The 288,358-nt window shown below is 34.5% G+C and overlaps 2 protein-coding genes and 1 long non-coding RNA gene across 5 annotated transcripts; 1 reads left to right on the plus strand and 2 right to left on the minus strand.

The window, feature by feature from the left end:
• Window positions 1–18,338: 18,338 nt before the first annotated feature.
• On the minus strand, window positions 18,339–104,023 carry LOC145280023 (splicing factor 3B subunit 3). Of its 2 annotated transcripts, none has more exons than XM_080131805.1 (28): window positions 103,866–104,023; window positions 99,020–99,253; window positions 96,919–96,995; window positions 93,916–94,009; window positions 90,833–91,005; window positions 90,576–90,717; window positions 89,190–89,302; window positions 88,348–88,410; window positions 87,647–87,721; window positions 76,776–76,879; window positions 76,412–76,577; window positions 74,353–74,448; window positions 73,082–73,154; window positions 53,927–54,078; window positions 48,570–48,725; window positions 47,576–47,731; window positions 44,668–44,811; window positions 42,946–43,068; window positions 41,456–41,610; window positions 39,792–39,966; window positions 36,568–36,773; window positions 32,324–32,606; window positions 30,451–30,663; window positions 27,469–27,567; window positions 24,475–24,618; window positions 22,190–22,294; window positions 19,890–19,985; window positions 18,339–18,620 (listed from the first exon to the last, which is right to left on the minus strand). In XM_080131805.1, exons 2-28 carry the CDS (start codon window positions 99,243–99,245, stop codon window positions 18,576–18,578), a joined length of 3,654 nt encoding a protein of 1,217 aa, XP_079987931.1. In that variant the 5' UTR covers window positions 99,246–99,253; window positions 103,866–104,023; the 3' UTR covers window positions 18,339–18,575. The 2 variants fall into 2 exon arrangements, with proteins under 2 accessions (XP_079987931.1, XP_079987847.1); XM_080131721.1 differs by lacking the exon at window positions 103,866–104,023 and adding an exon at window positions 102,771–102,897.
• Window positions 54,381–54,748, minus strand: LOC145280127 (uncharacterized). Its single transcript, XR_013868560.1, has 2 exons — window positions 54,679–54,748; window positions 54,381–54,417 (listed from the first exon to the last, which is right to left on the minus strand). It is a non-coding gene; the product is annotated as an uncharacterized LOC145280127 (long non-coding RNA).
• Window positions 104,024–115,925: 11,902 nt separating the features above from the next.
• LOC145280176 (conserved oligomeric Golgi complex subunit 4-like) lies at window positions 115,926–213,854 on the plus strand. 2 transcript variants are annotated; one of them, XM_080131965.1, is made up of 23 exons: window positions 115,956–116,087; window positions 121,690–121,772; window positions 134,483–134,597; window positions 140,030–140,131; window positions 141,765–141,837; window positions 145,584–145,777; window positions 150,277–150,433; window positions 150,631–150,737; window positions 153,943–153,992; window positions 157,632–157,728; window positions 160,032–160,074; window positions 166,262–166,294; window positions 172,246–172,364; window positions 179,069–179,154; window positions 186,576–186,792; window positions 189,194–189,256; window positions 198,549–198,605; window positions 200,473–200,619; window positions 201,176–201,259; window positions 201,617–201,718; window positions 203,916–204,044; window positions 210,770–210,861; window positions 213,389–213,854. In XM_080131965.1, the coding sequence occupies exons 1-23, from the start codon at window positions 115,977–115,979 to the stop codon at window positions 213,429–213,431; spliced, it is 2,304 nt and encodes a 767-aa protein (XP_079988091.1). In that variant the 5' UTR covers window positions 115,956–115,976; the 3' UTR covers window positions 213,432–213,854. The 2 variants fall into 2 exon arrangements, with proteins under 2 accessions (XP_079988150.1, XP_079988091.1); XM_080132024.1 differs by lacking the exon at window positions 166,262–166,294 and having other exon boundaries at window positions 115,926–116,087.
• Window positions 213,855–288,358: the final 74,504 nt, after the last annotated feature.

The raw sequence follows: 288,358 nt of genomic DNA on the forward strand, positions 1-288,358 counted from the left end.
CTCAATCCTCGAACCATTATTATTCCTGATATTCATAAATGATCTCCCTGATAAAATTTTCTCTGAGATTGCTGATGACACTATGCTCTATAACAGATTTGAAGGGAAAACGAATAAATACATATCTAAGGAAATGGCTAAAACTCTAGAGGAAGACCTCCAGTCTCTAGTGGAATGGGGCAGTTATTTCCTTTAATAATTACAAGAAATCTTCTCAACCACTAATTGCCATGACTAATGATACAAATGAAAGTACTGCCCTCAAGCTCCTGGGCTTAACATTCACAAACAACATGAATTGGAACAAATACATTGACGCAATAACCAGAGCTGCTGTGAGGAAGGTGTGCCCTCTCTGCCGTGTTAAAAGACTACTCACACTTGAGAGTAGGTTATATCTCTACAAAGCCACTATTCGATCATGCATGAAATACTGCTGTCATATCTCGACTGATGCATCTGCCACTAGTCTCACACTGCTAGACAGGGTTAAAAGAAAGAGTTGACAACAACTGAATAGATCCTGCAGTGTCAAACTCCAATCTCTGTCCCATTGCTGAAATGTGGCATCCCTGGTTTTGCAAGTACTTTAAAGGTAAGTGCGTGGACGAACTCAAAGCACTAGGAGGTGTGTTCGAAATGAATGTTTCTGTTTAGGGCACAATTGAACCATGATACTTGACTTTTGCATTTTTACTTTAATTCAAGCCATTATATATAAATAATTTTATAAAATCAACAGTAAGTTCTCTACAATGCAATGTAGACTACTCTGTATTATGGAATAATTTATTGGCAGAAAGTATTAAAGTTTCCTCTGATGCACTGGAGTGGGTCCTCAACTAGAGCAGGCCAACAAGCGATTTGATTTCACCAATATCGATGACAATAAAAATGTGGAATGTGAAACATTCATTGATCAGTTTATCTGGCTGCTGTATTCAATTTCAAGCAACGTTGGATCTCCCTGTTATATATATATATATATATATATATATATATATATATATATATATATATAACTACTTCATTTACTCACATAAACCTAATATACGAAAGTATAGATTTATGCGTAAACTTTAAGTATTTACTTCAAAAGTGCTCAATACGTAGGTAGAGCTAGTTAGTAATTTATAAAATATATATGGCGATTAAGCTACACTGAATATTCTGCGTTTCATCCACTATAGGATTCATCAGGCTTATGCGCGAATTCTGTGGTTGCTTCTTATTTTTATATATGTTGAGGATTTCTAGTTAGCCAATCAGCTTTCTAGTATCCACTGCGCCCCTTCCTATCAGCCAATGGGCATGCATTTTATCGAACAAAGGATCTGTTTTAGAACTAAGTTAGTGGTTTAAGGTAGACGTTTTCCTTCCTTTTTTATTTTTTTATATATATATAAATATACCTATGTGTACACACACACAGGCATATATATATACAACAAACATTAAAAACAACAAAACATTTCCAAAACAAGTTCATATCCGGTGCAGGTATATATACTGTCCCATGCCATAATTGCTATCATATATAAGTTGGTGAAACTCAATGTGGACTAGAGAAAAGGCTCAATGAACACATAAAAATAGCAATTCTTTGAATGCATTATTCTCTTATTCATTGCAACATGATAATTCTTTTACCTTTAAACAAGCAAAAATCGTTAAATTTATTTCAAAGAAATCTCGAAGAAGAGTTCTGGAATCAGCGCTTATTGTAAACTCAAACACAATTAAACTGCATAAAGGTTCTTACAACTTATCGCTTATAATAAGTAAACTCATATTAAAAGAATAAAATTTAAATTTAGGCACACATTAATTCACTTACACCATAAAAATATCAATAATAAATAATATATAAAATCAGTCAATAAAAAACAAAATAAAATAAAATGAATGCATTAGTCCTCGCGCAAAAGCACAGAACACAAAATGTCTTAAATAATAATAATAGAATAACAATAACAAAGACTTTCGCTGGTGAGGACTACTATTGACTGTAACCAGTTATACAGTCCTTTTGAAATTTTCATCTCTATTTTTCTCGTTATGTACTGAATATTTGTTAATGAAACCTATATGAAATATGTTCCTTATTAAATTTTAAAGATTTTTTTATTCTGAAAGAAGTTGAAAAAAATTTAATCTAAAACAGTTATTTTAAAGTTTTTGCTAAAAAAAATTCAGATTTTCTCATTATTCAGACCTGTATTACAAAGAGGGAGTTGCAAAAAATGAGTTGTGGTGTGAGGAGAAATACAAACTGAAATAGAGAATATTCTGACCTGTAATAATACAAACAAGGAGTTGCAAAAATGAGTTGTGGTGTGAGGAGAAATACAAATTGAAACAGAGAGAATATTCAGACCTGTAATAATACAAAGAGGGTGTTGCAAAAAATGAGTTGTGGTTTGAGGAGAAATACAAACTGAAATAGAAAAGAGAGTTTTAAACTATAATCTTATAAAGATAAGATACAAGTTAGAAAAGCATTTCATCCAAGGCATGAAAATTGTTAAACAAAATGTTTTTACTATAGGCTTTCAAAATAAAGGTACAAGATTCAATTTGAAATTTATTTATCTTCAAAATGCACTTTTATAAATTTTACAAAGTAAGGTATAAAAATTTAATTTAAATTGAATCAAAAAATTACCTTGGATTTATTTTATATAATGTACATTTTGTTGAATTCAAAAACATTATGTTTCATCTAGCAATTAATGATATAGATATAAAATTTTCAATAATTTTTTTTAAAGTGCAATTTAAAGTTTCAATTTTCGTTCAATTTTATTAATAAAAAAACCCAAAGGAAATCCTTCGATCTAGCTTACAAAAGGTGAGGGCAAAACCGGTTAACTGGCTTCCCATATTAAAAATCTTTCTTTTTTTTTTTCATTTCCCACTTTTAATCATGAACATCAAAATGGGTCTTCCAGTCATGATTGCAATGTATATATACACTTGTGCCCGATATTATTCATACCCCTCGGATCTTTGAGATTTCTATAAGAATATTGCTCAAACCAGAAGGTAGACAATATTAAAGGGATTTCAAACAATAAATCAAGCATAAGCATTTAATTTAAACTCAACAAATAAATAAATTATGCAAGTTTGAAACATTATACAAAGAAAAACAATAATGGCACTAGTTCAAAATTATTCATACCTCTCTTACTAATAGTCAATAGCATGCCCTTTATTCTTAATAACTGCCTGTAACCGTTTGGGATATTTATCAACAAGGTTTTTACAAGCATCAACACTGATTTTTGACCATTCTTCAATGCAGTAGTTCTCCAAATCCCTCAAATTTCTAGGTTTCCGCTTTTTAACCTCAGTTTTCAATATGTGCCAGAGGTTTTCGATAGGGTTCAGGTCGGGACTCTGGCTAGGCCATTTCAAAACATTAATTTGATTATCCTCAAACCATTTCTTGACTATTTTGGCAGTATGTTTTGGATCATTATCCTGTTGAAGGACCCAGTTTGGTCCTAAATGGAGCTTCTCCGCATCCTGTCTAATGTTTTTCTTGAGTATCTCCAAATATTGCTCCTTCTTCATGGTTCCATCTATCTTGACCAAACTACCTGGACCACTAGCCGAAAAGGAGCCCCAAAACATTAGGCTACCACCACCATGTTTCACCGTGGGTATGGTGTTCTTTGGGTTGTAAGCTTCTCCTTTCTTCCTCCAAACGTAAGAAGCATCCATATGGCCAAACAATTCAATTTTTGTTTCGTCAGTCCACAAAATACTTGAGAAAACGGACTCTGGAGAATTCACATGGGTCCTAGCAAACTTTAGACGTGCTGCAAGGTGTTTTCCGGTGTGCAATGGAGTCCTTCTTGGTCTTCTTCCTTTCAGACCATTTTCATGCAGAGTCCTTTGCAATGTTTGCCTTGATATTTTTATGCCAGAAGACTCCAGATTTTCAAAAATGTCCTTATTAGTGGTGGTTGGATTTGCATTAACACTTCTTACAATATTCCTGGTGGCTCTAGCAGACAGTTTCCTTTTTCTTCCTCTACCAATCAAGTTGTTTGTTGTGTGGTGGCTCTGGAATTTTTTGATGATGCTCTGTACTGTTGCTGTAGGGACCTCAAATTTCTTGAAAATTGACTTGTAACCTAAACCATCCTTATGTGAATTCACAATTTTAGTCCTAAGATCATTACTAAGCTCTTTTTTCTTCCCCATTCTAATAATTTTTATTCTTTTATTGGTTTTCAGTTGATATCATTTTAATTTCTGAAAAATGCAAAAAACGAAATGAAATTAATCAAAGGTTGTATAAAAGCATTCAAAATAAGAATCAAACAGAAAACAAACAGTCAGAAACTCGATTAATACTGAAAAAATAAGGGGGTATGATTATTTTTGAACATTGCAGATTTTATAAATAGCTGTATATTTCTTTTATTACAAGTATCCCGAGATTTTAAAATGACGAAAATGATCAGAAGAGGTTTATTAAGAATATGTATCAATATGGACGTAAACAATAAATTCTTACAAAAGTTACACCTAATAAACTCAATTTTCAAGGGGGGTATGAATAATATCGGGCACAACTGTATATATGCCTGCTGGAAAACTGCTTCTGTAGTACTAGTTTTAAAGAATTCTGGTGAAAGAACTGACCCAGTAAATTATCGCCCCATTAGCCTCCTCCCACTTTTCGCCAAAATATTTGAGACAATAATTAGCCAAGCTCTAGTCCATCACCTTACAGATGCTAAACTTCTGACTGACCAACAATATGGATTTAGACAAGCCCGTTCAACAGCAGACATCCTAACTGTAATCTCAGAACGTATATACCAGTCACTGGACAAAGCTGGGGAGGATAGAGCGGTAGCTCTAGATATATCTAAGGCTTTTGACAGAGTATGGCATGAAGGTCTTCTCAGGAAAATCAGATCATATGGTATCACTGGAAGAATACATGACATAATTAAATCCTTCTTAGAAAAGAGAAAAATCCAGGTTGTCCTCGACAGTCGTACATCTAAACAATACAATATAAATGCAGTAGTGCCTCAGGGGTCTATCCTGGGACCTCTGTTATCCTTAATATTCATAAATAACCTCCCTGACAAAATTGCCTGTGAGATGGGTATATATGCTGACGACACCACGCTCTATAACAGACACGACAGGAAAACAAATGAACACATATCTAAAGAAATGGCAGAACACTAGAAGATGACCTCCGATCTATAGTGGAATGGAGACATAAATGGATGGTTACATTCAATGCTGCCAAGACTAAACTTGTTTCCTTCAATAATTACAAAAAACCTTCTCTACCACCAAAAGCAATGGTCAATGACTCTTTATCTGAAAGTACATCCTTTAAACTCCTCGGCCTAACACTCTCAGGAAACATGAGTTGGAACAATTACATCGAGAGTATCGCCAGGACCTCTGCAAAGAAGGTAGGTTCTCTCTACCGTGCTAGAAAGATACTAACGCCCGAAAGTATCTTGTACTTCTATAAGGCCACCATATGCCCATGTATGGAGTATTGCTGTCATATTTGGGCTGGTGTATCTACCACTAGTCTCTCACTCCTAGATAAGTTTCAAAAGAGAGTCGCCAATCTGATAGGTCCTGAACTGTCATCTAAACTTCAGCCCCTGTCCCATCGACGAAATGTTGCATCCCTCTGCCTTTTCTACAAGTACTTTAACTGTGAATGCTCTGACGAACTGCAAGCACTTGCGCCCTTCGACGTAAATACCCCCGACAAACCCGACAAGCAGCTAAATCCCACCCCTTCACAGTAGAGATCCCTAGATGTAAGAGAGCTATCTACTCCAGTAGTTTCTTCCCCAGGACAACTAGACTTTGGAATTTCCTTCCAGGTCCCTGCTTCCCCAACTGTACTGACATGCAGAAGTTCAAGTGCAATGTGAACCGACATCTTGTTGCCCAACTCCCTACACAGTACCCCTGATGCCCATGTCCCTGATAGTAGCCCCTACAACAAAGTGGCAATATGCCTTGTTTGGAGTGAAAATGTAATAAAATATATATATATATATATATATATATATATATATAAATTAATATTATCCCCTGTATTACACAATATTTTGAGCACAACTTAGTATTCTTTCACTATTGTGCATTTAAGATGTATTGTCAGGTGAGGTAATACATAGAGTACAGCTGACGAAGGGAAATGAAAGTTAACAACTTTACTGCTGGAAGAGCTGTGATTATTATTATGGTCTGAACAGTGCATCTCGTGCCTATGTGAAGGGGTGTCTCTGGGTAGAATCTTCTCATCCTGACATGACATCACAAAATCTTGAAGTAAGATAGTCATATCTCAGTTTAGAGTGGCAGTTGACCATTGTCTTGGACCCATATTGTCTTTAAACCCTGAAAAGCGTGTGGTCTTCAGCCTGACCAAACAGATAATAAACATTTGACTTAAGCATTAGTCATTAATTCTCTGCAGAGAATTAATTATCCTAATTATGGGAAAAAGAACTATAACAGCCGGAAATTGAATACTTGATAAAAAAAAAAGTGGACAAGACATCTCTAATCTCACCTGTCTGTTTAAATGTATGTATGCCTGTATGTCTGCCTAAAACTTTCAACAGAGACGACGGATTTTCACAAGATCAGTATAGTTTTGAAGCTCAACCCTTCGGACGACAAATATTGAAAAATGGCTAAAAACATTAATTCCTCCACCCTTAACTGGGCACTTTTCTACAGGGAGAGGTCACTTTTTTCGCCAATATTTTAGAAAGTCATCCCCTTTTTTTGATTGACCAGCCTTAATTTAAACCTACGTCACTTCCAGTTTGGTGATGGGCGCAATGGCAAAGACATCACGTTTTTTATTTTTTTCACGTTCTTTTCCTCCTTTGAGGTACAGGTTCAAGCCTGCCTGCCTACTACCACATTTTTTTTTTTTTTTGCTCAACACACACCTCCAAACACCCGGGCAATGCCAGGCATCCAGGCTAGTCTTCTATATATATAAAAGGCAAATGTGCGCGCATTTTTTGTATGTCTCGAAAAGGCTTTTTTCGCCGGCAGTCCCGTGGGGGGTACTATCGCTTAGAACTGTTTATATAGCCCCCAGATCATAATATGTACGATTTGCGAACGCGTGTTGCGTCTAGATTTATTTACGTCGATTTTTACAAAATTATTGCTATTTCAGCCCGTCTTGTGTTCGTTCAGATTTTTTGTATAAAACCGAAACTAATTCAAAGCTAAGAATTATTCCCGGCAATTGCACCGGGGAACGTCTAGAAGCAATCAGCTTTGATCAATGTAGGGCCAAACTCCTTATATCAGACAATTGCTATTCAATCTGGACAATGGGGAGCTGGTTTCTCCCTCCTCAACATCTTGGGGAAACAACAGCCATAGTTGGGTAGACAAACCCAAAAGCTGCCCCGCAGCAAAAGTTAACTCCGCTACTTCTATTTGACCTCATTAATGAGGTCAAATAGAAGTAGCGGAGTTAACTTTTATTGCGGTAACATGACAATTCTGCTTTTAATACTTAAATAAATAAATTCAAATGTGTTTCAGTTGCTCTTTATTGGCCAAGCGGGTAACGTGTCAGGTTTTTTGCACACTTTCTTTTCCACCTTCGCCTCAAGGCTTCGGGTTCGATCCTAACTACTTACCAAAACTGTTTTTTTTTTACCCCCCCCCCCCACACACACACAAACACCCAAGCAACAATTTTTTTAAAAGAAGTTTTAACATTTTTTTTTTTTATATTTAAACAGGGTTCTTACTTCGCTTATTCTTTTGTTTTGACCCCCCCCCCCCCCGCCCAACACGACACCTCTAAACACCGGGCAACGCTGGGTACCCCCCCCCCCGCTAGTCTATTATATAAAACATAAAATGGGCGCGAGAGTTTGTGCATGTCCCCAGAAGGCTTTTTGCATCAGGTTCTCACATCTGTCAGATTTGGCAAAACGTTTTTGCATACTTCCCAGATCGTAATATCTCGCATTCGCAAATGGACATCCTTTTTTTCCCCTTTTTTGATCGAGTTAAAAAAAAAAATCACACTGTGCCGTCGTCTTCAGTGTTTGTTTGTCTTTTTCGTATAAATAAAGCAAAACTATTCAAATGCTAATGCCTGGCCTATGTGGCAGGTAGTAACTGTACTGCAATTGGTCCTTGGTCAATGTAGGGAAAACCCTTCATACAGAGATAATTACTATTTATTTAAATACTGCCAGAGTGCCCCCTTTTTGGGGAAGCTGCCCCCCCCCTCACATTAAAAACGACCTTGTGTCTAATTTGCTTTTGTAGGTTTAAAAGCAAAACCATTTCTGCAAGTCATCTTTTGTTTTTGATTGACTACGTTAAATTTGAACGCTTTAGACTTCTGATCGCATCATGGAGTAGCGGTAAGACGTCAGATTTTCTTTTACTTTCTTTTCTGCCTTTGCGTCACGGGCTCAAGCCTGCCTGCCTACTACTATGTGCTCAACACACATCTCCACACACCCGGGCAATGCTGGGCACCCAGGCTAGTTTTATATAATAAAATAGTATTTTTTCATTGCATTTCAAAAATCACAAAAAAATCTGTGTTGGACCAAACTCATTTTGTCTGTGTGATAGGTTTTAACAATTGAACTTTCTTGAGATGGCAAAAAAGAATTCAATGAAAAGAAGGAGAGAAGGAAAGGATCAACAAAAGGACAGAGAGGAAAAGAACAAAAATTACTTATCCACTATCACTAGTTCATTTGACTTTCTCATTTTCCAAGTATTGAACAATCTGGGTCACTGACAGCAAATCTGATGGCGAAGTGAGAAATATTTGATTGATGCCTCCGTCTCGCTTCAGTGCTAGATATAATCATGTTTTGTTTAAGAATACAATATTATGGTTCATTAGTCCCAGGTTTGGTTCGATGCCAAAGGAGCGAACTTTCATTGCCTTGTGCTATCAGCCAGAAAGTGAAAACTTATAGTGAATGAATCCAGACATGATTCAAATGAATGCTTAAAAGCTAACGTGTTTAATTGCTACTCTTTCTTTCACTGCTTTATTTGAATTCATCTTAGTTGTCACTCTCAAAAGCAAGTTTTCACAGGAACATATTAACTCAAACCCCAAAAGTAGCACGTAGATGTGAAAGTAATAAGCCAATGCAAACTTAGAAACTCCTATAAAACAAACAGACAAAAAGACTAAAGAGAAAGATTTCACTAGTCGGTAGTACTGAAAGACAACAAAATGCCCCCCCCTCCTCCTCGCCATAATTTTAGCTGAAGGAGACAAAAAGAAAAACTTTAATAACTTGCATACCAACCTTCTTCATCTTGTGCACACATTCATACACACTAACAACTCTGAAAATTAAACAGTTCCACACACCGAACATCTTTGGAACCAATTCAAGCCACTGTTTTTTCTATACCATCTGACCTGCTGCTCCTTGCCTCAACTCAATGTTACCTGGGAACGATTCTGTTTTGCAGAGTTTGTTTGTATTCCTGTATTCACTCTAGACGGGTCGAACTAGTTTCCTCCAAAGTGTCAAAAGAATATTAAATTCACAACCAGTCCCCAGTATATTGCAGATTTTGTTTATCATGACATGCACTAAATGTGACCCTTGTCAAAATTCACACTTAGTCGCTATTGACATTAAGGTCTCTAATATATTACAAAGACAAGAAAGAGTTCTTTCTGCAACAGCTCAGACATGACAGCAGTACTCCATCTTAGGATCTATGTGGCTTTTATACTTTTCCAGCAGCTTTAGAAATAGATTGATGTATATGTGTGTTCGCCTAAACGTTACTTACACATTTTTATGTTTATTTTTTAATCAAATATTTATTGAAATCAAATATGCAATTGAAGACCAAAAAATAACTTTTTAAAAATCTGATTCAAAAAAATAATAATTACAAATGTAAAAACACCAGTCATTTTAATCGTTTGTTAATAGTTGCGACAAATAAATAACATTTTTTGTGACTCTTCAAAATGGATTTAGAAGCATTAAAAAATCATGACTTTAAACTCCTTAAGCAATCCTCACACATTAAAAGATTGAAAGTTTTGGAAATGATTTACACTCACTAATTTTATAACAATTAAAATCTAAAGCACATAAATGCTAAATAAGAATCAGTTCTAAGTAAGAGTCTTCTGAAAGTTTACGGTTTAATCCTCAGTACGGACGATATTAAAAATACAATAACAAATTAAAAAAAATTTTTTTTATTACATTTTCACCCCAAACAAGATATATTGCCACTTTGTTGTAAGGGGCTACTATCAGGGACATAGGCATCAAGGGTACTGTGTAGGGAGTTGGGCAACAAGATGTCGGTTCACATTGCACTTAAACTTCTGCATGTCAGTACAGTTGGGGAAGCAGGGACCTGGCAGGGAATTCTAAAGTCTAGCTGTCCTGGGGAAGAAACTACTGGAGTAGAAGGCTCTCTTACATTTAGGGATCTCTACTGTGAAGGGGTGGGATTTAGCTGCTTGTCGGGGGTATTTATGCCGAGGGGGCACAAGTGCTTGCAGTTCGTCAGAGCATTCACAGTTAAAGTACTTGTAGAAAAGGCAGAGGGATGCAACATTTCGTCGATGGGACAGAGGCTGAAGTTTAGATGATGGCTCAGGACCTATCAGATTGGCGACTCTCTTTTGAAGCTTGTCTAGGAGCGAGAGACTAGTGGTAGATACACCAGCCCAAATATGACAGCAATACTCCATACATGGGCATATGGTGGCCTTATAGAAGTACAAGATACTTTCGGGCGTTAGTATCTTTCTAGCACGGTAGAGAGAACCTACCTTCTTTGCAGAGGTCCTGGCGATACTCTCGATGTAATTGTTCCAACTCATGTTTCCTGAGAGTGTTAGGCCGAGGAGTTTAAAGGATGTACTTTCAGATAAAGAGTCATTGGCCATTGCTATTGGTGGGAAAGAAGGTTTCTTGTAATTATTGAAGGAAACGAGTTTAGTCTTGGCAGCATTGAATGTGACCATCCATTTATGTCCTCATTCCACTACAGATCGGAGGTCATCTTCTAGTGCTTCTGCCATTTCTTAGATATGTGTTCATTTGTTTTCCTGTCATGTCTGTTATAGAGTGTGGTGTCGTCAGCTATATACCCATCTCACAGGCAATTTTGTCAGGGAGGTCATTTATGATTATTAGGAATAACAGAGGTCCCAGGATAGACTCCTGAGGCACTACTGCATTTATATCATATTTAGATGTATGATTGTCAAGGACAACCTGGATTTTTCTCTTATCTAAGAAGGATTTAATTATGTCATGTATTCTTCCAGTGATACCATATGATCTGATTTTCCTGAGAAGACCTTCATGCCATACTCTGTCAAAAGCCTTAGATATATCTAGAGCTACCACTCTACCCCCCCCCCCCCCCGCTTTGTCCAGTGACTGGTATGTACGTTCTGAGATTACAGTTAGGATGTCTGCTGTTGAACGGGCTTGTCTAAATCCATATTGTTGGTCAGTCAGAAGTTTAGTATCTGTAAGGTGATGGACTAGAGCTTGGTTAATTATTGTTTCAAATATTTTGGCGAAAAGTGGGAGGAGGCTAATGGGACGATAATTTACTAGGTCAGTTCTTTCGCCAGAATTCTTGAAAACTGGTACTACAGAAGCAGTTTTCCAGCAGGCAGGAAAGCAAGATTCATCAAGGCATTTGTTGTAAAGTTTGGAGAGAACTGGAGCTACTTCGGCGGCGCACTTTTTTTAATAGCACAGCCGGGATGAGATCAGATCCACATGCTTTTGCAGTGTCAAGATTTCTTATGATAGCATGCACTTGCGAAAAGGTGATTTTCAGATCGTCTAGTGTGGCATCTGTCTGCAAAGGAAAGTCAGGGAGGGGCTGGTTGGCAGGGTCCAGTGTGGAGTTGGAGGCAAACCGACTGGCAAGCATGTTAGCCATCTCAGTTGCAAAGCAAACAACCTCACGATTGTTGGATAGTGGGGGGATTAATGATTGCCTATTTGTTTGAGCATAGCTAATGGAACGAAAGCAAACTACCAACGTAGATTAAATAAAGGGTTCTATTTTTTTTTGTTTTTTTACACAGTGATCACCACTTATCAAGGTCCGGAAGCAACTCAGGGATAAGGGTTATTGCAAGTACATTACGTTAGTGAGGAGATTTGATGCAGTGTTTACTTAAGGGGGTGGTTCATTAGGAATTTGTTAACATTAGACTTGAAGACATCCAAGTTGCAGTCCGGAGGGAAGCAGGCAGACGGAACAGAGTTCCACAGGCGTGCAGTTCTAAGAAAGAAGGTTTGTTCATGAAATCCGCGTTTTGATTTAGGCACAGATATAGAGTGGGGGAAATTTTTCACAGTGGATTCAGCTAGATGGGTGTTTTTCGTGAAAGATTGGCGAGGGGGGACCAGGGATTGGAGTTCAGACGAGCACCTGCCATGAAAATAACGATAAAACAAGGATAGGCTCGCAACGTCTCTTCTGTGGGAGAGGGGTTGCAGGATAGAGAAAAGGGCATCCCCCACTAAACCACGAAGTCTATTTTGTACTCTGTCAAGGCATGATAGGCTGTTTTTGGCAGCTCCTGCCCAGATATGGCAACAGTATTCCATCCTTAGCCGTACTTGGCTTTTATATAGATAGAGAATTGCATCAGTAGTAAGATATCTTCTGGAGCGATAGAAGGATCCCACCATCTTTCCAGCGACCTTGGCAACAGACTTGATGTACGTGTTCCATTTCAGATCAGGAGTAAAGGTCAAACCCAGAAGCTTGTCAAAACACGGGGTCTCACCCAGACGAGAGCCATCCATCAAAATTGATGCCAGCTGGGGATCAGAGCGTTGATGATGTAAGGATAGGAGTTTGGTTTTGGATGCATTAAAGGTAACTAGCCACATCTTCCCCCACTGAACCACGCGCTCGAGATCAGAGGAGAGAGAATCAGAGAGAACTTTGTTATTTACAGCCTTTGATGTGTTGCCGTAGATGGTCGTGTCATCAGCATAGATGTCAACGAATGATTTAAGTATGTGTTTAGGGAGGTCATTGATGTAGATCAGGAAGAGAGTTGGGCCCAGGATTGACCCTTGAGGGACTCCAGCATTTATATTGCAGGCCTCTGACTTTTGTCCATCGACCACTACTCTTATGAGCCTATCGGAGAGAAATGATTTAATGATTGAGAAAACATTTCCAGTTATACCGTAGCTGGAAATCTTGTGAAGTAGACCCTTATGCCAAATTCAAATTCCATAAAAAATAAAAAATCTGCTCCAGTAGGTATCCCACTGCTGATGAAATCCTCTATCTGTATAAGAGCCAAATATGTCCAAAAATTGAATATGCGACCTATCCTGCCTTGATAAAGTTCAAAACCAGCTTCAAAACCCAGTAGGTAATGCACTTTTCTCTTCCTTGCAACCGCTTTCTCACAGAGGAGAAGTTGCAAGCCTGTCTCTGCTCTATCATTATTTTCATGGCAAGTGCTCGTCTGGTCTCCAATCTATGCCCCCCCCCACCTTGCTGAACTTTCACAAAAAACACTCAACTACCTACAACTACTATCAACAATTTCACCCACTTTGTATCTGTGCCTACATCTAAACTCAGATTCCATAAACAAAGCTTCTTTCTTAGGCCTGTGTGCCTGTGGAACAGTGTTTCACAGACCTGCTTCCCGGCTAACTACAATATCATAGCCTTCAAGCCAATGTAAACAAATTCATGTTGAACTGTCCCCTTAAATAATCAAATTCTACCCAACTTACAACATTAATAACTACACGACCACCTAATATTCATTAACTCTTATTCTTGAAAAGAAAAAGAATTTACTAAATTTGATATAAATATTCTTGAATCAGACAAAACACGCCTGAAAATGGTCAAAAGTTGCATCAAAATCTTGTGAGAATAACATCCAAGATGAGAATTGTAGTCTTCACATTTTGTTTCATTTTACTTCAATCGAAGTTATCAGAAATCAAGAGTTAACTCCATTACTGGGGTTAACTCTTGATCTCTGTATAAGATGTAAAGATATTCAAAGATTCCATTAACATTTATCTTTCCACCACTGTAGTCTGAATAGTTTAAATAATGCAGATTAAAACATTTAGTTTTTATACAAAATTCCCCCTATATAAAAAAAAAACTAGGAAAATGCTGTATAATGTACGTACGTGTAACAAAAAAAAAAAAAAAAAAAAAAAAAAATTCCAAAATTTAAAATTCGAAAAAAAAAAAAAAAAAAATCATATTCCAAAAATCACGAATTCATCATATAAGTGTTTATCACTGTTTTGGGCCTTAAGTCGTTATGTCTGACATAAATGTACGACAGATTTCTATTAGACACCTCATATCTCATTTCAAATAATTACCAGAACTTAATTTCTTTTTTAGAAAAACATGTTATACATTTTTACTCATGCTATGATGAAATAAACTTTTAAAGAATATTAAGTTGCACAGGCACCCCGGTGGAAAATGATTTGCATGATCACAAAACTGCAATAATAAACTGATGTAATTTATTTTATTGTGAAAATATAAATGTATGTACGTGATGAGAATATACAAAAAGTTTTTGAATAATTCTAAAAATAATGTCCTAAAATATGTTTTCTTCCACTTTTTTCTCAATTCTGAATCCGATATAAACCACTCATCCCAATTTAATCTTCCTCTCAGATTGTCAAGTCTTTAAGGCTCACACTATGCATCATTGCATTATTTCTGCTTATTGAACACATATCCTCAAATTTTAGCAAAAATGGGTTTTGTGTTTACTATTGGCAGCACTTATAACTCTCGCTTCCTTTAATTTGTTCTTTAGTTCTCACATTTTAGGAGCACTGTTTCTGACAAAGGGGAAAGAATTACTGTTTTATGGATCGGAATCTACTCTGATCACTTACCACTGGCTAGTTTTTGAACTTGAAAAAGTGTTTTTGCTTTTTTTAGTTGCTTACATCAAGTGGCTTCATGCCTTGTCTGGAGCGATTCTTATTAAAAAAAAGAAAAAGAAGCTGTCTTAAAATGGCCCAGAAATCTCTACAATTATATAAACGCAACTGTGTGAGTATGTGTGAGTTCATTCCTCATAGACTCTGAAATGGCTGAACAGATTTTTTTTTTAACAAATTTACAGAACTTTAGTATATAAGTCTGGGAGTGATTTTAGTTAAGTTTTGTCTCAGAATAACCCTGACAATTACTGATAATCGAAACCGTTAATTTCATTTATCTATTATCAGTAAAGCCATTTTTTTGATGTCACTTAGCAACAATAATAGAACAACAGGCTGTGAAAATTCTACTGTGGGTAAGTTGATAGCGTTTTTTTTTGTTTTTTTTTTTTTGCATGACATTGTCTGTAGGTTCTAACTTTACACGTAAATTTCTTAATTGTTTTTTCATTAACTGCAAAGAATTTTATAAGACTTGAAAATTTGTGTTTTTTTTTTGTTTGTTTGGTTTTTTTTTGCATAACGTGGTTTGTAGGTTCAAACCCCGCATGTAAATTTCTTAATGTTTTTTTTTTCATTAACTGGAAATATTACAGGAAAAAGGGTTGTCCCCTTTTCCTGTAAGTAAGAAGAACTTTAGATAAGTGGAAAATGAGATTAGGATAGACTGATTATTTGAACTTTGTAAGCAAGGTTCAGAAATAGATTCAGAAAATGGAATGTTAGAATTTCGCATTGTTAAATTTCATATAAAATCGTTTGGATATGTTTGTATTGCAAAAAGAATTTAATTGTGCATTCTTTTATGGAAAGTGAATTAAAAAGGTCAGCTAAAAAAATAATGAACAATACAATTTAAAAACATATTGAAAAATAGGTTAGTGAGAATTCTTTGTTGCAGAAGTGTGTTTTAAAAATGTATGTTTAAGCCACGTGAGTCGATCACGTTTTGAGACCACAAATCTGACGTCATATAAGAGCTAGAGTCGAAGATCAGAGGCAGTCGAGTCCAGATCAAACAACCAGCAGTGTCGGCCGGACAGAGCTGACATGATCAGAGGAGGGTCCCTTTAGAAGCAAAGCTAAAACGTTTAATCATGTAGAACAACTTTGAATTTCTTGACGTCATCATCATTCGACCGGTCGATCTGGTAATAAAGAAGTTATCAAGTTTTTGTAAAACTGTGTTGTGTCATCATTCAACAGCAAAAGGTAATGTGTGAAACATCCTTAGTATGAACTTTGTCTCCCTCATCGTTATTATGAACTTTTTGTAACTCTCACAAGATATGTATCTTTGTCTCTTATCTTCTCAACCGGTTATAAATGTTTCCCTCACCATTGTCACTAACGTTACCGTTAATATGATCTCCAGTATGAATGTCCCCCCATGCAACCGAAACAAGTTTACATAAAACAATTTTATAACAAATCATAAGTTAAAATAAATACAGAATGTTATTGAAATAAGGAATTGCAATTGTTATTTGGTACACTTCTAAAAATAACACCCCTACGCAACAATAGGAGCTAGGATTAGCAGAGAGAAGCAGACAGTCGTTACCGTTAATATGATCTCCAATATGAATGTTCCCTTTGCAACAGAAAGAAGTTTACATAAAACAATTTTATAAAAGAAACAGTAGGTTCTCTAGAGTGCAATATAGAATAACATGTATTTTGGACTAAGTTACTGCGTGGAGGCATGTGAAGCTTCCTTCCAGGCGATTTCACGGATTTCGATTGCAATAAAAATATAGGAGTGTGAAATATTCGTTGATCATCATTCAATCCCTGGCAACGTTGGGTCTCCCTACTAGTAGTGAAAACTGATTTCCCCATTCTAAATTTGTTTCAGGTAGTTCATACATAATTGGCCACAAAAAGGAGAATGTCAATGGGGGGGGGGGTTGAAAGGTATTAAGTTACAAAACTATTTTTACACTGAAAATGTCGAATATGTTTTCACTTCAATTTTAGTTTGAAATTTATTAAATGCCATTAAAATTAGTTTTTTTGTCGAAAAAGAATATTGAAAGAATTGTATGTGAGAAAAGTTTTGTCCCTAAAAAATAAACAAGAAAAAAAATGGTTGTAATAAGAGAAATATGCTAACGTCATACGTGAGGGGGTGAAAGTAGGAAGAGACAGGAAGTAATTTTCTACTTTCTCTACATTCATATCGTAAATTGTTTGAAGCTTACCAAAATCAACATTTCTAGAGAGAAGGGAAACAAAGTAATATGGCCGAGGAGTTCAAAAGTGGAAACAATTTCTTCAAAAAAACTTGAATAAAATTAATGTATATAGGTGCTAATATATACATATTTTTTTTTTAAGAACATTTGAGATTTTTTTTTTGTCTAGACAGAGGAATAATAATAATAATAATAAAAAAATATATCGCTGTAAGCTTCCAATTCCATTTTTGTTAAAATCTCAATTATTCTGGCATATTTACTCATTTCAAACATTTTTCTTCAAATTAAATGTATAATACTAAATAGATTTTAACTCAAAATAGTTCCTCATTTAATATTTTATAAGATAAAACTGTTTTAGGTTTCTGAATTTTTCAGTTGAGGATTCATTATTCAAACAACTGTTCTCATCTTCAGTGTTATTTTCACATTTTGGCTGATGTAACCTCCAACCTTCTTCAGATGTATTTTGTCCAACTCAGGAATCTGCATTGAATTTCAAACGAAACCCTTCATTTAATCCATAGTGGTAGCATGCTCTCATTCCGTCATGTTGTTCCCATGACATTGTTTGTCACAGCTCCTACAACTGGGAGAGAATGAACTACTCACTCTTTCTCTGATCACTATAGATGGCCAAGTTACAGGAAGTAACCTCAGAACCAGAGAAGCAGTGAAGTGACTTCTGTATTCTGTCTTGCTCTCTCTTTTGTTCTCTTGGATTTCCGACATAGCAAACTTATTCTAGAAGACCGTAAGTGTCTAGATGGTCAGTAGGTATACCACCGCTTCTGCTACTTATGCTACTTTAAAACAAGCACAGTTCACTGCTTTTGTTTCTAGAAATATGATAGACATGTGAGCGATACAAAAAAGTGTGTCTGTTAAAGGCTTTATTTCAGGCCGACTAAGTGTGCAATCCTAATTCTAAGATGGTGGACTGGAAGAAGCAACACTACTAGCTAACTGGAGATCATCATAATCAGACTAAAGTCAAAGCATGGATCCAACTTGTACTTGGTGACATTTTACCTCTGCTACACAACCAAGACTAATTTTTGTTTCCGAATACAGAGTGCCTCATTTTGATAACTACACTTGAGCAAATAAATAGGAGACAAAATTTTTATTAGTTAAATAATTCTTTTTTATTATTAATAGCGAGAATGACAGTGATGACATCATGATTATGTACAAAATGGCAGCAAAATTTTATCCTAAAACTTTTGCTGAGAATTAAAAGAATGTCACTTTTATGAGATTTGGGAATAACAAAATAAAATGTTCATGAGAAGAGAATGAGTGAATTTCTTTGTTTTCATATGGAATCAAGGAATTGTACTGACAGCAAAAATTACTTTTAAAAGGCATATCGAGTTCTGGTGTCTTCCAGTTTTTTGGATACCTGAAAAAGGAAAAAAGAAAAGCTTAATTTTTGGTAGCCAATGACATCTAAAAAAGAAACATCATACAAATTACACGACTAACCAAGAGACACATTATAGGTTATATTTAATAATGAATTACTAGAATTTGACATGTGGAATGGTTACTGTATGCGAATAAAAAAAAAAAAAAAATATATTGCAAGTTTAAAATCTAGATATAAATGTATGGTTTAGAAATGAGTCTTGTTCAGAAGAATACTAATGGCAGGGATGTGTGATAGCATGCAGGGAAGTAATCCCATGGTAAAATGTTTTACGGGTCATGGAGAAGAGAGGAATGTTCTTTGCGTTGCAGTAGAAAGAAGAGTTCTTGCTGTGAATGTTTTACATAGGGGAACCAAAGATTGGAGGTCAGTGAAGTATGTTCTTTGCAAATAACAATATAGTAAAGAAAAGCCAGCAACATTTTTTTCTGTGAGGAAAAAAAGGTTGTAGAAAAGGAAATCATCTCCACTAGATTGCAAAATCGATTTTGTACTTTGTCAAGACAAGAAAGAGCGCTTTGAGCAGCACCTCTACTCCATTTTCCAATGTATCTATCCCTTATATAGGTATGCAACCGATTAGGGTATTTGGGTTATTTCTGCGTAAGTTAGGCATGTTAGGAGTTGATATTGATATTCTGGCTGGTTCTGGGAATAGAGGGATTCACTTTTAATTATTGTTTTGGAAATGAAAATTTTAAAACTTGTACGATCTCAAGGAACACTTTATAGTTTGATTTGGTTGCATGTCAACTCTTTTTGGGTTATTTAATGCTGAATCTGATAATTTTAGTAAAAGTTTTTATGCTTTAAGTTCTTTATATTTTCAAATATGTATTCATGTTTGGTTTCGTTGTTTTGTAGAGGAAAATCTTTGTTTTTGACTTCGCAGAACATGATCACGTTTTGCAAAGGGAAAGGAAAAAAACAAAAAATAAAAACACAAAAAACAATGCGAATATTTGGTGCATTTTAGATCAGAAAGGTAGTATCTTCAGACAGCTTGATCTGATAGCAGGAACAATTTTAGATAAAGTTCTGAAATATTAACATTTTTTTTTTAAAATAATAAAAACAAAACTTGAGGTTTACAAAAAAACTGTGTTTATACTTTTGTAAAACTAATAAATACCTGCGTAGTAGTAGTAGTAGTAGTAGTAGTAGTAGTAGTAAAGGTGTTAAACTTTAGATAACGATTTTGATTGTAAATAAAAATGATTCTTTTGACTTGTTTCCACTTACCTCGCTGGTCGTACGATCTAAATCATCGCAAACACCTTTTTGTTTCAACGCATCCATCGAATTAAACATTTCGCATAAGTCACCATCAATCACATTCTAAAATTTGAAAATGAAAATACAAAGTCAACAAAATTGTAAAAAAAAAAAAAAAAAAAAAAAAAAAATATACAAAGCGATGGACAATGTGTAACAAAATTGTGTGAGCATTTCTTGTGTGCCAGTATGTAATTTTTGCCTCTAAATATCAATATAAAATATACAAAAGCATAAAATAAAATGAAATTTAAAAAACCTTATTTCAAGAAAATTATTTAGTAGCAAAATGCACCAGGTCGTGATTTTGTTTCTTAGTAAAGAAGTTAAACATTTTATATCTTTTGTTGATATATTTATTTATTTTGCGGATTGTTATCCTAATCTTCATAATTGTTGTTTCATGACGCTTCGGCCAACTATTCCAGTTCTGGTCCCAGGGGAACATTGTTTGAAGATAGTGGTTTCAATCCTACCCAAAGTTGGCTAGAGGATTAGTTGGCCAAAACGTGGTTAGACAACAACAACTATAAAAGGCAGTAATTATTGACGATATTTGAGAGACTCAACATTCCTATTTCGTGGTTAACCACCTAACGAAGACCAGAAGAATAGTTGGCTGAAACGTTGTGAAACAACTATGAAGATGAGGATAACAATTTGCAAATACAGAAATATACAAATTACTCCTCTCAATGGATTCCAATAATAAAATAATATCTTTTGTTGATAGTCTATTATATAAAGTGCAGTTTTTGTGTACATGTGTGTTTGTATGTCCAGCTGAAAGTAAAAAACTACAAAATAAATGTCCACAAAGTTGGTATATTCTTGATCAGCATCACTCTGGATGAACATCTAACATGAAACAAAAGAGAATTCAAATCTTTGGGGGGGGGGTCAATTGAGCCAGGTTATGTCATGGATGGGAGTGACGAGTTCAGGGTTATGAATTTGGAAAGATATTACAGACTCATTACTCAAAGAATCTATTATATAAAGGAGTTTTCTGTGTGTGTGTGTGTGTGTGTGTGTGTGTGTTTCCAACTAAAGAGGACTATGCTGGGCATAGGACAAAGAAGGATTTGGGTAGAAAAAGAGATAGAGAAGAGAGAAGATTTAATAGAAATAGATTACATGTTTGCTTAAGACAATGCTAGGTAGCCCTGCTAGTTAAAAATAATGAAATATTTTGTTAATCTTTGAAAATTGAAAAGAATTTCAAATAAAACTGTTGAATAGAAAGTCATTTATACTAGTTTTAAAATTTTAAGCCAATCCTTTTGATTAAAAAATAAATTCAAGTAGAACTCTATATATTAACAAAAAATTGTGTGACTACTTATTGTGTTTGTATGTGCTGCTTACCTCTCTGGGGTTTTTTAAGAGTAATCAATTATATATTTAAATACAAAATGGCATAAAATAAACCAAAAATGTAAAAATTCTATTTAAAAAATAATCTAACAAAATTAAATCCGCCAGACTGCATTTCAATTTCAATCTTTTGTTGATAACTGAAATATGAATCATTCTGTGGTGTCTTGAATTTGAAATAATTTAAATTGTTGAATAGAAAGTTATTTAAACTGAAGAGTGAATTTGCGTAATATCAGAAAACATTTGACCTTTGAACAAGAGAAAAGTGATGTGAAATGAAGCGAAGAAGCATAAATATAGCCGCATTAAAGTCGAAGCAAATAATGTTTCATGGTTTTGTGCCAGGATATTTTCAGTTTCATTTCCATTTTGCTTAGTAAAACAAAAATAAAAAGTTACATTGTTTTAGATTCAACCAAATAGAAATGATAGGACATAATTTAAAAAAATGATTTTCATAATGAATAAATCTGAAGTAAAATGAAACAATGTTGTCTTCATTGTAAGAGATGTATATCTATCGCTTACACATGCCAATACAACATACTTAATTTAATGAATTACTACTTTATCAAAAGCTGGGGTGAAATTATGGGCTCATACCTTTCCCAAACAATATCACTGTATAATTAAGCACAATAGATTGAATAGGATTTTAACTTTGCGTAGCTGATTCTATAGTCTGTATGCGGATATCCATCTGATCTGTTAAGTTACTTGAAAGTCTTTGATTAAAATTGTGTTTAGATATAACACAAAATCCACAAATTTTAAATCCTATCTTTTCAATTTCTAATTTGCATATATCAAATAATTCGCATATATTAAATAATAATTGAAGAAGAAGCAGATACTTTTCATCTGGTGATCAATAAAAATATTTTTACCTTGATCGGAAAGTAGTACGATCGAAATGAAAGATGATCTCTGCCACAGAGAGGAGGATGTTCCGAGCGCATGTACATTTCCAAGTGTTGAAAGAAATCGTGATCCTGAAGATAAAATTACATCATGCAATTACAAAAGCGAAGAATAATCATTAAAATATATCTAAATATTTAAATGAAAACAAACGACCATTAAAAGATATTAGACGAAAGGTGATTCTCCAGTTTCACTCAAATATTAACTCATAAAAGGGAAAATGAACAAAAATGGCACAAAATGTTTATTATATACTAGCAGATGTACCTGGCATTGCCCGGTATTAAATGTGACAAAAAATTACTTTAAAAAATGTAGTTAAAAAAAAAAAAAGGAAAGAAACTGAGACTTGTGTGTGTGAGTATTGTTTTTTTTTTTTTTTCAAAACAGTTCACTTCTTATAAGTTAAACAATTTAATACTAAAACTGAAATCAAAACCAAAACCTAAAGGCAGTGAGTCAAGTATGATAACCATTCGACTAGCGTGGCACAATTTTTAAAAAGTGCTTTTAAACCTACTTATTCTAAACATAAGGAATATGTCATGTGAACAGTTCACGCATGTGCAAATCCAATGACCACCATGTACCAATTTTTAAATTCTGACCTCTTAGCAGCCTTTAAAACGGATTAAAAAGTTGTCCACATGTTTGAATACTCTACATACTAAATTTCAAGTCTGTAGATCATTCGTCGAGAAGTGTCCTCTCTCACACACACACACACATACATTCTCACTATTATACAGGGTGGAACGATAAAATTGTTGCCCCAGAAAAGACGACATGATTCCATTTCCGTTTGATGAAAACCGGTTTTCTTTTTTTGTTGTTGCAGACTATCTACGAGTTGACAAAGTTCAACGTATCAGACTGGAGATGCATCGCTGTATAACTCATGCTCTCTACCGATCCAAGTTATGACAACAGGACCATTGCCAGCACCCTTAAAATGTATCGCTGAATTGCCTCAAATAACAGGGACATGTTCAGAGTGATGAAAACAGTTATGGTCTTTGGTATGGTTTCAAGTGAGGACCACATCATGCCACCTCACATCTTACAAGTCAGCTTGAAAGTCAATGCCAAAGTGCACCTGGATGTGGTGAAGAGTGTGGTGATCCCCTGGTTCAATCAGATGGCCATTGGCAGACCCTGGATGTGGCAGCAGGACTTGAAACCCAGGCTTGGCTTCAGAAGGAATGATACGAGACTGTACTCTTTTCTCACTAGACCTCCCCCTCCTCCAACCTGAACCTGCTGGACTACTTCGTTTGGTCATACATCGAAAACACCACCAACATGACCTCCCACAATACCAAAGCCAGCCTGATAAATGCTATCTGCCGAGTATTCGCCGAGTTCCTGCTGGCGCTTATGGAAAAGTTCCGGACCCATATCGAGGCAGCGATTGAGGCTGAAGGCGGCTACATTGAATAGATATCAGCTCTTCTACATAATCAAGTTACCTGAATTGATTTTTTCAATAAGTTTTAAAATAAAGCTGTAGTGTTGTTTTCTTCAGGACAACACTTATCGTTCCACCCTGTAGATATATAGATTTACATACCAAGTTAAAAAATAATAAAAAAAAAAGTAGTATACCAAAAATTATGCAAATTCATCCAGCATTTTTGTAAAAAAAAATTTTTAATTTTAAATATCAAATTTTATTAATGAAATTCTTTATCAGACATCTTCAATCTTATTAAAGTTGAGGACTAACTCAAATTTTAATTCAAACAAGGAAAATGTCAAAATCTCCTTTTGTCTCCCCATGTTAGGAATGGTTCTAAAATTTGCACAAGTGTAAGATCTTATTTCATTTTTGAAAAACAAAAATACTGGATGAATTTGTGTGAATTTTTTGTTCAGCCTATTTTTTTTAACCTCATAGGAAAGTACATAAATCTTTTGCACAAATATAATTTTTTAATGTTGGGAAGAATCAAGAGAAGCATAAAACTAAATAAAAATAAAGAATGATCAAAAGATATCAGATTAAATATTTTAAAGTTTCATTCCACAATAAAATGTGAAACATTAAAAAATTCATGGCTGAAGGAGGTAGATTTAAACAGGTCCTAACAATTTTAAAGGGAAAAATAATTATTCAAAATTGAAAGAATTGTTTTTAATGGAAATGTGTGAAGTGATATGAGTCATATCGCAAGTATTTAGTTATATATAAATAATAAATGTATATACGATAAGAGAAACAGTTAAAGAAAAGAAAAAACTGGCTTACTTCATGGGATGTAAATGGGACCAACATTCCAATACTGCCTGACAATGTGGTATAGACTAAAGATTCAGAACCTCCTGGAATTAAAGTTGCCTTCTGTAAAGATGTCACCACCTCACCAATATGAAAATTGGAAATGACATCAGCCTAGATTAAAGGAAAATGTTAATTCAGAATTGCAAAGTTAAATAATTTACAACAAAAATAAAAATAAAATTTTTAAAGTTTGGCACTTATTTATACCCCCCCCCCCAATCCTCTGAAAAAAAAAAAAATCTTTATGATGTACATATTCATGACAAAAAACAAGATTGCACACTAAAAATCATAAATTGATCAAGTAGTTTTATTTATAAATAAATAAAAGATTTTAAAGCAAATTTCAGCTTTTTTAATACCCTCCCATGTTAAGAATGGCTTTCTAAAATCTTGCAAAATTTAAATTATTTGGAATTGTCTCCCATTCCTGCAAAAATGATGTTGAGATATAAATCGTTAAGGCATAAAATTTAATTTTCTTTTTTAAAATAAAACTACTTGATCAATTCATGTGATTATTGGTGTACAATATTTTCTTCTCTGTCAAGAAGTATGTACATCAATGTTCTTTCTTGACATTTTTTTTTTATTGATTCAAATTATTTGAGGAATTGTTAATCAATTCTTTTCTCTAAAATATGTAGGCAATTTCATACATTTTTTCGTATATATGAGGTGTTGAAAGGATGTTTATTTAACAAGGCAGAAATACGAATACTTTTTGCCAAAATAAGCGTAAGTTATAATGAAAAATAAGCACTTGTACAGTTAATCAAAACATGAAAATATCGAAAAAAAAAAGGTTATATCGTACGTATCCGTTTTGGACTGAAGATCTCCAGAAAAAAAATTTCACTTAATTTTATGGAGTAGTTTTTTTTTTTTTTTTCTTTTCTTTTTTACAGAGGAAAAACATGTTTTTATGACAGCGCGTTGAAGGTAGACATCTTTGAATTTTTTTAACATGTCACGGGGAGATAACTCAATTTAAAGTGCCGACACTCCCTCTCCATCTTTAAGACTAGCTTTTCTTTCTAAAAATCGAACCTTTTGCTCGGTATCATAACAAATTGTTAATTCGCTGTAAAAAGAAAAAATAAAATTACTTGAAATTAAGTGAAATTTTTTTTTTTCGGAGAACTTCATTCCATTACGGATACTTACAATTTAAACTCTTTTTTGATATTTTCATTTTTTAATGTCTTGATTAAACTGCACAAGTACTGAAAATTATTGTATCAAGTATTATAAACAATTGTGAGAAAGAAATAGTTGAAAATAGAACTCGGTAAAGAGATGTTAAAACTTTTTTTTTCAGCAATAATGTACAAGATCAAGTTCTGTTTGAGTAAGCTAAAATGTCTCCATTAACAATAATCTTAGATGCAATACATACTAAAAAAAAATGTAAGAAATTATATTCATGTCAATAATATAGTGGAAGAAAAACAAAATAATAGGCTAGTCTAAATCAAATATAGAGAAGTTAATGTATTGCTAATTGAGTCTGGCTTTGAAAATCTGATAGGGATAACTTGATATGTTAAATTAAACTCTTCAGAAAAAAAATGAGACAGATTTTGTGATACATTTAATCAAATATACTTCCGAGGAAAGCTGAATGCCTACTAAACACCATCATCAAATATCTTTGTTAGGAAAACCTACTTGAGGATACCACATTTTCAAATTAACAGAATATTTGAAACTCAAATAAAACCCCTTTGGTATGGCTATGCACTGGCTCATACAAGGAATGATACACCTTCTATTGATTGATGTCTATAATAACATCACTAAGCTGGATACTCCACCAGACTAGATGAAATCTTATCCTAAAATTCAGTAAAAGTAAGAGATCACAAGAACAATCTACTATAACATAAATAACTGGTCAATTCGGGATAGAAAAATTAACGTTCTTTATGGACTCAACATTTTGAGAGGTAGAGGAAAACTTTGATGGACACTCGGATATGTTACATAGAGATCAAATATTAACCCCAGAGAGGAGCCCCTTGATTTATGAGAACTTACACTGAAGTAAAATGAGAAAAAAAAAACTAATACAAAGAAGAAATGTATTCTGATAGATTAATTGATTGTTGGGTTTTGTATATCTCTCTACCGTGCTAGAAAGCTACTTACACTTGAAAGTATCCTGTACTTCTATAAGGACACCATTTGCCCATGTATCGAGTATTGTTATCACATTTGGGCTGGTGCATCTGCTACTAGTTTCTCCCTCTTGGATAGGGTTCAAAAGAGAGTCGCCAACCTGATAAGTCCTTAACTGTCATCTGAGCTCCAGCCTTTGTCCCATCAACGAGATGTTACATCCCTCTGCCTGTTCTACAAGTATTTTAATGGTGGATGCTCTGACGAACTACAAGCACTTAAGCACTTGTACCCCCTTTGACATAAATACCTCCAACAAACTCGACAAGTGGCTAAATCCCACCCCTTCACAGTAGAGATCCCTAGGTGTAAGAAAACCTTCTAGTCTAATAGTTTCTTCCCTAAAATTGCTAGGCTTTGGAATTCCCTTCCAGGATTCTACTTTCCCAACTGTACTGACTTGCAGAAGTTCAAGTGCAATGTGAACAGACATCTTGCTACTCATCTTCCTTCATAATGTCCTTGCAACTTGAGTCCCCAATAGTAGCTCCCTACTTCAAAATGACACTGTGTCTTGTTTGGGTTGAAAAGTTGATTTAAAAAAAAGTATCTAATTAAATTGAAGATTAATTTGTTTACTGGCATATATTTTATAACTGATAGTCTATACTGAACCCATAGATGGGACGCTGGCAGGTACTACAACTTCTTCAGGTCAGAGTGGACATGAGAATATTGAAAACTTGGTGAGCATTCCATACTCTCCAAAATATTTTGATAAGCAAAATTCTTAAGAAAAAAAATAAGTATTAAAAATGTTTTCTCAATTTGCAACCAAACCTTTTGAGATGCACCGTTTAAAAGTCCTCGGTCCCAAAGCGATTTGTTACCCGTTGGGTCCTCATCCACTTCATCACACACATCAGGAGGTAAACGAATCTGGAAAGGCAAGGAAAAGAAATTTAAATATTAATATTTACATAGGAATTTTATGACACTATCAAGTCAATAAGGATTACAGAAAGAGGAACAGGGGAGAAATCTCTGGGCCATGGCATTTCAAAGAGGAGAAAAAGCCGGCAATATACAAATATAGTAATTTTATTACTTATATATATATTTATTCCAGGTAGGGTGATATCCAAAAACGAAGAATAATTGAATTTCAACAAAGGTCGTTGATAGTGCTCAATCAAAGAGAGCAAATTATATTTTTATTTTATTTTTTTTATTATTCTTTATGTAAATACATTCATATCTTGCTATAATGTGCAGACCGTTTCGATCATATTAGATCTCATCAGGCAAGAAAAATTAAAAATTCAAACATTGAAAATGATTCAGGACCATTTTCAATTTTAGAGGAGATAAGCTTAGTCATGACTGACGTGGAGCAAGGTTAAAGATCTTATGGATTTAAAATTAATTACAAAAATCGGATTTAAAAAATAGGACTTTTGTAATTAATTTTAAATCCATAAGATCTTTAATTTCACTCTATGTCAGTCATGACTAAGTTTATCTCCTCTAAAATTGAAAATGGTTCAGGACCATTTTCAATTTTTCTTGCCTTTTTTTTATATATATACACACACACAAAAAAGATATGAATTGTTCGTGCGTTTCTATTTACTTGCAAAGTTAGACATGGGAGCCCCTTTTAAATAGGAAGATATAAATCCCTCCAAAAAGATGCACTCTAGATAGTAACAAAAAATAAAAATTGTCCCAGTCAGGAAGAATTTATCTTCTGACAAAGGATAGAATAGATACTGCAATTTGGGTGTGTCGAATGTTTATTTTACATTCCATGGGAAACTTAGTAAAATCATCACACAGAAAAGAAGACAATAATTCATTATTTTACTTTGATTACAAATTTTTCATTTTTCTTCCATTTACACTCATCTCTTGAATTTCTAGTGAACAAATATTTATTTAGGGTGTAAATTGCTGTATAAATAATTGGTTTAATGCAGTATTTTTGAAAAGTAGAGTATGAACCACATCGGATTTTACAAAAACAAACATTATCATAACTCGTGTTGCAGAGATGAGATACAATCAATTTAGATATATCTGCTAAGAAACACCCAGTATAGAGAGTAGATGGAACACAGTTAAAGACCATTTTTATTTTTTGCAATCTTCTACATTTGACAACTCATTATTAAAAATACTTCAGCCCACCAGATAAAAGGCCACTGAAATGACCTATTATGCTGCCTACTTTTAAATATGTTTATTTATCTCCAGCAGAAATTCTGTCTGGCAAATAAAAAACTGTATGACAAAATAAAACATTTGACTGCATACAATTTTGCCTACGTGAATTCTTTTGACCTGTCACCACTAGTAATGGCCAACATTTTATGGAATAATTTAATCACTTAAATCACTTACAGTTAAACAGCAACTTCATGATGTGAATGGCTAGGAACAAAGTGTAGTATTTGTTCTGATGCTACACTTCACCTTTTCTGTTCTCAGTCAGTGGAGGAGAAATCTTTCATGACAGAGAATTTTTATTTTGTTCCTTATCCAGAGTGCCCCTTTTTGGGGAGTTGGATTTTCTCCACATTAAAAACTGACCTTGTATCTAACTTTGCCCTCACAGAGGCAAGTAAATAGGAACAGCCTTTTTTTTTTTTTTTTTTTTAAATCCGGAAAACGCTGGTATACAAGTCCTGCCAACATTTCAAAACTATATCTAAATTTTTCTAAGTATAAAAATTCACATATTTAACTGTTTTAATGGAAATCACTCCAAACAAAGCATGATGCCACTTGATGTAAGGAGCTAAAATAATATAAAAAAGAAAATATTTCAAGGCCAAAAACTAGTCAACAATAAATGTTGGATGAAATAGATTCTGACTTATAAAACAGCAATATTTCCCCCTTTATCAGAAACATTATTCATGGAATGTGAGGATTAAAGGACAAAATAAGGGAAGCAAGAATCATGAAGTTGCCAAAAGTAAACCAAAGATCCACTTTTTATTTTTTCCTTAAATCAATCATTTATCAAGTCTTAAAGGTCACTTGAGGATAAGGCATAATGAGTGTCAGGTGAAACAGTGATGATTATTAATGGTGGAAATTGGTAGAATTTTATTTAAGTGTGGCTCAATAAGAACTTGTTTATACTGGTCTTGAAAATAATCATGTTATATTCAGCTGGGAAGCAGCCCTACAGCATTGTGTTCCACAGATGAGCAGTTTAGGAAATAAACTTGGCTCACAAAATTTTTCTTTAGTTTAAGGTATAGAGAGAAAGGGTAAGGGAAATTAATGGCAGTCGTAGTTTTAAAAGTCTTTGGGAAAAAAGTTGGTTCTTGTCTAGAATTCGCCTTATATTAAAAAATCAAAAGAAAAAAATCTGATGTACATAACAGTGACAAAACAAAACTATCATATTCCAAAAATTATGTAAATTGATCAAATAGTTTTATTTTCACAAAGAAAACCATTTTTAAGTGATTAATGGAAATTTGTAGGCATTACAACATCTTATTTGAATTACTGTTGAATTATCTCCCCTTGTTAATTTTTTTTTTTTTTTTTTTTTCGAAATGGTAGGCTATACAGTCAATCCACTTGATCAATTTTCATGACTTTTAGAATATATTTTTGTTTCGTCATGAGTACATAGATTTTTCTTTATTTTTGTTTTTAATATTGCAGGAATTCTGGACAAGCACTAAAAAGTCTCATTTTTAATGACCATTATAAAATCAATAAAGCATAAATAAACTTTTCTGTAAAGCAAATAAAAGAACATTGCAAAATGATTACTAAAATGACTTGATGCCTACTGACCACAGTGACATTTCCAAATTTGTCGGCAGTTGCAACTGTATCATAGTCAAGGAGGCAGGAACTTGTGACCCATCGTGGCGTTGTGTCATCAGCAAACACAATCAACTGATTTTCTTGACGCTTGTAACGAACAAAATTTATACTTTCTTGGATGTCTGATACAATTATCCGATGACCGAGGGTTAAAATACTCATGATAAAATTTGGAATACGCTGAAATAAAAATAATGAAAATTGGTCACATCTTTGAAAACATTATTTTTTAAGTTTAATTTGAAAATTTAGAAAACCACCCTCTCCCTTACCATATTTAAAAAGAGTTGGGAGGGGTTATCTGGCCTTGCCCAGTTGTAAAATACATTTAATATATTTTAATACTAAAAAGATGTACCTGGCATCACCCGGTATTAAATGTAACATTAAATTCATAAAAAAAAAAAAAAAAAAAATGTATAAAAATCGAATCATGGGCATGTGAGTATTGTTTTTTTCTAAATAGTTCATTTCTTGTGAGTAAAAAAAAAGATATTAGATTGAAACCAAAACCTAAAGACAGCGAGTCAAGTACGATAACTATTAGGCCAGCATGACAATCTTTAACAAGTGTTTTCAAACCTACTTATTCTTAACATAATGTGAACAATTCACACATGGACAGTCGTGAAATAGTTTACAGATAAAAAATCCAATGACCCCTCACATACCAATTTTTCAATTTTGATCCCTAAGCAGCCCTTTTTCTGGATGAAAACAGATCAAGTTTTCTGAATATCCTATATACCAAATTTCAAGTTTGTAGATCAAAAATTCATTGAGTACATAGGTTGAGAAGTGTCATCACACACACACACATTCTCACTTTTATAGATATATAGCTATGCAGATTTTGTATTAAAATTGGAATTATGTGAGTATTAATTAGAAGGAACTTTTTTTAGTATATATTAGCAAGACTTCACAAATTGGAAGTCAAAAAGAAATAAGTTTAAGATAACCAAAAGTTTTGTTTTTTTTCTGACAGAAAGTCGTTTTATTTATTTTTTAAAATTATGTTTCAACAATTGCAAAATCATTGCTCCTACTAAGAAATTTTATCAGAGTTGAATTTGAAATGCGTGTTAAGCTTTAGTAGAAAAAAATGGGGCTTGCAGGTCAGTAATAATCAAAATACGGGTGCATAATAAATTAAAACAGTATTAAAAGTATGTTACAGAAGTATAAGTCATGATTCTGGGGCCATAACTGCCACAAATCAGTGTTTATTTCTTCCATCTCACCGCAGGAAGATGCAATACAAGGTTAGAGAGGTGAGGAAAAGGAGGAACACTCTAGCCTTTTAAAAATTACTTGAGTAGCCCTGTTGACATTCCCCACTCAGGGCACCTCAAGCACTAAGTAATAAACTTACTCTACTCGAAAGACAAGAGGCAAAGCCCGAGAATGTGAATCTCTTAGGATTACTTAGAATGAATGCCTCAGCCCACCAGATAAAAGGCCACTTAAATGATCTAGTTCCTGCCAAACTGTCAAGATCGGAACCTTGATTGGCAGGTGTCTGCAATCATGGCCAAGTGGTACATGATTGCCATGAATCGATAACCATAACGTGTTCAATATAACTGCATTTATTGTCTCGGGCTGTCCATTTATTCCTGAAAAGAGTATGTCCGCTTACCCCAGAAGAAAAAGTGGATTTTTTTTTAATGTCTGTATAACAAAGGGATTTAATAATAAAAAAAATCTTTAATTTTTCGGTTTTTCCGTCTAAACAATGAATGTGAAATAAACATGAAAATAAAGACTCGCATACAACGATGGATAGAGGTAGTTTAATCAAAAGTTCAACAAAATAAAAACAAATTTTTTTGTTTACCTTATTTTCACATTTCCTGAGAAGTTTCTTTTTTCCAAAATCATAAATCCGTAAATACCGTCCAACACCAATTAGAGCTCGTCCCTGGAAAGCAGCGATAGCACCTGGCAGTTCATCAACAACAGTTTTATGTACAAATTCCAACTTTTCTCCGTTATTAGTGAGTTTATAACAATATATGAAGCCACCGCTGAGAGAACGAGGGTTCAATACTAAATCTTTGGCGGTGCCGACAAGCACATGGACGTCATCAGCAGCACAGGAAAACCTCACCAATGCAATACTAAAAAAGAATTGGAAAAAAATAAAAGTTTAATTAAATGCTGTTGATAATGGTGAAAAGATTCTTTACTTAATAATTGATGAGTCTTCATAATAGCTTAAAACATAATACAATGTGTTTCACGTATTGGCTTGTGTTGAATGGCTTTTAAGAATTGACTTCTTCAACTCTGGCCAGGTCCTTATCTCTTTCAAATCCATTGTTATCATTTCCTCATATTTTTCTGGGCCTTTCCTAAGCAGATAACTCTGCTATTTTAACTATTTTATCAAAATAATCTTACCAATGAGTAAGGAGATTGGGAAGAAAAGACGTTTAAGGCAAGCAACGACATGCAATCTTTTCTTGTAAAGGTAATAAGTTGGTAACATAAATGAATTTAACATGCGTTTTCCATCTGCAAACCAAAGAAGACTGACTGCAGCACATCTTATATAGTCACCCTCTTATTCAAGCAAGACTAGAATGGCTATATAACGCGTCAAATCTGAGCACCTTGGTTTCAGATAACAGAAAAATGCAATAAAAGTCATTTATAATCTTAATTAAAATTTTACTCAGTTTTCATTAATTTTTTATGTAAATACCTACTTTTGCAGATAGCCAGAGTTCGCACAGATTTTCATTGTTCATTTTCAAGGACTTTTCAACGCTTCCTCCAGACAAAATTAAAGTTTTCAAAACAAAATTTGGGGTTTGTTTTACAATCCACAGCAATTTGAAAAAATAGTAAAAAAATCAAATATACAACAAATAAATATATACCATAGCCAATAAAAGTTACTTTGCAATCTACTTACATTATTTTTTGGTGTTTTTAAGTAGTTTTAAATGCTCTTTATTTCATTTCAAATATTAACTTTCTTTAGTTTTTATTTCCAACCAAAATGGCTGTTATGTCCATTCCCCCCCCCCCCAGCTGACCTAATTTTTATTAGGATTTTTTTTCAGGAAGGGGAGGTGGTGCCATTGGAGAGTCCTGTCTGTGCAAGGAAAATATTTTTCCAGAGAAGGGTGGGTAATTTTATTTATGGTGGCTGCCACTACTTCTCCCCAATTAAAAATATAAAATTAAATTATAAATGAGAACAAAAATAGACAGATTTCAATCTTTATCACAAATTACCCTACGGAGTTTGTATTATAAATAGATGTAACTCTTGTATCCACAATACCAGTTTCAGAACAATGTATTTCGATTTTATTTTCAATATTTAACAAATATTTTTATTAATACTTAAAAAAATAATTTAATGGTATTTTTTTCAATTTTATTTTTAATATTTCAACACAAATTTTTACTGGACATAAAGAATACAATTTTCAAGGCCTTTTCAAGACATTTTCCATATTTTCAAGGAATAATAGAAATAAGGTCTTTTCAAGGCAAAAATAAAAATTCAAGGATGTTTCTAAATTTGTAGAACCCTGGATATCTAAGTATATCAATATCATATATTTTTTTTGTTAATTTTTTAAGAACCGTTATATTTAACCTGCACAGTTTTATATATAAGCACCAAAATAATAGTTTGTAGAGCCCATGATCATATCCATAAGCCAATTACACACCACCTGGAGAAAATCTAATGGAAAATATCTTAGCATCCACTTATTTGGCTCACATAAACAAAGTGAAATTTGTAATTTAAAAAAGTAGGAAGAGAAAAAGAAAAAGAAAGATGTAACATTATTTGGAAATAATTCTGTTCAAATCATTTAGAAACGGAATTTTCCATTTAAGCGTAGATTAAATAAAGTGAAATTGCCCATGAAAAGTTATAAAATTAAAGTAATATTTCATGACAGGAAATTGACATGAAAAAGAAGTGAAATAAACATGGGTATCAAACTGAACATGTGTACTTTTCTGGTTCTTCTACCCACCCTTATGAGGGATGGCCAGGAAAAGATTAATACTATATAGCCCAGAGTAAATAATGGAGTTGTCATTTTTTTTTAAATTACTTTAATTTTTACAGCTACAAAGAAAAAGAGAAAAAAAATTCTTTTGGTCTTTTGGTTAAAAGTAAAATACTATGAAGCCCAACTTCAACTTTTCTGTCGTTGGTCATACACATGCGGAAACAGAATATATACATGCAAACATGAAATAACATATACACAAATACACAGACATTTCCTAATAATCACCCATATATGAATATATACAGAAAACTTACACACTTCCATTGACTAAACAAGACTAAAAACACAAATCACTAAATTAATATTACTTACACAGAATACAGATCGAAGTATGTACTTACTTCGCTGTCACATATATTAAGGAATAAGTATATTAAATTCTATATTGATAAAAGTTATCTGGACTCTGTGTATATGGAACGGTCTCTACCAAACTACTCCGTCAATTTTTGGTTTACAGCCTTGAAACTTAATATATAAGGGATTTGAACCTATGAAACAAATTTGATTTAGTTTTTAGCCAGAAAAAAAAATAGCTGCTGAGGGGCTAAAATTAAAAAATTGCAACTTGGCAGGCATAAGTCAACTAAACATGTATCTTCTATGCATGCGCAAATATACATTTATATGTAAACATTATTTATAAAGTTTTGATATGCATATGAACTTAGCTCAGATGGTAACAAATAATTGCTCCTAGCTGATAGCATCCAAGTCATTTTTTTAACTTTTGAAATCATTATATAGTGGATACAATATAATAATCAATAGATGATTGTCTCTATAATAATAAATACAAAATCTGCATAAATTAAAATATCATATTTCAGCATATCTAACAACCAGGTAACGCAGGGTTGCTTATTAGTTCTGTATATACAGACATGGATAATATAATTACAAGCAAGTTTTAAAAAATAAAATTTATCCTCATTTTAAATTTCACAGTTTTTTAAAATCAACTACATATTCAATTAGATTATTTATTATAGTTAACTGGAGATTTAGTAAATCCATTTAAATTCAAATCAGTCAGTATAAAATTCAATCAATATTTACTAAACATTAATTTTATACTTGTTAATCTAAGTTTATAATAGGAATAAATTGTGAAAACTCTTTTACAAATATTTATAAAATCATATGTAATCAAAACACCAGCAACAGACAAAAAAATCTGTAAACAACACAAAAAATATGGCAATTACATGCAACAAAAACAATCACATAAGTATACATGCAAATTAACATCACCAACGGACAAGTGACACAATGAAATAAAACAGTATTTAAATTTCAACAATGGTTGTTTCGTTTTACAGTATATCAATCATTTTCAGGTTATTTAATACTGAAGCCGATCATTTTGGTAAAAACTTTTACGTTTCAATCTCTTTATATCTTTAAATATTTATTCATGGCGTTTGGTTTAGTTGTTTTGCAGAGGAAAATTCTTATTTTTGGCTTTGCAGAACATGATTGAGTTTTGCAAAGGGTTGATTGGTTGGTTGTTTTTGTTTTACGGCATATCAACCTTTTTCAGGTTATGTAATGCCGAATCTAGTTATTTTGAGGAACGATTTTTAATGGAGTGTATTTGTTTTTATGTCAGATTCTATTTAACCCATAGTTGGGACCTTAACAGGTACTACCACGCCGGGTCAGAGTGGACCTGGGAGCAATGGCAATTAAAGGGTGGCTCCACACTCCCCAAAGCCCGCAAGGTGGGGCCTCACCATCGGATATAGTTTTAGGTCATATCCAGGACCTTTTGCAAAGGGAAACGAAAAATATAACACCAATGTCTAGTGCATTTTAGGTTAGAAAGCTGATATCTTCAGACAGCCTGATTTTGAAGTACCAATTAATGATGTTGAAAATTATTAACTCTTTCTTAGCGTAAAATATTGAAGCCTTACAGACATTACCAGCAAAGAAATAGATGTTATTTATAAAGTGCTGTAAGACAGGCATAAGTACTAAAAGCAAATAAAAGAAAAATAGATTGGGAGGAAAATGGGGGCATATTTACCTGTGAGCAGCTTCATTTTGTTCTAATGCCACTTTATCTAGAGTGACCCCACTGACAGGATTGATAATACGAACGACAGAAGCCCACATTCCAGTTCCAGCTTTTGGGGCACCAAATGTGCCTTCCGGGAGATCTTCAGTCAAAAAGGAAGCAGCCATTTTCGCAGCTAATTGCTGTTCATCTTCTTGAGCAGCTTCGACCATTTCCTACAGAAAAAAAAGTTTTATCAGAATTTTTTTATTCAATAAACTTGAATCAGTTTTTTTCCATACTTGCATATTACAATTATATATTAAATATTTAAGAAAAAAAGAAATTGCTTATATATGGCATAGTCACATTAATATACCAGTTTTTATTAGATCACCAAAGTTATGCAATATTGAGCCTGGTTAGCACCAGATAGGTTACCATTTCGGAATATCAAATGGTATATGTAGGAAGATGTCAAAACCATGCAAGAATTGCAAAAACCTAGCATAATTTTCCCCAACTGGAATATACAAGCGACTGAGGATTGCTTGTGAATTTTGGTTTGGTTTTGGTTTACGGCATATCAACCCTTTTCAGGTTATTTAATGCCAAATCCACTTATTTTGGAAATAGTATTCATGTTGCATCCAGTTATTTTCTAGAAGGTTTTTATTCTTTAATCTCTTTGTATCTTCAATCACTAGTTTGCAGTGTTTGGTTTGGCTGTTTTATAGTGGATTTTAAACGTTTGTTCCCTGCCCTGCACAACATGAGTGAGTTTTGCAATGGGAGAAGGAAAGGGTAACAGTATTAATATTTTGTACATGTTAAGTTAGGAAACCAGTCAGGAAGTGGGGGCGCTAGAAAGAGAAAGGGGAAATGGGAAGAAGGAAAAGGTTGGTTGGTTGTTTTTGTTTCATGGCATATCAACCCTTTTCAGGTTATTTTAATGCTGAATCCGGTGATTTTGAAGAAAATATTTTTAATAGAATATATGTCTTTTTGCAAGGCAAGCAAAAAGAGTATATTTGTTTTTTTTAAGTCGGTTTCTATTTAACCCATAGTTGGGACCCTAGCAGGTACTACCACTCCAGGTCAGAGTGGACCTGGGAGCAATGGCAATTAAAGGGTGGCTTCACACTCCCCAGAGCCCACAAGCTGGGGCCTCAACATCGGATATAGTTTAAGATGAAGGGGGAAAAGGTGGGTTGTTTTTGGTTTTGCAGCAGTTTTACAAAAAAGAAGAAGAAAAACAAAAAGCATCAATGCAAGGTGCATTTCGTCTCGAGAAGCCAATATCTTCAGCCAGCCTGATCTGGTAGCACCAGTTGTGAATTTTATATCCTCATAAAACTTCCTCCTTTAAAGAAAATCGGTTCAACTCCCCTAGAAAAATGGATAACATCTGTGAATGGACAAACATGGACATAAGTGAATAGCTTGACCCAAGATTGTAAATCTTGGCGGACATTTAACCATGTTAATGCATATTCTGCAGCGAGTGGAGAAATAATTTTAAAAATAGAGGTTAAAAAGTGATGCTATGGGATGAAATCAACGTAGAAGAAGCAAGGACAATTTGGTCTCGAGTGTTCAGCATCAAAGTAAATGAATATCTAGTACTTGGGGTTGTTAGCATAAATCGCTTCAGTCAAGACATGAAGTCACTTGATGTAAGAAGCTAACAAAAACAAAAGATGATTATCGCAAAGACAAGAGATACCTACTGGCCTTAGTGTTGAAAGAACCAAGACTATAGACAGGAAGAAAACAGTCAGCAGGAAGAGAGTTTCACAACCTGCAGTTGTTGGAAAGAAACTGCTGGAATGGGAAGCTGTAATGCAATTAGTCATCAGAATGGTGAATTGATGGAAACAACTAAACCAACAAGTCAAACGAGTTGGAACAAATGAAGCAGGCAATTCTAAAGAATACATGTCATAATAGTATTCATAGAAAAGACTGAGACTCACAGCATCACTTTAGTTGCAGCACGTCTTGTTTGAAGTGAATTACAGAAGTAATCAAGCAAACAAAGGATGAGGAAATAAATGTATAACCGACATGTTTAGTGATGAAAATGTTTTTTTCATTCATAACACATTTTGTGTCGATGGGAAAAGAGCGGCACTCACTCATATACATTTGTCTGCATTGTGCCACTTGCTAAATAGACTATTTCTAAATTACCCTCTCTCGCTAATATGTGATTTTGTTAAACCAATCAGAGGCAGGTATATCTTTCATCCCCCTCCCCTCCTCATTATCAAACAATATAATTATTTTCAAATTTAATTTTTTAATATATGTGATATTAGACTGGAATTGTTAGCTTAAATAAGAAAACAGTATTTTCCATCAAAAGTTCAAGTTAGAACATGTGTCCTTGCTGTAATCTTATACAGACTTGAATAAGTAAACTAGACTCTAAAATTATGTCAGATAGAAACTTTCCAAAGCTACAGCATGCGCTTCATTATTGACCCTAACCATATGATCACATCAATATCGCAGTTGCAAAAACTCACTGGCATCCCATCGATATTCTCTGTAAACATATGCAAAATCTTGAGATTTTGGGGCATGTTAAGCATTCCAGCATGGGTCAATGCAAAACATACAAGCCAGTCAAAAGGTAGACACAAGATGAACGACATTTGTGAATGAACATGTAATAAGCAAACAACTTGGCCCAAAATCATAAATCTTGGAGAACACACACCCACATTAGTGCATATTCTGCAATTAGCAGAGAAATAATTTAATAGAGACTGAGAAGTGATGCCATGGGATAAAAATCAATGTGGCAGAGAAACAAGGACGATTTGATCTCTTGTGTTCAGCAAATGAACATCTAATTGTGAGGCTTTTCCAATACCCTTATGAGGTTGATCAAACAAATGCATTTTATTTAGATGTATTTGCTGTAAATTGTTTTAAAAAGTAAACTAAATCCCAGAAAAAATACTGGAGTTATTTGTTGTTCTTTTGTTTCTATTATTGCATTCACAAAAGCACAAAATAAAAAGAAAGGGAAAAAGGAAACAGTTGAGATGTTAATATTCATTTAGACAACTACTTATGTATCAATGGGGGAGATTCAATTGTTTTCTTCCAACAAAAATATTACATGCCACCTGGTGGAGATTGAAAAACTACCACACAATGCTACCCCATCCACCAGACAGGTGCGTATTACACTTAAAATGAGATTTCTTGCTAAAAATCTTTTTTAAAAAGTCAAACAATACCTCTGCCATTTGTTGCTTCCGTTGCTGCTTTGTGACATCTGTATATGCATTATGATCGGTTTCAATTGTAATGAGGTTATTTGATTCTGGGAGAATCACAAATTTTCTCGGTGTGTACTGCAGGGGCCATGATACTTGATTAAAAACAGCACCAAGCTTTTCAAGAGCTAAAATCCTGAAAGAAAGAAAATATTATGAAAAAAATATTCATCTACAAAATAAATAACTGTTCACTTCAAATATAAGAAAATAAAATATCAAGTTTACATTATCGGAGAAAATCTCATTTTTGATATTTGATAAATAATGAAAAAATTTTTTTAATTGATTGTCACAAACAGTTGTGTAAAAATAAGATTAAAACAACTTTCCATGCTAGATTAGGTTAAGCAGAAAAATAGAAATTTACATTAAAAATTAAAAGTTAGAATTAGGGCTATGTATCAAGATACTATATCATAGATAGGATTTTCGATACGATTGTGGATAGGTTTATCAAATCTTTTCTCTTTTTTATGGACTGTGAAAATGAGCATAATAATTTCCAAGTTTGAAAAGGTGCACCTGAAGAAGGTCAAAAGTTACAGTGACTGAAATGTGAAAATAATAATCGAGGTGAGAATAATAGTCCAAATAATACAAATAGAAACAATCAATCCACATCTAAAACAAGTGAAGCATACATGGTCCCCTGTGAGTGCACAGTGAACAAGGCATAAAAAAAAAATGACTAAGTTCAGCATTTGCCCCCTCCCCCATTTAGCCCCAAAGTCCTCAGGGGACGTCAAATCATGGTGAAAATGAACAAACGGTGTGGTTTTAGGCCTTAACACATGTAAATTTGAGTTCTGCACCATGCAAAAAAAAAAAAAAAGAAATGACTAAGTTCATCATTCCCCACTCCTCCTTCATTTAGCCCCAAAAGTCCCCAAAGCCCCAACATATTTAAATTTGAGTTCAGCACCATGCAAAACTGCTAAATACACATACACAGAAAATGTTGGACAAATATGGTAAAATAGTCCCAACTATGGAGTGTTTTTATTAGCCCCTGAGGCACACACCCAAGAGTTATCGCAAAGTATAGACAAACAAAATTATAGAGAAATCAGTTAGTTAACTTTTCAGAAAGTTTTATAAAAATCCAAGGCACCAATTTTTTTTTAATAATCACAAAAGTGTCAATTTCAGCCATTTTAACCCGAAAGACACCCCTAGGGGATAACCGGAGTTTTCCCGGAAAATCTGTTCTGTTACTTTTTTTACTCATATCATGTTTAATGCGTGTGCAAAATTTCAACAAATTCCAAGGCATAGTTATTGAGAAAAGTGTGGACAGATGAATGGACGAACGTACAAGGGTGAATTTATAGGTCCACCCTCCTTTTTTCGGGAGACCAAAATTTCATTTTTATTTTATTTTGAAACAATACATTTAGAAATAGATAAAGATTGAAAGTTTTGATGATCAACCACATTAGATTGGCAATCCAATAATCTCATTTTCTTTTTCAACGGATGTGAAACATGTTATACATAAGTCAATATTTCTTTCTCTAATTTGTTAATAAAAAAATTCTGCATTCCAAATTAAATAGAAGATTGCTGCTATCTAAAATGCAAGGTTACATCTTACAACTTGCCATAAAATACTTGCAATTTACCTGAGAGTATTTGTTGAAATAGCGACAATTCCTTCAGGACATTGCTCGGAAGCAAAACCTGAAGCATATTCCAGCGTTTCATAAGAAAGTGGAGTAAGATGGAATCGGTTTTGATATGTATAACTCAACCATGATCGACTTGACATGGCTAACACCTGAAATAAAAACACAAACATTAGGTTAGAAATAAAAACAATTACAGCAAATTGTTAATCATTGAAACCAAAATATTGTACAATGTTGAAAAAGATATCACCCATAGACTTAGTATTCATTTTACCACTGTTTTTTTTTTTATAGATATTTATAAAAATAAACAGTTTTCAACTAATTATATATGTAATCATACCCATTTATCTATTTTTTTTTTTTTTTTTTTTTTTTGCATACTGGAATTAGGGTTTTCTCATATCCATAAATTTAGTCAATCATCTTGGATATTGAATATTTTCCTGATATTTTTTGGATCATTCAATTTATTATTAACTTACTTTTTGAACATTTTTTTGTTTATTACTCACGTTCATCCCTTACAAGGTATATCACCACCTGGATGTAAGGGGCTACTATTTGGGACCATGCCTAGGAAAGATTAACAAAATGTTGGTTTACATTAAATTTGAATTTCTGCATATCAGTACAGCCAGGGAAGCAAGTAGCAGGATGGAATTCCAAAGTCTAACTATTCTAGAGAAGAAGCTATTAGAGTAGAAAGCATTCTGGCATTTAGGGATCTCAACAGTGAAGTGGTGTGATTTTGTTGCTAAGCAGGATTATCAGAGATATGTTTGTCAAGTGCAATGAGTTTATCAAAGCACATTCCATTAAAATATTTATAAAACAGGCTTAGAGATGCAAAATTGCGATGATGGGACAGGGGTTGGAGCTTAGTTGACAAAGTGGGACCATTTACACTTTGGATTACAGATTGTTCCATTTGAACCTTACGGAGTATACCTCATGTGTTTGATTCTTTAATTTTTCTTTAATTCCATTTTAATTTAGAAAAAGTTGGGATTTTTTAAAAATATATTTTTGAATTTATGCTCGCCATCATTCAATTTTAATTTTCATCATTTTTATTATTCATTTATAATTATATGTATAAAAAATATTTAAAAAAAAAATTATTATTGCATGTGGTGCAGGGCAGGGAACAAAGTAGCTCAATCTAATCAAGGTGAACACAATTGTAACAACAACAAACACTTGGCATAGCAAATTCAGCCAAATTTTATGAAATTCTGACAAATAGTTTTTGTACAGTTAAGTTATTAATATTATTATAATTTTTTTAACTCATCTGACATACAAAAGGTGCTACATAGAAAATTTAGTACAATTCTTCCCAGTAGTTTTGGATTTTATAAGTGACAATTACAGAGAAAATACTCAATCATAAGATATTGTATTCATAAATATCAAAACACACAATCATAAGATATTGCATTCATAAATATCAAAGTGATTTTCTAAGCGTTAATACTTACAGCTTCAGATCCTTGCATAGAAATTCTAAAAAGTTTCACAGGACGAGAACCCAAATATCTTGTCCGTGTGTCGGATAAATCTCCGGTGACCGTATCTAATACTGTACGTAGTAATACTCCATTCTAAAAAAAGAAAAATAATAACCATTAAAAAAGGAATTTACTAATAAAAATTTCAATTATTAACCTTTTTTTTAACAAATAAAATATGACTAAAAACGTTTTTTATATATCTATGCATACACATGTGCAGCATTTAATAAGCAATACCTCTTACCCACTTCCAATTATTTGATTTGTCTGAAATTTTGCAATTAGAAAATGTGCAATGATTTATATCTCTATAGGTTATGTGACAAATTACAACTCAGAATTAATTATGGTGTCTGATTAACAGATATTAGAACTGAGCCCTGATCTTCCTCACTTCCCAGCTATAAAGTTGTTTTTCAAAGAAAAGCATTTTCCAGATGATTCAGCCATAATTTCTACAATCACACATTGTGGTTGAAAGACCCACCTTAAAAAATGGTCTTCAGAGCTGCATTAAATGATAAGAGAAATGTGTAACTCTGGATGGTTCCTATGTAAAGCAAGACCAATAACTGTGGCAAGGTCTGTTGCTTTACTGCTTGGAGAAGTGGGTCAGGGCTATTGAACGTGTATATATATAGTGCACTACAACCTCATGTTTGCATTATTGTTAAAATAGTTAACATTATATAAACGATGACTTCTATTATGCAATTATCAGCTGCAATTTGATATTGACAACATTAGTTTCTGTAGTGAAATGTTGCTGACATTTCACATACAACAGTATTTTTCAACTGGTCACACATTTGATATGGACCAGGCTTAATTTTGGCAATCCAACAAGAACTAATGAGTTAATACATGTCATTTAAACGTTTTTATTTTTAGGATGATCGTCATGAAACTTGACATTTTTTAATAAGATCTCATTTGTACAAATAATAATATGGGACAAACTATGTTAGTCATCATCAAAAGCAGACATTTTGAAAGATTTAAAAAAAGAAAATAATGCATGTGTGAAAAAAAGTGTCTAAACGTTATGGAAAAAATGATATGAAATAAATATCAGTACATGGATGTACATTAGTGAACTTTTGAGATGAGGATTGATAATTTATATTATTTGGATTATTGTTCTTATCTCGAGTTTTATTTTTCTGACTTTCTTCAGCCTTAATTTCCAAAGAAAGTCACATCATGGTTGAAGGACGAAGCTTGTCTAACTTGGGAATCTGCATGGAATGTTAAACAGAGCCTTTTATTTAATCCAGGGGGTAGCATGCTCTTGTTTTGTCAGCCATGACCTAGTAGAAATCCGAAGTAATTCACAATTGTATTCTGAGTATCACCTGCACTCAGGATTAAACCTTCAACTTCCAGAAGAGTGTCACTTACAACTGAATTTTGTCAAGTACTTTAATTACAACCAGTGGCAAAATGAGCATTTGGTTGTCATAATAATCCAAATAATAAGGATGTCCCACAAGTACTGTTAAAGAGTTATGTTCCTTTCACTGTAAATTTTTTAACATATTTAAAAATAGATTTAAACAACAGGTAATCATTTCACATGTTGGCAAGCAGATTTGGAATACAAATATCAATTGTAGCCAATCAATTGATTTCAAGCAGCAGAAGATGTTAAGAGTTAAAAATGATAAAAAATGTGAGGGTGAAAGTTACCTGCAAACCAATGTTTAAGAAAAGTCCACTTTGGGAGCCACCTTCCCCAGTCTCCTCAATCGCTTCTGATCCACCCATTTCAACAATGCATAACGCTTCTGGGGGAGCAGGCAAAGCCTGCATACTCAATGGCGACAGACAGTCCTGAAATAGAATATAGAAATTACTGGAAAAATATTTTCACAAAGAAGCAAAATTCCATGCATGAATAAAGAATGAAATATGTGTCTATTGTTAACACTGATTTATAATAAATATTCAGATGATTGTAAATTTTATTGGAAAGGAGAAAAAAAATTTAAATAATTAGAAAAATTTCAAATTTTATGAAAAATGACAGTAGAAGATCTGTTAGAACTATTTTTGTTTTTACAAAAAAAAATAAAAATAAAAAAATGTTATTAATCTATTTCTTAAAAATAGCAAAAGGAGATAAGTCAGTTTGTTATACGGAATAGACTAAAACGTTAAAACTTCTTTATTCGATAAATCTTTCTTGTAATTATTTTTCTACTCAATCATTTTTTGGAATTTCTGAAATTTTCAATAATTTTGACATGACATGTAATTACATAAGTGTTTTTCAGATATCCACTTATAATGCACAAGCACGGAGAGTAAATTGAATACATAAATGTTATATGAAAAATCAAGGTATTTGATAGACCAAGATGTTAGCGATAATCAATACTTACTGCCTAACTTGATAATATTTAATCTAAACTTAATGGTTAGAGAAGAGACTAATTCTTATATGTAGGAGGAGGTGAAAAATTATAAAGTATTTATTTTATAAAAAAAACAACAAAGAACTTAAAGATATTTTAGGTCACTTAAGTTATTTAATCCAAGCCCCACCAATTCATACACAGTCAAAACTCAGGAATAACATCCTGAATGTGCAGAGGAAAAAAATCTATAAGTTGTATTTAGTAATAAAATAAATGCTTTACATCAAAACCTTAATTAATAAATACTGAATATTTAGATCAGATAAGTCTAATTTTTTTTCATAGATTTTTATTTCCAATCAGGAGTATTTATTTTTTAATTAAAAATCAAATTATTTTGACTTTCATTGACCATCCATAAATTATGTTAAAATGTTAACAATTCAAGATATTTTAAATACAATTTTGGATCTATTGCGAGTCATTTTAATTGGTGATTTAGCTGCTGAATCAGCTTTTTCATTTACTTCCAGAATTCCTCCTATATTAAGACAAAACTAAAGGAAAATCTATATGATGTATGTATCTGTGACAAAAAAAAAATATTCCGAAAATCACTTAAATTCATCAAATAGTTTTATTTTCATATAAGAAAATCAAAGTATTCGAAAAGTGACTGCCTCATCCGCCTTTTTGAAAAAAATGTCAAGAAACCAAAGGAGATAACTCAACAATAATTTACATTTACTCGATACATCTTATAATGCTAATGAAATCCCATTAATCGTTTAAAAATGATTTCTTTATAAAAATTTAACTACTTAATCAATTTACATAATTTTTGGAATATGATATCGTTTTGTCACGGGTATGTATATCATACAGATTTTTCTTTCTTTTGAATATAGGAAGATAGCTGGACAAGAACCCCAAAAACTTTAGCTCTTCTGACACATAGTTCTGTTCATGACATCATATCCCAACGTATAATTGTAAACAAGAGTGATAAGTCAATCTGAAATACAGAATTGATCACAATAGCAGAAAAATAAAACTGAATTATTCAATAAATTTTTATTTTCTTAATCGAATTCTAACCTTACACTATCATCTAAACACTGATACAATTTAAACAGTCTATGATGTTGGATTCTAAACCACAAAACTAAGAGAAAATGACAAATGCACAGCGTCTTATCTACATTTTTTGTAAGATACATTTTGATTGGCTAATTGAGATAATTTGTCATAGTTTTGACGAATTGTTTTATTTGTTCAAATAAAAGTAAAGATCCATTTAAATTACTATAGACAATTTTATTGACTAAAAGTAATTTCTTAAAATCAAATATTTTTGGCTTGTTTATACAAATGGTTCATTCAAAATGTAAATTGATTATTCATGTTTTGGGATTCTTTATCAACTACAGTTCTCATCGTCAGTGTTATTTTCACATTTCAACCGATGTAACCATTGACCATCTTCAGATGTATCTTGTTCAACTCAAGAATCTGCATGGAATTTCAAACTAATCCCTTTATTTAATACATGGGTAGTTGTTAGTTATGACGGAGTAGGTATCCTAAGTAATTTGCAACTGTATTTTTAAAATACAATTGCAAATTACTTAGCACTTCTACCCAGTCATGACTGATGTAATGAGAGCATTTTCCCTTCATGGATTAAATGAAAAATTCCGTTCTAAATTCTGTGCAGATTCAAAGTTCAACAGAAATATTTCTGAGTTTGCATAAGATACATCTAAAGACGGTCTGAGGTTACATAGACCAAAATCTTCTGAAAATAGCACTGAAGATGAGAACAGTAGTCCAAGTAATCTAAATAACATGAATAATCAATCCTTATGTAAAAAAAATTCAAAAATGTAAATTGATTATATTTAATGAACTTGAATGAATTACATTATCAGCTTCTAGTGACAGGTAAGCCATATCTTCTAAACTAATGTCTATTCAAGTCACCTATGTCAAAGTGAAACGCGTTTTGTTTTTTTTGTTCTTTCAATCATTTGAAAGGGGGAGAAGGATGCTTATCTAAGCCAAACCATCATTTATAAAAACCTATACAAATATATTCTAAAATAAGAATCTAAACAATGTTGGGTAAATACAGCTTCATAATATTTTATGGTAATTTAATAGAAAGTACTTTTTATTTCTATGTATTATTAAAACAATGTTTGCAAGTAGATGTAATTAACAAAGAATTTACTTACAGATGGATCCAAGGATATGATACGAACTGTATTATCCGCTAAACCTACAGCCAAGAATCGAGATCGTTGTTCCCCAGATGGGACTCTTCCAAGACCCATACAAACAACATCAGCAGACATTTCTTTTTTCTCTGTGTATTCATTCAATTGACCAGTCTAAAATCATAGAGAGAAAAAATAAATCCTTTATATTCAAGAACATTAAATAATCTAAATATGTTGATATATTCTTTATGAATTAAAACAATAGGGTTGTCAGGGTTCATACAGATTTTCAATGTGGCTTTTCAATGCCTTCTCCAAACAAAATTTGAGTTTTAAAAACAAAATTTGTTATATAAAGAATGATATAATAAACCAAAAAAAAAAAAAAAAAAAAGCTTAATATTTTAAATCATATTTTCAAAATATATTAATAGTATTTTTGATTTTGAATCTCACTTAGGTTACATCTGTAAAGTATATGGATAACATCGCAAAGTTTCACAATAAAGTGGCGTAACAATATCAGAAATAATATGCAATTTCAGAACAATGTATTTATTTGGATTTTATTTTTAATATTCAGACACAAATTTTTATTCAATATAAAGAATACGATTTATTAAAGCCTTTTCAAGGTAATAATGGAAAGAAAGCCTTTTCAAAACCAAGCTCAAAATTTTTCAAGCCTGTGCGAGCTGTTAGTTGTTATTTCATTTTTTAATGATTATATTTAACTGAAAAGATAAGATGTACTTACTAAGCCATAGAGATTTTATAATAAATGACTGTATTGACAGGGGAAAAGAGAGAGGAGGATGAAGAGAAAGAGGGAGGAAGGTGGAAGTTAGAGAGAGGGTGAGGAAAAGAAATGTAGGAAAGAGAGGGAGAGAGTGAGAGAAAAATGAAAGAGGAGGAAAGAGAGCTAAAGAGAAAGGGGAAGTAAGATAAAAATGAGGGAAGAAGAGCAAAAAAGAGAGAATTAAATAAAAGAAAAGAATTTTGGACTCACAGGATCCATTTCAAAATAAACCAATTCTCCTCCTGTCAAAGCTATAACAACTTGTCTCTGATTGACGGCACATTTTACAATTGTTTTCTTTCCAGGGGTTTTCCATTCATTTACACGCTTATCAGCACGGATGTGACGAATACCATCAGGATATATCTGTAGGGACGAATAAATAAAATGTTATGTTCATGAAATCAATCATTTTCATTAAGTTGTTGCATTTTAAAAAATATTCAACATTACAATTTCTATGAAATCTAAAAAAAGTAACTATTATTGTTTTAGAGTGAAGGTGGTGGTGAGGCAATGCAAAATTTTAAATATTAAATAAAAAATAAAATCATGTTTGAATAGTTATTTTCATCTACCGTACTATACCAAAGCAGCACTAATCCTATGCCTATCCTCTAAAGGAGGAAGTTTTATAGGAGTACGAAATTCACAAGTGGGGCCCAATTGCAAGTACATTATTATTTTCATCTGAGAAGTTAAAAAAATGTTTTTTAAATAAGTTAAAAAAAAAAAAAAAAAAAATTATCAGAATATTAAAAAAATAAATAAAAAGTTCAAATTTTCAAGTTGTAAAATCATGAGCATCCCTCAACAACCGCCATTGTCAACACTTGTAGTGATTTTCTTCATCTTCTTCTTAGTGTCATTCTGGACGTGTCATCTCGGTGATTGTCAAGGGTGCGAGCTCTGGTTCACAAGTATATGAAAACAAATGCAACAGCAAATTATAAGAGATTACAAACTCCCTGATAAATTGTGTATATATCAGTCTCATCCCTTTACAGTAGAGATCCCTAGGTGCAAGTAAAACCTTTTACTCCAATAGTTTCTTCCCCAGAACTGCGGGTCTTTGGAACTCCCTTCCGGGATTCTGCTTTCCCAACTGTACTGATATGCAGAAGTTCAAGTGTAATGTGAACAAACATCTTTCTTCTCATCTTCCTTCATAATGACCCTGCTAATTAAGTCCCTGATAGTAGCCCCCTGCTTCAAAGCGGCACTGTGCCTTGTTTGGGGTGAAAATTGAATAAAAAAAAATTTTTTTTTTAAAGTTGTACTGTGGGCGTGTTTGATACAAGAGTTGTAAAACAAGGGCCGCCGAACGTTGTCCGTAAAAGCATCTTTGTCAGTTGATCAGTTCGTCTCATTAGAATTGCTAACTCCAGCAAACTAACTGACTCCTAAACATACTGACTCAGGATAGGAAAATCCTAAGTGTCTTGCCTAAGTAGAAAATGACTTGGTCACTTTCAGCTGACTACATATTTTTTTTTTTTTTTTTTTTTTTTTAAATCGCCTTTTTGTGTGTTTTAGTGAATCATTAGGTCATGATTCTACTTGCACCGATCCTTCCCTTCCCAGCGAATTTACCTCCCAACAGTAGGTTCTTTGATAAAATAAGGGTGCATTCAAAGTTAACGTTTCTTTTTAAAGCACAATTGAACCATACTACTTGACTTTTAGGTACTTCTGCACATACTGACTCAGATTTCTATTAGACTGACTCTGGCTCAACCAGCAGCTGACATAAACTGCTGGAATAAGCCAACATTGGTCAAAGTAAAAGATGCTGGGAAGCAAAATAACATTTATCACATACTAAATACAATGAAAAAACAAGTGAAGCATGCATGGTCCCCCATGAGTGCACAGTGAACAAGGCATAAAAAAAAAAAAAAAATGACTAAGTTCAGTCCCCCCCCCCCTTATATTTAGCCCCAAAAGCCCCCAGGAGACGCCAAATCCTGGTGAAAATATAGAATATTTCCTTAAGAATATTTTCGGTCAACTGTAGGACAGTCGTTGATGGCAAAGGAGAAGATAGGGTAGAAGAAACGGAAGGAAACTCCTCAGTGGGATATTTTCTGCAATGTGATTTATGATGGAGACAAACAGATTATTTCCAAATTTTTGTCTTCACATAAATTTCAAGTATATTATTAGTTGAAGTTGAAAGATTGTGTTCATTTTTTATTTTTTTTTTTTACAAAAGATAAATTTGTTAGATTTTTTTTTTGTACATAACTAGAATTAAAAATTTTTTTTTTCAATATCAAGAAGCTCCCAGCTGGTTCCGCCTTCTTATTGTGTTGTTTAGCCTCCTTCCACATCCTCTCAATGTGATTATTCATCACAGGGATATACAAAATTCATTAGTCACGAGGATCTACAAATATGGTTAACCGTCAGGTGGTGGAACTTCTCCAACTTTGTTGTATAGCTTCCAACAGTCGAATGCAACTGTGGTCTCTATCAGAACATATTTTTTTTAATGTAGGAAGGTTTTGGTACTGTGATTTGGTATAGCCACCAAGATATCCTCCTTATCAATGATGTCATATCCTTCGAAGACCCAGAGTAATTCAATGAGTCTCCTAACATTGTGCTTTTTTCTCTTAAACAAAGACTTGGTTGATTCCCACCATGTGTCTGGGGCCTTCAATCTGCCAGGGATTCCTAAGGAAATAATCCTGAAAAATGTCTCTAATGAAGTTCCTCCAGTCAGTAATAGTATGCTCTGACCCAATTTCACATTCCTTTTGAAGATTTTTTTGGAGTGGTCATATCATGTGCCCACAAATAATTTACAAAATTTTTGAGATTTCTAATTTAAACCTTGAAAAAAAAAAATGTTCTGCTACATAAGGAGACCACTATCTGCATTAAGCATTAGTACACCTTCAAGCAAAACCATTGCTCAAATATACTCTTTTTTAAGTGAACACTTCTGTGTACATGTCTTGCACCTCAATTCTGAGGCTAATGGCTTTCTCTCTTGGCAATAACTGTTTGCTGAGGCATCTGTATCATTTCTTCTTACATAGATTTGTTTTAGAGTTAACCATTTTCATGCATGAATATAAATTTTTTTTCTTCCAATTTATTGTCACCTGCTCCCATTTCCAATGGTACTTTTCTATTGGCTGATCAACTTGATCAATGCTTGGCATACTCCAGTGGTTTACGTCAGCTGCTGGTCAAGCCAAAGTCAAGTCTTACGGATATGCAGAAGTACTAACTTTTACATTGTAGTCATTAATTCAAGTTCAAAATAATTTTATGAAATCAACTGTAGGTTCTCTAATGTGCAATGTAGACCACAATGTTTTGTGGACTAAGTCACTGCAAGAAGGTATGTGAAACTTCCTCCAGTGTACCATGCTGGGTCCCTGACTAATTCAATTCAATTTATTCAATATAGGTTAAAACATTATGTTTCGTTGTCATTGAGGGCGGAGAAGAAAGAGAAAAAAAAGGAAAGTGAACAAAGGGAGAGGAAGGGGGCGCTGTAAATTTTGACAGTTGGAAAAATATAGTTGACAAGCATCTGTCCAACTTTGTTAGTGCGGTGACAACTACAAGTGGTAGTCTATTCTAAGGAATCAATATGTGGATGAAAAATGCGACTTTTCATCGGTTTAGCTAAAATCTCTGATGAAACTGCTTCAGGTAGTGTCTTCTCAGTCCAGGTTCAAGGGTGAAGAAAAGATTCCGAGGAAGGTTGTAATGGCCATGAAGGAGGTTATAGGCCAAAATTATGTCACCAATCAGTCTTCAGCGCTCCAGCGAAAAAAGGTTCAGCCGCTGCATATAGGTCTTGTAAGGAAGGTAAAAAAAAAAACTTGCCACGACCTGGTCACCAGCCTCTGCACTTACTCCAGATGCTGAATGTCATAAACCAGGTATGAAGACAACGCCTGGATTCCATACTCCAACATAGGTCAGACGAGTGATACGTACATAGGGAGGAAAACATCTGGAATGAGTTCGGCAAAACAGTGCTTGATGAGAAAAAGAGTACTCCTTGCCTTGCATATGGTAAGGTCTGTTGTTCGAGAAGAAAACTACCTTTGCCATGAAACTTCAAAATCATAAGTGGGGTCGACCAGCTTGGCAGATGAATAATCTGATCATGACTTATTCATAAATCCTTTTCTCTAGCAACCTGATGCATCCGGAGCTCGGTCGGAGTTCTCCAGTAGACCCATTTTTTCGGTAACAATTCTTTCCGAAAAACAAAAAACACTTTGTTATGAGTCCATGTTATGCATTTGACAGCAGCAAGAAAGTGTCGAGTGTTCAGATAAAAACCTGATTTTGATAGGTTGAGGTTTGACAGCTAAGTTTTCAACCTGACAGTCAATTCTGAAAGCCTTGATCTCTGCTGATTCAGCGTCACAAAGTGTGGTTTTTATAATGATTGATATGGCCTCAAAATCATTCTAAAACTTCTCAAGTTCTGTTGCCATCGAGCTCTCTGGTATTCTGTAGACAAATATAGATTTAGTGTGATGAACATTTTGAAAAGCATCAGGCGCCTAGGGAGGTGTTCAGTACTTTTGAGCATCTTTTGAACTCTTCAGAGACAGGCAGGACCCGAGGTAGAAGAGATAGGCATGCTTGAAAGAGCAGTATCATAAGAGTTGGTGAGCTTGAGTGTCAGCAGTGAAGGATTTGGATGAGTAACAGCTCTTGAACTGGCTTTATTTTCACTTCTGTTGTCTGTTCTTTTTTGTCTTTGGCAGAGGCACAGCTTCATCAGTGGTTGAGCAACTGACAGATGGTTTCTCAGACTGATCAGATAATTGTTTAACCTGCCTCTACAACTCAAATATTGTATGACAATGAGTGCACTTACAGTGGCAAGGAGGTTTTGTCTCGTTCGATGGAAGAATTGATTTGGTTCATGTTACGGGAGCCATTTTCAAAGAATGAGGATGGAAGATATGAGAAATGATTAAAAAGTCACACCAAAAATAATTTTAAAACCTTCTGTTGCTGTTGTAGTTTTTGAAAATAGTGATGCTTTCAATTTCAAATAGGTGATCAACAAAGTTAAGAATCCAATAAAAAATTGAATAAAATCAAGACAAACTTTGTTTTTTTAGCCGTAAAATGGGCGATTTCACTCATTTTGATGACAATAAAAGCATTAGAAGTGTGGAATACTCATTGATCCTCATTTAATCTCGGGCAATGTCGGGTCTCCTTGCTAGAACATATATAAAGTTCATTTAAAAAAAACATTTGGGGATTTTAGAAAGTTTAACTCCATGGAGTAAATACAGTATTTTGGTGCATGAAACTAGTTTAGGAAATAGATAAAGTGACAACATTTAACCCCAATGTTTTGGCTTTATACTTAATCTAATTTTTTAAGAACTTTATTGTAAATTATTTTTGTACAAGTTTTTAAAGATAAATAAATCCGCATATCATTTCTCGCTTTGCAACATACTCGTAAACTCTGACTGACTAATCAGTTTTAATAATAAACGTCAAGTCTTTCAATTATTTAATCCACTATGTTTATAAAAAGAAATCATATTTTCAAAGCTACATACCTGAACAAGGGCATCATCACCCAATTGAGAGCAAGATAATGTTGGTGTGGTACCAAGGAAACCAGAATCTGTTACTTCTTCTACCGTTTCCCCAATAGAAAGTACGAGGGTAGCATTCACGAAAGACACAATGATGTAAGCATCATATTCATCTATAAAATACAAATCAGAACAATTCAACGTAAAATAGTTCAGATAATGAAAAGAACACCAATAAAAACGCGCCAACAAACTGAAAGGTTAACAACAATAATTAACCTGTATTAAAATAAAAAACTCTCTTGCACACTAAGAGTAAAACAAGGTCATGAAAGAAATCATTAAAAAAAAAAAAAAAAAAATGGCCTAGAAGTAAAAATCAGATTGTTCGTTGTTTTTGTCTAGCGAAAATCATGTCAAAATTAAGCGGAATCAACCAAAAGCTGTTCCTTTTGTTTCACCCAATTGGTGCAGCTCTTAAACCTTAATTGATCCAGAATTTGTTCTTAAACCTTAATTGATCCAGAATTTGTTCTTAAACCTTAATTGATCCAGAATTTGTTCTTAAACCTTAATTGATCCAGAATTTGTTCTTAAACCTTAATTGATCCAGAATTTGTTCTTAAACCTTAATTGATCCAGAATTTGTTCTTAAACCTTAATTGATCCAGAATTTGTTCTTAAACCTTAATTGATCCAGAATTTGTTCTTAAACCTTAATTGATCCAGAATTTGTTCTTAAACCTTAATTGACCCAGAATTTGTTCTTAAACTTTGATTGATCCGGAATATAAATCATAATAAAAAAGAGGAGGGGAGCCACAAGCAAAAAAAAAAAAAAAAAAAAAAAATACAGATGATTTGTCTTGTTTACTTTCTAAGAAAACTAGCAGGGGTACCCGGTGTTGCCTGAGGCAAAAGTGTAACACATTTCTATAAAAACTTCTATCTCCCCATGCATGACGACCAAAAGGGCAGAACTGCTTGCTCGGGGATTCACCTCCAACTCCACCCTAGAGCCAACAAACAACTCCCTCCCAAATTTCCCTATGCAGGCAGAAGCTACAATTGATGATCCGAAAGTCAGCTTTTCTCATATCCGCGATATCATGAAAAACTTAGACACCTCCAAGGTGTATGGGCTTGATCTCATCCCTTCTATACTAATTTGGAAATGCTCAGCTAAGCTAATCCCCGTGCTTTCCAAACTCTACAACAAATGCCTTGCTAAATCCTGTTTCCCTAATAGCTGGAAGATGGCCTCTATGGTACCAGTGTACAAGAATTCTGGCAAAAGGACCGACCCTCTCAATTATTGTCCTGTTAGTCTCTTCCCTCTTTTCACTAAAATCTTTGAGATGCTATCAATCAAGCACTAGTTCACCACCTTGCAAAAGGTGATCTTTTTTTTTTTAACAAACAGTACGGATTTAGGCAATGTTGTTCTACTGCAGATATTTTAACAGTCATTTCTGAACATATAAACCATGTACTGGATAAGGTGGGTGAAGCCAGGTCCTTGATATATCCAAGGCCTATGACAAAGTCTGGCATGAAGAGTTGCTAATGAAAATTAAATTATATGGTATAACTGGATGTATACTCAATATAATTAGATCCTTCTTAGACAATAGGACCATTCAGGTTGTCATTGATGGACGTTCATCCAAGCAGTATAAAATTATTGCAGGAGTGCCTCAGGGGTCGATCCTTGGGCCACTATTATTTCTGATATTCATCAATTACCTTCCTGATAATAGTGTCTGAGATAGGTATATTTGCTGATGATACAATGCTCCATAACATGCATGAAGGAAGATGCACACAAATCCAAGACAATGGCTGAATCGTGAGAAAATGACCTCCAGATCATAGTGGAATGGGGATGTAAATGGATGGAAACATTTAATGCTGGTTAGATTAAGCTGCTCTTCTTTAACAATTGCAAGAAGCCTCTCCAACCACCGATATACATGGCAAATAACTCCCTACCTGAGAATTCTTCTTTCAAACTCCTCGGCTTAACATTCACAGGAAATATGAACTGGAACAAATACAGTGAGGACATTACAAAGGCTGCTGCAATGAAGGTGAGCTCCCTCTATCATGCTAGAAAACTACTCACACCTGAGAGTATCCTGTACGTCTAAGGCCACCATTCGCCATGCATGAAGTATTGTTGGCACATCTGGGCTAGTGCATAGTTTCTATTAGTCTCTCCCTCTTGGATAAGGTCCAAAAAAGAGTCTTCAATCTAATAGGTCCCAATGTATCAACTAGGCTCCAACCATTGTCCTATCACTGCAATGTTGCATCCCTGTGCCTGTTTTACAAATATTTTAATAGAACATGCTCTGATGAACTCATTGCACTTGTGCCCCTCAACATACATATCCCCAACAAATCTGCTTAGCAACAAAATCACACCCCTTCACTGATGAGGTCCCTAAATGTCAGAAAGTTTTCTACTCTAATAGCTTCTTCCTTAGAATGCCTACACTTTGGAATTCCCTTCCTGCTACCCGCTTCCCAAACTGTACTGATATGCAGAAGTTCAAATGCAACATAAACCAAAATCATTCTTAGGCATGGTTCTAATTAGTAGCCCCTTACATCCAAGTGGCAATATGCCTTGTTTCGGGTGAAGGTGAGAGGGACAAAAAAAAATAAAAATAAAAAAACACTCTTTTTCTTGTTTTTTCTCATTCTCCTCTTTCTTCTCTGCTCAGCCCATTCTTCTCAGCTCAACTCGTTTATGTAGATTTGTTGAAGAATGTTTTGGCATAAAAGAAGTAATTTTTTAATTAAATATAATAGTTACTTCCCTTTAGTACACATTCTGGTTGGAAAATTGACCATAACGAAATTTGCACCAGCTTAGGTCAAACAACTAATTTTTTTAAATTTTAGGTATTATTTATTCGAGTGAACGCAAATCAGGAAGATTTGAACTTTATGCATATTTGTTTTGTATTTTTGAATTTTAGCTAAACACAAAAGCGTACACATAGAGGGAACTTGAATGCCTACTAGACACTATCCTTGAGTGTCTAAGGTTTCTTTGTACAGAGGTTTGCCAGAATAACCTGGCATGAGGATACTTTTCCCTAGAAGTAAATCCTGACCAAATATTTAAAATCACATAGTATTCGCAGCCCAAATAAGATCTCCTTTTTATGGCTAACCCACATTAGATTTTATGAGGAATGGTACACTTTCTCCATGTGATATTACCTCAAGTCGTAGCATGAAGCTGGATACTCCACCAGACTAGATAAATTCTTGTCCTGGAATCCAGTAAGACCAAAACAAAAGATTGTTGCAATATTTTGGATTATAATGGGGTATGATCCCGCACAGTCAGGAGATTCTATTTATAAACGATGCTGCTAGGAACTAACAAATCAAATTAATTCACGTTCTGCTACCAACCAATCAGAAACCAGAATTGCTCCATAAAAATTAAACTTTATCTGTAGCAACTTCGCACGTTTTCTTTGTGTCAACACGGGAAGAATCTTTTGCTCTGTGGCTCCCAACTCAAGAACTGTCTACTGAGAACCAGTCACCTCCAGGACTTGTATAGAACATCTAACCATTGGAAACTGTTCTGAAACAAAACATGGCTTACAACATATGAAAATGGTTAATTGGGGAGAGAAAAATTATGTTCTCCACATCTTTACTAACTCAGTGGTTGAGAGATAAAGAACTTTAATGGGACATTCGACTATGTATTTCATATAGAGTTCAAGTGTTAGCCGCAGGTATCGAGCCCCCTTTGATTTCTGAGAACTTTGATTGAAGTAAAATAAAACAAAAAATGCAATTTACATAATAGATTTTTATACTTATCATATTTTCAAAACTAATGTTAAAATCAAAGCAAATGTAGTAAAACGTTAGCGGATTTAAATTTATTAACTAAAATTCAATTTCAACATTAAACTCCTGTGTCAATAATTATCAGTGAATTTTGAAAAGCAAAACAAAAACACATAAGGAATACAGTTAAATGTAAGGAAATAAATTAATGGAATGTCTGTCACTATTTTATTATTGAAACTGAGTGAAAAGTAATAGAATTATGATTGTATTAAGATTTAGAAAAGATGTTATTTTGTTGATTTGAAAAAACAAGACTTAATAGAAATCACAATTTTATGAAAATCAAGAACTAAATTGTTCCTACAATGGATAAAAGCATCTTGAAGTTATAACTCTAAATGCAAAATAGTATTTTATATAAGGAACTTTCTCTGCATGTGTACGAGTGCATTCGTTCTCTATGGACTTGAAAAAAAAAAAAAAATCTGATAAATATAAAAAATTGATAATCAAAAAAATCTGATTTTTTTTTTTTTTTTTTTTTTACATAGGCATCACCACTTATCAAGGTCAAGAGGCCACTCGAGGATAAGGGTTAAAGAGTGTACAGTAGAAATTGGAAAATATAGTAATTGTTAATAATGGAAATTCGGTAAATTTGTTAACTTATATGGAACGGTTCATCAAAAACTTGTTTTAATGATTAAAAGAAGGAAGTCCGATTTTAACCAAGGGTAACACCTTTATCCAACTTAACATCACAAGTTCATTTGAGAAGTTTTATCGACTGGATCTTTGAAGAGGGTGTAGATTAGGGAATGGCCTTCAGATAGCTGGCTGTGAATAATAAATAGGCAGTTTTGAACCAAGTGGTAATTCATTTTGGGGGGTATTGTGGGAGACGTGCCCTAATCAAATGTGCCACCATGGAATTCACTAGTTGCTTGTTGTAAAAGTATGAACTTGAGCGTGTGTTAGTCGTCTGAAAACACAAACTGATTTGGTTGGACAAGGACTGTTGACTATTATTGGTAACTCATGTAGAGGTTGTGAAACAATAAAACACACAGCGGTCTGATTAAGTAAAAGACAGGCAAAAACAAAACCCAATTAAATTTTCACTATGATTTTTAATTTTTCTGTTTTGATGTTTTTCTAATTGCTCCAAATGAAATGAGTGAAACACTTTTGTAGCTCCCCACCCCCGAGGCAATATGATTGTTTTTTCTTGAGGAAAAACATGAAATGTGTGACTTTCAATATTTTGTTAAAAAGTTACAAGAATTACAATTTCCAAGCATTAAAAACAAGTTAAGTGTTTATTTAGAATTACATTTGATTAAAAAGACAAAATCTTTATCATGTATGTACTTTCATTAAAAATAATTGCAATCAACGTCAGATAATTACAAATGTCCTTTTTTTGTGTTGTTATCAAGTTAGTGGTCAGATGTTGTGACACAATGTAAGATAGAGAACATCTCTTGATATGAACTTTTTTATACACGAGTGTGATAATCTGAGATTTGGCAAAAGATCTTAGGCACATCTTTAAGAAATTTGCAATAAAAATGCATTTGAAATATAGTTTCAAAGGAATTTTGTCTGTTTATTCAAGATTTCAAATTTTTTAAAAATGTTTTTAGGAGCTTTTGAAAAATATCTCATACAAGGGACATTCCAAAAGTAGCACCTTTTTTTTTTTTTTTTTTTTTTTACCCAAATGGATCAGAAGAGATTGCAAATTGCATTGTTATGATGACTAAACTTATGCATTCATGATCAGAAAGTTTCATCTCTGTTGCAGATATTGATTCTAAGAAAGCAACCCTTGTCATTGGCATGCATCAAAAGTAGAGAGGTGTCACTGAATTCCAGGCAAAAGTGCATTGAGAATGGTGGTGACTATCTAGAAAAAATAAATTCTGAAGCACAAAAGGTTGTTTGTTTTAATGGTACCACTCCCATCTTTGTAGCACTTCAACTTTGTTAATTGAAAAAATAAGTTTTACGTTTAAAACAACCCTCATATATTACAGTCCAAAAAGCGAGGTCAGTAATTTGACAGACTCAAAATTTATTATAAAAATATGAAAACTTAATATACCATTAAAATTTAATTAAATAATTTGATAGTTCCCAAAATTCCTATTATTTTTTTTAATTCATTCATCTTAAAATGTTTCCATCTGTCTGATTTGGAAAATTGTAAAAATTCAATTGACTAGATGTGGTTTTCTGAAATCTGACCAGTGAAAAATATATTGTTCACTAAACTATGTTTTGATAATATGATTAAAGTTTGAACAATACTTAAAAACAATAACAGTAAATTAGTAATAAGTGTGTGTATATAATCAACAAAAAGGAGTTTTGCAACCTGAAATACAATAAAAACAAAATGGAGATTAACAAGTATTAACAAGTACTCAGTTAATATTAAAACAGTTAACAATAGTACAAATAAATCAAAGTTTGCAGACTTTATGATTGACTCAAAAATAAACTACCATATTTGCTGCATCCTAAATTAAATATTTCATTGATATGAACATAATGCTTATTTGGATATGGTAGTTTATTTTTACTTGTGAATGTAGGTGGTTAGAGTTTATGGTTTTAAATAAAATAATACAAATAATGATATAGGTCTACTATGGTGTTGCAAACTGTTTATAGGTGAGATTCCCTGAGATTGACAAAGCTTGAAATGTAGGGTGTTGCAATAAAATCTTAAGCTGACATGGGCTATCATATGTTTATGATTTGCTGAAGGATCAAGAAGGACATTGGTTACTCCTACTGCAAGTCACACATCATACTCCTCACTTGAAGTTGAGGAAGGTCATGCTGTTAGCGGCTTTGCTGAACAAGTTTAAGCATGGATCTGACAATTTTCTCTGATGAAAAGAATCTCAGCCAGAACAAAACAAGCAAAAGACAGAATGACAGGTGGATCTGCAATGACATCAAGAAGGTTCCTGCCATAAAACAAAGTTTCCCTCCTTCATTATGGTCCTTGGTATCATCTCCAGTGAGGGGAATGCCATGCCTTAGTTATTCTTTTAAAAGAGCTTGAGAGTCACTGCTGAGGAGCATGGTGAAACTGTGGATGGATGAGATTACCACCAAATGCCCCCCCCCTACATCCAGCTAGATTCCATCCCTTGCATACAAGATGACCTAGATGTGGCTGTTCAATGTTTTTCATGACTAGTTACCAGATTTGTGTCTGCCCTCCTTACCCAACTAAAATCCCCCTATTACTTTTGAGGTGTGACCGACGCCAAGACCAACAAGCACACCCATAACACCATAGATTCTCTGCAGGCTGCCAACATGGAGGCATTCCTTGCTGTAAACAAATGGTTGTGAAATCATATGACTCATTTTGCACTCACCTTGATGTTGTATTCTCTACCAGCACCACTTACATTGAAAAATAATGTAGTTTGTAACTCTAATGCTAAATAAATGTCAGATCTCTACATATACAAATTTTGTTTGTCAAATGTCAGATTTTGCCGCAACACTATGTACTTGCACAGAAACGGTTCTGAAAATCATAATCAACCTATGACAATATACATAAAAACAAAAAGTCATTCATCTTTAAAGCTGCTAATTTTCTCTTCACTTGCCTCCTCATGAAGGCGGAGTTAGGCACAAAGTCATTAAAATGTAGGGAAAATCCAGCTCCCCAAAAAGGGATACTCCGGATTGGGATAAAAATGAAAATTTCCTTAGCCTAAAAGGATTTCTCCTTCACTGAACAAGGGAAAAAGTGTAGAATCACATAAGGATACAAGGATAATGGCTATATCATGAATTTTTGTTTTTTTTATAGTAAGCATTTTCTCTTTAGTAATAAAAGTTCAAATGTTTAACGATACAGAAACAATTCTGTATTATTTGCATTATTTAAACTATTCCAACCGATATAACTGATGATCTTCTTTAAGTTCATCTTGAGATGTGGCAGAACGGATAAAAGTGCTGATTAACAGTTAGTTCTAACTGAGAGTTTTCTAAAGGTTGAAGGTTTAAGCTACACATGATAATAACTCAGACTGACATAATAAAAAAGTTAATATTTCTCCGCAGTCATAAGAAATGAAACAAGACAAATCTACTCACATGGATTAAATAAATTTTTCAGTTCAAAATTCCATAATGTTCCCAAGATTGAAAAGATGTAACTGAAGTTGGTGGGAAGTTTATATTGGGTGAATCATTGTCAAAATAACAAATAAGATGAGAATTATAGTTCACACAATTCAAATAATCCTCATCTTAAAAATATTAAAACATAAAAACAATTGTGTGTTCCATAAACTCCAACAAGTTTTGTGAAAAGAGAATTGAATAAAACAAAACAAAAAAAATGTTCTCATTTCTTTACATTCAAGCAAACATTCATTTTTATATAAAAAAAAATCAAACAAAATAATTATAGGATATTTTGATGGAGAGGCAAAATAATTTTAACCATGCATATTAACAACAACAACAATAATTATTATGAGCACACCAGAAGTGTGAAATTGGATATTGACCAAGGTCGATCAAATACCTTAAAAGGTCACTTGTGAAATCATCACTTGACATTAGGAAAGTTTGGAAGAAATGTGTGATTCTACAGGTTTGTAATGTAAAAAAACAGTCAACCAGCCAGTTGAGTCTGGAGACAAACAGACATAAGGCCAACATTGGAAATGCATTGAACTTATGTCACACACAAGGGTAATTTTGTACACACAGCAACGTAGAAAGAAAATGACTGCTGGGATTGAGTTTTATATAAAACTCAAACTGGAAGAAATCCTTACTCCACACATAAATTATAAAGATAATTGTTTATAAGGTTACTTCGCTAAAAAAAGTTTTTGTATTGAATGGCAAAATCCATCTTTTGAACAATTTCATCTTAAACCATGAATTGATTGCAAATATCTGCTCAATGTTCAAATTTTGCACCGCAAGAATTGGCTATTAACCAACATTGGGCAATACAATCATTTCAAAATTATCCGACAGCTTCACAAGTTGGAATATTATTTTTTCAGTCTGCGCGAAATAATTGTTAAACATCATTTACAATACTTGTTAAATATATTCTAAGAATGCAGCGACCATTTTCTTTCTAGACTTCTGTGTCTATATATTACCTACAGCAGCCTGCAAATGTTAAGCACACAAATAAATTGTTAAACCACTCATTTTTTGTAGAGCTCTTCAGAGTAAAATATGTAAAATCCTAGCATTTATACATTTTTGGTAAAATAAAAATTTTAAGAAATTTTTAAATAAAAAACAAAAAAGATTCCAATGAAGAGTCTGCAATGCAATTGTTTAAAAACACTATGCAAGAATATATTCTCTCCCAAACATGTGCGTTGGACACTTTATTTTTGAAACTTTAAGTGTTTTCAATCCATATTATTACATAATAGTTCTACCTTATGGAATTAATAGATTATTGATTTTACTGTTACTCGTAGATTTAGTTTTATTTGCATAGCTAACTCTAATGAGACCACTTTCGAGTAATTTTTTAAGTGTTAAATTCATAAACCTATATCTATAAATAATTTATTAGTAATTATTGTATTGTTGTAGTTTTCTAGATGTAAATCCACTGAAAATGCTAGTGGATATCCAAAAGTGCTTAATGACAAGCATATATATATATATTTATACAAACATTATTGGCTACATATGTGCATACATGTTTGAGTTGCAATTCCTTTAGAGAAGCAGCACCTTCAGCTTCTCTAAAGGAGTTACAGCACAAACATATATGGAGGCAGGGTGAACAATGTTGACTAAATGGATTATGGCCCAAGCCATCTCTTAACTGTGCGCTCTTCCTCTAATGCAATAACTGATATTATATTCTGTGGTTTCTTGTAACTGTCCACTCTGAACAAATAAATCTTGCGGGAAAATAATCTTTTGCATTTGAGTGAAATTGCTTAGATGAAGAAGACAACCGGGATTACTGACTGGTGTATATAATTATTTATACACACAACAGAGATAGAAATGAAAATACAGGCACCTGTACAATTTTAAGGGCAAAATTATTTACTTTTTTCTATCCAAATATGGACACTAATTCATATGTGAATAAGAAATGCATAAATATGCATATTCATGCCAATAATCAAGTTTACTTATATTTACTTCTATTTTTTAAATATATATTTCTATTGTAATTTTAGAATTAAAAAAAATCTTTTTAAATATTTTACTTCCATGGAAGTTCCCAGAAATCAAGAGTTTCCTTTCTTGCGGTTAACACTTTTTTTTTTTTTTTTCACTCCAAACAAGGCACAGTGCCACTTTGAAGCAGGGGGCTACTATCAGGGACTTAATTAGCGGGGTCATTATGAAGGGAGATGAGTAGAAAGATGTTTGTTAACATTACACTTGAACTTCTGCATATCATTGCAGTTGGGAAAGCAGAATCCTGGAAGGGAGTTCCAAAGACCCGCAGTTCTGGGGGAAGAAACTATTGAAGTAAAAGGCTTTCTTGCACCTAGGGATCTCTACTGTAAAGGGATGAGACTTAGTAGCTTGTCGGGTTTGTCGGGGGTAGTTACGTAGGGGAGGTACAAGTGTTTGCAGTTCGTCAGAGCATTCACCATTGAAGTATTTGTAGAACAGGCAGAGGGATGCAACATCTCATTGATGGGACAGAGGCTGAAGCCTAGATGACAGTTCAGGACCTATCAGGTTGGCGACTCTCTTTTGAACCCTGTCCAGGAGCAAGAGACAAGAAGCAGATGCACCACCCATGATGTGACAACAGTACTCCATACATGGGCGAATGGTTGCCTTATAGAGGTATAGGATACTGTCAGGCGTAAGTAGTTTTCTAGCACGGTAGAGGGAGCCAACCTTCCTTGCAGCAGCCTTGGCAATGCTCTCAATGTATCTATTCCAGTTCATATTCCCTGTAAACGTTAGGCCGAGGAGTTTAAAAGACGTACTTTCAGGTAATGTGTTCTTGGCCATTGCTATTGGTGGTAGAGAAGGTTTCTTGTAGTTATTGAAGGAAACAAGCTTAGTCTTAGCAGCATTGAATGTGACCAACCATTTTTGTCCCCATTCCACTACAGATTGGAGGTCATCCTCTAGTGTTTCTGCCATTTCCTTGGATATGTGTTCATTTGTTTTCCTCTCATATCTGTTATAGAGAGTGATGTCATCGGCAAATATACCCATCTCCGAAACAATTTTATCAGGGAGGTCGTTTATGAATATCAGGAATAATAGAGGTCCAAGGATAGACCCCTGAGGTACTCCCGCATTTATGTCGTATTGTTTGGATGTATGACCGTCGAGGACAACTTGGATTTTTCTATTACTTAAGAAGGATTTAATTACATTATGAATTCTTCCAGCGATTCCATATGATCTAATTTTCCTTAGAAGACCATCGTGCCATACCGTGTCAAAAGCCTTAGATATATCAAGGGCTACCGCTCTACCCTCCCCTGTTTTGTCCAATGAACGGTATATACGTTCAGAAACTACAGTTAAGATATCTGCTGTTGAACGGGCTTGCCTGAATCCATATTGTTTGTCAGTCAGGAGTTTAGCAGCTGTTAGGTGCTGGACTAGGGCTTGATTAACTAAGGACTCAAATATTTTGGCGAAAAGCGGGAGGAGGCTAATGGGGCGATAATTTAGTGGGTCAGTTCTTTTACCAGAATTCTTGAAGACTGGTACCACAGAGGCGGTTTTCCAGCAGTCGGGAAAACAAGATTCGTTAAGGCATTTATTGTAAAGTTTGGACAGAATTGGAGCAACCTCGGCAGAGCATTTTTTTTAATAGCACAGCCGGGATGAGATCTGGTCCACATGCTTTTGAGGTGTCTAGGTTTTTTATAATAGCATGTACCTGAGAAGGGGTGATTTTCAAATCGTTTAGTGACGCGTCTGTTCGCAGAGGAAAATCAGGGAGTGAGTGGTGTACCGAGTTCAGTGTGGAGTTTGAGGCAAACCGACTGGCAAGCAGATTAGCCTTGTCAGTTGCCGTGCAAGCAACCTCATGATTGTTTGGTCTCTATATGAGATATTCATGTGTTCTATTTGAGTTATTCTTTTTTGAGTTAATAAAGAATATAAGAACATTTTCCTCTAATTGACCAGTTAACTATTTTATAGTAAATCTTTTTTGTGATCTCTTGGTCTTACCAGATTCTAGAACAAGAATTCATCTAGTCTGGTGGAGTATCCAGCTTAGTGCTATTACCATAGGCAACATCACTTGAAAAAGGTGCATCAGTCCTCGAATAAGTCAGTATATGATAGTCATATCGAGAGAATCTAATTTGAGTTTCGAATACTATTTATATATTAATATGATAGCGTGCGTGTTACTTTGTTTGTCACACCTACATCTTCTTTTCTTCCGAGTGACTGTGGTTTAATTGTTATGATCTCCCATTTCTTGATATAAATAATTTTACCAAGAATTCTTCATAAGTTTTGGTTTTGATTATAGCTGAAGGAACTCAAGTTATATATATATTTTTTTTTTTCATAAGTTTTGGTGTCGGTTTTGATGATGCACCCAAGTCATATACATATATATTTTTATTTTTGAAATCACAATTTAATAATATATAAGAATCGATAGAAAATTGACTATAATAATATATACAAAATCGGCATAAATTAAAATATCATATTTAAGCATATTTTATAATCGGGCTTTGCTGGGCATCCCTGCTAGCCTAGATAAATACTTTTGCAGTTTTAACAAAAGAGCTACAATAAGGGGCATCTCAATTTATGCTGAGCATCTACAGAATGCCAACATTAACATATTACATATGAAAGAGTCAGCTGTGGAGTTTCCACAGGTCCTGTTAGTGTTATTTCAAATATTTAGTAAGGATATAATTGTAAGAAGTGATAAAATCTAGTAGTGAACATGATATATAAATCTATTTTCAATAAAATAAAATAATCACTTTCTTATCATAAATCACCAAGTTGGTTGGTTCTTCATTCGTTGGGATGAAACATGTTAACATTCATGAAACAGACAACATAATACATTTTAAATTGTAATTTTTGAATACATCAGAAACTGACCAAATTGAGCATACATTGTTTCTTAGTATGAGGTTATATACAAGGAACATACCAAAAGTAATGCCTTTTATTTTTTATTCCAGCTGAATGGAAAAGAGGGGATTGTAAATTGCATTGTTATGATGACTACACTTATGCATTCATGACCTGAAATTTCATTTTTCTGTCGCAGATATTGATGGTGTAAGACTTTAAGAAAGCAACCCCCGTCAAGGATATGCACCAGAAGCAGAGATGCATGACTGAATTGCTGGCAAAAGTGCATTTAGAATGCTGGTGACTGTGTAGAAAAATATATTCTGGAGCATAAAAGGTTGCTTGTTTTAATGGTAACACTTCTGTCTTTGTAGCTCTTCAACTTTTTGAGTAAAAAAAAAAAAGAAAAAAAAAGACTTTACTTTTGGAATGACCTTTATACATAAAAAATCCATTTGAACATTTTCTTAATAAAAATTGGACTTTGCAGAAGAAATAAGACAAAACAAATACAATAAAAAAACAAACAAAATGGCATACAAAAATATTAAAGAATAGGAGAAGGGGGGATAAACACAGCTGTTCAAATAGTGATTGGACTATATGCCCAGAAAATCTTGCAACAAAGTATAATTAAAAATGAATAGGAGAGGGAGGGGATAATTATTTGCATAAATATTATATTATTGCTGCTTTCATAATCCACTCATAATATAACGAACATTTTTCCTGTGTGCTTGTCAGTTACTATTTTTTTTTTTTTTTAAATGAATATCTAAACTTTTTTTATAAAAATGTAAAATGTTGCATTGATACTAAATTCCCAACAAATAAAGTGAATATCATGTTCTACAAACTAATCTATTTAGATTTTCTTATAGACTTTAAAAGATTAATTTAACAAAATAATTACAGATTCGATATGACATCATAGATTTTTTTCTATGTTTTAAATCGTTTATCCAAACATTAACAATCATAAAAATAAATGGTTAAACATAATCAAAAAAGCGATTTATTTTACTTTAACTATATATAAATGTATGTATGTATACTAGTTGTATAGATTGGTTTCCTAGAATCCAATGAAACCCATGTGATTATTAAAGAGTGCTCTATGGAGGACAGAGCTGATATATATATATATATATATATATATAGTCTGTTTATTATACAAACATCTATTATATAAATCTCACCTGTCTGTTTGTGTGGATGTGTGTATGTTTAATATCTTGCTAAAACTTCTGACAGATGTGTTGGACCGTGATGAAACCGGTATTGTTTTAAACCTCTGTCTTTCGGACGACAAATATAAAAAAACTAGGCAAAAACATTAATTCTTTCACCCCCAACTGGGCAGTTTTTTTACAAGGAGGGGTCAGTTTTTGTGTCAACATTTTCGCAGATAAATAACTATCTTAAATCCATAAAAATAAGCATAGTTATAGTGATCACACGTCCAAAATACTGTCAGCTAAATAGTAAAAGAAATGAATCTGCCAAAAGGTAATATAATTTAAAGAAGAATCATATTTATTCATCCCTTATAATATTATCCAAGTTTTTTCAAATCACAAACTCAATAAAATTATGTCTCCAGCTTCAGAGCATATATATATATATATATATATATACTGGACAAACTGTCTAGGTCAGGAGAGTTTAGTTTCTGTATAAATAAACTTGTGAGAACTCTTTTCATGTGCGTATTTCTCGCCTCTCGACTCGTGCATTTTTACTATTCATCGATTATATAATGGAATAAAAAAATGCAACAGCATTAAATAACATTTTTTAAATCCTAATTAAAAAACTAGTTTAATTAAAAAATTAAATCCAAAAGAATGCTTTTTGTGGTTTTTAAATAAGAGCCATTTAAATATTTTGTTAATAGTTAATTTAAAAGGAATTTGAAAGCCTTTAAACTGTTAAATAGACAGTCATTTAAACTGGCTTAAAAATTATTTTTTTATAGAGATTAAAACAATATTACTGTAAACAAATTAGTTTTTATAAAAATTTAATTCCATTAATATTTTATTATTAAATGATACCAGCTAACAAAGTTATTCTGTCAGATTTTCAAAGTCAGACCCAAATAGTATTTAAGCTGATGAATCAAACTTTGCTTTTGTCTAGTAAATTTACATTTGTTATTGTCGTACCATGTTATTAGTAATATAACATACTTTGTTATTATTTTGCAAATTACCATTTTTATGTTCATGCAAAACATTACCAGCGACAGAGAAAACAATAAGATAAAAAAGCAGAAATGAATCATACAAATATGAGCAACAAAGTTTTTTTTTACAGTTATAAAAAAATGAAAAGGAGAAAGTGAACACTTGTCATACCAACCTGTTGAGGATTCTAACCAAGATGCTTTTCACAATCTGAAAATAGAAAGTGTAGGCTTGGTGTTGGACATAGCCAATTGAGCCACCAGCCTAGTTTATTTCAGCTCTGTTTAATTTCAAATCCAATAAGCTAACTAGACACATAATACATTGTTCAAAAAATATTTTATTTACATCATTCCAACAGACAGAACTTAATTTCTTATTATTTTGCCTGTTTGCTTGTTCCGCAAACTATCGTCTTCATCAATATTATTATCTACACCAGTGCAACACTGATTTTCCAATGCCCTTCGTTTCAGAGCCTTGCCAAATGAGCTATTTTGCTAAACCATGCAATTTCGCATAATTCATTAACACACCTAACTCACCAACTATATTCTTATCATATATTTAAACCAACAGTGATCACTAGAAATCTCAACAAGGATTTTATTTTTTTCTGATAAAAATAAATATTAGTTCTTGTCTAGAATTCCTCCTATATTAAAAATCAAATATAAAAAAATATGTACAATGTATGTACTAGTGACAAAATGAAAATATCGTACTCCAAAAATTATGTAAACTGATAAAATAGTTTTACTTTTATAAAGAAAATCGTTTTTAAGTAATTAATGAGAACTTGTGAGCATTACAACATAAATCTTGCAAGTTTGAATTATTGTTGACTCATCATCCTTTGTTTTTTCAGATTCTGGCAGATGACTGTCGCTCCTCATATACTCATAAAATTTCAACTTATTTAAAAATAAAACTATTGGGTCAATTTACATCATTTTTGGAATATGGTATTTTTTTTACTTTTGTTTTTTAATATGGAGGAATTCTGGACAAAAAAAATTTTTTTCATGTCATGAAAGGAAAACCATGAACTAAAACGGTAGTCTACTAGAAAAAACATGACTTGTTGGTTCAGCCACTGAGCTCAAGTTAGATTGTTTGAATTCAAGCTATTTAAATTTAAGATAAATAATTTAAAAAAAAAAAAAAAAAAACATGATCAAAATTAGTCTCTTTCTGCTCACTATATCTCCTCCACTTTCTCTCTCTCTAGCAGTGAATTAAATTACAATTTTCTTGCAGTTTCTCTTTATTAATGTAAAAAGTCAGTGTTAAATGAAGAAGCTAAATTGATTACTTGCTGGTTAATCAACACAAAGCAAAATTTACTTCTCTAAGTGAGAAAAACAATATTAAATAAGAGCAAGAGATAAAACATAGTGAGAGAGGAGGAGAGTGAGAAATAGTTAAGTTGGTTAATTAATTGTAAATCACAGCTAATTAGACAAATCCACATGGATTAAAAAATTTTTTTTTTTCTTTTTTTCAAACATAACTATATCACCAACATCAAGAATATTTTCACATGTTTAATATCTTCTTATCCAGTTGTAGACAGGTTTCTATAGTGCACATGTTGTATCTGTCTTTTGATGGCTGCTTGGACATCAGTTCGCCATTTAATTTGATCCATGGTATCCCACTCAGCTGCCAAGCTTTCAAGTCCTCCTTGATAACTGCAGTCAGGTTCTGCACGGATGGCAAATGCCAGACAAGCCATCAACGTGCAGGTTCTGTTTATAGCACCTATCATTGCACTTGACATGACCAAACCAGCAGAAACGCTTTTCATGTCGTGCTATGGTCAAAGGTGAGATTTGGAATTTTGTGCAAAGACTGACATGCTCAGCTACCTTTGTATGACATATCCAGCAAAGCCTGGCTTGCTCACTACACAGAAATTGTTGCCTTTCTGGGACCCTGAGAGGCCAATACTCGCCGATATCTACAACATTGCATTTCATATACAAGGATATGCTCTTACTGGTCAAGATGCAATCATGCACCGATGAATTGTGCGTGCCTCCTGGACATCGATTGTTCCCAAGGTAGCAGAGGTATGATTAAAAGATTTAGAAGAAACAAAAATCTTCAGGGAGAGGGGGACATCGATTAATTTAGATATACTAACTGGTTTTTCCAGCTTGCTACCACTTCACAAGGTTCGTTACTTAAAACCAATATTTTCAATAACAAAGATTTCATTCAGTTTTTAAGTTTATTGTGAACACAAGACTAAAACGTTTGCATTTATTTGCGTAAATAATCAAACATTAATATTTTGGTAATCTTGATACAAATATATTGATCTTTTAAATACATGCCTCAAGAAATCAAAAACAATTCTCTTGAGAAAAATATCGTGTTGTAGAAGAGAGAGAGAGAGTAAGGCATTTAGCCAACCAGTCATTTAGGTCTACAGATATATAGATAGTTTTAAAATTTCCAGTCACAAAAAAAAAATTATATGACAAAAACATTGATTCTTATCCAGAATTCTTCTGGAAAATAAAGAAAAACCTATATGATGTATGTACCCATGACAAAACGAAAATGTCATATTCCCAAAAATCATCTCACTTGATTATATAGTTTTATTTTTAAATTTAAAAAAAAAAAAAAAAATTAAACTGTATGAGAAACAAAGGAGTGGTTGATTTGTCTGCCATTTTGAAAACAAGCTAATGAAAAAAAAAAAAAAAAAGAGCAATAACTCAATAATTCAAACTTGCTAGATTTTTGTAATACCAATAAATTCATATTAATCGCTTAAAAATGATTTCCTTTATAAAAATAAAACTACTCGATCAATTTACGTAATTTTTGGAATATGATATTTTTGTTTCATCATAGTATATCATGCAGATTTTTTTTTCTTTTTGTTTTTTGATACCAGGGAAATTCTAGACAAGAATCCATTGTTATTATAACCACCAAATGAGGATACTCGGCCATAAATTTATAACAAAGTTTGATAATTATACTATTTTAGAATCAATACCCATCAATATAAATATGTTCTGATCATTTTGTAAAAATATTGTTCATAGTCTGTATATCTACGTTGTTATACACAGCTGTGATATATCATTTTGTTCCAGTTGAGGATGGTGTATCCTACCAGATGCCAGACATTCACCCACTATCTAATGCATTCCAACAGAGAAATTTTTTTTTAACATTCTAACCATCCTTTTTAAGTGCAATTGTTTGTATATGCCTTACACTTGGTTCATTGGTTATTTTCGCAAGGTAATTAAAAAAACCAAAATTTTTTTTCATGTGTCCAATTGCTCTTACGATTACTGAAATAATGGAGATCTTCCTAAGGTTCTATTTTCTTTTCCCTCTCAGCTCTGTTTGACCACCATCATTGGGGAACATCAATTTCTAAAGTTGCTTCTTTCTCCTCCTTATCCCAGAGAATTATGTCATGTTTAATAGCTACATTTTTTAGATATAAATATCTGTAGTTATAGTGGATCATATTTTGAGCAGTTTATTCAAATTTTTATAAATGGTCTAGTGGAGATAATTTACACACTCCATTGTATCTGATAATATAGTAGCCGAACCCCATAAAAACCTTACATTACTGAAACGATTATCTAAATGTTTATTAGAACATCAGGTATTTTTAAAACATGTACTCTGTAACTGAAAACGTAAAGTTTTAATTTTTTAGAAAATCAACAAAAAAAATTTAAAAAATTTTTTTAAACAGAACAAAATAATTTTAAAAAATTAAAAAAAAAAAAAAAAAGAAATGATCTCCACCCATTAAAAAATTGCCATCTTAACCAACAAAATATCCAACGTTGTTCAAATTCAAGATAAGTTTAATTATTTAAGAAAAAAAACCAAAAAAACAACAACAAACAAACAAAAAAAAAAACACATGTCAAGTGCAACATGAGCGACCGGATAGTTTCCATGTAAATAGACATAAAAAGAAAAATTTGTACATTTACAAATGCAAAAATATAATGTAAGTAAAAAAATGTCAAAGAAATACTTATACTTATCAACAAGCAACTTGATTTTTAGTTCTTACCTTCAATATTTTTCTTAACAGTCCATACAGCATTTGGATTACCAGGAAGCTCTGAAACGGCCATCTCAGAAACCTGAAGGAATGAAATAGAAATAAGGCCAAATCATTACAAAGAGCAAGAACATGTTTAGATTAGCAAAGAGACGTTAATAAAATTCATTTTAAGTAAATTATACGAGCATCATTCCAGAAGTAATGCCTCCCATTTTTTATATTTTTTTTTACTTTGCTCAAATTGATTAGAGGATTACAAATTGCACTGTTATAGTGACTACACTTATGCATTCATGACCTGAAAATTTCATCTCTGTTGCAGATACTGAGACTTAAAGAAAGCAACTTCTGTCAAGGATGTGCACCAGAAGCAAAGATGCATCATCGAATTCCTGGCAGAAGTGCATTGAGAATGGTGATGATTATGCAGAAAAATAAATCGTGAATCTTGAAAAAAAGAAAAATTGTGGAGTACAAAAGAAAAAACAAAAATAAAAGAAAAATCTTTATGATATATATCTGTGACACAAAGAAAATCTTATACACCAAAAATCACGTAAATTGAAAAAAATGATTTTTTAATAAAAGTAAAACTATTTTAATTAATAGGAATTTCTAGACATTCTGATGATATACAAAGCTAATTTAAAACTATTTCTGAAGAGTATTTCAAGAGGGACGCTAACCAGTGATACATTAGAGTTTTTTCAATGCTTGCTCCTCTCTGCACATTAAGATTGCTTTTTTAAAATCTCACAAAAATTTGACATTTGGAATTATCTCCCTTGTTCTACAAACCATTTACAAAATGGTGTTGAGAGATATTTGATTTGCCATAAAATTTGATTTTTCTTTTTTCTAACTAAAACTATTCGATCCATTTACATGATTTATGATGTACAATATTTTCTTTTATACAGAGGTATATACACTATAAAGATATTTATTCTTGTTTTTTCTTGGGGAGGGTGTTGCACTCATATCTTTGATTATTTTTTTCTTGTAGGTTTTCAATTTTTTTAAATACATAACATTCCTTTTTGTTAAATAATAAGTGCAAATAGTATTCATCCTATTTTCCTCTCAAGAAGGGCAGAGTTAGACACAAAGTTGTTTTTTAACGTGGGAAAAGTTAGCTCCCAAAAAAGAGGCACTTTGGATTTCTTAACTATATTTAAAATAGGATTGCTTCAATAGATGCATAATCTATATGGAAAGGAATACAAAGAAAGTTGCCACATTAGACAATTATAAAAAGTTTAAAAATCAATATTTACTTCTAGACCATGCCGAAGAACTCGAAGTGAAGAACGTGGTCCTCTACCGCACAGCGTATACAGCTGAGGTGTGTCTTCATTTGCCAGATCAGCAATCTGCAAAGAAAATGATGGTTGATTAGAGTTAAGAATCAAATAAAACATACCTTGTTTGTTTTAAATAGGATTCATACAGTTGAAGGCACCGATGTCAACAACAACAACAAAAAATTAACACTTAACCATGTTTTTTGTTTAACACAGACAGGAGGAGACATCAGCGTTTATTTACATTTTGACATGAAGAGAAAGAAAAACATCAATTCACTTGTTTATATACAGATCAAAGAGATTAATTAATAAAAAACACCTCATCAAAGCATAAAGCAAGGGAACTAACCCTTCACACAGTCCAAGTGAAACAACTTCAACAGAATGCTAATTTTAAATAGAAAAATTATGAATTAAAAAAAAGTCAAGTATTTTAACATCATTATAAATTGTTTTTTATTCAACTTTTGATAGAAAAATAAAAATCCTTTTAGCATTACTAATACCTAAACTGGTTTCAAAGGTTGTCACAGCCAAGGGTGGTGGTGGTCAGGGATAAGCTCCCTTTCTAAAAAAAATGCCCTCATGGTGTGCATCTCAAATAGCTTCTGATAACCAAGTCCAGCTCCTGGCCGTCTCGTGTGATTTAACTACTAAGTCCAGCAAAATTGCTTATACTAACTGGGAGAAGGGGCAAAGGCGGTCCACTGGCGCCTTAAAATAGGTGAGGTTTAATGGGAGCTAATCTGGGAGAAGGAAGGTGGCCTGACTTTATATTGTCATTATTGGCAACTCCTGTGGCGCAATTAGAGCCAAACTGTATCAACTGTCTTTCCTTGAATCTTTTGGCTTTGTAGAGAGGGGGGGGAGACTGCTGCATGGGCAACAACTATCCTCCCATATCACCCTGCCTGGGCTATGTAACTACACCATATCCTGAGACGACAACATAATATCTATACTAAAACAATTCTGTTGTTAGGAGGCTATCAAAATTATTTTTTAAATATGGTTTAAAATATATTCCTAAGGACAGCAAAAATCGGTTCTTGTTCAAAATTCACCTTATATTAAAAAGAAAAATGGAAAATCTGTATTCTGTATGTACCCCTATAGAAAGGAAAATATCTTCAAAAAATCACAAACTGATTAAGAAGCTTCTTTTTTTTTTATAAAGAAAATCATTTTTAAACAATTAATGAAAATTCGTAGACATTACAACAAATTTCTCTAGTCTGAATTGCATGAGTTATCTCCCTTTATTTTTTCAAGATAATTTTCAGAATGGTAGACAGGACACCCACTCTCCGGTTACTCATAAAATTTGATTTTTTTTAATGAAAAATAGAACTACTTAATTTACATGGTTTTTGGAATGTGATAGCTTTGTCATAGATATATATATATATCATGTATATTTTTCTTAATTTTTGTTTTTTAATATAAAGGAAAATCTGGACACAACCCAAAAACTATAGCATTTCCAAGTTTTTTTTTTTTTGTTTTTTTTCAATTTCAGAAGAAAAAATAAAGTTAAAAAAAAAAAAAAAATGTAGAATGCTCTTTCAATAAAACTGCGTACAATTATTATATCATATTTAATATACTATTATGTATTGGACGGCTTTAAGACTTACATTACACATCCATTGTATCATTCATATCAGATAGACTCTGCTTTGTCGAGATTGTAATGAGCATGGGATTTTTAAAGTTCTAGCTTTCTCCTCTCCACCTTTGAGTCATTTCTATTTTTTTTTTTATAAAAATACATTTACATTTTTAGAAATATTGTTCAATGAGATGGTTATAAAAAAAAAACAAACAAAGAAACAAACTATTATCTCAATAAACTATTATCTGATTGCCTGTCAAAATCTAAGATATAACCATGCAATATTAAATGATAGACATTTGTTACAAATAAAAAGAATTCCTGTTTTTTTGTTTTTTTTTTTCCCAGATTTTAGGAATTTCAAATCTGAAGGGAAAATATAAAAATGACAAAAATAATCATAAAATTATTTACCTGACAAGACATGATGGGCGACAAGCTATCCATTTCATCGACCATCACAAGGTTCTTCAAGACACGAGGGGGAAAGAAAAAGGTGTCACCTTCTTCCAAGGGCATGGCACTACTGAATTCAGGTTCGTCATCATCATCACCAAGATGTGCAATCTGGTAGAGGAAACTGAAAAGACAAAAAAAACGATGCATATTTTACAGTAATCAAAAAAGAAAAAAACATTTACAAATCAGCATTGGTAATTGTATTAGAATTAGGAAAGATATTGGAATCGTCACATTGCTAATATCTACAGTTTGCTTTGTAAATAAACAAAGGACTTCAACATGTAAAGATTTTATGTGTAAGAAAAACATTACTTACTGATTACCAAATTCGGATGCAACAAAAAGAAAACCAGTCTTCAACACACACATACTATTAGCAACGGGTACTGTATCAAAATATTTCAATCGGATCTCAGTTACCTATTTAAAGAAAAAAAATTATTGAATGCATTTAGTAAAAGAAAAATAGGTAGTCATGCAAAGAGGTAATGTGCTGAAATAATATTTAGAACCCCATTCTTAACATGGGGAGGGGGAAGGTGTTTTATAACTATTCTGTACAATTTAATAAACAACAGATAGCACAAAACTTGAAAATACTATCAGAAAAATATCACAGTGCCTTCTCTGCATAAGTACCGACAAATAAAAGAAATAACAGTATATGTTTTAGATATAAACATGTAAAAATAATAATTTGGATATCCATGCAGGCTATCCTAAGAAACAGTTTCAGGCATTTATACATTATGGACACACATGAAAATCGCATTGGAAAACAAAATTTTTCACTATACTTACGCTCTGGTAAAATGTATCTTCACCAAAAATTAGGAAAAATTATTGAGTAGAATTTTAGTTAAAAATAAAGATTAGTGTTTGTATTTTTGTCAATCTGCCATTATTACTTGGTTAAATGACAAACCGACTTATCTCCCCTTGCTTTACAGCTATACCTATTCTTATCAATGGTGAATCAGCAAAATACGAAAACTGATTTCTATTTTTAATTAAAATTCAACTTAATTTTTTTTTATAATTGTTGGTGAGGATACTTATTTATACCTAATACAAAAGTATATCAAAGAATTCTTTACTTACAATACGATTTTCATCTGTGTCTTATACAGCATAAGCATCCAATTTAACAGCTGATTAATGTTTAAGTAGGAACGCATCATCAAGATTCTGTAGAGAATGTTGCATTTCATGTGTGTTTTAAAAGCGTTGTCTAAAAGAGATGTTGTACGCTGATAATTCTACTTTTCTATAAACAATGGAAGGTCAACTTGTTAAGATAAAAACGTGGATGAATGCTTTGGAAGGCCTAGAAGTGAATGTTACTAAGACCAAATTAATGATCAGTGGTTGTACTGTTTGAAAGCAACCAGTAAACAGGAAGTTCCCTTGCTAAGTTTGTAGAAAGGGAACTAGGTGTAAGTCAAATTTTTCTGATACTACAAGTACAAAACAAACCAGCATATTGACCTTCGTTAGTTCATTTAATGCTAAGAATCATTTTTATTTCCTTTGTATCTATTTTTAATATTTTTGGAGACGTTTGCCTTTAAATTTTTTATAACTGTTCTTGGAATTATTTGCTTTCAAAAAATTTTTCAAACTACACTTGTTCCTTGGGTACTAGATTATTTATATTATTTGAATTTTTTTATGTTGAGAACTGATATTCTATTTTAAGTATAGTTTTGTCTCTCCAAAAAGGGGAGAATGTCATTCATGCAGGCATTTTAAAAGAGGTCTTTCATATTGCTGGGTTTTAGATAGCAATTTCTAGCATTAACGGGGGTTCCACATTCCATGATAATGTTTGATAGTGCAAGTCTTTTGACGTGTAAGGCATTGTGGTGGCTGTTTTTGTTTGAGTATAAAGGAGTGAGTGAGGTTTGTGTGACCAATATAACAACTTGTTCTTTTCTTTGATTTTCCACACACCCAGAATGGGTTTGATTTGAAAGAGCTTGTTTGTGTTATTATTCCAACATTATTGCCATTTTATGTAAAATAATTGGTTAATTTTACATTTCAAGTCAATATAAAAGATGTTGATATTATTGGGGCTAAGGTTTCAAGTTAATTTGACTGCTAAGTTCATCCTTTCCTCTTACTCCAATGTGGCTTGGTATCAAATACAATTTTTTTATGGTTAGTCAGTGAGTCTAGTCTATCCAGTAATTTGATGATTAGGGATTCTCCAGCATTTTATTATTCAATGATATTAAAACAGAGACAGAATTTTTTATGTTTATTTTTTTGATAGGATATTGAGAATAAGGTTGATGACACAGACTTTTGTAGTAAAAATGGAACTTTCTGTTGAGAGAGCCTTTTTGTGGATTGTTCTGTTTAGAACTGTGGCACACACTGCTCTATTGTGGTTTGTGGAGGCATCTGTGAAAATGTGTAAATGGCCCGAGTAATCCAGAAGAATATCATGGATGGTTTCTTGATAAATTTTAGGGTGGGTTTTACTTGGAGGACTTCATTTAGTTCAAGGATGACTGAGTTTTTTGGAGAATCTAAGGCAGCATAAAACTTGAATTATATTGAACAAATCGAGCACTGTAAAAAGCAGTGATCAAAATGTTTATATAAATAGACATTTCATGATATCGTTTGTGGGCATCGATCCCAAGGGTCAAAGAGTAGAACTGCCAACTATCAACCAAATAGTTGTAGGTCCGATACCTGGTTCAGGATGGGTGCTAGTCTAGCTGCATTGAAGAGCTGTGAGACAGCCTGTGTCGATCATATATATACACACACACACACAAGTAGATATAGAAATATATGTATGCCTATGTATTTTAGGGCTTTTGTTCATTGGTAGGATTTTTTTTTTCACTTTCCATATCTTCCGATTCCTTGGATTGGGTTCTTGATTTGTTGGATTTTAAGTTCGATATTTCTATAATTAGACATTGAACAGGACCAGGATTTGGATTTTGTGGGAATGATTGTTTTTGAATATTTTTTTCCATTTGTTGTTTTGATTGGACGTTTTCGTAGTTTCTTGGCTTTTGTATATGTTGTTACTTGATTTTCTGTTTAGACTTAAGGGAGATCGAAGAACTCACTTTACTGTGGGAACTTTGTTCTTCAAAATCTTCCATAGCTGTTGAAAAAGAGAAATAATAATATATATATATATATATATATATAAAAGAGAAAGCCTCAAACCACATTATCTCCTCCTAACAAGCCTCCTTACCATCATAGTTGCTTAGACTGCATGAGCTTTACTCAACCCCTTTATCCAGTAACAATGAAATAACAATGTCCCTAATCCACTTTGAGGAGTGTAAGTATTTAGCAGATATAAACTCTACAAACTAACCCAATAACATTAACTAACCATGCGGGGTCACAGAAATACCTGGATTAGAACCCAGGCACGGAGCAAACCCTCTCAGTGGTGACGGACCCAGGAGATCTTTCCAGATCATCCGTCTAGGAGAAGGAAAACTCTGAAACTAAACCAAAGAGGAGGGAGGCCTCTTCAGTCTTGGATGACAACCTTCCTAGAGCTGGTGACTCAAACAAATTACCGGTTTGCAAACCTAAATTGCCTAAGGAGTAGATAGGTCCTGCCTATCGCTCGGCTTCCTTCCTTCTTTGCCTATTAGTCAGGCGCAGAGATACTATCACAGTGATTCGACAGAAACACCCATTGGTAGATCTTGTTTCTTGTCTAGGGCAATGAACGCCGATTCCCCATCCCGACATACCCCACCCCTAAAGCCGGGCACTTGAGAATGCTTGAGTACCATATATGCCTGAGCAATTAGATTGGGTTGACCTTCCTCTGATGGGTTGAGGGTATCGGATTGACAGTTACTGGCTGCTGTTTCCGATTGGTAGTACAGGGGCCCTAACTCTTTGGTAGCGCTTAGAGCGGCTGCTCCATCAACAGTTGTATAATATCGGGATGTTTGCAGTGCCATGGCGCGCATGGAAAGGGACCCTGCACTCATCCCCGGTGGGCTTTCCTGAGGCCACAGTCCTAGTTGATGGAGGGTCAGCTGATGGTCTACTTGTGATGCATGTGTGATACTCTGCATAACCTCCTGTTCAGCTTCCCCTAACCTAACTGAAACTCGTTAAAAAACATGATGACAGTACAATCTAAAAATAAGCTTAAACCAGGCTTAGGGTTAAACAAATCCAACTTGCCTCCTCCCTTGAGGCTTGCATTCACAAATATCCGTGGGCTTAGAACTAATTTAGCTGATGTTGAAGCATTTTTCCTAACAAATACCCCGGATATCTTAGCACTAAGTGAGACTAACCTACACTCCTCCATCCCCTCTAACTACTTTAACATGCTTGGATATCTCCCACTCTGCCGTAAGGACTCTGACAGACATATGCACGGACTTGGAGTTTACATTCGTAATACCCTTCCCTTGACTAGAGAAACAAACCTAGAAACGGATGATCAAGCCTTTATGTGCTTTAGACTAATCATGCAACACAACATTAGCTACTTTTACTTTCTCTACCGCTCTCCCTCGACCCAAGACTGCACCATAATAAACAAAGTATCTGACAGCATAGACACAGCACTCTCCTTCTACACTAGCGCCCAAGTACATGTATTTGGCGACTTTAATGTCCATCACAAAAACTGGCTTGGATTCTCTACTTACACAGATGCAGCAGGCAGCGCAACTCATAGCTTCTCTGTATCTCACTCCCTATCGCAAATTGTTACTTTTCCAACCCGTTTCCCTGATCAGGAAGAACAAAACGCATCACTATTAGATCTGTTTTTGACCACAGTTCCTGATGATTGTGTAACGAAAGCCGACAGCCCACTTGGGAACGCTGATCATGCGGTGATAATGGTTGAAATCGCCCTAAACTCTAGACCCAAAACTGAAGAGCCAGTGCTCAAAACAACGAGATATTATAAAAAGGCTGACTGGGAAGCCATCAGAGATCTTATCAGAGACGCTCCATGGGGAAATATTTTTTCTCTTCCTGCTGAACAGTGTGCAACCGAGACCACTGAATGGTTCAAAACTGCAATCGAAGCGCATGTTCCCATGCGGAAATTCTATAGCAAGCCCCACTCTCCCCAATGGTTTACTTCGACTTGCGCAACTGCCATTGCTCAAAGGCAGCATGCATTCCGCAGGTTTAACCGACATAAGTCCAGTTCAAACAGACAGAAGTACATAGAAGCTAGAAGTAACGTTAAGAAAGAAATAGCGACAGCTAAGAGGGAATTTACGGAAACCACTAAAAAACGCATCGAAGCACAAAAACTAGGAACTCGTGACTTCTGGAAAATCTACAACAGTGTAGTAAATAATGGGCAATCAACAATTCCCCCACTAACCAACAATCACGAGGTTCTTTGCTCAGCAACCGAGAAGGCTAACATGCTTGCCAGTCGGTTTGCCTCAAACTCCACACTGGACCCTCTAAACCACCCCCTACCTCAATTTCCTATGCGGACAGACGCCACGCTAGACGATCTGATAATCACCCCTGCTCAGGTGCATGCTATCATAAAAACCTTGACACTTCCAAAGCATGTGGACCCGACCTCATCCCAGCTGTGCTATTAAAAAAGTGCTCAGCCGAAGTAGCTCCAGTTCTCTCCAAACTCTACAACAAATGCCTTAATGAATCTTGCTTTCCGGGCTGTTGGAAAACTGCTTCTGTGGTACCAGTATTCAAGAATTCTGGCGAAACAACTGACCCATTAAATTATCGCCCTGTTAGCCTCCTCCCACTTTTTGCCAAAATATTTGAGACCTTAATTAACCATGCTCTAGTCCAGCACCTTACAGATGCTAAACTTCTGACCGACCAACAATATGGATTTAGACAAGCCCGTTCCACGGCAGACATCCTCACTGTAATCTCTGAACGCATATACCATTCACTGGACAAAGCGGGAGAGGGCAGAGCGGTAGCTCTAGATATATCTAAGGCTTTTGACAGGGTATGGCATGAGGGTCTCCTCAGGAAGATTAGATCTTACGGTATCACTGGTAGAATCCTTAACATAATTAAATCCTTCTTAGATAAGAGAAAAATCCAGGTTGTCGTCGTACATCTAAACAATATGATATAAATGCGGGAGTGCCCCAGGGATCTATCCTTGGACCTCTGCTGTTCCTGATATTCATAAATGACCTCCCCGACAAAATTGCCTCTGAGATGGGTATATATGCTAATGACACCACACTCTATAGCAGGCACGACAGGAAAACAAATGAACATATATCTAAAGTAATGGCAGAAACACTAGAGGATGATCTCCAATCAGTAGTGGAATGAGGACAAAAATGGATGGTCACGTTCAATGCCGCCAAGACTAAACTGGTTTCATTCAATAATTACAAGAAACCTTCTCTACCACCTATAGCAATGGCCAACGACTCTTTATCTGAGAGTACGTCTCTCAAGCTCCTTGGCCTAACGTTCACAGGAAACATGAGTTGGAACAATTACATCGAGGGCATTGCCAGGGCCGCTGTGAGGAAGGTGGGCTCTCTCTACCGTGCTAGAAAACTTCTAACACCCGAAAGTATCCTGTACCTCTATAAGGCCACTATTCGCCCATGTATGGAGTATTGCTGTCATATTTGGGCTGGTGCATCGGCTACTAGTCTCTCGCTCCTTGACAGGGTTCAAAAAAGAGTCGCAAATCTGATAGGCCCTAAACTGGCATCTAAGCTTCAGCCTCTGTCCCATCGTCGAAATGTTGCATCCCTCTGCCTTTTCTACAAGTATTATAATGGTGAATGCTCTGAAGAACTGCAAGCACTTGTGCCCCCACGACGTGAACACCCTCGACAGACCCGACAAGCTGCAAAATCCCACCCCCACACTGTAGAGATCCCTAGATGTAAAAAATCTTTCTACTCCAGTAGTTTCTTTCCCAGAACTGCTAGACTTTGGAATTCCATTCCAGGACACTGCTTCCCCAACTGTACTGACATGCATAAGTTCAAGTGCAACGTGAACCAACATCTCGCTGCCCTAATCCCTACATAGTACCCAAGTAGATGTTTCCCGTGATAGTAACCCCCTACACCAAAGTGGCAATGTGCCTTGTTTGGGGTGAAAATGTAATTAAAAAAAAAAAAAAAAAAAAAATTTGTTGGTTTATTTGTATATTTTGATTGATTTAATCAGGTTCTGTTTTGCTCTTCAGAACTTGTTTTTGGTTTTTGTTGCTTAACAGGATTTTAGTGGATGTTGGTATTTGTTTCATTATTCCGCCATTAAAAATAAATAAATTTTAACAATTAAACCCACCATCTTTCGAAGCTTATTACTACTTGAAAAATGTATTTTAAACCCTAATTTTTTTTCAATAAAACTGCATAACTTTAAGTCACATTTTCCACATGTTTTGTACTCTCTGCAATTTTTCTGGTGGCGCACAAACTTATGGCACCCAACTCAGTGGGGAAGGGGAATACTATGTAAAGGTCCAATTTTTCAACATTTTTATTTCTATTTTTTTTTTTTTTTTTGAGTTGTAGGGGTATTGAATGTTAGGTTATAAGTATTTGTCAGTATGGACCATTTGTTTTTATGCCGATTCAGATATGATCCTTGTTTTCTTCCAGTGATTTTGGTTTCTTCAGTTGTAGCTAGAGTTAGTTCATGGCTTCTCATAATGCCTTTCGAGGTTTAAATTTTTGTGGGCAAAGATCTTACATCAGTAAGTGTAAAGTTTTTTCATCCCTAAGATTTTGATCATTAATATAATTATCTACTGCAACTAGATTTCCGTTTTTCATTTATTTTATTTATTTTTTTTTTTTTTTTACTGTTTTGGGGTTACTAATTTCAGACAGAACTTTTTCAATTAGAAATGGAAATAATTCGCTAATATTTTTTTCTCCTATGATTCCATAACGATGAATCTTGAAAAGTTTTTTATATTCAAAAGAATTGTTTTTCTCAAGATAAGACTTTTGCTGTCTGAGTTGAAAACATCAGTGTGTTCTTTTAGTTTTTACATTGTTGCTAATTTGGTTTCTGGATTTTTTTTTATGGTGAATTACTGCATACATGTACATATGTTTGGTTTTTCATCTTTCTTGAGCTCAAACGTGGGAGATGTTAGGGGGAAAACCCATTGGCCCTTTCATTTCCAGGATACAAGAAAAGTATACTTCATTAATCGAGTTGTTGCTTTCATTTATTGGTTCTTCAATTGGTTTTATCTTCCTAGTTTCATATAAACATCAGATAGGAACAATTATGTAGTTTTCATCTCAATAACTGATTGACCTTTGCATACTTACTTGGCTTGCCTGTTTTGGTGATAAGAGTAAAAAGATGTAGTATCCTTACATTTTATTCTTAGGTATAGTAGTCGGAATTTCTAAGTTATAGTAATAGGGTTTGATGTGACTGGCCGATTGATCAGATTGGGTCTCTTTGACCATCAGTCAAGCCAAAGTGGTACATTGCAGGGCCATGTTCTCTCTATTCCTGGTCATAATCTGTTCAACCAATAAGATCTAAAGAATTACGGGTTGCCACCCATGAGCAAAAGGTAACCCAATTGAGGAACTTTTACTCTCTGCGGAGAAGGGGGGGGGGCTAGCACATTCTAATGCCCTACCAACTGGGGGGAAAAAAGGAAATGAAGGAGAAAGAGGGGGAGCATATTGTTTTCACTGAACATAATCAAGTTTTGCAAAGAAAAGACAAAAAAAAAACAATGTACAGTGCATTTGAGTCAAGAAGTTGACGTGGATGGTTGAGAGAGAATAATTAATCTGTGTACAAGAAGTGTAAGATAATGGAAATGAATGGTCCTCGACGGTCGTACATCTAAACAATATGATATAAATGCGGGAGTGCCTCAGGGGTCTATCCTTGGATCTCTGTTATTCCGAGTATTCATAAATGACCTCCCTGACAAAATTGTCTGTGAAATGGGTATGTATGCTGACGACACCATGCTCTATAACAGACACAACAGGAAAACAAATGAACACATATCTAAAGAAATGGCAGAAACACTAGAGGAAGACCTCCGATCTGTAGTGGAATGGGGGCAAAAATGGATGGTCACATTCAATGCTGTCAAGACTAAACTTGTTTCCTTCAATAATTACAAGAAACCTTCCCTACTGCCAATAGCAATGGCCAAAGACTCTTTATCTGAAAGCACATCTTTTAAACTCCTCGGCCTAACATTCACAGGAAACATGAGTTGGAACAATTACATTGAGAGCATTGCCAGGATCGCTGCGAAGATGTTGGGTTCTCTCTACCGTGCTAGAAAGCTATTAATGCCTGAAAGTAACCTATACCTCTATAAGGCCACCATTTGCCCATGTATGGAGTATTGTTGTCATATTTGGGCTGGTGCATCTACCACTAGTCTCTCGCTCCTAGACAAGGTTCAAAAGAGAGTTGCCAATCTGATCGGTCCTGAACTGTCAGCTAAACTTCAGCCTCTGTCACATCGACGAAATGTTGCATCCCTCTGCCTGTTCTACAAGTACTTCAACGGTGAATGCTCTGACGAACACTTGTACCCCCTCGATGTAAATACCCCTAACAAATGGCTAAATCCCACCCCTTCACAGTAGAGATCCCTAGATGCAAGAGAGCCTTCTACTCCAGTAGTTTCTTCCCCAGAACAGCTAGACTTTGGAATTCCCTACCGGGTCCCTGCTTCCCCGACTGTACTGACATGCAGAAGTTCAAGTGCAACGTGAACCGACATCTTGCTGCCCAACTTCCTACACAGTACCCCTGATGCTTATGTCCCTAATAGTAACCCCCTACAATAAAGTGGCAATGTGCCTTGTTTGGGGTGAAAATGGAAAATGTAATAAAAAAAAAAAAATAGAATAAAAAATTGAACGGAAAGCTATTAATGTACATACTCCTAACAAAACGATAATATATTCAAATAATTACGTAAATTGATCCAGTAGTTTTATTTTTATAAAAAAATCATTTTTAAGCAATTAAAAAAACATTGTAGGCATTACAACATAAATCTTCCGAGTTTTAATTATCTGTTTTTGTTTTTGTTTTGTTTTATATGATTTTCAAAATGATGGACAAGACAGCCACTCTTCTGTGACTCAAAAAATTTGATTTACTTATTTAAAAATAAAACATGATCAGTTTATGCGATTTTTGGAATATGATATTTTTGTTTTGTCATAGCTGCGTACATTATACAGATTTTTTTATATTTTTTACTAAAGGGGGAATTCTGGACAAGGACAGAAAAGTCTACTAAAATTTCTGCTTTGTGGTACTCATCAATGTTCAGTTTTCAAAACATTTCTTCCAGACATTCAGAAGTTCTATTTCATCTGCTTAAATCTTTAATTTATTATATTGTACTGGTGTGGAATTCACCCAGGATAGTTGAATTGGCTTCTCAACCACTGATACCAAAGTTAAGAAAGAGGTTATCATAATTACAAGATACAACAAATGAAAATTGTCAAGTCAGAAACAAAATTTTATTTGTCAAGTTAAATGCTACTTGGGTCCGACTTAACATCCAATATATACATATGATTTTTTTCTTTTAATCAAAATCAGCCCAGACAAGGTATGAAGCTACAAGATTATAGCAAAAATAGATGTCTATTGATCTTAGTCTTGATAAGACCAAGGCTATATATAGGAGGAAAACAGCAGGAAGAGTTTCACAAGCCCATAGTTTTTGGAAAGAAGCTACTAAATTATGAAGCTGTATTACAAGAAGGTATCAAAACAGCAAATTGATGAAGATCACTAGATTAACAAGTCAAAGAAGTTGGAACAAAGGAAGTAGGGAATAGATCAGAAACAGATAATAGTATTTATAGAAAAAACAGACAATAACAATGGTTGTTTATGTAATTTCCATGAGGCCAAATTTCAAACAACTTCAGTTTAAACTGAGAATGAGGCATGATCCCAACACTATGACATGTCTAAGGTAAAGATAAACCTTAAAGTTTAGTCTTCTATCTCACTAGACATGAGTGACTATGATTTTCTTCCTTTGCAATGAAAGTGGTGCTACTTATGTACTACCTCATACAGTTAGGTCTGTTATTAATTCCATCAGGTCACAAACGCCAGTAGCCTAGAAATAGTTACATGATTCTATAAACTTGTTTCCATTAATAATGAATATTTTCTGGTGGAAAACCAATAAAAGCTTACCATATCTTCATCAGTTTCCAGGGTGATCTTGAAAATATCACCTTGTTCTGTTTGTGCAAGGAAAAAAAACATTGACTGTGAAAATAGAAAAATGTGGAGAAATTAGTAATGTAATAGCAAAAAGTTTACCTTAAATAAATTTTTTAAAAATAAAACTTGTTAGTACATAACAGTCACATTAAATAGTATTACTACTTAGTGATATTTTTTTTTGCTGATAAATAATGAACATATCCTATCTTTGTGAATGAATATAGTTACTGAATAAATGCATAAAAGGGTGAAACTCATCACTTGATGAATTGCAAATTACAGCTAATTAGAAGCGTCAATCTTTCCTTTTTCAGCTTGTTTAATAAGCAACACTCCTCAATCAAAAAAAGTAGATTTTATATTAATAAAACTAAACCTAAGCAAATTGATTGCCAATCAGAGCCATCTAACTTTAGATACTCTAAACAGCGAATCTGCAAAGGTGAGATAACTCCATTGACTTAATACCATCTCAATTTTAAGAACCATTAAAATGAAAAGAACTAAGCAATATTTTAGCACATATTTTGTATTACTAAAGTATATTGGAAAAAGTATTTCTGAAAAAATGTTAATTCACTCAGTTTTATTATAATGTTAAAATACATAGTTTAATTCTAGTGACATACCTCTGCAATTTTCATATAAAATAATTTCATTATATTTACCTTTGTTTTATGGGAAGCATGACAAACAAAAATCATTCCTCTTTCAGGGTCATCAAGATCATTCTGTACAATGGATCAAAAAATATTAAAAGATGAGAAACAGAGTAGAGGAAAGTTGTTAATTATAAATCTATGTACCTATAGAAGTGACCTTATGTGTGTGTTTGTGTAGAACTTGATATATAGAGGATTCGGACTTATAGAACAAATTTAGGTTGGGTTTAATCTGGTAAAAACAGCTGCTAAGGGGTCAAAATTTAAAAATTGAAACTTGGCAGGTATAGCCATCTTAAAGTGCTCCTTTATACATGCACAAATATTCATTTATATTTTAAATTCAGTTAATTTTAAGTTTTGATATCCATCTGTCTTAGCTCAGATGGAAGTGAATGGTGCTGGAGAGCTATAGGTTTTGATTTCAATTCTAACTGAATATATTTTCCCCTAAACTTTTGAAATCACTACTATATAAAGGATACAGTATAATAATCAACAAAGAATTGACTTTATAATATTACAAAATCTGAATCAACAAAATTAAAATATCATATTTAAAAGGTATTTTATGACTATGCAATGCTGGCCATTGTGTTAGTCACAGACAATTTTACTAATCCAAAAACGTTTTATTCAAATAATATTAAAAGAAAAAAGATATTTATGAAGGCTGCTAGCAATGTAGGAAATCGAAATGATGAAAGACTGAACACACAATTGAAACAATAATTTGAGATATTAAATCTTCCACATAAAATATCATTTAAGATTTAGTGTTAATGTTAGTAATATCCAGGATAGTGGAAAATCCTTTGATAAGCAAAACAGTAATAAAACTGAAGTACCCTTCTTCTTGGAATCGGGCATCTTATGTCAGGCTGATCACCAAAGTTTTTGTATGTAATGTAATTTTCAGAGCAAATCAGACATCCACTTGGACCATCACTTCCTCCAGGAACTGTTGAGAAAAAGATGAACAAAAATAAATTGAAAATTTTGATGAATTATCTATCTTTATCTGGGGTTGCATTTGACCTTTCACAACCACTCCCATTCCTCCATGGAGTGGGTTTAGGGGTCTTATATATATATATATATATATATATATATATATATATATCTATTGTCTAATGAAAAAAACACAAGCAAAACCACCAAAAGGAATTTTACTATTTATGTATGACAAATTAAAGCAAAACAAGGCACTATAACTGCTCCTACTGGTTCTCTATTTGTGGGATATTTAGACACATCAACAGAGTAACCTTGGATTCTTATGTCAACAATAAGAAGTAAAAGACGGACTGCCATGCAGATTTATTTTCTGCTAAAAATCTTTGTAAAAAATAAACAATTTTTTTTTTTCAGATTGAATAGCCAAGACTTGGTGGCATTAAATAATTTTTGCTGTATTTACTTTTCATTGTCATCTATTTCGATAAACATTTACAATTAAAAAACACTATAACAATAGGTTTTTAAAAAATTTATTTAAAAAAATTTTTTTTTTTAATTTTATTTTGTGTGTAATAAAATTTTACAAGTAGAAACATTTTTGATGTAAAAAAAAAAAAAAAAAATAGAAAAAGCAAAGTTATATGGCAATCACCAGTAAAAATTTTAATTAAAATTAGATTTGCAGCAATTTTCAAGTAAATCAGGATATTATTTTGAGACTAACGAAAATTGCAGAGCAACAATCAATGTTATATAAAATATGTCTCAAAAAATTCTGGAATAGATATATTTAAGCAGTCCCTCTAGTACAATTGAAGTTGAGACTCATGAATTTTCTCCAGTTTCACTCAATATTAAAAACTGCTCGTAAAAAAGAAAATAAATGAAATATAAAAAGTTTATGTACTTATGTGTTAGGTTAAAAAATATTCAAATTCATCCAGTATCTTAGTTAAAAAATAAATTTTATCAGTGAAATCTCTTAGCAGACATTTTTGTCCTGCATTAAGGTTAGTGAGCATGGGATACAACTCCAAACCAAATCTCGAAACCATTGTAATAAATAGAAAGTGTTTACCAGTAAATTTGTATTTCATACAAATAAAATTACTGGATTAATTTGCATAATTTTTTTTTTTTTTTTAATAAACTAGTAGGTACGTACAGTATATAAAAAATTTTGTGCCATTTTAGCAATCAGCTGTTCTTTTTTAAATATTGGAGTCAAACTAGAGAACCAACCAATTTTTTTTTTTTATTTAATGTCCTCTTACCTGCAATAAGTGAGTTTGCATGTTCTTCCAGTTGTTCAGAATATTTACGGACAACGTGATTCAAACCCAAATCTAATTCATAATATGTGAGCATCTGGTGTGTCTGTAAAGCTGATTCGCCAGTCGGATCATTGTCAGCTTCCTTTAATAGAGAGAAAATATAAATGTTAATCTCTGTTCAGCAATATCTACAAATCGATTTGTCATTGCTGGTCAGTATAGATCAAATTGTTAACAGATAAGCTTAAATCACTTACTTCATAGTCAATTTCAAGGCAAGCAAACGTTGGATTCTCAAATCCTACATCCACTCCAACCATATGATAGACAAGGGTATTAGACTTGTGAGCCTCTAATGGGGAGGAAATTGTTAAGCGAGCTTGGGCATCTCTGTTCAAAATATACACCAGCTTCTGTTTTTCAACTGCACCTATAAAAAAAAAATTAAAAAAAAAAAAAATTTTTTTTAAATATATTATTTCACAATGTTTTCTCCCACCCCAGTTTGTTCATCTAAGAAAATGAAGATTAAATTTTAATTTGTCATGCAACCATATTGCAACGCTTAATTTGCACTTTATTTATGTGCCCTATAATCATAATTTCATTCGAGAGATTCATCCATTTTAACTAGTAAAATAATTTTTTTTTATTTTTTTTTTACATTTTAATTTGTCATGCAAATACATTTTTATTTGTTATTCACTTGTTCCCCAAGAATATTATCATAGGGTGGATACAGTTAATAATTAGTAAATATATGTACTTTAAACTTTGCAAATTTTCACTCATCATGGGCAAGCCAAGCAATAATATAAGAAAAGATGAGAATTCAAAGTTAAATAAAACTTTATTATCAGATCAATAAGGAAATGGAAAAAAAGAACCTCTTTAAGCCATGACATTTCAAAGCTAAATCAGATGAAGAGAAAAGCCAGGAATATATATTTATATATAAAAAAATTATATATTGTTCTTTTCTAAATGTTAATCCAATGAAACTCCAGTGTTTACAAAATAGTGCTCAATAACAAGTAGAGATGTACTATAGTACAAATTTCTTTATACAAACATTATCAGCTACACGTGTGCAAACAATTTTAACTGCAATCTTATTTCATGGCACCATTCTTGGGCAACAAAGGTACAATAATTACTTTTATTTGGCAGATTTTCACTCATCATAAGTGAGTCTGGAACACATTAACGGTGATAGAGCAATATATATATATATATATATAGTAAGTTATAAAATATATATGGTGATTAAGCTACACTGAATATTCCGCGTTTCATCCACTCTAGGATTATTCAGGATGAAACACAGAATATTCAGTGTAGCTTAATCGCCATATATATTTTATAAATTACTAACTAGCTCTACCTACGTATTGACACTTTTGAAGTAAATACTTAAAGTTTACGCATAAATATATACTTACGTATATTAATCTTATGTGAGTAAATGTAGTTATATATATATATATATATATATATATATATATATATAGATAAAATTAAATACTTTTGTATGCAAAATCCGATCCCGCATTTTGCTTAATCCTACCCTCTGATGAGAAGGAAAGTATTTCTTCGAAACTCCATAGATTAAGGACTATCCACTTATCAGATTAAGGACTATCCACTTTTCAGATTAAATGTTTTTAACTCTTTTTCAAAGTGTTTTTTAACATGTTTTATTAACTGTTTGCTCTTATATATGTGTGTGTGTGTGTGTGTGTGTGTTGTGAGCTCAGCCAAGTTCTCTTTGATGGTTGTTGCCCAAGTGCTCGGCTGCCACCTTAGTAGAGAGGATTATGTTGCAATATATAGAGTAAAGCAAATCCTAAACCAAACAAAAGCAGCATAGATAAATCTTAGTGAGTTGTGCCACATATTGGTCCACGTTTTAGAAAATTTGGCACAAGTCTCGATCCCCTCCATGAAAAAAAAAAAAAAAAAAAAAACAGAAAAATTCATTATGGTGCACATCTCGGTGATACAAAGAAATTGTGATACACCAAAAACCATGTAAATTGATCAAGTAGTTTTATTTTTAAAAATGAAAACCAAATTTATTGTAAAAAGACGTTGATCTCTCAATGCCATTTTAGCAGAACAAGGGAGATAATTCTAAATAATTCAAACCTAGGAAATTTTTTTTAGAAAAACTCAAATTTGCTCCAAAATGATTTTCTTTATAAAAATAAAACTACTGAGAAATCTATGATTTTTGAATATTTTCTTTCTGTCATAGGTATGTGCATCATATAGATTTTTTATTTTTGTTTTTCATAGTAGGGGCGTGGGATACAGTTATATACAAGCACTGAAAATTTTGATTTTTGACAACTTTCTTTTTTGATATTTTAATTTATTCAGATTATTATAAAGCCAATTCTCTATTGATTATTATATACTATCAGAGTGACTCAACGTTGCCCAGTTTAAAATGCAAAAGTATCATGCTTCAATTAATTATAAATTGATAAGGTTGAGCAGGTTTTTGTGGGATGCCGTCAGCATTCATAACCTTCTAAAGGGAGTCAAATGCAAAGGCAATGAAGCAAACGATGGTTTTTACAGCGCTGTTCAAGCACTCTTTGGAAAGTAAATATTTGGTCAACACAACCACTGCTTGGGTGAAATTCACATTGGTTGACATTGTACGCAGGTTTCTTTGTTGTTAAAACTGCTTTAATAAGATGGCGGTGAAGATTTTTGCGCTGATATTGATAAGGTTGATGCCAACTTAATTACTGCAACTCCACTCGTACAAAAGTCCGCGTATATGGTCAGGAATCATACTTTTTTTTTTTGACATCCATTCCGGCGTTTTGTTAAGGCTACGTTCTTTCACCCACACTCCTCAATTATACTGTCGATTGGATCACATCTAAAGCCATGGCCAATTTTCCCAGCATAACAGTCAGCTGTGGTTTCCAATTTTCAGACCTTGACCATGCTAATGATATCACCATTCTGGGTAAAAGTTTCGCTGACATCCAATCGGCCATAAATGAGATGCAATCTTACGCTTCAGTAATCGGCATGAAGATTAATGCCAATAAGACTAGGCTGGAGATAATTCACAATAACTAGATTTGTTTTGTAATGCATACCAATTCCCATTAATCGATAAAAGATTTTCTTTTTAAAAAAACTTTTGAATCTACATGATTTTTGGAATATATTTTCATTTCATCATGGGTACGTACATCATAGATTTTTCTTTGTTATTTTTTTTAATATAGGGTGAATTCAGGAAAAACTTTAAATATTCAATTCTACGATTTCTTCTTAACAAAACAAAAAAAAGACACTAATTTTAGTCACTGACCTGTCATAACAGCTCTGCCCTTTGGGTCAACAGCCAAAAATTGACCAGGAACAATTCTCCTGCAACCACTTTTGCCAAATGTTTCTTGGTGAATCTACAGAGGAGAAAAAGATTTTTGTTTTTTTAGAAAGGATATTTAATTTACAATTGAATAAAATGTTAACATGCAGAGTGTATCAACTAAAGATATAGATTAAAAACATCAAAAAAGAAACTCTTATACAAAAGATTAATTATGAAAGTAAACAAATATTAGAGGAGCATTATCTAAATCTGCTGATTAATTAAAAAAAAAAAATTGATTATGATTCTGAATTTTTAAGATGAGGATTTATAACATTTATTATTTTAATTATTTGGACTACTGTTCTTATCTTGGATGCTTTTCTCACAATATTTTGGCTGATATAAGCTGATCTTTTTCAGATGTAGTTTGACAATGACTCTTGTGGGGGAATTGTACAAATTAAAGGTTTTGTTCTTTCTTTTCAATAAACCAGAGTTGTTAGGATTCAAAATGCATGTTGTGTTTATACAACGGAAAGAGCGTTGAGTCATTTCCATTTCGTATTAATTCAGGTCTGTACAGATTTGATATTAACATTTTTGAATCTTTTAGATGAGGTTTAATAATATGTATTATCCAAAAGTTATATCATTGTGAGAATAACACCCAATATGAGAACAGTAGTCTAAATAATCCAAATAATAATTTTCAACATTCATTCTTTTTTATTATCAATCCTCATCTCAAATATTGCTTGTTATTGAGCAGATTGTTTAAGCCAAGGTGGTTGGCAACTTCTTAATTTATCACAGATTCAAACAACTTACTCATCATATACTGGAGACTGATACTTTCTCTATTAAAACACCTTTTTTGCTACTTTAAAACCTGCAGCAACCACAAGGTGACAGTGCTCACAAAGACTCACAACCTGTGTGTGGCAAATTTGAACCCATTTGTTTCATAGAAACATTTTATGGATGTTGGCAACCTTCACATAGTCCCTCCCATAAACACTGTATATCTAACTATGACGGCAGTTCCACAAATATACCCTCCTATTTATTTTTTTACTCAAAAAGGTGAAGAACTACAAAGACAGGAGTGGTGCCATGAAAATGAGTGACCTTTTGTGATCAACAATATATTTTTCTACATAGTCAAGTCACCACCATTCTCAATGCAATCTTGCCAGGAATTCAATGATGCATCTGTTTCTAACGTACGTCCATGACAGGTGTTGTTTTCTTAAGAATCTCACACCGTCAATAACTGCAGCAGAGAGATGAAACTTTCAGATCATGAATGTATTATCATAACAATGCAATTTACAATCCCCTCTAATCAATTTGGGCAGAATAAAAAAAATAGGAGACATTACTTTTGGAACACTTCTCACAGAAAAATATTGAAAAATGAACTCAACCACAACCATAATTCTTACACTATCAGCACTTAAGGCTGTTGTCAATTTCAAACCAATTCTACAAACTTATGTAGAAGATCAAAGTGATAAAATGCAACAAATATAAAACTGTACATTTTATTGTTTTGTCATACAAGTTTGATTATTTAGAATATTATTCTAATATCAGTTATTATATTCACATTTCGGACGACATAATCTCCACCCTTTACCAGGTACATTTTAAAAACTTAGGAACCTTTATTTTACACCCATGGATTATGAATAAAGAGTTTCAGTTAAAACTTCTATACAAGTTTCACAGTTTAATTATTGTTCGCAAATTTAAAAATCTTGCAACATCTGAAGAAAATCAGATGTTGCAAGATTTTTGGCATAATAGGAGATTATGCTCATAAACATTTGGACAATTATATTTATAACAAGAGTTAATAATAACCAGAATCACTTTATAAAATATACAGAATCTCTTTGAATTCTTCAATCATAGCTTTTCGTCTTCACATAACAAGCAAGTTATGCTGATCTCGACGAGATTACTCTTTTAGTTATTTTACATAATGAGCTACTAGTTAGGATCATGTTAGGGAGCTGAGCGAGACATTGGTTTACATTACATTTATTAGTATGTTAGCACAGTCAGGGTGGCAGGTAACAGGGATGGAATTCTAAAGTCTATCAGTCAGAGAAAAGAAACTATTAGAATAGAAAGTTTTTCGGCATCTAGGACCTCTACAGTGAAGGGGTGAGATTCTGCTGCTAAACGGGTTTGTTAGGAGTATGCATGACAATGGGGTACAAACGCAATAAGTTCATCAGAGCAGATCTCATTAAAATACTTGTAAAAAAAAAAAAAAAAAAGGCATAGGGATGCAACAGTGCGGTGAAGGGACAGGGGTTGGAGCTTAGTTGATAGTGTGGGACCTATTGGATTGGAGACTCTTTTTTGGACTATGTCCAAGAGAAAGACTAGTGGTAGATGTATTTGTCAAATTAGCCAAGTTTATTTGACAAATGTGGCAACAATACTGCATGCATGGGCAAATAGTGGCTTTGTAGAGGTAAAGGATACTTTCAGGTGTAATTTTCTAGCACGGAAGAGAGAGAGAGAGAGAGTTCACCTTCTCTGCAGCGGATTTTGCAATGTTCTTAATGTATTTGTTCACATTGCCTGTGAGTGTTAAGCTGAGGAGTTTTAAGAAAGAGCTCTCAGGTAGAATGTTATTAGTCATTGCTATTGGTGGTGTGAGGGCATTTTTACAATCCAAAGCTTCTCAGATTAGATTGATGCTGCTAGTTTTGGCTTGGGCTAACTACATTTAATATTTCACAATTGGATAATTTTCTTTTCTTCACAATAATTATTTCTTTTGACATCCCTTTTTGGATTATTTTCATATTAGATAAATGACTTTCCACTCAAGATCAGAGGTTACATTCGTGAGAATGTGAATATAATATTGTGAACAATACGATTATCAAAATACCAATCTGCAACTCAAAAATTCTGAAACAATTGAGAACATTTTTAGATTTGTTATCATTTAATATTACTCACACATACACTTACCTTATCAAATGCATTTTTGGATGGAATATATTCTAAAATTACAATTCGTCCAGAATCAGAACCAACAATTATATAGTCTAAAAGATAAAAAAAGAAATACAAATCAAAATGTTTTTTTTTAAATATTAAAATCCAATATTTAAGATTTAAAAATTTTTATGCGTTACCAACAAATGTTTATAAAAAAAGTTTATTTAAAGTGAACTCATTTGAAAACATGACATCTTAAAAAAGCTAGAGTTATCTTAAAATGATGGCTTTAGTTTCGTCCATTTAACACGAAATACCTATGGTATACTATTAAATAAAATACAAATTTTCTTGGTTCTTGTCCAGAATTCTCTTTATAAAAAAAAAAACATACCGTGACAAAATGAAAACATCATATTCTAAAAATTATGTAAATTCATTAAATCCTTAAGTTTTTATAAAAAACTATTTTTTAATCAATCATTAGGAATTCGTAGGAATTACACCACAAATCTCACAAATTTTGAATCGTTGAGTTACCTCCCTTTATTTTTTTCTTTTTAGATTTTTCAAAAATGGTGAGCGAGATAGTCGCTTCCCTCATTCTTACATAATTTGATTTTCTTATTTAAAAATAAAACTATTTAATTTATGCAATAAAAAAGGGGGGACTTCTGTTATCTAGGAATAACAAGATAGATCCCAAGAGAATGTGATCAAAGAGGTTATGCATAATGATATAAAAATTTAATTGGTTTTACTTCTAATATAGAGTGGATGCTAACAGAACATAACTGGTATGTGTGGGTTCAGGTCGTGCATCTGGAATAGTAGTGGATACAGTTATACACTTGCCAACTTTTCAAAGAAACAGTGATTTCTCAGTGTTATCTGGCCATATCTGTTAACTAACTGTATTGTATTGGTACAAACAATTTTGCCAGCAATGTTAATTTGATTGTTTTACGACATATCAACCCTTTTCAAGTTATTTAATTTTTTTTTTTTTAAATTCTTATTTCACCCCAAATAAGAAATTATCACTTCAAACATAAGCAGCTACTATTTGGGATCATGTCTAACAGAAGACTGTGAGGAGTTGATCAGCAAGATGCCTAGAGAGGACAGAAGTTAGCTCAGCAGAACATTTTTTAATTAGTATGACAGGGATGAGATCAGGCCCACACATCTTAGAAGTGTTCAGGTTTTTTATATCACGAGAAAGGACTATTTTTAGATCTAAAAGTGTAGCTTCTGTGCGTAAAGGAAAAATTGGCAGCAGTGAATGTTATCGATTTATGTCCCCATTTTACTAGACCGGAGGTCTTTCAGCCATTTCCTTAGATGTTATAGAGGGAGGTCATGTATGAATAAGAAGAATAATAAAGGTCCAAGGATCGACCAGAGGCACATCCGCCTTGATATTATGTAGTTGGGATGTACAAGCATTGAGGATAACCTGGATTTTTTTCTTATATAAGAAAGATTCGATTATGTTAAGTGTTCTTCCAATAATACCATATCATTTAATTTTCATGAAAAATCATCTGAGTGATGGAGAGCATGATTAAACGAGTGAAAATGTCTTCAGAGGTGAGCTTGCTACAGAGAGAACATATTGCAGTGAGAAAGAACAACAGCATTTGAGATGAACTGTTGCAAGCAAACACGTAGGATACAATGTAAATAGTAATGATAAAAAATCTCATGCTTTCGTCTCTTGCTCCCATCAGCCAGGTTTCACAACCGTATAAAAGAATGGTGTGAAAGAGAAGTTCATATATGCAGATATTAATACGGTTTTATTTCAGGTCTGGAAATTGAAGTCTTTATTAAAATGTTTTTGTCATACTAATCAGATCTAACTGGATTGACGCAAAAAAAAAAAAAAAAAAAAAAAAAAAAAAAAACAAAACAAAAAGCTTTTAAAGCTGCCTGAAAAATGACTTAAGTAATCAGATAAATAGTAGTGGGTTTGATTTTAAAATTGAACTAATCAAATCTATAGAACGGTCTTAAACAAGAAACACTGTGTTAAAATGCAAATATAAGTTTACAAAAATATTATGATTCAATCATGGTTTATTTTCGATTAATAAATGTAAGAATTATAAAAAATTCAGATAATTACCTTTCGTTCCACCAGTTAAGCGAAACGGTAACAAAGCTCGAATAACTCCAAATATTTCTACAGTCAAAATCGTATAAACTTTGCCAGTGTTAGGATCTGGACGCAAAAGTTCAATGATTTTTCCCCGAGATACAATAACTTCCTGTTGTTTTGTGCCGGAGAAATTTCCATGAACAGCCTGAGTTATTCCTGTGGCTCGTTGCAGAGTCAAATTGTACAAAAACATGGTGAAATCTACCAGAGGAAAAAAAAAAGAGAAAAATGTTTAAATCTTCATGATACATCTCTGATAACATTTAGTTGGAAAAAAAAAACAAAAAAAACAACGCCATTATGAAGTGTTATCTTCCCTTCTTTTATGCAACAAGAAGGGCCTGTTTCTCAACCGGGTTGTGACTTATGATTAAAAGTGGGTTCTTTATAATAACCGGAAATGCTCAGCTCAGTGGTTAGATGTCAACGAAGCTCCACGACACTTCCAGAGTTGCACCAAAAGAAGGTCATGATGACTGTTTGGTAATCTGCGACCGGTCTCATCCATTATCATTTTTTATTATTTGCGACAAAATCATTAGGGTGGAAAAGTACTGTCAACAAACGGGTGAAATGTTTCAGAAACTGATACAGAAAAGGCCCAATTCTCATCCATAATGTCCGACTGCATGCTGCTAAACCTACCCTGCAAAAGTTAAACCAATTAGGCTACAAAACTCTGCCCCATTCGCCATACTCTCACCTACCGATTACTACTTTTTCAAACATTTCAACAACTTTTTGCGTGAGAAATGCTTAAAAAATCTAAGCGATATCAAAAACCCCTACATTGCCATCAGAACGCAAGATTTCTATGTTACTGGCATAAATACACTGGTTTTGTGTTGGCAAAAGTGTGTTGATTTTGACTGTTTTTTAATTTCTATTTTTACAAAGGAGGCACCACTTATCAAGGTCAAGAGGCCACTCAAGGATAAGGGCTAAAGAGTGTACAGTAGTCAATGGGATAATATAGTAATTGTTAGTAGTGGAAACTTGGTAATATTTTTCACTTTGACCCTACATTTGACCCTTAACATTTGTTTTGAGTTCAAAGCAAATTAAAAAGTTTGATCCATGTCCAAGTAACCTCACATCTAAAATTTCAAATGTTTAGACCCAAAATTGGCGGAAGAGTTTTTAGAGTTTTCAAAGGTCAAATCATTGAACTTTGACTCCTTTACAGACAAATTAAAAAGATTTTCCAAAATCTCAATATCCCTTATGTCAAATCTGGAGTCTGTAGACTGAAAATTGACAGAGTAGTTTGGTAGGGAAATGTACACACACAAACACACAGAATTTCACTTTTATAGATATATAGATTTATTCCAGTACCAAAGGTTCTACTGAACTTTTGGTACTGGAAGTATTTTTTGTTGTTCATTTTCATTTTTAGAAGCGAAAAGGGAAGACAATACCAAATTAACGGTTGTTTTCTATCCAAACTTTTCTGTTAAATCCAACAAAGCAACGAGTATCAAAAAAACATTAAATAACGAGTTGAAATCAAGTTGTGTACTTTGTTGACATCTTTTTTCAACTAATCTTAAATATATGTGAATGCGCTGGAAAAGTCATTTCTGATTAACGTTTGCCAGTTACAAAATATTCCATTATTCCGAAAATACAAGACAAAACATTTAAGTTCATTTGCATATGATCGAAATAATATGGGGAATTCCCTGAAGCTAAAGCTATAGAAGTGACGTTGCAACAAGTTGCCTTGTTGCGATCTAGATATCTCCGAGGTCTGGTAGACTGAAATGCGCTCAACCTGTCTAAGAGTTGAACAACATATGTGGCATACGGATGCTTTTAAAAGAAAAAAAAAAAGGGGGAGATGTTCACGTGATGAAATCACGTGAACAAGTCATTCATGCATGTCAACAAACTTAATATAAGGTGAACGAAAGAAGGCTACCGTTTCCTCTAATCATCCCAGTCGCCATGGCAAGTAGGCAGTTATTTTCTACACATATTTTAAAACTGATAAACATCAGAAGTGACTTTTCCAGGGTATTCATTTATTTACATATATATATATATATATATATATTAGATGAGATAACAAAGTGTGTGAACAAAGTACAGAATTTGATCTTAACCAAATAACGAAACATAACCCATTATGGGTTTTTATTACTATACACAGATTCAAAAAAATTGTCGGAAAACAAACATATAACAAATAAATGCTATCAAACGCAAGATAAGTTACTTTTCTAATTAACTGGTGTGAGAAATTCCAGTTACAATACCATTTTCAATGTTTTAAGCCGCCTACACACATTTCTTGTAGGCAGCCTGTAATTGGTTAATTTGTATGGGCCAAGATAATTACTTGCCGCCTTTTTTGTAAACATCCATTTTTTTCAGCTACAAAAATCTCCCGGCAAGAGAGACTCACAAGGGTTGGCTCCAAGGGGAATGCCTTATTGCGAATGGAGCCACAACAATTTCATCATGTTCATTTCACCTAAATGTTTGGTGAAAAAGGACTTGAAATCTCTACAAGCAGAGACACTTTTATATTGTGCCGAATACATCATAATTAGAGGAAGGCATAATTTGAACACTTTACAAACTTTTCTCAATTCAATTAGGGTCCAAAGGAACTCGATTTATGCCTAATTAAAAGCACTAGAACTCTTGTCGAGAACACCATGAATTACCATGGACATTTTCAAAGGAAAACCACGTTACCACTCCAACAAAAGGAGTTAACTACTGACTCCCAATCGAGAGGCAAAACTGACCCACCGTTTTGCAAGGACTGTACCTGGACCAACAACCTTATAACTGCATAAAATTTGAGTTTAAAGGTATGGTTTTGTAATTGTGGAATTATTTTTGCCTCAGCCAGAGAGTATTGAGTTTGTAAGATTAATTTCTCACACTGGATAATTTTATTTAATGTAACAATTTTATTCGGGCAGAAAAAAAAAAAAAAATTAAAAAAATACCGATGTACTGGAAAACTTAAAATGGCGCCGGACTCTGTTGAACACGGTAAGTTTGGGAAAATTAATTTAAAATAAAAAACTGGGTTTGTATTACTGCACACATAGATTCGAAAAAGTTGTCAAAAAAACAAATATATAACAAATAAATGTTATCAAAGGCAAGATAAGTTACTTTTCTACCAAACTGGATATATTTTTCGTATTTTTATTTAATGTAACATATTTATTCAGCTCGAAAACACCGTAAGTATGGAAAAAGGTGTTATAAATAAAAAACCGGATAAAATACTATTAAAAACTCACTCAATATATGTTACCGTGACATAACTTGACATATATTCGGCGGGTTTTTAATAGTATTTTGTATAGTTTTTTTTATTTATAACACCTTTTTCCATACTTACGGTGTTAAAGAGGGTGTGAGACGCCATCTTGAATTTTAGAATACATCGGTAAACACTGTATGTTTTTCGAGCTGAAAATATGTTACATTGAATAAAAACACAAAAAATATATCCAGTTTGGCAGAAAAGTAACTTATCTTGCCTTTGATAACATTTGTTATATATTTGTTTTTTGACAACTTTTTCGAATCTATGTGTACAGTAATACAAACCCTAAAAAAACTATACAAAATATTGTTAAAACCCCACCGAATATATGTCAGCCTATGTCACGGTAACATATATTGAGCGAGTTTCTAACAGTATTTTGTCTAGTTTTTTATTCTATACTCCTTTTTCCAAACTTACCGTGTTCAACAGAGATTCTGGCACCATTTGTAATTTTCAAATACATCGGTAAACACTATGTTTTTGAGCTGAATAAAGATATTACATTAAATAAAGACATTAAAAAAATCATCCAGTTGGTAGAAAAGGAACTTATCTGGCCTTTGATAACATTTGTTATTTGACAACGTTTTCGAATCCATGTGTAGTAATACAAACCCTAAAAAAAAAAAAACATTTAAATTCGTTTGTATATTTTAAAACTGGTAAATATCAGAAGTGGCTTTTCCAGAGTATTCATCAGATGAGATGACAAAAAATGTCAACAAAGTATAGAACTTGATCTCAAACAAATAACAAAACAGTTATTGAATTTAAAAAGTTTTAATCATTTAGCAACAATATTTAAAAACAAAATGTAACATTCAATATTTAAAAATAATTATTTTTTAAATAAATATTTTTTATGATGCACAAATAAAAAATAACATCCGGTTTAGACTATTATGAAAGGCAATTAGCGTATTTTCTAGATAACTTTTTTGTTTTTAATTAAATAAAATAATCTTACGAATTGTAACAGTATCTTTTCGAAAATGAAAACAAAAAAAGTTCTTCCGGCGAGTTGAATTACACTTGTGAATCTTTTAATTCTAGAAATAATCGCTTAAATAACAAAAACAAATAGCTGATTAAATTATAATTAAAAATAATGTTCAAGTCACAGAGACGAGAATAACAAATACACAAGAAATTATCACACATTTTTTTTTTTTATTAATGAAATACATTATTCGAATAAACAACCAATTGGTATTCAAAAAAAAAAAAAAAAAAAAACATGACCAGAACGAAACTTAACATGAATTATTTTCGTAACAACGAAAATTATTCAAATATCTTTATAAAGGTATCAAGTTGATAATAAATTTTCAAATATTCCTTTGAATAATAATATTTTACCGAATTTAACCGTACTTCATATGTATTGCGAGGAAAATACAAAAGAAACGTACACACCGGCAACCATGTTGGAAAATGGACATACACGTTTACAACAAATAGATTTTCAAAGAGAAGAACGTTTAGTGATAGAAAAAAATTCAAATTTCTTACCTTAGTGGACAAGCCAGGCAATTATGTAAAAATTACAAAACTAATAATGAAAAACAATAAATAGATGCGGACAGATAAAACAAAAGAGATTGATGCATTGAGAAATGCGGTTCAACAAAACAGCGCCCTCTTTCGTTTGGTCTCCGACTTGCTGATATGATTATGACGTCACTTCCGCCTGCCTCAAATTCGTCTGCTTTGGAAGTAGTTACACATTACACACTCCATTATTTATTATTTAGATGTTTTTTCTTTCACTAAGTGGAAGATCACCACTTACCAAGGCATGAGGGTCAATCGAGGATGAGAATTAATGGGTGTCAGTTAGCCGGTAAAACAACATCGAGATTATTGGTAATGCTGGAACTTCAGTAGTGTTTGCTTATGTAAAAAAAAAACGGCTGGCTCAACAGGAACTTATTCAAGTTAAACTTGAAAATGTCCAATGTTATAGTCATCTAGGAAGCAGCCTGGCAGTATTGTGTTCTACAGACGGGCAGTTTTAGGAAAAACCCTTTGTTCATGGAATTTACGTTTAGTCTTAGGCACAGATAGATAATAATGGAAATTGTTGAGCGGTGTTGTTGCACGGTGAGTGTCTGCTGTGAATGTTCTATGGCGAGGAGGGGGTTATAGATAGAAGCCCAGTTGAGTGCCTGCCATTAAAATAACGATAGTGCAGCGACAGACGCGATACGTCTCGTTTGTGAGAAAGAGGAAGTAGCATGAAGAGGGTTTCTCCCATTAGATTTCGAAGCTAGTTTTGAACTGTGTCAAGGCAGGAAAGGGTATTCTGTTTGGAAAAGTAATTAAAATGATATATGTAAGAAATGCCACGTTTATTTTATACTAATAGGCCGCCCAGCGTTTCCTGGTTATGCTTAATTATTTTGATTTTAATTCATGCAGATTTCGTATTCATTATTATAGAGTCAATCCTTTATTGATCATTATCCTTTCCTCCTTTGGCAAGTATCTGTCCTGACCGACAGGTCAAAACTATGGCGTCTGGGATCGACGTATTTTGAGTTTTTTTTAATTTTCCATCTCATTTCTCTTTTTCCCGGCATAAATCTTGGCTCGCCAAGCATCCCGATCCCAGGATAGTGCTGTCCATTGCTCACATTCCACACCGAAATCCCCGAGATCTCACTTTAGCACATCCTTGAATTTGAGATGCAGATGACTAACAGGTCAAGTACTCTCTTTCAAAACACCCTGTAATACTAATGTTAATTATTTTTTATTTACTGCGAACTATTATCCTCATCTTTCTTAGATCAAGGTTGGATTTTTTTTCCAAAAAATCCAACCTTGATCGCCCTTCGGGGCCTGTGGTGCAGTTGATAGAAACATTGAATCTCTACGATTCCAGGTGAGAATTGTCTGAAGTTTCAATCCTACTCTAGCCAAAGTTTCAATCCTACTCTAGCCAAATTTTCACTCAAAAACTGATTAAAAAGCTTGCTGCATGTCTGAATACCTTTCATGTAAAATTTCAAATGTTCAGACACAAAATTGGCATTGGCTTAATAGTTTGCTAGAGATGGCAAAGGTTAAATCTTTTGAACTTTGACCCCTTGGCAGCCAACTTTTCGCCCCAAAACCGACTAAAAAGCTTATCCTATGTCTGATTACACTTTACGTAAAATTTCAAATCTTTTGACCAAAAATCAGCTGAGTAATTTCATAGAGACCGCAGAGGTCAATTTTTAAAAAAAACTTTTACCCCAATTATGACCCCTTAGCATTTATTGTTTTGGGCTCAAAGTTAGATCCATGTCCAAGTAACCTATATCTAAAATTTCACGTGTTTAGATCCAAAATTGGCGGGGGAAGTCTGATAGAGTTGAACTTTGACCTCTTAACAGCAAAATTTCTGGCTGAAATCCGATTAAAAAGATTTTCCCAAATTTCAATACCCCATATGTCAAATTTCGAGTCTGTAGACCGAAAATTGACAGTTATTTGGTAGGGAAACGTACACAGACAGACACACACACACACACACACAGACATTTTCACTTTTGTAGATATATAGATATAATATTTTCATAAAAATCAAGACAACAAAATCTAAAATTCTCTCATAGTTTCTTCCCACAAACTACTATATTTTAGAATTTCCTCCCTGTTTCTTGCTTCCTTGACTGTACTAACATGCAGAAGTAATAAATGACATCTAATGACTCAATTCCCCACATAGTCTCCTGTAAACATGATCCCAATTAGTAGTTCCTTACATCCAATTGGCAATATGCCTTGTTTAAGATAAAATGGAGTAAAAAAGAAATGGATGTCTTTCATCTTTAGTTTCAGGAAACTTTCTGACTTCTGATTGTAATTGCAAAAGAGTTGGAAGCAGTCTTTCAAACTTCCAGTTGAAATTAATACGCATTAATAGGCAGATTCGTCATTGTATGATCAAATGACCTGTGAGAGAAAATAAATGTGAATGACTGTTGCGCTCAACTAAGCTTCATTCTCTGGTTCATCCATGTAAGAAATTCACAGAAAGAACTCATTTTCTACCACAAGTGCAAAGAACTTTCCTTTCTTACTTCTTGTGCTTTACATCAAATGAAATTTCCATGAACAATGTTTGTTTCCCAAACACATTCCCACAAGACTGTTTCTTTGGGGGTTACAACATGGTTGTCTTACAGTCCAATGTCAACAAATATTTATAAACTGTCCTCATAAGTGATAAAATTTTGTTCATTCCATTCATCATTTTCAATCCTCTCATAATATTCTTCTTATTTCTTCCAGGAGAAAGATATAAAGTATTGTCTCAAATGGGATTGTTTATATTTTGTGGAGAACAAACTTGGGTAGAAATAGCCTCCTATACAAAAGTTATTCTTATCGCTTAATATCTTACTTGCATATTGTCACTTGGAACATAAGGGGCTCATATTTCAAACTGTGTCTAACAGAGAATTGTGGGGAGTTGAGCGGCAAGATGTCTGTTTACATTACATTTAACGTTTTGAACGTTAATACAGGAAAGCAGAAAACAGGGAGGGAATTCCAAAGTCTAGTAGCCCTAGAGAAGAAACTATTAGAGTAGAAGGCTTTCTGGCATCTAGAAAGCTTTCTGGCATCTAGTGAAGAGGTGGAATTTTGCTACTTGTCAGGTTAGTTGGGGAGTATGTACATCAAGGAGGCACAAGTACTATGAGTTCATCAAATCATATTCTATTAAAGTATTTGTAAATCAGACACAAGGATGCGACATTGCAGCAATTGGATAAAGGCCAATAATGCAAGACCTATTAGATTTGAAATTGCCAGCAAAAGGAGTTGGTAAAATAATAGACAAAATTATTTGACTTTCTGTTTGGGATCAAAGTATAGTATCTGTTTTGTTGTCTCAGAAGACCATCGGAAGAGGCATAAACTTCTCCAAAAGTAATCTAATGAGTTTACCGTTTGTTGTCTGAGATACCCTTATGCCGATCAGAGTTATGTTGTACCCATTCAGAGGAAAATTAGGTTTCCACTATAAATATGTTCAAGTTTACTGCTGTAAGAGACAAATAAACAAATTATTAGACCTTCGATGTGTAGCAACTGTTCTATTTTCAGTCAAAAGAGAAATCCAGTTATAGTCAAGATTGTCTGCTTTTTTCACTTCTGTTTTCTGTTGTCCATTTGGTTGGATAATTAGACATGGTCAAGCAGACAAGAAAGCCATTCTTAACATGGGGAAGGAGGAGGCTCTCTCCTCGATAACAATATCCCCAACAAACCCGACAAGCAGCCAAATCCCACCTCTACACTATAGGGATCTTTAGATGCCATAAAACCTTTTACTTGAATAGATTTTTTCCCAAGGACTGCTGCACTTTAGTATTCCTGCCTGGAACCCTGCTTCCCTGACTGTACTGACATGCAGAAATTTAAGTGTAATGTGAATAGACATCTTACTGCCTGTGGGGGTCGCCTGCCCTTTTTTTTGGGGAACTGACTTCCTCCACAAATAATAAAAATAAAAATAAGAAATCTTATGTGCAACACAAACGGAGGTTTATTTCCGGAATAGAAATAACAAATAATAACAAGTTAAAACATAGTTCTCAATATTTCAGAGTTCTTTTTTTTGAGTTCATATGAAAGGTGGAGAGTCTCTTTTTTGTGTTCTTTGAATGTTCAAATATGTAACATAGACAATATTAATGTTCGTCTGTTAAAAGAGAGTATTAATGCGCGGAGCAGTGGAAATGAAATAATTGATGTTTGCATGCGTGGTAAGTCCTAATGAGAAAGCGTTGAATGAGTCGGAAGAGTTTAAAGAGACGAAAGAATGCTCGAAAGGCTAAGAGACTAAAGAGATAGATTTTGTGTTTGTGCATGTTTATATTTGGTTTGATTGGCTCCAAACGAGCTCTAGAAAATCAGTTTTAAAATGTGTCCTAGGAGGAATTCCATTGGACGGAAGACATCACATGGGGTGCTTTCAACTACGTACGCACCTTTGGTATATAAAGGTCACGCCGGAATTTGCGTGGGTGTCATTTTTCATTTTTTTAACGCGCCGAAACAATCAATTGCACTGCGCGCCTAAATTGTATTTAACGATTTTAAATTTGAATATTAAACTGTGCCAACTGGCACACTGCCCAACTCTATGAATAGTATCCCTGTAAATCTGGACCTAAATAGTAGCCCTCATGATTAAGTGGCCCTGTGCCTTGTTTGGGGTGAAACGCCAATAATAAAAAAAATAAATAAATAAAAATTATCAGAGAGGAAGAGAATCATTAACCAGAAGGGACTATATTTTGCCTTTCACTGTCGTGCTGTGTGTGCAGTAGAAACCAGAAGTCAAAAAGAACAAACAATTTTGACTATACCCAGAAACCCTCCTAGAATCAATGATCCAGACTGAGAAATTAAAAAAAAAAAACTGTCTCAAATCCAAAATTGTCTGATCTTGTCTATGTAGGTGAAGGAAAGTAAATTATTTTTGATGATTAAAAAAAAAAAATTACAGACAATATTGTGTATAAGAATGAATTACATTTATTCTACAAACGTTTATTGTCTGCTGACAAGGAATGAGATCTAAAAGATAAAAAAAATCATCCACAATTGCGTTCTGTTTAAAAATGGCGGACACTTAATTTAAGTCAATTTAAATCAAGGGAGATAAATCAGTTTGTAATACTGAAGTATTATATATGATAATTCGATAATTTCTATTTTTACTTGTAATTATTTTTCTACTGGATCATTTTTCCGTAATTTATGGAATTTATTCTAATTTCAATATGGCATGTAAGTACATAATAATATTTTTACATGAAATGTATCTGTTTTAAAGATCATCACTATACTGCATGTCCAATTATTGCATATATTTAAAAAAAAACGTATATAAATAATTAGATTTATTGAGTTAAACCTGAAACTCTACCATTCGTTAATTTATTGATGGTTTTCCTTCACGGCGGTTTAACTTATTTCAACAAATCCTTACGGTGAATATGATTTAAATTCTTTTCGAAAGCTGTAGTAACTGCACATTTCCTTTTCAGTTTTTCCGCTTTTCACCTTGTACGTTATATATGCTATTATTTTACGTTATATATGCTATTATTTTATTTCCATCATATTTGTTTGGAACGCGTATTTCAATTGTTAACATTAATATCTCTGAAAACGATACACAAGCGAGGAAGCATCGTCGCGCCGCCAATTGGAAAACTTTTCACCAAGTGACCCCCCCTCCCCCTAAAGTAGCCTACCCAGTCCTCTACTGAATTAGATAGCATCTTGGTACCACAAATGCCATTTGACCTTTCGGGGCCAAGAGAAACGACCACCCTGGTCTTTAGTCTCGAGTGTCCAAGAAAAGAAAACCAAAGATAAGTAAAATCTTTAACTGTTTAGCATGAAATTTAAAGCAAATATTCTTTACATTTCCAGGCATATTGTAACCGATAATTTTCTCCATTTAAATAGACCATTTCGCAGTTTACAAAACCCATCTCACTTAAATAATAAGTCAATGCTATAGTAAAGATAAACTCGGTTAAAAAAAAAAAAAAAGAAATTATGCTAATTTATTTAGAGGATATGAAAACTTTATTTAAGTACGTTACTTAATATAAATCAGCCATCGCAAGGCGATTTTTTTATTTTATTTATTTTTTTTATTTTTTTTTTAATTTTTTTTTAATGTTAATTTTCTTAATTAAAATAACGCTAATAAGATATCAGTGACCCCCCCCTTACTTGTACACTGCCATTTCCTTTCCGGACACCTATGCTCTTGATCCATCATTTCATCAAAATACGAAAAATTAGATAAGCTGTTTTAAATTTCCTCTTTTGACAAAATTGCCAATCGAAATGCAGACGGGGTTTCCTTTACAATAGAGGATAGAACTGAAGCAGTATACTTATATGTACAATACGTGCATACTAACTAAACCACCTTTGTAAACTATATATAATCGCCTGTACTGAATCCTCATCAGCTCACAACCTCCTGTATCCTCAGACTCTTAATGTATCAGACCTTATATCACCAAGACATCCTTCTGAATAGATACAAGAATTTTTCTGAGCAGCATAACATTCAGTGATCATATATCTGATCCTCATGAAATTGCTTATATCACTCTGAATATTACCTTAAATTTCCTTTCTATCCCTAAGCTAAGTAGAACACCTCATAATACTCTATTCAACTACTTTTAAAATTAGATACACCCAGTTGCAATATTAGAAGTGCTTCGTCCCTGACCTAGACTACGGACTTGTACAACAAACCATGAAACTATTGCACCTAAAATTCCTCTCAAAACTGAAAAATACTGCTGGTTGTATACTAAGTACCCCCTATAGATACTTTACCTCCAAGATGACTGCATCGTCTGTTTTGCATGACAAGCCTTTTTATTTTTTACTTAAATTCTCTTTCTCCTGATCACTAACAAATCAAACTGCTCTATATCTCAAGTTGCCACTAAACCTAATCCGTTTCACGTAACTTAGAGAGGTCCTTGCTCTCCGCCCTTGACCCTAACAGACTCGAAAATCGATACCCATTAACAACCAAAATTTCCTAGGTATGCCCCTGATTAAAACTCCTAACCCATAACCAAGCTTCTAAGTAAATACTTACTAGCCATAGTCCTATACATTGACTTAAAGTAATCTATAATGAACAGCAACCATTAATATCTCTTTATTAAGAGATAGTATTGCAATAATCATTACACAAACTAAACCGGTACTCATTGAAATAAAAACTTCCGGATATTAAGAGAAAGGCGAAGTCATTCTCCTTCGTTGTAGTCTAAAGGCAACTTGCTCAAAGTGTCCAAAATTCCATGCATTCGTATACATTACTACTTATCCATCCATCTATATTTAACTATATTTACAACATATGCAATAACCTATATCTATCAGGTATAACTGTACTCCATATCAAATGTTCTCTTGTATCTATACTGAGCATATCTTATCTTTCAGTCTTACTAAATATTCGGTTTGGGCACCAAATCAGAATTTCTAATAATAAGTAAATCATACCCTAACACTTTATCCTTATCCTAAACCTACTAAACCATATCTAATCATCCATTCCTAAACTTACAAAACTATATCTAACCATACATTAACTCGTCTCTCTCAATCCAATACTGTAGCAAATTTAGCTGCTTTCACAGCACGAATTTTTACCTATACCCTCTCCCAGTAACAATGGAAATGGAAGCATAGTAATGCCTTTTTTAACCAGGTTACCTACTAAAACCAGCCCATATATCTATTTACCAAATTACACATGACTCAAAACTTACTGTTTTTACCCGTACTATATTTGCACTCGCATCTCATGCCCTGCTATCATCTAAAATATAGCTTGGGCACAACTCGTAGTTCAATTCTTAACACCTACTCACACTCTAATATTATACTAGACCCAAGCTCACATGAATAAAAAAAAAAAATAAATAAATAAAAATAAAAGGAAAAAATAAAAAATATATATATACAAAAGAGAAAGCCTCAAACCACATTATCTCCTCCTAACAAGCCTCCTTACAATCATAGTTGCTTACACTGCATGAGCTCTACTCAACCTCTTTATCCAGTAACAATGAAATAACAATGTCCCTAATCCACTTTGAGGAGTGTAACTATTTTAGCAGATATAAACTCTACAAACTAACCCAATAACATTAACTAACCACGCGGGGTCGCAGAAATACCTGGATTAGAACCCAGGTGCGGAGCAAACCATCTCAGTGGTGACGGACCCAGTAGATCTTTCCAGATCATCCGTCTAGGAGAAGGAAAACTCTGAAACCAAACCAAAGAGGAGGGAGGCCTCTTCAGTCTTGGATGACAACCTTCCTAGAGCTGGTGACTCAATCAAATTACCGGTCTGCAAACCTAAAATGCTTAAGGAGTAGATAGGTCCTGCCTATCGCCTGGCTCCCATACTCCTTCTTTGCCTATTAGTCAGGCGCAGAGATACTATCACAGTGATTCGACAGAAACACCCAGTGGTAGATCTTGTTTCTTGTCTAGGGCAATGAACGCCGTTTCCCCACTCCCGACACACCCCACCCCTAAAGCTGGGCACTTGAGAATGCTTGAGTACCACATATGCCTGAGCAACTAGATTGGGTTGACCTTCCTCCGATGGGTTGAGGGTACTGGATTGACAGTTACTGGCTGCTGTTTCCGACTGGTAGTACAGGGGCCCTAACTCTTTGGTAGCGCTTAGAGCGGCTGCTCCATCAACAGTTGAATAATATCGGGATGTTTGCAGTGCCATGGCGCGCATGGAAAGGGACCCTGCACTCATCCCCGGTGGGCTTTCCTGAGGCCACAGTCCTAGTTGATGGAGGGTCAGCTGATGGTCTACTTGTGATGCATGTGTGATATTCTGCATAACCTCCTGTTCGGCTTCCCCTAACCCAACTGAAACTCGTTAAAAAAAACATGATGACAGTACAATCTAAAAATAAGCTTAAACCAGGCTTAGGGTCAAACAAATCCAACTTGCCTCCTCCCTTGAGGCTTGCATTCACAAATATCCGTGGGCTTAGAACTAATTTAGCTGATGTTGAAGCATTTCTCCTAACAAATACCCCGGATATCTTAGCACTAAGTGAGACTAACCTACACTCCTCCATCCCCTCTAACTACTTTAACATGCCTGGATATCTCCCACTCTGCCGTAAGGACTCTGACAGACATATGCACGGACTTGGAGTTTACATTCGTAATACCCTTCCCTTGACTAGAGAAACAAACCTAGAAACGGATGATCAAGCCTTTATGTGCTTTAGACTAATCATGCAACACAACATTAGCTACTTTTACTTTCTCTACCGCTCTCCCTCGACCCAAGACTGCACCATAATAAACAAAGTATCTGACAGCATAGACACAGCACTCTCCTTCGACACTAGCGCCCAAGTACATGTATTTGGCGACTTTAATGTCCATCACAAAAACTGGCTTGGATTCTCTACTTACACAGATGCAGCAGGCAGCGCAACTCATAGCTTCTCTGTATCTCACTCCCTAGCGCAAATTGTTACTTTTCCAACCCGCTTCCCTGATCAGGAAGAACAACACGCATCACTATTAGATCTGTTTTTGACCACAGTTCCTGATGATTGTGTAACGAAAGCCGACAGCCCACTTGGGAACGCTGATCATGCGGTGATAATGGTTGAAATCGCCCTAAACTCTAGACCCAAAACTGAAGAGCCAGTGCTCAAAACAACGAGATATTATAAAAAGGCTGACTGGGAAGCTATCAGAGATCTTATCAGAGACGCCCCATGGGGAAATATTTTTTCTCTTCCTGCTGAACAGTGTGCAACCGAGACCACTGAATCGTTCAAAACTGCAATCGAAGCGCATGTTCCCATGCGGAAATTCTATAGCAAGCCCCACTCTCCCCAATGGTTTACTTCGACTTGCGCAACTGCCATTGCTCAAAGGCAGCGTGCATTCCGCAGGTTTAATCGACATAAGTCCAGTTCAAACAGACAGAAGTACATAGAAGCTAGAAGTAACGTTAAGAAAGAAATAGCGACAGCTAAGAGGGAATTTACAGAAACCACGAAAAAACACATCGAAGCACAAAAACTAGGAACTCGTGACTTCTGGAAAATCTACAACAGTGTAGTAAATAATGGGCAATCAACAATTCCCCCACTAACCAACAATCACGAGGTTCTTTGCTCAGCAACCGAGAAGGCTAACATGCTTGCCAGTCGGTTTGCCTCAAACTCCACACTGGACCCTCTAAACCACCCCCTACCTCAATTTCCTATGCGGACAGACGCCACGCTAGACGACCTGAAAATCACCCCTGCTCAGGTGCATGCTATCATAAAAAACCTTGACACTTCCAAAGCATGTGGACCCGACCTCATCCCAGCTGTGCTATTAAAAAAGTGCTCAGCCGAAGTAGCTCCAGTTCTCTCCAAACTCTACAACAAATGCCTTAATGAATCTTGCTTTCCGAGCTGTTGGAAAACTGTTTCTGTAGTACCAGTATTCAAGAATTCTGGCGAAAGAACTGACCCATTAAATTATCGCCCTATTAGCATCCTCCCACTTTTTGCCAAAATATTTGAGACCTTAATTAACCATGCTCTAGTCCAGCACCTTACAGATGCTAAACTTCTGACCGACAAACAATATGGATTTAGACAAGCCCGTTCCACGGCAGACATCCTCACTGTAATCTCTGAACGCATATACCATTCACTGGACAAAGCGGGAGAGGGAAGAGCGGTAGCTCTAGATATATCTAAGGCTTTTGACAGGGTATGACATGAGGGTCTCCTCAGGAAGATTAGATCTTACGGTATCACTGGTAGAATACTTAACATAATTAAATCCTTCTTAGATAAGAGAAAAATCCAGGTTGTCCTCGACGGTCGTACATCTAAACAATATGATATAAATGCGGGAGTGCCCCAAGGATCTATCCTGGGACCTCTGCTGTTCCTGATATTCATAAATGACCTCCCCGACAAGATTGCCTCTGAGATGGGGATATATGCTGATGACACCACACTCTATAGCAGGCACGACAGGAAAACAAACTAACATATATCTAAAGTAATGGCAGAAACACTAGAGGATGACCTCCAATCAGTAGTGGAATGGGGACAAAAATGGATGGTAACGTTCAATGCCACCAAGAAAAAACTGGTTTCATTCAATAATTACAAGAAACCTTCTCTACCATCTATAGCAATGGGCAACGACTCTTTATCTGAGAGTACGTCTCTCAAGCTCCTTGGCCTAACGTTCACTGGAAACATGAGTTGGAACAGTTACATCGAGGGCATTGCCAGGGCCGCTGCAAGGAAGGTGGGCTCTCTCTACCGTGCTAGAAAACTTTTAACACCCGAAAGTATCCTGTACCTCTATAAGGCCACTATTCGCCCATGTATGGAGTATTGCTGTCATATTTGGGCCGGTGCATCGGCTACTAGTCTCTCGCTCCTTGACAGGGTTCAAAAGAGAGTCGCAAATCTGATAGGCCCTAAACTGGCATCAAAACTTCAGCCTCTGTCCCATCGTTGAAACGTTGCATCCCTCTGCCTGTTCTACAAGTACTATAATGGTGAATGCTCTGAAGAACTGCAAGCACTTGTGCCCCCACGACGTGAACACCCTCGACAGACCCGACAAGCTGCAAAATCCCACCCCCACACTGTAGAGATCCCTAGATGTAAAAGATCCTTCTACTCCAGTAGTTTCTTCCCCAGAACTGCTAGACTTTGGAATTCCATTCCGGGTCACTGCTTCCCCAACTGTACTGACATGCATAAGTTCAAGTGCAACGTGAACCAACATCTCGCTGCCCTAATCCCTACATAGTACCCCAGTAGATGTTTCCCCTAATAGTAGCCCCCTACACCAAAGTGGCAATGTGCCTTGTTTGGGGTGAAAATGTAATAAAAAAAAAAAAATTAAAAAAAAAAAAAAACTATACACAAGCACGGAATATTGTATTTTTCAAAAGTTATTTAAAGTTTTCGAATTTTCTTTATTAAAGGGCGATAACTCAAAAGACATTTCCCATAAGTCACCGCGATTAAAACTAATATGGCGGGTTCGAACGATGATGCCACGTCGTCTGGAACGCTAGAATCGGCTGATAAGCTGACGGATGTTGAGAAAATGAGAGAGACTTTGGAAAAACTTAGTCAAGATGAGGTAAAACAAAACTGCATTTATATATTTACCTGAAATGCATCCAGTTATTTATGTATTAGTTATAAAGCTCCTCCCACATCGCGGAAAAAGAAACCATAACAACAAACTTAGTTTTTAATCAATTGTTAAAAACGCACAGCTTAATTATCCGCAATTAAATTTAACTTAAAATAATTTTAAAATAAGCTGTAAAATGTTTGTGAATATTTGTACAGATGTTTTATACCCATATAATTTTGAAATTATATATGTTTATCTGTTTCTAATACAAAACAATTTAATAAAAGGTGTCATTTCCTCATTTAAGTTTTTAAATACACAAATTTAGTTTAAAGATTTTAATTAAATTAAGTTTTTAACTCCAGCTCAATATTATTAGCATTTTTAATTGTAATTAATTTTGGGGATCAAATTGATTTGTGTTGTTATTTGACAGTAATTGTGGTGTAACACTATTGTACAACTTATTTGAGTACTTATGCAGAATACGACCGTGCTATTTTTTTTTTTTTTTTTTTTTCTAGAAAGGATTTTCAAGTTAAATTCAATTTTTTTCGGTATCTTGTCTTAATCAAATTGTAGCAATCTCTAACAATTGCGCTTCCAAAACAAAAACGGCGGAAATCGGTACAGTTGATGCAAACACGGAACGGAAGCCACCAAGCATGAAACGAAACACGAAAGTAGATAGAAACACCCTATTTCAAAAAAAAAAAAAAAAAAAAAAAATCCCAGTTTCAACACTTCTTGAATTAATATATTTAATTTATTATTTCAAACTTACTTCATTACTTCACTTATAGAAATGTGAAAAAGTAACATTTTCTTTGTTTTTTATTGTTTCGTGTGCGAAGTGCGAAACTATGAAGAGGCGTTTTGTTTCAAGAAATTGTTTTTGTTTTGACACTTTACTAAATTTTTACCTGGTTTCCACCTTAATATTTTCCTTTAAAATGACTACTTTTAAAGGTTTTCGGGTATGCTGAAAGCGAATATAGCATTTAGATTTTCCGAATATAAATAGTTTTCCGGATATTAAGCAATGTCCTTGATTATATTCCCGAAAAATTATGAGCAAGCTTGTGTTATTATTAGGGATATGACAACAATCGATTTCTTGCTTTTGATCGGCCAAAGGACGAGTGCTTTGCTTCTCGAACAGCGGAGTGTGGAGGCGGTGAACAATTCCCCCCGACTTCAAACTCACTCCAGACTCTCTTTAGAACTTACTGCAAACTGATTTTTTCTTGCTCTTCATCAGCTTATGTATATAGGGCTGTATGGGTCGGACATACATGGGGGCCTCAGCTAACCACTCATCGTCACACCTTGGTTCATCATGATTGGATAATCAGCTACCTCTCTCATACATTTCAATTGGGTAACTTTCCACAAAACAAGAGTTTCATTGATAATCTTCTCACGCACCGGGGAGGGGGAGCCTGTCCTTGCCAGCTCCGGGTCAAAACCCTAGCCTAAACAATCTGCTGGATATCTCCAAACCATCATCTTTACAGTAATATCGTTTCATAAATTCAACTTGTGTTTTCCGTTACAAGAAAAATGTATTTCACATGGCGGTCATACTATCTCTCTCTTTTAACTGGCAGGGTGATCTGCTATTTTCCTGAACCTGCCATTAAAATAAAAAGGCTCTAATTCCTCTTTCACTGGCCCCTTTTTGGGTCAATTTTCAGCCATAACTCTAATTTAACTCTCTGTAACCCCTCCTTCCAGGATAATCTTTTCACTGTGGCTGGTTGGGTCACAAGTAAGAATTTCTTTATTTTTATCTAAAAAAAAAATTTCGTATTTAAATTAGTATCATTTTTTTATTCAATAATATAAAATTATTGATTACGTTTGTTTACCAATATTTTTCTTTAGACTTTGATATAAAACGTTTGTAAAAAGTTGTTCAAAAAGTCAATTCTAGCAATTTCATTACTCAATTTATTCTTAAATTTTATTATTCATTCAAAAATAAGCTAAAACAATTCTTTAATAATGATTAAATAGAATTTAAATTTAAAAGAAAATGATTATTTATTAATGAAAGTCATGAACTTTTTTTTTTGTTACCATTATGTCCACCCATACTAATTTAAATTAATCTTTAATTGAAGTTTTCCCATTTTTTAAAAAATTATTTTTTCTTAGTGACTCAAGATCTCAATTTCTTGCAATATCTTTTATTTTCAAGATAAACAATTCTTGTGCTGATGTTTACACGTTTATGCATACAATGGAAATATAAAATTACATTAAACAGTTTCCCTGAAATTGTTATTAAAATCACATGAAATACTTTTTGCAATTAAGGTGAAAATATTTAATAAACAATGCTCAATAGTGTTAGTTCATGTAATTAAGTTATATTGATTTCATTAACACAGGCTTTAGGTTGTTGTTTTTTTTCATAATCTTAATGAAATATTAAAAAAATGTTTAATTAACATCTAGCATGCTTTATTTTCATAAAAAAAATGAAAAATAAATTCATGCGTTTTTTTTTAGTATTTAAAACTATAACTTTAGCAAAAATGTTTTTTTGTTTACATAAAATACATTTTCACTAAGATTTTAAAAAAAAAAATAATGGGTTCATTATATTCTGAAAATTTAATTAAAATTAGTTGATTTCTTGAATTATGGGGATCGTCCATTCATTTTGCATGTAAATTGAAATTCTGGTTATTACAATGCATGTATATAAATATAATGAAGAAAAATTATGGTGTATGTACTTGTCAGCTGAGAGTTTAGATACAGTTGAACACAGATTGATTCAGAGCAGATGTTGAAATGAATCGATCAATATTTAGCGGATTGGAGATGTCACACGTGCACCCAGAGTCCAATGAATATGTAGAAAAAACATTGGCGTCTGTGTTTTCCTTTGGAGTCGTTTTATTTTATTTTTATAATTGTGAACCCATGCACACCCTCTTGCAACCGCCAATACATAAGAGATGACATGGCCAGAACTAGAGAGAAGATGAAAGGGAACAAATCCATGGCAAACAATGTTGGGGTTGTCAAGTTGTTGAGTGGGGGATATGTCCCATCGATAGCAACAAAATGGAGGTCCAAATTTATAGAGTTTTATGTAAAAACAAAAACTGATTGAAAGTAAAATGAAATATGAAACTGAATGAAATGCAAGGAAATGAATGCGGCACCAGCCAAAATGAACATGCGCACTCACTTTTTCCTTACAGGCAAAATAAATCTTTTACTTAAAATGTCCTTAGAACTCTCATTCATTTCTTACTTTTTTTATCGTCTTAAGTGTTTTTTATAGGCAACTTGGTGTTCTGTATGAATTAACTTTGCCATTTTTTTTTTTTTTTTTTTAACATGGTGGTCACTGTGACCCGATGGGGACCTTCAGAGGAATTCACACGGCTGAATTCTAATGGTGATGATGACGGTTTGATGTTGTTTTAAACAGAAATGTCTATGGGATTTTGTCAGAAAGAAAAAAAACAATTGTTTTTATCTCATTGTCTTTATGTATCTGTTAACAATGAAAAGGTTGTTTTTAAAACCTCTGTTGAGCGATATGAAAGACAGCTTGGGGTGAGGGTTGCCGCCGAGCGTTGTTCGACCGGGGTGACTAATTACCCCTAATTTGATAATAAGTAGAACACCTCAATGCAGGTTGGGGTTAAAAATTGGGTAGAGATAAGTTCGAGAGGAGGAGTAGAAATTAGGGGAACAGAGAGAGGGAGGAAATTCAAAAGAAAGAAAAGGAAAAAAGGAGTACAAATTAATAGGATAAAAGAAGAGGGGGAGAGGAAAGGAAAGAGAAAGAATAACTCCAAAAAAGTGGAGGGAGGAGTTGCTAATTTGATAAAAACGAGACACTTGGCTAATTGGTGTCTTCTTTTCACTCTGGCAGCTGATCCCTTCCCGTGGACTGACGGTAGATGAAGAATGGAGAACTTGGTAAAGGAAAGAAAACCCCCTAAGTTACTAGGCCAGTGTGTAACTATTATTTGTAAAGTCGATGACAATAATCAATTCTATGTTAAGAAAAACCAATTAAGTTTTGACTTTCTTTTCTTTAATTGGAACGCCGTTGTGAATGCAATATATTCCTCCGATAGCCCAGGTGATGTTTGGAAGCTGATTTGAAAACGGAACCGGAAAGCGACCGACGAAGATGAATTCGACCACTAGACGAAATCACGGGTGACGTCACAGGTATCAGCTACAGGAGCATCTCAACCACAAGCCTATGCACCTGAGCTGCCCTGTAGGGGTTACAGTCACCACTTATCAAGGCCCGGAAGCCACATTTTTATAATGCCCTCTTTTCAATATTGGTGGCTCTGAGTGCAATCTGTTCAACAATACTAATTTCAAGAAAATTTACATATCTTGACCTAGAAACAAAATAGTTGGCTGAGTTCAAGTTTTATGTAAAAACTGAAACCGCATGAAGTTAAAACAAAATACAAAACCAGCACATTAACTCGTAAACTGAATGAAACTGAAACAAAATAAAAAAAAAAATAAAAAAATGAAAGTGTTGTGTAATTAAAAATGCGATTTTGAAATAGATTTTTATTCTAAAATTAAAATTGTACTCTATGATATTTCCCAATTTTTTATGAAAATATCTGAGTTTTTATTTGGAATTACAATTTTTGCTGTGTCTTTTTATATACAAGTATCAAAAGTTTTCCTGTAGTACAAAAAGGAAAAGATGAGATTTTTCAAATAGGAAAAAGCAATTATCCAAACTCACCCTAACTCTCAAATTAACCTCCAAATTAACCCTAACTCAAGCCTAAGAGTGGTGGTCAAAGATTATAAGATAAATAATAAATTAAATGTTAACAATCGATTTTAAATCAAGATTAAAGGTTCCATCCTTTCTACGTTCACGTTTGGAGTTTATTAAACATTGATAAAAAACTATTAGACTTTCATGATTGAAACTTGATGGACAAGTCAAATGGAATGAAGTTGATCTGTACTAAATATGGTTGGTTCATAGAAAGGAATTACACCTTCTCCTAATGATTCCATAGGTGGCATTTTGAGGGAAGGGGTCACCCTAGAGATACCGTTTTTTATACAAATGGTTAGAGAAGAGTAAGTCAGAATTTTTTTTAAATTTTGCATACCATATCCAAGTATGCCTATCATTGAATGACAATAAAACCAAAACTGTTGGACATTTATAACTGAAACTTGGTGGATAAGTCATGCATAGGCTGAAGTAAATTTGTACTAAATATGGTTAAATTGCAGAAAGGATTGTGATTTTTCTTAACAATTCTATGGGTGGCATTTTGAAAAGTGGTAGGTGAAAGTGTTGCAATGTGAAATGAAGGATATACTTTATGATGTTTAAGTCAAGTTCTGAAAACACTTTGCTGGCTTAAAATCCATTTTTTTGGTGGCTTTTGTGCTTTTTTAAAACTCATTTTGACCTAAAACAAGACATATTGCCACTATAGAAGGATCCCATCTTCTTTGCAGCAGTCTTGACAATGTCCTTAATGTCTTTGTTCTAATTCATCTGTGAATGTTAAGCCGAAGAGAAAGTTTAATATATGTTATAACCAGTTTTAATTTTCACTTTCAGGAAATTGTGAATACAGAGTTGACTGGTTTGCTGGAGCATCAGACTTTATTAGAAAAGAAAATGATGGGATTGCATAAGATGCTGTAAGTAGATTATTTGCATAAGTTTTTTTGTTTTAGTACTGAAAATTTTTTTTTCTATGATAGACAATATTATCTGTTAAAGATGAAATAACCAAGGCCCAGACATGAATGTGTTATGAGATAAAACTTTATTATAGCAAGCGCTAACACGTGCGACTGGTCTCAAAGGGAAAATCTAACTGACTAGTCGCATCCGGGGTTTTACCCTTGGCGGCCCTCTCCTCATATAAGGGGAGATAATCACTCTTTCCTGGGGCAGGATAAATGGGATGGGATGTTAACACTTCTCCGCTTTCCTTTCTTGTGCTGATGAAAGTTTTCAGGAGACATCATCAAAGGGTTATCTGCAGGGAAAGGGAAAGAAAAAGAAGAATTTAACAAAATTATGTGACACTGTGTTTTAAGGATTAGAGAGATTGTTCCTTGGGTTCAGATGTGAATCCTAGAATTTTAAAAGAGGGGACTCCCTTTTTTGTTAAGCCATCAGCAATTTGTTTGTCAGTGGGTATCCAGGATATCTCTGCAATTTCTCCTCTGTCAACCATTTCTCTAAGGATGGCCATTTCAATTCTTAGTCTTTTATCGAGGATTTGTGTGGTAGAATGCACTGCATCATACAAACAGGAATTGTCTGTTTTGCATGTTATCTTGATGTTTGTAGTGTGATCTTCCATTTGCAGCAAATCCAGTATCAATTTTCTGTAATAATGGCAGGCTTCAGTAAGATCAACCATGGCCAGAGTCTCCGCAGCAAGCGTGCTTTTGACTATTCTTTTGATGCGTTTAGATTGCCAGGCTATTGGCATGTATTGGTTATTACTACCAACCAGAAAAATAATGTAGCCACCTTGTGATCCACCGTCAATTAGGTTAGCAAAGGATGCATCACTGTATGCTATAATTTGAAGCAATTTAGGGTTTCCAAGATTGGGAATATGGATTTGGGATTTCTCCTTTTTTGCCTTTTTGATAGTCCTATTTATTTGTTTTATACATTCCACATTTTCTTGTTTTAATATGGAACTCAATGCACTGACATCAAAACTGAGGTCAGGTCTAGTTTGAGTGGCTAGCCAGTTGAGTTGACCGATTAGCTGTCTGGCCTCGGAGATCTCAGTGGATATCAGCTTGTCTTCCAGCCTTCTTCCATTCTGCAGCGGAATGTGTCTGAGTTTCTTTGTGTATTCATCTTGTCCAATATTGATGTTACTATTGGATTTTTTTATTTCTAATCCAATATATTGGAACTTGGCAACTTCTTCAGATTTCACTTTGAAAAGTTTACGAAGTTCATTAATGACTTTGTTCTCAAAGGTTTCTGAACCAGCAAAGCAGAAATCATCGACATGAGTGGCAATTATGCCTTGAAGCTTGTTTTTGAAATGCCAAGTGAAAATAGCCTGGTCATATTTTGATGGTGTGGCCCCTAGCTTTACTAGTTTCTCTCTAAGTGTTAGGTACCAGGATCGAGATGCATCTGTTAGACCATAAACACATTTGGATAATTTCCAGATGTAACCAGGGGATACATTGGCTTCTTTGGGAGGAAGAAGGTAGACGGGTCGATCTAATTGCTTGCTTTGTAAAAAGGCAGTTTTGATGTCCATGGATTTGCATACCCAACCACTTGCTGATATAACTCCTAAGACTGATCGTAAACTTTCTTTTGAACATGTTGGGGAGTCATTTCTAACATTGCAGGCATCTTTATCTTGAAAGCCTTTCGCAACAAGTCTGGCCTTAAAGGTTTGTTTTCCATTCAACTCCTTGTTGGTGTAGACCCATCTTGTGCATATTTTTGGTTGGCCCTGATCTAATACTTGTGTGTAGACTTTGTGTTCAACCAAACTTTGGAGTTCTCTCTTTTTGGCCTTATCATATTGGTCATTAGAGGAGTCAGTCATTAGATTTACCTCCGTGGCTTCATTAGTGAGGGGTTGGTCATCTTTGTTTGTCTCCCATTCCAAGACCCCATTCTCAAAATCTAGCCAGAATGGGTCACCTTCCTCCATAGCAACGTTCATTAAATATTTATTTTTGCCAGTGGCTTTACCAGCTCTACTGATCACATTCAATTTTCTCCATTCTTGGTCTTCATCATTGGTGAATTTGCATATTATAGTTTGGCCTGGTTTAGGCAGTTGTACAGATTTGGTGGCCACTTTGGGTAACGTGTCACATTCATTGGCCTCATTCTGCTCAGGGTCATCAATTTCACTGCCCTCATCTATTGGCACATAACCACTTGTGGTGGCATTGTTGTGCCTCTGAGGTTTTGTTCGTACACTGGTGTCTTGGTGTTCAGAGGTGTTGTGGTATGTGTCAGGATATGGAATTAAGCATGAAGGATGCACTCTAACGTATGTGGCTCCATGTTTGACTAGTACTTGTTTATGTTCCCAGCCTATGACAGCACCGGGACCAAGCCATCGATCAGATTCATTTCTTTTAAAAAGGACAAGGTCACCATTCTTGTATTGATCAATTACACTGGTTCTCACCTGATGACGGAGAGCTCGTCTCAATTTTTCAGAGGCTTCACACTCTATGAAACCTTTTCTTGCAGCATGCATGGCATTGAGGTTGTCAGCAACAATTTGACTAGTACTCACACCTTCTAGTGCAGGAAGTTGATCATTCAGGAGAGAAGGCATGTTGGGATTTTTTTCAAAAACCAGTTGGTTAGGGCTATAGCCGTGTGAATTGTGAAGTGCATTCTTGGCATTGACCGCCCATGAGAGAGCAACATCAAAGTTACACCGAGCATCTTCTAAAGTCTTCTTGACCATTTCTCCCAGAACACCATTGTGTCTTTCATTCAATCCATTACTCCAGGGGGATTGTGCAGCAGTGGTACGGACTACGATATTCAAGTTTTGAGCCATGTCTCAGAAGAATTGATTGTCAAATTCCCGGCCATTATCAGTAAGAAAAGCTGCTGGAGCACCAAAATATGCAATCCAGCGTTTGAAGATGGCAGTGAGTATATCAGAGCTCTCCTTACTTGTAAGCCTAACAGCGACACTATATCTGGTTGCATGGTCCACCAAGTGTAGTACTTTATGTCCATTAATTTCCTTTATATCCATGGCTACAGTCTGGTTAAAATGAGTTCCTAAGGGAAATCCTACAACAGGTCGAGGTGCAGGTCTTTTATACCTGAGGCAGGTCTGACAAGCAAGAGGAAGCTTCCTCAGTATATCCATAAATTCAGCATCTTTTAAACCACAGCTTTTGACAAGATTACACAATTTTTGTGCACTGGGATGGCTGAATTGTCGATGTAATTTGGTAGCAATTTTTAATTTCTCGACTTTGCTCTTTTTATTAATTTTGTTTAAAAATAAAATATATCGTAACTTACCCCGGTCTGGTGGAGGTGTAGATATAGGGATGTGGTAGTGGCCAGAAGTGGTGCACAGCAACCTTATTTTTTTTCCAAACATTTCCGCTGTGTCATCATTAAAGTTTAGGGTTGTCTGGGCTCTTTTCATGGCCATCTTGCTTAGTAGCAAAGGGATATCAGCGTCAACAACATCACTCATTATTTTAATGTTCATCTTTGCAATGACACATGGCAAAGTTACCTTTTGTAGAGATTTTATTTTCATACCATCTCCAAATTTAAAGTATTTTGTGCCCTCATCATAAAGAATGTCTTTTTTTGAGTCCTCGGACAAGGTTTCAAGAAAACAGTCCAACCATTTCTTTCCACATACCGTCGCTGACGCACCAGAGTCCAAAATAGCACAATTTATGGTTTCTCCGAAAAGCGAGTTCTCCGACTCCCGTCGATTAAGCAACACTATATTAGCGATGTCTTCACAACTGCCGGAAATATCGTTTTTATGTTCATTTAATAATACCATATTTTCTCTTGAATGGTGATTATTTTGGGAATAAGGACACTTTTTGGCATAGTGAAATTTGCATCCACAGACGTAACAAACGGGAGTCTGACTATTCGAAAAATTTCGATTTGGGTAGCGGTTATAATTGTGTGGCCGGCCTCTGCCATTATTTGTGCTGCTACTACGCATGAAGTGAGGGGGAGAGGCAGGCTTATACGCATGACGTCGTCTCGTGTATAGTATCTCACTGTTGTCCTGTGTCTGTGTGTCTGCCTCACTAAAAACGACGTTGTCAGTTTCATTTTTTATGGAAATGTTTTGTGGTCTAGCCGTGGTTAAGTTTTCACATGAAATCTTTTTTAATTGTTGAGCCATATCTTTTAGAGTGAGGTTGTTTATTGTCGCGCGTATTAATCTCTCGTTTTCGGGGTTGAGATTGGCAGACTTTAACGCGCGATAGGCTAATACGGGTTCTGGTAAAATTATTTTAAATTCCCTGAGTTTCGCTACGTGCCTGTCGAACTGGATTAAGTAGTCATTTATGGAAGCGTTAGGTTCACACTGATAACTTTCAAAGTTCTTGTAGGATATGAAAGCAGACTGGTTTTTATCCTGAAGAAAAAGTGTATCCAGCTTTTCGACGAGATTGTCCATTCCTTCTTTGGCATTCAGTAATGAAATGTCCATTTCTAGTACAGCAGCGCGAGACTGTCCGGTGAGCGAAAGAAATACAGCGGGAGCTTGTTTTGAAGGCGGAATGTTCGTTGCTATCTTCCATAGTTCAATTTCTCGTTTCCATGAATCGTAAAATTCCGGGTTTAGTCGTGGTGGTTCAAATATTCTGGAACTCATTATGTTTTTTTTTTTGTTTTTTTTTTTTTTGTTTTTTTTTATCTTCGTACGCTCTGCTACCAGATGTTAAAGATGAAATAACCAAGGCCCAGACATGAATGTGTTATGAGATAAAACTTTATTATAGCAAGCGCTAACACGTGCGACTGGTCTCAAAGGGAAAATCTAACTGACTAGTCGCATCCGGGGTTTTACCCTTGGCGGCCCTCTCCTCATATAAGGGGAGATAATCACTCTTTCCTGGGGCAGGATAAATGGGATGGGATGTTAACATTATCTATAAGGAATTAGGTTTGAAGGCTATGACAATGCAGTTTGGTAGAAAACCCCTGTTGGGTATGAGACAAGGCAACCAGAATAAATGACTCTATTGAAAGATTTCAATAATTTTCAATTAATTATTCATTTACCAACAGAATGTGTTCAACAAGGATGCTACCAGTGGTGTTCTTTGGATTTTCAAGGTAGACCTCATCTTCATCGCATTAGTAAATAAATAAATTGTTAATCAAAAATTATTGAAATTCAATATTGTCTTTTCTTCTGTTTACTGTACAAGGCTCTACATTGCGCGTGATTTTCAAAATGGCGACTAGAAATAATGAAACACTTATCTTTTGACGATTGTATTTCTTTCACTGACAATCTTCCAAAGCTCACTACTGAGAGAAAAATATCTTTTCAACATTTTTTTTTTCTTAATAAAATGAAGAAAGTATACTGGCAAGGATGCTGCAAGGAAAATGGGTTCCCTTTATTGTGCTAGAAAACTTCTCACATTTGCTAGTATCCTATATCATGCATGGACGATTGCTGCCACATCTGAGCTGGTGCTACAACTACCTGTTTCTACTTTTTAGACAGGGTATGACAAAAAAGTGTCTCTAATCTAATAGGTCACACACTGCCTACCCAGCTTCAGAATTTACCTCATCTCACAATAGCAGAAGTCCTAGAAAACGACTTTCAGTCTGTAGTGGAATGGGGCTGTAAATGGATGATAACATTTAATTCTACTAAGACCAAGCTTATTTCCTTTAACAACTACAAAAACCTTCTCAACCACTAATTGTCATGACAAATAACACCCTACCTGAGAGCTCATCCTTCAAACTCCTCGGCTTAATATTCACAAGCAAGATTGCTGCAAAGAAGGTAGGCTCTCTTTAATATGCTAGAATACGATTTGTACAAAAGAGTATGCTATATCTTTATAAAGCCATAATTCACCCATGCATGGAGCATTGTTGCCACATCTTGGCTGTTGCATCTACTACTAGTCTTTCCTTAGACAGGGTCCAAAAGAGAACCAAATCTAATAGGTTCTGCACTATCAGTCAAATTGCTGTCTCATGGCCGCAATATTGCATCCCTGTGCTTATTTTACAAGTACTTTAATGGGAAGTGCTCTGACAAACTTACTATTCTGGGGGCCTCCTCAATGTAAATGCACCCAACCAACCAACTTGACAATCAGCAAAATTCCACCTCTTCACAGTGGAGTTATCCAGATGCTAGAGAACTTTCTACTCTAATAGTTTTTTCCCTCAAACTGCTAATCTTTGGAATTCTCTTCCTGCTCCCTGTTTCCCTGGCTGTACTAACATGCAAAAATTTAAATGTAAACAAACATCTTGCTGTTCAACTCCTCACTTAGATTGCTCTCTCTATAAATCTAGCCCCTTATGTTTCAAAGGCAATGTTTGAAGTGAATCAAAAAAATTTTTTTTTTAAATGGAAAGCACCACATTTTCACAGCATCATGAAACACTTGAAAGTAAGTGATTAGACTGTATGAAATAGAATTGGGTGACAGCTCATGGTTAAATTAAAAGTAAACGTGTCATTTTGACTTCCGCCTTTTTGTTTAAAAAAAAAATATGGAAGTCATGCCGGTGTATACCAAGAAAAGTACTTTCTGATTAATGTTTAATTGTTTCTAGTTTCTTTATAATTAAAAAATTAACGTGAATTGGTTTCCAGATTAACTAAAATAGAAAATATTTTATGTTTATTTTATATTAAAAATAATTGAATCTGAATTAAGAAATCCAAAACTCTTTTTTATTTTTTTTTTTAATGCAAGTTTAATGGCCACTCAAGGATAGAGATTAAAGATATTGTCAGGCGCAAATGAGACCACTGAATGATTCAAAACAGCAATTGAAGCACATGTTCTCATGCGGAAATTTTATAGTAAACCCCACTCTCCCCAATGGTTTACTTCCACATGTGCAGCTTCCATCGTGCAAAGGCAGCATGCGTACCGCAGATTTAACTGACATAAATCCAGTTCAAACAGACAGAAGTATATAGAAGCCAGAAGTAACTGTAAGGAAGAAATAGCGACAGCTAAGAGAGAATTTACTGAACTACCAAAAAATGCATCGAAGCACAGAAATTAGGAACCCGTGACTTCTGGAAAATCTAAAACAATGTAGTAAATAATGGGCAATCAACAATTCCCCCACTATCCAACAATCCTGAGGTTGTTTGCTCAGCAACTGAGAAGGCTTACCTGCTTGCCAGTAGGTGTGCATCCAACTCCACACTGAACCCTGCTAACCACCCTTTCCCGGACTTTCCTTTGCGGACAGACGCCACACTATACGATCTGAAAATCACCCCTGCTCAGGTGCATGCTATCATAAAAAAAGCATGTGGACCTGATCTCATCCTGGCTTTGCTATTAAAAAAGTGCTCTGCTGAAGTAGCTCCAATCCTCTCCAAACTTTACAACAAATGCCTTAATGAATTTTGCTTTCCTGCCTGTTGGAAAACTGCTTCTGTGGTACCAGTTTTCAAGAATTCTGGTGAAAGAACTGACCCAGTAAATTGCCGCCCCATTAGCCTCCTCATGCTTTTTGCCAAAATATTTGAGTCCATAATTAACCAAGCTCTAGTCCATCACCTTACAGATGCTAAACTTCTGACCGACCAACAATATGGATTTAGGCAAGTCCGTTCCACAGCAGACATTCTAACTGTAATCTCCGAGCGTATATACCATTCACTTGACAAAGCAGGGGAGGGTAGAGCGGTAGCTCTAGACATATCTAAGGCTTTTGACAGGGTATGGCATGAAGGTCTTCTCAGGAAAATCAGATCATATGGTATCACTGGAAGAATACTTAACATAATTAAATCCTTTTTAGATAAGAGAAAAATCCAGGTTGTCCTCGATGGTTGTACATCTAAACAATATGATATAAATGCGGGAGTGCCTCAGGGGTCTATCCTTGGACCTCTATTATTCCTAATATTCATAAATTACCTCCCTGACAAAATTGTCTGTAAGATGGGTATATATGCTGATGACACCACGCCCTATAACAGACACGACAGAAAAACAAATAAACACATATCTAAAGAAATGGCAGAAACACTAGAGGAAGACCTCCAATCTGTAGTGGAATGGGGACAAAAATGGATGGTCACATTCAATGCTGCCAAGACTAAATTTGTTTCCTTCAATAACTACAAGAAACCTTCTCTACCACCAATAGCAATGGCCAAAGACTTTATCTGAAAGCACATCTTTTAAACTCCTCGGCCTAACGTTCACAGGAAACATGAGTTGGAACAATTACATTGAGAGCATTGCCAAGACTGCTGCGAAGAAAGTAGGTTCTCTCTACCGTGCTAGAAAGCTACTAACGCCCGAAAGTATCCTGTACTTCTATAAGGCCACCATTTGCCCATGTATGGAGTATTGTTGTCATATTTGGGCTGGTGCATCTGCTACTAGTCTCTCACTTTTCGACAAGGTTCAAAAGAGAGTCGCCAATCTAATAGGTCCTGAACTATCATCACAGCTTCAGCTTCTGTCCCATCGACAAAATGTAGCATCCCTCTGCCTGTTCTACAAGTACTTTAACGATGAATGTTCCGACGAACTGCAAGCACTTGTATCCCCTCTACATAAATACCCCCGACAAACCCGACAAGCAGTACAATCCCACCCTTCATAGTTGAGATCCCTAGATGTAAGAAAGCCTTCTTCTCCAGTAGTTTCTTCCCCAGAACCGCTAGATTTTGGAATTCCCTTCCAGGTTCCTGCTTCCCCAACTGTACTGACATGCAGAAGTTCAAGTGTAACGTGAATCGACCTCTTGCTACCCAACTCCCCACCTAGTACCTCTGTAGCATGTGTCCCTAATAGTAGCCCCTTACATCATAGTGGCAATGTTTGAGGTGAAAATGTAATAAAAAAAAAAAAAACCCAAAAAAAAACACCATCATGAGAGGACTGGAAACAGTGATTGGAATGGACATAAAATTATTTAAGTTGATTATCCAAGAGAACAGATCAAAAAGTATTTGTTTACATTAGACTTGAAAATAATAATATTGTAGTCGGTTGGGAAGCAGCTTCGTAATATTTGGTTAAATTTTAAAAAAATTATGACATTTGACTTCAGCTTTCCTTTTAGCGGAAGTCATGCTGGTAAAAAGTTCCTTCTGATTAATGTTTACGTAATTGTTTCTAGTTTCTTTATAACTAGCAGTTCATCCCGACTTTGCTCAGGCCCTATGTACTGTTCATAACTTGCCCTACGTGTGAATACCCTTTATGTAAAATTTCAAATGTTTGGACCAGAAATTGGCTGAGTAATTTGGTAGAGACCGCAGAGGAAATTTCTTTTTAACTTTGACCCCTTAATATCTATTGTTTTGGTCTCGAATCAAAAAGCTTGACCCATGTCCAAGTTACCTACATCTAAAATTTCAAGTGTTTAAACCCAAAATTGACAGAGGAGTTTGGTAGAATCTACAAAGGTCAACTCTTTCAACTTTTCGACAGCAAAATTTTCACCCCCAAACTAATTAAAATGCTTGCCGTATGTCTGAATACCTGTTATGTAAAATTTCAAATGTTTAGACCAAAAATTGGCTCAATAGTTTGCTAGAGACCGCAAAAGTCAAATCTTTTGAACTTTGACCCCTTGACAGCTCAAATTTTTGACCCAAACCAATTAAAAAGCTTGCCCTATCTCTGAATATCCTTTATGTAAAATTTCAAATGTTTAGACCAGAAATTAGCTGAGTAATTTGGTAGAGACCGCAGAGGTAATTTTTAAAAAAATTGACCCCAATTTTGACCCCTTAACATTCATTGTTTTGGTCTCAAATTAAATTAAGAAGTTTGACCCATGTCCAAGTTATCTATATTTAAAATTTCAAGTGTTTAGAACCAAAATTGGCAGAGGAGTTTGGTAGAGTTTTCAAAGGTCAAACCGTTGAACTTTGATCTCTTGACAGCCAAATTTCTGGCCGAAAACCGATTAAAAAGATTTTCCCAAATCTTGAGTGTAGACCGAAAATTGACAGAGTACTTTGGTAGGGAAATGTACACATGCAGAAAATTTCACTTTTATAGATATATAGATTGAAAATTTCACTTTTATAGATATATAGATTGAAAATTTCACTTTTATAGATATATAGATTGAAAATTTCACTTTTATAGATATATAGATTGAAAATTTCACTTTTATAGATATATAGATTGAAAATTTCACTTTTATAGATATATAGATTGAAAATTTCACTTTTATAGATATATAGATTGAAAATTTCACTTTTATAGATATATAGATTGAAAATTTCACTTTTATAGATATATAGATTGAAAATTTCACTTTTATAGATATATAGATTGAAAATTTCACTTTTATAGATATATAGATTGAAAATTTCACTTTTATAGATATATAGATTGAAAATTTCACTTTTATAGATATATAGATTGAAAATTTCACTTTTATAGATATATAGATTGAAAATTTCACTTTTATAGATATATAGATTGAAAATTTCACTTTTATAGATATATAGATTGAAAATTTCACTTTTATAGATATATAGATTGAAAATTTCACTTTTATAGATATATAGATTGAAAATTTCACTTTTATAGATATATAGATTGAAAATTTCACTTTTATAGATATATAGATTGAAAATTTCACTTTTATAGATATATAGATTGAAAATTTCACTTTTATAGATATATAGATTGAAAATTTCACTTTTATAGATATATAGATTGAAAATTTCACTTTTATAGATATATAGATTGAAAATTTCACTTTTATAGATATATAGATTGAAAATTTCACTTTTATAGATATATAGATTGAAAATTTCACTTTTATAGATATATAGATTGAAAATTTCACTTTTATAGATATATAGATTGAAAATTTCACTTTTATAGATATATAGATTGAAAATTTCACTTTTATAGATATATAGATTGAAAATTTCACTTTTATAGATATATAGATTGAAAATTTCACTTTTATAGATATATAGATTGAAAATTTCACTTTTATAGATATATAGATTGAAAATTTCACTTTTATAGATATATAGATTGAAAATTTAATGTTAATAATCTTCAGATTTTTTGCTAAAATGAATTTTTTTTTTTTTGCTGAAATGGAATACTTTAGATTTAGAAATATTTTAGGTGTTTATTTTATATTACAAATACTCTATTGGATCAGGATTCAGAAGTCATCTGCAAAAGTTTCTCCGAGGCTAGTGAATTAGGGCAATTTTTTCGGAAATATTATGTTTTTTGTATTTGTAATAAAAAAAAACATTTAACATAACATGTAAACTTTTTTAAATATATTTTTCTTACATAAAACTATTCTGAAGAAAAAAACATTTCAAAGTAAAGATTAGAAAAATATATTTTGATTATAGCATTTTATTAAAGATAAGACCATTCAGAAAAAGAAGCATTTCATACTTTTTTTAAATATAAACTTTTAAAATTAAATTGGATTTACCTAAGGTGCTTTTCTTTGCTATACACTGGCATGATTTCCGCTAAGCAGAAAATGGAAGTCAAAATGACCTAAGCTTTTTTAATTCAACCCAGCTCACCTGCTGAACTGCGAGAGCTGGAGAGGGAGCTTGCAAAATATTAAAACACGTCTAACCCTTGGACCAGAGAAAAGTTATGTTAAATGAATAGAGATTTTATGAGAACTTAGAAAATTTATAAAATGATTCGGCCTTGTGCTGACATAAAATTAGAATTTAGAATAATTGTTTCATTTAATGGCGGTGTTACTCACAAATTTTAGTATCAGCCAAAAGTAGTTTTTCTGAACTTTTTTAGATGAGGACTGATTATTTATTTGCAGACTGTTATCCTCCTCTTCATAGTTGTTGTTTCACCACGTTTCGCCCAAATCGTGCTATGGCCTTCTTCAGGTAATTAACTGCAATGGGATAGGAATGCTGAGTCTCATAACTGTATCCCCAGTAATTACTGCCTTCCATAGTTGTTGTATCTTTACTATTCCAGGTTAGCATTGTCTGAAGATAGCAGTTTCAATCCTATCCAAAGCAGGCCAGATATTTAGTTGGCCAAAACGTGAGGCAACAATGAGAATGACAGTTTGCCAATATATAAATACACAAATTACTCACCTCAAAGGATTCCAATATAAAAAAATATAGAAGACTGATTATTCATAATATTTGTATCCTTCGGAATACTGTTCTCATCTAGGTGTTATTTGTCTGTTTTGTTCAATGAAACCTCCAACCTTCTTTAAGCGTAGCTTGTCTAACTCGGGAAATCTTTCTTTTAAACTTGGGAATCTGCACAAAATTTTAAATGGGACCCTTTATTTAATCCCTGGGGATAGCATGCTCTTGTTCCATAGGTTATGACTAGGTAGGAGTCTTAAGTAATTCGCAATTGTATTTTTGATCACTTGCAGTGAGAATTGAACCTTCAATCTCCAGGAAAGTAACTTTATAACTGTTTCTGCCAGTAGTCTGTCCACTGCGTTATGGGTGCTTGCGAACTGAGTTCAACAAGATACATCTGAAGAAAGTCAGAAATTAATTCGACCGAAATGTTGTGCAAATAACACTCAAGATGAGAACAGTAGTGCAAATAATACGAGCATAATGTTATATGAAACATATTGTTGGCACACTTCCATTTACTTAAATATTTATATTTTTTGATTTCAGACCGAATCTTCATATTCTTGAATCTGATTCCAAACAGTTATCAAGCATGATTGGCTTCACGTCTACGCTGGCTGAAAATGTAAGCAGCAAAGTCCGTCAATTGGATTTGGCTAAAGTAAGTCAATTTTATTATGTCTTAAATGTTATTTTCCTCTTACGTGGATGTATAATGAAAGTGAAAACAATTTATTTCTAGCAATGAATACTTCTGATAGAAAAACCATCAATCAAAAATCAGAATCATTTGATGTGAATTCATCTAGATAATGTGAATTCATCTAGATAATGTGAATTCATCTAGATAATGTGAATTCATCTAGATAATGTGAATTCATCTAGACAATGTGAATTCATCTAGACAATGTGAATTCATCTAGACAATGTGAATTCATCTAGATAATGTGAATTCATCTAGATAATGTGAATTCATCTAGATAATGTGAATTCATCTAGATAATGTGAATTCATCTAGATAATGTGAATTCATCTAGATAATGTGTATTCATCTAGATAATGTGAATTCATCTAGATAATGTGAATTCATCTAGATAATGTGTATTCATCTAGATAATGTGAATTCATCTAGATAATGTGTATTCATCTAGATAATGTGTATTCATCTAGATAATGTGTATTCATCTAGATAATGTGAATTCATCTAGATAATGTGTATTCATCTAGATAATGTGAATTCATCTAGATAATGTGAATTCATCTAGATAATGTGTATTCATCTAGATAATGTGTATTCATCTAGATAATGTGTATTCATCTAGATAATGTGTATTCATCTAGATAATGTGTATTCATCTAGATAATGTGAATTCATCTAGATAATGTGTATTCATCTAGATAATGTGAATTCATCTAGATAATGTGAATTCATCTAGATAATGTGAATTCATCTAGATAATGTGAATTCATCTAGATAATGTGTATTCATCTAGATAATGTGTATTCATCTAGATAATGTGAATTCATCTAGATAATGTGAATTCATCTAGATAATGTGAATTCATCTAGATAATGTGAATTCATCTAGATAATGTGAATTCATCTAGATAATGTGTATTCCTTTGTCTATTTTAGCTTTACTATATGGGAACTTAATCTTCACATCCGGACACATAGACACAAGCTAAACATGATTATCGCCCTTCAACTCCTTGCCACAATAACCCTTATCCCTGAGTGGCTTCCGGGCCTTGATAAGTGGTGACCACCTTGTAAAAAAAAAAAAGGTGGGGGCGATGTAGCTACTTCACTTCGGTTTTTTATATTTCATTCTCTTTTTCAATATGACAGAAACAACTTTGCGGTTCTAACAACAGCCAGGCCATGTTCGAACTCTCAAAGAATATTCAGACCTAAACGCAAGTAACGTTACTCATTCATCTTTCGCTAAAATTCTTACAAACTTGATTTGTAATTAAATGTAAATGAATCTACATTTATTTGTTATCGTATATTGGTATAATTCGTGTCTTCATTACACGACCTTTGCTTCTTTTCACCTGCCTTACAACATGGAGAATGGGATTGCCAATTACATAAGCAGGCAACCCTGCTCTCCACAACTATCACACCAACTGTGTAAGCAGTGGCTTAGATTGTGAATAGAAGCAACATGATCAACCTTTTTCTTTCTCAAGTAGTCTCTGTGATCCTGATAGGAAATACACTTGGACACAAAGGGATGCATTTATCAGGCAATGATGAGGACTATCCTTCTTGATGTCTGTGAGACGTGGCCTATGAGAATGGTGGATTTGCACAAACTGGAAGTTTTTGATAATGACTGTCTTTGCAGCATTCTGCATTGTCGTCGTGAAAATTGTGCCTCCTGCTGTTCGTCCTTCTCCGGTGGTTTGAACATGCAGCAACAAAAGAGTTCATGTGCAAAACCCTCTTTTCTCCCTTTCTGTCTGACTAGCACAAATGGGCAGCTGAAGACCTGGGTGACAACAATTAAGGAAGATATGACAGTACTCTTGGATCCAGAAGTAGTAGATCTCTGTGATGGAATCAGGAGTGGTTAGGCATATCCTGCAACCTGGCCCAAGAATGACGAAACTGGTTTGAGATGCAGATAGTGTTCAGTAGGAAGACAGCTCAATTCGATTAAAATGGATGGTTACTGCAAGTGCAAGTTAATGCTTTTTCACTCTAATGTCTGCGCAAACTTTTGCAACTACTTCAATATAATAAAAGAAAAATTGAAAGAAAGTAAACGGTTTTACTTAGTTTTAGTGTTCTTTTTCTGAAAGATGTGTTTGGCTGTGGTGGTGAAAATCCAGGAATGAATCAGGAACCTTAAGATGAGTTTAATTCAATAATTTCTTTGACCAGCAACAATGACAACTTTTTCTCTCAACAACATCAGCAGCAGCAGTGATCCTTGTTTCTTCACTTTACTGACAGCACAAGACGATTGCGCTTAGCATTTATAGAATCCTTGTTTTAACGACATGAGAGACAAACAATACCTGTCAAAAGCGCACATAAACATCTAAAACACAAATGACTCTCGAACAAAAATTCTGTCTCCTTTTATTTAGCCATTTTAGACTCCCAACCTATTTTGTATAATCATCATTACTTCGTCATCAAACGCTTCGAGGTTCGTGTGTGCGTGTGGCCTCTGTTTTCTTGCACATGCCACTCATCCTTCGGTCTTTCCACACCATTGTCACATTTTTTAAACATTTACCAGTAACAATGAAATAAATTTTCTGACCACTCCCTTTACACACACACACACACACACACACACACACACATTCTGATTGGTTCCCTGATTACTTCAAATGATTAAACATTGAAGTATATTTTATTATAACGTGCTTGGGGCTATACTAAATTGGAATATATAAGCACTAGAAAAGATACCCACGTATTGCGCGGGACTTTACTGTGTACTTAGATACCCGCTTCACGGGCACCCTTAAAGTAAGTGGATGTTGTAAGAGATGCACCAAATATGACCTTAAATTTAACCTTGAAAAATGGTGTACACCATCCCTAGATCGGAGACCATCATGTCCGGTTTGATCATGATCGGTCCAGTGGTGTGGGCTGAAGGAGAGTTGTACATGCATGCATACACAAACACTACTACTTTATATATATATATATATGTATATATATATATGTCATTGATAGTTTTTGAATTTTAGCCAAACACACATACAGACGGAAATGACTTTCCTGTATTATTCAGATTCTTCAGACTACTGTTCTCATCTTCACTGTTATTCTCAGAATGTTTCTGCCAATATAACCTCAAACCTTCTTCAGGTGTATCTTGTCAAACTTAGAGGAAACTGCATGAAATTCTGAATGGAACCCTTTATTTAATCCATGGGGGTAGTATGCTCATGTTCTGTCAGCCATGACCCGATAGAAGTGTTACGTATAGTAGTACCTCAATGCTCGACCATAATTCATTCCAGAGATTTGGTTGAACACTGAAATGATATTTCCCCTTTAAAGTAGCTGAAATAGAATTGGTTCCAGTGTTTAAAAGTCCCTTTTTCTCTGCAAACTTTGAGGATTCTATGCATTTAATTGCAGAGAAAATCACCAACAAACATTAAGATGATTAGCTGCATGAAGAGAATAAAATATAATTAGACTGTTTTTATTTCTTACCTTTCAATGATCAGTTGATGACACAAGTGGATGGATGACGAGATAGAGAGGTTCGATTTCGATGCCTCCATTCAGTCTTGAAAGACAAAGGATACCCCTTGTAGCTTTGCATGTAATGAGGCAGGGGTTGTGCAATCTCCAACCACACCTCTCCTGAATCGGCACTGTTTGAGTCCAGTAGCAAGGAGAAGCCCAGGACGACTGGAAACAATGCCGAGATAAGTGGAGGTTATCTGATGGTAAAAGAATTTCCATTTCTTCTCCTTGTTCAAATAAACAGTTTAGCATTGTGTAAAGACTTTTGAAACAAAAATCCATTTTTTTGTTTCATGTAATTAATGGGTGTCGTCCTGGAGTAAGTTTGCTTCATTCATATCACATCAAAGCCCTGCTCTCTACTGATTTTTTTCTTGACTTTTTGGACACCTCGTGGCCCTCTGTCATCCCATGTTAAAAGGAGTTGACCAATAGAATTGTAGTCTGTTGCCATGATGATGTGCTAAAAAAAACAAAAAAACTCTGATACCATTTAGACAGTTGAACAGGCTTCCAGGATGCCGTTCTAAAACTAACTCATCCCAAAGTTCAGACTCGTGTAGCAACGTTGTCAGGGTCGGGTGGGGGTGTCATCACACTGCACTTCAAAAATATCACTCACTAAACTGCCGATCTGATCTGACCAGTATGTGTCACAATGTTTGACTGAGGAACAGCGTTTTTTAATTTACATTCAAAGCAAAGCCGGCGGTTTAAACTCCAGAATTTTGTTCTACTACCAAAGCAAGAAAATCTCTAACTTTTAGTTCAACCAGAGAAATGTTCAGAGACTGAGGTATTACTCTAATTTGCAATTGAATTATTAGTATTATCCACACTGAGGATTGAACCTTCAACCTTTGGAAGAGTGTCACTTAGAACTGAATTTTACTTAATACTACTACTAACGCCTGAAAGTATCCTATACCTCTATAAGGCCACCATTCGCCCATGTATGGAGTATTGTTGTCATATTTGGGCTGGTGCATCTGCCACTAGTCTCTCGCTCCTAGACAAGGTTCAAAAGAGAGTCGCAAATCTGATAGGTCCTGAACTGTCAGCTAAACTTCAGCCTCTGTCCCATCGACAAAATGTTCTACAAATACTTTAATGGAGAATGCTCTGATGAACTGCAAGCACTTGTGCCCCCACGACGTAAATACCCCCGACAAACCCTTCCCAGTAGAGATCCCTAGATGCAAGAGAGCCTTCTACTCCAGTAGTTTCTTCCCCAGAACCGCTAGACTTTGGAATTCCCTTCCGGGTCCCTGCTTCCTCGTCTGCACTGACATGCAGAAGTTCAAGTGCAACGTGAACCGGCATCTTGCTGCCCAACTTCCTACACAGTACCCCTGATGCTTATGTCCCCGATAGTAGCCCCTTACAACAAAGTGGCAATGTGCCTTGTTTGGAGTGAAATTGTAATAAAAAAAAAAAAACATACTTTATCCATTACATCATGGGTCGAGCTGACGCAACCAGAGCATGCTATCCCTGTGGATGAAGAGTTTTGTTTGAAAATATTATGCAAATTCTCATGTTCGACGAGATACACTTGAAGAAGGTCTGAGGTTACAATGGCCGAAACCTTGTGAGAATAAAACTCAAGATGAGACCAATGGTTTAAATAATCCTAATAATATAAATTATTGCACCTCGTCTCCAAAATTCATAAACATAAGTTTTCTTTACATAACAAATGTGGTATGAAAAACAGTAGCAGCAGATGGTTTGGACCCTCTTATTAAAATTGTGTTTTGCCCTGGAGATTTTAGATTATATTTTCACTGTCTATCTCTGTTGCTTTTTTTTATTGTGCTTCAAGCCATTATAATACTTTTCCATGTATACATTTTCCAGAGCCGTGTGACTTCTTCTATTCAACGTGTTGAAGATGTATTAGATCTCAAATTCTGTACAGATGGTGTGCAGTCGGCTCTTCAGAATGAAGACTATGAAAAGGTTTGTCTCGTTTGTTATTAATATCGTCATATCCATATAATTTCTGTAAATATCAAAGATTGTCATTTTTTTCTTAAGATAGGTATAGTTATCCGGCACTTGTACAGTTTAATCAAGACATTAAAAAATGAAAATATCAAAAAAACGTTATGTTGTACGTATCTGTTTTGAACTGAAGATCTCTGAAAAAAAAATTTCACTTAATTTGATCAAGTAGTTTTTTTTTTTTTTACAATGGAAAAACACGTTTTTATGAGAGCGCATTGAAGGAAGACATCTTGGAATTTTTCTTAATTTTTGTTTGGCGTTTAGAAGCGCCATGGGAGATAACTCTAGTTAAAGCGCCGACGCTCCCTCCCCATCTTTAATACTAGCTTTTCTTCCTAAAAATCAAACCTTTTGCTCGGTATCATAACAAATTGTTTTTTTTCTGTAAAACAAACTACTTGATGAAATTAAGTGAAAGTTTTTTTCGGAGAATTTCATTCCATAACGGATACATACAATTTAAACTTTTTTACGATATTTTCATTTTTTAATGTCTTGATTAAACTGTACAAGTACCAGTTATCCTCCTTAAACCAGATTTATATATGTTGGTTGAATCTTATTTTACATGCTTATACAATATGTGGTACAGGTAAAAACCGCATTCCAAGTAAACATTTTTTGATTTACTTATATATCAGGTAAAAATAAGTATCCTCACCAAAAATTAAGGAAAATTATCAAATAGAATTTTAATGAAAAATAAAAATCAGTTTCCGAATTTTACCAATCCACCATGCATTTTACTTGGTTAAATGATAGACTGACTTATGTCCCCCTGCTTTTATCAGCATTTCGTGCTAACTATTTTTGTCTAATACATATATTAAAGAATTGTTACTTCCAATGCAATTTTCATATGTGCCCCATACTGTGTAAGTGCCCAGAATTGTTCTTGGGTTCCACACCGGAAAGACAGATAAAATGTCAGATTTCTTTAGTGTTAACGGAAGAATGGTAGGAAGGAATTGAAAGATTCAACTACAAGCTTATCTTCAAAGTTGTGCTCATCATCATCATTTGTTGGATGCTTCATTGAGTAAAATTTATAAAATAATTTTTGAAGACCTAATTGGATTATTTGAAGTACTGTTCACATCTTGGTCATTATTTTCATAATGTTTCAACCAATGTCACCTGACCTTCTTCAGGTGTATCTTGATAATGGCTCTAATTGGTGATTGGTAGAAAAGAATGTTTTTGTTTTGTTTTTTCTAACAAACTGTAGTCAAAATGTATGATTTGTTTGTGAAAGCACAGAACCTTGAATCATTTCCTTTTTATTAGAATTTAAAATGTGACGCGTTTATGAAATGGAAAGTGTCGAATTATTTGCAATTTTTTTTTTTTTATTATTTGAGTCCAAACTGATTTGATATGTTTCTGAATTTTTAAAATGAAATATTATCAATCCCCCATCAAAATAAGAACAGTAATCCAAACAATGCAAATAATACAAACTTATTCTAGTTTGAATCAGTTTCGTTTTTTTTTTTTCTTAGATAATAATCTTGCAAACAAATATCGTTCACATCCTCTACTAATATTTCTTTATTTCTATTTTTTTTCTTTTTTTGGATGACAGGCAGCTGGGCATATCCACCGTTTCTTGAGTTTGGATGAAAATGTTCTGAGAATGGCAAGTGATGCTAGTGAAGGTAATTTTATTTTTATTTAGATTTTTTTTTTTTTTTTTTTAATGAGTGACAATTTATTAAGGCTAAAAGCCAGTCAAGAATAAAAGTTAATGAGATGGATAAATTATCAGTTGAATGATGAAGAATATTATGGGAGGATTGAAAATGATGAATGGAATAAATAAAATTTGGTTACTAAAGAGGATATTTTATAAGTATTTGCTAACATTGGATCTGTTGATGTTGGGACCTGCAGGGAAGCAGTCGCATACTAATATGTTCCACAGATCATAAGTTTTATGAAAGAAACTCTGTTTATGGAAATTTTGTGAAGAAGAAAGTTCTTTAAAATGGTGGTGGTAGGAGGAAGATGTGTTCTTGCTGTGAATATCCTATAAAGAGGAACCAGTGATTGAAGCTCGGTCGAGCTCCTATCATGAAAATAATGATGGTAGAAAAAGACTAACAACGTTCTTTCTGTGAGAAAGAGTGTATAAAGAACAGAAGTGATAATTTGCCACTAGATTATAAAATTGATTTTGTGTTCCGGCAAAGAAATAAAGAGTGATCTAAGCGGCACATCTCTAGATATGGCAACAGTGCTAGATATTGGCAGGCAACCCTGGGGAGAAAAACCCATTCAATGGGTAGCACACACAAAGGGATTCAAACGTGAAGAATTTGGGACTTTCTACCATTGTCTAATGGAGTGCATAACTTGACCCAGAAATATGTGGCATGCGTCACCATTTCTTCACCACCCAACAACTGTCTAACCACACACCTCCCCATGTGCCTTCAAGTACATGTCATAACAGAATAACAACAGAAAAGCTGATTATTGAAGTAAAAATAATATATATTTTTTTAGATCAACTGTGTTGTGATTTTTACTTTGCTGTCAGTGTGTGTATATATTTTGTGCCAGCGACACAAGCTTTCTATTCTAATAGGTTCTTCCCTTGGACTGCTAGACTTTCTTTCCCTCCTTCCCTGAGTGTAGAAGTTTTGATATACTGTAAAAAAACTGATATCTTACTGCTCAACTTCCCACAGTCCACTGTTAAACACAAATCCAAAATAGCAGTCACTTATGTCCAAATGACTGCTTTATTGGAAGTGAAAAAGAATAAAATAAAAATATAATAAAATTTCAGAAAACTCCATTGATGTAAATAAAAAATCATGTACTTTTTAGTGTAAATAATGATTGATAAAATATCATTTGTAAACGTTTTGTATGTTCTTAAACAACAAAAATATCCTGCAAAAATTTTATTAAAAAACGTCAATTAGTTGCATGCAATCCTTATGACAACACAAATTGACCCACATGACCCTCAAAGGATTCTGAGTTTGACAAGGTTGATATAGATTATCTCAGTATCAACTTTGCCAATCTCTCCTGGTAAAGATAATCTTTTTATTAATTGTGTCGCTTTCCTTTGTCTTCCTATCTCAACATTACATTCCAATTTTCATGTTTTATTGCAATACTCTGAGTTTGTGGTAACTGGTGACGTGATTCGAATGGACACCAAAAAGTGACTGGCTTGAACAGCCACCCTCTTTGTGTCTCAGCTTCATTGAGATGTGCTCTCCTCTTCACTTCCAACAACATGTTAATTTTCACAGGTAGTTGTTAACTGAATATTTTTAACCAATAAAAATCATTTCAAACCTAAAAATTAATAAACCTTGTGAAAACAATGAACTGGTCAATGAAATTAAAATTTTTCAAGATCAAAACTGATGCACTTTTAAGGAACAAAGAATGTAATGCTCAATCTCCCACCTCCCTGACACCATGCCTTTGGCTAGTAGAGGCAAAATGAAAGAGATCACTTAAAAACTTGTACAGCTCCACTCCCTTTTATGCATCTACATATCTACTCACAAGGAAAACCTACTTACACATATTGTCTAATACTCATATTTGCATATTACTCTCACACACATATTCACACTAGCAAATATATAGACAGACACATCCTTAGCCCTATTGTCTGATATTCACTGAGCAGTTCCTTCTCAAAATACAAGTTTGTATAAACTTTCCAAAAGATTTATCTGTGCCTAAATCAAAACGTGGATTCCATGAACAAAGCTTCTTTCTTAGAACTGCACGCCTGTAGAACTCTGTTCCGTCTGCCTGCTTCCCACCTGACTACAACTTGGATGTCTTCAAGTCCAACATTAACAAATTCCTAATGAACCGCCCCCTTAAGTAAACACTTCATCAAATCTTCACACTAACGTACTGTACTTGCAATAACCCTTATCCCTGAGTGGCTTCCGGGCCTTGATAAGTGGTGACCACCGTGTAAAAAAAAAAAAAAAAAAAATTATTTGCGGACTGTTAGCCTCATCTTCATGGTTGTTGTTGCTTCACCCGTTTTGGCTCAGATAATGCTCACCTAGAACTGTAGAGATTTAACATCTCTATCCACTGCACTAGCCCCAAAGGACAATCAAGGTTGGACTTTTTGGTCTTATAAATCCAAGTTTTTTCATTCTTATCTGGTCTTCCATCATCAGGTCCATACTGAATGTTATATTATTTTTATTATCGGAATCCTTTGAGATGAAGATAACAGTCCGCAAATAATTAAATATACAAATTACTCCTCTCAAAGGATTCCAATAATAAAATAAACTTTCCGAAAGTTTTAATTTTTTATAAACTTATAGTTATAGACACGTTTTGCTATTTAATCATGTTTTCCTTGATTGTTCATTTACAAAGCTTTGTTCATGTTAAGTTAGCATTTGCTAACTGGTGGCCATTTCATTCCCTCAATATTTCATTAATCTTCATTTTAATATGCATGCATGTCCATTTAATAGGTTTTTCATTTATTTATTTTTTTTTTACCTAGGCATCACCACTTATCAAGGCCAAGAGGCCACTCGGGGATAAGGGTTAAAGAGTGTACAGTAGAAATTGGACAATATAGTAACCGTTAGTAATGGAGATTCGGTAAATTTGTTAACTTATATGGAACGGCTCATCAAAAACTTGTTTACGTTAGACTTGAAGACAACCAGCTGTAGTCAGCTGGAAAGCAGAAAAACGGAAGACAATTCCATAGGCGTGCAGTTCTAAGAAAGAAGCTTTACTCATGGAATCTACGCTTAGGTTTAGGCACAGATAAAGAGTGGGGGAAACTAGTGATAGTGTTTTCTGCTAGACGGGTGGCGAGGGGGGACTATAGAATGGAGCTTAGCCGAGCACCTGCCATGAAAATAACGATAAAGCAAACTTGCAACATCTCTTCTGTGAGAAAGAGGTTGTAGGGAAGAGAAAAGGACATCCCCCACAAGGCTACGAAGTCTATTTTGAACTCTATCAAGGCAGGATAAGTCCTTTCCAGCAGCTCCTGCCCAGATGTGGCAACAGTACTCCATCCTTGGATGTACCTGGCTCTTATATAGATAGAGAATTGTATCAGCAGTGAGATATCTACTGAATTGATAGAAGGATCCCACCAGGTTTCATTTTCTTCCTTCACTATAACTTAACATTTTTATCCAATTCATATTAATTGTTGACATTGTTCTTTGCAGTACCCATCATCATTAAAAATGACCCTACTAAGGCCAAATACTGCACCACAAGGTTTTCTTAAGCAATTTTGGGATTTAGTTTATAAAATTCTTCATTTCTTTAGAAACTGTGATAAAACTATAAAACCATGTGTTACCCTACCAACATTGTTGACCCTAACAATCCTTTGATTCTCTGTAAATGATTTCTTGATTTCCAGGAAGCACATTGGATACTTCATTCAAAATGTTGCATGAAGCTGAAGAGAAACTGAAAACGATTGTACGGAATAAATTTGATGCTTCCGTTCATTCTGGGGACATTGTATCAGTGGAACGATTCTTTAAAATTTTTCCTCTGCTTGGTTTACATGAAGAAGGTCTTACAAAATTTGGAAAATATTTGGCAGCACAGGTTAGTCATAATTTTATCTTTTTATTTAAAGCACAATGTACTTCAGTATGTAGTGGATAAGTATTTGGTAAAATTCAGTTGTAAGTTACACTCTTCTGAAGATTGAAAGTCAATCCATAGTTCAGTCAAGACTCAAAGTACAATAACAAATTACTTAGGACTTCTACCTGTTTTTACTCTTTTCAACTTTATAACTGACGGAACAAAAGCATGCTACCCCATGGATTAAATAATTCCAAATTCCATACAAATTCCTGTTAGGATCAACCTTGGACAGAAAAAAGTGATCGTCCTTGTATTTGGAAGGCAGGAGTCTGCCATGACACTTTCAGATGCACACACGCAGCTCTAAATCAAAAAACTTTATCATCGTACATCTAGTGGTTAAAATTTTTATAATCTCAATCATAATTTGTTAAATAAATCTGTTAAACATTCCAATGAGTTCTTGTATCATTTTTGCATGGTTATTTCACAGACAACACCCATTTTGAAGGTCGGAGCTTACATTGACTGAAACAGTGTGCAAATAACACTTAAGATGAGATTATTTAAGACGCTTCTTTACCTTTCAAATATTGAATTAGTAAAGCAGTGACACAAGTTTTTTATATTTTGTTTTTTTACCATCTTACACGTATTTTGCAACTCATAACAAAAAATATTGTCTTTAGTTTATTTGGCTGCTCTTCAGAGATAATCAAATCTTAATAAAACACAATATTCCAAAAAAACAAAATAAAGGAAGGTGCTCAAGAAAAAGTAGAAGAATGTAAAGTGATTTGGTGATTAAATTGCCAATTACAGCTAATTAGAATTATGAAAACAGTTTCAAAAATAAAAAAAATTAATCCCCAAACTAAGAAATGTTTAAACATGTACTTTGTGTAATTCAAACATATAGGAAAACAAATTAAGTTTTATTATGTACTGAAGGTTTCATCTTATTCTTGTCAGATTTAAACTCCACTCCTAAAAAAATCTTTGGTTATAGTCTGCTAACATACTTTATTTTTTTACGAAAGAGTCACCACTTATCAAGGCCCAGAGCCGCTTGAGGATTAGGGTTAATGAGTGTACAGTAGTCAATCAGGCAATATTGTAGTAATCATTAGTAATGAAAATTTGGTAAATTGGATTACTTAAAGGGACATCTCATAAAGAACTTGTTTACGTTAAACTTAAAAACAATCATATTGTAGTCAACTGGAAAATAGGAAAACAGAAGAGTTCCACAAGCACGAGCATGCAGTTTTAAGAACAAAGCTTTATTCTTAGAATCTACGTTTGGTTTTAGGCACAGATAAAGAGTGGGGGAAATTATTGATAGTGGTTTCAGCTAGATAAGTGTTTTTCATAAAAGTTTAGTGATTGGAGCTCAGATGAGCACTTGCCATGAAAATAACGATAAAGCGGAGACAGGCTCCAACATCTCTTCTGTGAGAAAGAGGTTGCAGGGAAGAGAAAAGGGCATTCCCCACTAGGTTTGGAAGTTTATTTTGAACTCTGTCAAAGCAGGATAAAGTCTTTCTAGCAGTTCCTGCCCAGATTTGGTAACAGTACTCCATCCTTGAATGTACTTGGTTCTTATACAGGTAGAGAATTGCATCAGCAGTGAGATATATACTGGAACAGTAGAAGGATCCGACCATTTTTCCTTGGCAACGGATTTGATGTACATGTTCCATTTCAGATCGGGAGTAAAGGTCACACCCAGAAGCTTGTCAAGATATGGAACCTCTCCAAGACGAGAGCCATTCGTTTCAGTTGATGCCAGATGGGGATTAGAGCATTGATGATGTGCTTGGTTTTAGGTGCATTAAAATTAATCAGTCACACCTTTCCCCATTGCACCACATGCTCAAGATCAGAGGAAACAGAATCAAAGAGAACTTAGTCATTTATGGCCTTTTAAGTGTTGCCATAGATGGTAGATAAATGTCTACAAATGATCTTAGTATGTGATTTAGGCGATCATTGATGTAGATCAGGAAGAGAGTTGGGCCTAGGATGGACCTCTGAGGGACTTCATCATTAATACTGTGAGCTTCTAATTTCTGCCCATCAACCACTTCTCTTATGAACCTATCAGAGAGAAATGATTGAATAACTGAAAAGACATTTTCAGCTATATGATAGTGGAGTAGACCTTTATGCCATACCCTATATGGCCTTTGATATGTCAAGAGTAATTGCCCTAGAAAGGAAGCCTCCATTGAGAGATTCGCTAATCCTATGAGCTATAACTGTTAGCGTATCTGCTGTAGATCTAGTAGAGCGGAAACCATATTGCATGTTACTGAGAAGGTTATTTTTGCTGAGGTGGTTGACTACTTCTCTACTTAACACAGATTCCAGCAACTTAATTATGACGCATGGGAGACTTATTGGTCTGTTGTGAGAGGAAGATGACCAATCACCTGAATTTTTAAATACGAGCCATACTGATGGGACAGAGTGTTGGGAAACAATTTTACTTAAGACAATGCTTAAACAACTTTGCAAGTATGGGAGCTAGTTCTGGTTGAAGCTTTTTCAGCACTATAATTGGAATGTCGTCAGAGCCAGTTGCTTCACTGGAATCAAGGTTTTTGATTAGCTTGGCAACATCATGCACAGATATTTGTATGTCGCATAGCATGTTTTCAGACACAGGAGGAAATACAGAGGGGTTGTTTGTTGTTTGCCCTGATCGCATAGGATAGCATTAACTGCAAAGAGTTTGGCATTGTCTGATGCTAACGAGATTACCTCAGGTCCATTGTCTGTTCAGGACCATGTTTATTATTTGCCAAAATTGGTGGGAACCAAGCTGCTGCTCAGCTACTTTGGATTTAATGAACTGAACATACTTGTGGTCTTCATTACTCTTTTACAGTGGTTGCTGAAATTGGTTCCTTTTCTTTTTTCTCTCTCCTGTGCGTGTACTCGTTTTTTTTTATGTTTTTCTAATCGTTCTTTTTTATCTAATATTCATTGAAAAGTTTTTTCTGTCTTGTTTTAATTAAGAATTATTGAAAACACTTTTTACACTTTTTCTAAAGAATTATTGAAAATACTTTTTACACTCTTTTTCTAAAGAATTATTGAAAACACTTTAAAATCTTTTAAAACTATTTTGGGAATATTATGTATCGGATACGTTTTTTATGATGTTTGGGGTTTTGTTATTTTGATTTTAATGATTTTATTTTTATATTTTCATAAACATATTTATTATATAAATTCAAATAAAAAAACTTATTTTTGAAATTAAAAAAAAGACATTTTGGTACTCCTGCAGTATTTTACCCACCGATTTCACGATCTTAGCCGAGCGTTGATCGACATCCGTCGAAAACGCCGGAACATGGCGAGCGGTACGATACTCTATCAGCCAATCAGGGCGCTTCAAACGAACGCGCAGCAGACGAATAATTTTCATTGAAATTACACACATAGCGTTTCATTTCAGTTATTTTATTGTTTCAAAGTAAAAATACACAGCCTTTCATTTCAGCTATTTAATTTAGCGATAAAAAAAAAACCGGGAGCTGTTGGAAACATATTTATGCGAATTTATGTGGAGCCAAAAATTTGGACACAACCCTTTTGTCTCCATAATAAATCAAATCGCGGAAGGCTACCCGGTTTGGGAAGGAGCTTCTTTCCACATCCTCTGAAAACCCTTTGCTCCCTACTTTGCCTCTACAGTCAGTAGAAAATCTTCCAGTCGGAACTAAAGATAAACAGTAATTGTTGTCCCCCCCCCCTCTACAAACATTACTGGGGGAAAAAAAACAAACAAAAAACATTGTTGTTACTGTTTAATAACGTTTTGTCAAAAACAAACAAAAAAAAAACATTGAAGTGTTTATTACTGTTGCTTACCCCTCCCCCCCCCCAAAAAAAAAGCTATCGGAAAACAAAATGAACCAAAAAAAATATTCAACAAAATAAATTTATTTTACTTTAAAAAAAAAACTTACGGTAAGTGTTTGTGATTTATTTTATCCAAATTTTTTGTATTAATTTTATCCATTTTGTTGTGTGTATGTGTAATATCTTTTCCTTGTAATGTTGTTGCTATTCACATACTTTTAGCGTTCTTGCACCGTAGCTCCGAATTCTCGGCTTTCGTCGGCGTTAACGCCAAAAGCGTTCGTCAACGCTCGGCTAAGATCGTGAAATCGGTGGGTAAAATACTGCAGGAGTACCGACATTTTTATAATTTCATGAACATATTTCTTATAAATTTCAAATAAAATAAAAACTTATTTTTTAATTTTCTTATTAAAAGTGCAAATAAAAACTAATTGTATTTTTATCCATATAATTTTATTAATTTTTATTGTATATTTGCCAATGTCCTTTTCTTATATTTTCAATAAATCGTTTCACAATAAGAAATACTAAAGAACAATAAAAGTGATTTGCCTTGTCACAGCTTCCGGTAGCAGCCACACCGGAAGTTAGGAAGTATGTTAGCTGACCATAACCAAATCTTTAATCTTTTTCAGTTATCTGAACCTGTTGGTAAAACTCTGACGGAGAATCTAAAAATCTCAGACGACGACAAAAGAGCAAAAATCCTTTTTGCCGATGTCATTACAATGATGTTTGAAAAGATTGCACGCATTGTCGAAACTCATCAACCACTTGTCGAAACATATTATGGTAAGTTTTATTTTTGTGTTTATTATAATCAAATCCTAAAATGTGTCTGTCTTGAAACAATGTGACCTACTAATAAGTATAATAGAATGTGCAAATTCCTAGAAGCATCTTTTTGTTTTTTAATTTAAATTTTAAAATCCATTTAAATATTAAATATATAATTTGCACCTGTAAACTCGTTTAATTTATCTTTTCAGGTCCAGGAAAATTAGATATTATGCTGATCCTTTTGCAGAAAGAGTGTGATAGACAATCAAGGTTAACTATAAAAGAATTTAAAAAACGCAGAGATTTTGATTATAAGGTAAGCAAGCAATATTAATAAATTTCCAATATTTCTATTGTACTTATTGATTAATTATGTGTAAAATGGTTAATTAGAAAGAAAAATGTGAATATTTTTAAGTTTTAAAAATTCTTTTTAAAAATAAAAATTATTTGATTAAAAAAAAATAATAATCCTTGCACACAATTCCCCTTATATTAAAAAAACAAAAATAAAGAAAATTCATATTATGTTTGGACCCATAATGGAAAGAAAATATTGTACACCAAAAATCATGTAATTGATCAAGTAGTTTTATTTTTATGAAGAAAATCATTTTTAAGCAAATCTGAGTTCTTTTAATGCTTCCCCCCTTTTCCATGTTAAGAATATTTTTTAAAATCTCATAAGTTTTAATTATTTGGAGTTATCTCCCTTTCAACCTGTTTTCAAGATGGTATCATGAGGCCATCTTTCATAGTTCAGTCATAAAATTTGAATCTTATTTAAAAATATAATTACTTGATCAATTTACGTGATTTTTGATGGACAAATTTTTTTTTTTTTTTTTTTTTTTTCACAGATACATACATCCTACAGATTTTTCATTATTTTTTTTTGTTTTTAATATTGAAAGAATTTTGGACAAGCAGCAAAATAATTTGATTAAAAAATAAAAGAAAAAAATAATCATCCTGGCATGCAAATTAAGAATTAAAATAATACCTGAAAATTATTTATGGGATTTAAATGTTTTACAAAAAAAAGGTTGGAACTTATTCTCACCAACTTCTCGTGACTCAGTTTGTCACATGGACTATGAGCGATCTACAACGCCATTCCTGAATGACTCCAGAGTCATCCTTATATCACTCCTAGACATGTACATTGGATCCCAAAGGGTGTCCAGCGATAGCAGGCACATATTGTTCTTAGGTGTTTCCACGCAAGCTATATATTAACTTTAAATATTTCATAAGACATTCTATTGAGTTTATTTTAAAACAGATTTTTTTTTAAATTTTGTTTCTTCATTGAATTATCTTTCCAAAACTAAATATTCATGTTCAGTTCAGTATCCATTTTACATGATGGCACCTGGTGAACGGCTTTTAGCAATTTACTTCCAAAGTAACCTATCTCTGACCAGGTCTTTATTTCTCCCTGTTTCTCTCCAATCTGTTCTTACCACTTCCTCACATGTCCCTCCCTCAAAGTAACACTAGGTATATACAGTGTTTTGCCTTGAAAAAGTACATTTTCTTTATAACTTTTCTGCTGTCAAAATCCTCATTCTATTTAGTTAAACATCCATTTTAGATGTTGGCATGGCTTTTCGAAATTGGCTGTCAAACTATCCTATCTCTGAACAAGTCTTTATTTATCCATCTTTCTGTTGAGTTCATTCTTATTACATTCTTATACTTTTCTTGGCCTTCCCCCATGAAATTACTCTACTGCCTCAACTGTTCTACTAACCCTGAGAACTCCCACACAGTTATTGTTAACAAAGTAACCTATCTCTAGCCAAGTCTTTATTTATCCCTCTTTCTCTCATCCATTATTAGCACTTCTTTCCTTGGCCTTCTATCAAGTGAACCTTTCAGCTTGACTGTTCTATATCTACTAACTCAAGAACTTTCATCTATACTATTGACGGGTGCTACCAGATCAGGGTGTCTGAATATTGACTTTCTTACACAAATGCACCATACATTAAAACATTTTTGTTTTGTCCTCTAAACCTTTGCAAAACTTAACCGTGTTCTACAAAGCAAAAAAAAACAAAACAAAAATAAAACCTCACCACTCACTCTCACCCTTTCCTTTTCTCCCTCTCTCACTTCCCTACTGGCTCCTTGACTTAAAAGACATCAAACCTAAACATTATAACCCTTACCATTTTGCAAAGCTCGATCATGTACTGCAGGAATGAAAATAACATAATCCACTACAAGACAACTGAACTATGTACTACAAACTAGTGATAAAAGATATAGGAAACTTGAAACGTAGGAGCTTTCTACAAAGTTGCTGAATTCAATTGAATTCAGCATGAATAACCCAAAAGATCCAACATCATCCTAATTCCTAAGCCAGGAAAGGACCACTCCAACCCTACCAATTATTGTCCCATCCCTCTAACAAGTTGTATCTGTAAAGCAATAGAAAGGATGGTCAAACAAGACTGAGATGGCATTTAGAAAAATATAACATCCTCTCTAGACACCAAAGTCGATTTAGACAAAACCAAGGTACTAATGACCAACATTCGACTAGAAACATCTGAATGAACAGCTACAGCAGAAATTGGAATATACTATACTAAAGCCTGATTGTCACAGCTGGTGAATTTCAAAATTGTAATCTGGATGTGAGGACACCTTAGAAGAACAATATACAATGAAATTCTGTTTTAAACTTGGGAAAAAATGACGCAGAAATGTATGGAATGCCTCGGACTGCTTTTTAGACGATCTTGCATCAATTTTTGAGTGACATAAGAGATTCAAAAGAAAGGCAGGGAGTCTGTGAAAGCTGATGAGAGGTGTGAGAAAGTCAGAACACCAGAGTTGATTGGCTAAATAAAGAATTTTATGCACAGTTAGATGTCTGTGTGGGAACTGTACACAATTTGTGAGGTGGAAGATTTACACGAGTTTGTCCATCCTTGTCATAGACTATTTGACCAAGATGGGCATCAAGACAGTTTCTCAGTCTCCCTATAATCCAGACCTTGCTCCCTATGACTTTTGGTTATTTCCTAAGCTCAAGGAAAACCTTACAGGCTGTCATTATGAGACAATTGAGGAGATGAAAGAGGCATTGACACACTCACACAAAAGGACTACCATGAAACCTTCCAATTGTTGTTGGAATGGTACAACAAGTGCATTGCAGCCGGAGGAGATTACTTCAAAGGGGACTAAAGTTTCATACATATACTATCAATAAAAGTGCCCATACGAAAAAAGTCTGGAAACTTATTTAAGGCCTTGTATACTTGATGAACCAAGTGCAAGAGAGATATAAACAATTGCACTTAAAAGGACTGTTAGAATCTTAAAAAGATTTCTTGGATGACATGTATGAGATAGCTGATGAGTGTCTGGTATCCCCATATATATATATATATATATATATATATATATATATATATATATATAATTTAAGAGATAACCCAATTTCACACATTTGATATCATGAAATAATTTCTTGACGTTTTTGCTTTTTGTTTTTACAGATCCAGCAAGTCCAACAAAGTATGTTATTCTCGAAGTCCACTTCAGAAAAGTATGTATTTATTAATCATTCTTTTCGTTAGACCTATTTATAAGTATTATTACTAGGGTACCCGTGTCATTATAAATAATGGCCTGAACAATATGATAAAGCCGTTCAGTGGCAAAGGCGATCTGGTGGCTTGGCTAAAGAAAGTGGACCTAGTGGCAAAGCTCCAAGAAGCTGGGTGATGTTGCCACAGTGATACCATTATTCCTGGAGGGGGATGCACTAGCCCTATACTTGGAGCTGAATGAGTGGGAACAAGATGACATTGACACAATTAAAGTCAGATTGATCCAGGCATTTGCCAAGTGGCCGTTTGAGACGTTCAACAGATTAAAAGAGATGAGGTGGACAGGGAATCCGTCGATGTGTACACTAATGAGATTAAAAGATTGGTGGAGCTATCAGGAATTAGGAGGCAGGCAGCGAGTCACGTGGCCAAGATGGCGTTTGTCACTGGGTTGCCGGAGGAGATTTTCAAGAGGTTGCAGCAGGTTCTGGGTGTCGAGACCTTGGAGGTGAGCAAGCTGCTCTCAACTGCGAAAGTATTAGTGAGCACCCAAACCTCTGGGTCCATAGGAAGGCGGCAACAGCACTAAGGATATGAACAGAAGTCGTCCGAAACCGTGAGGTGCATATTTCAAATGTGGGGGCCTGCACATGCGGAGGGACTGCAGGAAGTTCCACGAAAGGGTGGTGTGCTACAGATGTGACTGGAGTGGTCGCATGGTAGTGAATTGCACAAGTCCAGGCAACTGGCATGGGGGAACCGAAGCACCAGCGGCTGCCCCGAATAATGGCGCGCTCGCAGTAGATGCCTAAGTGAACCATTCCTAGGAAAGATTAACAAGATGTTTGTTTATGTTACATTTAATCTTCTGCATATCAGTACAGTCAGGGAGACAGGTAGCAGGAAGGGAATTCAAAGTTTAGCTGTTCGAGGGGAAAAACTATTAGGTTGGTTCAAAAATAATGTTTTTTGACATGTAATTGAACGTCAAAAAACATTATTTTTGCACCAACCTAATATTAGAGTAGAAAGCTTTCTGGCATTTAGGAACCTCAATATTGAAGGGGTGTGATTTTGTTGCTCAGCAGGTTTATCGGGGATATGTACGTCAAGGAGGCACAAGTACAACAAGTTCATCAGTGCACATTGCATTAATATACTTGTAAAACAAGCACAGGGATGCAACATTGCAGCGATTGGACAGGGGTTGGAGCGATTGGACAGGGGTTGATAAAGCGGGACCTATTAGATTGAAGACCCTTTTTTGGACTCTGTCCAAGAGGGAGAGACTAGTGGTAGATGCACCAGTTCAGATGTGGCTACAATACTTCATGTATGGGCGAATGGTGACTTTGTAGAGACATAGGGTACTCTCTCCCAGAACCCACCTTCTTTGCAGCAGTCTTCATAATGTACTCAATATATTTGTTCCAATTCACATTTCCTGTGAATGTTAAGCTGAGGAATTCGAAAGAAGAATTCTCAGGTAGGGTGTTATTTGTCATGCATATCGGTGGTTGGAGAGGCTTCTTATAATTGTTAAAGGAGAGCAGCTTAGTCTTACTAGCATTAAATGTTATGATTACTTTACAGCCCCATTCCACTATGCTCCGGAGGTCATTTTCTAACGATTCTGCCATTGTCTTAGATTTATGTACATCCATTCTTTCCCTGTGCATGTTATAGAGCTTAATTGATTAAGGTCTCAAAATTTTAGCAAAAAAGTGGTGGTGGTGGAGGCTAATGAGATCAGTCCTTTCACCAGAATTCTTGTATGCTGGTACTATAGAGGCCATCTTGCAGCTAATAGGAAAGCAAGATTTAGCAGGCATTTTTCGTAGAGTTTTGAAAGTATGGGGGTAAGCTCAGCTGAGCATTTCTTAATTAGTATAGCAGGGATAAGATTAAACCCACATGCCTTGGAGGTGTCTAAGTTCTTTATGATAAAAAAGAAGTGACAATAAGTTATTATACAGGGTGTCCCAGAAGTCGTGCACCATGTAGATTTATATAAAAACAAATATGAATATCAATTTTATTAATCAAAATCACAATAGATGCTCAAATTGTTCACCTTCAGCCTGAATACATGCATCGATTCTCTTTATAAAACTGTCTTTTACTCTAATGAGGGTTTCAGTAGTAATGTTTTGACATTCAGTTATTATCGCATCTTTCAAATCATAAAGAGTGCGTGGACGATTCTCGTAAACTACAGATTTAAGATGTCCCCAAAGGAAATAGTCAAGAGGTGATAGATCTGGTGATCGGGGTGGCCACTCCACGGGACCGCTTCGCCCAATCCATCTTTCTGGAAAATTTTGAATCAGGTAGTCACGCACACAAATAGCAAAGTGTGGTGGAGCTCCATCTTGCTGAAATAAGAGGTTTTGTCGTCTAATTACAGGAACATTTTCTAGGTATTCAAATAGGAAGGTCTGTAAAAGCTCTAAATAAGTTTCTCCGGTGACATTGTTAGTATTGAAAAAATAAGGACCAACGATTTCCTTCTCCCATATTCCAGCCCAGACCATTATCTTAGGGTTAGTCTGATGATGACCCTCTTCATGACCAATAGCGCATATTGTGACGGTTTACTTGCCCATTTAAATGAAAAATTGCTTCATCACTAAATAATATCGAAGAATCCAGGTGATTACATACCCATTCACAAAACTCTAATCGCCTATCTGTGTCATCGCCATGTAGAGCTTGTACAAGATGCACTTTGTACGGGTGAAATTTCTGTGTTTTAAGAGTACGATGTACTGATGATTTGCTAATCGTAAGCTCCTGGCTTATTCTCCTTACTGATTTCACGGGGCTTCTAGCAACATTTGCCAAAACCATAGTTGATGTTTCCTCATCAGTTACATTCTTTCGTCGACCACATCTCTCGCGGTCAGCAACTGAACCTGTTTCTTGGAAACGTTTGATCAAACGGCAGACAGTGGTATGGCTCAATGGTTTTTCTCGCTCGAGATGAGTGCGGTTGAATTCTTTAGCTACCGAGCGGTATGTAGCCCCATCTCTTCCAAACATAAAAATCAATTTAACTCTTTCTTGCATTGTTAATTTCTCGCCCATATCGAATAAAATCTGAAACAAAAAAAATATAAATATATGGTGCGCGACTTCTGGGACACCCTGTATAAAAAGAAAAGTGACAGTAAGCTATCATATAAAAATGATAGACCACATACAACAGATAATTGATATTTGATATGTCCTAAGGTGGCCCGTTATACAGACAATCAAAAATAAAGTATTCCGTGAAAGGAATAGATAAATATACACTGTGGTTTGAATACTGAAAGAGAAGTTTATTTAGGTATCTACATAGAAACGAAGCATGTTAACATTCAGGGAGAAGTCTCTGTTCAAAAAGGTTTGGTGAATCGGTTCCTTATGTATAATGTTCTGGGTTGGTTACCTATCCGACATAACAATATTAAACTGTATTCAATGAAGATTGTCTATAAACCACATAACATAATAGAAGATGGATAGCCAATAAGATAATTGGACTTTGATAGTAGACCATGTATTAGCATCACTAGCATTAAGAATTTTGTAAAAATGAAGTAATATTTCTGTAAGTTGTATTTATTAATGCTTGAATGTTTTCTTATTAGATTAGACTGCAAAGAATTGGATGTGCTCCTCTCAGAACTGGTTTTATTAAACACTCGGGCAGAACTTTATTTACGGTTTATGAAAAAACGAGCAATGGTCAGTATTGATTTATTATTTTGGTCTGCTTCTTTTCAATAATTTTTAAATTAAAAAAAAATTTTTTTTCCTAATATGGAGATAAAGATTAGTTCTATAGTTAATAAAATGTTCTTTTTTAAAACGAATATGCAAATATGAAAAAGTTTCGTTTGCTTGACAGATGAAGATAAGGCTGAAGGCACTTTCATGAATAATGGGGAGAGGCATCATTTACCGACCAAGGATATTGAGAAAGTTGTGAGTGGTGAAATCTGTCGATTGGTTGATACACAAATCTGTTGGGAAGATCAGCGTATTTTGATTATTTACTGCTGATGCTGATGTCCAGGGTTTGTTGCTGATTCTGTTAGTGATGAGAACACTAAAGTGTTGACACAAGTTGCATTCAATATAAGCGACTCAGTAAATAATCAAAATCTTCCCAACAGATTTGTATATCAACCAGTCATTGACGGATTTCACCACTCACAACTTTCTCAATATCTTTGGTCTGTAAATGAGGCATCACAATAGACTAGCATGAATTGGCTTTACAAGCGTCTCTCCCCATTATTCATGGAAGTGCCTTCAGGTTGTGTGTGTGTGTGTATATATATATATATAAGCTTGGTTATTCCTTTATTATTGCTGTTTCTATAACATATCTTTTCCCTTTATATTCCAACTATAACACAATAGGCTCTGACGTACGCATCACTAAAATGTAACCTCAAATATTCTTCTTTTTCAATGTAGTTAATCAGTAATCATACAGGAAATCATACTAGAAAGTGGGAAATTTGTGGTTGTTTAAATTTTATTTTATATTTTATTTTGCTTTGAATTTTATTTTGTTTAAAATTTATTTTGCTTAAATTTTGCTGATTCATGTCTTAGATTTTGATATCCACATTATGGATAGAGACAGCAGAAAAGAATTTTCAGACATTAAGACACATATATATATTATTCCTTAATTGGAATTTTGTTTTATTTTGAGATGAGCATTTTTTTTATGTTAATTTTATGATTAAAATTAACATAAAAAAAATGCTCATCTCAAAATAAAACAAAATTCCAATTAAGGAATAATATATATATATACCAATCGGTACGGACCCGACTATGGAAGATCAGATAATGAATAAATGTGGATTTATAAGATCAAAGAATCCCACCTTGATCGCCCTTCGGGGCCCGTGGCGCAGTTGATAGAGACGTTGAATCTCTACGGTTCCAGATGAACATTGTATGAAGATAGCGGTTTCAATCCCACCCAAAGCGTGCCAGAGGTAATTGGTCAAAAATGTGGTGAGACGACGACAACTACGGATGGCAGTGATGGCTGAGAATGCAGTTAGGAGATTCGAAGTTCCTATCCGTCGCGGTTACCACCAGACGAAGGCCAGAGGAAGTTGGCCGAAACGTTGTGAACCAATAAAAAAAAAAAAACAAACAAACAACAACTAATAAAGATGAGACTAATAGTCCGAAATAAAAATAAAATTAACATTAAGACACATATTTTTCTAAAGTAATTATCTGATTTGGCGATTAACAAAATCTCTAGTTGTATTAGTAAATTTTTTTGCAGTAATTAAAACAAACATTAGTTTGATAATTTTGTTGCAACTTTGAAATAAGAAAAACAAAAAAAACAAATTTCCTGCTTTTGTAAAAAGATATTTACCATTTGACAAATTTCACGCTGTTCTTGCCACCGCCCTGTAAATTTTGGTTGCTTTGTGGGCAAAAACTAATGAATGGATTTTCAGATATTTTTTGAAAATTCTAATTTTGCCACTAGTATTATTTTGGGGTACAGCTCTCTAAAAAAGTTTCAAATACCTATTAAATTAAAATTCGACAATGTAAGCTTTTCTTTTTTACTTCTGTGACAAATTTAGATCCCTCTTCTTCCTTCAAGGGGAGCAATAATTTTCCAGTTGAGATATCAAGACTTTAATCATGCAATCATTTCTGATTAATATCCAGAGAGTGAAAGAATGTTTTTTTACAAGATTAGTTCAGAGAACAGATAATTTAGGATGAAACAAAAATGAAGACTTAGAGGGAGGAAAAAGGGAGTTGACGAACATATTAGAGGGGGGGGGGAGATCGTATTAATAGCTTAAAATGAAGGTGAAAGAGGGAATGACCATGCTGTCTGCTTTGTTTTTATGTGAAATTTTAATGTGAATTTAATTATGATCACCAGCAGTTACAATTTTAAAATCTACCTAGAAAAATGAATTTTAGATGAAAAATTTTTTAAATCGAAAATTTTAAAAATGGAATCACAATTTAAACATATTTTCTAGAATGATGTTGAAGTTGCATATCAAGAGACAGAAGAAAAAGAAGGTGAGTATCAATTTAAGGTTTCTTCTTTAATTTTTTTATCATTAACTTTAATTCATCCCAAACAAGGCATATTACCACTGAAGCATAAGGAACTACTGTGGTTAGGGACCATATCAATAGGAGCATACTAAATGGGGAGTTGTACAGTGAGATGTTTGTTCACATTACATTTAAGTTTTTGCATGTTGCTAGTCGGGGGAGCAGGGAAGGAATTCCAAAGACTAGGAGTTTGAGGAAAGGCGTTATTAGAGTAGAAAGCCTTACAGCATCTGGAGATCTCTACAGTGAAGGGGTGGGATTTAGTTGAGTGTTAAATTTATGTTGAGGAGACACCAGAGAAGCAAGTTTGTCAGAACATATTTCATTGAAGTACTACGAGCATAGGGATGCAACATTGCAGCAATGGGACAGGGGTTAGAGGTTAGTAGACTGTGGGACCTATTAGATTAGAGACTCTTTTGGTTCTTGTCTAAGGAGAGACTAGTGGTTGATGCATCAGCTTACATGTGACAACAACACTCTATGCATACAGGTAGGTGTGAGAAGTTTCCTAGCAGAGAAGACCTTTGTGTCAGACCTTATCAAAGGCTTTAGATATACCAAGTGCTACCACCATTCACCTGCCTTATGCGCAAATCCTTGCAAGATCCATTTTAAGTTTTTATTTTATTTACTTCTTCTCTAACCATATTGGTTTAAGTTAAGGGCATTCTTTATTGTCCTGACAGAGTAGAAAATTGACTTCACAATCAAGTGGAGGAAAATCTTTTCTCTACAGTCCTTTTCTCACAGAGAAACATCTTTCTAGTCTTTCTCTACTCTATCATTATTTCTCGTGGAAAATGCTGGACTGATCTTTGATCTCTTGTTACTTGTAAGATATTCACATGAAGAACTCATTTTCCTACCACACCTCAAACTTTGCTTTCCTTTTTTTCTGTGTGCCTAACAACAAACACGATTTCCATGGAAAGAGGTTTTTTTTCCAATAACCTTCCTTAATACCATCTCCCTGCTGGCTATATCTATAACATGGTCATCTTTAAATTCAGTATCAACAAGTACTTGTCTTCATAAGTGATCAAACTTTTTTGCTCTATTCATCATTTTCAATTTTTAAATAATGCCCTTCATCATTTAATTGCCAATCTAGCCATCTATTTAATCCTTATCCTTGTGACTTTTAACCTTGATAAATGGTTACTTAGTAAAAAAAGAGAAAATATGTTAACACACAGGAGACAGTTTGGATATATGAGATGCAAATTCAAGCTTTGCTGGAAATTTTGTCAGCTCTTTTTGAATTCCAGTTTCTGCTCTGCAAATGGGACGAGGGTGACAAGCAAGATATGGTCCCTTGTAAATAATGATTCTCTTCATCTCAGATAATGTGAAAGCACCCCACTTTCCTCATGTTAAGAATGGCTTTCTTATTCAGTTGACCATGCCTGTCAATTATAATTATCCAGCCAAATGGACAGCAGAAACAAAGACTCAAACAGAACAGACTATCTTGATTATTGCTGAAATTTCTGATTCTTCCAATTCTACTTTTGTAGTTGAAGCATATTGGTCTGTAAAGTTGGAATATTTTGTATTCAGTTTTATTGTTTTGGTTGCACACTTGTTTGGAATGTAAATATTCTGTGTTGAGACATTTATTTGTGTGTTTTTCGTTGATACCACATGTGTAGCAAAAAAAGAAATGATTGGTTAACAATAACATTTAGTTTATTAATAGTTTGTGGAGGACAAACATTGAAAATCAGAAAGACCTATAATTCATAAAGAGTAAACAAAAACATGATCTCTAAACAAAAATGTACAATTGTCTCGTAAGATGTGCTATTCACTTGAAAGAGTAAAAGTTTGCAAAAGCGAAATAATTTTCTTTTACAAAACAACCAAACAAAACACCATGAATAAATATTTGAAGATATAAAGGAATTGAAATATAAAAACTTTTTCCAAAATGACTGAACCCGAAAAAGGTTAAGATGCCATAAAACAAAACAACCAAACCAAACATCACAAATAAATATTTAAAGATAAAAAAAAGAAATTTTTTTTTCTCCAAAATTCCTGGATTTGGTATTTAATAACTTAAAACGGGTTGATATTCTATTAAACTAAACAGATTGTAACTTTGGCGAATGAATTTTAGTCACTAAATATTAGGTTAAATATATAAGTAACACTAATATCTTTGTTGCCTTTATTTTTCTTTCTAATTTCTTAAATTTTATTTCGTTGTTGTAGCTTTCTAATACATAATGCTTTTCTCCTTTTTATATATAATTTGATTAAAAACTAGTTTTTAAAAATTATTTTCTTGACTCTGCAAGCAATTTTCTGGGTATCAAGGATTAGTAAGTCTTTTAAGGATCCAAGTTTGTATGGTTCATCTCGTGCATTCTTGATAAAGATTGATCTATATTTATCAATTTTATTTTATTTATATAACTACCCATTTCCTGGTGTTGCACATCTATAATATAAAACTCACCTTTCTGTTTTTATGTATGTATGTATGTCTGCCTAAAACTTTCGACAGAGGCGAGAGGTTTTTCACAAGATCGATATCATATTGAAGATCGACCGTTCAGACGACAAATATCGAAAAATTGGTTAAAAACATTAATTCCTTCACCCTCAACTGGGCATTTTTCTACAAGGAGGGGTCACTTTTTTTGCTGATAGTTTCGAAAGTCATCCCCTCTTTTTGATTTATTAGCCTTAATTTAAACCTTTGCCACTTTCAGTTTGGTAATCGAATGCAACGGCAGATATCACTTTTTTTTTTTCTACATTCTTTTTCTCCTTTGTGATACGGGTTCAAAGCATGCCTGCCTACTACCACTTTTAAAAAAAAAAAAAAAATTTTTTTTCTTTTACTCAACCCCCCCCCTCCCTCAAACACCCAGGCAATGCTGGGGCCCAAGCTAGTTTTAATTATAAAAAGTAAATATCATCTGTATAAAAAAAAAATTGAATAAAATGAATAAAAAGCAGAAAAGAACCTACTATAATGAAAAGCAATTAAACTTTGGTGATGAGTAAAAAAATTTTTCTTTTACTAATGACCTGCATTTAAAGTGGTAATAAGTAAAAGAATTTATGATTAATATTTTTGTTTTTTGGTGAGGTGGGGGTGGGGGGGCTAAAGTTCTTTATATCATTTAAAATCCTGTTTGAGTCACGGTTATGTGGTGATGTAATATTTTAATGTAAAAGTTTATTTATAGCAATTCAGGTCTGCTATATTTCAAAGAAGATGTAGTGCTATATAAAAATGATACTGGTTAAGAAATTTCTTATGGTGCAATTAGGACAGTGAGAGGACTTGACGAAGAGAGAGTAAAAGGCTTTATGGGAATCTATATTTGAAAGAGGCATTTTAGCAGAATAAAGGTAGTAGTTTGTAAATAGAAAAGAATTGTAGTAGTTTTGTGGAACATAGTTTAAGGAATGTTGTATGTGCTGATTGTGAAAGGTTTGTTTAGGAATGTGCATTTATTTTCCTATTAAAACTGTAGATAGGGGAAAAAAATCAAGATTACTTTATTATACAAATGTATTTCAGTTTTTTGTTGTTTTTTATTTAGAATATTATATTTATTATTGTAGTCATTTTTTTCTTACTCAGCAAAATAATAAACTCAAACCATGAATTGAATATTCTTTAAACAGCAATAAAATACCTCTTGATGATTGTGAAGATCAAACACACTCAATATGGACCATGCAACATGTGATTGTTACAACACCAACTCATCCTCATACTCAGAAGATTGCAAAATTAAATGACAGTCTGTAAACATTAAATTTTTTTAACATACATATTAAGTATGTAATTTTTGAATTATAAGAAAAATAACATTTGGTAAAAATTATGTTCAATTTTTAGCATTGGGTTCAGTTTTTATTAAGCTTGACATAAAAATGCTTCCCCCTCCTCACCACTACAGTTTTTGTGATCATAATAATCCTAATTATAAACATTTTTTTTTCAGAATTTTAAGCAAGGAAAACATTTTAACATTACACTTGTATTGTAACGTTATGACATTAATAAACCTTATGTAACATAGTGTCATATTTCCTTGGATACAACAAATATGCTAAAATGCATAACAGCTAACACCTGTGTTTTGCTGACTTGTGCTAGAAGTAAGCTCAGTCAGTTGTGATGTCTCTCTCCTTTCTGTAGTAGAATTTCATTCTATTTCGTTGTCATTATGGAGGACATAATTGTTGAAAGAATTAAAAACAAAATATCAATAATTTCTGCATCACTTTATCTTGTTTTAGATGCATTAAAAGTAACCAGCCACTTTTTTTTTTTTTTTTTACAAATACACCATTCTTTTTGTTATGTAGACTACTGTTTCCATGTTGCGTTTTCATAACATTTTAGCTGCTGTAATCTCTGCTCTTCTCCAGGTGTTAAAGTTTGGAATCTGTAAAGAATTTCAAATTGAATTCTGCTGTTGTTCTATCAATCATGATCACATAGAAGTTTTAAGTAATTTTAAATAATTATTTTAGTATCACTTAAATCTTAAATCTTTAGAAGACTGTCAATGTTTCATATTGAATATCATTTTAACGTGCCCACATCCAAATATTACATATTGAATCCACTTGTGCGAAAAATTGAACAGGAAAGTAAAAAAAAGTAGATTAAAATTTTGTTTCAATTCAATAGAATTTTTTTTTTTTATGAAAAGAATTTTTTTTGTTTTCATTCATCTCATCGCTGTCATTTAATTCTGCTGTTTAAATAAAATGGAAGTTTATTTTTTACTAACTTTTTTTTCAATCAAATTTTCTGTTTTCTTTATTCTTGACTGTTTTCTCTCATAAAAGGATTTTAAGTAGAAAAAAATTAATATCTCCATTTTTTTTTTTGTATTATTTACATTATTTGAATTATTCATCTTATAATTATTTTTAGTGTTTTGACCAAGGTGACCCTTAACCTTCTTCAAGTGCATTATTTTGAACTTGATAATCCTTCGTATTATTTAAATTATTTGGACTATTGTTCTCATCTTGTATATTATTCGCACGTTTCAATTCATATAACCTCCAACCTTCTTCAGGTGTATCTTGTTGAACTCTGGAAGCTGCACAGTATTTTGAACGGAACCCACGGGAGGGGATACCATGCTCCTATTTCATCAATCATGACTAAGTAAAGTCCAAAGTAATTCAGTTGTATTTTGAGTGTTGCCCACATTGAGGATTGAACCTTCAACCTCCAGAAGAGTGTAATTTACAACTGAATTTTACTGAGTACATCCAATATGCTATAGGTCAAAATATGATTGCAAATTACTTAAAATTTCTAACCAGTCAGAACGAGAGCATCCTACCCCCATGAAAAAAAAAAGCATTCTGTTTTAGAAATTGACTTCTAAACTAATCTCTTTTTGCCTGATCTTTATTTATTCCTCTGTCTTTCAAGTCCATCCTTATCAATTTCTATGTTTTCCCTGTGCCGTCCCTTGTTAACTGACCTTGCTACTTCAACTGTTCTATAGCAAGAACACTCCTCCATTCTATGTATAGTGAATGGAACAAGAATGATTTAACTTTGTGGATTCATTTTAAAATTCTGTACAGGTTCCTATTGTGATGCCCATCTTATGCATAACAATGAACTCTTTTGTTTACTATAAAGACCAAGAGAATATGTCTCTCGGCATTATACACACATTATGTGTCGCAGTCGGACTGATGTATAACCATTCTCTTTATTTGTTATATTTGCTTTTCTATTTAATCTATTTCGTTTTTCACTAAATACAAAGTTGTCTTTCTTCTGGAACCTTACCAATCCACAGAAGTTCCAAGTTAAAAAAAAAAACCCGAAAAACATCTGAAGAAAATCAGAGGTTACATAATCTAAAACGCAAAAATAAAAAAAACATAAAAAAAACCAACAAAGATGAGAATAATAGTCTAAAAAAACACAAATAATAGAAATTTTCAATACGCATCTGAATTATTTAATTTTTCATTATATAAATTGGTAAGAATGATAATCATATGTAAATAAAATTTATTTCTTTAGTTAGTTTATTCTAATTTTATATTTATATTCTTTCCTTTTTGAAACTCTCCTAAATTATTATATTTACATTTTCGTTTTGGTCTGGATTGTTGAATGTTTGGAAAGTAGCGACCGTCTTAAATCCCATATGTACTACTGCAGGTAAGTACTTCTAGTTATAATAATGTAAGTATGACCTGTATTATGGGGGAAGAAGGACCAAAACGCTGTCAACGAGTGAGACCATGTGTCTACTGTGCCCACAAGCTGGATGCTGACACATTTTCAAAGATGCCAGATACGGATAGAAGCAACAATTTTTAGAATGACAACAGGATTATAGTTCAAATTTTCACCCACCACATTGATATGTTGTCGTAGGTTACTAGTAGACAAAAAGATAGAATGTCAATTTAGTGATTACTTAGTTGAGCTAGCAAATTTTTCTTATGCATAACCCAAGGTCATCATTGAATGACCTCTGTACAATCATTAACTTACAAAAGGTTATTTACCATTAATACTTCAATAGTGAGGCTAAGTCGTTAGCTGAAACAAAGATTGCAACTTATTTCTTACTTTAATTACAATTATTTCATTAATTTTGACAACATAATCTTTTAGAAGATGAATGATTTATTCATATTGACCAAACTTGATCATCCAGTGACTGAAAGGTCAAAAAGGGAGAAGTATTAAGGATAGAAAAGAATGTTTACTTGAGCTAGCTTTGTAAGATCTCATTATTTCTGGGGGGTTTTTTTTTTTGGTTTTTTTTTGGTTTTTATAAAAAAAATAAATATCTGGATAATGATGCAGACTGCTGATATGAAAGAAAAACTCTGACAAGTATTAGTAATAGGAAAGGATGGTTTACTAAACAAAAGATACAAATTGAATGTAATTTAACAATTGCTTACTTGTACTTGTGGCTATCATCCTGGTCGGATTGAGCTGGCTTCGTCCTGAACACAAACTGCATCTTGAACCATCATAGTACAGTTTTGTCAATCTTGGACGAGGTCAGAAGATATACCTAACCAATCCAGATTCCATCACTGGAGACCAACTACTTGTAGGCCCAATACTACTGCCAGGTCATCTTTAATTTTTGTCATACAGGTCTTCATTTGCCCACTGACATGTTTGCATCATCCAGGCAGAGAGGAGAGGAAAAGGATCTTGTGAATAAGCTCTCCCTCTGATCAATGAGCTGCGTGTTCAACCCACCAGAGATGTTGTTGAAGAAGGACGAACAGCAGAGGGTGTAGGTTTAGTCTTTGGCAGAGAGTAGAAATCGGAACATGATCACAGCAGCAATGCAGAATGCTGCAAAGATGGTCATTGTTGAAGACTTTCAGTTTGTGCAGATCCATCGCTCTCCAAAGGCCTCCACATCTCATAGCTATGGTCCTCACCATTGCCTGATAGATGCGTCTTTTCGTGTCCAAGCATATTTCCTGTTAGAGCTACAGAAACTGATTAAGACGATAGAAGACTAATCGTACTGCTCCTATTTGCCATCCAATCTCATCCGCTACTTGCCGAATTGACGTGACAGTACAGCCAAGATAGACAAAGGAATCCACATTATCTGGTGAATTCTGTCTAGTTAAGCTATTGTTGTAAGATCTTGTGCTTTTTAAATAAGAAAATAAGGAAGGTGGCTGTGGTTAATTGAATAATGATGCTGATTAATAACATAACAAAGATCAAATTCAAGCAATTCCATAGCACCACGTTGTTGGCAATCTTCATATAAGGGTAATGATTCTAGAAAGAATTGGGGAAAACTAATACCAGCAACAGTTAAAAAAGTCATACCATGCTGATTTTATACAAATTTACTTCTATAGGGAAAAAAGGAACATGATCAAATGCAAGAAAGATCAAAAAAAAATTACGCTAAAAGGGACAGTTAGAATCTTAAAGGTGTCTTGCTTGGAATCTTAGAAAGTAAATGTCTCGCATCTGGTAGGATGCTCCATTCCCAGCAAAAAACTGTTGTAACCAAAGTATTGGAGTTAATATAAGATCAATAGAGCAACCATGTTGAGCTAGCAAGTCACCCAATTCTCATTTTTTTTATATAAGAAAAACAAGTAAATGCATTCTTGTTTATGAAAATATAGTTTAGTTTATTACATAATAATCATCAATCCAGTTTGAAGGCAAGGTTGTGAGAAATTTGATGGGCTAACAAGTTTCATGAGAGGTTTAGGATAGTTGGACGACTGCATCTCTGACAGTGAAGGAAAAAGTATAGACATAAGCTTGTAAAGGATAAATATGTGTTTCTTTGACTCTGACATTAAAATAAGACAACAAACGACCAAATTACATATATATATATAAAACAGAACATTTATTATGAACAATGGAAAACATTCATGTGTTTAGTTTACAACCATACTTTGCTATGATGAGCATAAGATTGTGTGTGTGTACACGTGTGATTAGGAATATTTTCTGAAATGTTCATTAGTTGTTGTTGCGAGATGATCAATTGTTCGTTACAGTCCATTAATTTTCATGGTGAAATTAAGTTAAGCTTACCTCAAATAAGACGGTTTTTACATACAAGTTGTTTCATAAGGATTCATATTTGCACATGTGTACAAGTGAAAATTGTTCTTCAATCTGTGTGGAAAACGACTAAAGAAAAAGTGTCGTCTCTGTCACGTGTCCGGATCAAAAAGAGAAAGAAAGAAGAAACAAGGGAAAGGTCAAAAAGAAGTGAACTCGATGATTATTGTATCAGATGTCAGATCAACAGGGCAATATTGTGTGCTGCACGCACGTGCTTGATTTGAGTCTGCGTTCGAGCCATGCACGAAACCTGATATAGCAGCTATACTAGTTTTCTATAGGCTTAACCACCATAAGTTTTTAGAGGAAGTTAACTATGCACTTATCTGATGCCATCACTATAGCCCAATGCCTAACAAAACCAACATTCTTATGCTTGCTCTCAATTCTGAAACCATCTTGTAAGTAACACCTCTATTTTAGAACACACACCTAACAAACAAAAAACTGTATATTACGAGTAGAAGCCCTACACATTAAAACAAAAATTCAACAAAATAAATTTCAATCCTAATGACAACATACTAAAATGCTTATAATACTAACATAGCACTTTATTAATACTGTAACTAACATGTGATTCCTGAGGGCAAAAAAAAATCAAACAATATTCTCTAAATATCTAAGCACTATGTTGTCCTTTACTGGATAACAACCCCTGAAGATGGATTCAAAAGTATGTGTGTTATAAATGAGGATGGTGAATATATCGATCAGTTTCTGCTAGAAACAATGAAATACATAAAGATCAAGATCAAGACAAAACTATGCAAACAAGTTGTCCATCATATTTAACAAAATATGTTTATAGTGCAAAAAAATGCTGTAATATATATATATATATATATATATATATATATATATATATATATATAAACAATAGAAAAATGCGAGCATGAAAAGTAATATGGTTAAGCTTAAAAATGGAAAAGAAAAGGACAAGATATTCTAGTAAAAAATATAATAAATTTATAACTTATAAATATTGCAGCATTAAGAATTTAAAAAAATATTCAATTTAACATTATATAATCAATTCTTGTCATCCATGATTTTTGCAGACTTCCGGTAAATTCACTTGTTCTTTGTTTAATTTCAGTCTTTATTTTTTATTTTTATTTTTTTTGCTCTCATAAACATAACTTACACATATGTAAAACAATATACGGCATCCATCTGCTTTCATTCTCTCTGTTTCACTTGTTACTTCTCTTTTCACGAGAGTGGTGAATTAGTAGTAACACTAGTCGCTGAAGTGACGTGGTTGCTATGAAAATCAGTCAGAAAACGTCACTCACCTTCTTACGTTTTTTTTACGATTTTGAACACCAGTAAATTCATAACTTTTGTTTTACTGAACGAAAATTGAAATATTTTTTTCACAATATAGCTGATAAGGTGATCTATAAACTATAATAATTGTTTGAAATTTGGTCGAAAAATGAGTGAGCGGTGACGCTTTAAGGTAGTTCTAAATGACTAAAACTGCCATTTAACCATATATTCAAACATTACTGTGTTTGAATGATATATATATATGAAAATGTTTTTCAAACAGACTCTACTTTTGTATCATTAGTATCGCTTTAGGAGGTCTCTAGTTACTTGTAACTGGCTGACAAAAACATACTCATGAATGTGTAGCAATATATAAATGCTTATACAAAACAAATAAAAAATACAGGTTGTTCCAAATACATACTTAAATCATTCATTGACATCTATGCTGATGACACGACCATCTACGGCAACACATCAAAAACTGTAAATGAAAAAGCTCTCTCTGATTCTATCTCCTCTGATCTCGAACAAGTGGTTCAGCGGGGGGAAGATGTGGTTGGTTACCTTTAATGCATCTAAAACCAAACTCCTATCTTTACATCATCAACGCTCTGATCCCCATCTGGCATCAATTAAAATGGATGGCTCTCGTCTAGGAGAAGCCCCATGTTTTGACAAGCTTCTGGGTTTGAACTTCACTCCTGATCTGTAAATGGAACACGTACATGAAGTCTGTTGCCAAGGTCGCTGGAAAGATGGTGGAATCCTTCTACCGCTCCAGAAGATATCTCACTACTGATGCAATTCTCTATCTATATAAAAGCCAAGTACATCCAAGGATGGAGTACTGCTGCCATATCTGGGCAGGAGCTGCTAAAAACAGCCTATCCTGCCTTGACAGAGTACAAAATAGACTTCGTGGTTTAGTGGGGATGCCCTTTTCTCTTCCCTGCAACCTCTCTCCCACAGAAGAGACGTTGCAGGCCTATCTTTGTTCTATCATTATTTCCATGGCAAGTGCTCGTCTGAACTCCAATCTCTGGTACCCCCTCGCCAATCTTTTACGAAAAACACCCGTCTAGCTGAATCCACTGACAAAAACTTTCCCCACTCTTTATCTGTGCCTAAATCAAAATGTAGATTCCATGAACAAAGCTTCTTTCTTAGAACTACACGCCTGTGGAACTCTGTTCCGTCTGCCTGTTTCCCACCTGACTACAACTTGGATGTCTTCAAGTCCAACATAAACAAGTTCCTGATCAACCACCCCCTTAAGTAAGACACTTTATCAGATCTCGATTACTGATATTATCCCATTGATTACTGTACACTTGTGAATTTAGATATTAGGCAAAGAATAATTTTTTCCCATTTTTGATGAGGGTGTACACTGGTATATTCTGGTTTTGTTAAATCAGTCATGTTTAGTAGGTATCACAAATAACCGAGTAGAGTGTGTAAAAAAAACAACTGAAATTCCCTTCAAATTTAATTTTCAATATTTCATGTTGTATCCTGTTTTGGGTTATTTTGATAAAATTTTGATATAAACAAAAGTTAACCTTTTCTCTTTATAAATGTACAATTCTTTTTCTTTTTTTTCCCCCCAGTCTACTTCAAATTAACTTTCTATTTTCAGTAATGGGTAATTCATTTTTTTATAAAAAGAAATATTTTTGGTTTTTCAAATTTGGTGAAGATACATAATATATGTATCTTCATGCATATAAAGAAAAAGTACCAGTCATCAATCTAGTGAGATTGATACAGGGTTAAAGTTGTCTTTTACACAAAAAATAAATCTAAGTCGAAGACTTTAGTGAATGAAATATTAAAGAAATTTTTGCTCTATTATGAAATTGTGTTTTTGTCTGTTTTTTATATCATTCAAATTTGAATCTTTTTTTTTTTTTTTTATTGATTTGCTGTTAAAAGAATAATTGAACTTAATGGACTATGAATCATACTAAGATTAAATGTGTTAGCTGTTGAAATGAATCAAAGTTGCGCTCTGTCACTTTTGCACATTTTTAATTTTTATGACTAGCTGTGCTACCAAAATAAATTTGGTACAATTGTTTGTGTTTTGCAAATTGTTCACAATGAAATTTTTAAAAATAAGATTTTGAGATACCTACTTCTATGTATACTTTAAGAAGTCCATATATCATTAAGATATAGAATTTAGTATTGTTCCAGTTCAGTGTTAAATTTTTTATGAAAATTACGCTTATTTTTTCCAGAAAAATGTGCCAACATTGATCGGATATTTAATAACTGTGAACTGAATCGATTGATGCAAGAAATGATTGGAAACTACATTTTAATGGAAGAATTTTTCATGCGAGAAATGGTCTTAAAAGTAAGTCTTTTACTTGATTTTGCATTTATGAAATCTTTTATTTACCACATGAACTGCTAATGCATCAAGATTTTTCTGCATTAGTTTGAATCTCATCCTTCTTGCTTCAAATGGAAAGTGTTTTGACAAGAAAATCTGAGTTATTCGTCATCATATTCGATTTAACATCATTTTTACATTTGGATTGCTTTTAGAAAGTAACTTACAAACTAATTTATATTTAGCTAGGTCGTTAATTTATAATCATCTAAATACGAGTGATGGGACGATTCCAAAATTGTTTCCTGATTTCAATACAATTATCGATTCTGATTCTTCATCAATTTCTAAATATTATGATTTTTTTCTTTTTCAGATTACTATAAAAACCATGTAATATGTGCATATTTTCTTCACAAAATGTAAACCTACATTTGTGTGGGATGAGTTATAAATTTTAGTTTTACTAGTAATTTAAAATCAATATTTACAGTTTTATCATTAGTACTAGCAGTGGAAAATGAAGTTTTAAACAAAAATAAATGAAAAACATTAAAAGAATCATTTTTTACATGTGAAAAAATGTGCCATTTTTCTATCATGCCAATTCTGATAAAAAAAAATGGTCTGATTTTTCTGATTCTGATTGTTCCAGCACTACTAACTACCTGTTTCATCCGCAGGCTCCAATATTTCTGCAGCAATGCTTGAGGGTCCTGCAACCTTACTCTTCTTCATCTTATAACTTCTCATACTCTTTCTTTCTCAATTTTTAGAGCTGGACTAGATACTGCTTCCGTAAATTATAGATTTTCTTGGTCTCATGAAAACTCAATATTCAACACTCTCTCAGATGACAAGGCTTTTATCCTTTTTAAGGATACTAGCCTTGTCTTACTGCATTACTTATATTTTCTCTACCATTCTCCCTCAAGTCAGAACTGTACCCTAATTGATCATGCTTCTGATAGTATAGATGCAAAATTCTCCTTAAATAGTAATGCCCAAGTACATGTGCATGACTTTAATGTCCATTATAAAAATTGGCTTGGTTTCTCAGGTTGCACAGATGCAGCTGGACCTTATAGCTTCTCTATAGCCTATTTCCTCACACAGACAGTCATGTTCCTGACCCGCTTCCCAGATCGTGAACACCGGCCGGCTTCACTTCTAGATCTATTCCTTACCACAGTACCCGAGGATTGTGCAACTAATGCCCACAGTCTACTTGGAAACACAGGCCACCTAATGGTATCAGTGGACATCACACTTAAATCCCAACCCCAAGGTGAGGAGCCATTGCTCAAAATGACAAGGTACTATAGAAGGGCTGACTGGGAAGCCATTTGAGAACTCATCAGATATGCTCCATGGACCGATATCTTTTCTCTTCCTGCTGAACAGTGTGCCAATGAGACAACTGAATGGGGCAAAGTGGACATTGAAGCACATGTTCCTACATGGAAGTATTAAAGCAAGCCCCATTCACTCCCATGGTTCACTGCAGATTATGCAGCTGCTATTGCACAAAGACAGCATGCATTCTGCCAGTTTGTAGGTTATAAGTCAAATACAAATAGGCAAAAATTTATAGATACTAGAAATCATTGTAATGGATAGGGTCAAAAAGGAGTCTTGAACCTAATAGGTCTCACTTTGTCAACTAAGCTCTAACCTCTGTCCCATTGCCACAATGTTGCATCTCTGTGCCTGTTTTACAAATATTTTAATAGAATGTGCTCTGAACTCTTTGTATTTGCGCCACCTCAACGTACATATCCCCAGCAAACTCGTTTAGCAACAAAATCACACCCCGTCACTGTTGAGGTCCCTAAATGCCAGAAAGCTTTCTACTCTAATAGTTTCTTACCTCAAACAGCTAGACTTTGGAATTCCCTTCCTGCTACCTGCTTCCCGACTATGCAGAAGGTTAAATGCAACTTAAACCAACATCTTGTTAATTTTCCCTAGGCATGGTCCCAAATAGTAGCTCCTTATGTCTAAGTGGCAATATGCCTTGTTAGGAGTGAACATGAGTAAAAAAAAAAAAAAAAAATTCTCAATAACATTTCCAAGCATCCGTCTTGTCCTTTTCATTTGTTGCTAACACTCCTCTGGTACTATAGACTGACCTACATAGTCAGGACCACCAGCAAATGTTAAATAGATCACAGTATAAAAATGAAGTTTTTTTTTCTCTTTTTTTTTTAATACAAATGAGTTACCACTTATCAAGGTCCACACACTATTCGAGGATAAAGGTTATTGAGTTTGACAGTGAAACAATGAAGGGATTAGTAATAATAGTTATTGAAAATATCAATCTCTTAGAGTTGTCTTTCTTGAATCAGGTAAAATGCTGTTGAACTGTATTTTTTTACTTTTACTTTATTTTTCAATGACATAAGAAATTTTCGTTCTTCGTTGTTCTGTCAAAATGTTAATAAAGCATGTAGATGTATGTCTACATATATTAAATTCAGAAAAATCTGCAAAGTGTTTCTTATGTTTTAAATAAACTGTCTTCCAGTATAAAGTCTAGTCTGAAATCTATTTTAAAACAAGGTATGCTTTATTTGATTAATTCTTGATTTTTATAGTTAACCAACAAAATTGAATTTAAGAGAACGGCTCAATAAGAATTTGTTTACATTGGACTCAAAGAAAAACAATGTTATAGTTGGCCGCAAAGCAGCCTTGTGATACTATATAGATAACAGTATGGGAAGTTCTATTTTGTTGTATAGATGCTGCCATGACAATTAGTTGTTAGCTTCGGTGTGGCTAGATAATGATGGAGAGAGTGAGCACAAGCAGATGTAACCAGTGTCGATGTTCAGCTGAGAAAAAAAAAAACTGAACATTTAAGATTTCCAGTCAAAGGTAGATATATTTAGGAGACAGAGTTAGATCAAGAGCAGAGATCAGGTTGAAGGAAGATTGGTTCAAACAAGTAGATGACACACACACATTTGTGTTCAACAAGAAAACCTGTATATGCCTGCATTGTTACTTTGAATATGATGTAATGAATATGAGTGCATCCGGGTTTTTTCTCTTAACAAGAATATGATTGGTTGGTTAAGCCATAAATACTAATTGATAGACCAGGTTGAGAGAGACGTCAAAAGGTACACCAAAAGCCTCATGCTTAAAGGATACATCAGCTCTGACAAAAGTGTGAAGTAAAGCAAATTACTAGATTATTACTTGAACAGGGTCTGTAAAAATTCCACAGAATGAGAAATTTATTCAACAAATATGTTTTGATATTTTTCTGGATAGCGCAAGATATTAGTTTTTTGAACAGAAAAAACAATAACATGTAGCCAATATGAGTTTATTAACATTGCTATTAAAATAGTGTCCATTTTATCTTAAATATTGAACTGAAGCAAACGAGATAATTTAATAAGCACTAATAAATATTCAGAAAGTAATATTGTGCTACATAGTTCAATACAAATAATCAAAATCACATTGTAGAGACAATCTTTAAATTATTCCTTCAGTCAACACTAATTGGAAGACAATGTTTTACTTTTTGTTTGCCCTGTTTCTTTCGGATGTTCCCTTTTTTACCTAATGTTTCGCTGACTGACTTCAGTAAAGAACTGCTTTATATTGAAATTACAAGTTCCTTTCTCACACCATTACAATGATCACATTATTATAATGATGTTTGAAAATGAGTCAAAAGGAGGTCACTCTTATATTCTTATTCAAAGTTGCCAGATCGGCCTTTTTAACGCCAAATTTTGCAAATCTGGGCCTTTTTTTTTAAGCAATTTGTCTTTCAAAAATTGTATTTGACTTTTTTTAAAGTGTAATATACAAACTATCTAGGAAAGGAACAAGCAGAATATTATAAAAATACTGGAGACAAGACGACTCAACTACTTAAAACAACTATATCTCTTTTGCGGCACATATCAGAAAACTGGTTCTTGCAGCTAAACTTGAATCAACAGAAAACAGAAAAATATGGGATTTTTGGATCGCTAAGTGAGCTGACATAGTTATACATTACCATTTTGAATGCATTTTTCTCTAACAATATTCATATTTGTCTTTGCTACTGCATAAAAATATCCATGTGATAACAGGTTAGCCTTTATGTGATATCATGTGGTCCTGATTGCTAATGATCACTAGGGCTAGGACAAGAGCATATTCTTTTCATTGTTTTGACTCTTGAGTGCGTATCTGTTGATATCTTATATGCTTTTATATAGAGTGATGTGGTTCCTGGTTGATTAACTGTCGGATATATACTCAAGAGTCAAAACAATGAAAAGAAGATACTGTTCTCATAGCCCTAATAATCACTAACCCCAACGTGAGATTTTTTTCAAAATGGCTGGCGAGACAGTCACTCCTCTAATACTTATAAAATTTAATTTTCTATAAAAACTAAAATAAATTATACTCCTTCCTCCTCCAATGATGAGCAGTGAGTGGTGTTATCAAATTTGTCAGTTCTGGGTCCCAGTTGGTCACTTGGTACTTGGCAGTCATTCTGGCGAAACCTCTTGTTGTTCTTGTTGTAAACTCTTGTTCGATAAATCACCACACTCCCTCCCCATGTTGTGAAAAGATCAAGAGGACAAATTATCTGGCACTGATCGCTAAAGTTTTTATCACTGAGGAGCAAAGTAAGAAAGAATAACATGTTAATTACTGCTCTTTTATATAATGATTATTCGTTGAAAGATTATGCAACTCTGATCATTCACAAAAACAAAGACTAAAAACAAGAATGTCAGACATTTCTGTATAAAAGCCAAGTATGTCCAAGGATGGAGTACTGCTGCCACATCTGGGCAGGAGTTGCTAAAAACAGCCTATCCTGCCTTGACAGAGTACAAAATAGACTTCGTGGTTTAGTGGGTGATGCCCTTTTCTCTTCCCTGCAACCTCTCTCCCACAGAAGAGACGTAGCAAGCCTGTCTTTGTTTTATCATTATTTCCATGGCAAGTGCTCGTCTGAGCTCCAATCCCTCGTCCCCCCTCGCCAATCTTTCGCGAGAAACACCCGTCTGGCTGAAACTACTGTCAATATTTTCCCCACTCTTTATCTCTGCCTAAATCCAAACGTAGATTTCATGAACAAAGCTTCTTTCTTAGAACTGCACGCCAGTGCAACTCTCTGCCGCTTGCCTGTTTCCCACCTGACTACAACTTGGACGTCTTCAAGTCCAACATAAACAAACTTCTGACAAACCGCCCCCTTAAGTAAGGCACTCTGTCAAAACCCCCAATACTAATGATTACTACAATACTATCTCATTGATTACTGTACACGCAATAACCCTTATCCCTGAGTGGCCTTTGGGACTTGATAAGTAGTGACCCCCCCATGTAACAAAAAAAAAACAATGTGAAGGACATTGCGAACATTAGTACGGCTGAGTTGCTCAGAATGGCACAAAACCGAAGTCAATGGCGATGATTTGTGAAGAGTGCCACGACTGGTCAGTAATGACCATTCCATCAAACAGAAGAGATCATTCACAAGTTTTTGTCTTAAGCTCTTAATATTCGTGTTTGGATAGCACTCTTTGATAAAATCTGGCGATTTTTGGGTTTTAGCAGTCTTACCCTAAATATCTCAACAGCGTGGATTTCAGTGGAAAGCAAAACAGAGTCGGGCGATTTTTGAGTTTAGTCATTTCAACCCCAAGTCTAGGGTCAGTTTCTCATGGCGTAGATTCCGGTGGAGAGCAGAACAAGTCACTGAAGGTCACTTATGTATTGACTTATATTGAAAATTAGCTGCCCCCTCCCCCCAATAAAATTTAATTCATAATCATCAAATATAGCTGGTTTTAATTTCTTGCCACATTTGCTGGTTCTAATATGTAAGGATCCATCTTTCTGACACTGGAATTTCTTCTTTTTCATGTATTTTTCATCTCTTCCTGCTACCATGCCGGAGGTTTTTTCTTGCCCTTGGGTTGTTTCCAAAATTACAAATGTATTTGCTAGATTTGTGTTAAACACCGTCATTCTTTGTTTAATTGGTCATTAAAGTTTCAACCATGAGAAAGGTTTTTTTTGGTAGGTAATTTAATTATCAACTCTGTCTTATCCACAGCGATTTGTGTGGTCTTTTTCAGTTTTTGCCAAGCAATTTTTACCATTTGACACATTTCAGAAAACTCAGTCAGTGGCTTCTTGTTCCAGATATCTATCAAGATTCTTGTTCTGTTCATAATTAAAAACAATGGTTCCCCACCTCTTTTTTATTAAAACATCAACCGATTTTTATTTCACAAATTCTTAGGAAAAGTGAATCCAGCAAGGCTCTTATTTCCTTATCAGATTCTATTTTCAAAATAACTGAAAGATTTTCTTTGAAAAGAAACAGAATATTTTTTTTAACAATCTTTTTTTTTTTTTTTTGTCCCTTACATGCATTTGACTTAGTTCAAACGTTTTCTTTCTTTTCTTTTTTCTACCGGCTGAATCTCAATGTTTGCCTCTGTAGCATATTAACCCTTTTAATCTGCCAACATCAATTTGCATGATTTTTTTAAATATATTTTCATTTCATTATGGATACATACATCACAGTTTTCTTCATTCTTGTTTTTTAATATAGGAAAATTCTGAACAAGTACAAAATTTTCAGTATTTACTAATTTATAAATGAATTTCAATGTCATTATCTAATAATATGATCTAATCACCAAGATGAAACTTTTTGCTTTGATTCCTTTCAGGCTGTCAACATGGATACAATTGAAGAGAATTCTCTTTATTCTAGTATGGTTGATGATTCCTTTTTTATTGTGAAAAAATCTGTGAGGTAATTATATTTTTATTTTGTTTTTGAATTTTTGAAATAAAGATTAATAATTTGAATTATTCAAATTGCTAGTCTCATCTGTTATATTCATAATGTTTTGGCCAATGTAACTGCTGACTTTCTTCAGTAGGTCAGTTTGAATTCTGGAATTTAAAAAGAAAAGTTTTTGGTACTTATGCATAATAAGGACGGCTATAAGCAAAATTTTTCAGGCAGTTTATATAAAATGTTGAAAGTTTTTGAAACACTAAAATCACATCAGCCAACATCATTTAAGAAAACATTTGCTATCATTGATTTATTATAAAAAATAACTAAATATTTATCTTTATTTAAAGCAAAAAAAAAATACATTTTTCTTATCAGTTGTTTGTTATTCATAAAATAAATATTTATTCATGAAACTTACCTTACAATGAGTTTTTTTCTTGGTTTGAATTTTATTTTCTTAAAAATTAAAAAAAAAAAAAAAAAAGTTAAAAGTATTTAACCCCTACACCCACCATACCCTTTAAGTACCAGAACAACTCGGGTCTGCTAGCTACTAGTCAGTTTTCGAGATGACCTCGGAAGAAAGGGTTGGTGCCTTAACCTTATTAAGCAAAAAAATTTTAAAAAAACTTCCACGGATTAATATGGGAGGGAAGACTATCTTCAAATTCTATTCTAAACTGGGAATGGGCAAAGGACTTTACTAAGTAGATATAAATAAGTCCCTCTTATCATTTTTTTTTTTTTTTTAATGGAGAGTAGATAATGCAGTGGATGTGTTATCGGCAGCTCTAGTAAATCTCGCTTCTCCTTTTTTGTCCCTCAGTCCTCATTTCTAATGGGTGATATTTCTGACAAATGGTGAAGAAAAAGCTGCTTCCCAGGTCGGTAGTACTTCGTGAACAGTAGTCTAAAATGTCGGAAACTTTCTGTCTCTATGTCTATCCTTGTGGCCATGTCACTAGTAAGAGTGCTGGAGGTAAACGTTTTCATCTGGGCTGACGTTAACTGCCTGATAGTCAGGAACCCGAACCTTGGAATAACCACTAAGGAGGCTGTCCTATCAGCAGGTGCAAAGTACTGGGGCTACTGTATTGCCATTTGGTGAATGGATTCTGGACCATGCAGTAGTCTCTGGTGGGGCCTCTCGATGCCATACTAGTGGGTAATTGTTACGGCTTTACCTTATCATGTGCTACAAAAAAAAAAAATTTCTCGTCTTTCCTCTCTTATTTTCCCTCTCTGTTCTGCTCTAACCAAGTATGCTGACCTGTTCCACCAATCACAAAATCCTCAACATGAAATATCTCAAAAGAGAAAACCCGAATAAACCTAGAACGCCATCCTCCAACGTAGACCCCTACTACCATGTCTCCTTCTCCAACATCAGGGGTCTACGTTCTAACCTTCCAGAGGTTGAAACCCAATTACAGGAAACGAAACCTGACATATTCTTTCTAAGCGAAACTGGAATAGGGCCGACCACCTCCCTAGATAAGTTCATAATTAACAGATACTCTAACTTAACATCAATCTGACCCCCAAGATCGCCACGGGCATGGAATATGTGCCTACATCAAAGATGGCTTCCTGTGTGGCAGGAATATCTCCAAAGAAAACCCTAATCTACCTTATGTGTGTTTCCGGGTTGCACTTGGTTACACCACTGCATTTATATTTGTCCTCTATCGCCCCCACAACAGCGGAGTTACTGTCTTTAAGAGTATATCAGAGAAAATTGACCACATCCTGTCTGCTTATCCCTCGGCTAACATTCACATTTGCAGTGACTTCAGTGTCCATAATGTGGAATGGCTGACCCACTCAAATAAGACTGATGATGAGGGGAGGTTCTGTCATGATTTTGCCATTGATTGCCTATGACCTCACTCAGTTTGTTCGCAAGCCCACCCGTGTGCACGATACTACCGGTCAGTACGCAAGCCTTCTAGACCTTTTTCTATCCACTTCCCCTGAGCTATGCTCATGTTCCGTTCTATCTCCTCTGGGATCCTCCGACCACTGTGTTGTATCAGTTAAGATAAAAATGAAATATGATAAATCTACAGACGTACCTCTCCACTGTACTGTATACCGATACTCTATGGCTGACTGGGATAGCTTCCGTACATTCATATCTGATCTACCTCTCCATTCCATGTTTAAAAAGGATGTGTCCTCTATAGTATCATACCTGACCGAATGGTTAATTCTAGGCATAGACGAATTCATACCATCCAAAACATTCCAACAAAAACCTAACAGCCAGCCAGGGTTCTCCCTTGAATGTGCTGCTGCCATCGCACACAGAAATCACTTTTTCCATAGCTACCAACGTAATAGATGCACTGAAACTAAAGCTGCTTTTCGGACCGCCAGCAACTACTGTAAAAGAGTAATAAAAAATGCAAGAGAACTATATGCTCAATCTGTTAAATTCAAAGTAGCTGAGCAGCGGCTTGGTTCCCACCAGTTCTGGCAAATAGCAAATAGGATTCTGAACAAAAACGTGCGTTCTATCCCAACCATTATCAATGGATCAGAGGTCATTTCGACAGCATCTGACAAGGCCAAACTATTTGCCAAGAACTTTGCAGGAAATTCTACCCTGTGCGACAATGGCCATCAACTCCCCGTATTTCCTCCTATAACAGACAGCACGCTATGCAACATACAAATATCTGTGCGTGAGGTCGCCAAGCTAATCAAGAACCTTGACTCCAGTAAAGCAACTGGTCCTGACAGTATTCCAATTATAGTGTTAAAAAAATTACAACCAGAACTTGCCCCCATACTTACCAAACTGCTTAAGCGCTGCCTTAAGAAGTGCTTCCCAACACCCTGGAAAACCTCATCAGTATGCCCTGTATTTAAGAATTCAGGTGATAAGTCATCTCCCTCTCAGTACAGACCAATAAGTCTCCTGTGTGTCATGAGTAAGTTGCTGGAATCCACAATAAATAGAGAAGTAGTCAACCACCTCAGCAGAAATAACCTTCTTAGTGACACGCAATATGGTTTCTGTTCTGCTAGATCTACAGCAGATGTGCTAATGGTTATATCTCATAGGATTAGCGAATCTCTCGACAAAGGCTTCATTTCTAGGACAATTGCTCTTGACATATCCAAGGCCTTTGATGAGGTTTGGCATAAGGCCTACTACACAAGATTTCCAGCTACGGTATAACTGGAAATGTTTTCTCGATCATTAAATCATTTCTCTCTGATAGGCTCATAAGAGTAGTGGTTGATGGGCAGAAATCAGAGGCCCACAGTATTAATGCTGGAGTCCCTCAGGGGTCCATACTGGGCCCAACTCTCTTCCTGATCTACATCTCCCAAAACACAAATCTTTCGTTGAGATCTATGCTGATGACACGACTATCTATGGCAACACATCAAAGGCCATAAATGACAAAGTCCTCTCTGATTCTCTCTCCTCTGATCTTGAGCGCGTGGTTCAGTGGGGGAAAAGGTGGCTAGTTACCTTTAATGCATCTAAGACCAAGCTCCTATATCTACATCATAAACGCTCTGATCCCCATCTGGCATCAATTGAAATGGATGGCTCTCGTCTAGGGGAGGCCCCATGTTTTGATAAGCTCCTGGGTTTGACCTTTACTCCTGATCTTAAATGGAACACATACATCAAGTCTGTGGCCAAGGTCGCTGGGAAAATGGTGGGATCCTTCTATCGCTCCAGAAGATATCTCACTACTGATGCAATTCTCTATTTATATAAAAGCCAAGTACGTCCAAGGATGGAGTACTGCTGCCACATGTGGGCAGGAGCCGCTAAAAACAGCCTATCCTGCTTTGACAGAGTACAAAATAGACTCCCACAGAAGAGACGTAGCGAGCCTATCTTTGTTCTATCGTTATTTCCATGGCAAGTGCTCGTCTGAGCTCCATTCTCTGGTCCCCCCTCGCCAATCTTTTTCAAAAAACACCCGACTAGCTGAAACCACCGTCAATAATTTCCCCCACTCCTTATCTGTGCCTAAATCAAAATGTAGATTCCATGAACGAAACTTCTTTCTTAGAACTGCATGCCTGTGGAACTCTGTTCCGCTTGCCTGTTTCCCTCCCGACTTCAACCTGGATGTCTTCAAGTCCAACACATACAAATTCCTGATGAACCGCTCCCTTAAGTAATGACACTTTATCAATTCTCCAATACTATTACTACACTATCCCATTGATTACTGTACACACAATAACCCTTATCCCCGAGAGGCCCTTGGGCCTTGATAAGTGGTGAACTCGATGTAAAAGAAAAAAAGTTTTGTAAAAATTGTTCAATAATTATTCATTATATTTTCTTCATAACAGCAAAAAAAATATTGCTTTTACTTTTTAATTAATTTTTCATTGAATTATCTTTGTAATAAAAGAAATAATTTATTTATCATTGAAAAAATTGGTCAGCATTTGCACAAAAAATAAAAAATCACAAAACTTTTGTTTGGCACCTTCTGACATTTTATGTAAGAAACTTCTGATGATAGCACAGTCCTGATTTTGTATAAGTACAGAGTTTATAAAAGAGTTAATTTCATTGCTTATGATGACTTGGCATCAACTTCTTTTTTCTTAAAAATTATTTTACTTAAAGTGAGAACAGTGGAAATTGTTTTTTGACTGTAACAATGGTGTTTTCTCGAGAAATAATTAATAAGAAACGTTTTCTCGTGATAATTTGGCATACGTTTTTTTTTGTTTTTTTATAATTTACATATAAATGTACTAACAATTATTGATTTTTACTAGATACTTACCTGGCACAATCTGAAATGGTTTTGTTCATACAATGTCAAGGATACATCCCTGACAATCAGTCTCATAAAGGCTGGGTTAATTTTGAGTAGGTGAATACCTTGCATCTGTCAGTCCAAGTTATGGATCTGTACAGTTCTATGAGTCTTTACTTTTCCAGGTTTAATTTTTCTCTTTTTGAGACGTTTATTGTTAATCACCTGAAAACCCCATAACAGGCAATACTAATGATCTGCTCAGGCATTTTTTGCTGGCTAAAGTGCACAAACCTCTTTTGAACTAGCTTTTCAGTCTCTATCTTCTGGTTTTATATTTAGGTTCTCGTTGAAAGTAAAATTTAAAAAATAAAGTCAATCAAAATTATCAAGCAAAACACTAGAAGATATTATTTCTAAATTATTTATAATAAAGAGTGGGAGGTTCCACTAACCAATGTAAGTTGTTAAAAAGATAATTTATGATAAGAACATTAGTCCAATTAATGCAAATAATACAATCATACCTCATTTCAAAAATTTAGAACAGAAACACTTTCACTTATGCGATATTGCCAACCTTTAATGACACACAGAAAGACAAAGAAGTAAGCAGCTAAATCTAGCATTTATTTTTGCCAAATAAATTGAATTGATATTCATTATGTAGTAGACTTTGGGCTACAGTTTGGGAGGAATTTTTTTTTATTTTATTTAAATCTGCTTTTCTAAGTTTTTGTTCAAAGATGATATCTTCATCTGGGATAAAACCACTGACATCTAACTCCTGAGTTTGACAAGATACACCTGAAGAAGGTCAGATGTTACATTGGCTGAAACATTGTGAAAATGGCATTCAAGATGAGAACAGTATTTTGAAGAATCCAAATAATACGAAGGCAGAATAAGTCATTTGAATCAAATTTTCTTTTTTAATAAGTAAAAGCTATAAATAAATGTTTCGCAACTTTAAAAACATTTTTGTAAAGGTCAACAGTTATTTCTTTTGTGTTCTTGAAATAAATACTGTTTTTAATTCTCTTTTCAAAAAATAATTTATGGTCTGTTTCAATAAATTATGTTTTTTAATCTATTTTCTTGGTTTTTCTTTTTTGGGGGGAGGGGGGGGGTCTCCTGACAAAGGAAGAATTGGACTTAGTAATTCACTCCTGTTTATCTGTTTGCACTCTTTTCAATAACCACGCCTTGAATTTTTAAAAAATTTTGCGCAAACATTAGTCATGATAAAAGTAATTTTTTTTTTTACCAGAACGAATTTTCCAGGATAACTGTGGGTATTATAGAGGTGAAATTGTCCCCAAATCGTTCGTCTGTTCGCATTTTTCTCAATAATTATGCCTTGGATTTTTTTTTTTTTTTTTTTTTTTTTTTTGAAATTTTGCACAAACATTAGTTATGATGAAAGTAAATCTTTCTGCCAGAACGGATTTTCCGGCATAACTCTGGTTTCCCCCAAATCGTTCATTTGTGGCGGGGGACCACGCATGCCTGGCTTTTTTTTCATAAATTGCTAAAATTAAAATCTCAATTTCACGGCTTCATCTAAAATAGATGACAATATTTAATTAATAAAATGTTCTTTTTCAAAATCCATATGCCAATGTCTAACAGTTATCAGATGAACATCATTAGGAAACTGGAAACAAGCTCAGTGTTTCCACAAATGGTGACGACAGAGAGGCACTTGTAAAGCCAAAAATAAATAAAAACATTTTGTTAAACAAAAAAGTAATATTTATTCAATAAACAAATAATAATTGTTAATTAATAAAATTTTCCTTTTTCAAAATAAATATGCAAATATCAGGAAGTTTCATTGGATGTCCTGTTGGTTTGGCAGATCAAGAATAGTCTCAAGGCATTTCCATGAATAGTGGCGTTGAAGAGATATTTGTAAGGCCAAATCAATTAAATTAACTTTCCTTTTCATATAATAAAAGCTAAAAGAAATCTTTCATAAGTTTTATTTTTAAGTGTGTTCTAAATTATTTTTGATTTTAGAGAGTTCCATGGAAACCTCAAACAAACACCACAAACTGTATTACTAATGTATATATGTGTTGCGTGTAAATAACCAAATGATACCATAATAATTAATTTTAACTTTAAAAATTGTATTTGAAAACTTAATAAATTGATAAAAAAAGCATGCTTAAAAATATTTTAAAGATATAATAAAAATAAACTCCTGGCCAACACCAATTAGGTATAACTACTGATTTCTAACCCTAACTCTACTTTATACTCTTAATTCAACTAATAAAGATTGGAATTTGCCTTCTTTCTTCTAATCATTTAACACCATCTTTCTTTTATTAAAGAGTCAGATGTTTTCTGATACTACACAAACTCACTCTCCAGTTATCATAGTAGCAAAAGGTCGTTTTTGTAATGAATAATGTAGCAAAGGTCGTTTTTGTAATGAATAATGATTTTTAAATACAGTTTTTCATTTTTAAGATTTTAAATTGACAAAAACTCTTGCACCGACATGAGAAAATGATTCTTTCAAAGCTTAATTTTTTAACATTTAAAGTCATGAGATTTTTGTTTTTTGTTCATAAAATGTATTTTATATCTTCAAACAAAGAAAGCATATAAGTCACAGAATGATTTTTAAAAACTTTGAAATTGTATCTCTTTTTTGCTGTCCTGCAGAAGAGCCATTTCCAGTTCCAGCGTGGATGGTGTGTGTGCCATGTTAAACCATTCTTGCACAATACTCGAACAAAATTTCCGTGAAACCCTTTATTCTAAACTCCGCCCTGGTTTCCCCTCAGGTTTTGATTTGACGCAGGCTTATAACATAATGCAATCCAGTTTCCAACAAGGCAAATTAAGTTCAGATACTGAAAAGGCAAAAACAGCATTCCTCGTGAGTAATATGATTATTATTTTATAATTTGAACATTTAGAAAAGTGAATAAGATAATTTTTTATTAAATGATTAAAATTTTGTTTTTTTGAGACTTCTGTTGTTGAAATAATTTTTTATTTATTTATTTTTTTGGGACTTTGCAGCAACCATCAGTAACGTATGCTTTTTCTCTCTCCACAAGTGAAATAATAAAGAAAACGTCTTTTTTGAAAAAATCATAGGAAAAAAAAAATATTTCATTTAATAAAAAAAAAATATATAACATTATACGGTTTTCTCAATTTACAAATTAAACTCATGAAATAATGTTTTCAAAGATGTGAGCGAGTTCCTCTCTCATTTTTTTAACTGTCATTCACTCCAAACCAGGCAGTATTGTAAGTGGCTATTGCAATAATGACCAGATCTATAAGGAGGGGGGGGGGTAACATGAGTTAGGATTATTTTGCTCACATTTTAAATTTCTGTATATTAGTACTTTTTGGGAAGCAGAGAGCAAGAAGAGAATTCCAAAGACAAATGATACAAGGAAAAAATCAGAATAAAAAAGCTTTTGACATCTATGAACTTCTACAATGAAGAGGTTGATTTAGCAAGGTTAGGGGTAGTTATGTTTAGAGAGGGTGACATAAGTATAATCAGTGAATAGAATCACATTCAGTGGAAGTACTTATAAAACAGATACAACATTGTGATGATGTGACAGGGACTGGAGCTGAACAGACAGTGTACGGACTATTTTTAAAATCGTTTTTATTTCTATATTTCCTTCTAGAAAGACTTTTAAAAACTTTTGTAGTTTGGTATGCATTGATTTACATATCAATGAGGCTTTGCCCCCAAAAAGACGAGATGGCAGGGGAGTCGAATCCTTGGAACTGAACTGAATAGGTTGGAATGTAGAAAGTCGTATGAATGCTGACAACAATAATATTATTTTTTAATTACAAGCTATTCCAACATTAAATATAAAGTCGACTGAGGTCATCTTTGTTAGCTGCAATTAAAAACCATAATTATCACTCAACTAAGTCAACATGATCTTAGAAGATGAATAATTTATTCAACCATTGATTATTCAATAGGCTGAAAAGTCAAAAGGTGGTGGGAGAAAGAGAGGAAAACACTCAATTAATTATCTTTTAATTAATTATAGTCTTATAAGAATAACAGTATAGTTTATATCATCATAACATGAGCTCTAGCTTATACAAGAAAAATCAAATGTTTGAATGCTTTGTGACCCCTTGTCTGAAATGTTTCCTGTTTACAATGTAAAACCAGATTTATGAAAACAAATATGATTTATGAAAAACAAATATATTTTAGTGAATATTTATACTAGCAAATTAATAGTGGTTACATTGGTGCTGCCAGATAAGATTGTTTGGAAATATCGGCTTCCTGACCTAAATTGCACCAAACATTGATGTTATTGGGGGGGGGGGTACCTTTGTATAATTCAAGCATGTTCTGTAAAGTCATAAACCAGAATTTTATTCTACAAAACAACCAAACTAAACAACCATGAATAAATATTTGAAGATATAAAGAACTTGAAACATAAATTTTTACTTCAAACTTACTGAATTCAGCATTAAATAACTCAAAAAGAGTTGATATTCCATAAAATAAAACAGCAAAACCATGATTGCCTGACCACCCCATCGAAGCGGCGGATGTGACGGGGTAGCACCTTACTGACCAGGGGCTGCCTGGTTTGAGGCGGGCGGTAGCCACCCACTGGGGCTAAATAGCCCCTCCCACCATTGCGGAGGATCCGAAGCGCATGATTGCGACATCAATTTGACTAGACTTTTAACTCATAACTATCTTCCACCAATGCAAGAGCCTGGGTGAAGAAACGTGTGTTGCCCAAGCGGCATGAGTGCAGCTTGACCAGAGCCGGTAGAACCCAATGAAAGACAAGGTCAACACGTTGGTACTGACTCTGGCTACAGGAGATGGCCGTTGGCTCATAAGAAGCTCATCCGACCTTTGATAGGTCTTGTTTTTGGTCCTGCTGGGTGTCCCCACACCCTCTTCACCCAGGTTACCCCGGGCGGGGGAGCCGGTTTAATCGCCGATAACCCGACCATGAGGCAGCTAGCACTGGGTTACATGATACCAGTAGAAGTCTAAGACTCAGCTGACACAAACAACAAAACCAAACTTCATGAATAAATATTTGGAGATATAAAGAACTTGAAGCATGAAAAATTTTTGTTCAAATTACTGAATTTGACATTAAATGACCCAAAAAGAGTTGATATGCCAGAAAACAAAACATCAAGCCAGAATGTTTTCATGGAAACTCATTCAGATATGTATTTTTTCTTTTGTTGTTAATTGTCAAACTGAAATATTGTTTTACCATTTTTTTTTTTTTTTTTTTTAGGTGACCTTGAATAATGCAGAAGCAAGTTGTGAATACATCAAGTCACTTCAAAATAGTTTAGAGGTATTTGTTTTAATGTTATTTTCTAGTTGCATAAGTTGAATATTATAATCATAATACTAGTGCTATGGTTTCATTTACCAATAAGTGTGTATGAAACATCAGCAAATCTAAGTTCTTATCTGTTGATACAAAACCACTGAGTGCTAATGTTGATTCATAAAAATGTTTAGTTTAAAAGAGAAAAAACAGAAAAACAGTTCCAGAAAACATTTCCTATATAAATTTAACATAAAGTCTGGAAAAATGTTGAAAGCTTCAGGATATATTTTTTGTGTCTCTTTCTTTCCTTCATTTTTTTTTTTTTTTTTTTTTATGTGGATGGGGTTGGGGAGGGCAATATTTTGGTCCTTTTTTTGAATATGTATCCAGAAAATTGCAGTCATGATGTAAGCAGTTCCAACTTTCTGGAGTAATCACAAAGTTTTGATGGTTCTACACAATACAAACTAAACTGATTTTGAAAACTAAAAGTAAAACTTTTAGGGGCAGTTTACTTTGAGACGATGAGAAAGAGACAGCTCATCTTGCTCATCATCCTAGTTGTATTGTGTGCATTTGCTCTCTATTGCGGATGTCTTTCATGCTTGAAATTTTGTCAGCAAGGAAATAGAAAATCTCCATTTTAAATTGAAATTTCTATGATTTCTAAGTTATAAACATAAAGTAAGTTCCAGTAAGTATTGGATATTTATGGATATTTAACATGAACATTGCCCCTCTTCATCATTACGATAATCATAATAAATTCTAATACAAAATTAAATACCACCATTGTATTGCTTGCAAAATTTTCCTTGACTCTTTTTTTTATCTTGGTATAGAAGCTTGTTTTCAGTTGTATCCAGGGACAGATAAACAGACATTACAAATATAATACAGATTATAGTTTTGGTAAACTGGCATAGCAACTGAAATTTTCCATTTTTGGCTAAGAATGTGTTCAGCAGTTAGTGATGAATTGTGCAAATCAGTTCCTGATGTATAACACATAAGAAATTGCGAAAAATGATTTTCTTTTATTTGAGTTTTATTTTTTATACAAATTTATTCATGGGATGTTTTCCTTTTTACAAATACCCAAAAGGAAATATTTTTAAGGCCCTCTCCCTCCTCATATTAAGAGTGACTTTCTAAATAATAATCTTATCATTTAGAAAGCCATTTTTAACATAGAGAGAGGGGGGGGGCTTTGTTAAAATTCTGTACTTTCACCTAACCATTTTAAAAACAAAAGATATTTGCAAAAATTAGATTAGTTAATGAAACTCTTGGCTGGAACGTAATATAGTCCGCATCAATTTTCACAATTCACCACCGACTACTGAATATATATCCTTAACCAAAATTCGTAATTGTTATTTTTTAATATTTTTATATACATGTCAAAATAGAGAACTTTAAGATTTATCAGTAAATAAACTGCTTTCCACTTGACCATCTGATTCCCACTTTCTTGCTGCTTCATACCTACTTTTTCCTTATGTTCATCTGCCATTTTTTTTTATTTATTTTATTTATTTATTTATTTTTTTTTTTACCTCAATCAAAGTTGCACTATTCCCACTGACAAATTCTTAGCCTTATTTTCCTAAATGAATGTTGATAATGTATATAAGTTGGAACAGGCAAGATGAACCAATTTTTTGATTTTAGATTGTCATAAAATATCTTTGGCTTATATCTTGCATTACACAGCTGAACTTTTTGTGGACACAAGTTGTTGCTCAATGGATAGTGACATCTCTCTATTTCTTTTTACAGTCATTTTTTACTTAATAACAGCGATTAAAAGCGTTATGATTATCTTTACTGTTTCCACTTCATTTCTGGTTGCACCTACTCATGTTAAGAATCATTTTTGTAAATAATAAAATTCGTTTTTTTTTAAACTGTGCTTATTTAGAATTAGACTTATTTAAACTAACAAAAATAGAGAAAAATCTTTGTATGTACATGCCACGAATGAAAATGCCATATTCCAAAAATCATGTAAATTGATCAAGTATTTTATTTTTACTTTACAAAATAAAAATTTATGATTCTTAACGATTCTAATACTAAATGTATTCAGTATAAGGCTGAATTTGATCTTGATACTTTGAATTGAGTTGTCTCCCCCTTATTTCTGCTGGCTTAAAAACATGGCCGACCAAAAATCCCTACTTCCTGCTTGGTCATAAAATTTGATTTTCTTACTAAAATAAATACTTAATCAATTTATATAATTTTTGTGGGATATGACATCTTTGTTCCATAACAAATATGTATATCGTAGAAATTTTTTGGTATTTTTTGCTTTTTTTAATAAGTGTAATTCTAAATAAGTACCAACATCACTTTCTTAACATGAGGAGGAGGATTTTTTTTAATCTATTCCGTATTTTCACCTAACAATTTAATAAACAAAAAGTTACTCATGAAAAATCAATTAAAAATCAAGGCGCAACCAGAAGTGAGGAGGATACAGTAACCATAAAGATAAGCAAAGTTATTAAAAATGGCAGCACCAAGTAGCAATATCACACCAATTTTTTTCTTTACATCAAATAAACTTAAATCAATATTATTGAAAAGAGCATAAAAAATAAATAAATATTATCTTCAGTTTTCTAAAATTGGTCCATTAGAACTGGAGTTATGACTATTCAAAGTATCAAAAAATGCATGGTTCACTCTGGACATTTTGTCTTAATTAGTTCTATCCAAATGCAACTGAAAATGGTAAGAAATTTGCACAATTTACACACTAACTCATCTTTAAAAAACTATCTTCAGATCTTGTTAAGATATTATGATGAAATTTTGAACATATCATAATACTATGAAGGTTTAGTTGACTGTATGTATGACCATCTCACTTGGTAACTTACGGACTACTTAGCATACTAATTAGCATATTTCAGTTTCATTTTAATAGCTATAAGTAGAAATATCATAAAAACAGCTAAAAAATATTGTAAGTAAGGCTTTATCATCATATAAAGTTTTAAGATGGCAGGGATCAGTAATGACAATAAATGCAGGTTCTGCCATACAGAATTGGAAAGTGTTGATCATCTGATATCAAGTTGCAAAATTCTTCTAGGGGACAGCTACTATACAACGAGACATGATGGAGTATGCAAGTACCTCCACTGGACTATCTGTAAAAAATAAAACATCCAGTGTAGTAGGAAGTCCTGGGAACATCAACCTGAAAGAACAGTTGGAAATGACTTATATACCATACATTACGACCATGTAATCCCTACAGCCACCTACCTTGAAAATGCTGCTGTGAAACCTGACATATGGAATAAGTCAGAGAGAGTTGCAACCTTGATTGAAGTGAGTGTTCCTAATGATGGCGGTCTGAACAGAGCTGAAAGAGAGAAACAGACCAAATACCAAGGTTTCATGTATATGAAAAGAAACTGGAATCTTAAGGGGATATCAATCATACCAGTTATCATAGGTGCCACAGGACTTATGAAGAAGAACCTGAAGTCCTACCTAATTAATATTCCTGGACTAAGTGCAAAAGAGATTCAGACAATTGCACTTAAGGGAACAGTGAGGATACTAAAAAGAGCTCTCGGTTGGTTTCAATAAAAAAGCGGGGCAATGTTGGCAGCTGGTTTGGATGCCCCATACCCAGCATTACAATCTTCAAAGGAAGAAAAAAAAAAAATAAATAAAAATACACATTATCATTTGTCATTATCACATCATGAAAAATCTAAAATGGTGACTGGGAAATCCAAAATGGCCACAAGACACGATTCAAAGAAATTATTAACAAAATATGGCTTGTAGCATATCAAATTAAATCAAATTTTGTACTGATTACAATTATGTTTTCAAGTACATTAAAGTAATTAGCATAATTAAGTTTCATTTTTAACATGCTTTCAGTTGCCATGACAATTATCAGCTGGTTTTCTACTACTATTTTGTATAATTTTTTTATTTTTAAGTCATTGTCGAGACTTAAAAGTTTTCAAGAGACATCACAGCCATTGTTTTCTTGTTATCATGTAATGCTTGATACTTGTTTTTTGAACAGAATAAACATTTACAACACTAAAAATGTATTGAGGTAGGTTGAAGAATAATTTATCTTGCCATTTATTTGTTATATATTTGTTTTTTGACAACTTTTTCATACCACTGTGGATTGTAAAACAAACCCAATAAATGTTATCATAGGCAAGATAAGTTATTCTTTTACTTAACTAGATAAGTGGTTTGTGTGTTTTAACTTATTTAAAAGCGTTTTTTACTTAACTCAACACCACTTGATTTATTTAAGTCATTTGAATTAAAATTAAATAAAAACAATTTTTAACAAAATAAAATTACAGTGTTATTTTTGTAATATTATTTTCTCTCTCCCTCAAACCAAGACTGTACCCTAATAAACAAAGTCTCAGACAGCATAGATATAGCACTCTCCCTCGATACTAGTGCACAAATACATGTATTTGGTGACTTCAATGTCCACCACAGTAACTGGCTAGGATTCTCTAATCACACAGACGTAGCTGGTAGCACAACATAGCTTCTCTATATCCCATTCCCTATCTCAGTTGGTTACATTTCCGACACGTTTCCCAGACCAGCAAGATCAACATGCCTCACTTCTAGATCTCTTTCTGACAACAGTTCCCGATGACTGTATAACAAATGCCCACAGCCCACTCGGGAATGCTGATCACGCTGTGATAATGGTAGAAATCAGCCTAAATTCTCGCCCTAAAACTGAAGACCCACTACTCAAAACAACGAGGTATTACAAAAAGGCTGATTGGGAAGCCATCAGGGAACTCATCAGAGATGCCCCATGGCAAAATATCTTTACTCTTCCAGTGGAACAGTATACAATTGAGACCACTGAATGGTTCAAAACTGCAATTGAAGCACATGTTCCCGCACGGAAATTCTATAGCAAGCCCCACTCTCCCCAATGGTTTACTTCTGCTTGTGCAGCTGCCATTTGTCAAAGTCAGCATGCGTTCTGCAGATTCAACCGACATAAGTCCAGCTCAAATAAACAGAAGTTTATAGAAGCTAGAAATAATTGTAAGAGAGTGATAGAGACAGCTAAGACAGATTACTTTGAAACCACCAGAAAACGCATCGAAGCACAGAAATTAGGAACCCGGGATTTTTGGAAAATCTACAACAGCGTAGTAAATAATGGACAGTCAACTATTCCCCCACTATCAAACAATCATGAGGTTGTTTGTACGGCAACTGACAAGGCTAATCTGCTTGCCAGTCAGTTTGCCTCAAACTCCACACTGAACTCGGTACACCACTCCCTCCCTGATTTTCCTCTGCGAACAGACACCACACTAGACGATTTGAAAATCACCCCTTCTCAGGTACATGCTATTATAAAAAACCTAGACACCTCAAAAGCATGTGGACCAGATCTCATCCCGGCTGTGCTATTAAAAAAATGCTCTGCCGAGGTTGCTCCAGTTCTCTCCAAACTTTACAATAAATGCCTTAACGAATCTTGCTTTCTCGACTGCTGGAAAACCGCCTCTGTGGTACCAGTCTTCAAGAATTCTGGTGAAAGAACTGACCCACTAAATTATCGCTCCATTAGCCTCCTCCCGCTTTTCGCCAAAATATTTGAGTCCTTAGTTAATCAAGCCCTAGTCCAGCACCTAACAGCTGCTAAACTCCTGACTGACAAACAATATGAATTCAGGCAAGCCCGTTCAACAGCAGATATCTTAACTGTAGTTTCTGAACGTATATACCATTCTTTGGACAAAACAGGGGAGGGTAGAGTGGTAGCCCTTGATATATCTAAGGCTTTTGACAGGGTATGGCACGATGGTCTTCTAAGGAAAATTAGATCATATGGAATCACTGGAAGAATTCATAATGTAATTAAATCCTTCTTAAGTAATAGAAAAATCAAAGTTGTCCTCGACAGTCGTACATCTAAACAATATGACATAAATGCCGGAGTACCTCAGGGATCTATCCTTGGACCTCTATTATTCCTGATATTCATAAATGACCTCCCTGATAAAATTGTTTCGGAGATGGGTATATTTGCCGATGACACCACTCTCTATAACAGATATGAGGGGAAAACAAATGAACACATATCCAAAGAAATGGCAGAAACACTAGAGGATGACCTCCAATCTGTAGTGGAATGGGGACAAAAATGGATGGTCACATTCAATGCTGCTAAGACTAAGCTTGTTTCCTTCAATAACTACAAGAAACCTTCTCTACCACGAATAGCAATGGCCAAGAACACATTGCCTGAAAGTACTTCTTTTAAACTCCTCGGCCTAACATTTACAGGGAATATGAACTGGAATAGATACATTGAGAGCATTGCCAAGGCTGCTGCAAGGAAGGTTGGCTCCCTCTACCGTGCTAGAAAACTACTTACACCTGACAGTATCCTATACCTCTATAAGGCTACCATTTGCCCATGTATGGAGTACTGTTGTCACATATGGGCTGGTGCATCTGCTGCTTGTCTCTCGCTCCTGGACAGGGTTCAAAAGAGAGTCGCCAACCTGATAGGTCCTGAACTGTCATCTAGGCTTCAGCCTCTGTCCCATCGATGAGATGTTGCATCCCTCTGCCTGTTCTACAAATACTTTAATAGTGAATGCTCTGACGAACTGCAAACACTTGTACCTCCCCGACGTAACTACCCCCGACAAACCCGACAAGCTACTAAGTCTCATCCCTTTACAGTAGAGATCCCTAGGTGCAAGAAAGCCTTTTACTCCAATAGTTTCTTCCCCAGAACTGCGGGTCTTTGGAACTCTCTTCCGGGATTCTGCTTTCCCAACTGCACTGATATGCAGAAGTTCAAGTGTAATGTTAACAAACATCTTTCTACTCATCTCCCTTCATAATGACCCTGCTAATTAAGTCCCTGATAGTAACCCCCTGCTTCAAAGTGGCACTGTGCCTTGTTTGGGGTGAAAATTGAATTAAAAAAAAAAAAAAATGTTCAAGTTTTACAATGTCCTTTTTTATTACATTGTTAGGTGAAAGTACAGAATAGTTGCAAAAGACCCCTCCTCCCCATCTTTTAAACTCCTTGGCCTAACATTCACAGGAAACATGAGTTGGAACAATTACATTGAAAGCATTGCCAGGGTCGCTGCGAAGAAGGTGGGCTCTCTTTACCGTGCTAGAAAACTACTAACACCCAAAAGTATCCTGTACCTCTATAAGGCCACTATTCGCCCATGTATGGAGTATTGCTGTCACATTTGGGCTGGTGCATCTGCTACTAGTCTCTCGCTCCTACACAAGGTTCAAAAGAGAGTCGCCAATCTGATAGGCCCTGAACTAGCATCTAAGCTTCAGCCTCTGTCCCATCGACAAAATGTTGCATCCCTCTGCCTGTTCTACAAATACTTTAATAGTGAATGCTCTGGCGAACTGCAGACACTTGTGCCCCCACGACGTAGACACCCTCGACAAACGCGACAGGCAGCTAAATCCCCCACCCCCACAGTAGAGATCCCTAGATGTAAAAGATCTTTCTACTCCAATAGTTTCTTCCCCAGAACCGCTAGACTCTGGAATTCCATTCCAGGTCCCTGCTTCCTCAACTGTACTGACAGGCAGAAATTCAAGTGTAACGTGAACCGACATCTTGCTGCCCAAATCCCTACATAGTACCCCAGTAGTTGTTGCCCCTGATAGTAGCCCCCTACACCAAAGTGGCAATTTGCCTTGTTTGGGGTGAAAATGTAATTAATAAAAAAATTAAAAAAAAATTTTTTTAAAAGATAGACATTTCCTTTCTCTTATTGTTTTAAAAATATGAAACGTCATCAACTAGTAGAACTTCCGTGTCGATTATTTATATCAACAGATCTAAAACATGTGTGTCCGAAAAGTCATCTACCGCTCACAGACACGCCATGGCAGCGTGTTTCATTGTTAATAAGGCGGAATTAAATTGCAATTTCTTGGAATATATAAATCACAACAAAAATATTAAAATACTATTTTAAAAAATTTTTATTTTGAATCCAGTCATTTAAGTTTTATATTGATTGACGTATGAAAAATCTACTAATTTCAAAATCATGACTGTCAGATTAAGTAGCAAAATGTACCTTGCCTAATGTTAAGTGGTATGCTGTATGGAATGACTGTATTACTACAGTCATTCAGGTTTTTGATGTTTTTATTTTTATTTTATCAATACATCACAATCCTCAGTTTATTTCCTCATAAAGTAATGGGAGCAGTTTCTAAACACAACAGCTCTCTCTCAGTTTAAAAAAAAGTAGTCAAATTTGATAACTATCACTGAACACTTTCTGTCTGACGCAATATCCTGATAATGTTGTACATTTCAAAAATAAAGAACTGTGATTTATCACTTTGTTCATCATCTAATCTACCGTGCTAGAAAACTACTTATGCCTGACAGTATCCTATACCTCTATAAGGCAACCATTCGCCCATGTATGGAGTACTGTTGTCACATCTGGGCTGGTGCATCTGCTGCTTGTCTTTCGCTCCTGGACAGGGTTCAAAAGAGAGTCACCAACCTGATAGGTCCTGAACTGTCATCTAGGCTTCAGCCTCTGTCCCATCGATGAGATGTTGCATCCCTCTGCCTGTTCTACAAATACTTTAATAGTGAATGCTCTGACGAACTGCAAACACTTGTACCTCCCCGACGTAACTACCCCCGACAAACCCGACAAGCTACTAAGTCTCATCCCTTTACAGTAGAGATCTCTAGGTGCAAGAAAGCCTTTTACTCCAATAGTTTCTTCCCCAGAACTGCGGGTCTTTGGAACTCCCTTCCGGGATTCTGCTTTCTCAACTGCAATGATATGCAGAAGTTCAAGTGTAATGTTAACAAACATCTTTCTACTCATCTCCCTTCATAATGACCCTGCTAATTAAGTCCCTAATAGTAGCCCCCTGCTTCAAAGTGGCACTGTGCCTTGTTTGGGGTGAAAATTGAATAAAAAAAATAAAAATTCAGCACTGCACTCTTTCTAACAATCTTGTACCTACTTGACCGCATTTTATTCCTTTGTTTTCTTTATCTTTTTTCTCTTTGTTATTCTTGTACTGTTGTTCCTATTAATGAATCCTTCACATTTTATTCTTAAATAAGTATTGTTAGAGTATAGAAGCTGAAGCAACCTGTGTGCATGTTTTTTCTAGACTTGACACGGATAACAAAGCTGAGGCAGTGTGACCCTTTAGCTTCACCTCAGTCATTTTCATTCATCATGCAATATTTTTTGTTCTTTTCATTTGTGTATTCTTTGTTATTTAGGATGAAGTTTCACAGTTGTTTAGCCAATGTAATGAACAAAACAAAGCTAAACTTGAGGTGAGTAAACATTCTTAATGTTTTGCTTTAGATGTTGTCCTCATAACCATTAATACTTTTCAAAAATATGATTTTTGTCCAGAATTCCCTCGCTATTAAAAAGCAAAAATAAAAAAGATCTGTATGATGTAAACGAAAATATTCTAAAACTTGTGTAGCTTGATCAAATAGTTTTATTTTTATTAAAAAAAAATCATTTTGAAGCGATTAATGAAAATTCATAGGCATTACAACATAAATCTTGCAAGTTTAAATCATTGAGTTATCTCCCTTTATTTTTTGTTTTTTAGATTGTGGACAAGATGGCTGCACTTCTGTTACTCATAAAATTTAGGTTTTTAGAAATAAAACTACACGATTAATTTACATGATTTTTCGAATATATTTTTATTTCATTATACGTCATACAGAATTTTCTTTATTTGTGTTTTTTTTTAATATAAGGGGAATTTTGAACACGAACTTAAAAATGCGATTATACTACATATTTCTTTTTAGGCAATTGCATGTAAACAGTTTAAAAAAATAGGGAGCAAAAAGAAATTAAAAAAAAAAATAGACTTTAGAGTGGGTGATCACTTTAGTATATAAATTTAATATAAAATGGGTTACGAGGTGGAAGTGATAACCTGATTTCAGACCAAATAGTGTTTTGAAAGAAAAATGTTATTTGGTCTGGAAGTGGATAATCATTTTAACTTAAATTTATATGGTAAAAAGAGAACCCTCACTCTAAAGTATGCATGGGATAAAGCAGGGGAAGCTAGAGTTGTAATCCTTGATATATCCAAAAATTTTGATAAGGTCTGGCATGAAGAGTTTCTCATGAAAATTAAATCCTATGGTATTTTTGGATGAATACTCGATATAATTAAATTCTTCCAGACAAGAAAAAAAAATCCAGGTTGTCCTAGATAGCAGTACATCTAAACAACATGATATTAAAGTATGTGCCCCCCAGGGTTTGATCCTTGGACCTTTATTATTCCTTATATAATTATGTCTCAGATAAGTATATTTGCTGATGACACGTACTGTACTTGCAATAACCCTTATCCCTGAGTGGCTTTCGGGCCTTGATAAGTGGTGACCAAAAAAAAAAAAAAAAAAAAAAACACGATGCCCTATAATAACATAAGTAAAAAAATGAATGTACACATATCCAAGGCAATGGCAGAAATCCTAGAAAATGACAAGCATATAGTGGAATGGGGCTGTAAATAGTTAACATTTAATGCTACTAAAACTGAGCTTCTGTCGTTTAACAACCACAAAAAATCTTCTCAACCACTGATTGTCATGACAAATAACACCTACCTGAGAACCCATCTTTCAAACTCCTTGGCCTAACATTCACAGATAGCATGAATTGGAACAAATACACTGAGGACATTACCAAGGCTACTGTAACAAAGGTGGGCTCCCTCTACCCTGGTAGAAAATTGCATACACCAGAGAACGTCTTATATCTTTACAAAGCCACTGTTCGTGCACTTGCAAATTTCTCTGGACTTCTACTGAGTTATGGCTGAACAAACAAGAGCATGCTACACTTCTGAATTAAATATAGGATTCCGTTTTAAATTCTGTGCAAATTCCTGAGTTTGATAGAAATATTCCCAAGTTTCGCATGAAGAAGGTTGGAGGTGACATAGACGGAAACATTATGAAATAACACTTAGAATGAGAACAGTAGTCTGTAGAATCTGTTATTTTATTTATTTTTTTTTTTAAAGAGTATAGGACTAGTTTTACTAAAGAAATAAAACAATTTAAAATTTAAAAAATATATTCTTAATATTTAAATTGGATTGTGTAATGTATGAGATGCCTATGAAATAATGCCTTTCATATTTTCTTTGTTTAGACTTGTTTGAATGATCTTGGAGCCGTATCAACAAGATTCAAAGATGTTCTTGATTTTGGATTTTCTCAGCTGAATTCTAGTGCAATCAAACCACGCATAAAACCCTTGGTTGATGCACTTTTGTCTTCAAATCACAACATAACTGAGGTAAGTACTTTGCATGACCTCTTTTGACCAGCTAGAAGATGCCAAAGCACTTATCCAATAAAATGGCGAGAAAACACACGAGTTAAATTGTAAATTGAATGAATTGTAAATTGACGATTGCCAAGAATTTCCAATAGAGAAAAAAAAGGGTAAAAAAAAAAATAAACAAATAATTGCTACCAAAGACAATAAAAGTGGATTAGAGTTCCCTTTATTCTGTTTCAGTGAGTAAGATAAAATATCTCCACTCTAACAGTTTTCTTAGCTTTAATGAGCATTTTTAGAAAAATATTTTAGAAAATATATTCATGTCATTAACATATCAAAGGGGGGAAAAATAGGCTAGTTCAAATCAAATATCAATATGTCAGACTGTTTGCTATTTGAGTCTAACTTGAAAAATCCAACAAGAGAATTTTATATGTTAGATGTTTATTTTCCATAATTTCCAAGGAATAAGACAATATCATTTAACAGCATTTCAGTTTAGATAATCTGATGCAACTTAATGGATCATTTATTGAACCACTTTCATTTTTTTTTAATCTTGTAACAGGAAGAATTTTCAAATTATGAAGCCAATGATCCATGGGTTCAAAATTTCATCATGAACTTAGATGGGATGCTTGCAAACTTCAAGGTAAGTAAATAGCATCTTCAAACTTTGATAAACTTTATCTTGGAATACAAAATATTTTGAATTATTCAGATTATTATTCTCATCTTAAGATAAAATTTTGTTTACATCTAAATGCTATCAAAATAAACCCTTAAAATAAATGAGTTGAAATTGAAGAGGATTTCACTATAGTACTCATTTTCACATGCTAAACTGGGTGGTTTATGTAATGCTATCATAGTAGTCAGAATAATCCCAAATAACAATTTTCAGTATTTCTGATTTTAAAAATGTTTCATAAATATGATGTAGCTTTAGTTAGACATACTTAAAACTTCCATTGTAGTGGGATTTCTTTTTTCTTTTTTAAAACTTCAGGCAGCTTTCACTGTAAGTAACTATGACAAGTTTGTTGGCACAATGACTAATGAAATTACGACACAGTTGGAAAAAACAGTTTTGAAAACATCTTTTAATAGAGTGAGTATTACATAATTATTTTTCTCTTTCATATGTGCATGTTAATGTATAAATTAGTCAGAGCCTTCTGAAAACTATCTTGGTTGAATAATATATATATACAAGGGTTGTTCTAAAAGTAAAACCTCCAATATTTTTTTTTAACTCAGAAAGTTGGAGAGCTGCAAAGATGATAGCATTAAAACAAGCAACCTTTTGTACTTCAGAATTTATTTTTCTACATAGTCACTACCATTCTCAATGCAGTTTTTCCAGGAATTTAATGATGCATCTTTGCTTCTGATACACATCCGTGGGAGTTGTTTTCTTAGAGTTTCACACACTATCAATATCTGCAATAAAGAGATGAAACTTTCAGGTCATAAATGCATAAGTTCAGTTATCATAACAATACAATTTGCAATCCTCTCTGATTCATTAAGAGAGAATAAAAATATAGGAACACCCCTCATAGATTTGGTGTATGACAGACAATTAATCTAAAAAAAAAAAAAGTGGATTGTTAATTTTATTTATTATTCATGGAATAACAAAATATGAATAAAATTATTAAATATGTGAAGGTTAGGGAAGTTAGATGCCAAAGAATTATACCCCTCTCTATGCCCACTCAGTAACTTTTTCTTAATTTTTTACTTTCCATTGGGTGGTCTGATTCTGGCCAGAGATATTTAGTTTTCTGTGCTGTCCTCTTCTCTTGTTCAGGCATCTAACAGCTTCACATTCATATACACCAGCAAAACATGCTGTGCAGCGCATGTTTTGCTGGTGCATATGTTTGCAGCAATTCAGATAAGTAAAATAGCACCTTATAGTCAGGCAAATAAAAATAGAATAAACTACTGCCAAGCAGCATCGCATCTGTTCTGATCGTCAGAGGAAGGAAAAAAAGAAAAGAGGAATGCGAATTTGTTAATTCGTTATATATATATATATGGCATTAATTTGCATATGAGGGTAAAGCAGTTATAAAAAGACTGAATTGGAGAGAACAGCGCATCAAGTTTTTGTCAGCTCGCAGCACCAACTCCTAATGCAGGAGTTGGTGCTGCGAATTAAGAGGAGTTTGTACAAATTGTGGAGTTGGTGAGAAGGTGTTCCGCCCACCCCCACCCCTTCCTTTTTTTTTTTTTTGCATAACACACCTATTAGATTTATGGACACCGAAACAACCAAGTAGAAGTAGGTATCCCAAACCAAATTTATTTTGCTGGTTTAATTAGTTATGACTGTTCATAGCTTGTTGGAAATTAGAAAATTTGTGGTTTTCTGTGCTCTTTGTTCAGAAGCTGAATTTCACAATATATAACTAAAGCTGCAGTCTTTCGAATAAGTGAAAAAAATCCTGACAAATGTATCACATCAGCTTATGTTGAATAAAGATTAATCATAATGAAAGCAATAATTATTTGATCAAATCAGCATTTGAAAAAAATAAAAATGTACAAAAAATGACGGGGCGATGTAACTTTGTTCATATGTGATTATTTTTAACAGCTAACACATTGAATCTTAATGATTCATATCACATTAGAGATCAATTATTTGGCTAAAGTACTGATTAATACTTTATTTCAAATTAATCAGTTCACATTAGCTACCAAGCTTGTAACACATTTCATTTACATTCTTAACTGGTTATTTTTATTAATCGCCACAGAATTCCATTTGTACTTCATCCACCCAAAAACATAGTCATATTTGGATACTGATATCTGCTAACTCAAAAGAAATATGAAATATATAACTTCACCCGTGCTGCCAAGAGAAAACAAAAAGAAAAATATTTGAGAGAATGAAAATATCGTACACCAAAAATCAGATAAATTGATCAAGTAGTTTTGATATTTTTGATAAAGATAATCAAGTTTTTCCAATGTGCCGCCATTCCCATATTAAGAATGGCTTTTAAAAATCTCACAAAAGTTTGAATTATATTGCGTTATCTCCCTTGTTGTGCAAAATAGCAACAAGAGATCCTTGATCATCGTTTAGCCATAAAAGTTGATTTTCTTCTTTTGAAATAAAACTAATCAAGTTATGAGATTTTTTAGTGTCTGATATTTTCTCTCTCTCATGGGTACTTACATAACACAGATTTTTCTTTATTTTTGGTATTTTCGTTTTTTATGGAGGTGGGAAGTTATGAATTTACATCAAAATATGTGATTTCTAATCCAAGTTTGTTTTATTCTAGTTGGGTGGTCTACAGTTTGACAAGGAACTACGAGCACTCGCCAGTTACCTCACTTCTGTAACAACGTGGACGATCAGAGATAAATTTGCACGTCTTACACAAATGGCAACCATATTAAATCTTGAACGGGTATGTATATATAGATTTTCAGTGCTTGTTTATAAGGATGTGTAGGTGAAATATGGCAATTCCAAATAAGTTAACAGGAAAACTCTTTGTGTGTATTTAGATTTGCACTTATTTATGAAAATAAAAATTAAAAAAAAATTAATAATGTACCTACTTGTTACAGTATGGAGATGTTATATTCCAAAAATCATAAAACTTGATCAAATAGTTTTTTTTTTAATATAAGAAAATCAAATTTTACGATTTTTAGTTACTTAGTATTTATAGCAGCTATTGTGAACCCTAGCTTTTGGAGAAGTTGTTAAAGGGAAGGTAACCAATGATGAATTTTGAATTTAATCAAATATGGTGACTAATGGAACAAGTCATAAAATTTGATTTTCTTAAATAAGAAAAAAAAAAGTACTTGATGAAATTGTGATTTTTGGAATATGCTATTTTTGTTCCATGATGGGTATGTACATTATAAACACTTTTCTGCATTTTCTTTACTTAAAATTTTTCTTATAAATACAAGTCTAAATAAGCACTAAACTCTTTCATATATTTACATATCAGGCAAAAGTATCCACACAAAAAATTGGAGAAAATTATTGGGCAAAATTTTAATTAAAAATAGACATCAGTTTTAGCATATTTTTCCAATTCAAATAAGGTCGCATATACACATAAGAGATAAGTCAGGCTGTAATTTTGCCAAGTCTGAATTAATGACAAAGTGAAAAAATATAAAACTAATTTTAATTTTATAAATCCAGTACAAACACACAAAAGTTTATAGGAGCTAGAAGTAATTGTAAGAACAAAATAGTGACAGCTAAGAGAGAATACACCAAAACCAACAGAAAAAAACATTCATACGCAGAAATTAGGAACTCATGATTTCTAGAAAATCTACAACAGTGTAGTAAATAATGGGAAATCAACAATTCCCCCACTATCCAACAAACAACAGAGAAGGTTAACATGTTTGCCAGTCAGTTTGCCTCAAACTCTACGTTGGATCCAGCAAACCACTCTCTCCCTGATTTTCCTTTGCGGATAGACATCACACAAGACTATCTGAAAATCACCCCTTCTCAAGTGCATATCATAAAAAACCCGACACCTTGAAAGCGTGTGGACCTGATCTCATCCCGGCTGTACTATTAAAAAAATGCTCTGCTGAGGTTGCTCCAGTTCTCTCCAAACTTTACAACAAATGCCTTAACGAAATCTTGCTTTCCTGACTGCTGGAAAATTGCTTCTGTAGTACTAGTTTACAAGAATTCTGGCGAAAGACCTAACCCATTAAATTATCACCTCATTAGCCTTCCCCCCACTTTTCACGAAAATATTTGAATTCATAATTAATCAAACTCTAGTCCATTACGTTATAATTGCTAAACTTCTGTCCAACCAAGAATATGGATTTAGGCAAACCCGTTCTACTGCAGATATCCTAACTGTAATCTCTGAACAAAGCAGGGGAGGGTAGAGCGGTAGCCTTAGATATATCTAAGGCTTTTGACAGTTTGGCACGATGGTCTTCTTCGGTAAAATCAGATCATATAGTATTACTGGATGAATACTTAACAAAATTAAATTCACGTGGCCCCCTAGTAGTACTTGGAATTCTATGGTGATTAATGATAAATACTTGTAAAGATTTATACTAGACTTTTCACACACACACACACTCACACACACACATATATATATATATATAAGTATTCAGGAGAGATGGATAAAAAGTTTAGTTTGTTTCAGTCATTAATAATTGTGTGATTTTTATAAGTGATTGTATCTATTTACTATGCCTCCCCATGTGACAGAGTTAGACACCAGGGTCGTTTTTTAACGTAGAGAAAAGAAAAATATTGTCGCAGTCGTGAAGGACTACTTCTACACTGAAAGAGAACAAGAAATGGAAGTGCAGCATCTGAAGAACAGACACCATACCCCGATCTTGGCCAAAAGTGAATATACTAAAACTTCTAATCTCCATTAAACTGACTCAAACTGAAACTACTTCTACCATGACAGATAGCAAATGGGACTTACAGATTGTCAAAAGTTGAGCAGCTTTTGACATTGATGAACAAACGAATCTAGGGTTATGAATCTTCAATAAACAGGAACTCGCATATCGCAACAGGGAGCGTGATTATAATGAAAACTGGCTAAACTTGAGCAAATTGTCAAACAAACTGACTGAATAAGTGAAATACATTATATTATTTGCATAATCAGACATGGCTCACTAGTTTGTCCCAAAAACTTTTTGTAGGAGAATTGTTACTGATATGTCAATTAGAGATCATGCTTACAGAGACATTCTAAATAGGGGGTTGAGTAGCAAGATGTCTGTATGTCGATACAGTCAGAGAAGCAGGATACAGAGGGAGAATTTCAAAGTCTAGCAGTTTGATGGAAGAAATTTTTAGAGTAGAAGGTTCTTCAGCATCGAAGGACCTCTGCAGTGAAGGTGCCAGCAGTGCTAAGAGTTCATTTGAGCATATTCCATTAAAGTATTTGTCAAACAAACACAGGGATGCAATATTGCTGTGATAAGACAGGGTTTGGAGCTTGGCTGACAATGTAGGACCTATTAGATTGGAAACTCTTTTTTTTTTTTGGACCCTGTGACTAGTGGTTGATGCAATGGCTGATATGTGGCAAAAATACTGCATGCATGATCAAATGGTGGTTTTTGTAGCAATATAGGATATTGTGAAAACTGTTTAAAGTAGCCACTGTCCCTTTTTCCATTGCAGACACAGCATACTTCAAGTAATATAGGCGGTCATTACCAGCAGGAGCAGTGAACAATTCATTGTTTGTATCAGCTCAACATAATCATGAAACGAAGCCAAAGTGAAGATAAGAATCTACATATTGAACTGCTATATTTCATTTGTGTGCTTGCAGTTTGAAAGCATATCCTAACAAACTGCGTGGACTTTGAGCAAACGCAAATGAAACACTATCAGGAAAATAACAAGGGAGATATTTAGCAAGGTTGATTTCCAAAGGAAACAAAGATACAAGAGGCGTTCCAAAAGTAATGCATCCTATTTTTATTCCACCTGAATGAATTAGGAGATTGCAAATTGCATTGTTATGATGACTGAACTTATGCATTCATGACTTGAAAGCTTCATCTCTTTGTTGCAGATATTGACAGGAATTGCTGTTTTAGAGAATAAAGCAACCTCTATCATGGATGTGCATCAAAAGCAGAAATGTGTCATTGAATTCTTGGCAAAAGGGCATTGAGAATGGCAGTAATTATGTAAAAAAAAAAAAAAAAAAAAAAAACACATTTTCTATTCCAACCATTATCAATGGACCAGAGGTCATCTCGTCAGCGTCCGACAAGGCCAAACTATTTGCAAAGAACTTTGTAGCTAATTCTACCCTATGCGACGAAGGCCATCAACTCCCCATATTTCCTCCTATAACACAGAACAAGCTAGGTAACATACAAATATCCGTGCATGAGGTCGCCAAGCTAATCAAGAATCTAGATTCCAGTAAAGCAACTGGCCCTGATTGCATCCCAATTATAGTGTTAAAAAAGCTTCAACCAGAACTTGCTCCCATACTCACGAAACTATTTAAGCGCTGCCTTAATGAGAAGTGCTTTCCGACTCCCTGGAAGACCTCATCAGTTTGCCCTGTATTTAAGAATTCAGGTGATAAGTCATCTCCCTCTCAGTACAGACCAATAAGTCTCCTGTGTGTTATGAGTAAGTTACTAGAATCCATATTAAATAGAGAAATAGTCAACCACCTCAGCAGGAATAACCTTCTTAGTGACACACAATATGGTTTCCGCTCTCCAAGATCTACCGCAGATGTGCTAACGGTTATATCCCACAGGATTAGTGAATCTCTTGACAAAGGCTTCCTTTCTAGGGCAATTGCTCTTGACATATCAAAGGCCTTCGACAAGGTATGGCATAAGGGTCTACTTCACAAGATTTCCAGCTACAGTATAACTGGAAATGTTTTCTCAATCATTAAATCATTTCTCTCCAATAGGCTCATAAGAGTAGTGGTAGATGGACAAAAATCGGAGGCCTGCAATATAAATGCTGGAGTCCCTCAGGGGTCAATCCTGGGCCCAACTCTCTTCCTGATCTACATCAATGACCTCCCTAAACACATACTTAAATCATTCGTTGACATCTATGCTGATGACACAACCATCTACGGCAACACATCAAAGGCTGTAAATGACAAAGTTCTTTCTGATTCTCTCTCCTCTGATCTCGAGCGCGTGGTTCAGTGGGGGAAGATGTGGTTGGTTACCTTTAATGCATCCAAAACCAAACTCCTATCCTTACATCATCAACGCTCTGATCCCCATCTGGCATCAATTGTGATGGATGGCTCTCGTCTGGGTGAGGCCCCGTGTTTTGACAAGCTTCTGGGTTTGACCTTTACTCCTGATCTGAAATGGAACACGTACATCAAGTCTGTTGCCAAGGTCGTTGGAAAGATGGTGGAATCCTTCTACCGCTCCAGAAGATATCTCACTACTGAAGCAATTCTCTATCTATATAAAAGCCAAGTACGTCCAAAGATGGAATACTGTTGCCATATCTGGGCAGGAGCTGCTAAAAACGGCCTATCCTGCCTTGACAGAGTACAAAATAGACTTCGTGGCTTAGTGGGGGATGCCCTTTTCACTACCCTGCAACCTCTCTCCCACAGAAGAGACGTTGCGAGCCTATCCTTGTTTTATCGTTATTTCCATGGCAGGTGCTCGTCTGAACTCCAATCTCTGGTCCCCCCTCGCCAATCTTTCACGAAAAACACCGGTCTAGCTGAATCCACTGTGAAAAATTTCCCCCACTCTATATCTGTGCCTAAATCAAAACGCGGATTCCATGAACAAAGCTTCTTTCTTAGAACTGCACGCCTGTGGAACTCTGTTCCGTCTGCCTGCTTCCCTCCGGACTACAACTTGGATGTGTTCAAGTCCAATGTTAACAAATTCCTAATGAACCGCCCCCTTAATTAAACACTTCATCAAATCTCCACACTAACGTAATGTACTTGCAATAACCCTTATCCCTGAGTGGCTTCCGGGCCTTGATAAGTGGTGATCACTGTGTAAAAAAAAAAAAGAAAAAAAAAGCACAATATATAGCTGTTTGAGTAAAAGGAATAGGAGACTTTACTTGTGGAATGACCTTCGTATATGAGAAAATATAGCCAAACAGTTTCTCTAACTAATATTCTACTACCATCTATCATATTATGATTAATGTTTCAGCATTAAATGACTCTTCAAAAAATAGTTGATATGCCGTAAAACAAACAAAACTAAGCCAACCTTAAATTTGTTTCTAATTACATTTTTATAAGGGTTCAAATGCTAAGCACACATTCTTAGGCAGAAGTGTCAGGAAACTCCACTTCAGTCTTTTACGGAAATGCCAAGGTGTGACACCAATCATCTTATGCGCATTGGGAAATAAACTTCATATAAAAAAGTGCAATTATTTCATCTGAATGCTTATTTTTAATGATGTAAAAAGATTTAAGAAACAATTGAAAGTAAAGATGTTCGTTCAGAGAAACCCTTTATTTTTTGCTAAATGTTCCTACTTGGTGTAGCCCAGGAGTCGTTTTATGTCCATTAACCATTTATGTGGCTGAAATAGGATTTCTTTATTCTTTTTTTTTTTTTTACTAGAAGGGTCTAATCCTAAACTAATTGACCAATCATTATTAGATTTTTTTTCTCTTTACACCAAGTGGTGCCATGTCTTGTCTGGAGGGATTTCTATAAAATATATTAACCAATCATTATGAATTTTTGAACACAGCTGCTAGATAAACTTAATGGTGGATAATATGGATTATATTTATGTTAATTTAGTTCCATTTAAAGAATGAAAAAGGAAATAAAAGTTCTTTGAAAATTTAGATGCCTCTAATTTTTGAAGTTGCAGACGCCAATTAATAAATATTCTCTGATTTTCAATTCTTTTAAAATATTTTAGTATCTCCTCTACTTTTATATGTAGATATAATTCTCTTGGCTAAGTGGTCAATGACACAAACTGAAAACTCCATTTTTTTTTTTTTTTTTTTTTTTTTTCGATTGATTATTGGATGTACTTTTGAAAAAAATTCTCCAAAGTTTATAAATATATCTTTATTTTTTTTAATACTACCATGTTGAATTTTATTTAATTTAAACATTAAAGAATTCAGTTCTTATCCAAAATTCCCCCGATATTTAAAAACAAAAATAAAGAAAAATCTATACAAAGTATCATATTCCAAAAATTATGTAAATTAAGTAATTTTATTTTTAAATAAGAAAATTGAAGTTTATGAGTAACCAAAAGATTGTCTTGCCTAACATTTAAAAAAAGGTCAAGAAACAGAGATAACTCAACAACAATTCAAACTTATCAGACTTATGTTGTAATGCTTATGAATTCCAATTCACTGTTTAAAAATGATTTCATTTATAAAAATAAAGCTACTTAATCAATTTATGTGATTTTTGAAAGATGATATTTTCGTTTTGTCATGGGTATGTAAATTTTTGTTTACTTTTTTTTAATGCGGAGAGAATTTTGCACAAGAATCAAGAATTCTTTACATTTATTTCATTGTTTATTGCTATATTCCAAATATATTTCACGTCTTTTTTCCTTAAGAATTGCACAAAACAACAAATGATAATTGACAAAAATTATTTTTGTTTGTTTTTGTAGGTGACAGAAATTCTTGATTATTGGGGGACAAACTCCGGCCCACTCACATGGCGCTTGACACCAACTGAGGTTCGACAGGTTTTAGCATTGAGGTAATTATAAACAAAAATAGACTGTTATGCATTTGGAATTTGGTGCTGAATTATCATCATATTAAAAGTTATCGAGATTGTGTTATAATGTGTTTTACTCAATATGTATTACTCTGTTTTTATTGTTATGGCACTTGTGTATTTTAGTTTTTGAAAACAATATTTTTGTTTTCATTTTTGTTGACTTCCACTTGGAAGAAGAGGAGACAATTCAAAAAGTTTTAAAATTTTTCCAATAATGGCATTTTTTTTTTCCTCCCCTAATAATGGTATTTATACATTTTAATGCTTATATTTTTATTATGGAAGTTTAATTTTGTAAAAAAAAAAAGTGTTTTTCTTTTTAAAAATTCGTTTTCATACAATGACAACTTTCATTCATTTCAAAAAAAAAAAAAAAATACAAAAATGTCTTTTGTAATTTATATAAAAATTGTAATTATTTTATGAAACCTAAAAAAATGTTCTTTTAATTCAATAAATATCCAGATAATGTTTTATTTTGTGTTCTTGTGCTAAGTTGTTTTTTTTTTTTTGTTTTGCTTTTATTACAAATTTATGTACTTGAACATTTTTGTGATAATATTTAAGTTCATTTTTTATTTTTTTACTTGTCTCTTTATTAATCTGTTTATGAATATAGCGTGTTTATGAATATGAATGTTTCAAAATATTTGCATGTGCTGCAAAATTTCAAAATAGAGAGAAAAGTAAAACAATTACGTAAATGGAAAAACAAGTATTTTTATATAAATTGGGTGATTATTGTATTCCTGCACCAAACGGTCATGATTTAAAAAAAATAAAAAAAACATATGAAGTCTTTTTCAAGTAAAATTTTACAATAAAAATTTATTGGAAAAATAATTTTTAATGAAAATTAAATATAACATAAAAATTCCATTTTTATATGACTACTGAAAACTACAAATAATTTGATTTAAAAATTTTTTTTTAATTTTTAAATTATTTATAGTGTGCAATCAGCAATCATTTATATCGGTTTAAAGCCATCTAAATTATACTTAAAAAGTTGGTACATGAGAAACAGTGTACTGATGGCGGCCAATGGCGATGAATTATCGTGGTATGATAATTTAATATTACCAAAAATTGTTACAACATTTACATTAATTTTACACCATACAACTATCCACTTTCATAGGCAAAATTACAAAAAGACCGTTTTGATCAGTCAAGTTTTTTTTGGGTTTTTTTTTTTTTTCAAATAATGAAAGATTATCTATAGTTTTTTGTGACCAAATGATATTTTTAGTTTAAAACTCGACTCTGTCTTTCTAATTCATGCCTTTCATGCCACTATTTCCATCATGTGCAAATTACTGCCACATGTATATCAACAACCCATCTACAAAATTAAGTTTTTCTTCTTTTTCTTTCCCTAATCCCATCCCCCGACAGACCAAATAGATTTATTTCAAATGTTGTTAAAACTTCACTGCAAATCATTATGGCAATCATTTTCAGAAAGAAGTAAAGTATAATGGTTAAATTGTTTTGCCTGGCATTGCCCGGGTGTATGGAGGTGTGTGTTGAGCAAAAAAAATTTTTTTTTAAGTGGTAGCAGGCAGGCTCAAACCCATACTGCGAAGGAGGAAAAGAATGTGAAAAACAAAATCTGACGTCTTTGCCATTGCGTCCTTCGCCAAACAGGAAGTGGCGAATGTTTAAATTAAGGCTAGTCAATCAAAAAGAGATGACTTTTGAAAATATTGGCGAGAAAAACGACCTCTCCTTATAGAAAAGTGCCCAGTTGAGAGTCCAGGAATTAATATTTTAAGCCAATTTTTCGATATTTGTCGGCTGAAGAGTCAGGCTTCAAAACAATACCGATCTCGTTAAAATCCGTCGCCTCTCTCAAAAGTTTTAGGCAGACATACGTTTAAACAGATAAGTGGGATTTATATTATGGATTAATGAATTGTCCAGTTATCTTATTTATGAAAAACAATTTTATGATTTTGAATATTACTGCAAATAATGTTAGCATTGCAAGAAAAAGATTTGATTTGTTTAAATGAAAGTCTTTAATAATTTTCAATTTAACATTTTTGTTTTTTATTATTTTTAATTATTTTTATTTGTAATTATTGTTTTAAATTATTGTTTTATTTTATTTATTACCTTTATTTAATTGTTTTATTTTTTTATTGTTTATATATTTATTTTAAATTATAATTTTATTTTTAATATACTTAATGTATATTTTAATTTATATTATTATTTTTAATATTTTTCCTTCACTTTTATTTCACTTAATGTTAGTTTATTTCTATTTCATTTTTATTTTTTGTAATTTTAGATTTTGTAATTTTAGATTTTGTAATTTTAGATTTTGTAATTTTAGTTTTTGTAATTTTAGTTTTTGTAATTTTAGTTTTTGTAATTTTAGTTTCATTTTATTATATTTTTTAATTTTTATCTTACTATTTTCATTAAATTTTTTTCATCTTATTTTATTTTTTATTTTCATTTTATTTATTTAATTTATTTTTTATTTTTTCAGAATCGATTTCCGGAGTGAAGATATTCGAAGACTCAAATTATAGCTGCTTGATAGATAGCTTGTTTTTTGATGTCTTTAAAAAGGGAGAAATTATTATTTTTGAAAGGATAATTCTGGGTCTGCACTTAATATTTAAGAATTTCTATGCTGAACATCAAGTTAAATTATTGTAAAAAAATACTTTGGTGAAAGGTTGAATTTCTTAATTTTCATTCTTTAATAGAAAAAGAGGAGCAAGAAAAAAAAAACAGGAAAATGTATTACACACAGGAAAACACCATTGGAATCAATACTGCATTTATGGTTCCTGTCTGGGGATGATATTTAAAACAGACTCTATACGAAGATTAAACTCAACTTTTCTCATATAAAATGTTACCAGGAAATCAATGGTGATATTTATTTTGTACTAGCAGAGCTACCTGGTATTTCCCAGGGTCATAAAAACAACAAAATAGGTTAAAAAGTGTGTTTAACATCTTTATATTAAAACTGCTATTTCTCTACCCCCTCTCTTCTCAATCCATCGTTCTCTCTTGCACATTTTTCATTGTCCCTCTTCTCCAACCCTTTTTCGCCTCAACACAGCCCATTCCTCTCTATTGAAAATAATAATGATATAAACCATTCACCTTTCCTCTGTAACATTACAAATGGCTGAAAAATAAACCCTTTTAAATAAATCTAGTTCAGGTGACCCCCAAAATATGAATATTTTTTAAAAATTTTAGATATAATTCATTTACAGCAATGCTGATCTTTGCAGGTGTTGGTTTTTGATTTTTAGCTGGACATACACAGACCTTTATGTAATAGATTAGTTTCTTATATTCATATTGTTAGATCGTCTTCACACTAGATATCCATAAATTGCAAAGAAAATTTTTTTTTTATTATTTGAAATTATATTAAAAAGATATAGAATGGTAATATGGAGTTTCAGTAATTCCTCATTCATTCTCAGACTGTACCAGGAGTGCCAGATAGTAAAATATTATATATTTAGACTAACGAATGAAACTTTGCTTCTGGCTATCAAAGGTGCCTGGGAAACATGCGTACAGTTGGGCGTGCAAGTTGGGTTAGTACTGCAACAAATGGAACTCAGCAATTATGTTGGAAGTTAAAAGTCGAGACAAAGTAGAGGACAACTCTTTTTTTATGATTTGTAGAGTATTTTCACTAATGAATTAAACTTAATTATATCATCCATTTATTTTTATGAAAACGTGATGGCTTCAAATTAATTACTATAAATAGTATTTATTGCATAACTAACGCAGAAATATTTTTGAATTTCATTTAAAAAAATCTCCTAAAATAGTTTTATTTACATTATTTATCTTCAACATCATTGACATAAAATGTTTCGGATTTTTTTTTTTTTTCTTTACAATATAGTCACCACTTATTAAGGCCCGGAGGCCACTTGAGGATTAGAGTTAATGAGTGTACAGTAGTCAATGGGAAAATGTAGTCATCATTAGTAGTGGAAAATTGGTAAATTGGATTACTTAAGGGGACAGCTCATCAAGAATGTTGGATTTGAAGATGACCTTGTTGTAGTCAGTTGGAAAGCAGAAAAACAGAACAAAGTTCCACAGGCATGCAGTTCTAAGAGAGAAGCTTTATTCATGGAATCTACGTTTTAGTGACAGATAAAAAATGAGGGAAATTATTGATAGCGGTTTCAGCTAGACAAGTGTTTTTTTGTGAAATTCAGGCCAGGGGGAGCCATAGATTGGAGCACTTGCCATGAAAATAATGATAAAACAGACTCGCAACGTCTCTGGGGAAAGAGGTTGCAGGGAAGAGAAAAAGGCATCCCCCACGAAGCTACAAAGTCTATTGGATAAGCTGCTTCAAGCAGCTCCTGCCCAAATATGGCAACAGTACTCCATCTTTGGAATACTTGGCTCTCACACAGGTAGAAAATTGCATCAGCAGTGAGATATCTACTGGAGCGATAGAACAATCCCACCATTTTCCAGCAGCCTTGGCAACGGATTTAATATGTGTTCCATCTCGGATCAGGAGTAAAGGTCAGATCCAGAAGCTTGTCAAAACATGGAGTCTCCCCAAGATGAGAGCCATTTATTTCAATTGATGTCAGACAGGGATCAGTGTTGATGATATAAAGATAGAAGCTTTGTTTTAGATGCATTAAAGTAACCAGCCACCTCTTTCCCCATTGCACCATGTGATCAAAATCAGAGTAGAGAGAATCAGAGAGAGCTTGCTCATTTACGGCCTTTGAAGTGTTGCCATAGATGTTAGTGTCATCAGCATAAATGTCTATGAATGATCTTAGGATGTGATTTGGGAGATCATTGTTGTAGGTCAGGAAGAGAGTGGGGCCCAGGATAGACCCTTGAGGGACTCCAGCATTAATACTGTGAGCTTTCGATTTATGCCCATTAACCACTACTCTTATGAACCTATCAGAGAAACGTCTTCTCAATTATTAAATCATTTCCAGCTATACCATAGCTGAAGATTTTGTGGAGTAGACTTTTATGTTATACCCTATCAAAGGCCTTTGATATGTCAAGAGTAATTGCCCTAGAAAGGAAGCCTCCTTCCAGAGATTTGCTAATCCTATAACTGTAAGTACATCTGCTGTAGATATATCAGAACGGAAACCATATTGCATGCCACTGAGGAGATTATTTTTGCTGAGATGGTTGACCACTTCTCTATTTAACATAGATTCTAACAACTTGCTCATGACGCACAGGAGACTGATTGGTCTGTATTGAGGAGGAGAGTACTGGTCACGTGAATTCTTAAATATAGGGCATACTGATGAGGTTTTCCAGGGTGTTAGGAAGCAATTCTCCTTTAGACAATGCTTAAACAGCTTTGTAAGTATTGGAGCTAGTTCTGGTTGGTGCTTTTTCAGCACTATAATAGGAACGTCGTCAAAGCCAGTTGCTTTATTGGAATCAGGGTTTTTGATTAGCTTGGCAACTCCACACACAGAAATTTGTATGTCGCATAGCGTGTTTTCAGACACGGGAGGAAATACAGGAGGTTGGTGGCCCTGATCGCATAGGCTAGAATTAGCTGAAAAGAATTTGGCTTTGTCTGATGCTGACAAGATTACATCAGGTTTGGACTTGATGTACTGAGTATACAAATCTCTTGCATTCTTTATTACTCTTTTACAGTGGTTGCTGCAGTCCTGAAGGCGGCTTTAGTCTCAGTAGATCTATTACATTGGAAACAATAGAAATAGTGATTTCTGTGTACAATGGCAGCAACACATTCTGAAGAGAACCACGGTTGGCTGTTAGGTTTTTGGCAGAATTTTTTGGAGAGTATGAAACGGTCTATACCTACAATTAACCATTCCGTCATGCCTGATACTATAGAGGACATGTTCTTTTTAAACATGGAATGCAGAGGTAGATCTGATATAAATGTATGAAAGCTATCCCAGTCAGCTATAGAGTATCAATATACTGTATGATGGATAGGTATGTCGGAGGGCTTATTACATTTTGTTTTTATCTTAACTGAGACAACTGAGTGGTTTGGAGATCTCAGTGGAGACAGAATGGAAGATGAACATAGCTCAGAGCAAGTTGTGAGAAAAAGGTCTAGGAGACTTTCATACTAATCATCAGGGCATATGGGTGGGTTCGTGAATACTCTGAGTTAAGTCATAAGCAATGGAGAAATCATGACAGAACCTCCCTTCATCATCTGTCTTGTTTGATTGGGCTAACCGTTCCACATTGTGAACATTGAAATTTCTATAGACGTGAATGTTAGCCGAAGGAGTACCAGTCAGGATGTGGTCAATTTTGTCAGATATGCTCTTAAAAGATAGTTATTCTGCTGTTCTGGGGGCGATAGAGGGCAAATATGGACACAGTAGTGGGAACAAATGCAATCCAAAAGCACATATAGGGCAATTTAGGGTCTTCTCTGAAGATGTCCCTACCACATGGAAAGCCATCTCTAATGTAGGCACATATTCCGTGCTCATGGCGATCTTGTTAAATTAAAATATCTTTTAATTAGGAACTCATCTAGGGAAATAGATGCAGCACTCTCTCCTTCTTCAGGTGTTTTTTTGCATAGTCATCAATTTCTTTCTGTACTGATGCACCATCCCTAATGCCACCCGTTAATAAAATTTGTAATCCTTTCTGCAATGAAAATATATTTGGGACAAATAAACTTCAGTCTATTCCTGACTTGTCCACCAAGTGTCAGTCATGAATGTGGAACAATCTTTTATCAGCATTCTATGATATGTTCTAAATATGCTTCGCTTTGTGGCAAGCACATTGAATATGACTTGCAAAATTGTTGTTAATATTAACACACCTCTCTCTTGCCGCAACTTGTTGAAATCACAAAACATCTTTGTCTGCCCAAGGCTGCCCACAACTTTTTGATGATCACTGACTAGCATTCCGTATTCATTATGGCTGACCATTTATTCTCGTCTTCAAACCAGTAACAAATAATGATTCCATGTTTTACTATTGCAAGCCATACAGTGGCCTTTGCACTTGGACATTTTAAAGAATTTAATGGAATGTATAAGGTGCCTTTCAAGATACCACCCATGGGATTGTGAATAAAATTCACAATCCTTTCTGCAATCTTACAATATTTAATACAAATAAACTTCAGTCTTTGCTAGAATTGTCCACCAAGTTTAAATCAGAAATGTCCAACAGTCTCTTTTCTTGCTGTTTAATGTCCATCATGATCACTACTGAGCACTAGCTAGTGGTCGCCAACAAGTTTGGGGCAGATGAAGAGATGTTGCAACAGATGAGCAGTTGTTTCAACAGAATGGGATAATTCCCACTCTTCAAAGGATGAGCAAGATTACTTTGGTGATTATGTGTAATGCCAAATGGGTTTCATTCAAAAGACCAAAGGGAGTCAGAGTTATTGACAGTTTTGCATGTTATATTCAGGTGTGCTATCACTTAAGAGCAATTCAACAAAGTCTGTTGAACATTCAAAGCTCAATTATGCTAGACAAGTCAGGCATAAATTAAAGTTTATTTGTATAACCTTTTCATTGACAAATTGTTTTTGATCCTTATTTATTACATATCTATCATCGGTGTTTATAAATAAAAACTTTCATGCAGAAAGAAATATTCAATGTCTCCTTTCAGTTTTCATCGACTTGAAAACTTTTGTTTATTCTCAGCTTGATAAAACATGGCGTCATTACTTTCCTTTTATGTCCTGTTTCTATCCATTTCACCTGTTGCTTTGTTTTAACCTTACATGTCACTCCTGGGAATGATTCTGTTTTGCAAATTTGGGTCATCATGACATGTACTTAGTGCAACCCTTGTCAAAATCCACACTAGCTAACTTACTTGCTATTGACATAGGGTCACTCCATTATGTAACATTTGTACCAAATATTTGCAGAAAGGATTATGAATTTTATTCACTACTAGCAGGGCTACTCGACATTGCCTAGACCAATAAAAAAAAACAAAATAGAAGTACAATGTGTGAAACATCTTATTAAAAGTTCTATCTCTGACTCTCTCTTTCAATCTTTGTCTCTTCCCATTAACTCCTCCCTCTCCGAACCCTTTCTTTCTCAAGCACCTAGCCAATTCCTCTCTCTTGTTTTAATGTGTTTAATAATAATAATTATATATATATATATATATATATATATATATATATATGGTTAGGATTTTTTTCTAATTTACTAATATACTCTTTCAAAAATGAATGTTTTGTCTTCTTGGCAAAGACTATTTAACTTTTCCAACCAACAACCATTTTATAGATTTTTTTTTTTTTTTTTTTTTCAAACAAAGTGAATCCATTATTTTATTCAATTAAAAAGAAGCCAAACTCTCCTGAGGTTCAAAATATCTAAAGATGAAAGTATTAATTTATACATTCAACTTAATAGTGAAACTTATATTGTTAATATTTCTGTGGGATATCGTACAGTAGGGTAGATTAATTCTTCAACCTTTTGTGGCAATCAAATATGTCTGTGTGGAGAAAGTTTGGAATTGCTCAATAGCGACTACTTACATAAAAAGCTAGCTTTCTAATTTATCCTAATTTTGTAACTGTTCATTTTAAAAATTACCAAATGAGAAGCATATGAAAAATGCAAAACACAATTGAGAAATTCTTTGGTCTCAACAATGCTCTAAAACTCTGGAGCAACTCTTGTTCAGACAAGTTCGTACTTCCTGAAGCTTTTCATATTTTCTCTACAATGCCTAAGTTTTTGTTTTTACTGGATACATGCGTAGGCAACGACTTGTAAATTTTTATTTTTTCCACAATTCTATTGACAGACAATTTTTCTCTCCCTAGTAAAGTTACAGTGTCAGACTAGAAACCAATAACTACTGTGTATAGAATTTCCAAAAATAAATATTGCAAGGCATATATATATATATATATATAATTATTTCCACTGCCAGACAACATTGCAGCCAGCAAGAGCCATGAAAGCCAACTTGAACGTCTGGTTTGTTGGCTTTCGTGGCTCTGCTGGCTGCAATGTTGTCTGGCAGTGGAAATAATTATATATATATATATATATATATATACTAGCATTTCAGCCCGGCATTGCCCGTTTGGAGGTGTATGTTGAGCAAAAAAAAAAAGATAAATTTTTTAACTTTGACCCCTTAACATTTATTGTTTTGGGCTCAAATCAAGTTATTAAGTTAGATCCATGTCCAAGGAACCTATATCTAAAATTTCAAGTGTTTATACTCAAAATTGTCGGAGGAGTTTGATAGAGTTCTCAAAAATCAAATTGTTGAACTTTGACTCCTTAACAGCCAAATTTCTGTCCGACAACGGATTACAAAGATTTTCCCAAATCTAGTACCCTGTATATCAAATTTCGAGTCTAGACTGAAAATTGACAGTTATTGAATAGGAAAATGTACACAGACACACACACATTCACTTTTATATATATATATATATATATATATATATATCCACATATGTATGTTTCATCTTAATAAGACTCATCAGTGTGGCTAGATAAGGCTATACCACTGATCATTGGGTTCTGATACCAGACTAAAGTCACCTTTGATTTCCATCTAACGTCTTTGCCTGCTCAGTCACTGATGTAACCGCACGTAACAGGATGAAAATATATCTATTTAAGATTCTATACAGTATTCATACTTTCTGGTAAGGGGAGTAAATTCCATAATATTGCTTTTAAATCAAAAACTTTTTATATTTTCCTTACAGAAAGACATTAAAAGACATTTTGCTAAAGAAATTTCATGTTTAATTTTTTAAAGTTGTGTCATAAGTATATATCTATGTTTGGATTCATTTTCAGCAAAACTTACATGATTCTTGTAGCATTCTCAACATTAACAAAAAATATTCTCCCAACTGCATGATTCTCTATCAACATGCATGTATGCATTCATGATTGTCTCAGTCATTGTACCAGTCAATTTTTCTTTAAAAGTTAAAATGATACTCATTTTTCTCAGTACAAAGCTGTTGTTCGATCTAGTCAGCATTGCAACAAAGGAATTCTATCAAACAGAAACCACGATTCCAATTTAAAAACAATTAAAAATAGGTTGATTTTCATTTGGAAGTTAAAATGATAGGCTGAATAGCTGACTTGCAAAATGAGACTTTCACCTAAACAAACAAGAATATAAGTCCAATCAACACAATCCTTTAGCAAAGACCTCCAAGAGCCTAATTTGCTTAGAGAGAGACACATCAGCACAACTGACTTCAGCCTTCAGAAAAATTAACTCGTGTGTCTTGCTCAATGGGCAAGCTTTAACTGCCCCCGCTTCTCATCTGCAAGAATCTTTACACCGCTCACTGAATTCTTAGATTCTGACCTTTGTTAGTGGACCAGCTAGAAACTGACAACTCAATATATCCACTGGCGATAATGACTAGACACTTTCCATTTAAAGGAGTTTATCTGAAGCCCATATATGCTTACAGTGCTGCAGTCAACACGGTTATTGTCAGCTGAATGCTGCAGTTTAAAAGATATTTACATTTAAACAAGAATGTTTCCAAAACAAGGATTTTCCTGCTCTTATTGGATGAGGTTCAAAATGGATGAGGTTCAAAACTTGTTGTAAGGAAGAAATTTATGTAAGTAGTCAATATTGATCAATCTGCAATTTTCTCCGCCTGATCATATTTAACGAGAGTAAAAAATGTATCTTGGGTTTACTTTCAGCAGCCTCGTAACTCTCGCTTCCATTATTTTTATCCTTTAGTCCTCCTATTCCACGAGTGATGTTTCTGATAAAAGGGAAGAATTGCTGTTTTCTAGGTCAGAATCTAACATTTAACATTAAGTGGCTGTATGTCTTCTCTGAAGCGACTTCCATAAAAAAAGATTGAATTTGATGGAAATCAGTGAAAACTGGCACCAAGGCAAAAGAAAAAGTTGAAAAATCTACTTTATTGAACAATTGAAATAAAACGTTTGAATTGTTATACATCTGTAAATACATTTTGGAGGAAATTAAAAAAAAAATGAATTTTTTCTGTTTTCTACTGTTTTTTTTTGTTTGTTTTTTTTTTTTTTCAAGTTATTATGGATTTTTGTCCAAAATTCCCCAAAAATAATTTTCTTTATAAAAATATAACAACTTGGTCAATTTACATGATTTTTGGAATCTGTTTTTTTTTTTTTTTTTTTTTTTTTTTCCGGATATACACATCATACAGATTTTTCTTTATTTTTGTTATTTAATATAGGGTGAATTCTGGATATTATTTTAAAATTAAAGTTACTTGTCAAAAACAGTTGTCATCTTGTTTACCTTGCAAACAAGCTAATATATCAAATCAGCTGCTTGTTTGTGTAAATATATACTGAATTATCTCCCTTAATGTTACACACAAAGGAATAGCTATTTATACATATGGATAAGAGACAATGCATATTATATCAAAGATGATTTTTACTTGAAAATATATCTAATTACCTCCCTTTATTTTGCATATTTATGCACCCATGGATAGGCCACAAATTCACTGATTGCAACCCATGCAAAAAAAGTACCCCCCCTCTCCAATGGTGCTTTTTGATTCAGCATAAACTCCAAATAAAACCATTATTAGAAAGCCATTACATGGAGCTCAAAGAAAGCGGATGCTCGCCAATAATGGAAAATAGTACAAGAATGAAAATTTAGATGCCCCGCCCCAGATTATGTCTGAATGAAAAATTAGAAATTTTAAACTTTAAAAACACTTCAAACCTATTAAACTGTAGATGTGGACTAGCACACAACTATACAATTTATAATGAATAGAAACAACTAAACTAAACCAACACCTAAAAATAGAAAAAGTACTCCAAGTAGTCATGTGTTAAAATAAAGTCACCTATTTATTTGATACGGTCACAATAAAATAGGGTAAGTCACTCCTATACAAAACAGAATAAAAGAGGGAGTAGAAATCAGCTGAACCTTTGTTTGAGAGAAGCCTTGCCACTGACTCATGGGAAGGAATAACAAAGAATCTGTTTGGTTAGCGAGATTAAGTACTACATGCAAGCATAAAAATACCTGGTTATACAAATTCCATGCATTTTCACCTGACAGTTCACTACAGGGATGAAACATGGAAGCCTCTATATAGCTTTTATAAATATATTTTCATAACTTAATACCTAGCTTTACTTATATATTAAGCACTATTGAATTAAATACTGAAAATTGATACATAGAATATTATATAACAAGAAAATAAAATACTAAAACAATATTTGAAAATATATTTGTAATGTGAAATGGATGTTTTTGTTATATTTTCTAACAAAAAAATAACTTGGCATTCAAAGGGTATATAACGTTTATGGCATGGAGTGAGTGAGATTTTTTTTTTTTTCAAATAGCATATAGCAGTTAGAAATTTAAAAAGATATGCAATTTTTGTTCTGTTCAAAATGTTGGGTGTGTATATGAAATGATTCCATAAACAAAGCTTCTTTCTTAGAAGTGCACACGTGTGGAATTCTCTTCCGTTTGCCTGTTTCACCACCTGACTACAACTTGGATGTCTTCAAGTCCAACATAAACAAATTCCTGATGAATCGCCCCCCCCCTTAAGTAAGACACTTTATAAAATCTCCAATACTACGATACTATCCCATTGATTACTGTACACGCAATAACTCTTATCCCCGAGTGGCTTCCAGGCCTTTATAAGTGGTGACCTCCATGTAAAAAAATATATATATATTATACGAGGGTCGTGCAATAAGTAATGCCCCTGACCCACTTCCAGTTGTCTAATCTAGCTGAAATTTTGCATGTGCAATGATTTATCTCTACGGGTTATGTAACAAATTACAGCTCTAAACTAATTGTGGTTTCTGTTTTACAGGTGTTTGAACTGAGTCAGGTGTGAAATGGTGCCTGTTGAATGTCAAGCAGTGATCCAGTTTTTGTATTTGAAAGGACGCACACCACAGGATACTTTTGATGAAATGAAAGAAACTTATGGTGATAATGCCCCATTATATGGCCTTGTAAAACGCTGGCATTGTGAATTCAAACCTGGCTGGAAGTCTGTGGAAACAGCTCCTAGACTTGGTCCCCCCCCCCTCTTCTTTCAAGTTGAGGCTGCCATTTTGGAAGATCGGCGCATTACTATTTGCCAAATAGCCCAAGATGTCAAGATTAGTACAGGGTCTGTGGAAACTATCATTCATGACCATTTGCATATGCATAAGGTGTCTGCCAGATGGATTCCCAGGTTGCTCACTCCATTCCAGAAGCGAGAACGCGTTGAGTGCTCGAGGATGAATTTGGAGATGTGCCAAGAAGATGAGTTAAACTTTTTCAAAAGACTGATTACAGAGGATGAAACCTGGGTCCATCACTATGATCCAGAGATCAAAGCCCAGTCAATGCAGTGGAAGCACTTGGACTCACCACCTTCAAAGAAGGCAAGGGTGCAGCTCTCCGCTGGCAAAGTCATGCTCACAGTCTTCTGGGATCAGGACAGAGTAGTGATGACAGATTTCCTAGCAAAGGGTAACACAATTACAGGAGCCTATTATGCTTCACTTTTGAGGAAATTAAGAGAAGCTATCAAAATCAAGAGGCGGGGCAAGATCAGCAAAGGTACATTCCTCCTGCACGACAACGCTCCGGTCCACAACTTGCATGACGCCACATCAGAAGCACGGGCGTGTGGTTATGAAATCCTTCCCATCTTCCCTACTCTCCTGACCTTGCACCCTCTGACTTTCACCTCTTCCCAGCCATGAAGTTGTTTTTGAAAGGAAAGCGTTTCCCAGATGATGCAGCCTTGATTTCTAAAGTCACATCGTGGTTGGAGGACCAACCTGGGGTGTTCTACACAGTCTCCAGAGCTTCATCAAACGATGGGAGAAATGCATAACTTTGGGTGGTTCCTAAGTAGAGAAAGACTAATAGCTGTGCCAAGTTTCGTTGCTCTACTGCTATGGGAAGTGGGTCAGGGGCATTACTTATTGCACACCCCTCGTATATACATATGAGGTGGGGTGAGATTTTTTCCTGTACCATTGAAAAAAGCTACATAAAAAAAACTATTGACTCGTTAAGATAAAGCAGATAATTTGTGTTCTAAAAAAACATTTCTGTTCAATTACTCTAATCAACTTGATGGCTAATGTCAGAGAGGGAGTTTAAGATAAGACTCTTTCTTTCAAACCCCCTTCTTCAAATCTGAATCACTGTTTACTAATTTTAGAGGAGAATCTTATCTAAGAATAAAAATTTGTTGGAGATAAATCCGGTAGAAGGGAAGGATAATTTAAAATACGTATGCATTACGATATACATCCAAACTCATATTTTTCCTGTTGCTACGAGATCAGGCTTTCTGAAAATACCGGTTTCCTAACCTAAAATGCATCAAACATTGTTACTGTTATTTTTCATTTCGATTTGCAAAATTCAATCATGTTCTGCAAAGCCGAAAGCTAAAACCTCTAAAAACGAAATGAAACGTGATAAATATTTGAACTGAAAACGAAATTAAACACTTAATATTTGAATGTAAAACGAAATGAAACACTATTTATATTGGAATTGAAAACGAAATGAAACGCGATTTATATTTGAATTGAACACGAAATGAAACACGATTAATATTTGAATTGAACACGAAATGAAACACGAGTAATATTAGAATTGAAAACGAAATGAAACACTATTAATATTTGAATTGAAAACGAAATGAAACAATATTTGAATTGAAAACGAAATGAAACACTTAATATTTGAATTGAAAACGAAATGAAACACTTAATATTTGAATTGAAAACGAAATGAAACACTTAATATTTGAATTGAAAACGAAATGAAACAATATTTGAATTGAAAACGAAATGAAACAATATTTGAATTGAAAACGAAATGAAACAATATTTGAATTGAAAACGAAATGAAACAATATTTGAATTGAAAACGAAATGAAACACTTAATATTTGAATTGAAAACGAAATGAAACACTTAATATTTGAATTGAAAACGAAATGAAACACTTAATATTTGAATTGAAAACGAAATGAAACACTTAATATTTGAATTGAAAACGAAATGAAACACTTAATATTTGAATTGAAAACGAAATGAAACACTATTAATATTTGAAATGAAAACGAAATGAAACACTATTAATATTTGAATTGAAAAACAACTTGAATGTTATTAATATGTTATGCTAATGTTATTGATTTAAATAACATTGAGCCGTTTTGATGATAATATAGATATTTATTCAATAATGTTATGTTAAACACACTGCTTTACATAATGCAAAAAAATCCCTTCCTGTTTTAAATATATAGTATAATATTATTATTAATAATAATTAAATCGATTTTCAAGTAAAAAAGAAAGGATTTTTACAAATTTAATACCTAATGTGCCTTCCTTTATTCTTCTCTAAGAGTTTTATTTGTTTAGGCATTGATTCAATCAATGCTTCTAGCCTGTAGGTGATTTTTTTAGGCTTTTCAAGTGATGATCGAAATCTGGTGCAACTTTCTTTATCAATCCGTACCACAAAATCTTCGGAAAGCTTTTACTTCTTTCATTATTCAGGGAACATGCAATCATATTTATTATTTATTTATTTATTTATTTTGTTCTCGGCAAATGAGTAAGATGACAATTTATTCAATGAGAAAATTAAAAACTAAATCCTTTGAAAGTGTTCAACAGAAACGTGATTGGATAAAAAGCAATATCTAATGACAACTAATTACGTTTTATTGATTTCTTTATTCAGTTATTCTCTTCATTAACTGTTTGAAGATAATATCAACCAAAAAGGTATTGTTTCGGGGGGAGGGGGGGGGGACAAAAAAAATCGGCAAAGAATTGCTCCATTTGAAAATGTCTGTTTTATCATTTAACCAATACAAATGAAAATCGTGATTAGTGGAAATTGCAGATTCTCTCAAATTTTACTATTAAGTTGATAAGATAAATAATGTGGTTTTTATACTGTTCAAAGTACTGTGTTTTTACGTATGAATTTTTGATTGGACAAGAAATCAGTACAGCAGTTTCTTTTGACCAATCACAGTCCAAGAAATGTGCTAAAACCTCGTGTGCACTATGAAAGCATACACAGAAAGTTAGAATTGCAGCTTCTCCCAAATTTGAATCTCTGGTGATATAAGAAAGATCAAGCTGTCTGCAGATATTGCTTTTAATGTTATTATTTTTGTTCTGCTCTCTTAGCAAAACTCAATCATATTCTGCAAAGTTGAAATAAATTTAAAAAAACAGCAATAATTTTCCTCTACGAAACGACAAAATCAAACACCATAAATAAATATTTGAACATATAAAAAACTTGAAACTAAAATCATTTTTCCAAAATTACTGAATTTGGCACTAAATAACCTGAAAAGTATCAATAGGCCATAAAACAAAACATCCAAACCAAATTCTTCTATTCATTTTTACATCATCTTTTTTTTTTTTTTTTTTTTTTTTCTTCTTCTTCTATTCATTTTTTCTTCGAATTTCCCTGTTCAGGGATCAGATGTTTTTTGATATTTCACAAGCTCACCGTTCATGAATCAACAGGTACAAAATGGTCAAATCACTTACTTCCAAGTTTTCCTTTGCCAGACAGCCTTCCTACAATCCAAGACATCCATGCTTCTGCACTGGTTTATCTAGGAAGATGAATGCTCTACATAACCAAACCAGTATAACAGATTTGTCCTTAGCTCTAACTCTATGCTTGGCAAATGTAATGCTTTTAGGAAATTCTTCAACCTAATGTATTAGGTTTAATCAGAATTCAGAATTGAAATCCATCTCAAGAATGATCTGTCATTGCATTGCAATCAGATGTAACAGGACACATATGATATATAACTAGGGCTATGACTATGAAGTTTCTTCCCGTCCGGTCGGCGTTCCCTGCTGGGAAGGGGGTTGGCCCTTCTGAACCACAGCTCCTTCTTGTCGTCTGGGTGACACCAACGGGTGCCTACTTGCCCACGTTGTCTTTGATCCAAGTCGACACGCGCTGAAAAGGAAGTCGGGTATTCTCCAGCAAGTCCCTTCAATCAGACTGGTGACGTCATAAGAAGAAAAAAAAAAAAGACAGACGACTTGTTATAAGTAAAAAGTCTAAGTATATTATAAAAGCAAAATAAAACACCAATTACTTGTTACATAAATGCATAACAGTTGAGTGCCGGAACACTGTGTCTGATTTTCTAAGTTCGTTATTGTGGTCATGGTAGGAGTTGAGCGCGGCTCACTTCTTCTGTTGGTACGAGATTCAGCACGTTCAGCCTCCCGCCCAGAAACTTCTCAACTGCTTCATGTGACGTTAGTCATCTTGCGACCGGCGGTCTGTTAGCTTGACGTTTTGACCTCAGCAAACAGAAAGGCAAGATTCACACGACTTCGCAATTTGCCATGTTTATATACCAATTTGCCAGCACCGGTTAGAAATTGATCTTCCATTCATATGTATCAAGTGTTTGAACCGATCAGTTATCTGTGTCGCCCGACATTCGATACCATACCATATCCGACATATCAAATGTCGACCCGTTCAATTTTCCTTTATTGTTTCCGCCATCCTATTTTTAGCAAGGAGTTTCTATTTAAAACTTTGACCTTTTTTTTCTGTTTATCTCTTACTTTAAAAAAAAAATTAAGTATCTAATTCTAAAACCCACTATCCAGGTTCGATTTCTCGTGCCGCATTTCCCTAATATTCAACATCAGACGCTTCATAGTGTTATATCACTCCCCCCACAATATTGTCCTTTACTTGTAAATGACATTAATTCCCCCCCCCCCTCCGTTCTGGATGTGGAGAGGGTAAAACTGAAATGGACAGTCTGGTCTCTGTCAATTCATGCAAAAGTTCAACTTCTTCATAGTCAAAAAAAAAAAAAAAAATTTCTCTTCTGTTCATGTTTTTTTTTTTCAGAATGTTGGCACTCTAATCACTCCTTACTCAATAGAACACTCAAAAACAAAGTCTCTTTTTTCTTTTTTTTTTTTTTTTTTTTTTTTTGCAAAATTGGAATCCTAATCACATCTTCAGTTCCTGTCTTTCTTTGTCATTCTCTCCTTCGTGACTTTAAAAAAAAAATTTTTATTACATTTTCACCCCAAACAAGGCACATTGCCACTTTGTTGTAGGATGCTACTATCGGGGACATAAGCATCAGAGGTAATGTGTAGGAAGTTGGGCAGCAAGATGTCGGTTCACGTTGCACTTGAACTTCTGCATGTCAGTACAGTCAGGGAAGCAGGGACCCGAAAGGGAATTCCAAAGTCTAGCTGTTCTGGGGAAGAAACTACAGGAGTAAAAGGCTCTCTTACATCTAGGGATCTCTACTGTGAAGGGGTGGGATTTAGCTTCTTGTCGGGTTTGTTGAGGGTATTTACGTTGAGTGGGGCACAAATGCTTGCAGTTCGTCAGAGCATTCACCATTAAAGTACTTGTAGAAAAGGCAGAGGGATGCAACATTTCATCGATGGGACAGAGGCTGAAGTTTAGCTGACAGTTCAAGACCTATCAGATTGGTGACTCTCTTTTGAACCTTGTCTAGGAGCAAGAGACTAGTGGCAGATGCACCAGCCCAAATATGACAACAATACTCCATACATGGGCGAATGGTGGCCTTATAGAGGTATAGGATAATTTCGGGTGTTAATAGCTTTCTAGCATAGTAGAGAGAACCCACCTTCTTTGCAGCGGTCCTGGCAATGTTCTCACTGTAATTGTTCCAACTCATGTTTCCTGTGAACGTTAGGCCGAGGAGTTTAAAAGATGTACTTTCAGATAAGGAGTCACTGGCCATTGCTATTGGCGGTAGGGAAGGTTTCTTGTAATTATTGAAGGAAACAAGTTTAGTCTTAGCAGCATTGAAGGTGACCATCCATTTTTGTCCCCATTCCACTACGGATCGGAGGTCTTCCTCAAGTGTTTCTGCCATTTCTTTAGATATGTGTTCATTTGTTTTCCTATTGTGTCTGTTATAGAGCATGGTGTCGTCAGCATACATACCTCAGGGAGGTAATTTATGAATATTAGGAATAACAGAGGTCCAAGGATAGACCCCTGAGGCATTCCCGCATTTATATCATATTGTTTAGATGTATGATCATCAAGGACAACCTGGATTTTTCTCTTATCTAAAAAGGATCTAATTATCTTATGTATTCTTCCAGTGATGCCGTATGATCTGATTTTCTTGAGAAAACCTTCATGCCATACCCTGTCAAAAGCCTTAGATATATCTAGAGCTACTGCTCTACCCTCCCATGCTTTGTCCAGTGACTGGTATATACGTTCTGAGATTACAGTTAGGATGTCTGCTGTGGAACTGGATGACTGCGCTGGGTTTCTCTTTATGAATACTTGGTTCCACCTCCAGGAGGTATGCCTGCTTCCAGAGGTATAGTGACCTGCTCTGTTGCAGTCTCATCGGACCTGTTGGGAAAGAGAACACCCCTTGGCCTCCTTATCTTGCTCTTAGCCCTTGCTACCAGTCTCTCCTTTCTAGACGTTAGCTTCCGATACCTCCTCAACACACATCCTGCCGAGACAATCAATACTACAAGAGTGAGAATGCCAAACGTTGCCGACCAAGTGATAACTTGTCTTGTGCTACCACTTCCTAGTTCCACAGTCTCCATCGCGTCCAGCCTATCCCTTAATCGATCTAGGTTGATCCTCTCAACCGGTCTCAGCAACTCCGGGATTTTCTCCAGTTTCCTTTCTGGAAATCTTTTAAGTATGGGCTCCCATAACTTGGCCCAAACACTCTCATTTTTCTGTATTAACCTCTTAAACATACCCCTTTCCTCAAATTTCTCCTCTCTTTGATAATATGGGGGGAGGGAGATGGATACTCAAAACGCAGAACAACCCATGGGTAACTCTATCATTGTTAAGGGGGGTGCCACTCTTAAAATTTTAGACGGCTGTCCCCCACATGCCTGTGTTAACTCCAACTCCTTCTGAGTGGCTAATGCCCAGACTGCATCGGCTATATGATTGCGTGGGGTAACATTGCGCTTGTCAGTACTTCCTAATTCTCACATCTTCTTTCTTAAACAACCCCAGGACACACAAATCATGATTTCTCGCGACATAAATCTGACTCGCAGACGTAAATGTCTCTAGGGCATCACCCTTACACTCCATGATCTTTTGGTTTGTTTTAAACAATTAATAAGAGTCATAATATTGAAAGAGAGTAACAGGCTATTTTTTATATATTGGAATCACAAAATATATATTATTTAATCTAAAAATAAATAAAATAAAATAAACAGCACATCTCTCTCTACCTCTCTCTCCCTTTCTCTCTCCATCTCTCTCTCATATATCTCTATTTCTATCTTTATCTCTACTATTATATAAAAGTCATTGTGTGTGTGTGTGTGTGTGTGTGTGTGTGTGTGTGTGCAAGTTCCTTCCTCATAGATTCTAAAACCGCTGAGCTTATCTTTAGCAAATTTCACACAAAGGTAATTTATATGTCTGACAGTGTTCTTAGATATGTTTTATACAGAAACTCATCCGATAAGTATCGAAAATCGAAAACATCCGATTTTAAAAAAAGTTTTTCTTTCTTATAGATAAAGAGGAATTTTTATAGGGGGAATATTTTTCGTTACATTGGATAAGGGAAACAATAAAATCACAACAAATCATTTCTTCTTAAAAAAAAAAACCGATTTATTGTCATCGGGAGATATAGCTCAGTGATAAAGCATTTGACTACAGATCGAATGATCCCCTGTTCAAGCTCAGGTGTACCTTATCATTATATTTTAATTTTTTTCTTATTAATGAGTTTAATTTATAATAAAAGAAGAGGTACCATATAATATCAACACAAATCATTTATTCGGTTACATATTTTAAAACTAAACATTAATCAGAAGTGACTTTTCCAGAGCATTCACTGTCAAGCCCAAATATCAGCTGACGTGTGTGGGAACATGATGAGAATTGGCAGCCAACCGGATGTTAACGCATCCACCATGAGAGACAAAATGAAAAATCGTCATTTGCACATGGCTCCACGCATCGCTTCCGCTTGGGAAGAAAAAAATAAGATAACCACAAAATAATTATCAACCAATGGCAGAGCTCCGCGCCTAAAATAAACACCTCAAATATCACAGTCGCTGGGAGCCAGTTTGCCACTATAAAAACGAGGTATTTGAGGGAACCGAGAGGAGGGAATGGGAGATTTTCGCCCAGCTACGTCAGTGAACGCACGGACATTCTCCAACCCGACCTAAAGAGATGAAGAAGAAAAAGAAATAAGGCACCAGTGAACTGAAGCCAACTACGCTCTCATGTTATAGGCCAAACGTCTTCAATTCTAAAATGATGCTTAATTCACACAAACCAAAGAGGGAGGAGGAGAAAGACGACGAAGACGCCAGACTGCTAGCGCTGATGAAAGAAGTTGCTCGCTTTCCAGTTACAAGCCGGGACATGCATCACCGACAGCAGGATCACCGGCCTACCCTAACCCTCTCCATCTCCAAAAGATAAGTTACATTTTACGAACATTCATTCCTTGTCAATTCATACATACCTACAAACATTTTACGAACATTCATCTCCTTTGTTAAATCACATTCCATCCTACGAACACTTTGCCTCTCCTAATACAAATTGTTGGTAGTAAATAAAATCGGTTCTCAACCTTCAATATTCGTCTGTCTTTATATGGAGTCAGACTCTACACATTTCCAACGTTATTCATTTCAGGTATTCTTGGTTGTGGCCTCTATGCCCCCCCCCCTAATCCTTCCCATAAATACCCAGTTCATACGTGATATTGTAAACAAACATAGACGAAATTCGATGAACGACATTATTATTATTATCTTTGTTTTATTATTTATTTATTTATTTTTTTTAGGCAAATTATTCCTCGTAGTATATAAAAATCAACAATACATACATACGCAATCTGCATAAATTAAAATATCTTGTTTAAGCATATTGTATGACCGGGCAATGCCGAGTGGCCAGCTAGTGTATAATATATATATATATATATATATATATATATATATATATATATATATATATGAGAGAGAGAGAGAGAGAGAGAGAGATAAGAAAGGAACAAACCAAGTTACATTTACTCTTTATTTTAAGACTTCTTCTGGATGAATGAAATTCAGAAAATACCAGTACAATATTTAAAAATATTATATTGTATTTTCAAATATTTTACTGGTATTTTATTTTCTTAGAAGAAGTCTTACAATAAAGACGTTTCGTCGTTGATAAAATAACTTGGCTTGTTCCTTTTTTATCTCTTTATATCGTCGGAATACTATTTCCATTATTCTCATCACGCACACGCACACACACACACACATATATATATATATAAATTGGGCAATAATTTATATGTAAGAGAGGAAACATATAACATAAGGTCAGTGTTTCTGTGGAACGAACTGGATTCGAACTTGGAGTATCCAGGTTTTTAGTCCGTATCGTTAACTACCATCACCCTGTAAAACAAATAATAGTTATTCATTTCATTAGCTGAACTGACCTATCCCCCCCCCCGCACACTCCCTCTCTTTCAAATATTGTCTATCACTCTCCAACTCGCTTTAGTATCATTGAATAGAATTGATTCAACACTACAGGTCAATCCTCCAAAGAATTCCGTCTACGAAAACGTCCATAAATAATTTAATAATTGGCAATCGCTCAAAGAATCTTTCAGGTTTATGACGAAGAATCATTGCGAGAAAGATTCAAATCGGGCACTTTCAAAAATTCCTTTGACACTTCAAGGAAATACAAAATCAATGGTGACTGCAAACTAGCTTCAAGGGAAAACTTTTATCTCGTCAATATCTAGACAAAAACTCATGCAACAATCTTAAGTTGAACACAACAGAGACACTAAGTTTAAAGCGAAGAGTGTGCCAGAAGCATCCATATATTCCTGCAATAGAGAGAAGTACATTATCACGTGTATCATCATTATCATCATCATTATTGTTAAACGTTAAAGACATTCAAGATGGAAAGTTGAATTGCAGATTTTTATTAATGTTTATCTTTTTTGTAGGGGGTGGGGCGCTGTTTTTGTTACACTTATTTTTGGACACTCTTTTTTTTCCTGGTTATCGGTTTTTTGTTTTGGTCATCTTTTGTTTAAGTCACACTTTTTTTTTGCCCCTCTTTTTTGGACACCCTTTTTGTCTGGATATTGTTTTTCTTTTGTTTTCATCATCCTTCGTTTAAGGCGCACATATTTTGTCATTGATTTTACGACCCTTCATTTGAGCCATCACTTTTTTGTCACCTTTCTATTAGGTCACTCCTTTTTTGTTATCCTTTTTGGTCAATTTTTTTTTTTGTTATTTTATTATTATTTTTTGGGGTTCACTACTTATTTGGTTACATTCTTTTGGGTCACACATTATTTAGTTTACCCATTTTTTAGTCACCTTCTTTGGCAACCTTTTTTTTCTGATCACCCTTTTTTGGTCACTCTTTTCTTGGTCACCCTTTTTTGAACCTCTGCGTTTTCGCCACCCATTTTTTTTTTTTTAGTTACCTTTTTTAGGATCACCAATTTAAAAAAAAAATTTTCTTTTTTACAGTTCAGTTTACGCTTGAAATATATGGCACAATTCTCACGTTGACACACCTTTTCTCGCCAGATCACCAAAGTTAAGCAACATTGAGCCTGGCCAGTACCAGATGGGTGACCCTGTGGGAAGGCGAGGCGCTGTATGTACCGCAAGGTAAAATACCAGGTTGAGAAACTAGCATGGTCTATCCTTCTCTCGAGGGTAGATAGGATTCTCTTAAGCCGTGGTAGACACCCCGTCTAGAGATGGCATCATGATAAAGAACATCCTTGATAGCCCTGGCGAAGCATCAAGTATTCAGCTACCGACAAGATTCAAATTATGCTACAAACTTGTGTTGTGAGTTCAATCTCGACTACGACCACGCTGAATGGATGGATGGATTACGTTTGAAATAGACATTTCCAATTCCATGATGATAATCACATTTTCTTTGTAAGAAAAACCAAAAAAAAAAACCCATAAATACAATAGTAGAATCATAGGTTGTAGGGCATTTGTATTCAATTTCAGGTTCCTAGGTCTAATAGCTTAAAAGTAGTAAGTGGACATGCAGACAAAGAGATGAATATGTGCATAATTTCCTCGGCTTAGGAATCAAATAAGGTTCAGCATTCATTTTGCCATCAGTTCAAATCAACTTGCAATTTCTGGAAAGATTAAAAAAAGCGGATTAACAAAACTCATGAAAGGAGATTAAAACGGATTACAAATAATTAGGACATTACAGACAAATAAATTTAAAAGTGAGCTGATCAAAGTGAGTAAACCACCTCCAGGTCATCTCAACTATGTAAAGGGCAGTTTTTGTGTGCGTGTGTACAGGTGTGTATATGAAGGGTGTCCAGTTGAAAGTCAGAAACTACACAATACACTATCTTGGTCTTTGCATTAGAATCAAAGTGTAGTCTCTGTTCTATTTTCAGCCGAAGTGGAGGGGGAGGTAATCTTTTTTTTGGCTGGGAATTGTTATTGCTGTTAAGCATCATGAAAGATGTCTTGGTTGGTGAAACCGCCCATTTTTTTATACAAAGCGATTGATTGTCTGCTCTAATTAAGGACCCTCCTCCCGCAGTGTATTGGGAGAAGCTTCACATGCTTCCCCGTAGTTACTTAGTCTACAATACATTGTTGTCTACATTGCACTGTAGAGAACCTACTGTTGATTTTATAAAATTATTTTTATATAAATAATGGCTTGAATTAAAGTTTAAAATGTTAAGTATCATGCTTCTATTGTACTCTTAACAGAAACATTCATTGCGAACAATCCCCTGTCTTATCAAAGAACCAACTTGATTTCATGAAATTATTTTTCTTTTAAGTAAGTTCTTCATTTTTAAAAACGTTGGTAATAGCGACTCCTTTTCAAAGTACTGGGTCCTGGATATGACCTAAAACTATATCCGATGGTGAGGTCCCACCTTGTGGGCTTTGGGGAGTATGGAGCCACCCTTTAATTGCCATTGCTCTCAGGTCCACTCTGACTCGGAGTGGTAGTACCTGTTAGGGTACCAACTATGGGTTAAATAGAATCTGACTTCAAAAAATATACTCCATTAAAAATCGTTCCTCAAATTAACTAGATTCGGCATTAAATAACCTGAAAAAGGTTGATATGCCGTAAAACAAGAACAACCAACCAACATCAAAGTACTGTCTTTCCTTTAGAAAGACTTTTATTGTCTTTTCTTATTGAAAGAATTTTTATATTTGAAAGAAGTTTTTTTGTTGCATTTTCACCTCAAACAAGGCACAGTGCCACTTTGATGTAGGGGCTACTATCTGGGAAATAAATGGCATGGATACTATGTAGGGAGTTGAGGAGCAAGATGTCTGCTTACATTACACTTGAACTTCTGCATGTCACTACTGTCAGGGAAGCAGGAACGCGGATGGGAATTCCAAAGTCTAGCAGTCCTAGGGAAGAAACTATTAAAGTTTAAGGCTTTCTGGCACCTGGGGATCTCTACTGTGTAGGGGTGGGATTTTGCTGCTTAACGGATTTGTTGGGGGTATTTACGTCAAAGGGGTACAAGGGCTTGGAGTTCTTCAGAGCATCTACCATTAAAATACTTGTAAAACAGGCATAGGGATGCAACATATCGTTGATAGGACAGAGGATGGAGCCTATTGGCAGTTCAGGACCTATTAGGTTGATGACTCTCTTTTAAACCTTGTGCAGGAGTGAGTAACTAGTAGCACATGCACCAGCTCAAATGTGACAGCAGTACTCCATACATGGACAAATGGTAGCCTTGTAGAGGTACAGGATACTTTCAGGTGTAAGTAACTTTCTAGCACAGTAGAGAGAGCCCACCTTCCTTGCAACAGTGGTGGCAATGCCCTTGATGTATTTGTCCAACTCATGTTCCCTGTGAACATTAAGCTGAGGAGTTTGAATGAAGCACTTTCAGGTAATGTATGATTAGCCATACCTATTCGTGGTTGAGAAGGTTTCGTATAATTATTCAAGAATAGACGCGTAGTCTTTGCAGCAGTGAATGTGATCATACATTTTTGTCTCCATTCCACTACAGACTGGAAGTCTTCCTCCAGAGTTTCCGCCATTGCTTCGGTATGTGTTCATCCGGTTTCCCCTCGTGCCTATTATAGAACGTGGTGTCGTCAGCAAATATTGACTTTGAAAGAAACGTTTGCTTATTTAATACAAGAGCAAAAGACAGTTTTTAATTGTCACCAATAAAAAACGTCCTTTTAATTAATCATAAAATTTAACATAAGTGACAAATTGTTATTTTATTTTATTTATTCATTATTTGTATTTTATGATTTTATTTGAATTTGCAAATTATATTGAAGGAATATATTTATTTCAACATAATACATCAAAATTTCCTAATATGTAGGGCTATGAAACAGGTTGGTTGCTTTTGTTTTTGTTCATTGCTTGTGCACCAGCCATTATATATATATATAAATTATTTTTTTACTATAATAATTAAATACCTACAGACACTAGTGTCTCATCCTTTTGGGATTCTTCAGTGCAGGGTGTCACGATTAACACCAGCCGAACGATTCGAACCCCGCAACACGAGACATCTCTGGCTTGATTAGCGGAGACCGCATCCATTCGGCTACCATTAACTGCGTGATACAGCGTTGAATTTTAAACATTTTATTCTAAATGTTCATTTCGTCAGTCAGAGAGTGATCTAATCGTTATATGATGATCTATGCATAAGAGCTAAGTTGACCGACTTTAATTCAACTGAAAGTGCTCAACAGTAAGAAATTCATTTCTTAAAGGGGCTGTCATAATTATTTTTTACTATAATAATTGAATATTATTTTTTTTACTATAATAATTAAATTATATATATATATATATATATATATTTAGGCAGCATTATTACCATAGAATGCTAAATTTAGATTTTCGTCTTTTTCCCCAGAGCTTTCGTTCTGGTTTGCAAGTATTGCGGCCTGCAGTAAAAAATAATGTTTGGTGATCTCTGATCTAGAGAATAAAGCTTAAACAAAAATTACCTTATTTTTCATGGGTAGTTGTACTTCTTGTTCATCAATAAACAAATTTATCAAGAGAAAGAATATCACAGCCTTGTAGAAGAACATTCTTGACAAAGGGAAGGAGTACTGCACCGATGAGTAAAGAGTTTTAAAAATGACAACGGGAAGGAATACTGCACTGATAAGCAAAGAGTCATAAAAAATGACAATGGGAAGGTGTACTGCATCAATGAGAAGAGAGCTGTAACAATAACAACAGGAAGGAGTACTACACTGATGATCAGAGAGCCACAAAAAATGACAACGAGAAGTTGTGCTGCACCGATGAGCAAAGAGTAACAGAAAATTACAATGAGAAGGTTTAGTGAACCAATGAGCAGAGAGTCGTAAAAATTACAATGTGAAGGAGTAACAAGCTATCTAGTTATCTCATATACAAATGAGAAGCTGCTGGCTAGAATAAAAGCCTACTTTCGAAAGATGATGGAAAATGTTGAGGTCATGAACTTTAACAACAGTATGTCGAATTTAATCCCTATAAGTTGTTAGCATAAGTACAGAATAGTTAACAATTAATTATTTAACTACACTAACATCTACAAAAATTTTAAACTTATGAAACGAAATCAAACAAAAGTTGCTCAAACAGCTTTGGTGATGTGATAATTTGGGCAAAAGATTTGAACTCATCAAGTGAAGTTCAGTATTGTTGAATTTTGGTGGAAAGTTGTTCTCTTCAAGTGCTTTTATCTAGCTTTGCATGTCGCCTGCAATAACAAAGAGTATCGATTGAATGAGCATCGCTGCAGAACGAACGTTGCATGCATTGCGTGTGTGTGTGGGTGATTGGAATCTTTGTTTTGCAGCTTGATCATCCTATCAAAAATATCTGAAGAATTGTGAAAAAAATCAATATTTATGCAATATTCATTTCGATTTGCTCGAATCCAAACATACAGTTCGATAACTCGTTCATTACGACCTGATTTCGATTTGTGTAACAGTGGCTACCCCCCACCCCCCAACCACTGCCTTCCCTTGCCAAATTTTCTGAATCCATTTTCCTTTCTGATTCTAGTCTTAAATTTTCCCCAAAGAAAAATTGCAGGAACAATCTTTTGGGGCTATTTGTAAAAAACTCTTTTACTAATGGAAAAAATGAGTTTTGCCAAAAAAAAAAAAAAAAAAAAAAAAAAAATGCCTACCAATCATGTGCAGTCCACGCACTGTGTGTCAACAAGATTATGCCGTATACACACACAATCTTCCCAAATCAAAATTGAAGGGGATAATCATTTGGAGGTCTTTTGTGAAAGAGCCCTGGCACTAAGGAAAAAAAGAGTTTTGAAAGAATAATCAGGCTCGATACATGCACACACCCTTGCTTTATTTCGAAAATTTTTCCTATGTGTCAAGTTATGGTTATGGTTAGAATTAGTTCAGGATTAGTATTAGTCAATGCAAAATGAGATATTTGTGTGGGTTTATGTATTATACTCATACAGAAGCAGTATTCACTCGAGACGGGTTTAACCGGATTGCTTCAAAGGAGGAACTTTCAATATCAAATTCACAAACGGCCCCCAGTTGCTGGTCTATTTCCATCAAAAGAGATGACAACTTTAGGGTTTTGCAGTTCTTGCAAGGAGGTGCTCATGTACTCTTGCATGCAGTGCCCAGTATACCCAAATGGCCACCCATCTGGTACTGACCAAGCTCAACATTGCTTAACTTTAGTAATCTAAAGAGAATCGGTGTATCAACATGCTTATCCTGTTCACACACACACATTCATGCACATATATATATATATATATATATATATATATATATATATATATATATATATATATATATATATATATATATATATATATATTTTAAAAGCGAAGTGGGTCATTTTTTTTTTTTTTTAACCTTATAAAAAAGATCGAACTATAATGTAAAAAGAAACAAGATCGACTAAAAGTAAGAAAAATAAATTGAAAAGGAAGAAGATCTACTAAAAGGGGGAAAGAGAAAAGAAAAGGAGGAACGGTGAAGAAACTTGAAGTACTTTTCGCCGACTGTCTTCAGAAGTAAATGTCGGAATGAAGTAATGTTGGCATGAAGTAATTTCTATGAGGAAAAAAAAAAACAAAAAAAAAACACACCGCGTAGAAATTAACCTGGTGGCGCCTGTTTAAAAACGTTCAACAAACGTATGTGGTCCATCTGTTTGCAAAGAACAGGTCTACAACAGTTTATTGTAAGGGCCTCCAAGAATCCGAGATGTTGAACAGACCTAGCCCTGTGCAAAATAGAGAACCACTCCGGTGTGTATTCACTCGCACATTTATTTGAACTGGTCAGGTGATCACCGATCGCACTAGCAGAAACACGTGATCGTGCAGAGTAGTCTAACCTACCCTGTCGTATATATATAAAAAATGCCCCACTTCGCTTTTAAACTATTACAATTCTGTTGTACTTCGAATTTAATATATATATATAGTAAGTTATAAAATATATATGGCGATTAAGCTACACTGAATATTCCACGTTTCATCCATTCTAGGACTCTTCAGGCTTATGCGCTATATATATTTTATAACTTACTAACTAGATCTACATACGTATTGAGCACTTTTGAAGTAAATACTTAAAGTGTATGCATAAAATTATACTTTCGTATATTAATTTTATGTGAGTAAATGAAGTAGTTATATATATATATATATATATATATATATATATATATATATATATGTCAAGAATTGTATAAGTCAACTGAATTAATCGAGTAAATTATAAGATGGTCAACATTATGAATTTTGGAATATAACTTTCTGTCATTCATTCTCTCTCTCTCTCTCTCATATATATATATATATATATATATATATATATATATATATATATATATATATATATATAGTAAGTTATAAAAATATATATGGTAATTAAGTTACACAGAATATTCTGCGTTTCATCCACGCTAGGATTCGTCAGGCATGGATGAAACATGGAATATTCTGTGTAGCTTAATAGCCATATATATTTTTATAACTTACTACCTAGCTTTACCTATGTATTGAGCACTGTTGAAGTAAATACTTAAAGTTTACGCATAAAATTATACTTTCGTATATTAATTTATGTGATTAAATGAAGTAGTCATATATATATATATATCTATATATATATATTTGTTGTTTTGGTAAAATATGTTTTTTGAGTTATATTTCACGCATTGTAGATACCAGTCCTTTTTGTTTAGAAGCTATTTTGTATCGCTATCCTAGGGAACTCAAGGAAAGCAGACATTCGCTGGTAGTCGAATGGAAAATAATAAGACAAGCTACCACGTGTAGGCATTTAGACGACCCATGTAAATTATACCTTCATGAAAAATTTGCTATCCTGTACTTTAAAGAACCCCAAAATCTATTAAACTGTAGAAGAGAAATAGCAAATAACTGTGTTCACAAAATAAAACTTACTCTAGGATAGCGATACAAAATAGCTTTAAAACTAACAAAAACAATAGAAAATAAATAAATTAAATAAACATGAATATACATAAACGATCACACACATATATGTATGGATATATATATATGTGCATATATGTATGTACACATATGTATATTTATAAAAAAAAAAGGAGGAAAAGGTCTGCCTTAAACCACTAACCTAGTTCTAAAACAGATCCTTTGTTCGATAAAATGCATGCCCATTGGCTGATAGGAAGGGGTGCGGTGGATACTAGAAAGCTGATTGGCTAACTAAAATCCTCAACAGAAGAGGACCATATAAAAACGATAAACAACTACAGAATTCGCGCATAAGCCTGACGAATCCTAGAGTGGATGAAACGCCGAATATTCAGTGTAGCTTAATCGCCATATATATTTTATAAATATATTTGTATATTTAGGCGGCATTCTTTCATTTTTCTACGAGGTCCGAATAATTAGCTTTTATAAAGTAAAGTTGGCCGAAAAGTCAAACAACAGCAGAAACACTCATAAAGCTGATGTATTATAAGTATCTTTCGTTTTTAATAGTCATTGTTCATTGGGGGGAGGGGGGGGTCAATAGGAGCAGTTGGAGGCAGTCCACATTTAGATCGATTTTAATGCTATGAAATAATGGTTCAAGGAGAATGATTAATTAATTAGTATGAAAAGGAGGTAAACTGAGATTTACAAAAAAATTATTTTATTAAGAAGAGTAGAAAATGGACTTTAGATTTACTTTCACCAACCTCGTAACTCACGCTTTCCTTATTTGATCCTTTAGTTCTCACAGGCCCTGAGCAATGTTTCTGAAAAAGGTGGAGAATTGCTGTTTTATAAGTCAGAATATATCCATATCACACTTAGCGTTGAATACCGCTTCTGTATGAGTACGTTTGACCTTGAAGTAGTATTTTTCCTTTTTAGCTCCTTACATCGAGTAGCTTCATGCATTGTCTGGGGCAATTTTAATAAAACAAAAAAAATATACGATAACTTTTTCCTATTTCCTAGGAGAAACAAGAGTGTGTATGTGTGAGAGAGAGAGAGAGAGAGAGAGAGAGAGGGAGAGGGGGGAGATAGGGTGGAGTGGAGGGGAGAAGTTAAAAACCTAACATTAAGGATTGGAGTATAATACACAAGCAGTTTTAAAGATTTCCCTGCATTTCAATTGGAGTTCTGCTCTTATATGAAATAGATTATTTGACCTTATTGTGTTACTTTTCATAGCCTTCAATGTTGACCCCGGTGACCTTTCTACACTTTATGACACATCCGCATGCTGAATTAGGGCAACAATTTAAGCAGTCCCGTTTTAAATAGGTCAAAAACATCAAATTAACTTGTGTCGCTCAAACCCCAATTTAGGCCTATAAAGTGGATTAAGGGTCGCTGCAGGTGAAAGTAAAACTATTGACTCAGAAAGCATAAATAATGACATTTATAACCACGTAATCTTTATTATAAAATAACATGATTTTTCACCTATTTAATTGACGAGTATATATATATTTTTTTTTATCTAAAAGCTGCATATGCAAATCTGCTTCCACATTTTTTTTTTTACTCACTTTCAACTCAAACAAGGCATAATTGCCACTTGGACGTAAAGGGTTACTAATTGGGGCCATACCTATAAAAGATTAAGGTGTTGTTTACATTGCATTTGGACTTCTGCATATCAGTACAGTTTAGGAAGCAGGTAGCAGGAAGGGAATTCCAAAATCTAGACGTCCTAGGGAGGAATCTATTAGAGTAGAATCCTTTCTGACATTTAGGGACCTCAACAGTGAAGGGGTGCGATTTTGTCACTAAGCAGGCTTGTCGGGAATATGTATGTCGAGGGGGCACAAGTGCAATGAGTTCATCAAAGCACATTCCATCAAAATACTTGAAGTTCTCTCTGATTCTCTCTCCTCTGATCTTGAGTATGTGGTACAATGGGGAAAAAGTGGCTGGTTACTTTTAATGCATCTAAAACCAAGCTTCTATCTTTATATCATGAACATTCTGATCCCCATCTAGCATCAATTGAAATGAATGGCTCTCGTCTTGGGGAGGCTTCAGGGGTTGACCTTTATTCCTCATCTAAAATGGAACACGTACATCAAATCCGTTGCCAAGATCGCTGGAAAAATGGTGGGATCCTTCTATCGATCCAGTAGATATCTACTTGTTGATACAATTCTCTACCTATATAAGAGCCAGGTATGTCCAAGGATGGAGTATTGCTGTCATATCTGAGTAGGAGCTGCTAAGAACATCTTATCCTGCCTTGGCAGAGTTCAGAATAGATTTCGTAGCCTAGTGAGAGATGCCCTTTTCTTTTCCTTGCAACCTCTTTCTCACAGAAGAGATGCTGCGAGCCTGTCTCTATTTTATCGTTATTTTCATGGCAAGTCCTCGTCTGATCTCCAATCTATGGTCTCTCCTCACCAAACATTCACGAGAAACACTCGTCTGACTGAAAACACTATCAATAATTTCCCCCACTCTTTATCTGTGCCCAAACCTAAACGTAGATTCCATGAACAAAACTTCTTTCTTAGAAGTGCACGCCTGTGGAACTCTCTTCTATTTTCCTGCTTTCCAGCTGACTTCAATATGGTCGTCTACAAGTCCAATATAAGCATATGGTCATAACTGGTAGATATTATTATCTAGGAGGTATATAAAAAGTTTTAAGGAGTGACCCGACTGAGAAGCCCGGCGAAAAAAGCCTTTGGCGGACATTCAGAAAAAATGCACACACACACACACACACACACACACACACACACACACACACACACACACATTTTCGCTTTTATATATATATATATATATATATATATATATATATAGATATTTGTTTTATTTGCTCTCAATAATTTTCACATCTTCTCCTGAGATAATCATTCACGTAGGCAGTTGGAGGAATTTATACTCTCATACTCATATTTATTAACACTGCTATCCATGTTCACTGAGAAGTTTTCTTCATATACCGCATATCTCCGTAGCGTTATCATGCAGTTCATTTTAAAGACAACACATTTACTTGCATGGCTCAGACCCATAATACATGCTTAAAAAATGAATTAAGGATCTCTGTAGGTGTTAGCAAAGCCATCGGCTCAGAAGGCATAAATAATATATAATTATGTAATCTTTATATAGAATAGTGATTTCCCCTATTTCATTGATGAATATAGCTTTCTATTCAAAAACATCTTCTAAAACACTCGTTTTCCAAACAAAATCGCACACAGAATTACACATAGTAAAAGACAAATCTAAATAGCAAAATAAGTATTACTAGATAAGATTTAATAAACACGGTACACAATTACACGCACCAACTTGAACAAATAATGAAATCAAATAAAATGACATAATCATTTATAAAATGTAATTCCTTTTATTTGTGGTACAACAGGGAAATCATAGTTATAAACAATAATAGTGTTGTTTTATGAAAATCACTCCAGACAAGGCATGAAGCCAATTAATGTAAGGAACCAAAAAATACCTTTCAAGATCAAAAACTAACTAACGATAAGTGATAGATGAATAAATTCTGACCCAGAAAACAATAATTCTTCCCCTTTTGTCAGAAACATTGCTTTTGTCAGAAACATTGCTTTTGTCAGAAACATTGCTTTTGTCAGTGTTGTGGTGGCAACCACTTATTTGCATATGCGAATAACATAACACTATAAATGGCAAGCCTAGGTTGGCCTTGATGTGTCTTACTCAAATGCCACCAGAAGTGACGCCGAAGAGCGTACATGTCCTCCCACCAAGACTCTCTGACTCAACACCGTCATTTGTACATATTGTAAATATACCTTTTCTTTAATACACTTATTATTGTGTTATCTTGTTGTTTGCGTCTTCATTGTATTTCCTTACTAATTATTGTTCAACCTTGCAACCACAACAGTTGGCGACGAGATATGAAGCGTCAAATATAACAGTTTGACGAAGAACTATTTAAGAAAAAAAAAAAAAAAAAGTACAACGCAAAGGTTGACCATTTTTTTTAAGGAATGCAAAGTGTTGACGAGCAAATGGATTTTATGCTAAAGAGAAGTTTCAACTCAAGTGAAAAAAACAAAAAAACTCTAACGTGGCAAAAGCGACAATTTACGTCATTTTCTGGGAATCCGACTTGCAAACGAATGTAAAAGTGAATTTTTGTTTGTCGCTACATGACAAATCTTACTAAAGGACAACTTGCAAACGAAAAGCGAACTTTGTTCTGTCACAAAAACGACAGGTCAGACCCGTATTACGAAAAGCAAGGAAGTAACCTACGAAAAAGTTCACCAGTGGATTCTAATTACTGTTCTCCGTAAACAAAACAACAACTAAAGGACTTTTTAATTAATGTTTTGGTTGACGTCGGTACTAAAAGGAAATACCACAGCTAAAACTAAAATTCAAGGAAAGGGTTTTTTTTTCTTGAAGTTGTCACTGAATAACGGATAATACAGTAAAACGTCACGGAAAAAAAAGGTAATCTCAATTTAAGAGGTATTTTAATTACTAAAATACTAGAGAAAAAAAACTCAAAGAACTAAATGTACTGCATACATTTATTCAATTGTGACTCGAAAAAAAAAAAAACCCAAACTTTTTTTTTTGGGGGGGGGGAAAGAGTTACTTATTAGTAAGTGCCTAAAAACGGAAAGTCAATTCCATTTCGTGATTCCAGATAAACCTGTTTTATTTTTTTTTGCAGCGTGACTCGCAAAAAGAATATATTATTGCAAGCAGCGATATTATTATTGAAAACAGGAGCTTACAGCAATTTGTTTTTTTGTTGTAACCCAAACCGGTGTATATTGTACATGGTACAATATTTTTTTTAACTACACACTAAAAAAAAAAAAAAAAACCAAAAAAAACATGGAAGAATTATCAAAAATGTTCATGCAATTTTTACAAGCACAGGCTGAGCGGGATGAACGCAGACAAGCTACACAAACAAAACGAGTTTTTGCAAACACAAATACAGGCACAGGCTGACCGCGAGGAAAAGAGAGAGGACAGATTATTGAAATGGCAGCAGGAACAAGAAAAAAAGAAAATGGCGCAATTAAAGCAGAAAAAACTGCAATTGGAACAGGAAGAAAGGCATAAGAAACTACAATTGGAATATGAAGAAAGACAAGAGGAACGTTTTGCTAAAACACTGGAACTACTAAAGAGTAATCGAGAAAATGTCGATAGTGTTAATTTCTCCCATACAACTATTTTTAATAGCATGGACACATTTCATTATGTGCCTGAGGAAGAGAAGAATTTTGAAGCATACTACACAAGATACGAGGATGTTTTTCAACTGGACTGTAAAAATTGGCCAAATAGTCAGAAAGTGAGCCTCTTACTCAGAAAATTGGGTACATCAGAACTTAGCAAATTCGTAGATTACATATTACCTAAAAAAACTGCGGAATTAGAGTTCATGGAAGCTGTAAAATTACTAAAAGAATTATTTAATCCAAATATATCTCTTTTTCATAAAAGATGGCTGTGCATGAATCTAAGAAAGATGGACAACCAAGATTATTTGACATACGCATCAGTTGTCAATAAAAACTGCGATAATTTTAAGCTTGCAGAACTAACGGTAGAAGATTTTAAATGTCTAATCTTCGCTCAAGGGTTAGTTTCCACGAAAAATGCAGAAATATGCAGACGAGTGTTGTCTAAGCTGGAATCTGAGCAAGATTTAACCCTCCAGAAACTAGCAGAGGACTGTGAAGGGGCCATTACACTAAAAAAGGATTAAAAAAATATAGAAGAATCCGGAGTGGCATATGTAAGAAAAGTTAGAAAACCATACGCACCAACCAAGAACTTTACAAAGAAAAGCAATGGAACGGGATATTCCAAAGATAATAACCATAAATATAGTACACAATATAACAAGCCTCTTCCTAGATATAACTGTAAGAGATGTGCAGAAAAGCATTGGGAATCAGATTGTCCTTATAAGAAGAAAAAATGCTACATTTGTAAGAAGGTGGGACACAAAAGCGATTGCTGCAGATATAAAGATTACACCAGAAAGAGAGTACAGCAAACAAAATCAAATACAAAATTAGACAAAGATCGGCGAAAATACGTAAAAGTGGAAATATTTAAAACATCAATAAAGTTACAACTCGACTTCGGCTCCGATGTTTCTATAATAAACCTGAATACGTGGAAAAAGTTGAAAACCGGCCATGATGAAAACTAGTAAAGCAGCCCGGACGGTAACTGGTGGTGGTATAAAATTTGAAGGAGAAGTTGTCCTCCCAATAAAATTGAAAGGGATTTCGAAGAAATTAAAAATATTCGTACTAAAAAATAGTGAAAATCTGTTTGGAATAGATTTAATTGAGAAATTCGGACTATGGGATAAGCCAATCAATACATTCTGTAAAAAATTAGAATGTTCTTCTCCAACAACAGTAAATATAAAAGACGATTTAAAAGAATTATTTCCTGAGGCATTCACGACTAACTTAGGTCGCTGCAATAAATTCAAGGCCTCGTTTGAACTTAAAGAAAACGCCAGCCCAATTTTTAGAAAAAAGCGAAATGTTCCGTTCGCTGGGTTGGAAAAGATTGATAAAGAATTAAATAGATGGGAACAGACGGGAATTCTATCAAAAATAGAACACAGCGAGTGGGCAGCCCCCACCGTATACGTAAAGAAAAAGAATGACGAAGTTAGAGTGTGCGCAGACTTTTCGACCGGGGTCAACTCCCTATTAAAAGATCACCATTACCCCCTACCAAGCCCAGAGGAAATATTCACGAAGTTGAATGGGAGTAATATCTTCTCCAAGATAGACTTGAGCGACGCGTATTTGCAAATACCGGTCGAGGAGAATTGCTCAAAAATACTATGCATCAATACGCATAAGGGATTATACAAATACAACCGATTGCCTTTTGGCATCAAAGTAGCGCCTGCCATCTTTCAGCAAGCGATGGACACCATGCTAAGTGGTATTGAGTGCGCATGTGCATACCTGGACGACATTGTTGTCAGGAGCAAATCCCTAGAAGAACATAAGGAACATTTGAAACAAGTATTTACTCGAATACAAGAATTCGGCTTTAAAGTAAAAGAAAGTAAATGTGACTTTTGTATGAGCGAGATTAAGTATCTTGGACACATAATAAACAAACATGGATGACGTCCAGACCCAGACAGATCTGCGGCAATAAAAAATATGCCAGCACCCGATAATGTAACAACCTTGCAGAGTTTCTTAGGACTCACAAATTATTACCAATCTTTTATTGAAGGAATGCATAACTTGCGAGCCCCCTTAAATAATCTGCTTAAAAAGGATACACCGGGGAACTGGACGCAAGAATGTCAAACTGCTTTTGACAAAATAAAGAGCGCACTAACATCCGAATTATTCTTAACGCACTTTGACACAAACTTAAAAATAGTCGTCGCTAGTGACGCTAGCTCCTATGGCTTAGGAGCATGCATTCAACATATTATGCCGGATGGGTCTAGAAAACCAATAGCGCACGCTTCGAGAACGCTGATACCAGCCGAAAGGGCATATTCACAAATCGAAAAAGAAGCGTTGAGCATAATCTTTGCCGTGACTAAATTTCACCGATATTTATATGGTAGACAATTCATACTTGAAACCGACCATAAACCATTAGTCACGATCTATGGATCAAAAAAAGGATTGCCGGTATACACCGCAAATAGATTGCTGTGCTGGGGTACAATACTACTTAATTACGATTTCCAGCTACAACATCTAGCATCAAAAAAGATTTGCCATGCGGATGGACTGTCAAGACTGATACCACAGAAACACAATCTGGAAGAATCAGTCATTGCAGCAATTCGGACAAATGTTGAAGTAAAAAATATGGTAGCAAACATCATTAAGGAACTACCCGTAACTTTGTCGGACATTAAAAGGGAAGCCGAGAAAGACGAATATATAAAGGACATAAAAGAGAAAATTATAACGGACACAAAGGTGCAGGAAGTTTTCTTCATATGTGACGATGTGTTACTGTACAGCGAGAGAGTGGTAATACCCAAAACATTGCAGAATAGGATGTTAAGAGATTTCCACACAGGACATCCGGGGATAAATCGAATGAAGTCGTTAATGAGAAGCTATGTGTACTGGCGTAACATGGACACTGACATAGCGACAACAATTGATAAATGTAAAGGATGCCAGTTAGCGGCAAAATCTCCACCTATAGTACACAAACCTTGGCCGAAAACCGACCAACCATGGTCGAGAATCCACATGGACTTCGCTGGTCCAGTAGGTGAAAACTATTATTTAATTGTAGTGGATAGTTTCACAAAATGGCCGGAGGTAATGCGTTGCAGGAATCCAACAACGAACAACTCAATAGGGTTCCTACACGAGTTGTTTGCAAGATTCGGTGTACCAGACACACTGGTCACTGACAACGGAACGCAGTTCACATCCGCAGAGTTTAAGGAATTTTGCGACACGTTCCGAGTGAAGCACATCACGACTCCGCCGTATCATCCAAGGTCGAACGGCCTCACGGAAAAGTTCGTGGACACGCTAAAACGAGCGTTAAAGAAATCCATTGGAACACCAACAGAAAAAGCTTTGCAACAATTCTTGCAAGTATATAGGATTACACCACATCCTAGTACACCATCAAACATATCACCAGCTGATCTAATGTTTGCCAGAAAGGTAAAATCAGCGTTTGACAAACTATTGCCAAGGCAGGCAATTATCCGAAACACTACACACACGAGAAGAAAGAAATATAACTCGGGAGATCGAGTATATTTTAAGTGCTACAGAAATAACACATCTTACTGGGAATGTGGAGTAGTGGATAAACGCATTGGTGATTGTACATACATGATTAAAGGTCCACAGAATATACATAAAAGGCACCTAAATCAGATAAAAAAACGTCATATCCAAGATGATGATGATATGACAACAGTCGAAGAGGAGGACACCATAGATATCATATACGAATCTTTTAATTTGGAACCGCCTCAAAATGCACCTGAACCCCGAAGATCAGGTAGGAAAAGAAAAGTGAATGAACCATTAATGGTAAACCCAAAAAGAAAAAGATATTGAAATCTGTGTGACTTCAAATCTTGGGAGGGGGGTGTTGTGGTGGCAACCACTTATTTGCATATGCGAATAACATAACACTATAAATGGCAAGCCTAGGTTGGCCTTGGTGTGTTTTACTCAAATGCCACCAGAAGTGACGCCGAAGAGCGTACATGTCCTCCCACCAAGACTCTCTGACTCAACACCGTCATTTGTACATATTGTAAATATACCTTTTCTTTAATACACTTATTATTGCGTTCTCTTGTTGTTTGCGTCTTCATTGTATTTCCTTACTAATTATTGTTCAACCTTGCAACCACAACAGTCAGAAACATTGCTTTTGTCAGAAACATTGCTTTTGTCAGAAACATTGCTTATACAATGTGAGGACTAAAGGACAAAATAAGGAAATTAAAAAGTGAACCCAAGTTTCACTTTCTAATCTCCTTTGAAGTCTTCATAACGTGGAAAGTTATTTTTAGTGCATCTTCTTGTTTTTTTTTTGTTTTTTTAATTTTCTTCTCAGTTCCTTCTAGCTGGCGATGGAGCATCCTACTGGATGCCAAACATTCACCTGCTATCTCGTATATTCTAACTGAGAGATCATTTTAAGATTTGAATCGCCCCTTTATGTGTAATTGTTTAAATTTCTCTTGCACTTGGTTCACTCGGTATATTGCCAGGTAATTTTTTACATTTGTTTTTCATGAGTCCAGTAGTACAAATGATTACTGGAATGGTTGAGATCTTCTTGAGATTCCTTTTTTTTTACCTTTTTATATTGTACAAAAGACCTTGATATTTCCTTATCTTTTCCCCCTCAGCTCTGTTTAATTCGGCATCATTGGGGACTTCTACTAAGGTTGCTTCTTTCTGCTTCTTGTCCCATATCACTATGTCAGGTTGAAAGAATGTGCCTTTTCAAAGAGTTACCATCTGGACGGTATGAAGACCGTCTTTTTTATACAATTCTGGATCAAGTAGTCCAGTAACTTGTACTCCTCCACTGAAATTTGTGCACACTTCAGCCAATTTAATTCTGTATCATAATTCTTCCGGCAAAGCAAAATACATTTAATCACAAAACAAATACAGTAAAATACACTTAATCAATGCTAAATACTTACTCCCCATGTGTAGATCTGAAAAGATGGAGAACTTTTATCGGCTGATATTGAACTTCCTTTGTTTCAATTTCGTTTTGGTTATTCTCCGTTTTGTATTATCTCCCCTTACCGATGCCAAGTAATTTTTGAACGCAATACTAACTCGTTCATTTGTATCAGATATTTAAATTTTTTATATTTTTCTCTATTTATTTATTGTGATCATATTTGTATTGAATGGCCGTCTGAGAGAAAAAGCACTGAACCATCCTGTAGACTTTGGGAATTTGCTTAATGGGTTTCACGTAAAGAACATAGAGGGGCTATGGGTTTATGCAATAAATAAAATAAAATAAAATCCATGGCATTCGATCATAGATGCTACACTTTCCATATTTGTGAATTTTTGTGATGCCAAATTCATAATGAGAACACTTTCGATAATTTTTTCAAAAACATTAATTACGATCTTCTACTCTGAACATCTTAGCCCTTGTTGTGCTAATCCATTTACCTCTAACAAAACCATGTGTTTGATCCTTGAACATCATAACTCGTATTGAAACGTCGCAGGAACAAACAAACAAAATTAAGTAGGAAATAAATAAAAATCCGACTTAGTACCTTCTTTTTTTTTTTAAGTACATATGAAAAGCATTTAGTCGTGGTTCCTTCAAAATAATGCATTTCACTATATTTCCAAAAGTCCTTTCGCACATACTTGTGCTTTTTTTTTTTATAAAGTCATTCTCCTCGTCACCCCAACCAGCGCTTTCTCACCCTCGACTTTACACGTTCATCTTGCCCGGTGCACAACTTGCTTCTGTTTTGAGCACATGCTGTCCTTTTTTTTTCCTCTACTTTTATTGTGATGCAAGCGTGTGCACACTTGCTAATTTGCATATACGCTTAAACAGCAGCTGCTGCTAATATTTTGTCACATGCACCTATACCTGCTCTGTTACAGGGTGAAAAACCTACAAGCCAATCAATCAAATCTCATCAAAGTGTTGTACCAGTAGCAACCTGCAATATAATGGATACATTTCTTCTTGTTCTCAGGCCATCTCTGTCTTTACCGACCGCACCTTTACTCCATGAATCTTTGCTAGAAATTATGACAAAAACATCTAGCAGCAACTTGTCGTTATGACTTTGTCAGAAGAAAAGTGTAGCATCTATAGTTGAATGCTATGCCGGATTTCATTTTATTCATTTTTATTTTTTGTATGACCCCATAGCCCTTCTATGTTTTATGTATCTGTTTGGTAAGTGTTCAATGATTTTTTAGGCTGTCCACTAATTGAAAATTATTGTCGTCCATGGAAGCATATATTTCTGAATGCTCTGTCTCTCTCACGGTCATTCAATGTGAACCTTTTCTCTTCAAATTGTTGCCGGACGGAGCAACACACCCAGCACTCCGACCGATCAAAGCATCCGTATAATCAATCAAAAGATTCTTAGACCCAAGTAGCAATCATCATCATCATCATCATCATCATCATCATCATCATCAGTTAAAAAGGTAGAATCTCATTTTTTTTTTTTGCGGTGAGGAATTAAGTGATAGGTTTTAATCTGCAAATGTACAATTTTGATCTTATTTAAAAAAAAAAAAAGGTAACATTGTAGTAATAAAAACCTAAATTAAACAAAACGAAATTATTCCACTCAAGAAAGTTCAAAAGTATCGATCCATCTTTTCTGTGCAGGCCACAAACTGCTTGATAGTGATATGCTTTTTAAAGTAAAACATAGATACAGGTTAATAGTGTATACCAAGAATGTAAAAATATAACACATAAAGTAAAAAACACGGCTCCGTTCTGTCTTTTCAGACTATGGATACGCACTGAAGGATGTCTACATGGGAAATTTTTGTGGCAAAAGTTACACTATCTCCAACCACACCTCTCCTGAGTCGGCACTGTTTTAATTCCAGTTGCAAGTATATAAGTTCGAGACGACTGGAAACAATGTTGAAATAAGCAGAGATCACATTAGAAGATGACCTCAAATCTGTAGTGGAATGAGGATACAAAATGGATGGTCACATTCAATGCTACCAAGACTAAACTTGTTTCCTTCAATAACTACAAGAAACCTTCTCTACCACCAATAGTAATAGCCAAGAACACATTACCTGAAAGTACATCTTTTAAACTCCTCGGCCTAACGTTTACAGGGAACATGAACTGGAATAGATACATTGAGAGCATTGCCAAGGCTGCTGCAAGGAAGGTGGGCTCTCTCTACCGTGCTAGAATGCTACTTACGCCTGAAAGTATCCTGTACCTCTATAAGGCCACTATTCGCCCATGTATGGAGTACTGTTGTCACATTTGGGCTGGTGCATCTGCTGCTTGTCTCTCAAGGGTTCAGAAGAGAGTCGCTAACCTGATAGGTCCTGAACTGTCATCTAAGCTTCAGCCTCTGTTCCATCGACGGAATGTTGTGTCCCTCTGCCTGTTCTACAAATACTTTAATGGTGGCTGCTCTGACGAACTACAAGCACTTTTACCTCCTCGATGTGACTACCCCCGACAAACCCGACTAGCAACTAAGTCCCACCCCTTTACAGTAGAGATCCCTAGGTGTAAGAAAGCCTTTTACTCCAATAGTTGCTTCCTCAGAACTGCAAGTCTTTGGAACTCCCTTCCGGGATTCTGCTTTCCCAAGTGTACTGATATGCAGAAATTCAAGTGCAATGTGAACAAGCATCTTGCTGCTCATCTCCCTTCATAGTGCCCCTTCAAATTATGTCCCCGATAGTAGCCCCCTACTTTAAAGTGGCACTGTGTCTTGTTTGGGGTGAAAATTGAATAATAAAAAAAAAATAACAAGTGTCTTACGTTCCTAAATGGTCGCCCATCTGGTACTGGCCAGGCTCAATGTTGTTTAACTTTGGTGATCTGGCAAGAAACGGTGAGCCGTATAAGTAAAAATAATGCTTATAAAAGTTTAATACATAAATTATTTCTGCACAATTCTTCTTTCATTAACTGAGAAACTTAAAAGAAGAAGAAAAAAGTTTTGGGTTAAAAGGGGAATAAGTACATGAACAATTTACTTAGTACTATTAAATGATATTATTTTTTTATATATAAATTTAAGAAGATATTGTTTTTTTTTTCCTTTACATATAAACTTCATGGTATTATTTTATACAAAAGTTAGTTCTGCATACACTATACCTGATTTGTTGTACATTAGTGCTGTGCTTAAAAATGATGATAAAAACATAATGGTATATTTACATGGCTCGTTTGTGAGTACACAGAATTGCCATGATCGATTTCTTAAATTCGCTGACCATCTGTCTATCTGACAATTTCAATTCAGACTAGTTAATATAATAGTTTTGGACATCCAGAACTGCAACGCCCACACCAGGATTTTGCCTATGCAACAAATATAACCACGCATCCTATAGTACATGGTTTCATGTACTGTTTATTTAGTGAACAGATGTATTTTTGTTCACTGTGTTTGCACATGTCCTTTGTATCTAATTACCAGATGTTTATACTTCTGTCTATGTCTGTGAATGTCTGTGTCTGGATCTAATTTTTTCTCACTAAATTTTATGTTCGGTATCATAGATCGGATCACCAGTCAGTCCACTACAGACACGGGATGCCTTTTAGTGACAGGTATAGGCCATACACGAGAAGCGGATAGCTGATCGAGGAGCTTGTCATTGAGCTTTATTTTATAAACACCGGAGTTCCATTGGATTAACATCTAGGAAACCACAACTACACAATAATCACACACACACACACACACACACACACACACACACACACACACACACACACACACACACACACACACGTATTTGCGTGTGTATGTGTGTGTGTGTTTCTGCTAATGTACTCTCCGAATGCAGAAGCATTGATGAGGATAATAGTTTGAAGAAATGCAATGCAAGTAACGAAACTGCGAGTGAGCAACGTAGATTCGTAATTGTTTTCTCTTCCTGTCGCCCACTTCTATTTTGTTTCCCGCGATTTTCCCAAACAATTCAACTTGACCTAAAAATAGAACAACGTCTTCAGTTTTTTGTTGTTGTTCATGATTTTTCCCCCCTTTCTTTCCCGTTTGTTTATTGCTTTATGACTTCTGACAAAGCATTGCCAGGAGACAAAACATGCAATAAACAATTTGCTTTAGAGGAGAAATCTATAATTTATTTCTGACTTTAGCTTAAATTTCACAACGCTATAACAATCGCAGAAATAATTCCTGGTTGTTGTCTTTTGTTTATTTTGCACAAAGAATTGCGACTTAGCTAAATGTGCACTTTATGCCCGCCAAACTTTGCCAGAAAAATTTAATGATGAAATAATTGTTATCGCAAGGTAAACAAGCGATCAAATTTGAATCATCATCATCATCATCATCATCATCATCATCATCATCATCATCATCATCATCATCATCAAATTTGCTTCATGTAATTTGTTGTGACTGAATCGCAAAGTGATTCGAATGAACGCTAAGAAACAAATGGTTCTAATAAGTCATTCTCTTTCTTTCCCCCGTTTCGTTTCGATTCACTCTGCTCACCAACTTCCTAAAGTAAGTTTTCACAGAAACATGTCAACTCAAAATATTTTCCAACCAATAAAAACCATTTCAAGCCCCCAAAATAACAAGTCTACAAGAGGCGTTCCAAATGTAATTCCTCCTAATTTTATGGAATCAGGACCGGATTACAAATTGCATTGTTATGATAATTGAACTTATGCATTCATGATCTGAAAGTTTCATCTCTCTGTTGCAGATATTGACGGCGTGAGACTCTAAGAAAGCAACCCTTGACATGGACGTGTGTCAGAAACAGACTTGCGGCATTGAATTCCTGGCAAAAGTGCATTAAGAATAGTGGTGATTATGTAGAAAAAGAAAAAGTGAATTCTGGAGCACAAAAGATCGCTGGTTTTAATGGTACCACTTCCGTAACTCTTCAACTTTTTAAGTTAAAAATATAGGAGGCTTTACTTTTGGAACGACCCTCGTCTGTAAAAATGGTAAGCGAGTACAAAGTTAGAAACTCTTATAAACGAGCAGCTAAAAGTGAAAAACTTTTACAGCTGTCCGTGCACAGAAGAACCCAAGTCGCACAGAAGAACCCTAGTCTCACACAAAAACATGCGTTCACATCTCAAGCTATATTACTTGTCATATACATACGCGCACACAAACATACGCGCCCACGTCCACACACGTATACATATTCACGTTCGCGTACATACACTCACATTCACGTGTATACACACACACGCTAACGTACGCACATACACGCATGCATGGACAACGTCACTTCCCCTTTCAAAGGAAATCCACACATGCGCAAAAGACCACCGGAAACAAGTATAAAAGCAAGAGACAAGCTGTTTCCAGCCCCTTTTCAGACAAGCTTCCTAGCTGGGCGGTCTACGGACCGACAGCGTGCCTTTTCGCCATGTGCACACATGCGCGTGCCCACGCCACTTGCTACTATGTGGGACAGAAAGCTAACAGACCATACGTACCTTTTATACGCTTTCTCTCTCCATGAACTGGATTGACATTCTCACTCTTTCTCTCTCTATCTACTACTTGTGCCAGAGAACACCACCACGTAGCTGACGGCTAACACGGCGCACAGTTTAACTGATGTCAACCCTCTATCTTTTTCTTTGTCTACACGCTGGACTATCATTCCCATTTTCCACTACATCACTCACTTCTCTTCCCACGCGCAAACAAACGATAGTGACCCGAACGTGAGATGAACACACATTTCCTTTTTCCTTCTACACCACCAGTCCCGCAATAAACGATGGTTACACCCACGCGGACATGAACACGTGTTATATCTAAAACATTAATTCTTTCAACAGTAAATAAACGACACGTTTATCTATTCCAGCAATTGAGTCTTTGTTTCCTTCATTTCATTCGTTTCATTATTTTTCTTTTGTAACGGGATTAGGATTTATATATCCTAGTCCTCTACAAACCTCTCTCCTTGCTCAAAGGCAAGGTGAGGCGAAAAAAACTTAATGACTCACATACAAGTCTCCTTCATCTCACGCATACATACTCGCACTAGTGAAAGTCAGTAGAACAGAAATAAATTGCTATTCATACCCATACATGTAATAATAAAAAAGTAAACCAACGCACACACATACACAATGCTATGCTACCAAATACTCCTATATATTTACACTATAATACACACTATGAACATTTTGACTTGTAACTAATAATTCAACTTTCTTCACCAAACACGTGCTTGTATAGATGACTGAAAATACCTTTCATATTCTTATTTCATGTATAAAAATGTTTTTTATAAGTTTTCGTTTTTCTCAATTTTTTGCATTTACAAAATTCTGTTTATGTTGGGTAGTACTTGCTACCTGGTGACTCTTCTATTCTCTTAATGTTCCATTTATTTTCATGCATGCTTGTATATATATATTGTATAATACAAAACAATTAATGGCTTCCAATAAAAAAGATGTTCTACCCCCTCATCATATTAGTAATGTTATTTATTCATTTAAATGTGGTTGCGGTACCGACTATATAGGTCGAACATCTTTAAAATTGGAAAGTCGCATACAACAACATCTATCGAGCAAAATCAGGAATGGAACATTCCTACCTACCAACGCTGTAAACAACACATATGGATCCGCTATAACGGAACACTTTATTAAATACCGGGATTGTGCAACGAACTTCAGCATCGACTCTTTCTCCGTATTGAGTCAAGCTCACTCCGTATATCATCTAAAAGTCTTGGAGACTGTTCACGTTCACCTTAGGAAGCCTTCGCAAAAGAACTGCTTGTTGGGTTTGAACGTGATCAGCCTCTAAAAATTCATCCCCATATGATTGCTCTTGCTCCCATCTCTTTTTTAGATTTTATTATTAAGGAAAATAAATTACTAAAAAAAATAAATCCCTCGATTCCAATTTTGATGAGTGAGGGCGAAACATTTCAATTGACTCGTTTTGACTTTTTTTTCTTTTTTTTATTCCCTACTTTTATTTTTTAGTCGCTATCCATTTTCCTTTTCTCCTCGGTCTTTTTTTTTTTTAATATAAAATGAATTCTGAAGGAATATGTCTTCCCTTCATGGTTGCCTTAATAAAGTTTTGTACCCCCAAGAAAATCCTGAAATATATATATATCCTTTTTTCTTCCTTTAGTATAACATAACTTTTATCACCAATTTATATAAAATGTCGGTATGGTTGTTGGGTTGGCCATACTGAAATACTCGTCGTCCAAAAATGCTCTTTACCAAAGCTAGCGACCATGCCACAATTTTCTTTGCAGAATACCTTTTACCATATAAAGGAGTGAAGTTACCTCCATGTCCCAATTACGTTGGGGTCACCATTTAGAGGAAAAAAATCTTTTTATGAACAGCAATAAACAAGATAAAGAAATGACCTACGCAAAGAAACATATATCTGTGTGTGTGCCTGTGTGTGTGTGTGTGTGTGCGTGCGCGCGCACGCGCGCACGCGTGTGTGTGTGAAGAGTTTGGTTGCAAAACGCGATAAACGCTATTGTCAACCACATACCACAATAATTATTTTTTTTTTATTTTTTTATTTTTTTTTTTTTTTACAAATTTTGATATTTTACCCAATTATTTTGCTTTGGAAAATCGTTTTCTTTGCAAAAAGACACTGGATTTTTTTTTTGCAAAATCCAACAAATCAATGAAGTTGTAACATAATTGGAAATATCACATTTCAATCTCCTGTATTAGATATAAAAAAATAAACGTTTGAAAGATTTTCAATAAAAAAACAAAAAACTATTCATCTATTATATAAATCTCACCTGTCTGTTTAAATTTATGTATGTATGTATCTATGTATGTATATATGTATGTATGCATGTATGTATGCTTAAAACTTTCGACAGAGGCGACGGATATTCACAAGATCAGTATCTTTCTGATAGGTTCATAAGAGTAGTAGTTGAGGGGCAAAAATCAGAAGCTCACAGTATTAATGCCGGTGTCCCTCAGGGATCCATCCTGGGCCCAACTCTTTTCCTGATCTACATTAATGATCTTCCAAATCACATCCTTACATCATTTGTAGACATTTATGCTGACGACACTACCATTTATGGTAGCACATCTAAGACAGTAAACGACCAAGTTCTCTCCAATTCTCTCTCCTCTGATCTTGAGCACGTAGTACAATGGGGAAAGGAGTGGCTGGTTACTTTTAATGCATCTAAAACCAAGCTTCTCTCTTTACATCATCAACATTCTAATCCACATTTGTCATCAATTGAAATGAATGGCTCTCGTCTTCAGGAGGCCTCAAGTTTTGACAAGCTTCTGGGCTTGACCATTACTCCTGATCTTAAATGGAACACGTATATCAAATCTGTTGCCAAGGCCGCTGGAAAAATGGTGGGATCTTTCTATCGATCCGGTAAATATCTCACTGCTGATGCTATTCTCTATCTATATAAGAGCCAGGTACGTCCAAGGATGGAATACTGTTGCCACATCTGGGCAGGAGCTGCTAGAAAGGACTTGTCCTGCCTTGATAGAGTTCAAAATAGACTTCGTAGCCTCGTAGGAGATGTCCTTTTCTCCTCCTTGCAACCTCTATCTCACAGAAGAGATGTTGCGAGTTTGTCTCTGATGTATCGTTATTTTCATGGAAAGTGTTCAACTGAGATTCAATCTATGGTCCCCCCTCGCCAAACTTTCACAAGAAACACTCGTCTAGCTGTAAACACTATCAATAATTTCCCCCACTCTTTATCTGTGCCTAAACCTAAACGTAGATTCCATGAACAAAGCTTCTTTCTTAGAACTGCACGCCTGTGGAATTGTCTTCCGTTTTCCTGCTTTCCGGCTGACTACAATATGGTTGTGTTCAAGTCTAAAGTAAATAAGTTCTTGATGAGCCGTTCCATATAAGTTATCAACTTTACCAAATTTTCATTACTAATGATTACTATATTGACCAATTTCTACTGTACACTCTTTAACCCTTATCCTTGAGTGGCCTCTGGGCCTTGATAATGTGGTGATGCCTTTGTAAAAAAAAAAAAAAAAAAAAAAAAAAAGCTCGTCATCTCGGACAACAAATATCGAAAAATTCGCCCAAAACATTAATTTTTTCCCCCTCAATTGGGCAGTTTTCTACAAGGAGGGGTCGATTTTTTGTGAGCCACTTTTTTGAAGTCATCATATCGGTTGGATTGACTTTGCCTAATTTTAACGTTCCAAACTTCTGGTTGCGTCATGCAGTAACGGTAAGACATAAGATTATCTTTCACTTTTTTCCACTTCATGTCATAGGTTCGAGCCTGCCTGCCTACTACCACTTTTTTTTTTGCTGAACATACACCTCCAAACACCCAGCATAGTTTACAATAAAACATTGTGAAAGTTTGTTAATTTTATTGATTAAATTCGATTAAAGAAAAATTAAAGTTGATTTATAATATTGTGTTGGAATGTTGAATATAATATGCGGTAGATGATGATGGTGATGATGATGATGATGATGGTGGTGGTGATGGTGATGATGATGATTACTCTTGTTTTTAGAAAAAAAAAACACGAGTGTGTTTACTGAATTCAACAGTTGAAAGCTGGTTTTCCAATTGAAGTAGTTCCGTTTAATTATTTTTATTTGTAAATCAACAATTTAATTTTTTATTGAAGAGGAATATGAAGAAAGATGGTTGATTCTAGCAAAAATAAATGACATTTTTCACTATGTTTCAAACTGCGAAATTTCCGCCGTGCTTATAATTCATGTTAAAAAAATATCATAACTGTAAATTGTTAGGTAAAAAGAAATTAAAAAAATAACACAGTTTTTTTAATCGTTAAATTCAATGTAAAAACATTCATGTGGTTATCATCAGCATTACTACTACTGCTACTCCTCCTCCTCCTCCTCCTCCTCCTCCTCCTACTACTACTACTACTACTACTACTCACTAAGAGTTTTTACACAGGCTATCATCAAAGAATTCCTTTGAGAACAACCTGTGGCGTTCTCTGGAGTCTTTCTGACAACATGTCTCCCCAGATTTACAGTACTCACCACATCTTTCCATAACCTTTATAAATTAATTTGTATTATCGCAACAACCGTCCACCATTGATTTCTCGATGTTAGGGACTATTGGTCTTCACTGAAATTTGGGTAGAACTAACCCTCCCAAGGTCCCAGTCCTCTTCACACTCATCCAATGGAGGTCTAGTTAGTACTTTCTCTCCTCGATCTTTCCATCTTCATAGATCCTCCTTGATTATTTAGTGTGGCGCCAGTTTATGCTGACAATACAATTTTTTTCTAGGTGGGGGGATAACTTACAATTATATAGTTTCAGTTTTCATGATTTTGTTTTACATTTGTATCAGTTTTTATCTGTCCGACCCATGTGTATTAGTCTCCACATTCAAATGTTTTTTTTTTCCTTCATATTTCATCCGTTTTCAATATTGTTATCCGTTCTATCTTCTTAGCCATCCCTCTGATACCAATCTCTCCCATTCTTTTTTAAAACATATTTCAGGATTGTCCTAGTGCTCCTACTATTAGAGGTGTTATCTTTTTCTTCATCCTTCATATCTCTTTGAGCTTTCTAGCCAGTTCCACATATTTGTTCCGCTTCTCTGTCTCCTTGATATTCACTCTGTAGTCTGCTGGAATGGTGAAATCTATGATCTTGCAGGACTTTTCCTTTTTGTTAACTATTATAAGATTCAGTATTTTTGTTTATCTGTTTGTATATCCATATTCCATAGGATTTTGTGACTTCTGTTTTGACGTACTGCTGCCAGTTTATGCTCGTACCATTTGTCTGAGTGTTCAAGATACAATTGTCTGCACAATTCCCAGTGTTCTGCCGTCATCATTTGATCGTATCTATTTTCATATTCTTTCTTTGCTAGTTTGCTACATTTGTTTATTATGTGGTTTATTGCTTTGTCTCTGTTCAGAATCTGCATTTACTGCTTTCTAGAGTCTTGTTGATCCTTGCTTTGAAGTGTTTTTTTTTTCTGATAGCATTATCTTGTGCAACTATTATTAGGGATTCAGTTTCATTTTTTAGGTTTCCTTTTTTCAGCCATGTCTGTCTTCGTTAGTCTTATCTCTTGTCATCCTTATGAATCGTTTATGTAGTTGTTTTTCTTCCCTTTTTTCTTTTCTCGTCTTATCCCTTGTATCTCCTTTTCTGCCGTGTTCGTTTTTTCAATGTCTCTTGCTGCGATAATTATTCTTTCGGTGTTTTGCATTATGTATTTCATTAATTTTCTTTTTTGAGTCATTTCCACAATCTTCTATACGAATTAGTCCTCTTCCTCCATCTTTCCTTTTCACATAGAGTCGGTGAGTACCATCTTTTGGGTGTAGTGCATTGTGCATAGTTATGAGTTTCCTGGTCTTCTGGTCAAGTTGCCTCAGTTCTACTTTGCTCCAACCTATAAACGGTCCAGACTATATTAATAGTGACACTGTCATGTGTTTGTACTAGGTTTCTATTATATAGTTTGGTTTCTAGAAGTTTTCTTGTCCTTCTGAGGTATTTGTTTCCAATTTTCTGTTTATTTCTTTTGCTTTAATGGTATCTGCTCAGGGACTCCCAGAGATTTGTAGCTGTCATGTTCCCATAGTGCTCTCATCTCTGTTCTATGTAAGCATTACCAGAAACTGCTCGATTGGCGATTTTGATTGAATCAGAGAAGGATTGCTTTCGCAATCAGAATCCCAGATATGTAGTATATGTGCCAATGACTCAACAATTTATTTGGACAGGTGTTGAACTACTGTATCTGTTGTATAGCATGGGGTTTCATATTGGTGATCATATATCGGGTACATGTAATACGAAGGTAACGATGAGGGAGACATTTATATAGTGAGAGAGATGGGAATTCCTTATTGAAGAATTGTATGATACTGTTCTTTTACATCAGAAGGGAGGTTCATTACTTATGACAGAGGAGGGGGCACATTACTTGGAATGGTTTTATACAAAGTTTATTATAGATGATGATAGACAAAACACATTACCTTCAATTTGTTGAATTAACGACACAAAGACAACAGTTACAAAATATCGATGGTGATTCTTTATTTCATTTGACCGGTTGAATGATTTGACGTCAGAAATTCACATTGGTTCTACATGGTTAAACTTCTACCTCTTCGCCTCTAAGGGAACCCTCCTCTGACCATGTCAGCTCTTTCCAACCGACTCTGCTGACTGTTCCAACTTGACTGCACGACTGCCTTTTCTGACTAAAACTAGCTCCTATATTGAGAATTCCCTTTTTGCTATGACGTCAGATGTGTGGTTCCAAAACGTGACCAACTCACGTGGTTAAGCACACGTCCAAACACACTTTTGACAACAAAGAATTCTCAACTAACCTATTTTTTTACCTAACCTATATTTTTAATTTGTATTGTTCATTCTTTTTAGCTGACATTTTTAATTCAGTTTTCATAAAAGAACGAACAACCAAATTCTTTTTACAATACAAACAATATCTAACTATGTTATATAGTATTTAACAATAGCTAAATTCTAACATTCCAATTTCTAAATCTATTTCTGAACCTTGCTTACAAGGTTCGAGTCTTGGCTTATCCTAACCTCATTTTCACTTATCTAATGTTCTTATTTACATAGAAAGGGGCAGCCCTTTTTCCTGTAACATATCCTCTTCTGTGTAAATTTCTACCATCTTTTCCCTACATGGCAACTGAAGCATGACTGTTTTATTTTTTGTCAAATTTATTGAGTTGATCTGAAAACAAGTTATTTAAATATATGGTTACAAGTCACTTCGATCGTATGGCCACATTGAATGAATGGCTGAGAGTTATTGGGTTAGTAGATGTAGAACGGTTGAGGTGGAAGGTTTAGTTCACTGGAAGAGGCCAAATTAAACATAAGTGGATGTGATGAGGATAGACTTGAGAGGAAGGGGGATAAATAAAAACCTGGCCTGAGATAGATTAGTTTAGAAGTCAATTTCTTAAGGCCGTCCAACGCTTGCCAATATGTAAAACAGACATTACATTACTACTGCTGCTGTTGCTGATGATGATGATAGGAAGCTCAGATGACATGTTTGTAGAACACAGAAAACAAAAATAGATAGAATTCCCATAAGAGAGAGAGAGAGAGAGAGAGAGAGAGAGAGAGAGAGAGAGAGAGAGAGAGAGAGAGGAGAAGCGAGGGTGGGGGAAAAACGGGGAAAAGAGAGAACAACTGGAAACAATAACAATTATTCTGCCATAGCGAATAAGTAGATTAAAATGAAATTTATTTTTCATTTCTGTATTTACCGTTGCACCGCCGGTTGAAAAGCTAATCATCCGTTTTGTGAATCACGGAATCATTCGAAGCACGTAATCCTTTAATACTTTTCATTTGCATGATGGATGCTTTTCTTTCTTTCTTTTTAAAAATTTTTTCTTCAGTGTTTTTGTCGTTATTTTTCTTTTTTTTTTTTACTCTATTAGATTTAAATCTTACATTTTACGACCCATAAACGAATCGCAAAAAAAATCTGACAAGCTTTCCGAAACACATCTTTGATAGTTTTTGTAAACGGTGAGTCTATCACATTTTGTTTCGAACAGACCACAGAAAATAAGAGAATTTAGAAACCGGTTGGACGAGTTTGGTCACGTGACAGTTCTCACATACGCCCGTGCGCGGATCAGTTTCAAACGGATTGCGGATGACTAAATCATTTGTTTTTGTTGCTTTGCGGCATATCAACCTTTTTGGTAGATTATTTAATGTCGAAACATGACACCTATTGTTACTGATGATTTTGCATACGATTACTTGAAAACAAGTGACGTGGTTACCCATAGCCAGTGTGAAGGTCTGGTCTATTTATTTCTCTCCTACACTGACACAATAATGGCCCAAACTCTGTTGGCTTTTGGGACAGCCTGCAAATGTCTGGTTATGTTCTAGTAATGTCCAGGATCAATTCCTTGATTATATGCCCTAAAGACTATAATAATTCCCCCCAATCTTTATCTGTGCCTAAACCTAAACGTAGATTGCATGAACAAAGCTTATTTCTTAGAACTGCACGCCCATGGAACTCTCTTGCATTTGCCTGCTTTTCAGCTGACTACAATTTGGTCGTCTTCAAGTCCGACGTAAACAAATTCTTGATGAGTCATTCCCCTTTAGTAATCCAATTTACCAAATTTCCACTACTAACGATTACTACGATATTGTCCCATTAACTACTGTACACTCATTAACCTTTATCCTTGAGTTGCTTTCAAGACTTTACAAGTTAAAAGACTCAAGTATAAGTCCTAGTACTGAGAAATATAACGAGAAAGGGAAGTAATTTGAATATAATTGCAAGTCCAGCTCTCCCAATTTGCATGCCATAGGGCCATATGGCCCCTACCCTCTTTTGTGCATCACTGCTTATAGCTGATGGGGTGAAACAAATCATAACAACGTTAGTTTTTGCCGGGTGTGCTTTGTCAAGGTGTGAAGATGTTGTCTTCTAACATATAAAGTATATGGTGTTCTCAAATGGTCGGCTGTCTTGTACTGACCAGACATAAATAAAAAAGACTTATTTTCTCCCACGAATCAATGTCTATGCTAAGCAATTTGGCCACATACTGACCAATCAGCTTGCAGGGTGCATTGATTGCATCTCCTTTTTTCCTATTGGGAATCATAGTCGGTCAGCAAAGAAAACTCTGCAAGCATCAAAGAAAAACCTCTCTTCTTTCTCTTTCTCTCCTATCCTTGTTCACTGGACACTCCGGCATTAATGATCTTCACCTAATAATAATTGCTACTTAACATTTGACAACCAAAGAACTTTCAGCTCTTTTTTTTCTCCTTACTCGGACTCTGTCCAACTTTCTGCCACGTTCGTTGTTAAAAGACATTTTGTTTTTCCTCCCATTCTACATTCTCATTTATTATATTCATTTATAGAGGTGCATCTCACATTTCTAAAAACTTAGTGGATATTAACAGCCAATTTACACACAAATAGAAAAAAAAACGATGACATACTTCCGGCTAAGAGCAAAGTATAGCATCTGTTCTAATACAACAATTCTTCAATCAGTGAAGGAGAAATCTTTCTAAACTGAAGCAATTTTAATTTTGTCCTAATTTAGAGTGCTCTTTTGTTGAGGAGCTGGATCTTTCCCACATTAAAAATTGACCGAACTTTGCCATTGTGAGAAGGCAAGTAAATAGGGATATATAGAGAAAGACGTAAGGTGATCAGTAAAGCCAGTGTCGGAACCAGGGTTGGAAAGAATTGGTCTCCAGACCAGATATCGCTGTGAACATGAAAAATCACACCTGAACGAGACAGCGTCCAAAAATCAAACGACTCTTGTCAGGCAAAAAATCGTTTTTTATTCTGACACCTCAGAATCCGAACATCGTCTAAATGTGCATAATCACATTATTCTTGTATTTTGTATAAGGTCCCAGGTTCATGCAGCACTGCTTCCAGGAAACATGCCAATTTATTTTTATGCCCTTTTATATCAAATATATAATAATTATAGAAATTGGATTCTTTTGAATTTTTCAGAAATGAAAAAATGTACTTGTAAATCTCTCTATATTTTTTTTACAATATTTCTGAATTATCCAATCAGTTTTTATAAAGAGCAGGAAAATGAAACTTGGGTTTATGTTTAGGAAACTGGCAACTCTCACTTTTCCACTATTTTGTCCATTACTCCTCACATTCTATCATGAGTATGTAGAGAGTGGGAAGATGTCAGGATCGCTATTTTGTAGGATTTCCTGCATCAATATCCATTCTTCTGGCCTTGCTAAACATCAAGAAAAACGGGTTAGCAGAGTTTTGGTTAAAAGGACAAACTTCTTCCTCTACACATCTATGGACCAAAAACGGTGAAAGGGTGGAATTATGCTGCTTGTCAGGTTAATCAGGGAGTATATACATCGAGGGGGCACAAGTGTTATGAGTTCATCAGAAAAATTCCATTATATTACTTGTAAAACAAGCACATGGATGCAACATTGCAGTGATGGGACAGAGGTTGGAGCTTGGCCGGCAGTGCGAGACCTATTAGATTTAAGATTTTGGGGGGGTGGACTCTGCCTAAGAGTAAAAGACTAGCGGTAGGTGTACCAGCCCAGATGTGGCAGCAATGTTCCATACAAGAGCCAATGACAGCTTTGTAAAGATATAGGATACTCTCAGGTGTGATTAATTTTCTAACATTGTAGAGATAGTCTTTCTTCTTTGCAGCAACCTTTGCAATATCCTCAACGTATTTGCTCTAACTAATGTTGTCTGTGAATATTAAGCCAACGACTAAAGGTCGTTTTTTTTTTTTTAGGAAAATACAATACAGGCGCAGCATACATACACACGTATAATATTTATTCATGACTTGATAGATTGACAACGGTAATATTTTTAAATCTATGGTTACTGGACACCTAACCTAGTTATTCACAAACTATGCATCATTGCACCCGGACACACACCTAGTGTTTAGATAGGAGTGCCACAAAAAAGTTTGTTTATCTTTCAAGAAATGTGAGAAGTCCAAATTGAATGACAAAATAATTTTGTTTTTCAACACAAACCAGACATGTTGTCAATGAGAGGTTAGAAGCTACTGTGATTAGGTGCCAGCTTTACATGGGAGGAGCATTCTTAGCAGACATGTTCTGCAGCAAGATATTTGTTCACATTACATTTACATTTCTGCATGTCTGTACAATCAAGGAAACAAAGAGCAAGGAGGGAATTCCAGTAATAGATCGCCCAAAACAAAAAAATAAATACAAATTAAATAGAAATACTATTTAGAGTAGCAAATTTTCTGGAATTCCAGTAATAGATTGCCCAAAACAAAAAAAATAAATACAAATTAAATAGAAATGCTATTTAGAGTAGCAAATTTTCGTGGTCTTCTAAAATGAAGGGGTGGGATTTTGCTGCTAATCAGGTTTATCCATCTATCCATCCGATAGCCCTTGAGCCCCTGGAGGGGCATAGGCCATCTACAACTTTTTGTAGATGTTTTTGTAGTGAGGAGTTCTTTTTACAGGGTGAGGGTGCTGGCCCCACGCCCAACCTTCCCAAAAGGTACATACAGTGTTTAACCTTCCCAAACGGTCACCCATCTGGTACTGGCCAGGTTCAACGTTGCTTAACTTCGGTGATCTGGCGAGAACCGGTGTGTCAATGTGATTGTGCCATACAATCAGGTTTATAGAGGACATTTATGCAGGGGAGGAGGTAGAAGTGTAGTAAGTTCGTCAGAGTAAATTCTGTGGAAATGTTCATAAAATAGATGCAGCAGTGGGACAGGGGCTGAAGCTTAATGGATAGTGTAAGACTTATGTGGTTAAAGATTCATTTTTTGTACCCTGTCCAAGAAAGAGAGAATCTAGTGGTTGTACACCAGCCAAGATGTGGCAACTGAAATGTAGCTTTATAGACTACTAATACGTGTGAAAAGTTTACTAGCCATTTATGTTTCTAAAAAAAAAATTATATATAAACCACGTAAATCACTTTATTGCGGATCAACATTTTTTTAATTTGGAAATTAATATAATCCCTAGAAAAAAATGAATGTTTGTACACTGGAAGAGCATAATAAGGTTCGATATTTCCATGGTTTCTGCGAATTTCCAAATTTATTTTTAAAGTTATGGTCACTTTTCTGTTTTCAGATAATTTTAACTGTCCATCGCTTTATTGTAAGTATCTGTAAATGTATATTTTAGGTAATAAAACGATATTCTCACTTCATAATTCTACTTTAATGAAACAAAGAACATAATCAGTAACAATATTAACAAAAATGAAGGACGAAATCCTTATTGATTATGTTAAAGAAACTATTTACTTCCGTTTTTCCAAATGACATTGAACAGTCTCTTATAAACGGATAAAGTTAATCGGTGGATTTCAGAAGATGTTGTATCACCAGCAACTTCCGCAATCCTCCTCCAAAGTGTATCTTTCAGTGAAAATTGAACCCCTCCTTCATAAACTTTTATCTTCAAAATTAACCAGAGCTATTCAGTGAGGTTGAGATTTGAAGAACAAGGTGGCCATGTCTTAAGATTATTTCCACTGATGCATAGAGATCCAAGGAAGACTATCATAGCCTTGGCTGAATGGGATGGGACATTGTTATGCATGGCCATGGGAGGTCATCAAGCCATGGCGACAAATGCTCATTTAAAAATGCAGTATAAGATTGGCTTGTCAGTTTGACACTTTCTTGCACTCGAAAAGGTCCAATGAGTTCATCACAGATTATTCCCAAACCATGTATAACATCTCCACCTCCCTGTTGGTCAGAGAATCGATGAGGGGTAGGGGCTCCAAGAAAACTCCAAACTTCGACCCACCCATCTGGCCCATCAAGGGTTGCTCTAGCCTCATTGGTGAAAAGAGGATTTTGGAAGCTTGTTTTCATATATTTTTAGCCCAATTCCTACATTTTTTTAATTTTGTTTAAAACAAGACTTGTGATGGGTTTTATATTTTTTGCAATATCATTCAACACATTACATTGTCGCTGTCTGGACAAAAAATGCATTTCAAATTTGTCAAATATGCCAATGTTGCATGGCTGCTTGATAACTTGACAGTGAACTTGGCAATATCTTCTATTTATTTATCACATGTTTTAGCGACAAGATTTGTTATAATTATGTTTTTTGAATTTTTGAGGAATTTGGAAAATTTGGATTATTCAGACATTTTTGAACTCAGAAATATGTACAGAATTTTGGATGGAACCTTTTATTTAATCTACCGGACCAGGTAGAAAACGTCAGAAATTCATAATTGTATTCTTAGTATTGTCAGCACTGCGGATTGAACCTTCAACTTCTGGAAAACTGTCACTTAAAATTGATTATTACTTAGCATTTTATCTGTTTCACTACAGGTCTTCACGTATTAAAGATTTTCAAGTTCAACAAAACCTGAAGAAGGTTAGAAGTCATATCGAGTGAAACGTTGTTATAATAACATCTGAGATGAGAATGGTAATCGAAATAATATAAATCATCAATCCACATCTCAAAAATTCCAAAAACACTTATTCATTTCGGCTGATGTAACCTACGATGCTTCAGTTGAACTCGGGAATCTATACAGGTTTGGTTCGAAATTCCATATAGATTCACGTTCAACATAAAGATTCCCGAGTTCGACAAGATACACCTGAAGGTTACATCGGTTGAAACGTTGTGAGAATAACAATCAATAATAGTCCAAATAATCCAAATAATTCAGAATGAAATTCTGCATTTTTTTTTTTTTTTTTTTTTTTTTATTACATTTTCACCCCAAACAAGGCAAATTGCCACTTTGGTGTAGGGGGCTACTATCAGGGGCAACAACTACTGGGGTACTATGTAGGGATTTGGGCAGCAAGGTGTCGGTTCACGTGATTGAACATAAAAAAAAGGTTCGATTGGAGTTGAAATCACTTCATAAAACCTTCAGCAAGTAGTGATTTGAAGTTATGTAAAGAAGAACATCCCTAATCGATTTATCGTTGTCTTAAGCAATCGATTTCGACTAAGTTATTGATTGTTTCCATTTCGATTGCTTTTTAAAAGAATAATTCTCCTGTCAAAAAAGCTTTATCCATTTTGGTGCAGTTTTATGCAAAGCATATGCGCATTTCGAGATTTTGTTAATTCTCAAGAGTGATGATGATGATTATGATGACGATGACGATGATGATGATGACGACGACGCTGACGATAATGATGACAAAGAGTATCAAATCCAAAATAGAGAGAAAGAAGAGAGAGTGAATTAAGCCCGTGTGGTTAGATTCCAAACTGCATTAGCTAATTTGTCTGTTGCAATGGTATTTTATATATTAAACTATTTTCATCATATTCACTCATAATGGCTGCTAGAAAAGTGGGAAATTCGAGATTATAAATGTATTATCACAGTCCTGAAAACAAGGAAGAAGAAAACAGTAAACCAACAAGTTTATTGTCCACAAATGTTCCACGACATAAGACATATAATGGATGACAAAACATGGACATGGCATAAAGAAATTCAATTTCTTCAGCAATCTAATCTTGGTTTCATTGCACTGAAGGATTGGCCTTTACAAAGCCTAAACATGCCATGTTTGGAGCTTAGTGTGTCCATACAATGGAAACATGTCACACACTCCTATAAGGATATTGGAGATAAATCCTAATAACCAGATATATTCTGACACTACATTAACCAGCTTACTTAGATAAATACTTTTACAGTTTTAACAAACGGACTACAATAATATAGCAGGGTCTCCATTCACGCCAAACGTCTATAGAATGCCCAGTAGCAATATATTACAGATGAAATGTTTGAAGATTAGTGTGACATAGACTCTATTCATGATGTGAAAACATGCTTAACAAAAACTTGGAACAATATCTCACGTTACTTTTCAAAACGCAATGTAAGCTTAGATTTGTAGGTTAAGATGCTGCCATGAAGTGCACGGACGGCAATTTATGCGTCTGTGAGTGCATTATAATATTATTCTTTGAAAAAAACAAATTACTGTTTTACAAGTTTCCCACTTTTCTAGCGCCCACTCTGTATAAAAGATATTCTTTGCATGTGTGTCTGCACATCTATCTGGAAATATCTTTATTTTTTTTTAAATAGAAAATATTGCATCAATACTAAATAATACCCCCCCCCTAAAAAAACATATTTCATGACCGGAAATCGAAACCAAAACCTTGAGATGTTCAGTTTGATGTCTTATGAATTGAGTCATTTAAATTTTCTTATAAATAGATCTTAAAAGATTACCTTAACAAAATAATTACAGATTTGACGTGAAGTCATAAATTTATGATTTACATCATGTTTCAAAGGGTCTGTAAACATATTTATGTTTCAAACTATCTATAAATATATTTGTTTCAAACTATCTATAAATATATTTATGCTTTAAACTATCTATAAATATATTTGCTTCAAACTATCTATAAATATATTTGTTTCAAACTATCTATAAATATATTTGTTTCAAACTATCTATAAATATATTTATGTTTTAAACTATCTATAAATATATTTGCTTCAAACTATCTATAAATATATTTGTTTCAAACTATCTATAAATATATATATGTTTCAAACTAACTATAAATATATATATGTTTCAAACTATCTATATATATATATATATGTTTCAAACTATAAATATATTTGTTTCAAACTATCTATAAATATATATAGTGCATCAACGTATTGGTTTTTAAACAGATAATCTGTGTAGATATTAAGAGAAATTCAGTGAACGCACTAACATCTTACATTTTCTTTTCTATTAAGGGTTTCAGATTTATCCATTACAAGGCAGAAACATATATTCACCATTCCTGCAGCAGTTTCATCAAACACTAATGTAATCATATCAATAGAAATATTAATGATAATAATAACGATAAAGCTTATGGCAAACTAACGTTCACAGGAAACATGAGTTAGAACAATTGCAGTGAGAGCATTGCCAGGACCGCTGCAAAGAAGGTAGGTTCTCTCTACCATGCTAGAAAGCTAGTAACGCCCAAAAGTATCCTGTACCTCTATAAGGCCACCATTTGCCCATGTATGAAGTATTGTTGTCATATTTGGGCTGGTGCATCTATTACTAGTCTCTCGCTCCTAGACAAGGTTCAAAAGAGAGTCGCCAAACTGATAGACCCTGAACTGTCATCTAAGCTTCAGCCTCTGTCCCATCGACGAAATATAGCATCCCTCTGCCTGTTCTACAAGTATTTTAATGGTGAATGCTCCAACGAACTGCAAGCACTCGTACCCCCTTAACGTAAATACCCACAACAAACCCAACAAGCAGCTAAATCCCACCCCTTCACAGTAGAGCTCTCTAGATGTAAGAGCGCCTTCTACTCCAGTAGTTTCTTCCCCAAAATTGCTAGACTGGAATTCCCTTCCGAGTTCTTGCTTCTCCAACTGTACTGACATGCAGAAGTTCAAGTGTAACGTGAATCGACATCTTGCTGCCCAACTCCACACATAGTACTCCTGTAGATTATGTCATTGATAGTAGACCCCTACTTCAAAGTGGTAATTTGCCTTGTTTGGGGTGAAAATGTAATTTAAAAAAAAGTTGCAATAATGTCACCAATGTCAACTAAGCTCCGAATTCTGTTCCATCACAGCAATGTTGCATCTCTGTGCCTGTTTTACAAATATTTTAATGAAATGTGCACTGATGAACTCGTTGCACTTGTGCCCCCTCGACGTACATATCCCCGACAAACCTGCTTAGTAATAAAATCCTACCCCATTTACTGTTGAGGTCCCTAAATGCCATAAAGCTTTCTATTCTAATAGTTTCTTTCCTCAAACAGCTAGAATTGAAATTCTCTTTCTGTTACCTGCTTCCCTGGCTGTACTGATATGCAGAAGTTTAAATGTAATGTAAACCAACATCTTGTTAATCTTTCCTAGGCATGGTCTCAAATACTAGTCTCTTACGTCCGATAGGCGGTATGCTTTGTTAGGGGTGAGGGTGAGTAAAAAAAATATCATGGTTATTATACTAATAGCTAAGACACCCATAGAAATAAAGTTAATAACAATAGTATTAATCATCACATTTACAGTAATTCCACCCGTGACAAAAGCATGATAACAATTATTACTATTAATATACAAATAGTAATAGTTGTACGAAAGGTAATCGAGATAAATATGGCCGCAATACTATTAATAGCAGAAATGATGAAATAATAATGATGATAGAAATAATGATATTATTAACAAATGTAGCATCAGAATTGATGACGTCATCGGCAATAATGATAGTAATTTTCCTTCTTTGTATAAAACTAAATTAAACTAAATATAGCCCAAATTACGACCCCTTACTCATTAGTGTAGGAGTGAATCCTGTACATTCAGATATATAGCATATACACATACCTAACTTTATATAAAGAAAAGCCTAAAGATTTATAGAATAAAAGAGAAAATCACAAATTAGTTGTTACTGTAATTCACTGTTAATTCCAATAACATAAAATGGAACATTTCAAACGTCCTTGATATTCCCATATTGATCTCAACGCATAAATGATCAAGAATTGTGTCAAGAACTTTTATACCAAGAACTCAAATTGACAACTAATTAAATTCGGACTACTTTCAAACTACTCATTACACGTGACCTACAAATCTCATGACGGCTGTTCATTGCATGAGAAAATAGTCAAATTTCTCTACAACACCTGAAACAAAATATGTGTATTTCTTGTGAGATATATATATATATATATATATATATATATATATATATATATATATATATATATATATATATATATATATATATATATATATATAATAGGACAACAAGAGTATGAAATGAAGACACAAAACTATATATAGGTAGATATAGAATGGATCATTTATTGAATAATGGAATACAGGCAAAATTTGGGGGATAGAAGGGACTCTTTATGCCAGGGCATTTTGAAGCCTATTGCTTCTCATCAGAAGTATGATATATAAGAATATATATGGTCTTTAACATAATATTGAGATTAAGGGGTATATGTATTATGGTTAAATAGGGGGTGTATTGTTGCTGTGTGGTAATTTATTTTAACGGTTTGTGGGGTGTCTATTTTCTATGGAGTGGGTAATTTTGATTAATTTGGGTGAGGGGTATGTAAGGTTGTAAAACTGAAAGGTAATATGCGGCAATATATTTATAAGTTTCTTCTGTTATGATATAGGGAGTATGATCATAAGGGGGCGGTCGGAGATTAGGGTGGCAATGACTATGAGTGCGTATAACTTGATGTAAAAGGTTAAGTATACATATTGATGTTAGAGTGGGGGAGTAAGGAAACCATAGCTACTTATGAGAGTGGTAAAAATATACCAAATAATAGTAGGGTAATTATAATAGTACGGAAGATAATAGTAATGAAAATTATAATAATAGTAGTAATAATAAAGTTGGAAATAAATTAGATGTAAAATTGAATATAAAAAAAATTACAAAAATTTAGATGTAAAATGTCTGCATATATTTTGCAAAACGTAAAAATACACTTGGGAGGGGGTGGCGTATATTACAAGAGTAGATCTTTCTCAATATTTTATCTAATGTTTTCCTTGTTATTATTTGAAAATTGTGAGGCAATATTTGTTTTCCTTTCAGAACAAATCTCATTTGCATTTGGTCGCCATTAATGCTATCTGAAATTTTCATAAACGATTAAAAAGAATCAACGACTGCTATGCAAAATAAGAAAACAGTTTAGGAACACAATAGTTAACAAAGCCCGTTCCATGTCAAGAATGAACATCTACATAATAATGCTACTGTTTAGAAAACCGTGGTTAACATTGTGACGGGTATCTGTTAACTATTCTCTACTTTTCCTACTATGAAGTTGAGGTGTTTTCTGGCAATTATAAAGATTTCGTCGATTAGATTAATTTGTGTTAGTGTAAAGAAAAAAAATATAAATAAATAATAATTGATATGTTGTGTATAACGCTAAGTAAGCGTTCAACAACCACCTGTTCTAGTTGGTGTCAGTTTATAAATATGAGCTATCTACTCAGATGTAAATTATACTTAATTTGCATATCACTACATCTTCCTATAATGAAGGAGCTTTATGCCGCAAGTACTTCTTGTGTCCTCCTGAACATCTTCCTTTATCTCTCTCCTTTTCCTTGGAGATCTGGATCTATCACGTCTTTCCCTATAATCACAGTGTTCCTCCTACATATTCTGATCGCCCTCTTCTGACTTGTCCCATTCTACTTCTTCCTCTTTAAACTCGTCCCTCTCTACTTCTTCCTCCGTAGTCTCATTCTGCAGTAACTCTTCTGTTACATCAATAATGGGCAGCTCTGAAAGCATTTCCTTATCTGATTGTTCTCCTTGGGATTTTATTTGGCAAGCATGAGCTAGAACACGGTTCCCATTTTCTTTATTTAATATTGCAATATTAAGTCTCAGCTTCCATATTCCTATTTCTTTTGTACCACATCTTTTTATTTGTGGCATATGACATAGTCAAAGGAGATCTTAATTGTCTGCCCATTAAGGCAGATGGACTTTCTGGCCTGCTTGCATGCGGAATTGTTCTATAACTTAGTAATAGTTTTGGTAGGAAAGCACTGATTTTCTCCTTCTGTTGCAAGCATGCTTTTATGCCCTTCTTTAACGTCTGGACAATCTTTTCCGCTATCCCATTACTTTGAAGGTGGCAGGGAGGGGTCTTGTAAGGTCTGCATCCTATTTGTCTTAACCATTCATGCAAATCAGCATCCGCAAATTCTGGCACATTATCCGTCATTAATGTTCTCGGTATCCAGTTTCTTGAAAATATTACTCTTAATATTTGTTTTACGGTGATACTTTTTTTGATCAGGTACTCTCACCACTTCAGGCCAAGCTGAATATGCATCTACTAATATTAATAATAGGCCTATCCCATTGACATAGGTATGATCCATGTGTACTCTGCTCCATAGTTCTGCTTCTCAGGGCCACACATGTATTTTCTTTTGCTTTAAATTCCTGAGTTCTGTGCATTTTTTGCATCTTTTTACGTAGTTCTCTATATCTCTTGAGTACTCCGGCCACCATGCTTCCAATTTTAATCTTCTTTGCATAGCTGCTACTCCACAATGTACATCATCATGTCATCATGTACACTTTTTATAACCTGTCTCCTCTGTGTTTCTGGAGGAATTACCAAGTGTCCATTACATATTACTCTGTTTTCTATAGTCAGTTCTTTGAATGGTCTTTCAGCCATTGAACAATTTCCCCAGTGATTCTTTTATCCTCTACACTATTCTGTTTAACACTGGGTCATTTGTAGTGTAAGTAGCCATTTTATCTACAGATATTACATCAGTTTCTAGAAGGTGCAGGAATGTGTTTTCAAATTCCTCATCGTTTTTGTCTTTATCCTCTCTATAAAACCTCAATCTAGATAAGACATCAACGTGCGGTATCATATTCCATTTAACATATTCAATGTCAAAGTTGAACGCCCGCAGTCTGGTCGCCCAATGTAATATTCTGGACGTTGTAACTTTCGGTAGTTCTCTTTTCTCGGGTTGAAAATAAATTCCAGTGGTATGTGATCACTTTTCAACAAAAATTTTTTCCCATCAAGAACTGTCTTGCTCTGTCCGTTGTCCACATTATGGCTAGTGCCTCCATTTCTATATTCAAATAATTGTGTTTAGTCGTTGTTAATCTCCTCAATAGGTACATTACGGGATGACTATCTTGTGACAAAATACCGGATATGGAATGCTCTCTAGCGTCAGTAGTTAGAGCTATGTCCTTCTTCGGGTCAAAAATTTGTACTATTGGCTTTTTGCCAGAATCTGTTTTAAGTTTTCAAAGGCTTTCTGTTGGTGTTCCAACCAAATGAATTCTGCATTTTTTTCCCTTGACTTCACAAAAATTTACCAATGCCTCGGTTGTAAAAGTCCAGAGCACGCTTTGTCACTCACATCTCTGTTACCACTCTGAAATCGACGAATCCATCTCCTAACTATGCTGATAAAAACTTCATTAGCTTGATAAACGTTAAACAGGCGCCGGTGAATGTTGATCAGTTCAATTTTTCTGCATGGAGGAATTCAATAACACATCTCTGTTTCTGATGCATGTCCATAATAGGCGTTGCTTTCTTAGAGTCTCATGCCATCAATATTTGCAACAGAGAGATGGAACTTTCAGGTCACGAATGCATAAGTCCAATCATCATAACAATACAATTTGCAATCCTCTCTGATTCATTCGGGCGGAATAAAAAGAGGAGGCATTACTTTCACAACGTTTCTTGTATACTATCATTGGTAAGAGTCAGTAAAAAAGTGGCTTTTATATGAGGAGTGACATCAAAAGGGCAATCTAAATTTGTTGAGATGATGGGATTAATACAATGAAAAATTCTAGGCAGACTGTGTTGATATTTTTTAGGTTTAACTTAATTATTAATTTAGGTGGTTTGTATTGCATGGCGCTAATATTCTAATACCTATTTCTTGTTTTAAGTGTGAAAATATATATTTTCTAAGTTTTTGATTAGTTGAAATAAAATTTCTCTATTGAGACTCCTATCCAATCAAGAGTTGAAATTTCTAGAAAAAATATTCGTTTACTGCTACTGAATGTTGTTGAGCATTTTTCATTCATTTCCAATGAATCAAATGATTATTGTTGACATTCGTTCCCGCGATATCTTTCTAGTTAGAATTCTTTCTAGAAAGACATTGAGTACTTACAGGTGGGACCACTAACATCATAAAGTGAAAATACTTTGTGCAACAAACTGTATTCGAGCTTGGCACACCCTGGTTATCAGTCTGTGTCATTAACCATTTAGCCACCATCACCTCCTTACTGTTAATATGTATGTATGTATGTATGTATGTATGTATGTATATGTGCAAGTTGAAGAGCTACAAAGACGGGAGTGGTACTATTATAGAGCAACATTTTCTGCTTCAGAATTAATTTTTCTACATTGTCACCACTATTCTCAATGCACTTTTGTCACGAAGTCAATGACACATCTCTGCTTCTGATGCACGTCCATGACAGAGGTTGCTTTCTTAGGGTCTCACACCATCAATATCTGCAACAGACAGAGAGATGAAACTTTCAGGTCATGAATGCATGTAATCAGTTATCACTTTTGCATTAAATACTAACTACTATTAATCTCTAATTATGAACAAATACCATAATACTCAGTTCACTGTACCTTATTATAATAAAGAACCATACAACATTTCATCCAGATCGGTGCAATAGCTCCCGAGAAAATTTCTACAGTAAATGTGGTATTCTAGTGACTATTCCTTGTTAATCCCTAACTGCGCATTGAACAGATACCATAATACTTATTCTCTGCACATTATCATAACAAAGGTTCACACAAAATTTCAGCCATATCTGCTCAGTAGTTTCCGAGAAAACTTCTACAGTAAATGTGATATTGTGATAACTAATCCATATTAATTCCTATTGATTCCTAATTGTGCTCGAATGGATACCATAATATCTATTTCAATGCATCTCACAACAAATGTCCACACAAAATTTCAGCCAGATCGAACCGGTAGTTAAAAATTGGAACGGACAAACAGACAGACTAAAAGAAATATAATATAGATTTTTGTGCGAAACATAAATTCTCTGACACAATCCAAATAACTAACCAGCCTGTCTTTAAACGACTTGTAAAACGCTGGTTTGATTAGCAAGTAGTTTTTGTTGGATCAGTTCCAACTGTTGGCCATCTTAAGATTCTAACAGTGTCGTAAACCATGCAAGCAATGCAATTTTTAACCTGAAGGCACAAAAGGCCCAACTGGCCATTCTACTTGTATACGAATGTACTTCAAAGTCGTAGGAATGTATAAATAGAATCTATTGCGACTTAAAATTTTACACTTTTCTTAGGTATGATGAAATATGAGGTCATTGATAAATATAAAAAACGTCTTTAAAAATATTACCAAGATTGACATTAACTTAAATATTTTTCAAATAATCAATTAAATATTTTAAGGTAATAAAAAGGTACTTCTGCAGTTTACCGACCCTTTTAGATAGAATTTTAAAGTTAAATTCATTTTTTACGGTATCTTTTGTTTATTAAATTGTTAGGTGAACATACAGAATAGTTAACAACGCTCCATTTTTCTCCATATTAAGAAGGCGTTTTAAATAATAACGTTATTATTTCAGCATGGTTCGTAAATTGTAGAAGTTTACGTAAAAACTGAAAAATGATAGTTTTTGTTCTTGTCCAGTATTCACCCCTACGTATCCATAAAGAAACGAAAATATTATATTCCTACAATCACGTCACTAGATCCAGTAGTTTTATTTTTAAATAAGAAATTAAATTTTAGAAGTATTGGTAGAGTGACTGTCTCGCCTGCCATTTTGGAAAAAAATCTCAAGAAACAAGGGATACAACTCAACAATAATTCAGACTTACTTGATTTATGTTGTAATGTCTACGAATTCCCATTAATCGCTTAAAAATCATTTTCTTTATAAAAATAAAACTACTTGATCAATTTTTATAAAAATAAAACTACTTGATCAATTTTTATAAAAATAAAACTACTTGATCAATTTTTGGGAGATGATATTTTCGTTTCATCACAGAGACTTACATCATACAGTTTTTCTTTATTTTTGCTTTTTAATATATGGGGGAATTCTGGACAAGAAACAAAGTTTCTACGCAATGATTTTATAATCAAAGCCTAAAATATTAATTTACCAACAATTAGTTATATTTTACTAGCAATTTCGTTTGGTTCAATTACTATTACTGGGACATAGATGTACAAACAGATAAACTGTTGTGTCCCTGTAAGGAATCAGGAGAAAAACACAATTCAATCCCTCGCCGCCAGTGTTGTGATCCCATAAGGGTCTGAAAGGAAAACTATAACTCGGTAATTAGTGGAAACAAAATATATTGAACAGAAAAAGAAATACAACAAATTAAGAGTATGTCTAAGTGCCACATGTACAAGATTTATGTATAACTGCAGAGAGACATATTTTCCCAGTCTTTATAGTGAGTGGAAAAGTTCATTATTAGCTCCTAAGGTTGAGCACCACAGCACTTCCCACCCTCAAACTTTAACTCTGCAGGGGGTCTCAATATCATTTTCTCTTTAGGTTTATCACGATAAGATCCGACAACTTTCGTTTTCTTTTTGAGTGTTGCTTTTCTAGAGCTGTTTCAGGTATCTCTAGATCAAAGGTGTCATAAATTGTGTCCATCGCTACATCTGCCTGTGGCATACCGTCAGTATCATCCAACAGCCATTTCCTGATTTGGTTAAGATGCCTTATATACAAGAACATTTAACCCCCCACACCCACCATATTCCTTAAGTACCAAACAACCCAGGTCTGCTAGCTACTAGTCAGTTTTCGAGATGACCTCGGAAGAAAAGGTCGGTACTTTCAGAGTTAAGTTAAAATCTTTATCCATAACTGTTGAAATGTATCTTGTCTTAATTTTGCCAATTTTTGTGTATTAATATATATATATATATATATATATATATATATATATATATATATATATATATATATTATTTATTTATCTTTGTTCTCTTATTGCAGTCTTACTAAAAATTGAAACACCTTAACATTACTTATCATGTCTTATTACTCGTGTTTTAAACTTTTTTGTTAAATACGCCTGGTATTACCCTAAACCAGCCTTTAAATAAGATGCCCCCAATCTAAAAACATAAGCCGTTCACAAGTTGCATTATTGAAACGTAATAAGGTGAATCTCGAAGGTCCTATCGCAAGGTACCTAAAGCAAAAAAAAAAACCCAAAAAACTTCCACGGATTAATATGGTAGGGGAGACTATCTTCAAATTCTATTTTAAACTGGGAATGGGTAAAGGACTTATTCTAAGTAGATATAAATAAGTCCCTCTTACCATTTTTTTTTTTTTAATGGAGAGTAGATAATGCAGTGGATATGTTATCGGCAGCTCCAGTAACTCTCGCTTCTCCTTTTTTGTCCCTCAGTCCTCATTTCTAATGGGTGATGTTTCTGACAAAGGGTGAAGAAAAAGCTGCTTCCCAGGTCGGTAGTATTTTGTGAACAGTAGTCTAAGATATCAGAAATTTTCTGTCTCTATGTCTATCCTTGCGGCCATGTCAGTAGTAAGGGTGCTGGAGGTAAACGTTTTCATCTGGGCTGACGTTAACCGCCTGATAGTCAGGGACCCGAACCTTGGAATAACCACTAAGGACGCTATCCTATCAGCAGGTGCAAAGTACTGGGGCTGCTGTATTGCCATTTGGTGAATGGATTCTGGACCATGCAGTAGTCTCTGGTGGGGACTCTCGATGCCATACTAGTGGGTAATTGTTACGGCTTGCTTTACCTTATCATGTTTTACTTTTACTTTCCCTCTCTGTTCTGCTCTAACCAAGTATTCCAAAGTCCTCAACATGAAATATCTCCAAAAAGAAAACACGAATAAACCTAGAACCCCATCCTCCTACATAGACCCCTACTACCATGTCTCCTTCTCCAACATCAGGGGTCTATGTTCTAACCTTCCAGAGGTTGAAACCCAATTACAGAAGACGAAACCGGACATACTGAGTTCATAATTAAAGGATACTCTAACTTAATATCTAAATCTGACCCCCCCCCCAAGATCGCCACGGGCATGGAATATGTGCCTACATTAAAGATGGCTTCCCATGTGACAGGGATATCTCCAGAGAAGACCCTAATCTACCTTATATGTGCTTCCGGTTTGCACTTGCTTACACCACCGCATTTATATTTGCCCTCTATCGCCCCCACAACAGTGGAGTTACTGTCTTTAAGAGTATATCAGAGAAAATTGACCACATCCTGTCTGCTCATCCCTCGGCTAACATTCACATTTGCGGTGACTTTAATGTCTATAATGTAGAATGGCTGACCCACTCAAATAAGACTGATGATGAGGGGAGGTTCTGTCATGATTTTGCCATTGCCTATGACCTCACTCAGATTGTTCACAAGCCCACCCGTGTGCCCGATACTACCGGTCAGTACGCAAGCCTTCTAGACCTTTTTCTATCCACTTCCCCTGAGCTATGCTCATATTCCGTTCTATCTCCTCTGGGATCCTCCGACCACAGCGTCGTATCAGTTAAAATAAAAATGAAATATAATAAATCTACAGACGTACCTCTCCACCGTACTGTATACCGATACTCTATGGTGGACTGGGATAGCTTCTGTACATTCATATCTGATCTACCTCTCCATTCCATGTTTAAAAAGGACGTGTCCTCTATAGTATCAGACCTGACCGAATGGTTACTTGTAGGCATAGACCAATTCATACAATCAAAAAAATTCCAACAAAAACCTAACAGCCAGCCATGGTTCTCCCCTGAATGTGCTGCTGCCATCGCACACAGAAATCACTTTTTCCATAGCTACAAACATAAAAGATGCACTGAAATATATATAAAAGCCAAGTACGTCCAAGGATGGAATACTGTTGCCATATCTGGGCAGGAGCTGCTAAAAACAGCCTATCCTGCCTTGACAGAGTACAAAATAGACTTTGTGGCTTAGTGAGGGATGCCCTTTTCTCTACCCTGCAACCTCTCTCCCACAGAAAGGACGTTGCGAGCCTATCCTTGTTTTATCGTTATTTCCATGGCAGGTGCTCATCTGAACTCCAATCTCTGGTCCCCCCTCGCCAATCTTTCACGAAAAACACCCGTCTAGCTGAATCCACTGTGAAAAATTTCCCCCACTCTATATCTGTGCCTAAATCAAAACGCGGATTCCATGAACAAAGCTTCTTTCTTAGAACTGCATGCCTGTGGAACTCTGTTCCGTCTGCCTGCTTCCCACCGGACTACAACTTAGATGTCTTCAAGTCCAACGTTAACAAATTCCTAATGAACCGCCCCCTTAAGTAAACACTTCATCAAATCTCCACACTAACGTAATATACTTGCAATAACCCTTATCCCTGAATGGCTTCCGGGCCTTGATAAGTGGTGATCTCTGTGTAAAAAAAACAAAAAAAACTAAAGCTGCATTCAGGACCGCCAGCAACCACTGTAAAAGAGTAATAAAAAATGCAAGAGAACTATATGCTCAATCCGTTAAATCCAAAGTAGCTGAGGAGCGGCTTGGTTCCCACCAGTTCTGGCAAATAGCAAATAGGATCCTGAACAGAAACGTGCGTTCTATCCCAACTATTATCAATGAACCAGAGGTCATCTCGACAGCATCTGACAAGGCCAAACTATTTGCCAAAAACTTTGCGGCAAATTCTACCCTGTGCGACAATGGCCATCAACTCCCCATATTCCCTCCTATAACAGACAACACGCTATGCAACATACAAATATCTGTGCGTGAGGTCGCCAAGCTAATCTAGAACCTTGACTCCAGTAAAGCAACTGGTCCTGACGGTATTCCAATTACAGTGTTAAAAAAGCTTCAACCAAAACTTGTCCCCATACTTACAAAACTGTTTAAGTGTTGCCTTAAGGAGAAGTGCTTCCCAACACCCTGGAAAACCTCATCAGTATGCCCTGTATTTAAGAATTCAGGTGATAAGTCATCCCCCTCTCAGTACAGACCAATAAGTCTCCTGTGTGTCATGAGTAAGTTGCTGGAATCCACAATAAATAGAGAAGTAGTCAACCACCTCAGCAGAAATAACCTTCTTAGCGACACGCAATATGGTTTCCGTTCTGCTAGATCTACAGCAGATGTGCTAACGGTTATATCTCATAGGATTAGCGAATCTCTCAGCAAAGGCTTCATTTCTAGAGCAATTGCTCTCAACATATCAAAGGCCTTCGATAAGGTTTGGCATAAAGACCTACTACACAAGATTTCCAGCTACGGTATAACGAAATGTTTTCTCGATCATTAAATCATTTCTCTCTGATAGGCTCATAAGAGTAGTGGTTGATGGGCAGAAATCAGAGGCCCACAGTATTAATGCTGGTGTCCCTCAGAGGTCCATACTGGGCCCAACTCTCTTCCTGATCTACATCAATGATCTTTTTTTTTTTTTTTTTTTTTTTTTTACATAGTGATCACCACTTATCAAGGCCCGGAAGCCACTCAGGGATAAGGGTTATTGTAAGTACATCACGTTAGTGAGGAGATTTTATGAAGTGTTTAATTAGGGGGGGCGGCTCATTAGGAATTTGTTAACATTAGACTTGAAGACATCCAAGTTGTAGTCCGGAGGGAAGCAGGCAGACGGAACAGAGTTCCACAGGCGTGCAGTTCTAAGAAAGAAGCTTTGCTCATGAAATCCGCGTTTTGATTTAGGCACAGATATAGAGTGGGGGAAATTTTTCACAGTGGATTCAGCTAGACGGGTGTTTTTCGTGAAAGATTGGCGAGGGGGGACCAGGGATTGGAGTTCAGACGAGCACCTGCCATGAAAATAACGATAAAACAAGGATAGGCTCGCAACGTCTCTTCTGTGGGAGAGGGGTTGCAGGGTAGAGAAAAGGGCATCCCCCACTAAACCACGAAGTCTATTTTGTACTCTGTCAAGGCATGATAGGCTGTTTTTGGCAGCTCCTGCCCAGATATGGCAACAGTATTCCATCCTTGGCCGTACTTGGCTTTTATATAGATAGAGAATTGCATCAGTAGTGAGATATCTTCTGGAGCGGTAGAAGGATCCCACCATCTTTCCTGCGACCTTGGCAACAGACTTGATGTACGTGTTCCATTTCAGATCAGGAGTAAAGGTCAAACCCAGAAGCTTGTCAAAACACGGGGCCTCACCCAGACGAGAGCCATCCATCACAATTGATGCCAGCTGGGGATCAGAGCGTTGATGATGTAAGGATAGGAGTTTGGTTTTGGATGCATTAAAGGTAACTAGCCACATCTTCCCCCACTGAACCACGCGCTCGAGATCAGAGGAGAGAGAATCCGAGAGAACTTCGTCATTTACAGCCTTTGATGTGTTGCCGTAGATGGTCGTGTCATCAGTATAGATGTCAACGAATGATTTAAGTATGTGTTTAGGGAGGTCATTGATATAGATCAGGAAGAGAGTTGGGCCCAGGATTGACCCCTGAGGGACTCCAGCATTTATATTGCAGGCCTCCGATTTTTGTCCATCTACCACTACTCTTATGAGCCTATCAGAGAGAAATGATTTAATGATTGAGAAAACATTTCCAGTTATACCGTAGCTGGAAATCTTGTGAAGTAGACCCTTATGCCATACTTTGTCAAAGGCCTTTGATATGTCGAGAGCAATTGCCCTAGAAAGGAAGCTTTTGTCAAGAGATTCACTAATCCTGTGGGATATAACCGTCAGCACATCTGCTGTAGATCTTGCAGAGCGGAAACCATATTGTGTGTCACTAAGAAGGTTATTCCTGCTGAGGTGGTTTACTATTTCTCTATTTAATATTGATTCCAGTAACTTACTCATAACACAGAGAAGACTTATTGGTCTGTATTGAGAGGGAGATGACTTATCACCTGAATTCTTAAATACAGGGCAAACTGAGGAGGTCTTCCAGGGGGTCGGAAAGCACTTCTCCTTAAGGCAGCGCTTAAATAGTTTCGTAAGTATGGGAGCAAGTTCTGGTTGAAGCTTTTTTAACACTATAATTGGGATGCCATCAGGGCCAGTTGCTTTACTGGAATCTAGGTTCTTGATTAGCTTGGCGACCTCATGCACGGATATTTGTATGTTACCTAGCTTGTTCTGTGTTATAGGAGGAAATATGGGGAGTTGATGGCCTTCGTCGCATAGGGTAGAATTAGCTGCAAAGTTCTTTGCAAATAGTTTGGCCTTGTCTGATGCTGACGAGATAACCTCTGGTCCATTGATAATGGTTGGGATAGAACGCACACTTCTGTTCAAGATCCTATTTGTTATTTGCCAAAACTGGTGGGAACCAAGCCGCTGATCAGCTACCTTGGATTTAACAGACTGGGCATATAGCTCTCTTGCATTTTTTATTACTCTTTTACAGTGGTTGCTGGCAGTCCTGAAAGCAGCTTTAGTCTCAGTGCATCTATTACGTTGGTAGTTATGGAAAAAGTGATTTCTGTGCGCGATAGCAGCAGCACATTCTGGGGAGAACCATGGCTGGCTGTTAGGTTTTTGTTGGAATTTTTTAGATGGTATGAATTGGTCTATGCCTACAATTAACCATTCGGTTAATCTCCCAAAACACATACTTAAATCATTCGTTGACATCTATGCTGATGACACGACCATCTACGGCAACACATCAAAGGCTGTAAATGACAAAGTTCTCTCTGATTCTCTCTCCTCTGATCTTGAGTGTGTGGTACAGTGGGGAAAGAGGTGGCTAGTTACCTTTAATGCATCTAAGACCAAGCTCCTATCTCTACATCATAAACGCTCTGATCCCCATCTGGCATCAATTGAAATGGATGGCTCTCGTCTAGGGGAGGCAGTTCTTAATGACTAAAACTGCCATTTAACCATATATTCAAACATTACCGTGTTTGAATGATATATATATGAAAATGTTTTTCAAACAGACTCTACTTTTATATCATTAGTATCGCCTGAGGAGGTCTCTAGTTACTTGTAACTGGCTGACAAAAACATACTCATGAATGTGTAGCAATATATAAATGCTTATACAAAACAAATAAAAAATACAGGTTGTTCCAAATACATACTTAAGTCATTCATTGACATCTATGCTGATGACACGACCATCTACGGCAACACATCAAAAGCTGTAAATGACAAAGCTCTCTCTGATTCTCTCTCCTCTGATCTCGAACAAGTGGTTCAGCGGGGGGGAAGATGTGGTTGGTTACCTTTAATGCATCTAAAACCAAACTCGTATCTTTACATCATCAACGCTCTGATCCCCATCTGGCATCAATTAAAATGGATGGCTCTCGTCTAAGAGAAGCCCCATGTTTTGACAAGCTTCTGGGTTTGAACTTCACTCCT

Source organism: Euprymna scolopes, chromosome 1 (assembly GCF_053919585.1).
Source record: "Euprymna scolopes isolate OS-2025 chromosome 1, ASM5391958v1, whole genome shotgun sequence".
Lineage (NCBI taxonomy): Eukaryota > Metazoa > Mollusca > Cephalopoda > Sepiida > Sepiolidae > Euprymna > Euprymna scolopes.

Bases quoted from the DNA above. Each gene is read 5' to 3' on its own strand.
- LOC145280023 (XM_080131721.1), bottom strand. From the start codon at position 102,816: ATGTATTTGAAAATTACAAATGGTGCCAGAATCTCTGTTGAACACG. The intron at 27,568-30,450 runs GTCAGTAGGCAT...TTGCCTTTCCAG, and splicing joins AATTTGGAAATGTCACTGTG to ATTCGTTTACCTCCTGATGT. The intron at 19,986-22,189 runs GTAAAAATATTT...TTCAAATTTTAG, and splicing joins CGTACTACTTTCCGATCAAG to AATGTGATTGATGGTGACTT.
- LOC145280176 (XM_080131965.1), top strand. From the start codon at position 115,977: ATGGCGGGTTCGAACGATGATGCCACGTCGTCTGGAACGCTAGAATCG. The intron at 134,598-140,029 runs GTAAGTCAATTT...TACATTTTCCAG, and splicing joins GTCAATTGGATTTGGCTAAA to AGCCGTGTGACTTCTTCTAT. The intron at 189,257-198,548 runs GTATTTGTTTTA...TTTGTTATTTAG, and splicing joins CACTTCAAAATAGTTTAGAG to GATGAAGTTTCACAGTTGTT.